The 283,330-nt window shown below is 49.4% G+C and overlaps 7 protein-coding genes and 1 long non-coding RNA gene across 15 annotated transcripts in view; 3 read left to right on the top strand and 5 right to left on the bottom strand.

The window, feature by feature from the left end:
• The window catches only part of CCL26 (C-C motif chemokine ligand 26), a 2,611-nt gene extending 1,078 nt beyond the window's left edge, over positions 1–1,533 (bottom strand). The window contains exons 1-2 of the mRNA XM_045461431.1: positions 1,302–1,533; positions 1,099–1,213 (exon numbers count right to left, since the gene is read on the bottom strand). Coding sequence (XP_045317387.1) covers positions 1,099–1,213; positions 1,302–1,374 — 188 coding nt within the window. The 5' untranslated portion in view covers positions 1,375–1,533. The remainder of the gene's footprint in view (positions 1–1,098; positions 1,214–1,301) is intronic.
• Positions 1,534–12,693: 11,160 nt separating this feature from the next.
• CCL24 (C-C motif chemokine ligand 24) lies at positions 12,694–15,090 on the bottom strand. Its single transcript, XM_045460850.1, has 3 exons — positions 14,903–15,090; positions 14,585–14,702; positions 12,694–13,698 (listed from the first exon to the last, which is right to left on the bottom strand). Exons 1-3 carry the CDS (start codon positions 14,973–14,975, stop codon positions 13,530–13,532), a joined length of 360 nt encoding a protein of 119 aa, XP_045316806.1. The 5' UTR covers positions 14,976–15,090; the 3' UTR covers positions 12,694–13,529.
• Positions 15,091–67,027: 51,937 nt separating this feature from the next.
• RHBDD2 (rhomboid domain containing 2) lies at positions 67,028–80,977 on the top strand. The gene is made up of 4 exons (XM_045460225.1): positions 67,028–67,329; positions 69,371–69,778; positions 77,094–77,244; positions 80,000–80,977. The coding sequence occupies exons 1-4, from the start codon at positions 67,143–67,145 to the stop codon at positions 80,355–80,357; spliced, it is 1,104 nt and encodes a 367-aa protein (XP_045316181.1). The 5' UTR covers positions 67,028–67,142; the 3' UTR covers positions 80,358–80,977.
• An 11,526-nt stretch (positions 80,978–92,503) lies between these two features.
• Positions 92,504–99,075, bottom strand: LOC123589323. Its single transcript, XR_006708259.1, has 2 exons — positions 98,261–99,075; positions 92,504–93,326 (listed from the first exon to the last, which is right to left on the bottom strand). It is a non-coding gene; the product is annotated as an uncharacterized LOC123589323 (long non-coding RNA).
• Positions 99,076–104,973: 5,898 nt separating this feature from the next.
• LOC123588950 (NADPH--cytochrome P450 reductase) lies at positions 104,974–168,077 on the top strand. Of its 4 annotated transcripts, XM_045460390.1 has the most exons (17): positions 131,995–132,001; positions 138,152–138,153; positions 140,271–140,461; positions 157,397–157,445; positions 161,565–161,693; positions 163,019–163,168; positions 163,703–163,827; positions 164,135–164,224; positions 164,502–164,600; positions 165,543–165,659; positions 165,763–165,881; positions 166,101–166,282; positions 166,394–166,543; positions 166,824–167,094; positions 167,174–167,319; positions 167,412–167,497; positions 167,593–168,077. In XM_045460390.1, exons 3-17 carry the CDS (start codon positions 140,283–140,285, stop codon positions 167,735–167,737), a joined length of 2,037 nt encoding a protein of 678 aa, XP_045316346.1. In that variant the 5' UTR covers positions 131,995–132,001; positions 138,152–138,153; positions 140,271–140,282; the 3' UTR covers positions 167,738–168,077. The 4 variants fall into 4 exon arrangements, with proteins under 4 accessions (XP_045316345.1, XP_045316344.1, XP_045316346.1 ...); XM_045460389.1 differs by lacking the exons at positions 131,995–132,001; positions 138,152–138,153 and adding an exon at positions 104,974–105,121; XM_045460388.1 differs by lacking the exons at positions 131,995–132,001; positions 138,152–138,153 and adding an exon at positions 106,454–106,573.
• TMEM120A (transmembrane protein 120A) lies at positions 168,059–174,192 on the bottom strand. The gene is made up of 12 exons (XM_045460392.1): positions 173,986–174,192; positions 172,202–172,320; positions 171,852–171,968; positions 170,174–170,233; positions 169,838–169,933; positions 169,675–169,764; positions 169,426–169,491; positions 169,254–169,315; positions 169,060–169,152; positions 168,874–168,938; positions 168,696–168,764; positions 168,059–168,582 (listed from the first exon to the last, which is right to left on the bottom strand). Exons 1-12 carry the CDS (start codon positions 174,064–174,066, stop codon positions 168,469–168,471), a joined length of 1,032 nt encoding a protein of 343 aa, XP_045316348.1. The 5' UTR covers positions 174,067–174,192; the 3' UTR covers positions 168,059–168,468.
• Positions 174,193–175,585: 1,393 nt separating this feature from the next.
• STYXL1 (serine/threonine/tyrosine interacting like 1) lies at positions 175,586–266,996 on the bottom strand. 5 transcript variants are annotated; one of them, XM_045460399.1, is made up of 10 exons: positions 266,854–266,996; positions 253,944–254,006; positions 235,588–235,694; positions 219,128–219,189; positions 215,494–215,629; positions 210,248–210,393; positions 201,978–202,123; positions 193,095–193,192; positions 191,300–191,412; positions 179,694–179,763 (listed from the first exon to the last, which is right to left on the bottom strand). In XM_045460399.1, exons 2-10 carry the CDS (start codon positions 253,979–253,981, stop codon positions 179,746–179,748), a joined length of 864 nt encoding a protein of 287 aa, XP_045316355.1. In that variant the 5' UTR covers positions 253,982–254,006; positions 266,854–266,996; the 3' UTR covers positions 179,694–179,745. The 5 variants fall into 5 exon arrangements, with proteins under 5 accessions (XP_045316350.1, XP_045316354.1, XP_045316352.1 ...); XM_045460394.1 differs by lacking the exons at positions 179,694–179,763; positions 266,854–266,996 and adding an exon at positions 175,586–175,838 and having other exon boundaries at positions 253,944–253,961; XM_045460398.1 differs by lacking the exons at positions 179,694–179,763; positions 253,944–254,006; positions 266,854–266,996 and adding exons at positions 175,586–175,838; positions 248,048–248,066.
• Positions 247,521–263,592, top strand: MDH2 (malate dehydrogenase 2). The gene is made up of 9 exons (XM_045460393.1): positions 247,521–247,717; positions 252,654–252,822; positions 254,578–254,661; positions 255,168–255,277; positions 256,770–256,895; positions 259,546–259,623; positions 260,975–261,074; positions 261,432–261,583; positions 263,277–263,592. The coding sequence occupies exons 1-9, from the start codon at positions 247,652–247,654 to the stop codon at positions 263,406–263,408; spliced, it is 1,017 nt and encodes a 338-aa protein (XP_045316349.1). The 5' UTR covers positions 247,521–247,651; the 3' UTR covers positions 263,409–263,592.
• Positions 266,997–283,330: the final 16,334 nt, after the last annotated feature.

Below are 283,330 nucleotides of genomic sequence, written 5' to 3'. Positions count from 1 at the left end.
CTTCTGTCCCCTGAGACCACTCCTGAGGGTGATGAGAACCTAGGTCCGGGGCACTTTAGCCTGGAACAACTTGCAGGGTACAGTAGTATTTACGGGGCTCTCAGGCGGGTCCCAGCACAAGCAGGGAAAAACAGCCCAAAGTGGGGAGGGGTGAATAAGGGAGAGGCAGAGTTTTGTGAACGTTTGAAAGCATAGCTGGGAATGTCTCTGACATCACTCCCATTGAAAGAAATATAGGCCAACCTTAGGGACTGGTTGACCCGTGGCAGATTGTGGCAGAAGTGATGGTGTGTGACCTCACAGACAAAGTCATAGAAGGTTATGGAGTTTCTGCCAGGTTCACGGGGGCACTTATGCTGGAGCTTAGAACCACCTTGTTTTTTTTTTTTTCTTTTTTTCTTTCTAGTTTTTAGTTTTGAGAGAGACAGAGAGAGAGAGAGAGAGACAGAGACAGAGCATGAGTGGGAGAGGGGCAGAGAGAGGGAGACACAGAATCTGAAGCAGGCTCCAGGCTCTGAGCTATCAGCACAGAGCTCAATGTGGGGCTCAAACTCACAAACCATGAGATCATGACCTGAGCCAAAGTTGGACACGACTGACTGAGCCACCCAGGTGCCCCCCTCTTTTTTAAAAAATTATTTTTTATTAATTTTATTTATTTATTTTGGAGAGAGTGACAGAGACAGAGGAGTGAGCAGGGAAGGGGCGGGGGGGGGGAGAGAGAGAGAGAGAGAGAGAGAGAGAGAGAATCCCAAGCAGGCTCCACACTGTCAGCACAGAACCCGATGCAAGGCTCCAACTCACAAACCGTGAGATCATGACCTGAGCCGAAACCAAGAGTCAGACGCTTAACCAACTGAGCCGCCCAGGCGCCCCATTCTCTCTTTTATACCCAGCACTTAGCACATTGCCTGGCACATGGTTTGAAAGTTAGGAAACCAAGGCTAAGGGTCACACTTGTTAGTGGCAGAGGCAGGGTGATGACCTAAGTTACCAGGTTCCCATCCTGAGCTCATCCTGGCACTGTGGGGGTGTGCCCAGCACCCATGCAATCAATGGCCAGTAGGAACCCTGAAAGCCCAAACAAGAAATACTCACATCACAGCCCGATGGGAGCAGCTGTTCCTGGTGAATTTATAGGAATGCACCCACTTCCAAGGAAGGATCTTGTGGCTATATTGGAAGCAGCAGAACTTGGCCACATTGCTGCCACCTAAAAAACAGGGAAAGGAAGGAGCCTGGAGGTGGCCCTTTGCTTCTCCTCCCAGCCTGCCTGAGAAGGGAGTGGGACAGCTCCATACGTGTGGCAACTCCGAGATGGACACTCAGGATGAAGATCAGGAGAACAAAAAAGCCAACAGGAAGGCTCTTCATCGTGCCACAAGCGGGGCCCTTCACAGTGTCCTCCCAAGTTCCTCCTGACTCCACTGGACTCCCTTTTATAGGGTTGAGTCGTCCCTGAAGAGAATTCCAGAGAATTTTGTGGTTGAGGCAAAAACAGCTCTTTTGACCCTATCACGTAAGAACAACCTGTTACCCAAGGAAGAAGACTGGAAAGAAAGGTAAAGTCCTCTGAGGGAAGGGGAGGAGCCAGCACCCCACTGGGAGTTTCTGCCTGCCTCTCCCATCCCCTGCTTTTGTCTGAATCAACGCTTTCCTGTTTGAAAAGCAAAGGCAGAGGGAATGAAATAATAATTCTTGAGAACTGACTTAAATCACCTTAGAACACAATTGATGTTGTTCTGGACTGATTTCTAGCTCTTGACCCTAGCTTTCTCTGCTTCCTAAACACTGCTTATCTCTTGGTGAAGTACAGACCGTCTCAGGACAGGAGCACAGAGCAGCCCAGCCATGGTAATGAATGCTGAAGAACAATGCTCGGGCGTGTGCCCGTCCTGTCTTCTCAGTGCCACACATCACCTGACACACAGGGTCAGAGCTGCTTGGGGGCACTTCAAGCTATCTCTTCAGGGTTAGAGAGCTCCAAACCAGACAGGACATCACAATTGCCCGGAGCCTGAACACACACACACACACACACACACACACACAACTATATTCCCTGTTCCTGCTTTGTACCTCCTGGATCAGGCTTTTTGGGAGGGGTATCCAGGAATCTATATATTAGCCAGATTTGGCCAAAATGGGGAAAGTGAATTCTAGAATGGGGCCGTGAATTTCCCCAGGAGAGTCTGGGGGGCAGGTAGAGAGGGACTTTCACATCTGTATTTCATAACACTGTGTTCAGTCATATCCACCCCCGTCCTCCAGATGATGCCCCCTGGGGCTTTAAAATTTTGAGTTTAAGGTAAAAGAAAAAAATCCACTAGCCATCTAGAACCATAGAATTTTTCAGAGCTGTCTGAGACCCTTTAAAACAACACCCACCCCCAACCACCCACCCAAGTCATCCAGACTGTTTTGACTACAGTTCTGAACTCACTGCTGACCTTGTCACAAGCTAAGACAGCTCAGACTTTGACAAAGTCTTTTTAGGTTCTTTTGAAAATTTGGCTGAAATCTGGGGTGTCTGGGTGGCTCAGTTGGCTGAGCGTCCGACTCTTCATTTTGGCTCAGGCCATGATCCCAGGGTCGTGGGATTGAGCCCCACTACGGGCTCTGTACTGAGCTTGGAGCATGCTTGGGATTCTCTCTCTCTTTCCTTCTGCCCCTCTCCTCTTCACACACACACACACTCTCTCTCTCTCTCTCTCTCTCAAAAAAAATTTGGCTGAAATCTATATTTTCATTGCTTCCACCAATTCACCAGATCTGTTTAAAAATGCCTAATTTCTCTTAGCTTCTGTTAGAAGATGAAGAAATTGAGGTTTTGGCCGATTTGAAGACCATTGTTTTAGTTTGGGTTCCCCTCAAACAGGAGAGGAGACGAGGACCCCAGTGCAAGCAATTCGTGATCCCAGAAGACACCAGTCGAGGAGAGGGGACGGGAGGTGGGGGACAGGAGGACACCAACATGGAGGCGGGTGATCACGCAGGTTACTGCCAGGAGCAGCCACGGCGTGGGGGTGGCTCTGAGGGGCTCGGGGCACCGGTGCAGAACAAGCCTGAGTTGGCCCGACTGTGGGGTGAAGAAGTGGGGATACTAACTCTCCACCTCTCTGCTTGTCAGTGACTGAAGGCTGCGCCCCATCATCCCTGTCTTGTCCTAGGAGCAGGCCCAGCGTGCTTGGGATCAGGGGAAAGGCTCTGAGGCAGGGGCAGGTGTCCTCAATAAGCAGCCTTTGGCTCACAGAAGTGAACGATAAGGGGATATGCATGGGGCCCCAATAGCACCTGCTACAATCATTATCATGTTTGTCCCCGAACGTTCTCTTTTTCAGGCTGAGCCCCCACCCCCACCCCCATGCCTTCAATTTGCCCCGCACATTGGCCACCTTCCTACTGGCCACCTTCATGCCCCAGTTTCTGCTCCAGCAGCTACAGTGCGCTGGGCACCCAAAGGTTTCGTAAATGGGGCACAATGAACACTAACCACAGCGTTCTCCAACAGCATTGGCTATTGTTGATAGTGCTGCGGGGTACATGTGCCCCTATGAATCAGCACTCCCATATCCTCTGGATAAATTCCTAGTAGGGCTATTGCTAGGTCGCAGGGTAGTTCTATTTTCAATTTTTTGAGGAACCTCCACACTATTTTCCAGAGCGGCTGCACCAGTTTGCTTTCCCACCAACAGTGAAAGAGGGTTCCTCGCCAGCATCTCTCGTTTCCTGAGTTGTTAATTTTAGCCACTCTGACCAGTGTGAGGTAGTAGTATCTCAGTGTGGTTTTGATTTGTATTTCCCTGATGATGAGCCACGCTGAGCGTCTATTCATGTGTCCGTTGGCCATCTGGACATCTTCTTTGGAAAAGTGGCTATGTATATTTCAATACCTTGGTGAAGGAGGAGGAAATGATATGGCAGACAAATTACTGAATCCTGGATCCTGCTCTCTTGCCCCCATCCTCCTCCCTGTGGTTGAAGCCCGTGACCCCTACCCTCCAGCCTGCTAGTCGGCCTCCCAACCCCATGTATGTATGGATATCTCAGAACCCTCAATCCCATATGGCTCCCGAGGTCTGGACTGTAATCTGCATTCCCCGCTACTCTGGACACTCTCCCAGAATCGGGCCTTTCCTGGCTCACCTCTCTGGGCCCCCCCTTCCTTTTAGCTGATTTGCCTCATTATAGACTGAATTGTGTTCACTAATCCCCAGTGTGACTGTATTTGGAGATAAGAGCTTTATAGAGGTAATTAAGGTTGGTGGCTCAGTCGGCTGAGTGTCCGACTTCGGCTCAGGTCATGATCTCATGGTTTGTGGGTTCAAGCCCGCGTTGGGCTCTGTGCTGATGGCTCAGAACCTGGAACTTGCTTAGGATCCTGTGTCTCCGCCTCTCTCTGCCCCTTCCCCACTTGCACTGTTTCTTCTCTCTCAAGAATAAAGAAACATTAAAAAAAAAAAAAAAAAAAGAGGTAATTAAGGTCAAGGGTGGGGCCCTGATCTGATAGGACTGGAATCCTTATAAGAGGTGGAAGAGACATCAAGAATGTGTGCACACAGAGCAAAGGCCGTTTGAAGGCACAGTGAAGAGGTGGCCACCGGCACACCCAGGAGAGAGGCCCCAGGAGAAACCAAGTCTACTGACACCTTGACCTTTGACTTGCAGCCTTCAGGACTCTGTGCTCCAGAAATAAATATCTGTCATTTATGGCAGCCGAGCTGACTGGGTTCTCCCAGAAGCAGATCCTTAGGCAAGGATTTGAGCATAAACAAAATATTTTGGAGGATATTTTGCAACGGAATATCCTTCTGCTGGGGGCAGAACACCCCGTTCTGTGTCTGCAAAGACTCCACCCTCCCAGCCTACAACGCATGTCATCTGTTGGGGCAAGCCTTTCCTCCATCGTTCCCAGCTGGATCCCGTGGCCATCCTCCAGCTCCACATTATACAGAGCTGAATTGCAGATGGCACTCTCCACACACATCAGCTTACCCGTCTGCCTTCCTTCTTGGACGGTGAGCTCTTCCCGTTCATTTCTTCACTGACTCATTCATGCAACAAATGATTTTGTTGTTGTTGTTCTCCACACTGTGTGAGATGCTGAGATCCAGAGATAAGCAAGACAGATGTGGTCTCTTCTGCGGACGTTCTCGTGGAGGGAATAGACATCGAGCAGAAAACAATTACCCAATACCTTATCAATTACCCCTGGGGCATGTACTTTGATGCAGAAGCTTAGGGAGCTTCAGAAATGTACATTGAGGGAATCTGAAGGAGGCTAGGGTGCCAGAAGAGTCTTCCATTAAAGAAAGTGACCTTTGCATTTAGCCTTGAAGGACAACGTACTGGTTATTCCCCATTTGTACCCTCACCCTGCCCCTGCAATTCATCATCAAGGAACCGGGAAGAAGACTTCTTGTTGGTTTTCATAAGCCTTCAGCACAGAGCCTGGAATCCATTTATGTAACACGTCTGCTGGGTTCTCACCAGGCACCCAGGCACTGCCGCAGGCCCTGGAAGTACACAGTGGACAAGACCAGAGTTGAGTGAATGGAATGAATGGAAATGGATCCTCTGTCCACTGTGCCCAGTGAGATCTGGACATCGGGGAGAGAGCAGAAGGGGGCCCAGTGTGTTAGGAGGGTTTCCCCAGAGCTGGGCGGCCCCCGCAAGAGGTAGGCTCCTTCTGATAGAAGCAGGGTGGAGTCAAGCCAAGAAAAACATATTCCCTGGAGTCAGAAAAGACACACCTTTTCCCCATGTGCATGTTCCCAGTGACTCCACTTAATCCCCAAAGCAGTCCTGTGAAGGAGGTTTTAGTGGGCCAACCATCTCCCGCCAAGGAAACTGAGGTTCCAAGAGGGGAGAGAATTTGTTCAAGGTCACACAGCTCTCAGGCAGCAGAGCCAAGGTTCAAAGCCAGGTGTGTCTCAAGTGTGTGCCCTCTCCTGCCTCTTGAGCGTCCCCTGTCCCCTGCCCCCCTCCCCTGAGAAAGGGCCTCAAGGTTAGCTTGCTCCGGGTTCTGTCCTGGATCCAAAACTAACCTGCAGTTAAGTGAGGATATCAAAGGAAAGGGCAAATAATGACAGGTACAGATAAGGTGTTGCACCTGTGCGGGCTGCAAGAGCTGGTAAAGTTTCAAAGAGCTGACACAGAAAGGGAGGTGAACTCAGTCCCAGCATTCACAATGTCCAGAACATAAAAACCAACCGCTCGTTGCTTGGGAGAATACAGCTCTTCCCGATTCTGAGTCCCATGAGAAGTTTCTCCTGGTAATCCCCGGAAAGCGTCACCCGGCACTATTGTGACCGGGCCTTACCCACGGCGTCCTGGCAAGAAGCGCCCGTTCCATAGGGCTTGTCACTGCTCAGAAGTTAGAACGCCGGAAGGATGGTGACGTTTCTAGGGAAAGCCAGTAACAGGGTATCTTTTCCTGGAATCAGAAAACGCAGAGGCCAAAAAGCGACTACTTGAAAGTGACCAAGGAGCAGCAGCATGACCGCAGATGGGATTGGGTGGGAGCCAAGGAAGAGAGGGAGTTGGGAGTGTGGTGGGTGGGCTGAGCATTCAAGGGGTCCTCTTGCTGTCTGGTTTGGGCCGAGCATTCGAGGCCTGTGAGTCCACCCCACAGCTTCGGGGGAAGAAATCTTTAAGTGTCCTGAAGGTGTTTTCTGGAAACTGACAGAACTATAATTCTGGGAAGTTAGATAACTCTTTTTTTTTTTTTTTTTTTAATGTTTCCAACGTTTATTTATTTTTGGGACAGAGAGAGACAGAGCATGAATGGGGGAGGGGCAGAGAGAGAGGGAGACACAGAATCGGAAACAGGCTCCAGGCTCTGAGCCATCAGCCCAGAGCCCGACGCGGGGCTTGAACTCACGGACCGCGAGATCGTGACCTGGCTGAAGTCGGACGCTTAACGGACTGCGCCACCCAGGCGCCCCAGATAACTCTTAACAGAGATTCAATCCAGAGAAACAAGGCCGTGGAATTCTGCAGAACAAATAGATTTGCAAGATCTCAAAGAGGATTCAAGTACTTCTGATGGCAAAACATCTCCCTCGGCCAGATGAGCCTCTCCAGGCAGGTCTGCTTCCAAAATGGAAATGGGGATGGGGAAGAAGAGAAGCTGTCTCTCTGGAAGAACTGACCTGCTCGGGGGGACAGCCGAGCAGGGACTGCCATCATCACATGACTGTCCAGAAGCACTGCCCTCTCAGCAGATAGATGGAGCCTTGCTGAGCCCAGTAGGTAGGCTGGCTTTTGGGGGAGAGAAGAAAAATCAGGCAGGGCGGGGGGCAGGGGGCAGACAGAGGGAAAAGGTGAAGCTTGAAAAGTTCAAAGGCTTTGAACAAATATGAGACTTTATGATGTCGCCACCTTTATTTTACCACTGCAGCCGCCATCTGAAAGCAGAAGAAGCCGAGACCATAGAACATTGTATTAGTGTCAGGGGTACAACATAATGATCGGACACGTATATATTGTGAAATGGTCACCGCAATAAGTTAACATCTGTCCCCACACACAGTTACAATTTTTTCATGCAGGAAGAACTTTTAAGACCTACTCCCTTAGTGACTTTCATATATACAATACGGTATTGTTAACTCTAGTTCCGGTGCTACATGGGACACCCCCAGGGCTTACTCATCTCCTACCCGGAGCTGGTACCTTTTGACTCTGCTATGCTCATTTCACACCCCACCCGCCTCTGGCAACCACCATTCTGTTCTCTGTATCTGTGAGTCCGTTTATAAAAAAAAAAAAAAAAAAAAAAAAAGATTCCACATATAAATGAGATCATACAGTATTTGGCTTTTCTTGTTTAATTGACTCCGCCTTGCATAATGCCCTCAAGGTCCGCCCCTGTTAATGGCAGGATTGTTTATGGCTGAATTATTTTCCACTGCATATATATACATTACCTTTTCCTTATCCATGCATCCGCCGATAGACAGTTTGCTTCCATATCTTGGACTTTGTAAATTATGCTGCAGTGAACATGAGGGCACACATATCTTTTCAGTTTGGTATTTTCCTTGGGAATGCAAGCTGGTGCAGCCACTCTGGAAAACAGTATGGAGGTTCCTCGAAAAACTAAAAATAGAACTACCCTAGATTAATTGCACTGCTAGGCATTTATTCCCGGGATTCAGGTGTGCTGTTTCGAAGGGACACACGCACCCCCATGTTTATAGCAGCACTATCGACAATAGCCAAAGTATGGAAAGAACCCAAATGCCCATCGATGGATGAATGGATAAAGAAGATGTGGTCTATATATACAATGGAGTATTACTGGGCAATCAAAAAGAATGAAATCTTGCCATTTGCAACTACGTGGATGGAACTGGACGGTATTATGCTAAGTGAAATTAGTCAGAGAAAGACAAAAATTGTATGACTTCACTCATATGAGGACTTTAAGAGACAAAACAGATGAACATAAGAGAAGGGAAACAAAAATAATATAAAAACAGGGAGGGGGACAAAACAGAAGAGAGTCTTCAATGTGGAGAACAAACAGAGGGCTGCTGGAGGGGTTATGGGAGGGGGGATGGGCTAAATGGGGAAGGGACACTAAGGAATCTACTCCTGAAATCATTGTTGCACTAGATGCTAACTAATTTGGATGTAAATTTTAAAAAAAGAAAAAAGAAAGTTAAAAAAAAAGAAACAAATGAATAGTTTTCGTGCATGAAGTGCCTCAGAGTGAGGTAAATCCCTATATGGTAAAATTACTGTTGTAGTCATTGTATATTATCTGATGTGTCAAATATTTTATTTTTTGCCAATAGGAGACATATACTGATTTTATTGCTAGACTAGAAGTTTAGAAAAGAAGTTGGAACTATTTTCACAACATGAAGACCTTTTTAATAAATGGAAAACAGGCAAAACGAAATTTTCGTTTTGGTTGTTATTCCAATGTAAACATTTTCTATCAACAACTAATTTTCTATATGTGTATGTAGTATCTATGCCCTGTGTTGACATTCTATTCTTATTATAATAAAATAATATATATATATTAAAATTTTGAGATCGAATCTAATAAAATGTTTATTTGAGAGTTAATGAAAACAAAAAGTTAGTATTTTCCTTTCCTTTGGAGAAATACCCAGGAGTGGAATTGCTGAATTAATAGTTCCATTTTTATTCTTTGAGGTACCTCATACTGTTTTCCACCGTGGCTGCACCAATTTGGGCAACTGAAAAAAAATTTTTTTAATGTTTATTTTTGAGACAGAGAGAGGGAGAGCGACAGAGTGTGAGCAGGGGAAGTGCATAAAGAGAGGGAGACACAGAATCCGAAGCAGGCTCCAGGCTCTGAGCTGTCAGCACAGAACCCAACACAGGGCTCGAACTCACGGATCGTGAGATCATGACCTGAGCTGAAGTCGGATGCCCAACTGACTGAGCCACCCGGGTGCCCCTGGGAAACTTTTTAAAAGATTGCAGATTTGGAGCACCTGGGTGGCTCAGTCAATTGAGCGTCTGACTCTTGATTTCAGCCCAGGTCATAATTCATGGTTTCTGGGATCGAGCCCCATGTTGGGCTCTAGGCTGGCAGCATGAGACCTGCTTGGGATTCTCTCTCTCTCTCTCTCTCTCTCTCTCAAAATAAATAAATAAACATTGAAGAAAAAATACTGCAGATTTCTGGGTCTCATTCTGGCAGAGTCTGAGTCACCGCATATGGGGTAGGGCCCAGGAATATGTATTTAAAGCTTCACAGATGATTCTGAAGCCCAGTCAGGATTGTGAGTGGCTGTTCTGTGTCTTTCATTTTTTCTCACTTGGCCTCAAGGCCTCAGGTACTCTCTTCCTCTTCCGCTCTTGAGGTACAATAATACCTTTTGACATACCAGCTGCGTGCTTATGAAAGAACTTTTAATTCACTTAAAAAATTTTTTTTTAAATGTTTGTTTATTTTTGAGAGAAAGAGAGAGCACGAGCTGGGGAGGGGCAGAGAGAGAGAGGGAGACATAGAATCAGAAGCAGGCTCCAGGCCCTGAGCTGTCAGCACAGAGCCCGATGCGGGGCTCGAACCCGTGAACCATGAGACCATGACCTGAGCTGAAGTCAGACACTTAACTGACTAAGCCACCCAGGCGCCCCTGAGAGCTTTTATTGACAGGTTTTGCTGGAAGTGGAGAGCTCTCCCAAACACAGGTCAACTTTGCCCTAACATGGCCACAAACTGAACCCAGTCCCTCCCTGACCAGCCCCTGGCACGCCGTCCATCTCCAGAATACGTCCTTCCCAAGGGAGCCTGAGAAAGAGTGTGGGTGACTCAGTGCATGTGTCATTGTGCTGGTGGCCTGTTCAGAAGTAGGATAGGAGGGTGTCACCTCACCATACGCAGAGCGGCCATCCAGGCTCACATTCTAGAACAAGGCCAGACAAAGGCAGAGCAGGGCATCTGGTGGACAGTTCCCATGCTCCCCACCGGTGCCTTCTTTCTCCAGACACATTTAAAGGCCACCAGAGAAATGAGACAGGAGGGAGCAGGGGCACAGAGCCTGCCCGGAATGGACACAGAAGTGTCAGCCGGGGGTGAAGGGGGTTAAGAGGTACAAACTTGCGGTTACAAAGTAAATAAGTCCTGAGGATGTAACACACAGCCCAGGGAATATAATCAATAATACATTTTGTGAATGTTTATTTATTTTGAGGGGGGGAGGGGCAGAGACAGAGGGGAACAGAGAATCTGAAGCAGGCTCCTCACTGTCAGTGCAGAGCCCTACGCAGGGCTCAAACCCATGAAGTACGAGATCGTGACGGGAGTCGAAGTCGGGTGCTTAAACGCTGAGCCACCTGGGCGCCCCTACAGCCAGTAATACTGTCATACCTTGTATGGTGACAGATAGTAACTACACTTACTGTGGGGACCATATCGAAGCGTAGAAACATATCATATCACTCTGATGTTGAATGTCATTTACGTTTCAATTAAAGAAAAGAAACTGTCAGCCAGATGCCCTGGCGCCTGCAAGACCAGCTTCAGCTTCTCCGCCTCCCAGCTGGGCTGGGTCATGCCCTCAGCTAACATTTATTGAGCCTCTACTATGTGCCAGGCACTGAGCTAAGTGCTTCCGTGCATTAATGCCTTATTTAGTCCTCACAATCAACTCATCAAATAGATAGTTCTATTATGCCCATTTTACAGATGTGGGAAGTGAGGCCAGACTACACGCCTACCTTGTGGAAATTAACAAAGACCACCCAGATGAAGACAAACACGTTATTCATTCAGAGCTTGCTACAGCAAGACAGTCAGCCGCTCTCACTGGTGTCTGCAGAGACTCAAAGGCAGGCCAGGGAACTGGGGGGGGTGGGGGTGGGGGTGGGGGGGGGCTCAGAGTGGACAAATGGGGAGGCACAGGGGTGCTTCGGTGGGAGGTGGTTGGCCTGGAGAAGCGAACAGCTTCTGTGATTGACTTGGGAATATATAGCTGGCTCCCTCTGGCTGGTCCTGAGTTGGAAAAGAGCTGGGGGGTGGGGTGGGACTAGGAAGCTGGCAGTCTCTGACCCAGTTGTGATGGTTCCGGGCCAGTTGCTGCATAGCCCGTGGGTCAGACTTCTGTTGTCATCTATGGTCTGGCCCCTGTCCCTTGCCTTCCTGTCTCCCTTCCCTGAATGCTCCAGCTTTCATCCATCCCCAGAAATAACACTCTTCTTGCCGAGGGAAACCTCAGTCACATTCAGATGCCAACCTCGTGCTGAGGATGTCTGCAGGATCCCCTCAACGCACACCCGTAACGTCCCTCGTTTGTGCTGTTAGTGTTCCTCTTTATTCTGCTTTGTGGTCGACTTGCAAGAACCTCAACAGCAGCTGCACCCAGAATGCCTCCCGCCTTCTCACACCTTCTGTGAGTCTCCACGCCCGAAGGCTTGTTTGCAACCGAGGGAGGTTGCTCTACTCCCACCTGCAGAAAGAGCACCCCTGCGCACAGCTGCAATGACTGACGCAGCAGGGCTGTGATGAGGGGTGGGTCTCACCCACTTCCCAGCTCTGACTGAGCTCTGCCTGGTGACCCTCCGTTCCTGGCCACCTTCCTTGCCTTGTGTTGTCTTGTGTTGCCTCCCCATTCTCTCGAGGTTACTCCCTGTACCTCCCATACATAATCATTGCACTTGGATCTTTGTTTCAGGGTCTGATTCTGGGGAAAACCCAAGGTTTAAAAGGGCTTATTATTCCCATTTTACAGCTGAGGAAAACTGAGGCACAGAGACCGTGACATGTTTCAAGGTCATGAAGCTTACAAAGTAGGATTGGTACTAAACCCACACTGCTCTTGATTTGTGAGTGTGTGTGAGTGTGAGTGTGTGTGTGTGTGTGTGTGTGTGTGTGTGAGTTATTTTTCTCCCTAATTCTCTGAAGCCGGAGCCCCTCTTTGTCATTTTATAGCCTTGTCATGCCAGCAACAGTTCCTTGTGCAATAATGTGTTCTGTTGAAATTTTTAAAAAATCTAATAGAATCCTGCTGTGCGTGAATGTTTTTACAAAGTTCATGACAGGACTCCCAGGAACAGGCTAAGACCACTCCTGGGATGCCCGGGGCTCAGGCTGCCTTTATCCCCTCCGATGGGCAACTCCGGACCATCTCTGGGGCACACACACCCATTGTTCAGACCCCAACCCTGTCCCCACAGGAAGAGAGCAGGCAAGACACAATTACCTGAGAAGGAGAAATCACATTTTATTTGAATTGTTATTTGAGAAGAGAAATTGTGTCTACACTTTTGACATACAAATCACACAATATCTCATACATGGGGGGGGGGGCCCTGGAATCCTTCTCCTACCAGAGCCCCGACTCCATCCTCACATTCCAAAAATGTAGGGAAATGTAGGGAAAAGGTAGGGAAAGAACACTTCTCTGGGAACTCTTTGTCCCCAGGGAAGCACAGGGCAAGCCATTCCATAAAGCGGAACGCCTCCCCCAAACTCTTTCTTCCCAAAGGAATTTAACAACCCAGGCTGGCCCCTCGTCCTCACCCTCCAGGTCCATTTCATCACAAAAACCAAAGAGTCCCTGAAAACGTCATTAATTACATCCCATGAGCTGTGTGCGAGGGAGGCCGGGGATCTGGCAACGCGCGCAGCAAAGGAGCCCTAGATTTTGTTGGGTTTTTATTCACCCGGGATTCTGGAAGTGGGGCAGGCTCAGGGCTTCTGTAGAGCGATGAAGAGCCACAGCTGTTGACAGGTCACCCGTACCCAGACAGACAGACAGATCCCACTGCAAGACCCGAGGACCCAAGAAGCCAGCTCTAGGCTAAGCTTTGAGACACAAGCAGTGCCTGTCTGCAGGTGGGGCCCGATGCACCTGGGCTCTGGGTGCCTGGAAGGCAGGGAAGGGCCAGCATAAGCTCCGGAGGAGGGCGGACGGCTGCCACCATCTTCCTTCCAGAACCTTCTCTGCCAGCTCAGGGAAGGCAGGGGGCCCAGGGTGCATGAACTCTCCCCCTCTCATCACTGGGGCACAGGCCCCAAGCTGAGGGCCGGGCGGTGGTTAGATGGCAGTGCTACTGGCAGGGGGCCTCTGCGGGAGGGCTTTGACACCCATCACCCTGAGCCCCATGGCTGCCTTCTTCTGCTTGGCGTCCAGGTTCTTCATGTATGTCTGGACCCAGAGCTGCTCAGGGTCGCCACAGAACTTCTGGCCCTTCCGGGTGGTGAAGCTGCAGGAAGAGTGACAGGGCACACTTGAGACCTGGTCATGACCTTGGACCTCTTGACTTGATGAGGACGTGGGTGTGGAGGCCCACAGAGGGCAAGCTGCTGCCCGGGCCCCCCCTAGCAGTTCCTGACACGGCGTCTTCTCTCTGGGTGTCAGCGTCTCTTTGCATCACCTGTTCTCAAGCTCCCTGGCAGATGGGGGGAGGCCCAGCCCTGCCTTTAGTTAATGTTGGATCTGAAGAGAGAGACACAATGTCTACCCACAGGGAGGAGAGGAAAGGAGAAAATGCACTGAAAACCTCCAGGGAGTGGCGCCTGGGTGGCTCAGTCGGTTGAGCATCTGACTTTGGCTCAGGTCATGATCTCTCGGTTCGTGAGTTTGAGCCCCACAGAGGGATGATCCTCTGTCCCCATCTCTCTGCCACTCCCCCACTTGTACTCTCTCTTTGTCTCTCTCAAAGTAAATAAATAAACTTGAAAGAAAGAAAGAAGGAAAGAAAGAAAGAAAGAAAGAAAGAAAGAAAGAAAGACAAGAAAGGAAGGAAGAAAGAAAGAAAGAAAGAAAGAAAGAAAGAAAGAAAGAAAGAAAGAAAGAAAGACAAGAAAGGAAGAAAACCTCCAGGGGTTAGTTAAGGTAATGGGATATGCCCCCAAATAGTGCCTAGTATATGTGTATATTTATACATATCTGGTGCTCAAGAAATGATTGTTGTCTCAGAGTCCTCTTCCTAATCTCTTGGGGGAGAAAGCTGAGGCTCAGGGAGGTGAGGTGGCTTCCCCAGGATCAGAGAGCCAGGCTCTCCCAACTTTACTCCCCAGTGACCCTGAATGGACGGTCATCTCCCCTGCCCCTCTCGCGCCAGGGGTCTGGGAGAGGAGGTTACTTACATCACTCCTGCCTTGGGGCAGAGGCTCCCACTGGACAGCTGGTAGCTAACCACTCGGCTCTCTGGAACTTTCTTGGAAATGAAGGACATACAGCAGGAAGAGGGGATGGTCACAGAGCCTAGAGGACGGGAGAGAGAAGAGCCCGGGCTGCCTGAGACTCTGGGCTGCCGAGCCTGAGCCCAACACCTCCCGGCCCTGGGGCCACCGCTCCTCAACATTCCGCTCCAGACCCAGCCCAGTCAGTCCTCCACCCTCCACTGTGCTGTCCCGGCCACACTGTCCTGCCTGACAGCCCCGGGCTGAGGCTGGAGCTCTTACCTGCAGGGGCAATGCGGTGGGCACACAGGGCCAGCAGCAGGAGGCTGGCCACCATGGTTGCAAGGCCTGCCATGTGTGGGAGAGGGAGTTCAGGACCTAAAGCTGGGGTGCAGGAGGAGAGGGCCACGTTCCTTTCAGATCACCTTGACCTCCCTCTGCCTTTTATAAGAGCAGCTGGGAGGAAACACCCACTGATAGAGCCTCCCCTCACCCCTTCCAGGCTTCCCTGAAAGTCCTCAAGGCCCACGAATCCTGCCAAGGGGAAGTTCTTGTGTAGCTGAGTCAGGCGTTATTTGGCGTATTCTAAGAAAGGGCTGGGGGAGGAGAGGATCACCCAATCTAAGCGGAGTGCAGAAGTTTTGGGGGCATAGTTAGAAGGCTGATGAGGATCCTTGGGGTGCTAGCTGTTCATTCCTGTGGGATCCTGGAGAAGTCCCTCACCTTTCTGAGCCTAGTTTCTTCCATGGAAAATGGGTAAAGCCATCCTATCTCCTCCCACTCATTCACTCATTCGTTCGTTTGCCAACTTGTATTCGGCATGTGCTATGTGCCAGGCGTCCGGTGGGGAGACATTTGCAAGTGTGTGCAATACGCAGTTACAGGTACTGACCAAGTAGGCCTGGGCAGAGCAGATACTCTCATTGTCCACGTGCCCTTGGAGTCCTTTACCTCATTCATACACACTGGCTTTGGGTGGCCTTGCATTTCCAGTGCCCAAGCTGCCAAAGCCACCTCACTGGCAGGCTCTAAGAAGGGGGGAAGGACCCAGAAAGTTACATCCTCTGGGCAGACCTTGACCAACATCTGTTGGAGGGTTACACACTCCAGATGCGGCATGACCTGCCCCACTTCCTGAGGTCCTGGCGGAGTCAGGCCAGCTTCCCTCTGTGTGGTAGGGCTCTGCTGACCCCCTTCCCTTCCGGATCTGCTTCCCCCTGCATTCCAGAAGTGAGATGTGGTCAGAGTTGGTTTCCCCTGGAAGCCTCGCCTAATGAATTACTTGCCCATGAATCCTCCTTTTAGGGTCTGTTATGAGGACCCCAATCTGAGACAAGGGGTAGGGAACATAGAAGGAACTGGCCATGGCCAGTTCTGCTGGAAGGAAAGTGGGGGATGCACTTGGAATTGACAGCTGGGCTGAGGTATGGAGAATGGAAGAAAATGGTAACCATGGGTGGGGAGCTTTGTAGATCATGATGAGCAGTTCTGTTCTTAGAGATGGAAGTGACCTTGTCGGACAGAGGGAAGTGTGGCACTCGCTTCAGTCTGCCCCCCATTCCAGGACCCCAGGGTGGGACCCCATATTTAGACTCTTGTCACTGCTGCTTCCATGGCCAACCTCCTCCCCCAATTCTTTCCTTTCCACTTCTCACGGAAACATTCGGCTTTCTCTGGCCATCCAGGGCACCCAGCCACACACTGGTCACTCAGATGATGGCCAGTTGTGAGTCTGTGTCTCCCACGTGCCCATGAACACCAAGATCGATGTCCAATTTCCACACCCACCAATTCCCAAGCAGATCACCTATCCCATGGCTAGTGTTTGCAGAATGAATATACAATGGACCAATTCTGAGTTGCTCTCCACTGGACCAGGGACTCCCACGTGGTCTCTGCCCTGCATGACCGGGGGTCACCATGCACGTGGACAAGTCAGTAGGCAAGTCCTCCGATGGGACCAAGACCAGCAGCAGCTGATCTCGCCACTACCCTTCTTTACGGAGTGAAAAATGGCGAGTGCCCCACTCAGCTCCTCACTAGCCTCACACTTCCCGTCACCAGCCAGCAGTGACAATCCTCACCTGACAGAGTATGGGGAGCATTAAATGAGATGCCTTTTACACATGCAGGGGCTTTTGATTCCATCTTATGACATGCATTCTAATATTTGCTTCTCCACAGTGTAGGGGGGACTTTATGACCAAGGGGGAGAGGGCTGGAGAAGGAAGAGACCAGGCAGAAACACCAAGCAGGAGAAGAATGAGGACAGAGCTGAACAGGGCAGGAAGCCCTTGCTGTCTGTGTGTTGCAACCCAAGTGAGTCCGTATGGCAGGGTCATTGGGTGAGAGGGTTTGGGGTAGGGTGCTTCGCCCTGATTGGGAACCTCCTTCAGAGGTTTTTCCAAGGCTCTTAAAAAAAAAAAAAAAAAAAAAGAAAACGCCAAATCTTGATGCTCTGACTGGGGAAGTAGGCAAGGCAGGGATCACCAACCCCATTTTACAAGGGCAAAATGGAAATCTACAAAGGGTAACTAACTAGACAACATCACAGAGCCACCTATCCTGGCTCCCAAAATGGGAACACGCACCCTTCCAGCTTGAAGGGGTGGAGTCCAACAGACAGAGTGATCGTTAAATTTAAAGTTAGAGCAAAAGAAGGAGCTTCTATTCTGCAATAGAAAGGGAGGATACAAATAGAAAGGGGGAGGAAGGGGGATAAGGGGAAGGAAGGAGGGAAGAGGGAAAGGGGGAGGGGAGGGAAAGAGGAGGGCAAGACAGCATGTACAGACCCAGTAGACTTGAGGAAAGGAGGTGGACAGGAAAGGGAAGGAAGAGGGGCCCTGTGAAATGTCCCGACCCCAGCTGAGCTCCAGCTCAGACCCTGCCCCTCCTTCACCTCCTGTGGCTTCTCCATCTGAGAGGTGGCAGGTGGTCAGAGCTGTGTTTCCCCAAGTGTGGCAGCCACATTACCACGTGATACAAAGCAAAAGATATATATATATGAGAAATAAATAAATAAATAAATAAAGTAGGTAACAGGACAAATAGTGTGCACATGTGACAAAAACTGTGACAATGACCCAGGAATAGCCGAAGCCTGAGAGACGGGGCCAAGATGCCCCCTGAGGGCCTCTCCCATCCCACATGCACCTAGGCAACAGGTGCCGGAGAGGAGGGAGGAAGAGGTTGGAGGCCAGGTGGGCACCTGGGAGGGGAGGAGCAGGTGAGGAAAATGGAGTCGTGCCTGGCAGGGAGCAGGGAGCAGTGGTCCCACCCTTGCAGAACGGCAATGAGGGTGGCTGTCCTGGTTGCCTCTCCTGCGTGAGCCACCCCAAGGGGAATGATGTCGCACCAAACCCAAAGCTGCGTGATGGGGGCCAATGGACATGAGCCAAGGGGGTGAGGGGACACTCTAAGACACATCCCAGTGAGAAAGAACTGGAAGAAGTGGGCTGCTAGCTTGGACAAGAAATGACTTCCAGGAGCCGTGAGGTCATGACTTGAGCAGAAGTTGGTCACTTAACCCACTGAGTCACTCAGGTGCCTCCAGTCAATTGATTTTTGACAGGGGTACCAAGGCCATTCAATGGGAAAGGATAGTCTTTTCAACAAATGGTGCTGGGACAACTGGATATCCACATGCAAAAGAACGAAGTTGGACCCCCTACCTCACACCATATATGAAAATTAACTCAACATAAATGTAAGAGTTAAAACTATTGAATTCTTAGAAGGAAACATAGGTGTAAATCTTCATGGATTTGAATTAAGTAATAGTTTCTTTGATGCAACACCAAGGGCACAAGCAAGCACAGAAAAAAAATCATTGGACTTCACTAAAATTAAAAACTGCAAATCAGGGGTGCTTGGATGGCTCAGTCAGTTGAGCGTCCGACTTCAGCTCAGGTCATGATCTTGCGATTTGTGAGTTCGAGCCCCACGTCGGGCTCTGCGCTGACAGTTCAGGGCCTAGAGCCTGTTTCAGATTCTGTGTCTCCCTCTCTCTCTGCCCCTCTCCTACTCGCACTCTGTCTCTCTCTCAAAAATAAATAAAAATTTTTAAAAATTTTTTAAAAACTTTGAAAATCCAAGGATACCATCTAAAAGATGAAAAGTCAACTCACATAATGGGGGAAATATTTGGAAATCATTGGGTAATTCCAGTATCCAGATAGATTCTTCAGAAAGCTCTTACAGCTCCAGAATAAAGACAAAAAAATTTTTTTTTTAATAAACGAAGAATCTGACAAGACATTTTTCCAAAGAAGACATACGCATGGCCAATAAACACACAAAGAGATACTCAAATCATTAGTCATTGGGGACATACAAATCAAAACCACAATGAGATACCACTTTGCATCGATGGCTATGGAAAAAAAAAAAAAGAAAATAAGCATTGGCAGGGGAAGAAATGGAAAATCTCGTACCTTGTTCCTGAGAATGTAAGATTGTGTAACCACTGTGAAAAAGTTTGGCAGTTCCTCAAAAAGTCAAACATGGGGTTACAGCATGGTGCAATAGTTCAACTCTAAGGTACATACTCTAGACTCTAGAGAAGAGAAAATATGCTCATGTTCTGCCAGTGAATGTCCACAGCAATATTATTCACAGTAATCAAAAAATGGAAACCAGCTAATGCTCATCAGATGATGAATTTATAAACAATGATGATATATCTATATGGCGGAATTTTATTTAGCTGTAAAAAGGAAGTACCGATACATTTATTGTGACAGAAGTCAGACCCCAAACGTCATATAGTGTATGATCCCATTTAGAAGAAGATCCCATTTGTTTAGAATGGACAAATCCACAGAGACTTAAAGTAGATTAGTGGGTGTCAGGGGCTGGGAGAAAGAGGGAATCAAGAGGGATGGGATTTCTTCTTTCGGGTGACAGAAATGTTCTGGAATTGGGGCACCTAGGAGGCTCAGTCGGTTAAGCAACTGACTCTTGATTTTGGCTCAGGTCATGATCTCACAAGTTTGTGAGTTTGGGCTCTGCTCTTGGGAGGGCAGACCCGGCTTGGGATTCACTCTCTCCTCTCTCTACCTCTCCCCTGCCTGTTCTCTCTCTCTCTCAAAAATAAATAAATATTTTTTAAAAAAGTTCTAGAATTACATAGTGGTGAAGGCTGTACCAACTGTGGATATGCTACTCAACTGTACACTTTAAAGACATTAACATGATGAATTTTGTGTTATGTGGATTTTGTCTCAATGAAAAGCTAAAGAAAAAAAAAAAAAAAAGAACACGCAGAAGGTGAGGGAAGTTTCAAAATATTTGCCCAAATGGTGTGGCCTGCATGAGTTTCTTGAAGATGCACCCATTCTCAAAGCCTCTCTCCCGTGGCTGAATTTGATCCAAAAGTCTGACTTATCAAACTGAACATAGGAGGGTAGGGGTGGGTGGGAGCAGTGGGTTTTTCCCTGGTCCTTCCTCGACCCTGCACACACTTCCTGGCAAGCAGGCAGAAAAGGAGTCTTCTTTTGATGGGTTTCATGGCCATCTTCATAGAGTGGAGGCTTCAGATCCCCCTGACTCTCTTCTTTTCTTCCCTGATAACCCTCCTCAGGGCCCAGCACCTCCTTACTGCCTTTGTCCCTTGTTATAGAAACCTACTATTTTATAGAAAGGCAATAAAAAGGTATTTGCTCCAGGGGTGCCTGGGTGGCTCCGTCGGTTAAGCATCCAACTTCAGCTGAGGTCATGATCCTGCAGTTAGTGAGTTCGAGCCCCGCATCGGGCTCTGTGCTGACAGCGCAGAGCCTGGAGCCTGCTTCGGATTCTGTGTCTCCCTCTCTCTCTCTGCCCCTCCCCCACACACACTCAGTCTCTGTCTCTGTCTTTCTCAAAAATAAATAAACATTAAAAAAAAATTTAAAAAAAGCATTCACTCCGCAGATAAGTGACTGACAACAGTTTAACAATAAGAGGCTTCTTGGATTCGAGGCCTCTGCAAACAAAGACAATGGGAGCCAGGCTTCTCCCTACTGGAAAAGCCCATTGAACATGGAGGGGGGGAAGGAAGGCTGTTGGAATGAAAGCAGAGGTATCAGTGAGTATACATAAGTAAACATTTAGAAACGATGACATACCAGTGGCGACGAACATACCTAATAAAAACATTACTTCTTGGAAAAACAGCTGAATCTAGTTTTTCCTGGAGCAGAGAAGGTAGGGCCTGGAACATCTTTTTGGGCCAGAAAGTAGTGAAGTGCTCAAAGAACCATGGGAATATGTCAAAAGGACACGGAAGGCAGATTGTAGGAGCTCACACAGGCCAAATCTGGGACAATTTGACCAGTAATAGTGATAGTGATGGACTGAGAAACATGAAAAAGAATCCATAAATATGTTTTGGGTTGAATTGAGTCCCCATCCCCACCAAAAAGCATGTATATTGGAGTCATAACCACATTCTAGAATGTGATCTTATTTGTTTGTTTTGTGTTTTATTTTTGAGAGAGACAGAGACAGAGCATGAGCAGGGGAGGGGCAGAGAAAGAGGGAGACACAGAATCCGAAGCAGGCTCCAGGCTCTGAGCTGTCAGCACAGCGCCCCATGCAGGGCATGAACCCACAAACCGTGAGATCATGACCTGAGCTGAAGTCAGATGCTTAACTAACTGAGCCACCCAGGCACCCCAAATGTGATCTGATTTGGAGACAGGGTCTTTGTAAAGATAACTAAGTTAAAATGGGGTCATCAGGGTGGGCCCTAACCCACGATGATGGGTATCTTACTAAAAAAGGGAAATTTGGACCCAGTTATAGACATGCATAGAGGGAAGACCTTATGAAGACACACGGGGAGAAGGTGACCATTCACAAACCAAGGAGAGAGGCCTGGAGCAGAGCCTTCCCTCACAGCCCTGAATGGACACGTTGACCTTGGACTTCCAGGCTCCAGACTTTGAGACCATGCATTCCTGTTGTTTAAGGTCCCTGCCCTGCCCCAAGTTGGTGGTACTTCATCACAGCAGCCCTCGAAGGTTAACACAGGGGGAGGAGACGAAGCTCTACCTTGCAGTGGGATGCCAACTAATAAGCAGAGAAAATGCTAGAACTAGAAAATCACTCATGGACACTAAAGCTCTAAGGTGACAGTGTGATGGGAAATGGGGTATTTCCATTGTCTCACTGTGTCTCCCCACACATTCTAGCTAATTACGAACAGAAAATCAGTAACTCGCCGGGAGGACATTAAAACAAGCAAATAAAAAACAAATTCGAGTCTTCCTAATAAGGTTTGAAACTGGACTGAGGGTCAAGGAGAGGAACAGCCATGGTATGCTGGAACATTCTAGTCCCGGACCTGCTAAAAAACAGCAACATGAACTTGGGCAAATCACTCATTTCTCCCAAGCTTGGATTTCCTCACCTCTGAAATGGGGTGGGGTGGGGTGTAGACTCATGTGGTCCTGAGAATCCCAAGAAATTATGGATGTGAGAGCTTTGGGTAAACTTCGAAGCACGGCACACCTACAAATCTTCACCATCCCGTGGGAAATAGATAAGCTGACAAATTGAGCCCCTTCATTGGACAGCACAGGAGCGAATAAATATTTGGGGCCAGCGGGCCTTTCTGGGCCCCTAAAATTGGATTTCAAGGCATTCTGGCTCTGCTGTCTCTTGAATGGACTTTAATGATGAAGAAAAATGACTAGGAATGTATGTCCCACACTATTGGGGTTGTCTTTTTCTTAAGACCTGGGCCTGGGTGACAGCTATTTCAGGATGTGCTTTGAGGGGTGGAGAAAATTTCTCCCTCTTCATGATATGGACCATGGAGTTACCCTCTGAATAATGTCTCCTTTGTTAAAATGCAAATATGTCTCTTGGCAGGGAAAGCAAATCCCTCACACACACCCACTAATAAAACTGAAACCAGGCATCCAACCATCCATCCACTCATTGAACACTGATGTGTGCCAGCTTCTTGTTCACCAGAGGCACCTGAGGGTGAATTGCCCTCGGGGTCCTCACCTGGGGCTGTGAGAGACAAAAGCAATCACAATTAGAGGGGGAGGAAGTACACCTGGCCACACTGAAGAGCGGATGAGGACAGAGAACACGTTCTGGAAGACGTACCTCCTGCGTTGAGTAAGGCTGATTGAGGTGGGAAGGCCTGGGAGGGCAGCTGTGGAGACCTGAGAGGTGTGTTCCAGACCCGGGAGGCCACAGGTACAAGGTCAAAGAAGAGAGGTGACTTGGTCAAGTCTATAGAGTTTTACAGAGACCACTCTGGCTGCAGGTAGGCTATGGGAGGGATGCAGGGGGCAGGGACAGTAGGAGGCAGTGAGGGGTGGAAAGAAGGGGATGTTTTTGAGAACTACTCAGAAAGCGGATTTGACAAGATTTGGTGCTTTGGTGGTTGAGGAAGGAGCAGGAGCGGCCAGGATACCATTCAGGCTTCAAACTCGGGTGCGTGGTGGGGACGGGGCCATTCAAGGAAGAGTAGAATCCATCAGGGAAAGCAGGTCTGGGTGGAAGCTATTTGGGGCTGTGGGGTTCAGAGTTGTGGGGGTCCTAGTAGAGCCTTTGAGGATGTAGCAGGCCCAGAGAGATTGCACGGTCAGATGCCCCCACCCGGCCCAATCCCCAGGCATGGACAGTAGAATGCCATGAAAATGGTGCACCCCCTACAAGCAGACTTTCCTGGGTTTGTTCCCTGCTCCTACTTACTCTCTTGGTGGCCCCGGGCAAGGCGTTGAACTTCTTGGAAGCCTGGCCCATTTGCAGTAAAATGGGAATATGAGGGCGCACCTGCCAGGACGGTGAGGGGTCCTGAGCCTCAGCGAGGGACTCTATCCCAGGCCTGCGTTCTAGGACTTGGCAAGTCACCACCAGACTAGACCCGCATCCCTTAGGCTATTTCCTTAAAGACCCACTTGGCTCCTTCAAACTCTCACCTGACTCTCTTATGGTCTCCATTCTGTAGGGAAGAGGCGGAGCCTCAGAGAGGCTGCGTGACTTTGCTCAAAAGCCTGAAGCCATAATGCAGCCCAGCTGGTCCTACGCCTTCCTAATAAAGAACCTGTACCCTTGCCACGGCGCCAGGCGGACCCAGGCTGCCGCACAGTGCCAATTCCGACAGGCAGAGTCCTCTTCCTCAGTTGACCCTCACTGCCACCCCGTTTCCTCAGGCTCCGTCAGCTCCCTCCTGGATTTCTGTCCCAACCTCCTAACCGAAGGTGGCTGAAGATGGACAGAGTGTCGGGGGTTTGAAGCAGTGGGAAGTGACAGGAGGGTGCCAGGTGGTCAGATGGGCACAGGGGTGGGGAGCACAGGGGATTCAGGAAAGCAGACTGGGGGTGTTGTTGCTACCTGTGTTCCCCTCCCCCCTCCCCCCTCCCCACCAAACGCACACACACAGTCCCACTGGAAATAGTGTGTTCCTGGGAACCACTTACCTGGAGATAACAAAGCGACAGCCTCAGCACCAAGTGCAGAAGCATTTCCCCTCGTTTAGTAGATCTGGGGTGGCAGGGAGAGTGGGTGGGAGAAGGGAAGAGTGCCTCCCCTGATCCCCGGGCAAGGAGAGGAGCCGCCTGCACATCTTACCTTTTTTTTTTTTTTTTTTTAATTTGAAAGAGAGGGAGAGTGTGTGAGAGGGGGAGGGAGGTAGAGGAAGAGAGGGGAGAGAATCTTGAGCAGGCTCCATGCCTAGCTCAGATCCTGACACGGGGCTCGATCTAATGAACCTTGAGATCATGGCCTGAGCTGAAATCAAGAGTCGAACACTTAACAAACTAAGCCATGCAGGTGCCTTTGCCATGTTACCTTCAATTGTCTTGGAAATTCAGGAGCCCAAGTTTCCACAAGGATTTTTGAGAAGTTGGCTTCGTGGCAATACACAGACATCGACAGGTGCAGATGCAGGGGTGGGGGGACGTCCCCACCAGGAAAGCAGTGAGTCCGCTGTCAAAACCGACTTCTCCCCCACCCCGAGCCTGGTCCTGGAAGGAGTGTGTCCCCGAGGGGAGATGGGTGGCAGCTATGGAGCAACTTGCCCTTTTGTCTCCTCATGGTAAGGCTTGAGAGAGCTCAACTTAATAGGAACCAGAGGGGACAGATAGCAGCTAAACCCGAGAGCACTGCTAACCAGCTGGCCCAGTCTGCATAGTGCACTGGAACAGCAAGGGGCCTCAGGGATCCCCTTGTATGTCTCAGTGTCATTGCTGCCTCTTATACTTTGGAGGTTAAGGGGAACAGAAGCAGAGTTAAGCAGTAAAGCTCAAAGGAGGAAGACATCTTGTGGTGGGCAAAGCCATCCAGAAACAGATCTGACTGCCTTGGATGATAGTGAGCTTCCCACCGGGGGGGGGGGGGGGGGGGGGCGGGGAGGGGGGCGTGCAAGCATCTTTTGGCAGAGCTCCGAGTAGGAAATTCAGGCTTCAGATAAAGAAGCTCCATCCAGCTCTGGGGTTCTGGGATGGAGGGAAAGACTCATTTTAGACTCAATGCCATTAGAACTCAGAGTCCACTGAAAGAGAAATACATAAACACATAATCACAGTATAGTGTGAGAAGGCATAGGGAGCAGAGAGGTTAAGAGTGTGGGCTGTAGAGGCAATTAGGCCTGGGCTCAGATCCTGGCTTTTCTAGTCTCTGTTTTGTCATCTGTGAAGTGGAGATAAAACCTTCTGCTTCCCAGGGTACTGTGGGGAGACAGAGTGAACCACTGCACATGATGTTCCTGGCATGGTACCTCACCTGCAATAAATGTTAACAAGGGGAAGTCATTGCCAGTGAGAGGCACCTGACTGCAAAGGGCTCTGGGAAGATGCAGCTCTGTGCTGGGGATCAGGGAAGCTTCGGAGGAGGACGAACAGGAGCTCCAGAGGGACAAGGGGTCAAGGGCATTCCAGGCTTAAGGGGAAGAGCATGGGCAGAGAGAAACCGGATGAGCAGTGGAATATGCTGAGTTCTGGAAGATGCTAGGAAGATGTGAGATTGGGAGGTAGGGGGCAGGGGCTGGGGTAGCACATGGCATCTCATCTGTCCTGCCCCAGATGCAACTGGTGTATCATTCCTCACTGTCCAAAGAAGGCACTGTTGTCCTCCCTCCCTGTATCTGATAATGTCTCTGCTGTTCTTGATTCTACCCATTTAACAACTCCTGGACTTCTCCATTCCTCCTCAGACCCATTCTGCTACCTACCAGCTTGCCTTCCTCCAAGCTATTCTGCGCATGGATGCAAGAAAGCCCCACCCTAAGATGCAAACCAACCCTGGTCACTCCCCTGCCTAAGACGCTTCGCTAGTTTCTCATCACCAACAACCAACTTCATCCATTCTCTCATCTCCATAATTTTTGCCATCTCTGTCCACCACTTAATCTGTCATATACCTAATGGCTTTAAAAAATTGACTTCATTCAAAAATATCCATGAAATTATAGGTTTAGTATACTGGCTCTATTTCCCCCAATACACATTGAAATAAACCCACAAGTATTAAAGTAAACCAGGAGTGGGTGCGTGGGTGGCTCAGTCGGTTAAGTGTTGAACTCTTGATTTCGGCTCAGGTCATGACCTCAAGGTTTGTAGGATCAAGCACCACATTGGGCTCTGTGCTGGCAGCATGGAGCATGCTTAAGGATGCCATGCCTGTCCCCTGGACTCTCTCTCTCTCTCAAGTGTGTGTGTGTGTGTGTGTGTGTGTGTGTGTGTGTGTGTGTGTTTCACTCTGTAGCAGAAACTTATCTATGTTCTGCCCATATTCCCTTGTTCTTGCTAATTCAGGGAATGCTGGCTTGATTTCCACCTGCCACCACCTGGCTGGCCTGCCCCCTGGGCCCAGGCTGACCTATTGGAGAGGAAGGCTCAAGAACTCCACAGGGAAGTGGCTGACACCAACACCAGTGATTCTCAGCAAACACCGTGGCAGATCTTGGTTGACAGACAGGTAAGATGGGGCCAGTGATGTGCTGGTAAATGTTTAACAACTGGCCCTGTGGGGGGAACTCTGATTTGTAGCATTTGCTGATTCCTATGGTGCAAACACCCCTAACACGGCTGATTTCAAGCTTTCAACCTGACGTCACTGAAACCGGAGTTGGGAAGAGATGCTCTCCCAAGTAGACAGGAGCCTGCTTTGTGTACCAGTGGGTGGGGCCCAGGAGAAGCCCTCTAAGAGGGTTCTTAAGTTCTGGGAGATGCAAGGAGGGAGAAAGTGGTGTGGAAAGGGAGGTTGGAAGATATTTACTAACCTGAAGCTCACTGAAATCCAAGTGGGTGCAGAAGGAGGAAAGTCCTCTGAGTATGTGCCCAAGGATATTTCAGGTGGGCCACAGCTGAGGCCAAGAAGGCAACGAGTCCCAGAGCAGAAGGAGACAGAAAGCCCTAACCACCCAGTTTTCCTGTCTTGCCTGAGGTTAGGCCCCATCCTTTTCCTTATAGAAATAGCTCTTATACAGAAGCCAGGGAAGGATCAGATTCTGCTGATCCGCAGTATCTGGTAGCTGAAGAGCTCACTAAATGAAGAACTGAAAGACCATTCTTCCTGAGGACTGACCCAGCTGGATTTCTTCCCTAAGACAGAAAAACCTGAGGCTAAAGTCACAGAACCCCAGGTCCTTCTCTGGGCTGCCCAACGCTATTGAAGTTCTGGGTCTGGAGTCAGACATATGCTTCTCATGTACTTGACTCCCAAGACTCATGGGGTCCGTTGGAATAGTTGGGAATCTTGCTCTCTGGGTTCCAAGAGACAGTGTGTGGCAGGGAAGCTCCGTACCCTGGAGAGCTGCAGCCAGCGCCCTGATTCTGCCCTGTAGGGGGGATGTGGAATTGGACTACAGGCTCTTCCTCCATGCACTCATGAGAGAGTCACAAAAGCACTTTGCAAACTGCAAAGCCTTGAGCAGAAGTGAGCAATGGGATGAGAGTGATGCCCCGTCCACCCAAGATCCCTGGGGAAAGGGTCCTGCACATTAGCTCAACACCAACCCTCATGCTGTGTCTGTGAACCATCTCTGTCCTCAGGTGCCTTGCAGGGAGACAAGGCACATGAGAAAGCCAATTTTGCTCATCCTCTCCCTGGTGTCTGCCACTATGGACAATACTCCTAAAGAATGTCTCCTTACAAGGAATGATCTCTTTATGTACACAGTCTGCCAGAATATAATGACTCCAAGAGGAGTAGCCACCGATACGATGGTAGTTCGATGACTTCGCAATCTTTGAGAAACAAGGGAAGACACTGGATCGAGAGTTGATAGACCTAGATTCGAATTCCAGCTCTAACTTACTAGCTCAGTGGGCAAGGTACAGACTCTCTCTAAGCCTCAGTTTTCCTACCTGTAAGATGGGTAGAGTGATCCCCACCCTGTGTGCCAACCTGAAAGCGATGTCAAGAACTTAGCTGAGTTAGTGGGTGTGAGTTGGGAGCTCCCCATTCAGGTATGAAGACTGGTAAGTGCTAATTTGGCTGGACCATAGACCTGGATCCTTAGAAAGGAATGAAGAATACCAGGAATGATAAATATGTGGGCAAAACCAAAAAGCAATCTTTTTTCTTTTGATTCATATAAAATACATAGACTGTTTATAGCAAAAGTAAAAACATTTTATTGTGGGGTTTATTACATATGTGGGTGTAAGACATATGATAACTACATGAAGGATGAGAAGAAATGGATCTATATGGTTGCAAAGTTCTTAGAATTTCTGTCAAATGGTACAATATTAGCTCTAGACTGTGAAAAGTTAATGATGCATATTGTATTCTTTAACCATCAAGATCATGCAAAGAGATATCGCAAAAAAAGCCAACAGATAAATGAAAAAGAAATTCTAAAATAAATATGCAACGAACTCCAAAGAAGATAGGAAAGTAGGAATAGAGGAACATAAAACAAAAACAAAAACAAAAACAAAGGGTAGAATGAGCACAAGCCAAATAAAATGGTAGACTTCAACCCTAAATCATTACATTAAATGTTAATGGACCTGTGTTGGGCCTCCAACACCAGCTTTACATTCCAAGATTTACTAGAAGAACTCGAGACTCAGCATGCAGTTGTGTGGTTGCACTGATGTATTAAGGATGCACAGCTGGGATTATAAGGAAAAAAGACTCAGGTGGAGTCTGGAGGAATCCATATGCAGGCATCCTTCTTCTGGCTCCCTCCCATGAGAGATCACATAGAGCACACTTTTCCATAAGCCATGAAAATGCAGCAACACATGTGTGTTCCTGCACACAGAAACCCATTAGAGACTCAGTACTCAAGATTTTTATTAGGGGCTGGCCAGGCTGGCCTCTGTCTGACCTCTGTCAAAATTTCAGACTCCTTAGGGGCGCCTGGGTGGCTCGGTCGGTTGAGCTTCCGACTTCGCCTCCGGTCATGATCTCACGGTCTGTGAGTTCGAGCCCCGCGTCAGGCTCTGTGCTGACAGCCTGGAGCCTGCTTCGGATTCTGTGTCTCCCTCTCTCTCTGCCCCTCCCCCTGCTCATGCTCTGTCTCTCTCTCTCTGTCAAAAATAAATAAACATTAAAAAAAAATTTTTTTTTTTTAAATTTCAGACTCCTAAAGGAAAACAGATGCTCAGGGTACAGTGAATCATTTTTATTAGTTAACTATTGACTAGGAATATCCCAAGAGCCAAATTCCCAGAAGCCAACCAAAGGCCAAATTTGCAGGATGCCTCGGTGGCTCAGTCGACTAAACGTCTGACTCTTGGTTTTGGTGCAGGTCATGATCCCACGATTCATGGGTTTGAGCCCTGCGTCCGACTGTGTTGACAGCATGGGGACTGCTTGTGATTCTCTCTCTCTCTCTCTCTCTCTCTCTCTCTCTCTGTCCCTCCCCTGCTCATCCTCTCTCTCTCTCTCTCAAAATAAATAAATAAATACACTTAAAAAAAAAAAGGCCAAACTTGCAAGCAAGACTTTCTAAGGCTAAGTTTCAGCTATGCTACGTTAACTCTTTTCTGCACAGGACTAAACACTCCAGTTAAAAGAGATTGTCCAACTGGATAAAAGAGCAAGATCCACCACCTGCTGTCTACAAAAATTGCATTTTATTATTTTTTTTTTAATTTTTAATGTTTTTTAAATTTATTTTTGAAGGAGAGAGAGAGACAGAGCATGGGTGGAGGAGGAGCAGAGAGAGAGGGAGACACAGAATCTGAAGCAGGCTCCAGGCTCCGAGCTGGCAGCACAGAGCCCGACGCAGAGCTCGAACTCACGAACTGTGAGATCATGACCTGAGCCGAAGTCGGATGCTCAACCGACTGAGCCACCCAGGCGCCCCCAAAAATTGCATTTTAAATATAAAGACACAGATAGGATGCAAATAAATTGATGGGAAAAGATATACTATGTAAATAGAAGGACAGACATTTCACAGTAACTCACCAGGAAGACAGTACAACTGTGTGTGTATACATAATTATGAGTTAAAAATACATAAAGGCAATTTTGCCATAATTAAAGAGAGAAACAGGTCCACAATCATAGTTTGAGATTCTAACACAGCCTTCTCAGTAATTGATAGAGCAAGTAGATAAAAATCAGCATGTACACAGAAGACCTGAAGCACCACGACTTAACTGACACAGAACGCTATATCCAATAAATGCAGAATACACATTTTCCCCCAAAACACACATAATATGGCCACTGAGATACACTATATGCTTGGCCAGTGGTTCAACACATTGTAAGAATTGAAATGTTAAAGAATGTGTTTTCTAACTACAATGTAATTAAGTTAAAACTCATAACAATAATGTACCTAGGAAAACATATTTAAAAATTAAACCAGGGGCGCCTGAGTGGCTCAGTCGGTTGAGCGTCCGACTTCGGCTCAGGTCATGATCTCGCGGTCTGTGAGCTCGAGCCCCGCATCAGGCTCTGGGCTGACAGCTCAGAGCCTGGAGCCTGCTTCAGATTCTGTGTCTCCCTCTCTCTCTGCCCCTCCCCCACTCATGCTCTGTCTCTCTCTGTCAAAAATAAATAAACATTAAAAAAAAAAATTAAACCAAACATTCCTAAATAATCCATGGATCAAAGGAAATTATAAAAGCTTTTTAATTAAATAATAATGAAAACGCAACATATGAAAAAAGCAGTGCTAGTTGGAGACTTACAGTGCTTAATGCTTATATTATTAAGAAAGAGAATGAAAAGAGAAAGCTCTAAATCAGTGACCCAAGTCTTCATCTTTATTTATTTTTATTTATTTTTTAAGTCTTCATCTTTAGAAACTAGATAAAGGGGGCGCCTGGGTGGCTCAGTCGGTTGAGCGTCCGACTTCGGCTCAGGTCACGATCTCGCAGTCTGCGAGTTCGAGCCCCGCATTGGGCTCTGGGCTGATGGCTCAGAGCCTGGAGCCTGCTTCTGATTCTGTGTTTCCCTCTCCCTCTGCCCCTCCCCCGTTCATGCTGTGTCTCTCTCCGTCTCAAAAATAAATAAACGTTAAAAAAAAAATTAAAAAAAAAAAAAAAGAAACTAGATAAAGAACACCAAGATCAGGGGTACCTGGCTGGCTCACTTGGTAGAACATGTGACTCTTGATCTCAGGGTTGTGAGTTCAATTGGGTGTGGAGCCTACTTAAAATGAAACAAAATAAATTTTAAAAAACCCACCAAGGTCAACCCAAAGTAAGCAAAAAGAGGGAAATAATAAAAATAAGAGCAAAAATCAATCAAATAAGTAACAACACAGAGCAAATTAACAAAGCCAAAAGTTGATTGCTTGAAAGATTAACAAAATTGATAAGATCCTAGCTAGATGGATAAAGAAAAAAAAGAGGATTGTCACTACAGATTCTACAGACATTAACAAGATAAGAGAAACAACCAGTAGATCAGAGAAGAAATCACAAGGAACATTAGAAAACATTCTGAGATTAACAAAAATGAAGATCCAATATACGATGGGATGCAGCAGTACTTCCAGGGGCATGTATATCTGTACATGCCTATACGTAACAAAAAAGAGAATAGAAAAAAAATTGATGAAACCCAAAGTTGGTTCTTTGAAAAGATCAACAAAACTAACCAACTTTTAGCAAAACTGGCCCAGAAAAAAAGGATCAGTAAAATTGGGAATGAAAGAGGAGACACTACTACCATCCTTATAGAAATACAAAGGATCATGAGGGGATACTATAAATAACTGTATATACCAACAAAACAGATAACTAGGATGGAATAGATTCCTAGTAGGGCACAAACTATCAAAATTGACTCAAGAGTAACTCAAAACTCTTAATAGACATATAATAAGTAAAGAGATTGAATTCATAATAATAATTTTAAAAAACCCACACCCAAAGACAAGTCCAGGCTCAGATGGCTTCCCTGATGAATTCTGCCAAACATTCAAAGAAAACTAACATCTAACTCTTCACAGACAAACTCTTCCAAAAAATAGAAGAGGAGGGAATGTTTTCCAAGTCATTCTATGAGATCAGCATTCCTCTGATGCCAAAGCCAGATAAAAACATCACATGAAAACTACATACCAATATCTCTTATAAATATAGCCACAAAAATTCTCAGCCAAATACTAGCAAATTGAATCTAGCAGCATATAACAGTTATTACACACCATGACCAAGTGGGATTTATCCCAAGAATCCAAGGTTGGTTTAATATACAAAAGCCAATAAATATCAATAGAATAGAAGAGAACAGAATAAAGGGGAAAAAAACATATAATCACCTCAGTAGGTGCATAAAAAGCATTTGACAAAATTCAACACTAGGCATATAGTCCTCACCCCAATAAAGGGCATCTACAAATAACCCACAAATAACTTGTGGTTGGTGGGTTCCAGCCCCTCATTGGTCTCTGTGCTGACAGAGCAGAGCCTGGAGCCTGCTTCGGATTCTGTGTCTCCCTCTTTCTCTACCCCTCCCCCGCTCACACTCTGTGTCTCCCTCTCTCTCAAAAATAAATGAACGTTAAAAAAATTTTTTTCACTTAATAGTGAAAGACTGAACGCTTTCTCCCTAAGATCAGGAACAAGACAATGATGTCTATTCGCATTACTTTTACTCAACATTTTACTGGAGGTTCTAGCCAGGATAGTTAGGCAAGAAAAAGAAATAGGGGCGCCTGGGTGGCGCAGTCGGTTAAGCGTCCGACTTCAGCCAGGTCACGATCTCGCGGTCCGTGAGTTCGAGCCCCGCGTTGGGCTCTGGGCTGATGGCTCAGAGCCTGGAGCCTGTTTCCGATTCTGTGTCTCCCTCTCTCTCTGCCCCTCCCCTGTTCATGCTCTGTCTCTCTCTGTCCCAAAAATAAATAAACGTTGAAAAAAAAATTTTTTTTTAAAAAGAGAAAGAAATAAAAGGCATCCAGATTGGAAAGGAAGAGATAAAACTATCTCTATTTGCTGAATACATGATATTATTTATAGAAAATCCTAAATAACACACACACACACACACACACACACACACACACACACACACACACATACACTAGGGCTAATAAATGAGTTCAGCAAGGTTGTAGGATAGAGAACAACATAAAAAAACGGTTGTAGGGGGGTGGCTGGTGGCTCAGTAGGTTAAGCGTCTGACTGAGTTTCAGCTCAGGTCATGATCTCACAGTTTGTGGGTTTGGCTTCTGCATCAGGCTCCACTCTGATAGTGCAGAACCTGCTTAGGGTTCTCTCTCTGCCTCTCTCTCTCTCTCTCTGAAAATAAAATAAATAGACTTAAAAAAACACAACAGTTGTAGGGGCACCTGGGTAGCTCAGTCAGTTAAGTGTCCAACTCTGATCTCAGCTCATGTCTTTTTTTTTTAATGTTTTTATTATTTTTGAGAGAGGGAGAGAGTGCATAAGCAGGGGAGGGGCAGAGAGAGGGACAGAGAACCCGAAGTGGGGTTGCCCCCGATGTGGGGCTCAAATTCACGAACCATGAGATCATGATCTGAGCCACCCACGCACCCCTCAGCTCAGGTCTTGAGGTCTTGATCTCAGTGTTGTGCGTTCAAGCTCCATGTTGGGTTTCATGCTGGGTGTGGAGCCTACTTTAAAAATAAAATAAAAAACAAGAAACAGTTGTAGGGGCGCCTGGGTGGCTCAGTCGGTTAAGCATCTGACTTCAGCTCAGGTCATGATCTCATGGTTTGTGAGTTCGAGCCCCCAGTTGGGATCTGCGCTGTCAGTTCAGAGCCTGGAACCTGCTTCAGATTCTGTGTCTCCATCTCTGCTCCTCTCCCACTCACACTCTGTCTCTCAAAACATGAATAAACGTTAAACAAAATTAAAAACAAACAGTTGTATTTCTACATACTAGGAATATACAATCAGAAAATAAATTAAGAAAACAATTCCATTTACAGTAGCACCAAAAAAGAATAAAATAGAGAATAAAATAATAATAAATAAAATAGCCAAGAATAAATTTAATCAAGTAGGTGAAAGCATTATATACTGAAAACTATAAAACATTTTTGGAAGAAAGAAGACCTAAAAAAATGGAAAAACTCAATATTGTTGAGTTAAAAAACTCAATACTGTTCGGGTTAAAAAACTCAATATTGTTAAGACAGCAATCTTCCCCAACTTGATCAACAGATTCAATGCAATCCCTAGCAGAATACCAGCTGGCTTTTTTGCAGAAATTGACGAGCTGACTCTAAAATTTATATGGACATTCAAAGGACGCAGAAGAGCCAAAATAATCTTGAAAAAGAAGAACAAAGTTGAAGGACAAACACTTCCCAATTTCACAACTTACTACAAACTAATCAAGGAAGTGTGGTCCTGGCATAGGAGAGACATATGGATCAACAGAATAGAACTGAGAGTCCAGAAGTAAACCCTCACATTTATAGTCAATTGATTTTGACAAGGGTGCCAAGGCCATTCAACGGGAAAGAATAGTCTTTTCAACAGATACTTACATGCAAAAGAAAGAAATCAAACCCCTACCTCACACCGTATGCAAAAATTAACTCAAAATGGATCTGAGACCTAAATGTAAAAGCTAAAACTATAAAATTGGAGAAGGAAACCTAGGAGTAAATCTTCCTAACCTTGGATTTAGCAATGGATTTTTAGATGTGGCACCAAAAGCAAAAACGACCAAAGAGAAAACAGGTAGACTGAACTCATTAACATTTAACATTAACATTTAACATTTAACAAAGAATGTCATCAAGAAAGGGAAAAGACACAGAAAAGGATAAAATAGTTGCAATTTATATATTTGATAAGGGACTTGTATCTCAAATATGTAAAGAACTTTTACAACTCAGTAATAAAAGGACAACCTAATTCTAATAGGCAAAGAATCTGAATTTCTCCAAATCTCCAAAGAAGATGCTCAAAGGGAAATGCATTCAAAATCACAGCGATATTACTTTATACCCACTATAAAGGCTACAATTAAAAGGACACTAAAAAGACTCGTTATAATACATATTGTGAGGATGTGGAAATATTGGAACTCCCATGCAGTGCTGGTAAAACGTAAAATGATGTGGCTGTTTTGGAAGATAGTCTGGTAGGTCCTCAAAAGGTTAATCGTACGGCCTTACAATTCTGCTCTAGGACATAGAACCAAGAGAAATTAAGACACATGTCCACGCAAAAGTTTGTTATGTACATGTTCATAGAAACATCGTTCATAATGGCCAAAAGGTAGAAACAACCCAAATATCCATCAACTGATGAAAGGATAAATAAAAGGAAATATATCCATACAATGGACTGTTATTGAGCAATAAAAAGAAAGGAAATACTGACATATGCTACGTGATGAATCTTTAGCAAATATGCTAAATAAGCCACAAAAGATCACATATTGTGTGATTTTATTTAAATGAAATGTCATAAATGAACAAATCTATAGAGACAGAAAGTGTATCAGCGGTTACATAGGTTTGGGGGCAGGTGAAGAGGAAGAGAGGGGAAAAGAGGAGTGACGGCTAATGAATACAGGATTTTTGGAGGAGCGGGAAATGAGAGTGTTCTAAAGTTGTTCATAGTGGGGGCGCATGGGTGGCTCAGTCGGTTAAGCGTCTGACTTCAGCTCAGGTCATGACTTCATGGTTGGTGGGTTCCAGCCCCTCATTGATCTCTGTGCTGACAGCGCAGAGCCTGAAGCCTGCTTCGGATTCTGTGTCTCCCTCTTTCTCTACCCCTCCCCCGCTCACACTCTGTGTCTCCCTCTCTCTCAAAAATAAATGAACGTTAAAAAAATTTTTTGAAATAATAAAATAAAATTGTTCATAGTGTTGGTTACACAACTTTGTGAATATGCTAAAAACCAATGAATCAGGCCTTTCAAGTGGATGAATTCTATGCTATGGAAACAAATCTCAATAAAGCTGCTATAAAAAAGTAAGGGAATATTATAAGCAATTTTGATGAGAAAATTCAGCAAGTTAGATGAAACGAACAAATTTCTTGAAATATAAAACTTGCCAAAGATGTGTCAGAAAATCTGCTTCTCTTTATAACTCTTAAGTAGATTGATTTCATTGTCAAAATCCCTTCCATGTCTCTTCAATAAATGATGTTGGCGGGAACTGGACAGTTACATGCAAAAGAATTAAACCTGACCGCGTAATCACCCCGTAGAGACAGAGCGTGTGCGAGCAAGCAGGGGAGGGGCAGAGAGAGAATGGGACAGAGGATCCGAAGCAGACTCCGTGCTAATGGCAGAGAGCCCGATGTGGAGCTCAAACTCACAAACCATGAGGTTGTGACCTGAGCCAAAGAGGGACACTTAACCGACTGAGCCACCAAGGCGCCCCCAAATAATCCAATTTAAAAAATGAGCAGAGGACTAAAAGAATAGACATTTTCCCCAAAGAAGTCATGCAGATGGCCAACAAACACTTGAGAAGATGTTCAGCTTAACTACCAGAAAAATGGAAATCAAAACCACAATGAGATATCATCTCACACCAGTCGGAATGGCTAGAATCAAAAATATAAGAAATAACAAATGTTGGAGAGGATGTGGAGAAAGGGGAACCCTTGTGCACTGTTGGTGGGAATGTAAATTGATGCAGCCACTAGAAAAAATAGTATGAAGCTTCCGCCCAAAATTAAAAATAGAAATACTTTATGACTCAACAATTCCACTTCTGGGTATTTGCCCAAAGAAAATAAAAACACTAATTCAACAAGATATATGACCTCTGATGTTCATTTCAGCATTACTACAATAGCCAAGATATGGAAGCAATCTAAGTGTCTATCAATAGATAAACAGATAAAGAAGATGTGATATATATACAATGGAATATTACCCAGCTATAAAAAAAAAAAAAATTTTTGCCATTTGCAACATGGACAGACCTGGCGGGTATTATGCTAAGTGAAATAAGTCAGACAGAAAAAGACAAATACTGTATGATTTCACTTATATTAGAGTCTGAAAAACAAAATGAAACAAATGAACAAACAAAAAAACAGACTCATAAATACAGAGAATAAACAGGTGTTTGCCAGAGGGGAGGGTGGATGGAGGATGGGTGAAATAGGTGAAGGAGATTAAGAAATACAACCTTCCAGTTATAAAATAAGTCACAGGGATTTAAAGCATGGGGGAGGGGGTGGCGGCTGGGTGCCAGACAAGCCTCTGACTTCGGCTCAGGTCACGATCTCACAGTTGGTGAGTTCGAGCCCTGCATCGGGCTCTGCACTGGTGGTTTGGAGCCTGCTGAGGATTCTCTTTCTCTGTCTCCCCTCCATCTCTCTTTCTCTCTCTCTCTCTCAAAATAAATAAATAAACTTTTTAAAAATTTTAATAAGAAAAAATTCAATTCCTTGGGGCACCTGGGTGGCTCAGTTGTTTAAGTGTCCAACTTCTGATTTCAGCTCAGGTCATAATCTCGTTCTTGAGATTGAGCCCTGTGTTGGGCTCTCCACTGAGCATGGAGCCTGCTTGGGTTTCCTGTTCTCCCACTCTCTCTGTCCCTCCACCCTCTCAAAATAAATTTTTAAAAATAAATAAAACATTAAAAAAATAAAATAAAATAAAAATTCAATTCCTCCAATAGTGTCAAAATAAAATCGATAGGAATAAATTTGGTCACAGATACATAAGAGCTGAATGTGAAAACTATAAAACGTTGCTAAATGAAATCATAGAAAAACTTAAATCAGTGAAAGACTCAATATTTCTAAATAGTTAAATCTTCCCAAATTGATCTAAGGATTCAGTGCAATCCCAGCAATAAATCCAGAAGAATTTTGGAGAAACTAACAAGTTGATTCTAAAATTGATATGGAAATGCAAAAGACTTAGAAGAGCAAAACAATCTTGAGAAAGAACAAAATTAAAAGGATTTATATGGGCCGCCTGGGTGGCTCAGTCAGTTACGTGCCCGAATTCAACTCAGGTCATGATCTCACAGTTCGTGGGTTCGAGGCCCATGTCAGTCTCTGTGCTGACCGCTCAGAACCTGGAGCCTGCTTCAGATTCTGCGTCTCCCTCTCCCTCTGCCCCTCCCCCACTCGCTCTCTCTTTCTCTCTCAAAAACAAAATAAACATTAAAAATTAAAAAAAAAAACATTTATACTCCTTGACTTCAAAGTTTACTACAAAATTACTGTAAACAAGGCAGAGTGATATAAAGATAATCATACTGGGGCACCTGGGTGCTTCAGTTGGTTAAGTGTCTGATTCAATTTTGGCTCAGGTCATGATCTCACAGTTCATGAGATTGAGCCCCGCGTGGGCTGTCAGCACAGAGCCTGCTTGGGATTCTTTCTCACCCTCTCTCTTTGCCCCTCCCCTGCTCATGCTCTGTCTCTCAAAATAAATAAGTAAACATTAAAAAAATAAGGATAATCATATCTATCAAAGGAACAGAATAGAGTCCCCAGAAATGTATATGCATGTCCATAGGTTGTGGTTTTGGTTAGCAATCAATATATAACAAGATAACCCAAACCACAGTGACTTAAAAACGACAAAAATTATTTATTTGCTCACAGTGCTGCAATTTGGGCAGGGCTCAGGGGGAAAGCTCATCTCTGCGCCTCATGGCACCAGCTGGGCTTTTAAATCAGTGATCCCGTTTAACTAGGACCAGGGGATCTACTTCTAAGATGGCCTCTCTCAGAGCTGTTGGCTGGGAGCTCACTCAGCCAGAGTCCTCTGTTCTCCTCCATGAGGTTCCATGGAACCTGTTACTGTGTTGTGGTCTCAACATAATTCAGTTTTATAGGCTTTGCCCAGCATGAGCATTACAAGAGGACAAAGCCCAATGTGCATGTACTTATCAAGCATCTGCGTGCATCACATCTGCTCATGTCCCATTGGCCAAAGACAGTCACGTGGCTAAAGCCAGCATCAACGTGGAAGTGTAAATGCAAGGGTGTGAATACCAAAAGACATGGTTTATTCCCAAAGTAGCACTCCACCCTGGTCCACTCACTGGCTGCTTCTCGTCTCTCCCACACGCAAAACACAATTATCGTCAGACTTTATAACCTATGAGAACGTGGTAAAGGTCAAACCATCCCAGCAAAAAGTCTGAATTCTGGACCAATCGACTTTTGTTTTTAAGTAGGCTTTCTCTTTTAGAGCAGTTTTAGGTTCACAGCAAAATTGAGAAGAGACAGAGATTTCCCATGTACCCTCTGTCCTCACACATGCGTAACATCCCGTTATCAACACCCCCCAACAGAGGGGTACGTTTGTTACAATCGATGAGTATACATGGACACGTCATTGTCACCCCGAGTCCTCAGTTTACATTAGGGTTCCCTTTTTTTTTTCTTTTTTTCACATTTCTTTATTTTTGAGAGAGGGAGACACAGAGTATGAGCAGGAGAGGGGTGGAGAGAGAGGGGCGGAAACACAGAATCTGAAGCAGGCTCCAGGCTCTGAGCTGTCAGCACAGAGGCCGACGTGGGACTTGAACGCACGAACGGTGAGATCATGACCTGAGCCAAAGTCGGACACTTAACTGACTGAGCCACCCAGGCGCCCCTCTTTTCTTTGTTAAGTAAGCTCTAGGCCCAACATGATGCTTGAACCTACACCCTGAGATCAAGAGTCACATGCTCCACCAATTAAGCCAGCCAGGCACCCCACCATTTGAATTCACTTTTGGTGGGTCAACCAATTTTAAGAAATAGTGCTGCTTTCAATGCGTATGTCACAATTGATGACAGGGATAAAGGGTGTATGTGTGTGTGTGTGTGTGTGTGTGTGTGTGTGTGTGTGTGACTACCTGTGCCAGCCAGTTTACCCATTCTCCATTCTTTCAAAGACTCACAAATTTGCAATTGTGGGGTGTTAAGATTCTCCATATTCCCCCTTGCACCAAAATTTAAATAAGAAAAATAACTGTACAATACTTTAAAAATCATTTTAGCTTTAAAAAATATTTCATGTAGGGGGCACCTGGGTGGCTCAGTCAGTTGAGTGTCTGACTTTGGCTCAGATCATGATCTCACAGTTCATGGGTTCAAGCCCACATTGGGCTCTGTGCCAAGAGCTCCAGATTCTCTGTCCCCCTCTCTCTGCCCCTTCCCTGCTCTCTTTCTCTCTCTCTCTCAAAACAAAAAAAGTCTTTCACATTTAAAAATAAAATCTAAAGGGGTGCCTGGGTGGCCCAGTCAATTGAGCATCTGACTCTTGATTTCAGCTCAAGTCATGATCTCAAGATTCATGAGATCAGGCCCCACATTCGGCTCTGCACTGAAGCATGGGGCCTGCTTGGGATTCCCAATCTCTCTCTCTCTCTCTCTCTCTCTCTCTCTCTCTGCCCTCCCTCCCTCTCTCTCTCAAAATAAATAAATAACATTAAAAAAATAAAATCTAGGCAGTTTTGATTAGAGCCAATGGAAGAGTGTCACGGCATTTACTGAGAAGGAGAAGGGAAAAATAAAAAAAAAAAAAACTTGATACATTGAAAAGAAAATAGGTAACATGTACTTTACAACAATCACAGTGGTTTGTATATATTTTTTGAAATAAGTATTAGGCCCAAGCAATACCACCGGCCCAAGAAATACCATAATGCTCGTAAATATTTTATTCTTTAATAAAGAAAAAAGAAAAAGAAATACGTATTTTCTAGCCCCATCCACTGAAAAGGCCTGAAAACAATGACATTATGCAAAGTGCTCTATTTAAAACCTGAGACAACTTACGGACACCATGCTCAGGACACTTTCCTGAGTGATCCAAATGTTTCTCTGGGTGTACATGCGTTGGAATAAAGTAGTTGCAATGTGAGAACAGGAATCAGGCTATTATTCCCTATAATACGTGCAACTATGTGAAAATTGGATATTGTAAGGAAGAAAGAGACTTCAACATTACAGCTGAATGCAGTGTGGCTTAAACCAACTGCAAAAAGACATTAAAAATTTTTTTTTAACATTTATTTATTTTTGAGAGAGACAGAGCATGAGCAGGGGAGGAGCAGAGAGAGAGGGAGACACAGAATCAGAAGCAGGCTTCAGGCTCCGGGCTGTCAGCACAGAGCCCGATGTGGGGCTTGAACCACCAACCTCGAGATCATGACCTGAACCGAAGTCAGATGGTCAACCAACTGAACCACCCAGGCGCCCCCTAAAAAAGACATTTTTGGCACACCTGGGGAAACTAAATACAGACTGGGTATCACGTGATTCCAAGAAATTACTGCCCATTTTGAAGGATGTCATAATGGCATTATGAACATATTACCCCCTCCCAAAAAATCTTTATTTATTTAGAGACAAACTAAACTGGATAAAATGATATGTGGCCTGGGATTTACTTTAAAATAATACCAAAGAGTCACCCTTTCGGTGGCTCAGTCCGTTAAGCATCAGACTCTTGATCTCAGTAAGATCGAGCCTCGCATGGGCCTCTGTGCTGACAGTGCAGAGCCTGCTTGGGATTCTCTCTCTCTCCCTCTCTCTCTGCCCCTCCCCATCTTGGGCGCATGTGTGCGCATGCACTCTCTCTCTCAAAATAAATAAAGTTAAAAAATAATTAAGATAAGGGGCACCTGGGTGGCTCAGTAGGTTGAGTGTCTGACTCTTGATTTCCACTCGGGTCATGATCTCACAGTTTGTGGGTTCGAGCCCCACGTCAGACTCCCCACTAACAGTGTAGAACCTTCTTAGGATTCTCCTCCCTCTCTCTGCCTCTCCCCTGCTTGTTGTCTGTCTCCAAATAAATAAAGGCCAAACCTGAATCTGGCCCACTACCCCTCCACACGTGGAGCAAAAGCATCTTTGCCATGATGTCTAGGGTGCAGCTGGCCTCAGACGTCCTCCTCAGTCTTCCTGGGCCTGGATGCCACAGGGGAGGCAGAGAGTGAAAATGTGATGTTCTGGAAAGTGATGAGCTGATTGAACGGGGGATTCTGGAACATGTTTACATATGTAATTATCTGATGCCTGAAATGTGCTTCAACATATTATGAGAGTCTATTTTTTAAAAAAAGTTGGGGGGGGATAACAAGTATTGGTGATGATGTGGGGAAATGGGAATCCTGATGGCGGGTTCTTTTCTTTTTTAATGGTTTTTTTGTTTTTTGAGAGAGAGGAGGGGAGCAGCGGGGAGGAGCAGAGAGAGAGAGGGAGACACAGAATCTGAAGCAGGCTCCAGGCTCTGAGCTGTCAGCACTGAGCCCGACGCGGGGCTCGAACTCATGGACCATGAGATCATGACCTGAGCCAAAGTCGGATGCTTAAACAACTGAGCCACCCAGGCGCCCCTGATCACTGGTGCCAAGACGTCGCTGGTGGGAGTGTTAGAACAGTGCAGCCGCTGTGAAAATAGTACAGTGTTTCCTCCAAGTGTTGAAAACAGAATTACCCGTATGAGTCAGTAGGTTAAGCTTATCTTTTTATTTTCTGTATTTGGATGCTTTGACATCCGGGCATTGTTGAGACCGCCCCTCCCTCCGTTAGCTAATTCCTAGAGATAATAAACACCTGTGAGTGGCCTGTGAGTGGACATTTTGCATGCAAACCACCCCTTCCAGGGCCCACACCCTTAACCACCTCATCTATGGGGCTCTCACACTCGGGGCCACTATCCCCCTGCCCTATCATCCCACGGCCGGGTACCCCATGACCTAGAGCCTGCAGAAATTGTTCAAACTTATCAATCCTAACCCTGTTTTATGCAGCCTGGCCTGTTCCTTCTCACAGAAACCGCAGTAAAGGCTCTTGGCCACATCTCGCCCCTTCCGTCTGCCTCCCGCATGACTTTGGTGCTTCTTCCAGTGGCCCTGTGTGGTGTGGGGTGCCTCCTGTTCCTAGGGGTCTGTTCCTATAAACTTCCTCCTTCACCACAGTGATCTCCACGCACACATGTCTTACCATACCGGATGGCTCTGTTGGTTAAGCGTCCGGCTCTTGATTTCAGTTCCGTTCAGGTCATGATCTCACAGTCTTGAGATCGAGCCCTGCATCAGGCTCCGCACTGGGCATGGAACCTGCTTGCGATTCTCTCTCTCCCTCCCTCTCCCCCTCCCCTGCTTGAGCACATGCGTGCTCTCTCTCTAAAACAATTAAATAAATAAATAAATAAATAAATAAATAAATAAATAAATAATAAAACAAATTCCAGAGACCCTTAAAATATCCGGAAATTCCACTTGCCCACCCACCACCCCACTTCACCAACTCAGTTTCCATGTTGAATAATTCTCATCTTCTGTCCACAAAAACGGAGAGTCGAGACCTTTCTACATAAGGTCACATTATTTTCACTAAACCCTCAAATGAGGTTGACTTAGAGCCTGCTTTGCCTATACTGAGACCCAAGTCCCCTCACATTATCCACCTCTGATTTCCGCACATCCCTCAAAGTGCTGCTTCTCATGGACACAAAGAGAATCTCCAGTAGGGTTTTTTCCCCTCTGACCTCTGACCACACCTACCTTTTATGATATGACCATGTCCTCATGCCCTGGGCACACGCCTTCTCTCACGGTGGTCTCCACTGCCCCCACCTCTCCGACTCTTGGAGGAGCCATCGACCTTCCTTTGACATCCTACATCCCTTAATTTCCCACAGAGCAGCTGAGACCAGGATTTAACATCTGGTAAGAGTAGACCGAATTTGAAGGGATACTGGTCTATTGCCAGGTTGGCGCACTTGTTTCTGTGAAGGGCCAAATCATAAATATTTTAGGTGTTGTGGGCCACACACAGTTTCTGTCGCATAGTCTCATTTGTTTGTTTGTTTGACAACCTTTTAGACATACAAGAACCACTCTCTTTTTTTTTTAGTTCATTTATTTATTTTTGAAAGAGAAAGACAGAGAGAATGTGTGTGGGGGGGGGGGCAGGCAGAGAGAGAGGGAGAGAGAGAGAATCGCAAGCAGGCTCCACACCGTCAGCGTGGAGATCGATGCGGGGCTGGATCCCGCGATCCCGCGAACTGCCAGATCATGACCTGAGCCGAAGTCTGACACTTAACTGACTGAACCACCCAGGCACCCCCAAACCACTCTTAACTGTGTGAACTGGACGCAACGGGCTGGGGGAGGCTTTGGCTCACAGGCCAGACCCTCCTCTGATGGTTCCAGCTGAGTCTTAGAAGGGGCTGCAATCAGAGTCCACGGGTGTTAGCTCATCCCTAGGATCACTCGCAACTCTGTTCCCGCCCAATTTCCAGGCTCGGCCCTTGCAGTGGAGGGCAGTTTCTAGAGAAACTGCTGGTGTTTAGTCAGGGTTTTCAGAGAAATACACCCAAGAAAGTATAAAGATACATCAATACAAATAGAGATAGAGATTTCCTTTAAGGAACTGGCTCACATGACTGTGGTGGCCAGCAGGCCACCAGGCCAGGGGAGCAGAAATTCAGGCTGATGTCACAGTGTTGAGTCCAAATTCCACAGGGCAGCAGACTAGAAACTCAGGGAGGAGAGCTCCAGTTCCAGAAACCCTCATCAGAAACCCTCAGGCGCCTGGGTGGCTCAGTCGATTAAGTGTCATGATCTCACAGCTCATGAGTTCAAGCCTCGGATCGGGCTCTGTGCTGACAGCATGGAGCCTGCTTGGGACTCTCTCTCTCTCTCTCTCTCTCTCTCTCGATCTCTGTCCCTCCCACTTGCTCTTTCTCTCCCTCTAGCAAAATAAATAAACGAACATTAAAAAAAAAAAAAAAAGAAGGAAACTCTCCATCTTTGCTCATATGGCCTTCGACCAATGGAATGGAGCTTATCCACATTATAAAGAGTAATCTGCTTTACTTTAACAACATTTACTTTTAAATGTTCACAGCAACATCTACCCTGGTGTTCAGCAAACAACAGGCGCCCGAGCCTGGCCAAGTTGCCACAGAATCAACCATCCCATGGCCCGTGTCTCGGAATTCGGGTTCAGTCGGCCTCGGGCCAGGAAAGAGAGGAAGCACTCTCTCTCTCCAGCCGGAGGGAGGCCCGCCTCCCTACACTTGATTTATGTCCAAGGACTAGCCTTGTTGCTGGACACAGTCAATGAAATGTCAACTCTTTTCTGGGGAAATCACATGCCCACCCCCCAGTGATAAAGGACACCTCCCTAGTACTGATAGGAATTGAATTCTGGGACATCTGGGTGACTCAGTGGCTAAGCGTCCAACTTCAGTTCAGGTCATGATTTCATGGCTCGTGAGTTCAAGCCCCATGTCCGCTCTGTGCTGACAGCTCAGAGCCTGGAGCTTGCTTCAGATTCTGTGTCTCCCCCTCTCTCTGCCCGTCCCCTGCTTGCTCTCTCTCTCTGTCAAAAATAAAATAAACAAACAAAAAAAGGAATTGAATTCTGGCTTTAGCTCTGCTGCTCACCTGCTGTCGGGCCTGCTTTTTCATCATCTCTGGGCCTCCTGTTGAGCTCTGGACCCCAAACACAGAAGAACCCTGTAGAACAAAGTAGGTGTTAAACAGATACTTGTTAGGTCACCTTCACTTTAGGAAGCCTTATCAGGAAATAGCTTTATCTCCCCAGACCAGCCCTCCCTGCCACTCTGGCCCCCTCTTCCCAAGCTTTATGTCACAGTGTCCACGTTTTGACAAAGAGCAGTATTCAGGTGTTGGCAACTTAGACCCAGAGCTGAAAGTTAGTCTCCCTGCCCAGTAATGAGCACTTACCATAGATGAGTGTCAACCACATGCCAGACATTGTATGAGTTTTATCTAACCTTCAAAACAGCCCATCAGCAAGAAAGATGCCACAGTCCCCATGTCACCATTCATGGGAGTGTCCCAGGGGCCAGCACAGGGACGGGAAGTACCCCTCTCACGGGGTTGAGAGGGAGGTAATTGACATTTCAGAACAATTTACAGTTGCAAACAGAACTGTACCTCTTATTCAACATTCCCCCAGGGAGAGGGGAAATTCACTAATTTCCAAAGGGACCGTGAGTAGGTACTGATCTGTCCTGGATGCAGTCACTTAATGATGCCCCAGGACAAGACAATAGTCATCCCATAGCTGAAGCAAAGCCTACTCTCCAGTCCAGGTGGCTGCAGTCCAGGTGGCTGCTGGCAGCTTGAAAGGACTCGTTCTTCCAGATTCAACTTATTCCAAACCAGCAAACTAGAACATTCTCTCTTGACAATGCTCCAGATGTTTCATCAGAACTAGTCTTGGGGCACCTGGGTGGCTCAGTCGGTTAAGCGTCCAACTTCGGCTCAGGTCATGAGCTCGCGGTTTGTGAGTTCAAGCCTCGCATCGGGCTCTGTGCTGACAGCATGGAGCCTGCTTGGGACTCTCTCTCTCTCTCTCTCTCTCTCGATCTCTGTCCCTCCCACTTGCTCTTTCTCTCCCTCTAGCAAAATAAATAAACGAACATTAAAAAAAAAAAAAAAAAAGAAGGAAACTCTCCATCTTTGCTCATATGGCCTTCGACCAATGGAATGGAGCTTATCCACATTATAAAGAGTAATCTGCTTTACTTTAACAACATTTACTTTTAAATGTTCACAGCAACATCTACCCTGGTGTTCAGCAAACAACAGGCGCCCGAGCCTGGCCAAGTTGCCACAGAATCAACCATCCCATGGCCTGTGTCTCGGAATTCGGGTTCAGTCGGCCTCGGGCCAGGAAAGAGAGGAAGCACTCTCTCTCTCCAGCCGGAGGGAGGCCCGCCTCCCTACACTTGATTTATGTCCAAGGACTAGCCTTGTTGCTGGACACAGTCAATGAAATGTCAACTCTTTTCTGGGGAAATCACATGCCCACCCCCCAGTGATAAAGGACACCTCCCTAGTACTGATAGGAATTGAATTCTGGGACATCTGGGTGACTCAGTGGCTAAGCGTCCAACTTCAGTTCAGGTCATGATTTCATGGCTCGTGAGTTCAAGCCCCATGTCCGCTCTGTGCTGACAGCTCAGAGCCTGGAACCTGCTTCGAATTCTGTGTCTCCCTCTCTCTCTGACCCTCCCCCACTCAAGCTCTGTCTCTCTCAAAAATGAACATTAAAAAAAAATTTTTTTTAGAACTAGTCTTTGCATCTTCTCCAGGACTTCAGCCATGCCTCATGTCACCTCTCCCCAAGCCCCTTTCCCACCCACCTTGTCAGCTCCCCCACAAACCCACACAATTCAGTGATTCTCAGTGGTGGCCACTCCCCGGAATCATGCAGGCAGCTTCAATAAATATTGCCACCTGAGAAAGTTATCCTGAGGAGAAACAGGATATTTGCATAGTCCCAAAGTATATCCTTCAAGATTTTGTTAAGAATAAAGGGAGGGGTGCCTGGGTGGCTTGGTGAGTTGAGCGACCGGCTCTCGATTTCAGCTTAGGTCGTGATCTCACGAGATGTGAGATCGAGCCCCAAATGGGGCTCTGCACTGACAGTGCAATTCTCTCTCTCCCTCTCTCTCTGCCCCTCCTCCCACTTATTCTCCCTCCCTCTCTCAAAATAAAGAAATAAACATTAAGAGAAAGAATAGAGGGAAAAGTAGTAACTCTGCAGTGCAGAATCCCAGAAGACACCTTTGTAACCAAAAGATCAAGGTGAATATCGCCAGAAATAAGATTTTATCAGGGAAAAAAAAAAAGTAGCTTTTCCTCCTGTGAGTCTCCTATACTTTCACACAGAACACTTCACTTTCTCTCTCTCTCTCTCTCTCTCTCTCTCTCTCTCTCTCTCTTACTTAAGTAAGTTCCACGCCCAATGGGGAGCTTCAACTCATGACCCCAAGTTCAAGAGTCACTTGCTGACTGACCCAGCCAGGTGCCCCAGAATGCTCCACTTTTGGCCCTTCTGGTCATCAAATGTGTGAGGTTTATCCCCACCAAGAAATTCTGTGTGACACCAGCTGGGTGTCCTACAATTTAACTCAATTCTATCTGGAATTAGCGTTGGATCCCACGAGACTTGTCCTCCCTTCAGACGCCAGTCACCAAGTAGTAGGTCCCCAGGTTACCCACAACTTCTGTCCAACTTGGCTCCAAATTGGAGGTTCCCATGACCGACTCCTGCTCTGGATTCAATTAATTGGCCGGAGCTGCTCACGTAACTCAGGGAGACACCTGCTTACATTTACCAGTTTATTAAAGGCCATCACGTAGTCACAATTGTTAACTCCATTTTCAGTCCCTCTTCTTATTCTGGAGAATGAATGGAAGGTGGGGCTGAAAATTCCTAGCTTCTAATCATGGCTTGGTCTCTTTCTGGTGACCAGCCCCCATCCAGGAGCCCATCTACAGTCACCTCATCAGAACAAAAGCCACTCCTTGGGCACCTGGGTGGCTCAGTCGGTTAAGCGTCTGGCCCTTGATTTCGGCTCAGGTCATGATCTCACAGTTCATGGGTTCAAGCCCCAAGTCGGGCTCTGCACTGACAGCAGGGAGCCTGCTGGGGATTCTCTCTCTCTCCTTCTCTGTCCCTTCCCCGCTCACATTCTCTCCCTCTCTGTAAATAAATAAATCTTTAAAAGAAAAGAAAAGAAAAGGCAAGAGTAGAGGAACAGATTAAATTTAAATAAGGTCTCTCACCCAGTTAATAGTATTGTACCTGTGTTAATTTCTTTTTAAATTTTTTAATGTTTATTTTATTTTTGAGACAGAGAGAGACAGAGCAGAGTGTGAGCAGGGGAGGGGCAGAGAGCAGGGGAGACACAGAATCCGAAGCAAGCTCCAGGCTCTGAGCTGTCTGCACAGAGCCCAATGCAGGGCTCGAACCTACAAACTATGAGCTCATGACCTGAGCCAAAGTCGGATGCTTAACCAAGGAACCACCTAGGTGCCCCATGTACCAGTGTTAATTTCTTAGTTTTGCTTTTTGGGATGTGATTATGTCAGATGTTACCATAAGGGGAAGCTGGGTGAAGGGTATATGGGAATTTTCTGTATTTTTTTTTTTTTTGCAACCCTTCTGTAAGGCAATATCTATCTATCTATCTATCTATCTACCTATAGATATCTATATATAGATCTATCTATATATCTATATCTGGTCATCAGATAGATATAGATATCGATATATAGATAGATATAGATATCTAGATATAGATATAGATATTGATATCTATATATAGATATAGATATCTATATAGATATAGATATCGATATCTATGTATCTATATAGATCTATATCTAGATCTATATAGATATCTATAGGTAGATAGATAGATAATGTGTGGGTGTGTGGGAGTGTGTGTGTGTGTGTATTTTAAGCTTAAAAATTACCGAAGCCTAAGTCCCTCTCACAAAGATTCTGATCGGTCTAGAGTATGGTCTGGGTCTCAAGAGTCTTGAAACTTCCCAGGTGATTATAATGTACAGCCAGGTTTAAGAACCATTGTTCTAGTTTGTCTCTGTCTCCCACAGTGTAACTTCCAGAACCAAACACTGCAGTCTATGTGTGGTCTGACAGGAACACAACAGGACTCTCACCTCCTTTTGTCTGGACATCAGATCTTTATTACTGCAGCCTGGAGTCCATGAGCTTCCTCCAGAAACACAGATTATTAACCCAACCAGAGCCTTTTCTTTTCTGAAACCCCAAAGTGTTCCTCATATGATGTTCTGCTGTTCCATGCCTCTCTTTCCCTGGGGTTGGGTGTGGTTTTTTTACCCTGAGGTCCAGATATTTCATCTCCTTAGCTTTGGTCCTTTGTCCCAGCCTATCAGGATGCTGAATGCCTCCCGCCACATTGTCTCTACCCTTACTCCCAGATTTGGGCACACGCACTTGAAAATCAGGGCTTCTCCATCTTTCTTTTTCTTAATGTTTATTCATTAAAAAAAAATTTTTTTTTTTTACATTTATTTATTTTTGAGAAACAGAGTGAGACAAAGCGTGAGCGGGGGAGGGGCGGGAGAGAAGGAGACACAGAATTTGAAGCAGGCTCCAAGCAAGCGGTCAGCACAGAGCTTGATGCGGGGCTCGAACCCACAAACTGTGAGATCATGACCTGAGCCAAAGTCGGACGCTCAACCGACCGAGCCACCCAGGTGCCCCTTAATGTTTATTCATTGAAAAAAATTTTTTTAATGTTTATTTATTTTAGAGACAGAGCACGAGTGGGGGCAGGGCAGAGAGAGCCAGAGACAGAATCTGAAGCAGGCTCCAGTCTCTGAGCTGTCAGCACAGAGCCCGACGCGGGGCTTGAGCCCACAAACCGTGAGATCATGACCTGAAGCGAAGTCGGACATTCAACCTACTGAGCCACCCAGGCTCCCCAAGGGCCTCTCTATCTTTATTTAAGACACCAGCGACAGCCTTGGACACGACAGAACTCTACAGCCCATCCCTAGATGTCCCAGTCACCATCCGTCTGGTTGTCTCTGTTAGGGGACTGGGCTTGTGGTCCCAAGGGGCAAAGATGGTTTGTCAGGGAGGTTATCCAAAGCGTCCAGGATGAGGATGAGCCAAAGAGAAAGTAGGAGCCAGGTCCTTACAGGACACCAAAGGTCAAGCCACGGAAGCTGCAGTTGGTTACCAAGTTCACAGGGCAGGGCTGGCAAAGAATGGAGAAGACAAGAGGTTGGGAGACATGCAGACCCCGAAATAAAGAGGAGAGCAAGAGTAATGATGGTAATACCGTGAGGGCCACCCTGAACGGCTTCCAGTTCCCCAAATGTGCCAGCTGCCATGACTTTGGCCAAGCATTCCCTCTGCCTGGGTTGCCTTTTCTCCTGAGGCGACCTTGTGAATTCCTTTCCTTCCTTGGAGACGCTGTTTACGGGCCATCTCTTCTGGGAAGCGTTTGCCATCTTTCCCAGGTAGAACTGCAGAGAATGGGAAGGAAGGGGAAAACGTTTCCTGTCTCTCAGGACAGAGAGCCAGTCCACATACGGAGAAGACGGGAATGGTTCGGGAGGTGGAGGGATACACCAGCCCTGGCCTGGAAGAGGCAGACGGACATGAGGCAGGTTGTAGCCCAAGAAGACCACACATTGTCAGAATGCACCACACGGTCTTCTGACTGTGAGCTCCTTGGAGGGGCAGAACCTTGTTCCAGTCACCTTCGCAGCCAGGGCCAAGGCCAGCACCAAGGCCAGTGCTGACAGCTGGCCATTTTGGAGTGGACTTTTGAGTGATCCACTGACCAGCCTGAAAAGAACAGTACTCTGCACTCGGTCTCTGTCTCTCTCTCAATAATAAACATTAAAAGGGGCGGGGTGCCTGGGTGGCTCAGTCGGTTAAGCGTCTGCCTTCAGCTCAGGTCGTGATCTTGCGGTTCATGAGTTTGAGCCCCGCGTAGGGCTCTGTGCTGACAGCTCAGAGCCTGGAGCCTGCTTTAGATTCTGTGTCTCCCTCTCTCTCTGCCTCTCCTCTGCTCATGCTGTCTCTCTCTCTCTCTCAAAAATAAATACGTATTTAAAAAAAGAGAGCGAGGACAGCACTCTGCCAGGTGAGCAGCTGTGCGGAACAGTGGAATCTGGATCCACACGGTATCTCAGCAGTTAAAACAGTGGAACAGAAGAGCTAAGGTAACTTTTAACAAGGAGGCTTGCAAACACCCAAACCTAAGCCCATCAACCCAATAGACTATTCAGAAATCATGGCTAAATGGCAGCCCTTGTGAGACAACTCAGGACTCCAGCTGATGCTAGACAAGGGGATGCGATGATACAACGAGGCACCTTCCACAGCTGTGATGGCCGAAGCTTCAAGGCTGGTTGGACTTTAGCCACGGTCCACTCTGGCCACCCCTGCAGTAATGTCTGACTTAGAGGCCTCCCGATTGAAAGGATGTGTTTCCGAAGTTTAAACCACATGTAAAAACCGTTTGCAACCTCACTGCTTCTTTTAGACGTGTGTATGCACGTGTGTGTGTTTGTATGTGAACTAATGCTCTATATAAAGTTTCACATCTTGCTAATTTCATCTATCATTGTGACACGAACACTTTCTCGCACTGAAAATTATTCAGTGAACATAGTTAACGGCATGAATGAGTTCTAACTCAAAGAGAGAGAGAGAGAGACAGCACAAGGCAGAGGCAGAGAAAGGAAGAGAATCCCAAGCAGGCTCCACACTCAGTGCAGAGCCCAACGCGGGGCTCCATCCTCCGACCATGAGATCACGACCTGAGCCAAAATCAAGAGTCAGATGCCCAACCGACTGAGCCACCCAGGCGCCCCAAACACGAATTTAAACTGCAGCATAATACTGTGTGCAGTTATATCATCCTGGGCTGTAAACACACACCCATTTTACCAACACTGGAGACAATTTTGTGATTCTTTCTGCCATTACAAACTATGCTGTGATGAATAATTCAGTGTGTGAAGCCTCGCCTCTATTTGGGGTTGTCTTCTGTGTAAAATGGATGTGGATGTGTTCAGAGCACAGTGTCCAGGATGGAGATTGAATTTGGAATCCACGCAACGCAATAACTTTGTGTGTGTGTGTGTGTGTGTGTGTGTGTGTGTACGTGCGCGTGTGGCACTTTCCATCTGATGAAACACTTACCTCTTTCTCTCTTTTAAAGATACATCAGGGGCGCCTGGGTGGCTCAGTCAGTTAAGCGTCTGACCCTTCACTTCAGCTCACGTCATGATCTCACGATTTGTGAGATCTAGCCCCACATGGTCTGTCAGCGCCCAGTCTGCTTGGGATTCTCTCTCTCTCTCCCTCCCTCTCTCAAAATAAATAAATAAACTTAAAAAAAAAAAAAAAGATACATGAAAACCATGGGGATATTTAACCTGAAGAAGAGGAGACTTAAGGGAGTCGTCATTGTCGTCCGTAAATACCCGGGTGGCCATCCTTTGAAAGGGAAGAGACCAATTTGATAGGGTTCCAAAGAACCCTCTGCCCTCTGTTGGCCAAGCTCTGCCCTCTGTTGGGGTTGCGCATTTTCTCCCGGCCCTTCTGTATAGAGAGGACAGCCTTTTCTTATTTTTGAACGTCTACTTGTGAGACTCCATACTTCCTGTGAAATAAAGATGGGTTCTAGCCAGGAAAAATAATTGTCAAATCTTTAGCAAGAAAGAGATTGATCTAAGCTTATGCTGTCAGCAGAGTTGAGGTTTACCACTGAGCTGACCTCCCGCAAGAACATTTTGGTCTGGGGTGCTGTGAAGGGATTGAGGTGAGGGCATCTGTGTTTATACGGGTGTGTTGAGAAATTTGGCTGCAGCTGGGAAGGGGGCAGAGGAAGTTGGGTCCAAATGTGCAGAAGAAGTTGCGGTTGGGGGCCAGTCAGTACTGAAGGATTTTTGTTTCTCTGGAAGTCGTGAAACACATTGGCCCAGAGAGCAATTGGCAACATCTCAGAAAGTGACTGTGGAGGTAGATATGTGTTGCTTCTGTCAATCATTGAGAAACACGGAACTCTTGCCAGCACTGGGCCATAAGAATGGAAGGATAGTTGCCCTCCAGTTGCTAACGTTGCTGATGTAATGCTAAAGAAGGTGACGTTTAATTTAATGATCACGTATTTTAGTAAGTACTTCTAAACCCCGCCCTCCCCCGGGGCTACCTTGCAAAAGGTCTCTACCAGGGAGTAGGGGAAATGCTTCGACTTCCAGACACCCGCCCCCTCCCCGATACTTACCCACACACAATAGGAGAACCGGAAAAGGTTAACCACATCCAACAGTCTCAGGTAAGGGAAAGATGACAGGCTGCCTACCCGGGATTGGGGGAAATTACTTAGCTCGCCCCAGCGATTCCCGGTGGCGTGTAGGTCCACTCTACACCATTACACCCAATGGCCATGTGTTGGCCATTGGACTACGTGTTCATGTCCAGACAATGTCAGTCCATGTCCAGACAATGGACTGTGTGTTCCCCATGAAGGCTGAGCTGCTTTTTCATCTAGCTCCCTGCCTGTAAAACGTTGGGAGACCCAAAAGTTATTTCAAGTGTTGAAATAGTCGCTGTTTTTTTTAGTTCAGATTAATGGCTCTTTTGGCGCTATGGCTTGCAAAAATATTCAGTTGGCTTCATGATTTTTTTTTCAAGGGCAACCAACCGCCAGCACCCCATGCAACCAAAACTCTGTTTTCCCATTTCTGTGTCGAAAGCCCAAACCTTACTAGCCGGATTATCTCCCTACCAAGTTGTCTCAGATGAGAATTTTAACAAAGGTTTTGCCATTGCACAACAGGACTGCCACTTTCCCAATCGTGAATGACAGCGCCCTCACGGTCCTCCATCTGGACCATGCCAATGTCACTTATTTTTAGATTTTTGTACTTACTTCAGGCACTGGTTTTTGTGTAGGTCAGTATTCACTATTATGTTATCACGGCCGCCCCTCAATCTCAGTAGCCTACAGGAGAAGGTAAAGGTTGATTTCTTGCTCACTTTACATGTATTCTAGCATCAGTCCCAGCTGTGCTCACATGTCCCAGGCTGGCAGAGCAGCTCGTATCTGGGACAACAAGCAAGGCTCAAGACAGAGAAGGAGGACAGAGAACAATGGCGCAAGAACACCGGCTCTTAGGACTTCTTCTGGGAAGTGGCCCATGTGACTCCTACCCACATGGTTTGTTAGCCATATTAAATAAATGACCAAGGGGCGCCTGGGTGGCTCAGTCGTTTAAGCCTCTGACTTCAGCTCAGGTCATGATCTCACGGTTCATGAGTTCGGGCCCTACCTCGGGCTCTGTGCTGACAGCTCGGATTCTGTGTCTCCCTCTCTCTGCCTCTCCTCTGATTGTGCACTCACTCTCTCTCTCTCTCTCTCTCTCTCAAAAAATAAACATTAAAAAAATTAGATAAATAAATAATCAAGGCGGGCTTTGTTGGCGGTGGAGGGAATCATCTTCTCACAGGGAAGAACTGAATATTTGGAACAATAACACCATCTACCACAAGGCCAATAAACAGAACCCTCTTTCTCCCCTGAGTTCTGAACTAGGGCACGGGACAGCTGAGCCAACACATAGACAATCAAAATGATTCCTTTGTTACCAACATAGGCTAGATTGAGGACCGCAGCTTGGCATGAGAGCCGACAAGGGACTGTGGATAGAAAAGGCCAGACTTGGAAACCTTACTGCCCAGCCATTGCTTTGCTGGAAGGGGCAGGCCTGTAGGGGCGACCCTGCTCATGGGGGAGCGGAGAACACGCTCCAAGGGAAGAAACAGGTTCTCAAGCAAAGGCAAAGGGGGCGGGGGAGAAACCTCCCAAACTTTCCAGGCAAATAAGTTAGTCCAACTTCCCTGAACCAGAATTAAGTGAACAGACAGAGGAAAGTCAGGAGGGCCATGCTAAAAAGCTCCCGCCGCTTGGAAAGAAACAAGAGCAGTGGGGAAAAAAACCCTTGGGGAGTAGGTATCTTTCACTTAAATTTTTTTTTTTTCAACGTTTATTTATTTTTGGGACAGAGAGAGACAGAGCATGAACGGGGGAGGGGCAGAGAGAGAGGGAGACACAGAATCGGAAATAGGCTCCAGGCTCTGAGCCATCAGCCCAGAGCCCGACGCGGGGCTCGAACTCCCGGACCGTGAGATCGTGACCTGGCTGAAGTCGGACGCTTCACCGACTGCGCCACCCAGGCGCCCCAGTAGGTATCTTTCAGATGAGGAAACTGAGCCCAGGGAAGACCAGTCACTCGCCCAAGTCCCAAGTGGGCAGCCGAATGCTCCCCAAGTCCAGGGAAGGGGGGATAGATTTCACTTAAGAGACATTACGGGGTGCTTCGGGAAGAGGAATTTGTGATTTGGGCGAAAAGCTGAAGACCGGAGGAGTATTTTCTATGTGCCTCTATGTACTCACATTTGTAGCTGCTGACTTCATAGAAGTCTTCTCTTTGTTACTGCCATGGACCCTTGGCCCTATTCCCACTCCCCAGGGAGGCCATTTTCAGGAAACCACAGAATCGGTAAAAATGGGTTGACTGGCTTATTGGGCCTATTGTACAGGCGAGGAAGGAGATGGCAGCCCAGGCCCATGAGATTGGAGGATCCAGGGCCAGTGCCAGAGGGGTCCACGCGGCCCCTTCCCCGCCCCTCCCCGCTCCCCCCTTCCCCCCTTTGCCTTTCACAGGAATGTGATTCCTTCCTGGTAGCAAAGCCGAAAGACAGAAGAGGCCGGCGTCACCGACGTGCAATTCCAGGATTTTCGGCCAGCTGCGTAGCCTGGAGGCGGGTCTGCAGCACAAACCCTTCCCCCAGTTCTCCCCCCGCACCCCCCTCCCCCCGCAAATCCGGAGGGAAGCGGGAGAAAAGGGGAAGGCGCCCCAGTGTCGATCGCCTAGGACTCTGGTGGGGCGCGGTGGGGGCGGAGTCTGTTGCCAGGGCAACCCGGGGTGGCGGGCCCTGGGTCCATCTTTTCTTTTTTTTCCCCCCGGCTCGCTCTGTGTGCTCGGCTTTCCTCACTCTAGTTGCCAGAAGAATGCACACACCACGTCATCGTTCTGCTTCCTCTTCTCTCCTTAGTTTGCTTGTTTCTCCAAGGTCTGAATCTCTCCCTACGCGATCAGGTTGACCTCTGTCATTTCCCCGGCTTACTCACATCCCGGATGCCTCCAGCCAGTCTTGATGCCTTGGCCTGTGTGATAGGCAGTCTCTCGGATTTCTCCTTTAGGTCCACACTTCCCAAGCGAGGAGTTTGTACTTCCCTTTCCTGCCGATGAGCGGCCACAGCTGGATTCTGAGCCCAACCTGTTTTTTGGAGAGATGGATCTGGCACCAGTGGGGTGGGTGGGGTGGGGTCAGTAATAATAGCTATAATTTATTGCTCGCTTGTCTTGCCAGGTGCCTTACATACATTGCTTGTAATGTTTTGAGGGAAGCCTTACTGTGCACATTCTACAGCTGAGAACATTAAAGCTAAAAGGATTAAGCCAAATCCCCAGCTGTGGATTCAAGCCATCACGGACTTGGCTCCAATGTCTGTGTCCTTCCTGTTCCCTTCTAGGAAACAGCCAAAGGCAGGGAGGCCACTTGGGAAGCCCCTAGAGATAACGGTGGCCCAAATGAAGACAACACAGTGGGAGTTGCTGGGGTGGGGATGCCAGGAAGAGGCAGAGAGAAGCCTAGGGAATGCAGAGTCTGGGGTGGCTCGTGGTCCTGAGGAGGGACACACAGAGGTAGGAAGTAATTATAGTCAATTATTTTTGTATACTACTTTATACAACTTCCACAAATATTAACTTGTTTGTTCCACTTCACAGATTTGGGAGGTAAATCTCATTATCCCCTTGAATTCAGGTATTCTGATTCAAAAGCTGATGCACTCCACCCCCCCTCCCCCACTGTTCCATCACAAACTCTAGGAATAAACTCCTATGAAGGATGTCTGACTGTTAGCCGTGGTGTAATTTAGGGTAAAAACAGTGGTGGCTATAACAGAGTAGGTGGGATCTTTTCCATCCTCCAGACACACCCTCCACCCTTCTCCATCATTCTCTGTGGAGTAGGCTGACCTTTACGCACTGAATCAGGAGTCTCTCTGGTCAGGGCGCCTGGGTGGCTGAGTAGGTTAGGTGTCCGACTTGGGCTCAGGTCATGATCTCACCCTTCATGGGTTTGACCCCACATTGGGCTCCATGCTGACAGCTCGGAGCCTGGAGCCTGCTTCGGATTCTGTGTCTCCCTCTTTCTGCCCTTTCCCTGCTCACGCTGTCTCTCTCCCTCAAAAAATAAATGAACATTAAGAAAAAATGAAAAAAACAAAGGAGTCTCCCTGGTCCTTTCTACCCGGGACTCCTCTACCAGACAGCTGCTGTCACCTGGCCTTTCTTTCTTTCTTTTTTTTTTTAAATATTTATTCATTTTTTTTGAGAGACAGAGCGCGAGTGTGGGAGGGCCAGAGAGAGAGAGAGGGAGACACAGAATCTGAAGCAGGCTCCAGGTTCTGAGCTGTCAGCAAAGAGCCCGATGTGGGGCTCGAATTCATGAACCATGAGATCATAACCTGAGCCAAAGTTGGACCTCAGGCAACAGAGCCATGCAGGCGCCCCTAGAACATTTTTACCACCCCCCAAAAAGACACCATACCCATCAGCACTCCTTCCCCATTCCCCTTTCCCCCCACAACTTGGTGGCCACTAATGTATTTTCTATCTCTATGGATTTGCTTACACTGGGCGTTTCATACAAATAGAACCATGTGATCTGTGGTCCTGTTGGACTGGTTTCTTTCAGTGCACACGTTTTCGAGGTTCGTCTGTGTTGTAGCAAGTGTCGGTACATCATTCTTTTTTTTTCTTAATGTCTACCTGTTTTCGAGAGAGAGAGACAGAGCGCGAGCAGGGGAGGGGCAGAGAGAGAGGGAGACATAGAATCTGAAGCAGGCTCTGAGCTGGCAGCACAGAGCCCGATGCCGGAAGTCGGTCACTTAACCAACTGAGTCACCCAAGTGGCCCAGCACATCATTCTTTTTTACAGCCAAATATTTCTCTGTAAGTACGTACCACGTTTTATCTGTCCATTCATCAGTTGATGGATATTTGGGTTGTTTCCCCTTGGGGGCTAATTATGAATAATATTGCTATGCACATTCCTGCGTACATTTTTGTTTGAACAGCTGCCTTCTCTTCCCTTGGGTATATTCATAGGATTCGAATTGCTGAACCATCTGATAACTCCATGAATAACTTTTTGAAAAACTGCCATTGTTTTATAGTAATGTCACCATTTTACATTCTCCACGGCAGTGTATGAGGGTTCTAGCTTCTTCGCACCCTCACTAACTCTGTCATTTTTTCCTTCCTTCCTTCCTCCCTTCTTCCCTTCCTCTTCCCCTCCCCGCCTCCTTTCAATTTAGAAATCCTACTGAGTATGAAGAGGTATCTCAATACAATTTTGATTTGCATTTCCTAAATGATTAATAATGTTGAGCCTGCGTTTATTCTGGAGAAGTGTTCAGTCAAATCCCTTGCCCAGTTTTTCAGTTGGGTTGCCCTTTTGTTGTTGAATGATGACAGTTCTTTATATATTCTGGATCCTAGACCCTTACCAGATTTGTGATTTATAAACATTTCTACCATTGTATCATTTCACTTTCTGGATGATGTCCTCTGACACACAAATGTTCTTAATTTCGGTGATGTTCGCCTTGTCTATATTTTTCTTTGGCTGTTTGTACTTTTGGTGTCAAAACTAAGAAGCCCATATCTAATCAAAAGTCACAAAGATTTACACGTGTATTTTCTTCAAAGAGTTTTCTCTCGTTCCATCCTCTTCGTAGGGCCCTTTGATGCACAAGTTTTTCATTTTGATGAAGTTCAGTGTATCTCTTTTTTATTTTATTGCCTGTGCTATTAGTGTCACCTCCAAGAAATCATTGCCAAATTCAAAGTCATAAAGATTCCCCCCCTGCCATGTTTTCTTCTAAGAGTTTTATAGTTTTAGGGTTTTGATCCATTTTGAGTTCATTTTTGTATATCTTTTTTTTTTTTTTGTACAAGATGAGGATCTGATGTCACTCTTCTGCGCGTGGATATCCAGTTTTCCCAGCACTGTTTGTCAAAAAGATTATCCTTCCATCAGGGAAAGTTGCCCATGGGTCTTGGCACCCTTGTTGAAAATCCACTGGCCACGTATGTGAGGGTTTATTTCTGGGCTCTCTATTCTATTCCATTGTCCACATGCCTGTCCTTAGGCCAGTACCACACCATTTCGATTACAATAACTTTGTCCAGACTCGTTCTTCATCCATCCTGCCCCCTTGCCCCCAACGCCTTCCCTGCCCTTTCAGGGTCTCCTGATCCTTCCTCTCCTCCAGAACGATTTCTACCACTCCCCTAATGCTGCTCTCCCCTTCCTTGTCCCCAGATCTTCAAGGGGCACCTTGAAGGATTCTCCCCCTTGATCTCTCCCTTTCTCTCACTCTGCAAACCCACTCTGTCAATCATCTCATGGGCTCTGCCTCCACACTATACTCCAAACCCATCCTCCTCCCTCCGTCTCCACTGCTACCACGTGTGTCTGACCATTGTCATCTTTCTCTAGAACACTGCGCTACCTACTGATGGGACCCCCTATTTTTACTCTTGTCCCTGCCACACAGTAACCAAAGTCATCTCCTTTTTTCCCGTTTTTATTGTTTTAAGTTTCTTTACTTTGGGGGGGAGAGAGAGAGAATTCCAAGCAGGCTCCACACTGTCAGCGCAGAGACTGATGTGGGGCTCAAACTCACTAACCACGAGATCATGACCTGAGTCAAGATGACAAGTTGGACACTCAACCCACTGAGCCACCCAGGAGTCCCTCCCCCCTCCCATTTTAAATATTTTATGTGTATTCAAGCATTCCACAGAATGGCCAACAAGCTCTTGAGAAGATGCTCACTGCCCCTAGTCATCGTGGAGAGATAAATTAACACTAAAATGAATGCACACCCACGATGACAAAGACAGGAAGCAGTTGGAACTCTTAGTTACTGCTGGCAGGAGTATCAAATAAGAGAGCCACGTTGGAAAACTGGTGACCTCCAGTAAAATTCAATTGGTGCTGTTACAGGTTTGGGCTCTCCAGGAAGCACATTCTGAGCTAAAGATTAATATTTATTGGCGGAGTGCTCTTGGGATCAGCACTTAGGGAAAGGAAGGAAGCACGATTGTGGAGGAAAACTAGGGTGTCATGCTGTCTCAGTGGGGGCCTCAGCCAACCCTGGGGGGTTTGAAACCACCGTGATGATTTAGCATTGAAAAAAATGAATTTTTATCCCCCAGCATCTTTATGGTAGCACACTATCTCCAATCATTAACCTTGCTCCTCCCACACTGCAAAATATTTTAGATATCATTCTATATTGATATATAGCTTCCTCGGTTTTTTGTTACATTTTGTTTTTAGGACTGTATGGAGTATTCCTTTGAAGGGCCAGACCGTAATTTATTTATTTTTTTAATGTTTATTTATTTTTGAGACAGAGAGAGACAGAGCATGAACAGGGGAGGGGCAGAGAGACAGGGAGACACAGAATCCAAAGCGGGCTCCAGGCTCTGAGCTATCAGCACAGGGCTCGATGCAGGGCTCGAACCCACTGAGTGTGAAATCATGACCTAAGCTGAAGTCCGACGCTCAACCGACTGAGCCACCCAGGCGCCCCCCCCAAAAAAAATTTTTTTTAATTAAAAAAAAATCACTGATAACTTAAAATTAAAAAAATTAAATGTTTTGTTTTTATTTATTTTTGAGAGAGAGAAATAGAGCGCAAGTGGGGGAGGGTCAGAGAGAGAGGGAGACAGAATCCGAAGCAGGCTCCAGGCTCTGAGCTGTCAGCACAGAGCCCGATGCGGGGCTCCAACTCACAGACCATGAGATCATGACCTGAGCCAAAGTCGTTGGAAGCTCAACCGACTGAGCCACCCAGGAGCCCCCAGACCGTAATTTATTAATAATTCCTATGGCAATGTACATCAGGATGTCTCCATTTTGTCATTGCAGCCAACACCACAACGCATAAGACATTTTCCACTTTACATCTGTCGCTCAAAATACTAGAGGTGGAATTGCTGCTTCAAAGATGTGCCCGTTCGTCATTTTGCAAAATATTGTGAAATTTCCTTCCCCAGAAATTGTACCAATTTTCAATCCTCTCAGCAATGTGAACAGTGCTCATTTCCCCAACCTTTCTAAAGCATGAATGGGTCATGACCGCCCCAGCTTAACCCCTGTAAACTGCAGCGGTCACAAGATAACATCTCACTCCCCCGCCCCTCCCCGGAGCCTGGGAGGGCTTCCACAATTTGGCTCCTGCCCACCTCACATTCCATGACGCACTGAAGCCCAGTGCTGGGGGAGATCCGGAAGATCACTGTAGAAACCGGGATGCCATCCAGAAGGGGGTGGGAGGGAACTGGCTTTCCGTCCTCAATCGGGGGGGGGGGGGGGGGGGGGGGGGGGGCAGGGGTGGCGGAGGGGAGTTGCGTGTTCAGGCACCAGGCTTGCTGCTGGGCGCCCCCAACCTGTGAATGTGGAACAAGAGAACTGGGGAGAGATGGTGTGGCAAATGAGTGCCACGGAAGGCTGCAGTTACCTTACCTTGGGGTGTTGCCATTCAGGATTTGGGACCTAAACAGGACCACTCAACCGTTACGGGATTAAACTGTCTGGATGAGGGCCGCTTCCCGGGACAGCCAGCAGGTGGCAGCATTCTGCTTTGGGACCTGGCCTTTTCTCCATCATAGAGGAGCCCTGCACGGAGCTGTCCACCAGAGGGCAGTAAGGACGTGGCTCGGAGGCCCCAGGGCGGCGAAACCAAGCTCAAGTCGGGAACTGGCCGCCCACGTCGTTCTGCCCTTCGGCCATCCTCCAGCAACTGACGAGGCAAGAGAGGCAAGTGCGGGGCAACAAGGAGCTGCGCTACTCAGTGCGCTCGGGCTGAGAGGCTGGGACCCCTTGGGAGGTCCCCCAGGGACCTGATGTCCCGCGCCCCTGGTGCAGCTCCCCAGCCTCCCGCCCCGCCCCCAGCCCTAGGGAGCCCTGCAAATCATTCTGTGCCTTTTTGCAGAAGTGCCCAGAGCTGTCTCAGCTGTGCAAAGTGAGGCATCTGGTCCTTGTTTCTCAGCTCCTCAAACAACCTTTTCTTCCCCCCACCTAAGGACACCAGCTGTGCAGAGGAGGGACTAACAAGTGTGTATGAGCACCCACTATGTCCCAGGATCTACTCCAGGTACCAGGCCATAGAGCAGGTCTCTGCCTTCAGGGACCTCACAGTCTAGTGACAGTGACAGTCAGAGGAGGAAAGATGAGAATAGGCAAGATAGTTTGGGACAGCAGCAAGCACACCAAACAAAGAAGTAACCGGGAGAATCTGGGACCTGGGGAAGGCCCTTCCGAAGGAGCATCCGAGCTGGAGACTTGACGGCTAGCAAGGAAACCACCATACTAGGAGCCAGGAGAAGAACGTTTCAGCAGTGGAAGAGCAGGTGCAAAGGCCCTGAGGTGAGAAAGGCCTTGGCCTCTTTGAAAAACAGAAGGAAAACCAGTGTAGTGAGTCAGGGAATGCATTCATTGCCTGTTGCCGCTATAAGAGGAAATTGTTACATTACTGAATTACTACAAACTCGGGGTCTTAAAAGCAACACAAATGACCACATCACACCCCTTAGGATGGCTACTATCAAAACAAAACAAAACAGACAAAGCAAAACAAAACAAAACACCAAAAAAAAAAAAAAAAAACCCAGAAAATAGCAAGCATTGACGAGGATGCAGAGAAAGTGGAACCAGCCCCTGCTCTTCGTTAGTCGGCATGTAAACTGGTGCTTTTGCCGCGGAAAACAATATGGCAGTTCCTCAAAAAATTAAGAAGAGAACTGCTATGTGATCTAGCAGTTTTACTTCCAGGTATCTATGCGAAAGAATTAAAAGCTACGTCTCAAAGAGGGAGGTGTACGCCCCGGTTCTTAGCTGCATTACTCACGATAGCCACAAGGTGGAAGCAAACCCAAGTGTCCGTCCTCTTGGACGCGGAGAAAATGTAGTATATACAGAGAATGGAATATCATGTACCTTTAAAAAAGGAAGGACATTCTAACACCTGCTACAACATGGATGGGCCTCGAGGACATGAGGCCCAGTGAAATAAGCAAATCACAAAACACATACACACTGTATGATTCCACTTCTATGAGGTCCCTAGAGTAGTCAAAATCCTGGAGACAGAAGGTAGAGGGTGGTTATCAGGGGCTGCATGGAGCCGGGGAACGGGGGCTTAGTGCTCCATTGAATACAGACTTTCAGGTCTGGAGACGGAGGGTGGTGAGGGCTGCACAACAGTGTGAATGTTTTTAACACCCTCCAAACTGTGCACTTAAAAATGGCTGAGATGGTAAGGGTTAAGCGTGTTTTACCACAATTTTAAGACTGGAGTGAAACCCCACAGATTTATAGTCTTGACAGTTCTGGGGTTCAGAGTTCGAAATGGACTTTACAGGACTAAAAGCAGGGTGTGGGCGGACCTGTGTTCCTTCTGGAGACTCTTGGGGAGAATCAGTTTCCTTGCTTTTTCCAGCTTCTAGAGATTGACTCATTCCTTGGCCAGCAGCCCCTGCCTCAACCTTCAAAGCCCATAGCTTTGACTCCTGCTTCTGTCTCCTTACCCTCTCTTCCTCTTGCCCTCCTGCCTCCTGAAAAGGACCCTCCTGATTCCATGGGCTCAGGATAACCTCGACTCCTAACTTCATCACATCTGCAAACTAGCTTTTGCTGCATGAGATAGCGTATCGATAGGATATGGATATCCGGAGGTTAGGACACAGACACCCTTGGGGGCCATTATTCTGGCTCCCCCAGGGTATATAAACTGGCAGAAAGATAAGCTGAGAAAGATTCGCAGGGAATAGGACACAGATGCACCTAGGCTCTTATGAGTTGTAGCATAGCAGCAACACCTGATTTACTTTTGTAAAAAACCACCCAATCACACTTGCTCATGGATTTGATCTAGAAACTCCGTGTGTGTGTGTGTGTGTGTGTGTGTGTGTGTGTGTGTTTTCTGTCTCTCAGCCTCAAAGTCTGGCACCTGGAGAACCAGACACTCTCCAAGCAGGAAGAGAATGCCTGGTAGAACCTCAAACAGAGGCGTCCCTGGGGAGCACACTTGAGGCCCGGAAGTCTCTCTGTAGACCAAGGGCAAGGTGGGTAGAACAAAAAGGATTCATAGTCCCTCGGGGCCCCATCCTCAAGGCTGACGAAAGCTCTTCTTGGCTCATGCCAGTTCTCTACCCCCTGAGTTAAGAGAAGGTCTTGGGGTTTTCTGGAGGCATAATTGGGAGAAAATGAGGAGGAGGCAGAGTCAGAGAGACAGGAGACTGTTGGAGGCTCCCCTGACTGTAAGATATGTGACATCACTACAGCTCTCGTTCTGCCAGGAGACCAAATGCACTTATCGTGGACCCGCCGCTAAGTGGTAAATGCATCAACCCTCCATATGTGTTTGTGTTTGTGGAGACTCAGAACCGGAGCATCCAAAGGGATTTTAAAAGCGATCGACTTCTACTTCCAAGTGGATGCTTGAATATCTTCAATATTCTCATCAAGTCACCACATGGCCTCTGCTTGCACACTACTAGTGACGGGGAGCTCACTACTGATCAAGGCAGTTCATTTCATGGGTGGACAACCCAAACCGTCAGAAAGGGCTTCCTTGTGTCCCGTGGTCTCGCTGCCATTTCCACCTTTCTCTCTCAATCCTTCTCTCTGGAGTGACACAGGATAAACCTACTCCCTCACCTTCAGGAAAAGCCTCCAGAGAGTTAAGCCAGTGGTCAGGATCCCTGACGCTTTTCCAGAGAAATCGCTCTGGTTCCTTTCATTGTTCCTTGTCAGATATGATTTGAAGTCCGCCCACCCCTCCTGCTTCCTTCCTAATCCTGGTCCCTTTGGTTAGACAAGCTCTCATTTCCTACATTCTCTTTCAGGGCGGGTGCCTAGAAGTAAACTCAGAACTCCTAGGGCCGCCTGACTGGCACAGAGGAGCTGGGACCACCACCCCCTTCCTCTTCTCAGGGCCTGGACCTGGTTCTAGCAGTCCAAGTTCCCACACTCCTGATTCATATTTCACTTCCTGTTGAGTAAACCTTAATTAATTTTTATGCCCACTGCTGCACCATGAGAAGCATGAGTTAAATATACCCAGTGTTCATTTAAATGTGCCCCATTGATGGGGTGCCTGGGTGAGTCGGTCAGTTAAGCGTCTGACTTCGGCTCAGGTCATGATCTCATAGCTTGTGAGTTCGAGCCCCGCGTCGGGCTCTGTACTAACAGCTCAGAGTCTGGAGCCTGCTTCGGATTCTGTGTCTCCCTCTCTCTCTCTCTCTGCCTCTCCCCCGCTCATGCTTTATCTCACTCTCTCTCTCAAAAATAAACATTTAAAAAAATTTAAATGTGTCCCATTGCTATATGTGTGTATGTGTGTATATATATATATATATATATATATATATATATACACACACAAACGCACATATGTACATATATGTATATATAGAAAATCTCTGGAAAATTATACGGTTATATTTTATTTTATTTTTTTTTAATTTTTTTTTCAACGTTTATTTATTTTTGGGACAGAGAGAGACAGAGCATGAACGGGGGAGGGGCAGAGAGAGAGGGAGACACAGAATCGGAAACAGGCTCCAGGCTCCGAGCCATCAGCCCAGAGCCCGATGCGGGGCTCGAACTCACGGACCGCGAGATCGTGACCTGGCTGAAGTCGGACGCTTAACCGACTGCGCCACCCAGGCGCCCATATACGGTTATATTTTAGTACTGAACACAAAGGACAAAAACAATCTCAGGTTCTCTTCCTGAGGCCCATGGGAACACAGACAGGGCCAGAACTACAGAGCGGGCAGAGTAGGGCCAGAGAATGGACACGACTGTTCAGCACAAAGAGCGAAGCATTGTTTCTTTTTCAGTAGCCCGGGTGGCTTTGAGTCAAATTTACATACAGGTAGCAGTAGGCAGGATAGGAGCGGGTAATCATGAAAAGGGCAGAAGATTGGAGCTTGGTAAACCAGAGTCAAATCCTAATCCTACCACTTCCTGCTTGTGACCTCGGGCAGGTTGCCTCACCTTCTTGGGCGTCTGGAATCAGGGAAACACATTCTAGTTGTCTACCTAAAATAGCTGTACTCTGGAGAAGCCGTTTGTCAGATTTGAAGAGTTGAAATAGACCTGAAGGTTAAGGTGTTTATATTACATTCTAACGCTTCCAACGTCATCTCCTGCCCCTTCCTCTCCAATCCAGCCACTGAAAGCCGCCCCGGCTGTACTCCCAGCCAATTATGGGCCTAGTAGTGGGAGGATCTGAGTTCGAATTCTGTCGGCTACTCAACTGAATTGCTCAAGGGCCCTCCTTAGACCTCAGTTTCCTCATCGGTATAATGAGGATAAGCACAGATAAGGCAGGTGCATGTGTGTGCGTGTGTGCGTGTGAGTGAAAGAGCTCTGTAAACCGCAAGACACTGTAATCGTTAAGTCTCTGGAGACGAGGCGATGGAATTCAAACCCGCGTCCCCCAATTGGTCCCGGCAGTGCACCTGCGCGGGGCCCCAGGGTTGCACGCCAGAGGGCGCTGCTCCGACACTCGGCGGCCAGCGCGCGCGGGAGGCTGGTGGCGCGAGCGGATTGGACAGCTCGACGCGGGGCGGGGCCGTGAGGAGGCGGGGCTTCCGGCCACCGCCGCCGCTGTTGCCAGGGGAGACAGCCGCAGGGAGGCGGAAGGAGCCCAGGACCAGCCAGCGCCGAGGCGTGGCGCAGGCACGATGGCGGCCATGGTGGTCTCGGAGCCCGGGTCTCGGAGCTGGTCCTTGTGTCCCGAGGTGCCATCCGCCACCTTCTTCACCGCGCTGCTCTCGCTGCTGGTGTCCGGCCCCCGCCTGTTCCTGCTGCAGCCGCCCCTGGCGCCCTCGGGCCTCTCGCTGCGGTCCGAGGCCCTGCGCAACTGGCAAGGTGAGCAAGCAGGGGCGGGGCCGGGCCGCGGGGCCAGCCTTCTTCCTCCCACCTCTCCCGGCGCTCCCAGTGCCCGAGCCGCAGGCTACAACTCCGGCCACTCCATCCGCAGCGTCATTCTCCCCATCCTGAGAACCAGTCCCGTATCCCGCGTCGTTGTCCCTCCAGAGTCCCATCTTCCCATTACTCCATCTGTAGTCCTAACCTACCCGAATTTGTTCCCTACCCTGGCGCCACCGGCCTGGTTAAGGCCCCACACCCATTCGCTAGCAAACCGGCTTCGTTCACCCATTGCTCGCTCTCCGAGGAGAAGGATTGTTTCCTCTCCCTGTCCCGTCGCATACACACCGCCTAACCTCCCCACTGGCAAAAAATGTCTCTCTCGCCTTCATCAGGACACTTAAGCATCCTCTGTGGCCACCCTCTATAAGCGTCCTGGCCTCTTTGGGGTTTAGAATGTCTTCTGCTTACTTGCGTGTATCTTAATCCTGACTCCCTACTCCCAGCTCATGGGAGGGGGGGAGGCATCTTGTGCCTTGGGAAAGGTGTTTGTTTTCTCTAGGTAATTGAATATAAACATCCGTTCATGAGAGACATTCGTAGTCTTTGTCTCTTCCCCGTTCTTTTCTGGGGAGGAAAATGGGAAATTTGTATAGCTTTTGTTGTTTTGCAAAGCACATACTCATGAGCTTTAATCTCCATCCTGTGACGTAGGCTTTATTATTCCCCATTATTTAGGTGAAACAGGCGTCAGTAGGGAACCGCAGAGCTATTAAGTCTTGCAATTGAGACAGGAACACGGGTTTTTTTATTGTATGATGTTTGGGAACTGGAGCCTTGGGGGTGTATTATGATACCCAAATCATATAGAGTAACTTCTAGAATCTTCACATTTATACTTGGAATTTCAGTTCATACTTGGAATGGTTTCAACAAATCATAAAGTACTCATCTGATCATGAGATTTTATAGAGATGGCCTGAGGTATATGGTTGCCTCCCTGTTCAAATCAAAAACTTTTCCCCACCACCACCCTGGATACACAGAGCGCATCCTCAGAGATATTTAAGATGTCAGTGTAAACTGAGCTCCCCCTTTTTCCCTTTAGCTCACAGCTTCTCTGAGTGTGGGGTTCATGGGCATGTGAGTATCTGACAGATAAGAGACCTTTGAAGTCCTCAGATGTAATGCTATCATTTTAAATGAAGAAACCGAAGCTCGCAGGGCCCATGACTTGACTGAGCTTCTGCCAGCCTGGACCTGACCGAGCCAAGATTCCACTTCAAGCCTTTAGGCCTCCAAGGTTCAGTATTACTACTACCTCACCAGTCCCCTCCTTCACTTTAGTGTTTTGGCCTGGGGGGACATAAAAGTACATAAGAAGTGACTGCTTTTAGAAAAGTAGGAGTAGTATTCTTTGCTGTCTTACTGCCATAAAGCATTGCTCTACCTGTAAGGTTGGGTACGCACTTTGAAGAAAGATGTCTGAGTTCTATATTATATTAGTGATAGTTTTATAATCGTTGCAGGTGCAAAATAATTCATGGTCCCTTTTTTCTTCTCTGAACAGCCACTATGGAAGGAGAGGTCAGGATTACAGCCGAGGAGACTGGCACACAGAGTGTTAAGTGATACCCACTCAATCCACCCTGAAGCTGTTACAATTAATTAACCCTCAAACTGCCCGGTGAGATAGGTCAGTATTAAAACCTAAAATAAAAAATTAAAAAGGATTATGAAGCACGTTAACAAATTCCAAGACCATCCCATGCTAAAAAGTGTCATTTTTTTCCCCCCCCACTTGGAAGCCAGTCACAGACTTGCTCCAGGTCTGGGGAAGAGCAAGGACTGGATGTCACACTTCTGCTTTGAGCCTTGGGTCCTTCAGTGCTGTCTCCCACTGCCTTTCATGGCTCCTGGCTGATTTGCTCTGGTGCTGACAGCCTGCCACTCCCCCTTCCCGAGGTGGGTTGTAGCCTGGCTTTCCCTCCGGTAGAGCCCCTCGCGGTCAAGCCTCTAACCCTGTCTGTCCCCTCTGCAGTTTACAGGCTGGTGACGTACATCTTTGTCTACGAGAATCCAATCTCCCTGCTCTGCGGTGCTATCATCATCTGGCGCTTTGCTGGCAATTTCGAGAGAACCGTGGGCACCGTCCGCCATTGCTTCTTCACCGTGATCTTCGCCATCTTCTCTGCTATCATCTTCCTGTCATTTGAAGCCGTGTCATCGCTTTCGAAGCTGGGGGAGGTGGAGGATGCCAGAGGCTTCACCCCAGTGGCTTTTGCCATGCTGGGCGTCAACTCTGTCCGCTCTCGGATGAGGAGGGCCCTGGTCTTCGGCATGGTTGTGCCCTCGATGCTGGTGCCGTGGCTCCTGCTCTGTGCCTCCTGGCTCATTCCCCAGACCTCCTTCCTCAGTAATGTCTGCGGACTTGGGATTGGGCTGACATGTATCCTTCGTGGAAGGGAACTGTAGGGTGGTGACATGGCAAGCGGTGAACCACGGTGGAGGGTCTGGGCGGAGGGCGGAGGTAGAGCCATGGGCTCAGGTGTAGGTAATCCAGGTTTGAACTTCAGCTTTGAAACCCATGTGGTCTTGGGCTGGTCACTTCCCTTCTCTGGGCCAGAATTTTGCCACCTGGAAAGTGTCAACATAGCTAGCTTTCTTTTCATGCCAGCATAGCACTGCTGAAATAGTGAATAGTAGTGAAATATTCTGACTTGAGGTTTTTTTCTTCCTTGTAAATGGAGGCATAAACCCTACGTTTGGCTAGTTATGACATGAGTTTTCATGGGAAGAATCTGAGATACCCATGAGCTGGAGATGTTCCATGAAAGGAATAGGAAATAGGTTTGTTTGGGTTGGGTTGGGTTTAGTCTTTTTGTCAGAAGAAACAATGTTGAAAATTTATTTTTAATGTTCATTTTGGAGAGGGAGAGAGCTCTTTCTCTCTGCATGCATGTCGGGGAGGGGCAGAGAGAAAGACTCACACACACACACACACACACACACACACACACACACAGAATCCAAAGCAGGCTCCAGGCTCCAAGCTGTCAGCACAGAGTTTGACACGGGGCTCGAACTCATGAACCATGAGATCATGACCTGAGCCGAAGTCGGACGCTTAACTGACTGAGCCATCCAGGCGCCCCCAGTAGAAAATTTTTTAAAGACAGGCAGGGTCTTATGGGTGGTTAAAAACTCAGGATAAGCCTTACAACCCTTGTATAAATATTCTGGCCGTTGCAGGGGTGGGAGGGGGCATTCTAAAATACAATGTGGGCTACCTTTCTTTATTGTTTAAAAAAACATTTTTTGGGGTGCCTGGGTGGCTCGGTCGGTTAAGCGTCCAACTTCGGCTCAGGTCATGATCTCACGGTCCATGAGTTCGAGCCCCGCGTTGGGCTCTGTGCTGACAGCTCAGAGCCTGGAGCCTGTATCAGATTCTGTGTCTCCCTCTCTCTGACCCTCCCCTGTTCATGCTCTGTCTCTCTCTGTCTCAAAAATAAACAAACGTTAAAAAAAAAAAAATTAAAAAAAACAAAAGAAAACATTTTTTTAAGTGATCTGTGTGCCCAACATGAGGCTTGAACTCACAGTCCTGAGATCAAGAGTCTCATGCTCTTCCAGCTGAGGCGCCAGGTGCCTCCATGTGGGTTACTTTCTTCAACATTAGAAGTGGTTAGTGTTGGAGGTTGAATAAGGTACATTCTTAAAATATTTTTCTTTTCTTTCAGTTTATTTTAAGAGCAAGAGAGTGCTTGAGCAGGGGAGGGACAGAGAGAGAGGGAGAGAGAATCCCAAGCAGCACAGAGCCTGACACAGGGCTCGAACTCATGAACCGTGAGATCATGACCTGAGCCAAAATCAAGGGTGGTTTGCTTAACCCCCTAAGCCACCCAGGCACCCTCTAAGATCTCTTCCAATATGTGATTCTATAAGCTATTAGGGTAGGTGAATATACATTGGTCACATAGTTCTTACTTATCTTATTTTAAAAATTTAATTCATTTATTTTGAAACTTTTTTTAATTAAAAAAATGTTTTTAATGTTTATTTATTTTTGAGAGAGAGAGAGAACGCAAGCAGGGGAGGGGCAGAGAGAGAGGGAGACACAGGATCCAAAGCAGGCTCCAGGCTCTAAGCTGTCACCACAGAGCCTGACATGGGGCTCGAACCCATGAACCATGAGATATGACCCGAGCTGAAGTCGGAGGTTTAACCAACTGAGCTACCAGGCGCCCCAGACCTTTTTTTCTAACATGAAAATTTAAAGCTATAAACTCTTCTGTAAGCACTGCTTTAGCTGCATCCCATGAATTTTGATGTTGTCTTTTCATTTTTAATGGGTTAAAAGTATTTTCTAATTTTCCTTGGGATTTTTTCGTAGACCCAAGGGTTATTTACAAGTGAGTTGCTTAATTTCTACATTTTTGGTGCTTTTTCACATTTCTTTTTGTTGACGATTTCTAACTTCCTTTCAAAAGGTCAGAGCACATTCTTTTGCAGATTGTAGTCCTTTTAAATTATTTTCTGGCCCAGCGTTTGATATATCTTGGTGAACGTTCTGTGTGTAAGAAGAACGTGCATTCTGCAGTTGGTGGGTGTAGTGTTCCATTTATGTCCGTTAGGTCAAGGTGTTGGTCGTATTCTAGTCTCCTATACACTTGCACTTGTTCTGTCAGTTACTGAAAGGGGACTGTTGAAATCTCCAACTAAAGTTGTGGATTTATCTATGTTTTCCTTGCAATTCTCGTCAGTTTTTGCTTCAAGTGTATCAAAGGTCTTATTGGATGCATACATATCTAGGATTGTTATGTCATCTTGATGAATTCACCCTTTATCGTTGTGAAATGGACGATTTTAGTCTCTGGTAATGTCCTTTGTTCCAGAGTCTTTGTTAGCTGATATTACTATGTAATTCTACCTTTCTTTCTTAAAATTAGGATTTATAGGGTATATATATTTCCATCTTTATAGATCTTTTTTAATGTTTATGTGTTTTCAAGAAAGAGAGCAAGAGCACGAGTGGGGGAGGGGCAAAGAGCGAGGGAGACAGGATCTGAAGTGAGCTCCACACTGTCAGTGCAGAGCCAATGTGGGACTCGAACTCACGACCTGAACCAAAACCAAAAGTTGGACATTTCACTGACTGAGCCACCCAGGCACCCCTCCATCTTTATAGTTTTAATATGTTTGTGTCTTTAATTTTTTTTTTAATGTTTATTTACCTATTTTAGGAAATAGAGATAATGAGCGGGAGAGGGGAGTAGAGAGAGAGGGAGGAGAGAGAGGGAGACAGAGAATCTCAAGCAGGCTCCACGCTGTCAGCACAGAGCCCAACGCGGGGCTCAAACCACACACCGTGAGATCATGACCTGAGCCAAAACCAAGAGTTGGGCGCTTAACCAACTGAGCCACCCAGGTGCCCCTGTGTCTTTAAATTTAACACATATTTCTTGGGGTGCCTGGGTGGCTCAGTTGGTTAAGCACCCAACTGTTTAAAAAAAGCTCTTTTTTTTAAGTTTATTTATTTTGAGAGAGACAGTACAAGCAGGAGAGGAGCAAAGAAAGAGGAAGACAGAATCCCAAGCAGGCTCTGTATTGTCAGCACAGAGCCCGTGCAGTGCTCAAACTCAACCAACTGTGAGATCATGACCTGAGCTGAAATCAAGAGTTGGACGCTTGACTGACTGAACCATCCAGGTGCCCCATATACCCAACTCTTGATTTTGATTCAGGTTATGATCTCATGTTGCTCATGGTTCATGGGATCCAGCCCCGTGTTGGGCTCTGTGCTGATAGCACAGAAACTGCTTGGGATTCTCTCTCTCTCTCTCTCTCTGTCTCTCCCTCCCCCCCCCCCCATGCTCTCTTTCAAAACAAATAAACATTAAAAAAAATAAAAATAAAACATGTTTCTTGTAGATAGCATATAGTTGGTTCTCCAGTCTATCTCTGCCTTTTAAATGGGACATTTAGCTCATGTGCATTTAGTATAATTATTGATATGGTTGGGGTTAAGTCTGCCTGCTTGCTTTTTGTTTTTTCTTTGTCCCAAATGTTCTTCGTGCCTTTTTTTCCCTCTTTTCCTAACTTCAACAGAATATTTTTTTTTGGTATCTCATATTTAAAGATAGACTCTTACGGGTTTGCTGTGTTTGCTATTAACTATACCTCTTTGTCTTATTTTTTAGTGGTTGCTGTAGAGTTTATAATATACATTTTTAATTTATCACAGACTACTTACAGATTATATACCACGTTGTATGTAACTGAAGAATCTCACGGAATTGTGTTTCTGTTTTCCTTCTTTTCATTCTTTGTGTTGTTATTGTCCTACATTTTATTTCTACTGTTGTCATACGTGTTATAAACTTCACAATACATTGCTATTACTTTAAAAAAAATTTTTTTAAGATGTGCATTTTTTAATGTTTGTTTGTTTTTATTTATTTATTTTTTTAATTTTTTTTTTCAACGTTTATTTATTTTTGGGACAGAGAGAGACAGAGCATGAACGGGGGAGGGGCAGAGAGAGAGGGAGACACAGAATCGGAAACAGGCTTCAGGCTCCGAGCCATCAGCCCAGAGCCTGACGCGGGGCTCGAACTCACGGACCGCGAGATCGTGACCTGGCTGAAGTCGGACGCTTAACCGACTGCGCCACCCAGGCGCCCCTAATGTTTGTTTATTTTTGAGAGAGATAGAGTGCAAACAGGGGAGGGGCAGAGAGAGAGGGAGACACAAAATCTGAAGCAGCCTCCAGCTCTGAGCTGTCAACACAGAGCCCAACGCAGGTCTTGAACTCATGAACCATGAGATCATGACCTGAGCTAAAGTTGGACGCTTAACCAACTAAGCCACCCAGATACCCCTACATTGCTATTACTTTTGTTTCAAACAGTCAGTTATATATTTTTTAACTTAAAAAAGCAGCGTTTACCCACATACTTGCCATTTCTAATTCTCTTCATTCTTTTGTATGGATCCAAGTTTCCATGTGGTATCATTTTTCTTTTGCCTGAAGAACCTCCCTTCGTACCCATACCCCCCAGTAGGTACACTGGTGACAAATTCTCTCAGCTTTCAGTGCTCTGAAAATGCCTTTATTTCACCACATACAGAATTCTGGCCTTCTCTGATCCTCTTTCACTTTTAAAGATGTCATTGCATTACTCCTGGTTTATATTCTTTTATCATGAGGAAGCAGTAATCATTTTTATTGTTTTCTCTATATAATTCATTGTTTTCCTCTGGCTTCTTTCACGGTTTTTTATCATTGGTTTTCAGCTGTTTAATTATCATATACCTTTGGAGTGATTTTCTTTGTTTTCCTTGCTTGTAGTTGGTCATTGGATCTGGGATCTGTGAGTTTACAGTTTTCATACAAGTCTAAAAAAATTATCCTCATTATGTCTCCAAGTATTTTTTTCTCTTCTACTTTCCCCACTTCTTCCGGGGTGCCAAGTAAACATATGTTAGACTACTTAGTATTGTTCAGTGGGTCCCTGAGGCTCTGTTTATTTTGTATTTTTTTTTTAGCTTTCTTCCCCCTCTCCATTTCAGTTTGGATCATTTCTATTCCATTGCCTTCCAGCTGGGTGATCTCTTTTTCTTCAGTGTGTGCCCAGCTGTTAAACCCATCTGCTTGGGTTTTTTCCCCCTCATGTTGTATATTTCAGCTCAGGAGGTTCTTTTTTTTTTTTTTATATATTTAGTTTTCATTTCCATATTGGGATTCTTCATCTGTTCCTTCATTGTGTTTTCCTTTAAACCCTTCATATACTTCCATATAGTAGCTGTTTGTAAAATAGCTATTTATAGTAGCTATTTTAAAACATTTTGTCTGTTAACACCATCATGTCTGTCATTTCTGGATCTGTTTTTGACAGATTTTCCTGCTGATGCTTCTTCACGCGTCTCGTAATCTTTTAGTTTACACTAGACACTGTCAATGCTGTGGTATCCGGGGCCGAGTTGTGGGTTTTTTTCTTTTTTTTTTTTAACAAGTGTTGATTTTTTTTCCTGATAGGCAGTTCATTTATTTGGCAAGGCATTACCTTTTTGGAAGTCTCGTCTGAATGCCCTGGTGTCAGCGAGGTCTCTTTCCCCTGAGTGGTTAGAACTCGAGCATGTCCCTGCCCCCTGTGAGCTCCCTGTTGTTTAAGCGAACAGCTCCCGGGTAGTTGTTCCCTCAGTAGCTCAGTAGCTGTTCTTTGCCTGGCTTGAGGCGTCTTGGCCTGTGGGTGTGCACATGGGCATTCAGCTAAAGACTCGGGGAACCCCATGCATGTCTCTGGAGCTCCTTTCCAGAGCACCTCCCTTCTCTCCATTACTCTGATCTGGAAATCCCAGGCCCTTTTTCTTCTCTGAATTCTTTATCTATCTCTTCAATTCAGAAGGAAAAAAAAAAAAAAAAAAAAAGCTCTTCTCTGCTTGGATTCCCCTTCGGATGCTGTAGTTTGGAAAGTGCCTCCAGGCTGAAAGCCAGTTCCATCTTGAGGCTCACTTAATTGTTTCCCTTTTCGTAGGTATCAAAGTCTGGCAGTGTTTGCCGCTCAAAGTCTGAAGGCAAGTGTGTAAAATGTTGTATCCTGGCTCACAGTCATCTATGGTGGGAGGACCAGTCTGGCATTGGGACTTCAGCAGAGTCAGAGGCAGAACAGACCTTTGAGGTCATTCTGAAGTCATCAGCCGCGACAACTTTGAACTCCTTCACAGCATCGGTTAATGCTGGAACTCAGCATTTGGAGATGTACTCCTCCCTGAAAGAATTTAGTAACACGCAGGGGGCATTTTTGGTTGTCACAAAGACTAGGTGCTACTGCCCCTTAGTCGCCGGTGGCCGGAGCTGCCGAGGGAAACAGTCGAGCCCCACAAAGAACTGTCTTGCTCACATTCCAGCGAGGAGCGCTGGCTTGAGGAACATTCTCGGTGCTTCCTTACAGCCTTCCCTCCATCCCCACCGTCTCCCAGCTACTGCTGCTCCCCACTGAGGGTTCAGCATGCATGTCCCTTCCTAGAAAAAGTCGTCTTGATCTCCCTAGACTAGCTTAGGGTCCCCAGCCTGGTCTTCGGATAATCCCTTTCTTATCCCTACTGACCCTACCCTAGTGACTTACCCCTTGCCTGGCACTCCTCATTTCTTAGTTCCTGGAAGTAACAGATGTTCAGTAAACATTTGCCAAAAAGATGGATGGGTGGACAGACGGACAAAAGCTGAATATTTATGACTGCCCAGGCAGTGGTGGGTTGACACGGGCCAGACGGCCAGAGTGCCGTCACACCACTTGTTTGGGGCGGTGACAGTGTGGGGGAAATTGCTGCCGAACAGGCCCACGTGAAGCTCACTTGGTCACGTTGAGGCAAGGTGCCTTCTGTTTGGGGACAAAGTACAAGATGTCAGTCCTCCCAGAGGGTGCTGGGACAGCCTCCTGCCTCATCCCACTGCAGGCACAGAGGCGTGTGCCAGCTTGACGGGTTGCAGGAATGACAGGGCTCAAGGGATGGGCTGGGTGAGGTGTCGGCACCGATCGGCCCCCCCACCCCCACCCCCTGCCTCCCCCGACGGTTGGTTCATGTTCCCTCTGAGGTGCAGGGAATAGAAACTCAACTCTTGGTTTCCCTGGAGCTCAGGCTGGTAGCAGAATGAGCGCTAACCCCCCTGCAGAATAAACGTGGGAACCTGTACTCTGTGAGGAGTGTCCGGCCCGCCTCCCTCGAGCTGCCTCCAATTTCACTTAATATGTCGACCTCAGATGGCCTCACCTACTGCTACTCCATCGACCTCTCAGAGCGAGTAGCCCTGAAGCTCGACCAGAAGTTCCCCTTCAGCCTGATGAGGAGGATTTCGGTGTTCAAGTATATCTCGGGCTCTTCAGCCGAAAGAAGGGCAGCCCACAGCCGGAAGTAAGTTACAGAATTCTTGGAGCTTATTCTTGAAGCAATTCCAGGGCTTGTAGAGAGAGTGTGGCTGGCTCAGTATCATGGGAGAAAGGACCAGGGTGTGGGCAGGTCCGGGCCCAGAACGCTCATGCACAAATGTCGTCTGAGCACTCGGGACTCTGGCCAGCCGGAATGGGAAGAGCCTTCATACGTCATTCTGACTGACTTGTGACAGACTGTGGGAGGGAGTGGCCCCATCTAGCGTTGTCACCAGCCCTCCGCGCCGACGAGCACCCTGCACAGGTCCAGCCGGGCCCTGGCAGGGAGCCCTGGTAAGAAGCAGACAGTCCACACACAGCTGATGAGGTGGCTTGGACGTGAAACAGCACAGGGCCTGAGAGGCAGAGTTTTCTTGGCCACCCGGCAGGAGGTGAGGTTTCCAGTCTTCTGGTCCAGGCTCACTCCACGGAAGGTGCCAGGCAAGCCGCCCAGGCCCATGTAGTCTCACTCCTTCCTACCAGAGAAGAGGACCAAGGAGTTCGAGAGTCTTTCTCTAGGTGTCAGGGGGATAGGAGAGCCCAGTCTCGAACTAAGGTCGCTTCTTCCGGGCCCAATTCACCCCCTTTCCACTGTTCCCCACTTCTGGCCTGTGGCTGCCTCCATGCTTAGACTTTACCACGTAGGAAGTTTTCTTTCCTTCAGTGGCCTCCCCAAAGGAAACGACTCACTGTGAAGTTCAGATGCTTTGCCAACGGCCCTTTTCTACCTTCAACCAGCTGTGGAATAGATTCTGCGCCCTGGGCCGACCTAGATGCAGGGTTTCGGTTGACTTGGAAGCTGCTCTTTGTAGCTGATTTCAGGAGGTGGATGCCCCTGGCCTTCACCAGCTCAGGGCCCTTTGACCATTTCCTAAAAAAAGGGGACATTGGCAGGGGAGGGCACTGCTGGGGAGTACTGGGAAAACTAGAAATGCGCATGCACCCAGTTTGCTTCAGGCAGGTGATCCCTGGGGTCTAAATGTGGGGGAGAGTGTTGAAATTTAGGTGTATTGTGCCTTGTAGGCTTTTCATTGTTCTCATAAACTCGAGAGGGGACTTAAGGGGCCTTTGGGTGCAGACTTGCATCCTGTGAGGGAACCCTCCTTTCAGACAGCTGAGGGCGGTCACCTGGCATGAACTTACACCCCCCTCCCGGCTGGGAGCTCATCATGAATGAGAAAGTTCTCCCATGCGGAAGCGCAGCTGCCTCTCTGTAACTGGGACACTTGGGTGGTACATCTGATTCTGTTTATCATGGCAGACAGGTCCGGGTCAGGGAGGTGATGATCCCCCAGTTCTTTCCGCATTCCTCACATGGCATGGCATACGGTTCCTCGTTATCCTGGCCTGGGACAGGCACCCGGGACAGAAAGTGATGTTTCAGATGGCCTGATGGGGACACTGGCATGACAACGTGTGTTTGTCTTGGCAGTTACGCGGTCTGGACAACTTTGCGTCCTTGGAGGCTCTTGCAGAACTTCTGGTGGCCCAAATCCTCTGTTCTTTTTTTTTTTTTTTTTTTTAACGTTTTATTTATTTTTGAGACAGTGAGAGAGCATGAACAGGGGAGGGTCAGAGAGAGGGAGACACAGAATCTGAAACAGGCTCCAGGCTCTGAGCTGTCAGTGCAGGGCCCGACGCAGGGCTCGAACTCACGGACCGAGAGATCATGACCTGAGCTGAAGTCGGCCACTTAACCGACTGAGCCACCCAGGCGCCCCCCAAATCCTCTATATTCTTAAGAATCCCAGAAGTGCCATTAAGTGCTTTGTTCCTGTACTTAAACAGCTGATTTGTAAAATCAGGTTCTTTTTTAAAATTTTTTTGATGTTTATTTTTGAGAGAGAGAGAGAGAGAGTGTGTGTGCAAGCAGTGCAGAAGCAGAGAGGGAGACAGACAGAATCGGAAGCAGGCTCTAGGCCCCGAGCCGTCAGCACAGAGTCTGATGCAAGGCTCGAACTTAGAAACCATGAGATCATGACCTGAGCCAAAGTCACATACTTAACTGACTGAGCCATCCAGGCACCCCATAAAATCAAGTTCTAACTGAAATATCTACAGATTCAGTGCAATCATCCACCACAAACATCAGTGGTATTGGCAGTCATTGTCCATATTTGGAACTGCGCCGAAGTTCAGGCTGTGTCTCCATTCGTGGTCCCAGCCACATGGTCTGTGGTGGGGTCTGTAATCTCTGCGTGGGCAGCTCCAGACATCTGGCTCGATGGTTCCTGCCGGCTGGGACTTTGAGCTATGAGTCTTCATTCCTGAAGCCACAGGTAGAAAACCTCACAGCAGACAGGGCCTGGGCCCAAGCCCCATGTTACCCATTTGCCTTCCTGCCCTTCCTCCCTTAGAGGTTGGTCTGTTCTCTTTGGGTGCAATTGCTGAGTCGGCCACAGGCACACTGACGGCTGTGATCTGGTCCCACCTTCATCTCATCTGGGTGGCAAAGTCTGTGAGGCGGTTCCACCTCAGATGGCCTTAGGAGCTCAGCGTCCCTTCATCCTACAGGCTCACTGCAGGCCTGTGACTGGGCGCTTCCCTCTCAGGGCATTTCCTGACCGGCTGAGATTAACCTTCCTCCCCACTTGGTGCTCAGAGCTAGTTATAGAAAATGGCCAAAGCATGTTGTCCTATAAAGTGGTACGGTGATCCCAAGCTTTTCTCATGTACGATGACAGCTGGGGGGCCTTGGCATCACCATGGGAATGACCGTTTTCTCTCTTGTTCCTTTCCAGGCTGAACCCTGTGCCCGGCTCCTACCCCACGCAGAGTGGCCACCCTCACCTGTCCCCGAGCCACCCTGTCGCCCAGATGCAGCATGCCAGTGGCCAGAAACTAGCCCCCTGGCCAGCCTGCGCTCCTGGGCACATGCCCAGCCTGCCTCCATACCAGCCGGCCTCCGGCCTGTGTTATGTACAGAACCATTTTGGCACAACCCCTAACTCCTCCGGTGTCTACCCGGCTACCGCGGGTGCCTCCCTGGGGGTCCAGCCCCCCACCCCTCTCAACTGCCCTGGCACTGTGTATTCTGGGGCCCTGGCCGCTCCAGTGGCTGCGGGCTCCAAGGAGTGCTCAAGGGTCCTGATCCCCTGATAGGGAGTCTCTAGGGAAGTTCTCTCCCGTCTTGGCTTTCTGAAGAAGGTCCTCTCGGAGCTGAGCTAAGATTTTCTTGACAAAAAGTTATTTATCAAACACCTCTATGTGCCAGGCTCTGTCTCGAGTATTTTGATATATATCCTATTTCAACCCTGTTCATCCTCACGACAACTTTGTGAAGTGCGATTTAGCGTCACCAGTTTACAGACCTGGAGGGCGAGACGCTCTGCAGTCACATGAAGTCACGTAGTTTTCGTAGTGGCACATCCGGGCTTCTGGGCTCCGGGGCCCCTCCCACCTGCCGCCCTGCCTCCCAGAGAAGGCCTGGGAGGTGAGGGTCGGCAGCGACTGCCAGCAGCCAATCCTAACTCTGCGTTTCCTCCCCTTGTGTGTGGTGCTCTTGGTTCCAGTGCCCGCTTGTCTGTGTCTACTCTTCGGGAGCTTCCAGCTGCCCTGCCGGGCAGTTCCCGCGCCCGTGTAGTATTTCTCCCCTACAGTGGCCCAGCCCCCGCCCCGGCCTTGTTGCCCCAGGGGCGGTGAGGTGGGCCGCGTGAGCCACAGCAGCATGCTGATGGATCCATAGTGTCGATTACCTTTGTATAAAGAAACAGCCTCCAGCCTGCCTGTGGTGTGTGGTCTCTTCGTGGTCTGGCCGGGGCCGGAGAGAGCAGAGCTGGGCAGCGGAGGAGGGGGGTGTGACGGCGAAGAGGAGAGGTGGATCTGGGTTGAGCGGGAGAGACGACCTACAGCGGCGGGGACCCGACGTGGCCGGGGTGTGGGGAGCGGGGGAGGGGCAGCAAAGGTGGTGGGGTAGCCGGAGGCGGAATCGGGCAGCTCGGACAACCCGGAGCTTGGCAATGGCAGGAAGCAGCTGCAGGCTGGGACCAACAAGGAGGGCTGCCTGGCAGGACCTCCTCCGAGGGGTGAGGCGGGCACTGGCTGCACTGGCATCCGAAGCCAGAGGCCTGAGAAGAGGCCAGCTCCCCTGCCCACTGTCTCATGTACCGTCAGGGCTTCCCACGGACTAGATTAGCCAGAACCCACTGGCTAGCAAGCCCAGGAAATGGAGTTTGCAGGGGTCAGTCCCTCTCATGGAAGGCAGGACAAGGACAGGGCTGTGCCTGAGCCCGGAGGCGCCTGCCCAACCTGAAGGCCGTGGCTCTGATCCATCGGCTGGAGCTCCTCCGGGTGGTCAAGAAAGCACGCCAACTGGCAGGTGTGTTCATAGATTTTACAACGCGTGACCTTCGTGTATTCCAGGAGCTGAATGCCCTGCTCTGTGCTGACTTTTTAATAGGTCCTGGGTATGAGAAGTGGATAAGGCACACCCACAAGTCCACCCAGCCCTGGGGGCCGGGCAGTGACAGGCACACGCTGGGTGGCCTGCCCTGGGTGAGGGCGTGGGCGACAGACTGTGAAGAAGGCTTCGCTGGCTGAGGAGTTGGGTGTCTAGACCACAGCTGAGAGTTGTCTGCAAGCATAGAGCGAGCCTGGCAGGGCCTGCCCTGGGGCCTCTGTTCAAGCACCCGGGGCACCGGTCCCACGGTGTCACTCGGTGAGTGCAGTCTTCTTTGTGTCTCTGCAAACGTTTCCCCGACACTCCCAGTTCCAGGCCTGTGTCCAGAAGCAGGTACGAGCACCACGTGTTCCCGGTGTGACAGGGCCACATCCCTTGTGTCCGGCTTACTACGTGGACTGGCTGGTCGTCGCTGTGGGGGCTGTGGGGATGATCAGGCTGACGGGCCCTGTCACAGGTCCCTGAGTAGCACGGCCGGAGGGGACTCAGGTCATTCAGTCCCATCACCTCTTCCACTGCTACTTTTGCCAGGAGGCAGCGTGGGTCCAGCAGAACAGCCAGCAGCAGCCCCCAACCCGGGCCCCTGTAACAACCACTGCTCTGAGACGGATTCTGCCAAGTCTGTGTGATCCCTGGGCTTCCGTTGGTCTGGCTGCAGCTCATTTTCTAGGGCCCGGCGGGGATCCCAAGCCCCCTCCCCATTTACCCGTTGAATCTGCCACTAGTGTGTCCCCTGTCCATGAACACTGAGTGTGTGCTAAGTCTCTGGCTGGGACGAGAGACTGAGATAAAGGCGAGTCCACAGGACGCATGGGGCTGGCGCTCAATAAATATTTGCTGAATATCCAGATAGATGAGCAGGTGATCCCTGCCCTTTGGAAGCTCAGAGGTGGGAGGGATGGCCAAATACAGAATTGAAATTCAGCAATGCTTTTCACGCATTCGTTGGGAGGCCCCCTGACCAGCCTGGAGAGCTGGAAACCGGTTGGATGCCAGGCACACACCCTTCCATAGAGAGAGAGGGAAGGAGAGAGGCGTTAACCACGGCTGTCACGTTCAGCTTCAGAGAAAGCCATTATTCCATGCTCGATAGAGACTGCTCTTGTCTCCCCAGGCAAGGCAGGACTCACTGCTGCCAGAGAAGCTTCTAGATGTTGTCTAGTTGCCCTGCTTTGTCAGCAGGGGGAGGAGGCCTCTACAAACATCCCCTGGGCTGGGCTCCCCAGGCTGGGGGTCCAGGTGGGAAAGACTGGCTCCTATCCTATGAGGGAATCAGATTCACAGATAACGCCCCACCTTGCGAGGCTTCCTTCTGTCACACACCTGTTCTTTCCTTAGTTCTTCCATGTAGTGAACGCTGAGAGCAACCGCTGAGTTCAGGCCTGTGCTAGGCTCTGGGGACACGAAGATGGAAGAGGACCATTCCTGCCTTCGATGCGCTCACAGTTGGTTAAAGGAGACCGGCCCAAGGGCAGGGGCCAGGTGGATAGAGGGCGGACAGCCTGAACAAAGACCGGAAGGGGAGAGTCCAGGAGCCGGGAGAGAGGAGGCATGTGAGTAGGGGGCCGGGAGGGTGCATGGGAAAGAAGATGGTTGCAGCAGCCCAAGCTGGAAGTGGTGAGAGCGGCCCGAGGGAGAAACGCAGCCTAGCACACACAGCGTCTTTCTGGGGTTACACAGCTTTCCCACTTGAAGCCTGGTGCTCCTGCCCTGCCCGAAGGTACCTGTTCACTCCCAGTGAGCAGGGTGGGGAGCAGCCCATAGTGGGGTTGGAAGCAGGACAATCCTAGAGGATGAGGTTCCCCCAAGCATGGAATGTGGGGGGAGAGCGGGGGAGGGAGAGCTGGCCTCAGAGTTGGGTGCTGGACTTCGGACTCTTGAGACCCACAGGGGCACCACCCCAGAAGTCCATCCCAGGATGCTTCCCGAGTCTGACCTGCTGGTCCATGCCTGGACAACTGCCAGCTCTGAGAGTGATACCCCAGCCCCGACCTAAAGCCTAGAACCTCAGGGACGTCCGTGCCATCTCCAGAGCTTGGGCCACCTGAGACCTTGCTCCAGGGTCCTGTTTTGAGCCTAGAGCCCCTCCTCCAAGAAATATCTCCAAAGGCTTGCCTGTGCAACCCTGCCCTTGAACCCATGGTCAGGTCACATCCTGAGGCTGCCTCCTTAATGGAACCACTTTTCCTGGGGGCCTAGCTACAGCCCCGCCGGGAGCCAATGGCCAGGCGGGCTGCCCACAGAGGTGGCACTGGGACAGTTCAGCCCTCCATGGTGCACAGGGCAGTTGGCCCGTGTGTGCGCGCACACACACACACGGCTCCTGCACAGGAACACATAAACACAGATGTGACATTTTGAACTCACGTATCTGGGCTCTCACCACACATCAAGTTCAAACAGGTAGGTACCCACCTGCAAAAACACGTATGCGGTTAAGGCACATACCTACATGTATTCATACCTGTCCGTGCACAGATTCATGTACAAGCTGACCCGTGCACGGGTACGTGCTGTATATACACGCACACATACGTGTTCCTTCGCAGGTGGGGGCCGCCTAATCCTCTCCCTCTCCCCTGCACCTTGCCCAATCTGACCCCAGCCTACCACTCCAATCTTCTCTCCCACCACCTCCCTGCCTCTCCCCCACACACCGTGCTGCTGGCACTGTGTGAATTGATCAGACAGCTGACAGGAAGCATCTTAAAAGTGAGCAAAATCTTCAGAAACAGGCATGGCCATTTGTGGCTTGTGATGAGCAGGGTAACAGGAAAGCCCTCTGGGCCCAAACCTCCCCTGCCATGTGCCTGTCACACACTGCCTGCAATTCTACCACCAGAGGCCCATTCCTGTGAATTAGGCTCATCAAGGTTCATCGCTGAGGGAACACTGGAGAAGACCGTGAGTCCAGCCCTCACGCTGCACGCAGGAATGTGAGGCCCAGAGAGGGGAATTTATCTGGCTAAGGACACACAGGGACTCCGGTGATGGGGCCAGCACAGAACCCGGGGCTTCTGACTCTTGTCTTTGCTCCACTGTTCTGGTCGCTGGGTAGAGTGGGCTAGGGGACAGCCGGGAGAACAGGTGAGGACTCTCATGTGGCCCAGCTGAGCCCCCTTGAATGCGCCGACTCCAGGAGCCCAGGCACAGAGTCTGGGGCACTGGTGCTCACAGGGCGCCCCGAGATTCTCTTCCATCAGACTCTCCTGTGGAGGGTGGTGGCATTGGTGTGTGGGAGCACTCCACACCCTTCCAGGGTGGCTGGGGGTTCTGGGGAGAGACCCCTTCTTCCATCAGGCAGAGCCGGGCCCTGGAGCCAGGACATGCCTAGATGTACCCATTCCAAAGTGCAGTCGGGGATCTCCCTGGGGAGCAGCGAGCAGAGAAGGGCCCCTCCTGAGACTGGATGGGACTGACCTCCGCCCCACCCGTAATCCCATCGCCCTCCCCTTGCGGGGACCAACCCCACCCCCACTCCTGAAGAGAGATTTCAGCAGAGGCTATAAGGGCACAAGAGAAGTGTTCTCTCCCCCAAACCCTGGCCTTGCCCCTTGCCCCGTGCAAGGCCACACCCCCTGTACCCTTGGCAGAGTCCAGGCATCACCCAGCAAGAAGCAGACCAGGGTGATGAGAGACACCAGTGGCAGCCGCAGGGTGGCCTCACGCAGCACCTGCACACGGGGCCCTCAGCAGCCCACCCACTGCCAGGGCGACTGTCCCCCTCTCCCCAGGGACCCAAATTTCAGCCCCCACCCGTCAGTGCAACAGCCTCCGGGCCCAGCTTCAATCATGCCCAATACACGGCACCCTTTGGTCAGTGCTATGGGTTGTTGAACTGTGTTCCCCAAAAAGATATGTCAAAATCCTAACCCCAGTCCCTGTGAACGTGACCTTATTTGGAAATAATGTCCTTGCAGATGTCATCCAGTTAAGATGAGGTCCTACTGGAATAAGGTGGGTCCTAAATCCAACACCTGGTGTCCTTTTAAGAGAAGCCCCGTGAATGGGAATGCAAGCTGGTGCAGCCACTCTGGAAAACAGTAGGGAGCTTCCTCAGAAAACTAAAAATAGAACTACCCTACGACCCAGCAATTGCACTACTAGGCATTTATCCACGGGATTCAGGTGTGCTGTTTCGAAGGGACACATGCACCCCCATGTTTATGGCAGCACTGTCGACAATAGCCAAAGTATGGAAAGAGCCCAAATGTCCATCGATGGATGAATGGATAAAGAAGATGTGGTCTATATATACAATGGAGTATTACTCGGGGATCAAAAAGAATGAAATCTTGCCATTTGCAACTATGTGGCTGGAACTAGAGGGTATTATGCTAAGTGAAATCAGTCACAGAAAGACAAATATCATATGAGGACTTTAAGAGACAAAACAGATGAACATAAGGGAAGGGAAACAAAAATAATATAAAAACAGGGAGGGGGGAGCGCCTGGGTGGCTCAGTCGGTTAAGCTTCCGACTTCGGCTCAGGTCACGATCTCATGGTCCGTGAGTTCGAGCCCCGCATCAGGCTCTGTGCTGACAGCTCAGAGCCTGGAGCCTGTTTCAGATTCTGTGTCTCCCTCTCTCTCTGACCCTCCCCCGTTCATGCTCTGTCTCTCTCTGTCTCAAAAATAAATAAACGTTAAAAAAAAATTAAAAAAACAAAACAAAACAGGGAGGGGGACAAAACAGAAGAGACTCAAATATGGAGAACAAACTGAGGGTTACTGGAGGGGTTGTGGGAGGGGGGATGGACTAAATGGGTAAGGAGCACTAAGGAATCTACTCCTGAAATTATTGTTGCACTAGATACTAACTAATTTGGATGTAAATTTAAAAAAAAATAAAAAATAAAACACGTTAAAAAAATTAAAAAAAAGAGAAGCCCCGTGAAAACACAGGGCCAGGGAGAGGGCAGCCGTGTGAAGACAAGGCAGACACCGGAGGATGAGTCTATAAGCCAAGGAACACCAACAATCTCTAGAATCTACCAGAAGCTAGGAAGAAGCAAGGGAAAGATTCCTTCGTAGAGCTTTCTGAGGAAGCATGGCCCTGTCGATGCCTCGATTTTGGACTTCTGGACTTCAGGACTGAGAAAAAATTTGTTGTCTGAAGCCACCCAGTTGTGATTTGTTCCACCAGCTCCAGGAGGCAGATACAGGCAGGTTCCTCTCCCCAAAAGCCTCCATTTGGCACATCACCGTCCTGCTCGGAGCCCCCAGGGGCCCCCCCCACCAGCAGCAGGTAGAGCAGGGCACGCGTCTGCCCAAGGCCCCCACCCCGCCCCTCGCCACCTCCCCACTTGCAACCTGTTGACTCCAGAGCATTCTGCTCTTGTGCGATGGGAGGGAGAGGTGGGTGGAAAGGGGGAAAGGAGTGAAATTTTGAACATGGGTGACTGGTGTCCTGCTGCAAATAGGAGGGCCAGAAGAGGAAAGTGGTCTGCAGGCAGGGGCGTGGGGGGCGGGGGGTTGCCATTTAGGGCAGTTTGACTATGAGGTCACCAGGGTGTGCAGGCAGAGATGGCCAGAGGCACTGGGAAGGAACTGGAGCTAGGACCCAGCCCCAGGTGAATATAAACAAGGACCTTCAGCTCCCTACCCTGCCCCCAGGTCTCTGCGCAGGACTGAGGTTGGGGCGGTGCAGGGGGGTGTTGCGCAGCACAGAATTGGTTGAGGGCCCAGGGAGGCTCTCTGGTCAGAAGGCAGAGGGGAGCTTCTGAGTCTCCAGCTCCTCTCCCTGGCCATGAGGGCAAGTCACCTGGCTTCCCGGAGCCTCAGGTCCTGGTCTGGAAACAGAGACAATTGCACCTGCCCCATAGAGGGAGATTATAGACACAACAGAGAGGGAGAGGGTAAAAAATGCTTCTTTCTAGAGTTTGACTTGTGTGCAAGGTGCCTCTCCTTGCAGACCTTCCACCCCTCCCCTGCAGAATACAAAGAGGAACCCTGGCTTTTAGGGAGGCTGCCAGCAAGAGGGGCCTGCACAGAGGGGCCTGAGTGCTGTGCATCCAACAAGTGCGGCTCCCTCGGGGGCTGGAAAGGCTCTGTTACCTTATCAGTGACAAACTGTGCAAGGTGGCCTTCTTCGGCAGGTGTCTGTCCACTGGAGGACAGGAACCACCTGGCAAAGCTTGTGTTCATTCACTGTACATCTATGGAGTACCTACTGTGTGCCAGGTACTTATTCTAGGTTCAGGGGGCACAGCGGTGAGCAAGGTGGCCAATGCCTGCCTTCCAAGAGCTTAGTGATCTGTGTGTGCATGTGTGTGTGTGTGTGTGTGTGTGTGTCTGGGGGGGAAGGGAGGGAAAGACAATTAGCCAACAGACAAACAAAGCCATGAATTAATGAGAGCACAACGCAGGGCAGGAAAGCCGCTTGATGAGACACAGAGAGCGGCAACTTTAGATCAGGGAAGGCCACCTGGAGGAGGCAACATTGCCACTGAGACCTGAAGGAATCCAAGGAGCAGCCATGAGAGGATCAGGGTGAAGACCTTTCCAGGCAGACAGAGGAACAAGAGCAGAGGGCCAGGCATGTTCTCAGAACAGAACAGAGTGGCTGGGGGTGATGCACACAGTAAGTGCTTAATAAGTGCTTAATAAGCCCTGGGAATCTGCACATGGCTTGGGAGGCCACACTTGTGCTCTGAGCCCACCTGGTCCAGGATGATGGATCCTGGGAGCCTGAGCCCTGGCAACGGCCACCCTCACCCTTTTGCTCATTCACTCATTCACTCTTCACTCATTCATTCCCTCATCAAATAGTTACTGAGTACCTGCTACCTCCTGGGCCTCATCATGGGCTGGGCACGCAAAGGCTGCAAGGCTTGGTCCCCAGTATGTTCTGGTAAGGGAGACAGAACCCACACTAGTCCCGGGAGGCTCCAGGAGAGGCATCTGCTCACTTCCTGCAGAGCACAGAGAAGCGATCAGCCAGCACTTCGGGACCCAGGGGAGGCGTCCCAGAGGAGGTGATCCCCGAACCCGGCCCAGAGGGCTGAGCGGGCCTCTCCAGGATGGAATGAGAAGGGTGCTCTGGGAGGAGAGTATGTGCCAAGACGGATGTGTTTAGCCTGCTAGACCAGAAAGTGGGGTGAGGAAGCATCGACGGGGAAACATGGATGTGGAGAGGCCATAGGGGCCAGGTGGGAGGGGCTCTGAGGCTCAGCCTAAGGGGTTTGGACTTAATCCTGCCGGTAGTGGAGACCACTGGGAGCCTTCTCTGCTTGTTTGTGCCCAAGTCTGAGGGGAGCCGCACAAATCACCCAACGATGAAGCAGGCTGAAACAGGCCTGCTTCTGGGGCCGCTGTGCGCCCAGGGCTCAGGGGGCTTGAGGAGGGAGGGCGTTTAGGGACCGGCAGACCAGATCCTTCTACAGGCCTGAAATCTCTGCCAAAGGGCGAGCCAGCTCTCTCTGGATCTCTTGTATGTTGGGCCGCCCAGGGGCGTTCCTGTGGTTGGCAGAGAAGGAATCTAAAACCTTTGAGCCTCATGTTTGTTCTTTGTTGGTCTCCACTCCCAGGTGTGGTCCCTCTTTGACTCTTGGGGCTCCAGGTGTGCAGAAAGATCACCTGGCCTTAGAGGTGAGGTTGGGCACAACCAGATGCCCCAGATGGAAAGGTGGCGTGCGAGTGTCCCACTCCCCAGCTCCCACCTGCCCTGAACTCTTGCCCTCCCTGCCATCCCAGAGAGATCCCCAGGGCCCTGCCATCTGGAGGAAAGCTGTCGCCTTGGCCGTGAATGCTGGAGAGCAGGGAGCCCGAATCCCTCCCTGTCCTGTAAAGGAAGACAGCCGGCCTGAACCACAGGTGTCAAATTCCACTAATCTGGTTTCTCTTCTTCTTACCTGGGATGCAAGGAGGGAGCCTCTCCTGGGGTCTGGGGTGGGTGGTGGCTCCCAATACCAGCATCCCATCAGTCTTTCTTCCCTCGGGGAACCCCATAATGGACTGGGGAGGAGTGAGCATGTGAGTGAGGCACCAGGGTGGTTGCATCTGTGTGTGTGTGTGTGTGTGTGTGTGTGTTCAACATGGAAGCTAGTGGAAACGTTTGAAGGTGGAGGGGACACGGTGTAGTGATTCACCCATTCTCCAGTGGGAAAGGTCCTTGTGCCGGCTGGTTCGTCTCAGGGACAGTGCTGACTGTGCGGGAAAGGCCCTTTGATCGCCTCTGAGGTCCTGAGAGGAAAGAATCCTGTCCTGAAGCTGCATGGAGTGTGGAGGCCAATCCCACACACCAGCCTCCCATCGCTTCTAGAGACTGCCTTCTCTGGATGAGGACAGCCCTGTCCCATGCTGGCCCTGTGTCAGCTTCTGCCTGGGCCTCTTGAGCCAATGTGGCTCAGTACCCCTTAGTGTTAGCAAGCTCTCTGGAGTGTTTGGGGCGGACGTGTCAGCCCCAACCCCTCACGCTGCAATCCCAGTCCTAATGCAAGAAGCCTGGGCCTCCCTGCAGGCCCTGGGCCCCTCCCGCCCCTGAGCTTCTGGTGGTTTCTGCACCTGGGAGAGGTTAAGCTTTCCTGAGAACCAGGCTCCGGCTGGGAGTCCTGTTACATTGGGCCACAGGGAGAAGGGAGCTGGAGCTTAGGTTGCTGCTGGCCCTGGGAGGCTCTGGGTGGTGTTAGGTAACAGTTCCAGCCCTCTCCAGCTTTAGGGAGCCTGGCCCCAACCCCCATCACCAGTCCTGAAAGGCAAAATCCTGAGCTAAGTCCTGAGATCTGGCTTCATTCTCTCCAGTGGGCTTTCGGGGGTCCTGAGCCTGTCACCCAACCCTGGGAGGCACGACTCTTACTACCATTTTATGGATGAGCATATTGAGGCTCAGGGAAGGAAGTGACGTATTCGGTAAAGGCAGAGTCTTGATGGACACTTAGGTCTTCAGCTCGCTGGTCCTGCCCTGCTCTTCCTACTGTTCAGGCTGCCCCACAACCAGGGAGGGGGGCTTGCCGGGCTGAGAGCCAAAACGTCTCTGCTGAACGTGGCTTAACACGGGTCTTCTCCCAGCTCTGTGCATGTGTGTGTGAATATGCGTGCATACATGTTTCCTGTGTGCATGCATGTGCGCCTATGTGGATATGTGTAATGTGTGTGCACACACGTGTTTCTATGTGTATGTACGTGCATACTTGTTCACATATCTATGTGCCTGTGTGTGCATGTGTGGGGGCGGGGGGACTGAGTGCCTTCGTCTTTGTCACTCCTTGCCCCCATGGCACCCTGTCTCCCCTCCCTTCAAAGGGAGCTCCCCTTCCTTCTGACCCCTCAGGACCCCCTCCTCTCACCCAGCCCCCTCCCCACCATAAGCAAAGCTGCCATTTAACTTTTTTTTTTTTTACATTTATTTATTTTTGAGAGACAGAGCACAAGTGGGGTGGGGGGTGCAGAGAGAGAGACCACACAGACTCGGAAGCAGGCTCCAGGCTCCAAGCTGTCAGCACAGAGCCCTATGTGGGGCTCAAACTCACAAACCATGAGATCAGGACCTGAGCCGAAGTTGGACGCCCAATCAACTGAGCCACCCAGGCGCCCCTGTCATTTAACTCTTGAGGGTCACTTGGAAATCCCTGCCCTTGGCCTTCACTTCTCACTCCTACCCTGGTGGTCCAGGAGGCTGGGAGCAGGATAGGGGGACTAGTGGTTCTGTCTCTAGAGAACAGCTCTTCAGTGCTCTTGGCCTCTGGCCTGGGAGAAAGACACCAAGTAGCTGCCCTGATGGGGTTTGGGGGGCACCCAAATCTTGTAGCTGCTAATGGGACCTAGTCCCTCCCCAGCACCCCTCTGGTTTCTTTGTTTTCCAGCTCGGTCTTCCGAGAAAACTCGGTACTGTCTACTGAGTGCCAGAAGCCAGACATCTGGGGACATCTGGCCAATCTCTACAGTCACTGGGCCCCTGCACCTGACCTAGGGGCACAGATGGAAGAAGAGCCCTGTCCAAGGTCATACAGCTGGGACACACGGCCAGGTGAAGTCTGGGTCTTTCCTCTGTGCTTCAGCTGACGCTCCCTCCAGCCCAGGCTCATTGGTTAGGGGAGACAGTGGGCCCCTGGCTTTCAAAGCAGCCCATTTTGTGCTGAGCACTTGAGTCCAGGGCTGAGTGTGGAGCATGTTCTCCCCGCCTCCCGGGGCCTTTGCACCTGCTGCTCTGGTTGCCTGGAGGCTTCTCCCCCAGATGTCTGCATGGCTCACTCCCTGACTTCTTTCAGGTCTCACCCTACTTGTGCACTCATCAGAGATGCCCCATGTCTAAAACAGCACTCCGAGCTTTCTCACCCCCCGTCCCTGCTTTATTCCTTATAGCACCTGCCTACCCTCAGCTGACTTCTTACATAGGAAGCCTTCCCACAGAGCCAGCCCCAGCACCCCCTGTCCTGCTCAGCAGGCTGCCGTCTGCTGGTGTCCAGTTAGCATAGGTTCCTGCCTGTGGCTGTGCTCGCCAGCCTTCGCAATGAGCCAGTCGGGCCCCAGGCTGTGCCAAGGGCCCACCGTGTGCTCATCCTGGTTTTGGACCAGGCCCTGCCACTGACAAGTATGATCTTGAGCAAGTCAAGCCCAGCTCTCTGAGCCTCAGTTTCCCCCTCAGAGACAGGGATTATAATCACCTCCTGCAGCTCGTTGCAACAATGAAATTTGGCTTATGTGAAAATGCTCTGTAAGCTCTAAAGGGAGGTGGGTAAAGCCATGGGCCACGTGTCTGGGGGACACCCAGCCCCAACCCCACACAATGGTAATAATAATCTTCCCTTCCTCTAGGAAGGACGGCAGGAGAGTAAGATCATGGTGCTCTAGGTCCCTGTATTAGTTGGCTATTGCTGCATAACAAATGATTCCCAGATCCAGCAGCTTGGAATAGCAAACATTTATTATCTCACAGTTGTTGTGGGTCAGAAAATTCGGAGCAGCTTAGCTGGATGGTTTGGCTCAAGGCCTGCCTTGAGGTTACAGGTGGGGCTGCCAGCATCTGAAGCCGACTGGGGCCGGAGGGTCTATTTCCCGCTCACTCGCACAGCCATTGGTGGGAGAGCCCAGCATCTCGCTGGGTTTTGGCAGAAGGCCCCAGTCCTATGCCGTGAGGGCCTCTTCTTGAGGCTATGTATTCCCACAGTGTAGCAGCTGGCTTTTCCCCAGAGCTGATCAGAGAAAAGGAAGTAAGGCAGAAAAGTTGCAATGTCTTTGATGGCCTAGCTTTGGGTCATATGTCATCCTCCTTCCTGTGTGGCTCGTGGTCACATAGGCCAGTCCTGATATAGTGTGGGATATCAGGAGGTGAGATCACTGAGGGCCACTCTGGAGAATGGTGGCCAATGTCCCCTGCTCCAGGACTTACACAGTCACTTCATATGCCAGAACCTTCCCTTCCTCCTTCACCCTCACTCTCTCTTCTGTCACTAAAGACCCATCGTAGGGCCTCTACAATGCCTCTTTGGCCAGGTCCTCAGTTCCTCCCTACTGGCCCTGCCCAGTGAAGATCCTCGTGACTTCTCTCCTGAGCACCCAGGCCCTTCTGATCCAAAGTGCACATGCCGCATGCAACCTTTGTTGGCTCCCCAGCATATACAGACTCCCAGGTGAGCCCCTCAGCCCCTGTGACTGGCCTCCTCCACCTCTCCAGCCTGAGCTGGTAGGCAATGGGAGAGGCCTTAGGCATCTGTCCCAGGCAGGGTGACCTATTGAGAAAATAGGGTTGTTAAGATATATTTGGACTCGTTTCCAGATCCCTCATTGTCCTAATCATCTTTCTGGTCATTCATTCATTCATTCATTCATTCAAATAGTGACTGAGTACCTACCTGCTAGGTCCTGTGTCAATCCTATGAGGTGAGTGTTATAATTATTTCCATCTTAGAGATGAAGAAACTGAGGCTTGGAGGTGGCATAACCTGTTCAAGTTCCCAGAGTAGGTGGGAATAGTCATATCTGGCTCCTGATGCCAGGGTCTGAAGCTTCCAAGCATGGACTATGGGGTGCTAAGGATGTCATATGTCCCAAAGAGGCCTCCCTCCCCTGGGCCCTACTCATAAACACACAAGAAGCCTGGGCTTGGCTGAATGGGGCATCTTGGCTGTTTTGTGAGGGGTGAAGGCCTTGGCCAGGGCAGAGGCTGTTCTGGAACCAGCTCCAGCCTCACCTCTCTGTTTTCGGTGCCTGGCAGGGCCACTCAGGGTGGAGGCATTTCTCAGATACAGATACCCTAAACTAAGCCATCACACCGTGCCCCTCTGCCCCATAAAAGGCCACTATGGGGCTCGAGTCCTGGGGAGGCAGGACGGTGCCCAGCACAGGAACTGCCCCTGCTGATTGGCCCTGCCTAGGGCATCTACACCCCCGGCTGCCCAGGTGGGTGCATCCTCAACATGGGGACAGGGCAGGTGCAGGGATTAGGAGGCTGGAGACTGAGCCCTAGGAGGTGGCAGGACTGCCCCCACCTTGTCCCTCTGAGGGAAGCCTGGTCCGAGGCAAGGAGGGCAGAGAGCAGGCTGTTCGTACGTGGCAGGACGGTGGGATTGAGACCTCAGAGGAGCTGGGGATGGGCAGAATGGCTTGGAGAAGCCTCGGTGAGGAGGCAGGTAGCTGGTGGGGCTCTGGCATGCCCTCTGTCCACCCCAGCCTGCGGGGGGTTGAGGGGAGGAGGGAGCTGGTGTGGTGCCTGTCCCCGACCTGCACCAGGCCTGGTGGTGTCATGGGACAAGTCCTGGATAGGGATGCTGAACCGAGGAATCTAGTCCCAGTCCTGCCAACCCATTTACTGTGTGACCTTGGGCAGGAGCTTCAGCCTCTCTGGGCTGAGTTTTCACATCTCGAGATGAGGAGGTTGCATGTGATGATCTGGAAGTTTTGTCTGTGCTGACTACTTTTAAGTTCGTGGAAGGACCAAGTGACGTGCTAGCCTCTTCCATTCTCTTCCACCTCACCGGCTCCCACCCTGTCCCAATCCTTCGGCCATTTCCGATTTCCAGCCCTGAGCCCCCAAGCCGAAGACCAGTGACTTCGGGGGAATTTTCCAGAGCCTTGCAGTGCACAGATCGTCACGGTCAACCTCTGTCTTTCCTGGAGGCTGGCTGGGCAGGCATTTTTGGCTTAGAGAAGCAGAGCGGAGTGCCCAAGGCCACACGGCCTGGGAGGCCCAGGGCTGGCCTGTCAAGGGCAGTGCTAACTACACGCGTCTAGCGGGCCTGGGTGGGCAGTGGGGGACGCAGGGGAGTGCTGGCCCAGCTGCGGGGTGTCAGGCTGAGTCCCTAGAGAAAGACCCCTTATTTCTCTAGCTCTGCGCTTTCTGGACCATCCACAGGATGAAAATGTATACAGATTCCTGGCCCCTGGCCTCCTGAATGGGGTCCCTGGAATGGTGCATGGGGATTCTTCCGCCTCCTGAGGTTTGCAGCCGCTGGTCTGGATGACCTGGGAAGGGTGGGATGGGGTGAGGCCGCTGTGCAAGCAGGCCTCAGCCCTGCATGGGGGTGCCGCCTGCAGCCTGCCTGGGAGGCTGGACTCGTAGTGGCTGCTGTCTCGAGTTGGGCACCCGAAGACACCTGGCTTGGGCCAGGAGCTAGGAGGGAGTTTATAAGGCATTCTTGCAAAACACATTCAGGGCAACAAGGCCGTAGCTGTTTTCTCTTTCCTGAACAACAGCGTTATCTTTTTCTTGGCCAGCTTGGCAGAGCCAATGTTGCCAAAAGGATTAAACTAATCCTGTTATCGTCCCTGTGGATCTCCGTGAGGGGCCTGATCGGGTTTCCTTCCTTGTGGGGCATGACCCACCCGCCCTCCGCCCCAAAGCCAAAGGGTTTCTCAAAGGCCCTGGGAAGCTGCCTCTGGGGTGAACAGGGTCTCTGAGACCACATGCGTGCAAAGCCGTTCCTCAGCAATGCACTGAGGGCCGCTTGGGAAAGAATTTTGTGAAAAGTGATCCTGAAAACCAAAAGTGATTGGTAACGAGGGGTTGATCAGTATCTTTTACTAGAGGGCTAGTCCTCTGAGGTCACTGGTTCTCCCAGGGAGATTTCACCTGGGCTTCCCACATGCAAAGCGCTGAACCCCGGGCGCCCTTCTGTCCCTCTCCTCGCCTTAGGAGCCATTTACTGGTTTCCCCAGCCATGCGGGCTCCCAGCAGTCATCTTTAGAAATCGGAGAACATCCCAGCAGATATTTTCCCCTTCATTCAGCTTGTTACTCAAACCAGCTTTGGAAAGTGGGTAGGCTAGGGGTGCCTGGGTGGCTCAGTCGGTTGGGCATCTGACTTTGGCTCAGGTCATGATCTATCTCACAGTTGTGAGTTTGAGCCCCGTGTCAGGCTCTGTGCTGACAGCTCAGAACCTGGAGCCTGCTTTGGATTCTGTGTCTCCCTCTCTCTCTGCCCCTCCCCTGCTCATACTCTATCCCTCTCTCAAAAATAAATAAACATTCAAAAAAAATTTTTAAATTAAAACAAGAGGAAAGTGGGTAGGATTTCCCCTGTTTTGCAGACAAGAAACTGAGGCCGGGAAATGGGGACAACACACCCAGGGTCAGAGGCACATTTCCCTGAAGCTGCAAGACCCCCGTTTGCTGTAAAAAAAAAAAAAAAAAAAAAAAAAAGAAACCTGAAAATTATGGCTAAAAACACCGTGAGTGAGCTTTAACTTTTCTGTCATTATAAAACATCCATCTGTGACCTTATTTCTCAAAATGGAACAAAATCTGGGTCATGGTATTTGTAATATTCTATCCTTTTTTCTTATTTTAAAAAATTTTTTTAATGTTTATTTATTTTTGAGAGAGCGGGAAAGAGCACGAGCAAAGGAGGCGCAGAGAGAGGCTGAGACAGAATCCGAAGCAGGCTCCAGGCTCTGAGCTGTCGGCACAGTGCCCGACGTGGGGCTTGAACGAGCCATGAGATCATGACCTGAGCCGAAGTCAGACGCTTAATCGACTGAGCCACCCAGGCGCCCCTTGCGTTCTTTTTTCTTGAAGGGGACCCCAGGGTGCATCGGCCCTTGGGAAACCTGCTCTAGTCCTGCCAGGGTCCCTCGGGACCAGGTGGCAGGATGGTGGCTCCAAGGCAGCTTGGAGCTTTCCTTCTACCTCCTCCTGCCCTTCCTCCTGCCCCTCCCTACCCCCACCCTGATCTCATTCCCACTGTCCTCAAGATGATGGGTTGGTATGTTTCGCCTGCTCTGTTTCTCTGCAGAGGTGGGTGGTGAGTTCATGAGAACTGATTGGCATAGACATTCTTACTTCATATGGTACTCGGAAAATAAGTCTATAATCTCTGTTAAAAGGGATTGGATTAACTCATATTGTAAAGGTGGAAACGGCCCGGGGATGTATGTCAGCTCATTCAAAGGGAACTTGAGCCAGCCAGAGATTTCACAGATGGATGGGTTGCCTGACAAGGCAGCGAGTGCCTCGTCAGGGGGTGTATGCAAAAAGTGGCTGGAAGCCATGAGTTACTGAAAAAGTAGGTTCCAAATTTGGGGAGGGGTGGCGTGTAAGGTTTTCAACACCTCCGGGACCCTGCGAGTCTGTGAGGGCGGATGCGTGGAAAGAGACCAATGCAGGATAGAGATGAGTGAGCACACAACAAAAGGTCTCAGGGCTGGGTTTGGGCAGGAAGAGGCTTGGAAGTGAGGGTGGCCTTGGCTGGATGAACACTCTGTCAGCTCAGCGTTGCCACATTTGGGGCAAGCGGTTGTCACCAGGGCGGCTCTCCTGACATTCCTCCCAGCTGTTCTCTGCCCTGTTGTGAGGCTCTTGTTTTTTTGTTTTAAGCTATGTCTTTAAGTTTGTTGATTTATTTTGAGAGAGACACAGAGAGACAGAGAGAGAGAGAGAGAGAGAGAGAGAGGTGGGGAAGGGCAGAGAGAAGGAGAGAGAGAGAATCCCAAACAGGTTCTGCATTGTCGGCACGGAACCCGATGCGGGGCTCGATCTCATGAACCACAAGATCACGCCCTGAGCTGAAAACCAAGAGTCAGACACTTAACCGACTGAGCCACCCAGGCGCCCTGAGGTTCTTGCTTTCTGAGAGCCTGTGTCTGCGCCAGGATGCTCGGGCCAGCTCAGCCCCTGCCCCTGCTGGATGCAGTGTAAGATACCTCCATGGGGGTAGGCGTCTCCAGGTGGGACCCCGGAAGAAGATCTGCTCGTTACCTTCACACAGGTGCTACAGAGGTAGAACCTGACAACCCAGAGGGACCCGAGAGCCTTACCTACAGCACGTCACACACCAGACCAGGTCAGAGCCTCAGTGTCCTCATCTGTATTATGGGAACATTAGTACACACCTTTTGAGATCGTGTGAGGTTTTAGTGAGATCTGTGGTTCTCAAACCTCAGCCTCCAACAGCATCCCTTGAGAGGGGGGCTTTCATTGACACACAGATTTGGGGATCCCCTCTCCCCCAGAGTTGCTGATTCAGTGGACTTGGGAAGAGGTCTGAAAGGTGGCATTTCTAGCCAAGTCCCAGGTGTGATGCTGGTTTGGGGACCACACTTCGAGAATCACTGAACCACACCGGTGTCCAGGAGACCACCAGCCCCTCCGGGCCGGGGATCAGCTCTACCCTACTTCTGTTTCTGCGAGGTGGCCGCTCAGGGCGAGCGCACGGCGGTGCTGTCAGTACCTGTGGGCGAGCCGTTTGAACTGCGCGTGAATGGAAGCCAAGCAGTCTCCTCCTCAGAGGCCCTTCGAGATGGTTGTCAGGGGGTTCCGGTCGCCATGGCAACAGCTGGCCACAGCTCTGCGATTTGGGGAACGTAACCACTTACGGGGCTCTTTGCGATATTGGGGAAAGAGTGCAGAGGTCCTGTCCTAGAGCACGTGGACAAGAACGTGGGCAATGTGGCTTTCGAAACCTCCCTTTGCCAGGCCACTGTTTTGCTGTTTGCTGGCAGTGAACCTACGAAGGATTTAAACTTTGGTTGCATAACAGAGAAAGGAACAAAGGGAAGGGTGGGTGTGTGGCTGGGTAGGGAGTGGGAAAGAGGAAGGAATCCTTATTCCTGAGAACCACAATGCGCTTGGCCTTGACACACATAGACCTGTGTTATCCTCACCCAGGCCCTAAGGGACCACATCACAAGGGCCCTCCCGGGACCCTTCCAAGGCCACACAGCTCGCAGGACCTTGGCAGTCCAGATTGGAAACCCACCTGCTGTTGCCAAAGGCCGTGTTTGTTCCTTCACTTCAGGTCTGCCTCTTTGAAACTGTTGAACTTTGGACATGGTTTGAGGGGACCCGGGGGTGTGGGAGTAGCAGGGAGGCGGTGAGCAAGCCTTGGGGGGAAATGTTTTCAACACCTCCGGGAGCCAGGCCAGTAGGTTGGTTATATTCTGGACTTCGCCCTTCGTAGCAACCGCCCCCTCCTCTTCATTCGCTTTCGTGTTTGGATCCATCTGAGCCAGACTTTGGATGACGCACCCCCACCCCCAGTTCTGGCCAAGTTAACCCAGTAAGGCAGTGGTTCTTGTATTCCCATGTGCTGATTGATTTAAAGTTTCAATTTCTGTCTTGCCTGCAGAGATCCTGACCCAGTGGCTGGGGAATTGCATTTAACAGGCCCCGTGATGACTCTGTTGGAGGCAGCCCATTGCCTGCCCTTTGAGACATCCAGAGCCTCTGCCTTCCCCTGTATGTTCCAGGTGCCTTCTGGAAGCCCCCAGGTTTCAGGGCCTTCTTATTCTAGTGCCCCAGCCGCTTCTGCCCTCTCCTCTCTGCTGTTCACTGGGAATAATTTATCCAGCCCCCACAGCACTGTGTACACACAGGAGAGCCACAGCTGTCCCCAGCTGGCCAGCACACCCTGCAGCCAGCTCGGCCACATACACCTGGCTCATTAAGCCCAGCAGTCCGCCCCTCTGCTCTGTTTCATAAGGACCTGGCTCACGACCAGAGGCCTGAAGTGGGAGGCTCTGCGCAGGCCAAGCCAGCTGTCCCTGACATCAGAAAGGAACTGTGATGTCTTGAGCCCTTTGGAAAAGGGATTTGGGCAGAGAAGCATCCCATCTGTGGAGAAAAAACTGACTTTGGGGTGCCCCAGCCAGAAGGGGCTGCTGCTCTAGTTCCCTGCCTCAGTTTCCTCCCCTGTAAGAGAGGGGACAAGACCAAGGGCTCATCGAAGAGCTTCAGGAAGTTCAGGGTCCTAGGCATGAGGTTTGGCCGTGGGCTTAGAGGTCAGGGAGGTGCGTCTTCAGGCTCTACCCTCCTCTCCTCTTTGACAGTGAGGCTCACCTGTGTACTGGCCTTCTACCCTGCTGTCACACATCCATCCTTTTGCTCATGATCACAAGCCTCAGGATGCCTGTGAGAAATGGCAAATGGAAGGCACAGGATACCTGCCCCCGCCCCCACCCCCCATTTTGCGGATAAGGAAACTGATTTCTTATCCAGGAAGGGAAGTAAAGAGACTAACCATGCATCTGGTTAGCAGTCAAAGCAGAATTTGGCCCTTGACCTCCTGATGGAGGTTCTGTGCATCTGTGCTTGGGTGACTGCCTCATCCCTGGCCCTGCAGGTATCAGGAAATCTGCCTGCGGCATCGGGAAATCTGCAAAATCATTTCCCCTGCATGCTTACGGAAACCTCCCGAGGGAAGAGGGCCAGGGCGATGCTTAATTTGACAGACTTGGAGGGCCCTGGTGGCATTTCAGACACCACGTCAGAGAGCTGGTGTGACACTTAGCATTTTTGAGCAGTGAGGAGGCTGCCTTCAGTTTACCAGCCGCCCCCCTCTGCATCTGTGGGCAGTGTCAACCCAACTTCTCTGAGCGCCCAGCTGACCTACGACCCACTTTGCTGTCAGCACAGAGCCCGACGGTGGGGGCCCGAACCCACAAACCGTGAGATCATGACCTGAGCTGAAGTTCCACGCTCAACGGACTCAACCACCCAGGCGCCCTGGGCATGAAGACTCTTAAAGAAACTCCAAGGTCATGGGGCACCTGGGTGGCTCGGTGGGTTAAGTGTCAAACTTCAGCTCAAGTCATGATCTCACAGCTCGTGAGTTCGAGCCCGGTGTCAGGCTCTGTGCTGACGGCTCAGAGCCTGGAGCCTGCTTCGGATTCTGTGTCTCCCTCTCTCTCTGCCCCTCCCCATTTGTGCTCTCTCTGTTTCTCTCTCTCTCAAAAATAAATAAACATTAAAAAAAAAAAAAAAAAAAAAAAAGAATCTGCGTGCCCACGAAAGAGGAAGCCTGAGTCAGAAGGAGTAGAGAAGAGTCAGGCCCCTGGAACAGGGGCCCCGAGAGGCTAAGGCTAGAGCCCTCAGCAGAGGGGGCTGCCTGGGCACAAGTGTGGGGAGTCCATACCAACCTGGGGAATGGTACCACTCCAAAGTAAGAGCTGAACAGAGACCTCAGGAGCTGAGTGGGTGTCCCAGGGTAGGGGTTAGGGGGAAGGGGGGTTGGGGAAGATCCAGCCTGACACTCCCAGGGATGGGGTGAGGTGGGGAGGGTTTGAACAAACTTGACAAGCTCACATGGGCACCAGGTTTGTCATAGTTCATACTTACTAGTTGTAGGATCTTGGGGAACTTGGGACAAATCCCTTCACTCTCTGAGCCTTTGTTTACTCATCTGTCAAGTGGGGATAAAAGTGTATACTTTTTTTTTAATGTTTATTTCTTTTTAAGAGAGAGCGAGAGAGAGCACACAAGCAGGGGAGGGGCAGAGAGAGAGGGAGACACCGAATCCGAAGCAGGCTCCAGGCTCTGAGCTGTTAGCACGGAGCCCAATGCAGTGAGATCATGATCTCCCCTGAAGTCGGACTCCTAACTGCCTAACTGACTGAGCCACCCAGGCGTCCCACGTATACGTCTGAGAGAAGATTTGCAGTAACATGTAGAGAGTGATGAGCCCAGAGCTTGGGATCTATTTGGTACTCAATAAATCGTAGTTAGTCCCCTCTATCCCATAGCAAGTGGGAGCCCATTACAAGTGCTCAATAAGCATTTGGTTCTATAGAGCAAGAGAAGGTTCCAAGGGATCATGGTGATCAAAAGGTAGTGATACAAGGTAAGATTAGCTTTGGAGGATGCTACAGTTTAAAGGCTGCTCCCAGGGAAAGACACTTTGTCTGTTGCAGGTGCAATGAGTTTTCACATTGTTCATGTTCTGGAGAACCTTATGGGGGAAATGTGTGGGACTGGACTGCCTGCAGCAGATAATAGCCCTGGTGCCCCCCCCCACCCCACCCCATCACTCCCTTAAAAGATCACACATTCACAATGAACTGTTAATGCGGTCACACCTGCACCTGTTCAGTGGTGATAGCTCCCCCGCTCCAAAACCCAATAAGCCAGGGCCCTGGGCAGGCCACCAAGTCCTTGTCCTGCAATGACCACAGTCCAGTCCCTAGCTCCCACCAACCCCAGTCTAGTCTCTGTAACTCCAGCCCACCTTTCCCGAATCCTCTGTGGCTCATCTAACACATGCCTCCTGTTGCCTGTATTTGGCAAGACTTGGGGGCAGAGAGACAGACAGAGGAGACCCCAGACACAGACATGACCTGGACGGACTCCAGATCAAAAGGAGACCAATATTCTGGAGATGTGACTTAAAGTAGGAAATAGTTGGGGCCTTGGAGGGCTGGACAGTAGTGAGAAGCCATCACTCCAGGAGGGCTAAGGGCAGCTTTTCGGAGGTGGGCACATTGGTGGGACACAGACATATAAACATGAAACAAGAATGACATTCCTGATGGCTCAGAGGAGTAAAAATGCACGGCGCATACCAGGATTTGTTCAATTTTGCTGGAGTGTAGAGTTTATGGAGGAAAGTCATAAAGACCAAACTGGAAAGATAAGGCTGGCTTCTGAACACCCTTCCAGACTAAGGAGATCCATCCTTTCCACGCACTTTGATTGTGCACCTGCTATGAGGGCTGAAACAGATAGGAACTCACACTCCGTCCTTGACAGTGACTTGTCTGGATGGGGGCAGGGGGTTGTTCAAGAACCCTGGAGGGGGTCTCTGGAAAAAGCTTGATAAACCAGATCCAGGGAGAGACAGAAGACCTGTTTCTTTTACATCATGCCTGGGTGGGGCGGGGTGGGGTGAGGGGAAAGAACCTTTGGAAAGAGGGCAGCTGCACAGGAAGAGCCCTGAAGTCACAGGGCTGATTGGCTCATCTGTGCACACTCTGCCCAATGTTACAGCAGTGTCAATGCCGCTTGTTGCCTGGACTTCCCACGTGAGACAAAGCCAAAAACACATATAGAACGTAAACATTATCAAGCTCATTCGTGAAAATGTCGAGGGGCAGACGGCTGAACGTGGGAAGCAGAGGTGGGGGCACAGAGCAACAAGGACAAGGATACATCATGATAACATCATGGAGTATGAAGAGATATGCCTGCAGTGGATGGACGGAGAAAGGTCCAAGGCTGCTGCTTCAATTATAAAGATGACTAGTAGAGGAAGTAAAGTAAGTTATAAGTAATTATGTTGAAATGTGCGGGCAAGGGAGACAGGTTGTGGTTTTAATGACCATTAGCAGGACTGAAGAGGTAACACCTCAAATATGGGACAACAGTCAGCCACAAAGATTTATTTACCAGCATGGCAATAAGGACCAGAATAAAGTGCTAAACAAGTTAAGAGGTGATTCTTTCTGGGCAGTGAAGATAAAGGGGAAAAGGAGGAGAATTGGCAGGAAACTCTTGTCCGAAACCCACATGTGTCTGATTTTGATTTCAGAAAAATCAAGTGTGTAGTTACTAATCTTTAGGGACTGGGAGCCAGTAAAAGAATTGGTTCTTGGGGCGCCTGGGTGGTGCAGTCGGTTAAGCGTCCGACTTCAGCCAGGTCATGATCTCGTGGTCCGTGAGTTCGAGCCCCGCGTCAGGCTCTGGGCTGATGGCTCAGAGCCTGGAGCCTGTTTCCGATTCTGTGTCTCCCTCTCTCTCTGACCCTCCCCCGTTCATGCTCTGTCTCTCTCTGTCCCAAAAATAAATAAACGTTGAAAAGAAAAAAAAAAAAGAATTGGTTCTTTGGCCAGAGACAAGGTTGTTTGGGTATTTTTAAAAAATGTGTTAGCATTCAACTTAGGGTAAGTACATAGTGTTTTCTTTTTCTTCTTTTTTAATTCTTTTTTAAATGTTTTAAATGTTTATTTTTGAGAGAGAGTGAGACACAGAGTAGGAGTGGGGGAGGGGCAGAGAGAGCGGGAGACACAGAATCGGAAGCAGGCTCCTGGCTCTGAGCTGTCAGCACAAGCAGGGACAATGTGGGGCTCCAACTCACGAACCCGCGAGATGGTGACCTGAGCTGAAGTCGGACGCTCAACTGACTGAGCCACCCAGGCACCACAGCAACTTTCTCTAAAAACACAAACAGTAGGTCTCTACAACTGCTATCACTTTCATTTTTTAAAATCAATTTATTCGAGATTGTTCTATGTCAGCAGTGAACTTCCTCATTTGTCCTTTTTATAGCTGGGTGATATTCATGTACTGATGTAGCAACAATAAATGACAGTGTCTATTTCCCCATGGCTCCGCCCATAGTGTCTCATCAAGTTTTTGGGGTTTGTCATCATCATAGATTAAAAAGCTTATCCCACACTGGGTGTTGTATGGAAACCATTTTGACAATAAATTTCATATATTGAAAAAAATTAAAAAATAAAACTCCTAAGGAAAAAAAAAAAGGTTATCCCAACTGAGTTTTGATTTGCATTTCTTTTACGTGTGGGGTTGAAAAACTCTTCCTATGGTGAAAGGCCATTTGTATTTCTTTTTTTCTGTGAACTGATGATTGATATCTTTTGTCCACTTATGTTAATTTGTTTTTTCTCATTAATTAGTGCAGCTCTTTATGAGGGAAACTAGTCCTTTGATTCTTAATAATAGCAAATATTTTCCATTTGTCTTTTGACTTTGCCTGTAGGTCTTTTTTTTCTTTTTATGTTTATTTTTGAGAGACAGAGAGAGAGTACGAAAGCAGGGGAGTGGCAGAGGGAGAGGGGGGTGGGGACAAAGGATCAGGAGCAGAGAGCCCGATAGGGGGCTTGAATTCATGAATTCAGAGATCATAACCTGAACCAAAATTGGATGCTTAACCAACCGAGCCACCCAGGTGCCTCCCGTCTGCAGGTCTTTGGCACACAAGTTTTTATTTTTATGTAGGCAGATTTCCCAACCTTTCATTTATGTCTTTTGGAGTTTGTCATAACTCAGAACTCCCTTTTGGAGATTAACAGGAAATTCTCCAATGTTTCCTTGTAGGACTTTGCCTTTTTCTTCTTTTTTACATCCTTTTAAATTTTTTATCCATCAGGAATGTATATTGGTGTGGAGTGTGAAGTGTGTACCCAACCTACTTTTTTTTTTCCAGCGGGCCAGCGAGAGTGTGTTCTGGGGAGGACGAGACAGGGACAGGAAGGCAGGGCAGTGAGCAGAGAGGTACTTGAAGAAGCTTCCCTGAAAGTGGGTGTAGAAGAAACCGGAGTGACACGCACAGTCTTCAGGAACCGCTGACATCATCCAGGTGAGAGTTGAACCCAGGGAAGCCTGAACTAGGGCAGAGGCAGCAGATAAGGTGAGAAGGGGGAGGGAGGGTCCTGGATATAGAATCCATAGGACTCGGTTACTGGTTCAATGGGGAAAAGCACCAAGGTGTCTGTTCCTGCCTCAGTGATCTATGATTAGCGATCAGTGTCGTAATTTGTGGCTTCACGGAAGCAGGGTACAAGGATTCAGAGTCAAAGGCTGAAGCCTCCCAGGGACACCCAGGGAAGATGTTCAACAAGATATTGGGAAGGTGGGAGGGAGTAGAAGAGATCTGGAAGAGGAATTTCCCTACCCCTCTCTTGAGGGCCAAGTGAAAGAGTTACACCTTTCCTTGCTTGGTTGGACAGGGTGCACCTCACCCTGAGGGCTATTACATTTATCACATCTGTTGGAGGGACTGGTTCTTGACAGACTGGCTCCAGAAGCCTAGAACTGGGGCCACAGGAATAATCTCTCTCAAAGTATTGTTGTTGGTTGGCTGGTCCCGTCTTTAAAGATGGAGAATGGGCTCTGAAAGAAGTGAGTTGCCCACCGTTCCAAAAGGAATTTGCAACAGAGCCTCTACTACTACCGATATGACGACTACTACTACTGGCAACGACTTCCATTTGTAGACCACTTACTACTGCACTGAGTTAAATCTTTTAGAAACACAAGTTATATCGCCTAGTCCTCCAAAATCAGTAACAGGCTCCCAGAGGTCAGCGCACAGAGCCTGATGCGGGGCTCAAACTCACAAAACCGTGAAATTATGACCTGAGCCGAAATCAGGAGTAGGACGCTTAACCGACAGAGCCACCCAGGCGCCCCCAGAGGTGGGGTTCTTAACCACGACCAAAGCAGCCGGACCTTTCCAGCCAGAGGCGTCCTCTGCCCCCTCTCCGCCTCCGCGGTCCAGTGCTCGCCCCCAGCCTGATCACTTCCCGTCCCCTACCCCAAGCAGGCCCGCATTCCCGTCCCGGCCCTCCGCGAACTGGGTTAGGGAACTGGGCCGCGGAGGAGAGGAAGCGCGAACACACGCAAGCGGCAGCCGGCAGCAACAGGCCAGACAATCTCGGCGCACAGCCACGGCCCCGCGGTGACCCACAAAGCGGGGCAGCCCGCCCGGGTACCGGCAGCGTAACGAGCACTGAGACGCCCGCCGCCAGGAGAGCCCCACGCCAAGCTCTCTGGCCCGGCGGCGGGGCGGGACCGCTAAGGGGGCGCGGCCGGGCCGGACCGTACCAACAGCTCGGATTTGCGGGGGGGTTGAGGGGGACGTGGGCGGAGGAGCCCGGCGCTGACAGCGCGCGCGCGCGGCTCGGTGGGGCGGGGCAGAGTCCCGAAGGCCACGCCTCCACCCCCGCGGCTGGCGCGGGCTGTGGTAGCGCTTCAGTGGTGCGGGCCTGCGTCCTGCTCAGGTGGCCACAGTGTTGCCGGGCCGCCCGTGGTGAGTGCGTGCTTTCGTGGGTGTGGGGTTGAGAGGTCAGGGCGCCGGGGCTCTGGGTGTCGGCGCTCCTGGGCCCGGCCGCTTTCGGCCGCTTCAGCTGCCCGAGCCCTCGGCGCTGGGGCGGGCTCTCGGGCCGGGTCGCTGCGTGTCTCAACTGGCGCTCTCACGGAAAGCGCGGCGCCCACCCTGGCTCTTCCAGGGGCGGCCTTTCCCCTCGCGCTGACCTCTCGAGGAGGCTTGAGGGTCGTGGTTTTCACGGCCGAGGGCGCCCGACGGGCCCTTCCGCCGAGGGCCGAGCCTCGGTGTCAGAGGGCTTGAGCTGCAATCTCCGCTCCGCCACCCTCGGCCAAGCCGCTTTTCCCCTCTGAGGCTCAGTTTCCCCATCTGTACAATGGTCCTCAGGAGAAGGCCAAGTTATTGCGGTAACTCACGTAGGAGATGCTCTGTGAATGCGACTGGAACCCGAATCCGACCCTACAGCATCAGGTGGACTCAGTCGAGGGCTCAGGGGAGCCTGCCAGCCCTTCCTCCCCTGAGAATCTTACGGGGTGCGGGCAAGGGCATCCCTGGGGGGCAATGCCCCCTCCAGGGCAGGTGCCTTGGCGGCCGCTGCGACACATCGTTGCCGGGGTCTGCTGATTAGTCGTGACCCCCTTAGCTCGTGGGAGGAATTGGGTAAGAGGTCAAGGTCTCCTGGGAGATGAGGGGGCTGCAGGGAACTTGACCTCGACATTTTGCTTACATTTCTCAAGCCCATTGTGTAAGCTGATGACCAGTACGGAAGAGTTTGGGTCCCTTTCAGTGAAGGTGGCTGCCCCTTCTCTCAGACCCACAAAACACAGCCTTTCCTTTGAATTTGGCTGGGCTGGGATTCTAGAGCTCTAGCATCCAGGGAGATGGGGCTGGAGCGGGCAGTTCTGGATTTGAATCTTGGCACCTTGGCAGGACCCTTAACTTCTTGGAGCCTTTGTTGCCTCCTCGGGAGTGCAGCTACTGATACAGCCCCGTCTGCCACCCACACAGGGTTGAGGTTCTGAGCATCAAAAAAGGCTTGGAGGGTGCCACTGAGAACGGTGACCTTCCGTGTGAGCAGATCAGTTAACTAACGCTCTGGGATCCAGTGTCCTTACTGCGCTGTTACTCCTCGGGCCCTCTCGTTTGGGGAGGAGACATTGGTTCCAACTCCTCGCAAGTTCTGCCTATGCCGATGGCTCCCCTTTGGATGGTTGTGAGTCCTAGTTGGTAGAGCAGTGAACCCAGAAGGGAACGCGTTCTTTTCTCGGGGGCCCTCTGCGGAGGTCTTCTTTTCTTTTTTGAGAGAATGGACAGTCCTTGCGTTTCTCCTGGTTTGTGTACCAGCTGAGATGAGAAACTGTTTCATCGGGCGGATAGCTTCATCATTGTCTGGAGTGTCCAAAAAACAGGGCTGCATTTCAGAGAATGGAATATTAGCCTTCAGTTGTGTTGGGGTGTTGAAAACTGCAGAGGGGTCTTAACTGTCCCAGATTCTTTGTGTCTAGCACTTGGGGGAAAACAGCAAGTAGGTTTGAGACAGAGAGAACCCCAAGGATGTGCCTCAGCACCTGGGAAGAGCGTTGACTGAAGCCGACGTGAGTAAGGCAGGTGAATACTTCTGGGTGGTATGAGTTTGTGAAAGGCCATGGGTTTGGTCGGTTGCCTGACAAACCTAACATTTTGGAACCTGCCAGTGTCTCTGAGTTGGTTCTTCCTTAACCCCTTGAAAGTCAGGATCTGAGTTACAGAAGTCCACCTGTGCTCAGGAGAGTATTTGGAATCGGGACTGCTTGGCAAATCTAGAACATTTATTTGCTAAACCTATGGAGCGTTTCAGGTTAAGAAGAGTTTAGCTTTTAAACAAAAAATTTTCCCCCTGATGGAAGCTTCTGCAGCTCTATGACCTTCCGTGGTTCCAGAGATCCCAGCTGCCCCTGCAACATCTCTGCTTCCTTGTGACTTAGGAAGGAGCAAAGCACAGGGCTGGGGGTCATGGAACGTGACTTCCAGCTATGGCACTAGCACCGTGTGCCTTTTGGCAAACCACATCGGGCCTGTGGGCCCTCAATTTAATGCTTTGGGATTTAACTTCTATGTTGGATTCATTTCAAAATTAAAATCAGAGGGGTGCCTGGGTGGCTCAGTTGGTTATGCATCTGACTGGAGTTTGGCTCAGGTCATGATCTTGCGGTTTGTGGGTTTGAGCCCAAGCGCAGAGACTGCTTAGGATTCTCTCTCTCCCACCCGCTCCCCCTCTGCCCCTTCCCTGCTCATGCTTGCACTCTTTCTCTCAAAATAAATAAATAAACTTAAAAAAAAATTAAAATCAGAAAAAAATGAGATGGAGAAATGACTGTTTTTATAAAAATGTTTTTTTTTCTGTTTACAAAACTATTAAGTGCTCATTATTAAAATTATAGAAATACACAGTGTATCCGGTGAACATCCCTCATAGCCTTACACTGAGACAAAAAAATCACCACTGGTGGTATAATACGTGTTCTCCAGATATTTTCCTTCACATATAAAGACACTTATTATCTAACTTTGTTTTACTTAAAACGACAGAAATCTTTTACTATTTATTTTTACTATTTAAATTTTTTTTTAAATGATTGTTTATTTTTGAGAGAGAGAGAGAGAGAAAGAGAGAACACAAGTGGGGGAGGGGCAGAGAGAGGGGGAGACACAGAATCTGAAGCAGGCTCCAGGCTCTGAGCTGTCAGCACAGCCTGACACGGGGCTCGAACTCACAAGCTGTGAGATCATGACCTGAGCCGAAGTCACACACTTAACCGACTGAGCCACTCAGGAACGCCTTATTATTTAAATTTTAAATACAGAGTCATACTGTTAAACAGTCATACTGTTTTGAGGCTTGCTTTTTATTCCTTACCATGATGTCTCTATCACTTTGTAAAGATCTACCTCATTCTTTTTTAAAATGACAGAATATTCCAGTAACCAGAATTATTGGGAAAAAATGTATTTTTTGCAGCTTTTTGCTATTGTGAATTCTGCGGCAGCCTTTGTTCTTTATCTTTGTGCCATTGGGCAAATATTTTTGTAGTATGAATTCTTAGAATTAGAAGAGCTGGAACAATGTTTATGAGCTTTTAAATGTATTATTTAACAGATACTGAATACCATATACCAGGCACTACTTAGGTATCGAAGGTTTGGCTATGACAAAACAGACAAACCCCCATGAGTCTGACCTCTTATGGGGGGCAAACAACATAATGGTTTATCAAATGATACCTAATTTGGGATTTAACTTTTTATTACATAGCAGATTCACTTAAAAATGAAAATCAGAAAAAAAGTGAAATGGAGAAATGACTTTTTACAAAAAATGTATTTTTTTCTGCTTACCAAAAAAGGAAGTGCTTTTTATTTAAAAAAGACTATTACAGAAATATGCAATATAGACTGTGAATGTCCTTCATAGCCTTCCACTGCGACATTTTCTTTATCGAGAAAAATAATACAAAGGAGTGTGTGTGTGTGTGTGTGTTTATAGAAATGGTGTGACTTTAAATGTCAATTGGTATTAAACTCCCCTCCAAAAACAGTACCTTATTATGCTCCAGAGACTCAGCATTTTTAAATTCAGAATTCTCAGGTCAGTCATGACAATGCAATGCTAATGGCAAAGAGTGTTTTTATTTCAGGAGAATTTGTGCCAGACTCTGTGTTAAGTTTGTATTCTGTATGCACACGTGTGTGCATGCACACACCCAATATTGTGTGCGTGTGTGTGTATTTTTAAGTTCTTCCGATGACCCCAAAAGGCTAGTGTTGTCATGACCACCTCACAGCGGGGGAGGCCATCTCAGAGATATAGTCATTTGCTCAAGGCTGAGGGTGAAGCTGAGGCCTCACCAGGGCCCCTCTGCCTCCAGAACCTTCGCTCTCCTTTTGTGCTGTGTTATCTCATTTTCTGACTGTACAGGATTTTTTTTTTTTTTGGGGGGGGTGGAAGGGAAATCACATAATCCATATAGTTGTTCAATAATATGATTGTTCCTCCCCACTTCCAATACCAAAACACCGGTAAGTATGTCTGTCTTTTCTTTTTTAATTAAAAAAAAAATATATATATATATATTTTTTTTTTTAAGTAAATTCTACCCCTGATGTGGCTGAAACTCACACCTGTTGAGATCAAGAGTTACATGTCCTTTCTCCTGAGCCAGCCAGGTGCCCCTCAGTATGTTTTAATACGTCTCACTGTATGTTATAGTGTAAGACACATAAATGAAATGAGTATCTTATATATAGAGAGACAATGCCTGTCCATTATTATTATCATCATCATCATATAGGCTACAGAACAAAGCTTCTTTTTCTGTGTAGTTCTGTTGTCTGGCATTCGATAGAGATTTAGACTCCCCTGGCAGGTGGGAGAAGCTCCTGGGTCAGAGGTAGCATACCAGCTTATACAGGTGTTGGCTTGCTCCAAGCCTTATTTGGTTCAGCCATGAAATGGGAGAAAGAATCCACACTCCACCTGCCTCCTGGAACAGTTCAAAAGGTGTTTATTTTCCAGCGGTTAATTCTCCCCATTCTTGGCAGTGTTTCCATCCCTGTGGAATGATGCTTAAAAAACACGTATTTGGCCCTCAGGTTCTAAGAGTCTGTTTAGAGCCTGGTGCAGGCGCTTGAGAATTCTGTCAGGGAGGAGAGCAAACATAAAGCAAGCAATTACGGCAGAATGTGTTGAGTTCGTTCTGGCGAGATAGAGCGTGTGAGATGCTTATCCTTGGTGCTGAGCCCAGCATGTGCTGGGGAACACTCAGGGTGAGCTGCTTTTATATAGGGGTCATGCAAGGCTCCACAGAAGAGGTGACATTTAATTTGGGTCTTGGAGGGTAGGTGGGATTTCACTGAACCCACGAAGGCACACTTCCCCCAGGGGGTGTAGGGTAGAGGTTGCCTGAGGCTTGGAAGCAATCTGGGGCTTATCTGAAGGGGTCTTGTGATCCATGCTAAGTGATGGGAAGGCTTTGAACTAGGTGGATGATGTGACTAGGACAGAGCAGCGTATTCTTGTAGTGGGTTTTCAGACCCTCTCACTGCCAATATCCTCCCTTCTGGGTGAATTGCTCATTTGGGAATCTTACTCCGCTTAAATCTGTACCCTACTGTTTTAGTCTTTTACATCCTGAAAGTGTTGTTCCTTTCCCAACCCCCTCCCCGGGTGAGGTGTTCACATTAGTCATGTACCTGTCAGGGTGTGTGTGTGTGTGTGTGTGTGTGTGTGTGTGAAGGTGGTGGAGGAGTCCCATGAGGCAGACTGTGGCTCTTAGAAGGCTGGTGGCTCCTGTGGGTCGGGTCCACTGGCACCAAATTCATCAGCCTGTTATGCCTGATGCTGGTTGGTGTGGCCACTCGGTTGACACTGGAGTATATTGTGAACAAAGCATCTCGGGGACCTGGTCCTTGTGGGTGTCTTGTGGAGAAAGCTGCTGATGCGGGGGCTTTCTTTCACTTGTAAAAAGGTGACTGTGGAGGGGGGAAATCTCCTTTGATTGGGGTGCTGGAGGGGGAGGGATTCTGATCTTTGCACAGCACCTGCAGATGGCTCAGAGGACTGGACACGCACCTCCCAGAAACTAATCAGTTTCTTTTTTTTTTTTTTAATTTTTTTTTTAACGTTTATTATTTTTGAAACAGAGACAGAGCATGAACGGGGAAGGGTCAGAGAGAGGGAGACACAGAATCTGAAACAGGTTCCAGGCTCTGAGCTGTCAGCACAGAGCCCGACGCAGGGCTCGAACTCACGGACCGCGAGATCATGACCTGAGCCGAAGTCGGCCGCTTAACCGACTGAGCCACCCAGGCGCCCCGAAACTAATCCGTTTCAAGGCTAAACTAGAATATAATGATGGGCCAAATGGTGGCATCATCAGCCATGGACTGTTTCTCAGGGAATTGGATTCTTTCATCTTTATGTGTTTTTGAGAGAGAGAGAGAGAGGGAGAGGGAGAGAGAGAATGATGAGGGGAGGGTCAGAGAGAGAGGGAGACACAGAATCCAAAGCAGGCTCCAGGCTCTGAGGTGCCCTCTGATGTGGGATTTACATAATTTGCTTCTAGGTGAAATTTATGAACTATGTTTAGTCATTTTTTTTTTAATCTCCCCTCATTTAATCTTCAGTGCCTTTTCCGGTGCCCTCCCACCCCCTGCCTCTCTTCCGTATGATCTGTTCCTTTGGTGCTCACGTAACAGCACTGTGGCCTTGTGATACTTTGATCCTCACTGGCATACCACCTCACTGCATTGGGTAGGCTGGGTCTGTACAAAGGTTTGAGGGCGGTGTTGGAACACATGAACTTATGCTCACCTCTGAATCCAGAGGTGTTGACTGTATCTGTAGGTCACTTGGGGTCGGTTTTCAACACTGCAAACAGAGATGGAATGTGTTAGCCAATTGGGCTCAGCTGCTTCTGTGGGTGGGGTTTGGGTTGGGACTCATTCCAAACATCAGCAGGTTTCCTGGCTGGGATTTGTAGTCTTGTGAAGAGCATCGTTGGTTTCAGTTAAGGGTTTCAGAACCTTTGTGATTGTTTAAGAAACCACACAGTGTCATGTGGATAGGTTGAGCACCGTCCTTTATGTAATGTGATTTGCAAACTCTAAAAGGTCGTGTAGCATGGCAACAGAGATGGGAAAGCTCGCTCCACCTGCCTGAAACCCCACCAGCAAGGTCTCTCTCCCTGTTAGTGACCTCACCCAGTTCCTGGTCCCTGAAGCTCTAAAGGCAAAAGACAGGTTGACCTCTGCCTTCCTCTTCATTCTCGGTTTCCACCACCATGCAGTCCTGTCTGTTTTTAGTCTTTGACTCTCTCTCCCCTGCTGTGGTCTTATCGCAACCCCTTCATTTCCTGCTGCAGTCGCCCCTAATTGGCCCCCCTGAATCCATAATTCCTTCCCACTCCTCCCTAGCACTTCTCAAGATCTAGCCATGCTGGTTGATCTCCAAGCCCTGCTTTTTTTTTTTTTTTTTAAATTGTTTGTTTATTTATTTATTTATTTGTTTGTTTGTTTGTTTGTTTTGAGAGAGAGAAAGTGCATGTGTGCAAGCTGGGCGGAGAGAAAGGGAGAGCCCCCCAAGCAGGCTCCGCACTGTCACTACAGAGCCCGACACAGGGCTCGATCTCGAGAACCGTGAGATCACGACAGGAGCCGAAATCAAGAGTCGGATGCTTAACTGACTGAGCCACCCAGGCACTCCCTCTAAGCCCCCCTTTTATCACCCCCCCTTTGCTCAAAAACTCATAGTCGCTCTCACTGATATAATTGTTTGGTGTTTTTTTCCTTTTTCCTCCATCTACCCCTGTAAAGGATATGGAAGTGGCTTGTAATAAAGGGAGAGCCTACTTCTCTCTCTCTCCCTAATGGCAGTGTGGTTGGACTAGAACGTGAATTCAGTAAGAACAGGGAACCTCCCCATCATTGGCATGAGAGTCAGCCAGTGCCTGGTACAGTGCCATGTAAGGCAAGCACTCTTGCTGAATACCAACTGAAGAGGAATGAATGGGTGAATGAATGATTATGGCCCCTTTCTCCCTATTTTCCTGCTAAGCTTCCTCCTACGTTTTGATTGAGCCCAGATGCCAATGTTGGGTCTGATCTGTATTTTTTGAGATTATTCTAAGATGCAATATGAACCTTTTAGAGGATTTTAGTTTCCCATCTAGGTATGAAGATTTAAATGTTTCAAGTTCCTCCTGCAATTAGTCGTTTATTCAGTAATTCAATAATTAATCATTTTAGGGGTGCCTGGGTGGCTCAGTTGGTTGAGTGACCGACTTCAGCTCAGGTCGTGAGCTTGCGGTTTGGGAGTTCGGGCCCTGCGTTGGGCTTTGTGCTGACAGCTCAGAGCCTGGAGCCTGCTTCGAACTCTGTGTCTCCCTCTCTCTCTGCCCCTACCCAACTCATGCTCTGTCTCTCTCTGTCTCAGAAATAAACATAAAAAAAAATTTTTTTTTAATAATTAATCATTTTATAATTGAAAAAGAGAAGGAACTTGGGTACCTTCCCTATAATATTCTAGGTCTTCCTAGGTATTTCTGGATTTGATCTGCATGTCAAAAACATGAATAAGGGGCGCCTGGGTGGCGCAGTCGGTTAAGCGTCCGACTTCAGCCAGGTCACGATCTCGCCCTCCGTGAGTTCGAGCCCCGCGTCGGGCTCTGGGCTGATGGCTCAGAGCCTGGAGCCTGTTTCCGATTCTGTGTCTCCCTCTCTCTCTGCCCCTCCCCCGTTCATGCTCTGTCTCTCTCTGTCCCAAAAATAAATAAACATTGAAAAAAAAAATTAAAAAAAAAAACCATGAATAAATGTGTTTATTTAAAAAACTCTAAAGTGAAAAGAGGGTTCTAGTGTAACCTTTGATTGCTTCTCGGCCTTTTGGCTAAGATCAAGTATGGTGTAACCTTTGAGTGTCTGTTGCATGTCAGGTCCTGTGCTGGGTATTTTATATCTCATGTAATCATCCTAACACTGTGAGGATGGTCAGTGAGGGGACTGAGGCTGAGTGACAAGAGTGCCTAGGGTCCCACCGTGTGTAGGTGGCGTATCTGAAGCACGGTCTGTCTGCCTACAAGGCCCATGTTCTTTCATGTCTCAGCTGGGTTTTAAGTTAGTTGAGTTCCAAGGCCAATCCTCTCCTCAGCCAAACCCCAAACCAAGGAGACAACTAAAAGCCAAGAGTCTAGTCATTGAGAGAAGTACACTGGGAGGCAGGTAATTGCACCAAAAGGCGGTCAAGGGAAGCTATTGGGTTAAGCACAAAAACACTCAGCTCAGCACTTCCTAGAAGGCAAGCCAGAGAAGGATGGGAATGAACAGCAAGCATTACTGAAAAAAGGAAGTGGGCCAGTTTAATACAAGAAGCTCTTTCCCTGGGCCTTCATCTGAGGCTCACTGAATAAGGCAGCGGAGCAGGTTCTGTATCCAGCAGGTGTTGGTAGAGCACTTGTGAGTACCAGGCCCTGTTTGAGGTGCTGGGACTGCGCCCATGTGTGGACACGACCGACGGGATGAAGGCGGCTCAGGCCTGGGCAGAGGGAGCGTTCGATAGAACAGAGGAGCATGGCCCACAGGGAGCCCTTCCTGGGACCCGCTTGGGTAAAGGCAGAGAACTTCAGTCTCTGTTATACTCCTGCAAGGGCAGATCTTTGGGGGGTGGGAGCAAGAGAAGGCTCGGCGTCATGGGGAAAGCAGTAGAATCCAGGACAGTGAGTGTGGAGAGTCCCTGTGCCAGAAGCAGGAGGCAGGCAGGCCAAAGTGGAGGCGCTGAGGGGCTTGGCACCTCCCACGTGCAGTGTCCTGCCACGCTGCTGTGGAAGTTCAAAGGCCTGGCTTGGCTTCGTGCCCCCTGAGTGACCATGGGCAGAGCTGAGATTTGTCAGAAAGCAGTCCTGATTCCGTTCCAGTGCTCCTGGCTGAAGGGCCAGCAGGCCGGGCCATCGGGTGTGGAGTGGCGAGTCTGGCCCAGGAGATTTTGTTGCTTCAGTCATGTAGCAGCGTATTCTGAGCCTCACGTTAGGCCAGGCCTCCTGAGCACTGGGGGTACAGAGATGCGAGGCAGCTCCAGCCAGACACCAGCCTCTGTGTGTCTCCAGGGATGGTTTAGTTTTGAGCAATGCTTTCACCTGTCAGTACAGCCAGGATGTTAACTGCACAATGAACTCTCATTCAGTGAAGCATTGATGGAAGCATCAATAACTCTGCCCTGCTCTGAGAAGGTTTTGAAAGGCAAGTACATGGAGAGGGTGGCTGTGATGCCAGCTGGTCTGGGTTTGAATCCTGGTCCTACCACTTATCCTTTCCCTGCCTTTGGACGAGGTACTTTAGCCTGTGTGGTAACTACTGCTCCTGTGCCTCAGAGGGTTATTGTAAGGATGAAATGAAATAATAGAATGTCATCTTACAGGTGCTTAATACATGTTAATTTTTGCAATCAGTATTTGTTTAGGAAAAAAAATAAATAGATGAGGAAAACAAAATGATGGCAGTGGGGGGACGCAGGATTAAGGATGGTGTGTGTGACTGCTAGAGGCTCTTTAAGTTTGTCCAGAGTTCCCTGATGTCCAGAGAAAGGGGGGGAAAGACAAATCAGGAATGGGGAGTGACTACTGATGGGTAGAAGACTTCTTTTGGGGGTGATGGAAATGCTTGTGAATTAAGCAGCAGTGGTGACCGCACAGTGGGTGAATATTCTGAAAACCACTGAGTTGCATACTTTGAAACGATGCATTTTATGATATGTGAATTAGATCTCCATTTTTAAAAGTATATTTATTTATTTTGAGAGAGAGAGAGAGAGGGAGAGACAGAAGCCCAAGCAGGCTCTGTGATGTAAGTGCAGAGCCCAGCGCAGGGCTCGAACCCACGAACTGCAAGATCATGACCTGAGCTGAAATCAAGAGTTGGATGCTTAACCAGCCGAGCCACCCAGGCGCCCCGAGAGCTCCGTTTTAAAATTAAGAGGCCATGAGTCCTTGAGTAGCTGGACTCCCTCTGGCTCTGCCACTGGCCGCCCGTGCCCTCTAGCAGGTTCCGTACACCTGCGGCACACACATTCACTGCTCGCTGTGTATTTCTGTGCTTCCCCACGTTTCTTAGCCCCCTTGAGAGCCGGTGATGTGTGTCACTTCCAGCCGGAAGCATTTAAGAGCTGGGGCTGACCCCTCGCACAGTCTTCTCCCCACCACAGCAACATGGAATTTATATGGCGAGGTCGTGGAGTCACAAGGAAAAAGCTGCTTGAACTACTGAGTCCCCTTATGGAGACCAAGAACCTAGTGGTCACCTAGCTTGCTTCCACTAGACATTGCATAACGTTAGGCGTTAAGCCGCTTGGGGGTATGTCGGTGTCAGGGGAGGACACCTTTTCCTAGTAGGGTGGCCTGGAGAAATGTCCTCATTGGCCTCGTCCAGGTGCGCTGTGTGATGTGGTGCACATCTTCTCTAGCAGGAAGCCGCTGCAGATGCAGTGAAGCAGTGGCATTCATAACCCAGGTGTGTCCCCTCAGCTTGCTGTGGCCAAGTATGCGGCAGCTCTCCTGGAAGCATCTGTCAGAGGGAGCATGAAACCGTCAGCCTCAGGAGCCTCTCATGCAACCTGGTACCCCAAGTGACAGCACGGCCCCAAAGGACTTTGTTTTCCTAGTCTCTAGGAGAACGTGGTTCTCATCTGTTCTTGTCTGTGGGTAGCATAGCGAGGGTTGTAACAAGCAGTGGCAGAGAAGGTCTCAGGCCCTTCACTGTCCCTCTGGATTGCTGGCTGAGGGACCGCCAGTAATTTGCTCGGCCCTTGGGTCTTTGAATCTGTGTCTGTAAAATGGGTGAAACAGGTTTATCATAAGAATTTAAAGGAAGAGCTCTTATGAAGTGCCCGACCTTGTGTTTGGCACATAGTAGGTGTTGAGTCAGTGCGAGTTCCCATTGCCTGCCTTCTGCTTAGTGCGCGGGCCCTGCACTTGGCACTCAGTAGGACTCCACGGGCCTTTCTCTCTCCTGCAGTTCTGACGATTTGTTTTTTGAGACCCAAGGGCACCAACCCTTGTCTCTTGGGGTTCATGAGGAATCCAGGTCATCAGACGTTGATTCAGCACTTGGCTGGAGGACTACAGAGATGAATAAGCCATAATTCTTGACCCTAAGTTGTTCATGACCAGGTAGGAGACGTAGATGTGGAAGTAAGGAACTCTCTTACAAGGTGCGGCTTCATGGCGTCACTGAGCATGGGTAGGAAGGAGGGCAGATTTTATGGAGGAAGTGGCGCTTGAGTTCATCCTTGAAGACACAGCTTTGATAGCTGCAGACAGAGAGGGAAGAACATCCTTAGTAGGGAGAACAGTGAAGCAAAAAGAGGCAGCAAACAGTGTGTAAGATGTTGGGAAGCTGATGGGAAGACCTTGGAATAAGGATGCCACTGGATTATTTCTTTTACACTTTTTATTTCCCACCAATTTTGGACTTACCGAAAAGTTACAAAAACAGTACAAAACAAGATTCCTTTTGTTTCTCACCCAGCTTCCCCTGACGCTAACATCTTATGAAATTATAATACAGTTACCGAGAATAAGAAATTAACATTGGTACAGTATCATTAACTATTAACGGAAGGCTGGCAAACTTTTCCTGAAAGTTTGGGGCCAGAAAGGAAATACTTTAGGCTTTGTGGGTTGTAAGGTCTCCATCACAACTCCCCGACTCTGGTGTTTTAGCAAGCTGTAGTAGGTCATCTGGGTATGAATGAGCATGACTGTGTTCGAATGACACTTGATTTTCTTTCTTTTTTTTTTTAAATTAATTTATTTTTATGTCTTTTATTTTTTTTTTAATTTACATCCAAATTAGCATACAGTGCCACAGTGATTTCAGGAGTAGATTCCTTAGTGTCCCTTCCCCATTTAGCCCATCCCCCCTCCCACAACCCCTCCAGTAACCCTCAGTTTGTTCTCCATGTTTATGAGTCTCTTCTGTTTTGTCCCCCTCCCTGTTTTTATATTATTTTTGTTTCCCTTCCCTTATGTTCATCTGTTTTGCCTCTTAAAGTCCTCATATGAGTGAAGTCATATGATTTTTGTCTTTCTGACTAATTTCACTTAGCATAATACCCTCCAGTTCCATCCACGTAGTTGCAAATGGCAAGATTTCATTCTTTTTGATTGCCGAGTAATACTCCATTGTATATATAGACCACATCTTCTTTATCCATTAATCCATCGATGGACATTTGGACTCTTTCCATACTTTGGCTATTGTCGATAGTGCTGCTATAAACATGGGGGTGCCTGTGTCCCGAAACAGCACACCTGTATCCTGTGGATAAATGCCTAGTAGTGCAATTGTTAGGTCATAGGGTAGTTCTATTTTTAGTTTTTTGAGGAACCTCCATGCTGTTTTCCAGCGTGGCTGCACCAGCTTGCATTCCCACCAACAATGCAAAAGAGACCCTCTTTCTCCGCATCCTCGCCAACATCTGTTGTTGCCTGAGCTGTTCATGTTAGCCATTCTGACAAGTGTGAGGTGGTATCTCGTTGTGGTTTTGATTTGTATTTCCCTGATGATGAGTGATGTGGAGCATTTTTTCATGTGTTGGTTGGCCATCTGGATGTCTTCTTTGGAGAAGTGTCTACTCATGTCTTTTGCCCATTTCTTCACTGAATTATGTGTTTTTTGGGTGTTGAGTTTGAGAAGTTCTTTATAGATTTTGGATACTAACCCTTTATCTGATATGTTATTTGCAAATATCTTCTCCCATTCTGTCGGTTGCCTTTTAGTTTTGCTGATTGTTTCCTTCGCTGTGCAGAAGCTTTTTATTTTGATAAGGTCTCAGTAGTTTATTTTCGCTTTTGTTTCCCTTGCCTCCAGAGACGTGTTGAGTAAGAAGTTGCTGTGGCCAAGATCAAAGAGGTTTTTGCCTGCTTTCTCCTTTAGGATTTTGATAGCTTCCTGTCTTACATTGACGTCTTTCATCCATTTTGAGTTTATTTTTGTGTCTGGTGTAAGAAAGTGGTCCAGGTTCATTCTTCTGCCTGTCGCTGTCCAGTTTTCCCAGCACCACTTGCTGAAGAGACTGTCTTTCTTCCATTGGATATTTTTTCCTGCTTTGTCAAAGATTAGTTGGCCATATGTTTGTGGGTCCATTTCTGGGTTCTCTATTCTGTTCCATTGATCTGAGTGTCTGTTCTTGTGCCATGAAACCTGATTTTCAAAAGGAGTCAGCCAGTGGGGCCAGTGCTTGACCGTGATTTGCCGGCCCCGGACTACACAACATCCCTTATTTGAAATCGATCAGTTTTTCCACCAAAGTCCTCCCTCTGTTCTAGGATCCTGTCTGACATCCTGCCTGGCACTTAGTTGTCATGTCTCCTTCACCCCTTCCCATCTGGGACAGTCCCTTCACCTGTCCTAACCTCACTATTTTGAGAGAGTACCAGTCCATTATCTTCTAGAACACACCCCACTTTAGGTTTGACCAGTGGTTTCTCACGCTTGGAGGGAGGGAGGCAAGAATACCACAAAGGTGGTGTGTGCCCTTCTGAGTACACTGTTGAAAGGGGTTCATTACCAGTGACCTGTGCCTTGATCTCCTGGTTGGGTTCGTGTCTGCAGGGCTTCTCCTCCGTAAAGTTTCTGCTTTACCCTTTGTAGTTAATGAGTATCTGGGGAGTGGTAACTTTGAGACTGTGCAAATCCTGCTTCTCCAGGGACTTTTGCCCACTAATTTTAGCACATCCAGTGGTAGGTCTTATCTGCAGTAGTATTTACTGTGGATCTGATGCTGATTTTCTGTTTCCCTCTTCCCTCCTACATTTATTAGTTGGAATTCTGTGAGGAGGAGCTGTGTCCGTTTATTTATTTGTTTATTTGACTATTTGATTATTTATATCAGGATAGACTCATGGATATTTTTTTATTCTACTGTTAAAAACCCAGTACTCCTCTAGCTGTTAACAATCCAAAGAAGAAATTGAGAAAACAACTCCATTTACAACAGCATCAAAAAGAATAAACTACTTAGAGATGAATTTAAACAAGGAGGTGGAAGGGTTTTCCACTGGAAACTACAGAATGTTGCTGGAAGAAAATGAAGACAGTGGGAAGACATTTTGTGTTCATGGACTGGAAGTCTTCATATTGTTAACGTAGCATCACCCCCAAAACAGCACACAGGTTCAGTGCGGTCTATCAAAATCCCAGTGGCTTTTTATGCAGAAATGGAAAAGCTGATCCTAAAATTCCTGTGGCATTGCAGAGAACTTCAAATAGCCAAACTGTCTTGAAAATGAAGAACAAAGTGGGAGGATTCCTACCTCCTGATTTTAAAACTCACCACAAAGCTATAGTCATTAAGGCAGTGTGGTGCCATTATAAGGACAGACCTATAGGTCAATGGAATAGAATTGAAATCTAGAACTTAATTCATGTGTATGTGGTCAGTCGATTTTTGACAAGGGTACCAAGGCCATTCAGTAGGGGGAAAGTCTTTCCAACAAATGGTGCTGGGACAACTGGATATCCACATGCAGAAGGAATAAAGCTGGACCCCTTACCTTACTTTACACCATATACAAAAACCAACTCATGGTGGATCAAAGACCTACACACATGTCCAAGATAAAACTGTAAAACGCCCAGGAAAAAACATAGAGGTAAATCTTTTTTTTTTTTTTTTTTTAATTTTTAATGTTTGTTTATTTTTGAGAGAGAGAGAGAGACGGAACATGAGTGGGGGAGGGGCAGAGAGAGAGAGGGAGACACAGAACTCGAAGCAGACCCCAGGCTCTGAGCTGCCAGCGCAGAGCCTGATATGGGGCTCGAACCCATGAACTGTGAGATCATGACCTGAGCCGAAGTCCGATGCTTTACCGACTGAGCCACCCAGGCGCCCCATAGAGGTAAATCTTAACAACCTTGGACTTGGCAGTAGTTTCTTAGGATGTCAGAATCATAAGCAACAAAAGAAAAAGCACATAAATTGGACTGTTACGAACTGAGTGTTTCTGTGCCCCTAATCGGCATATGTTGAAATAGTCATCCCTAATGTGATGGAATTAGGTGGGGCTTTGGGGAGGGAATTAGTTCATGAGGGTGGAACCCTAGTGAATGGGATTAGTGCCCTTATAAGAAGTGACGGGAGGGCTTGTTTCCTCTTCGCCTTATGAGGCTGCAAGAAAGCAGCTGTCAACCAACCGAACAGCAGGCTCTCACCAGACACTGGATCTGCTGATGCCTTGATCTGGACTTCCCAGTCTCCAGAACTGTGAAAAATAAGGGTTTCTTGTTTAACTGTCTCCTCTAGGATATTTGTTACAGCGGCTTGAGCTAAGACATGGACTTCATAAAAAGTAAAAACTTTGGCGCGTCAATGCTATCAAGAAAGTGAAAAGACAACTCACATAATGGGGAGAAGTATTTGCAGATTCTGTATCTGATAAAGGTCAAGTATCTAGCATATGTAAAGAACACTCATAACTCAACAAAAACGTGAAAACAACCCAATTGAAAAATGAGCAAAGGACCTGAATATTCTTCCCAAGAAGATACACAGATGACTACAAGCACATGAAAAGATTCTCAACATCATTCGTTGTTAGGGAAATGCAGATCTAAAGCGCCAGGAGCTACCACTTCACGCTCCACCAGCATGGTTATTAACAACAAAAACAGAACCAGCAAATCACTGATGTTGGTGGGAACATGGAGAAATCGGACCCCTTGTATGCTGCTGATGGGAACATAAAGTGGTGCGTTCGTTGTGGAAAACAGTCTGGCCGTTCCTCAGGGCGTGAAGCATAGCATTACCACATGACCCAGCAATTCCACTTGTACTTATATACCCTGAGAATTGAGAACAGGCACTCAAACTATACTTGGACATGAATATAGCAGCATTATTTACGATAGCCAGAAAGCGAAAACAGCTCAGATTCTATCACCTAGTGAATGTATAAGTAAAGTGTAGTAGATCCATATGATGGAATATTATGCGGCCATAAACAGGAATGAGTGGCTGACACCTGCTACAACATGAATGAACCTCGAACACATTCAGCCAAGTGAAAGAAGCCAGTCACAAAGGACTGCTGAATGTGTGGTTCCCTTTATGCGAGATGTTCGAGATGTTCATAATAAGCAAATTGACAGAGACGGAACGTAGAGGAGAGGTTGCCAGGGGCTGGGCAATGGGGATTGATTGCTTCCTGGACACAGCGTTTCCTTTGGGGTGATGAAAACCTTCCATAACTAGATAAAGGTGATGGTTGCACAATATTTTGCATGTACTTAATTCCACTGTACTGCAAATTTAAGATGGCAAATTTTACATGTATCTTGCCACAATAAAAAAACATAACCTTAGAGATGAATTACACCTCCCTGATCCAATAATATTATTTATTTGGGTGCTTAAATTGTTCTAGCTTTAGCCGTTTGGGGCCTCCTTTGGGAGGTCTTCTGGTTCTTTCGATAGCCTCATGTTTTCTTGAGCTTTTCCTTAATTTCTGGCACTATGCTGATGTTCCATGCTTGTTTTTTTGTTTTCCATGCTCCAGCCCTGGAACCAGCTCTTTCTTTAAAAAAAAAAAAAAAAATTTTTTTTTTTTAACATTTATTCATTTTTTGAGAGGCAGAAAGAGACAGTATGAGTGGGGAAAGGACAGAGAGAGAGGGAGACACAGAATCCGAAGCAGGCTCCAGGCTCTGAGCTGCCAGCACAGAGCCTGACACGGGGCTCAAACTCATGAACAGTGATATCATGACCTGAGCCGAAGTTGGACGCTTAACCGACTGAGCCACCCAGGCGCCCCAGAACCAGCTCTTTCTTTAAGGAGCCCTGGTTCTTTTTATTGGAGAATGGTCTTTAGAAACCAAGATGTGGGTGCTTGGTGACACTGCTGATTTTCACTCTGCTTTGCCCCAAAGAATAGGAATGGGAGGGCCAGTAACCCAACGTTCTTTGAGCGTCTGCCATGTGCCCTGTGCAGTTTCCCCCCTGTGACTCGCCCATAGCCCTGGTAGAGTTCTCCATGGTGATGACTCTCCATTTTAGAAAAAGTGGCCGAGGGAGTTGAGATTTGTCCAGCGTCCTGGAACTATTTGGTGGCAGAAGCAATTTTGAACTGGCTTTTATTTTTTTCTAAAGCTGCGACACCCCCGCTCCCCCCACTTGCCCTTCAGACCCTTCTGGACACTCTTCCCCCGACCTTTCTCATTTTGTGCCTCCTTCGTCAGGAGGCCCTCCCTAGCCACTTCGGCTCACACCAGCCTCACCCAACTGTGAACTGGCGCTGCCCTCCTGTGCCATTCATTTTGGCAAGGAAGTCACTGCCACTTGTCTCTTTTCAGCAGAAGGGCAGAGAACATTCCCTGACTTAGTTTGTCTTCCCTTGTCCAGCTGGCATGGTGTTGAGCACTTGACGGGTGTGAAAGAGCCACTGTCTAGTATGAGTGTAGTGTTTCACCTCAAGGCAGTCTTACCTTTGACCATCGTCCTCAGTGTTTCTGTGACACTCCACAGAATGCTTTCACATGCATCATTTGTACCAAAGCCAGACAAGGATTGATAGTCCATCTCATTGGCTAAACCTCGACGAGGAGAAGTGATTTGCTAAGATTATGGTAAAGCCAATACCCAAATGTGATTTTTTGAACTTGACCCTTTTCACTATGACCCTCTGTCTGCTTTGCTACTAATACTATTTTATAATCCAGTGGACTAGAGAGAAATCAAAGAAAAAAACTGGGGCTGTTTGCCCCAGTCATATTTTAGTTGAAGCTCAAATACTACTTTTGAAAAAAATTTTTTTAGTGTTTTTATTTATTTTTGAAGGAGAGAGAGACAGAGCATGAGCAGGGGAGGAGCAGAGAGAGGGAGACACAGAATCTGAAGCAGGCTCCAGGCTCTAAGCTGTCAGCACAGAGCCGGATGCGGGGCTCAAACTCACGAACTGTGAGATCGTGACCTGAGCCGAAGTCGGACGCTTAACCGACTGAGCCACCCAGGTGCTCCTCAAATACTACTTTTGGAAAGTAACCTTGATTTCCTTTGCTGTGCCTAAAATCTAGGGGAATTCCAGGGTCAATAGATGACATAGAAGTAAGTAGTTACTCCCTTTCCTTAGGGGCTACCGGAACGGGGGCATTTGAAAATTTAATATAGTACTATCGCTGTGGAGGAATATGTAAAAGGTAGGTAGGTTTTTGTTTTCTTCTGTGTTCCTGCTGAAATGGTCTGAACAAGTAGAGGCTACCTTTCTTGCCAGAAAACACATGAAGTGGGCTAAAGGTGCCATCACTTTTCCATTCTGGCTAGTGGGAATTCCCAGAGACTGAGGTTTGCAAAAGGCTAGCCTCGTCTACTGATGGTAGACACAGGCTTGGCAGGATTTCAGAATCCTAACCTATGAGGCCAGAAGGACTGTTACAGTCCCTTTTAGAGGGACTTTAGACCTTCTGGGCTCTCTTCTGTGCCTGCCCTTTGCCAGGCGTTGTCTTCTGTCCCCCTCACAGTAGCCGTTGTTCACTCCCTGCCCCCCGCCCCTTTAGCTAGAAGGATTTGTACTGTATCAAGTGACTAGGCTTAGACATATCTAAGGCTTTCCTGTTGGAAGTCAAGGTGAGTTGATCAAGGACTGTTGAAAGACGATGCGTGCGAACTCACCCTGCTCCTGTGGGCTGTGGGGTGGGGGTGGGTGGCAATGGTTGAGGGAAGGGAGCTGGTCCCTCCAGGTCCAATTCAGCTGGAGGCAGATCTCTGGGCAAGTCCTGGTAGATGAAAACCAGAATTGGACGGATTCTGGGAGTTCTAGACCTCAGAACCCAAACCTTACTTTCCCTTCAGTAAAGAAAGGTTGGCTTTCTCCAGAGCTTTTTGGGTTTCTCCAGATCCTGTTTCTCTAAACTCTTAAGGAAATACAGGAGCTTCTAGAAGTCACCCAGACTGGCTTCCAGGGGGTAGAGCTGACGTATTCCACCATTTATCTACAAGTATTCTCATAGTTTGAGGCACAGAAGCAAATAGCAGAGGTTCTTTTCTTCACTATTTGCCTTGCACACACCTTGGTCTTGTATGATTCCACTAACAGCCCCTGTGAGGTGGGTAGTAACAGCCCCACTTTATAAAGGAAGAAACTGAGGCTCAGAGAGGTTTTGAGATTCGTGTGTGTGTGATGTTGTCATGACGTAAGGAGTTTAAACATACCTGTTTCCAGGCATAAGTAGTGTAACTGATTATTGAAATGTGCTTCCCCAGGACCCGGCTTCTTCCTTTCCATGTCACCCACTGCCCTGCCTTGACCGTCTCCCACCGGGAAGGGCTCAGGGGACAGAGGAGCAGCAGGTAGTGAGTGCCTCACAGCAAGTGGAGGGCTAAGCGGTGGAACTTGTGTGTCCCCAAGCTGTGATCCTTGGGTTGGTGTGTGGTCATGACCCTGGGCCAGCACCTCCCCACACACACCTTTCCCACTTTATACCAGAGGGGTCTTATTTCCTGGGAATGATTTCCATCATTGAGAAGGCCCGTCTGGTCTGCACATCCATGTTCCCGGTCTCCTCTCTCTTTTTGCCCTTCTGGGGCACACGTGTCATGGCCTCCCTGGAGTGCTTACTGATTCTTGGATTTCGGGTTTGGTTTTCACTTGCTTTCCTCCCGGGCTTCAGTGAGCACGGTGCTTTGTAAAGTCGTTCCCTTCTCTCCAGGTCAGCAGGTGTCCTGCAGAGGGAAAGCTGCAGAGAAATGTTGTAAATTACTCTTTGGAAAATAATTTGTCGGTAAGTCTCCTGACTTACCTTAAAAATATTTATTCCTTTTGGGGCGCCTGGCTGGCTCAATCAGTAGAGTATGTGACTCTTGATCTCGGGGTTGCGAATTTGAGCCGCACGTTGGGTGTAGAGATTACTTAAAAGAAATAAAAATATTTATTCCTTTTGACTCAGAAATATTTCTAAGACATATTCAGAAATTCCATTCACAGGAAGTAATGAGAGGCACGTGCAGATTCATCCTGAAAAGCTATCACTCGTCATGATTATCACGGCATTGTTTATAATAGTGAAAATATCCAGCAAGTCACTCTTAACGTTCATAGGCTAGAATAACATTTGAGAATTTATAATGTTCACAATTTAATACATTAAAAAAAAGTGGGACCAAATTATATATGGTATAAAACCAATAATGATAAAAACGAATTTATACACATAAACAAATTGGTGAACCAGGGGAGCCTGGCTGGCTCAGTCAGTGGAGCGTGGGACTCTGGATCTCGTGGTTGAATGTTCGAGCCCTCTGTGGGGTGTAGAGATTACTTAATAAAATCTTAAAAAAAAAAAAAAGCCTGTTTGAACAAGAACAACTAGTACATGTGTAGGTTGCATTCTTTAACTTCATGTGTTTAAATTCAGCATATTTTTTTCAATGGTCATATAATATTAAAAAAAAATTTTTAATGTTTATTTTTGAGAGAGAGAGAGATAGAGCACAAGCGTGAGGGAGGGCCAGAGAGAGGGGGAGACACAGAATCCGAAGCAGGCTCCAGGCTCTGAACTGTCTGCACAGAGCCCAACGCGGGTCTCGAACTCACAAGCTGTGAGATCATGACCTGAGCTGAAGTCAGATGCTTAACCGACTGAGTCACCCAGGCGCCCCAATCATATATACTTTTAACTTGTTTTATTTGGAAATAGTTTTATTTATAGGAAAGTTGCAAAAATAGTGAATTCTTGATTACTTTTTACTCAGTTTCCCCCAAATATTAACCATGTTTGCTAAATTTTACCATGTTTGCTTTATCATTCTCTCTTTCTCCCCACATATATATGTATATTTTTTAAACATTTTTTTCCCCTGATGTACTTGAGAATAAGTTAAAGATAGGGTGCTCATTTATCCATAAGTAATTCAGTGTTTATTTTCTAAAATTCAAGGTTTTTTTTTTTTGTACATAACCATAGTTTTTCTGAATGTGGAGTTTATTCATATTTTGCCATTCACCTCTCTTATAGCAAAAGAAAGTAGTTTCTTTTTCTTTTCCTGGCCCAAGATTGCATTTGACTGTAACCACTCTTCTATGCCCTAAAGCAGTTCATTATTTCCTTATAATATTTGTCCTTGACATTTTCCAAAAAGGCCATACTTTGTAGTATGTCCCTCAGGGTGGATCTGACAATGATAAGATTCAGATTATATATTTTTGGCAGAGTATCACAGAATTGGCATTGTGTCCTTTAGAGCACCATGAAAGGTGGTGGGCAGTGTCACTTTGTCCAGTATTGGAGCCATTACTTTTTTTTATTTTTATTTTTTAATGTTTATTTATTTTTGAGAGAGAGACAGACAGGTAGTGAGTGAGGGAGGGGCAGAGAGAGAGGGAAACACAGAATCTGAAGCAGGCTCCAGGCTCTGAGCTGTCAGCACAGAGCCCAATGCAGGGCTTGAACTCACAAGCCATGAGATCATCACCTGAGCCAAAGTCAGACACTTAACCAACTGAGCCATCCAGGCACCCCTGGAGCCATGACCTTGGATCACTTGGTTATGGTGGTATCAGCCAGGCTGTCCTCCTTCTCATCAAACTTTGACTTGCAAGTTATTTATATCAGTATTGACTTGTGTCCTGTTCTTTTGTCCAATGGGTTCTAATCTGTCGCTCTGGTATTTATTTAGGTGTTCAAATTGTCCCAGATTTGGCCAGTGGGAACCCTTTCCAGGACCCTACGTCCTTTTGACGCATCCCCCTCATTCTTTAAGCCCTTCATTACTTTTCTGCACTGCAAGGTGACCCAGGCCCAGTCATTATTTTCCTGTCCCAGTTCTGGAGTCGGCCATTTCTGCAGGGAGCCCTGGTTCCTTCTGATGGGGAACACTGTTTAGAAACCAGGATCTGGGGGGGTTGATGGGTCCTTGGTCTTGGGGTATCCTCACTCGGCCCTCTCCGCAGAGAAAACTAAGAAATACACCCCGCACACACACGTTTCCATGCACACACACACCCTCCAATTCCAGTGCAACAATGCAGCTGGCATCCCGTTTCTGTCTGCATTTGTAGCTCCCTTCTACAGCAGTAAGAAACCCAGCTGCCGTGTATTTATTTTTAATTTCCGATGTAACATGTGAATGTCACGAATGCCAGCCATCTCATTAAAGCGGACAGACAGGGACACCTGGGTGTCTTAGTCTCTTGAGCATCCGCCTCTTGGTTTCGGCTCACGTCGTGATCCCAGGGTCATGGGATCGAGCCCCACATCTGGCTCTATGTGGAGCACAGAGCCTGCTTAGGATTCTCTCTCCTGTCCCTCCCCCACCATTTGCACAGGTGTGCACACTCTCTCTCTCTCTCAAAAAAAAAAAAAAAAAAAAAAAGACAAAGCAAAGAGCTCTTTAGACACTTACCTCTCTGGTCATAGTGTAGACATTCCCTAGAGGAAATCCCTCTGGATCATTTTTCTGGAGAAATACATAATTTTTCTATTTCATTAGTGGTTTCACGAGAGGAATATAACTTTTCATGTTCGGTAGGTTTTGGCCGTCTTCCAGTGAGAGGCCTATAGTTCTCCCTGCTTAGAGCCCCCATTGTGTGGCTTGGACACCTGAGCGTCCAGCTTGGGGTTCTTCGAAGTTGCAGTGAGCATGCTGTCAGTCCTAGTGAGAGGCGTAGCTCGCGAAAGGGCTCCCTAGACCCAGAGGCCTGGGCGTTTTTGGTTTTTTTTTTTTCCCATGAGAAAACAGCTTTCAAATATTCTTCTGGCCCAGTAAGTAACGCACACTCATTATTTAAAATGCAAACAAATAATACGTTAAAAAGGAAGTGAGAAAAAAATTAAAACCTCATCCCTGAGGCACTGTTTTTGGGGCGATTCTCTGACGTGTCACTTTATGTGTACATGTACATGCTTTTCTATCACTGAGACCAAGCACACGTGCCTTTGTATTGTGGACATACACTCGCGCTGTGGTGTGACTCACACGCGGTCAAGGGCACAGACCGTGAGTGCGCCACTTGCGGGAGTTTTACGCGGACAGACTCCCTGCTGCTGCCACCCCAGAGCAAGATAGCGCGCATCGCCCAGTGTGCCAGGAGCGTCCCTGGTGTCTCCCGCTCGTGACCCGGGCCCCAGAGGTAACCACGAGTGTGATGCCTGTCCCTGTAGGTTACTTCTGTCTATTTCTTGAAGTTCATCCGTAAGCGGTTGGTGCTCTTACATATTTGACTTCTCTTGTTCAGCGTCGTGTCTGTGAGATTCAGCCCTGTTCCCGTGGGTGGGGGTAGTGCGCTCCTTTTTCATAGCTGCAGGGATCGTTACTTTCTGTTGTTGCTCTCTTCTTCAGGACTGCTAACAGTAACATCTTGAGTCTGTGCAGACCGAGGTGGGTGGGTAAAGACGCAGTGTAGACATGAGGATGGCATCCCTGGGAAGGCAGAAGCCCCAAAGGGGCTCCTCATTAAAGCGGAAAGCCCCACTCTGTGTGAAGCCCCCGTGTTCTTGGGACTGGTGTCTTAATCCAGAGAGTCAGTACGTCCACCTTCCTTTTTCAGAGCTCTCTTCTCAGCCTCCCTGTTTTTCTTCCTCTTTTCTGAGTCCTTAGGCTGTGCTGTGGGATCTCCCATCACTGTGTCATCATCTGCCTTTGCTTTCCATGGCTCTTGTTGAATATGAACTAGAACTGTGTGTGTCTGTGTGTCTCAAAGGGTTCCGTGAAAGAGATCCAGGAACCCATATTTCAGTATTAACTCAGGTCAGAGACTTGGGGTTTGCCCTCTGGCCTTAATCACCAACCTCAACCAGTCCAGGTTAATGAGCATACACTTGGCTGGTCTACTCCCAGGCTCCGGGGATGGCAGGCACTCTCTCTGTCATTGAGTTACCCAGCCTTCTGTTGACACATCTCTTATGATGGGGGCCCTGCTTCACAACTGCTCATTCTCCCTTCAGACTCCTTTATTAGAAAGTTCTCCTTGAACAGCGTGTAAATCTCTGTCCCCCATTACCAGGGCTCACTTCTGCCCTCAGGAGACCTCTCCCTCCTCTGTTCTCTGATTACCCAAAGAGCAGATGGTCCCGCTGCCTCTGAATCCTCTTTACGGTAAACCTTCCTGTACTGTTTCTCATGTGGCATGTTTTGAGGACCGCTCCATCCTGGGACTCTTTTTTTTTTTTTTAATTATTTTTAACATTTATTTGTTTTGAGAGAGATAGAGAACAAGCAAGGAAAGGGCAGAGAGAATCCCAAGCAGGCTGTCAGCACAAAGCCTGATGCGGGGCTTGAACTCACAAACACTGAAATCATGACCTGAGCCTAAATCAAGGGTTGGACCCCTACCTGACTGAGCCACCCGGGTGCCCCAGGGGACTTCCCATCCCAGGGACTCTTTCTGATTGTGTTTCAATTTGTCTTTGATGCTAAATGTGGAGCCCTTCTGTAACTCTCCCTCTCCTTTTTTTTTTTTTAAAGAAATTTTTTTTAACATTTATTCATTTTAGAGAGACAGAGACAGAGCCTGAGCAGGGGAGGGGCAGAGAGCGAGGGAGACACAGAATCTGACGCAGGCTCCAGGCTCTGAGCTGTAAGCACAGAGCCTGACACGGGGCTCAAACCCCCAAACCATGAGATCATGACCTGAGCTGAAACCAAGAGTCAGATGCTTAACCAGCTGAGCCACCCAGGTACCCCTTATTATTTTTTTTATTATAGAGAAAGAGCTCAAGAGCAAGGATGAGCAGTGGAGGGGCAGAGGGAGGGAGGGGAGAGAGAGAGAAAATATCTTAAGCAGGCTCCACACTCATTGCAGAGCTGATGCGGGGCTTGATCTCACGACCCTGGGATCATGACCTGAGCAAAAATCAAGAGGCGGACGCTAAACCGACTGAGCCACCCAGGGCCCCCCGGTCCCACTTCCGTCAAGCATAGGAGAGTACCATGGTCCGTGCTGAGGCCTCCTGTGTGGATGTGCCATGTGAACCATAACCTGCCCTGCAGGGAGGGTTCTGTTGTTGGGGCTTCTCAAAAGCCTGTCGCTCCTGTTCCTGCTGATGCTCTAGAGGCAGAGCAGACTTCAGAACTGGTCTGCCCAGTGAGTAAACTAAGGCATGTCCTCCAGCTTCCTGTGTTTCTTGTTTCCTCATTTGTATTAAGAATTAATTGAGGCAAAGGTCTAGGCAGCAGGATGAACTGGTATGACCTTATATGAGAAAAGCCCACACTCACAGCACTTCTGACCCCAGATGTGGGGGTGGGGGTCCCCCACAACAAGCAATTCTGTGACAGGAACCGGGTACCCTTACAGTTGAACTCAACTCTGACTCCATCTACCTGGGGCTGATGTCAGATCCTGCACGTGAAGGGCTCAGTCCCACAGGGCTGCTCCCCCCCCCCCCCGACTTCAGATGCCAATTGCAAATCCAGGTTGTCACCTGTGCGTATGACTAATCAGCAGTAAAGGGGGGGGGCGGTCCTACAACCCTCTCCTCAAGTTCAGTTTACTTGCTAGAGCAGTTCACGCCACGCAGGGAAAACACTTACATTTATTAAAGGACATGATAAAGGATACCGGTGAACAACAAGGTGAAGAGATACGCAGGGTGGGGTCTGGGAGGGGCCCCAAGTGCAGGAGTCGGGGTGCATCACCCATGCTGGTATGTGGACACCCTCTGAACCCTGTACTGTTGGGATCTTGGTGCTCCCGCTTCCTCGGGTGGCATGCTTAGTCATTAACTCCCTCTCTGGAGAAGGGGACAGGCAGGGCTGAAAGTTCCAAGCTGCCAGTCATGCCTTGTCTCTCTGGTGACCATCTCCCCTCCAGGAGCCCACCCAGAGTCTCATTAGAATGAGAGATGCTCTTTGTGCTTTTATCACTTAGGAAATTACAGGGTTTTAGGAGCTCTGTCCCAGGAACTGGAGGCAGAGACTGACATATATATTTTCTAGTATCTCATAGAGCTCCTGTGAAGTATGGTGTGCCCATCAGTTGCCCTGTGCTAACTTTTTTTTTTTTTTTTTTAATTTTTTTTAATGTTTATTTATTTTTGAGACAGAGAGAGACAGAGCATGAATGGGGGAGGGGCAGAGAGAGAGGGAAACACAGAATCTGAAGCAGGCTCCAGACTCTGAGCTGTCAGCACAGAGCCTGACGCGGGGCTCGAACTCACAGACCGAGAGATCACAGATCCCTGGGTCAAAGTCGGATGCTCAACGGACTGAGCCACTCAGGCGCCCCACCCTGTGCTAACTTTTAATGGTGTTACTAAGTATCCCCACCAAATGCCCTGGAGTATTTGCCAAGAGTGTAGGAGAGCTGTGGGTTCACCCCACTTGGAGTTCAGGCCAGGCGGCCTTGGCCCCAGAGGGGGTGGTAGGAGCAAGCCCGTGTGGTCCTCTATGGCAGCTACAGTCCCAGTGGTCTGCTCCTCTAGGCTTTGTCAGCTCAATTTGTGCTGAGTGATGCTGGCTGTCTTGCTTCCTTCTTGCCAAGTCATGCTCTGACACATCCAGTTCTCCTGGCTTCCTTCCTCTTTTACATCATTGCATCAGATATAGGCCCAGTCATGTGTCTCCAGATCACACCCACAAGTCCCATTTTGTGGTGGTGGGGGTGGGGGGGAGGTCATCAGCGTCCTGTGGAATGTTGGCCTGAGCACGTTCCAGATCAGGATGCCTTGGTCAAGGCCTCATGATTGTACTGACATGGTGGGTGGAGGCACCGTTGTCCAGGTTCCCACCAATGGCATAGGTGTTAATCATGCCACACCCCTGCCCGGTTGTCCCTGGCTGCCCAGGGCCCAAAGACCCCAGACACATATAGAGGGCTCCTGGCCCCTTTGCACACTGGTCTCGGCCTATTTCCAAAAGGTTGTCTCTTTCTGACCACCTGTGCACCCACACATACAAACACATCTCATCGTAGCACACTTGAGTCGCTCCAGATTCTGTAGCTACTGCTCTTCTATGGTTCAAGCCTTGGTATGCACTTCCCCTGTCTAAACCCTCTCATCTTCCTTATCTGGCTGCTGGGCCTGGGTCATTTTTTCATGATGTTAGTCCCTGGGTGTCCCTTCTTTGATTGTCTCAGATGATCTTACCTTCACCTTCCTCAGAGCTCAATTTATTCCCCCATGGCGTTGTACCGGCCGGGACATGCTTATGAATGACAGCAATGAGTTGGCGCCTTCCATCCCCCAACCCTCATGGTGGCAGAGAAGACCCGATGAAAGAGAGCATATAAATAAGACTCAGAGTGTAACAACACTATTCCCAGAATGCCCAGGACACAATCACAAATCACTCCCCGTACTGAACACTAGGAAAATTTCAACTTGAATGAGAAAAAAACAGTCAACAGTGATCAAAGTGACATCGATGTTGGAATCCTACAAGATATAAAGGAGAGCCAGACAATCGTCTTAGAACTGAAAAATACCATGGCGAAAGCTCCGTGGATGGCGCCATAGTAGAATGGTGAAGACAGGGGAACTTGAAGGTAGAGTGCTTAGTGGAATTATCTAGTCAGCGGGGAGCAACGGAGAGACATGAGGCGGAAAAAAGTGAACGGAGCCTCAGGGACTTGGAGGACCCGCCACAAAACACGTTTACGTCATCGTCATCCTGGCAGTAGAGAAAGGGGGGTGGGGAGCTGGAAAGATAGTCAAAGAAATCATGGCTGCAAGTCCTCAAACCTACAGATTCAAGAAACCAAGTGAACCCTAAAAATGGTGACTCCAGAGAAATCCACAGCGGCCGTGTCTCAGTTTGCAGGGTCAACTTGGTGGGCAAGTTGCTAGAGAGGAATCTGCTGCTTTCTTGAGCCCTGCTTCTTAGAGGCCGCCTTGGGGAGGGCCCTTCCCCTGAGCACCCCCCCCCCCCCATCTCTGGAGGATAAGCTATTAGGCGGGAGCAGGCTTGGCTCCCTTGAGGGTTTTTCCTCACCTTTTTTTTTTTTAAGGCTTTTTTTTTTTTTTTAAGTTTATTTATTTGAGAGAGAGAGAGAGCGCAAGTGGAGGAGAGGCAGAGAGAGGAGAGAGAATCCCAAGCAGGCTCCACAGTGTCGGTGCAGAACCCGATACAGGGCTAGAACTCTTGAGATCGTGAGATCATGACCTGAGCCAAAGTCGGACGTGTAACCACCTGAGCCACCCAGGAGCCCTGGTCTCCCCTCATCTTGAAACCACTACTCATTGGCAGAGATTTGTGAACTTGAGCAGATGCTATTTCCACCAGCTGAGGGTGGACGCCATAAGGTGCTGGTGACTGCCGCTGGGTGATGTGCACGCCTGAGGGACAAACTAAATCGATTGCTCAGGCTTCTTCCGTCCTTGTTGCTGCTTTAGGAGACTGGCTCACCCCGGTGTCGGTGCCAGGTTGCTCAATCAGTCTTGTTTACTGACCAGAAATTGCATACAGTAAACGCAAAGCCATAAGTACTTCCTTGAGGATGATTTTACGCTGCGGTGTTGTGAAGGGTCAGATGGAGAAAGGGCCCTTCTGCCTTGTTTGCCTTTTCAGAAGTGCCAGGACGAGTCACCCTTGGCCTGCGGCATCACCTGTTGAAATTCAGGAGGAATGGTTTCTCTCGTATCTGTCTGCCTACCTACGTGTGTCCTTTTCTGTATGTAATTGTCTTCTTTTTTTTTAATGTTTATTTATTTTTGAGACAGACAGACAGTGTAACTGGGGTTGAAGCAGAGAGAGAGGGAGACACAGAATCCGCAGCAGGCTCCAGGCCCCGAGCTGCCAGCACAGAGCCCGACGGCAGGCCTCGAACTCCAGAGCCACAAGACCATGACCTGAGCCGAAGTCAGATGCCCAACCGATCGAGCCACCCAGGCGCCCCATGTAATGTTCTTTTCTACTAAAAACAAAAGCTCTATGTACAGACCTAACTTGTAGTAAAAGATCAGATCTGATGTGCCCTTTTTTCCGTGCCTAATTTTCCAGAGGAGAACATTCAAGCCGCAGCCCTGTGGCCGAGAGCCTGCTACGGTTAAGAAGTTGCTCTGTTTTCTCATGTACATTTTCCTTTTTGGTTTTGTTTTTTTGTTTCTGCTGCGGACAAGTGTTGCCTTTGACCCCAAGAGCTCTGCACTTCCCAGCGTTCCTCCTCGTCACTAAATGTGAGAAGAAGAAACGGCCTACGGATTAGAGACTGACTGTTCCAGGGCAGAAAGAGTGCACAGGGCTCCCAGAGTCTCCTTGGAGGGTCTCTGACGGACTGTCCTGCAGTCAGTCACCCTGCCATACTTGAAGTGGGGAACATTCTTGTAAAACAGGGCATCCAAGATTTTCTCATCACAATCTTTCAGCCATCAGAGGAGAGTGGTTTTATACCAGACTGTGCGGAGGTGGCTCAGGGCACACTCCCAGAGGCACCTAATCTACCAGGCGGTGCAAGTGACATCTGTCAAACTCTGCGTGAAGTATACCAGCTTGGGTTGCTAGTTTTGAACATTAGCTCACGCTGCCTTTCTTTGACCGACTTGTGTCTTTGCCAGGCTGGGTTTTCAGGGGCTGTTTGGACCTGACTGCTTCATAAACAAAGTAGCCACGGGCCTGGGGAGACCGTGGAAATACTAAGCTACCAGGGGCTCCGTGAGCAGAGAAAGTTTGGGAACCTCTGTCCTAGCAGATCACCACTTGGGCACACCGCCAGCACCAGATGCCTTTTAAATCTGCTTGTTATGTATTATCGGTTCGTGCAAATTTTATATTTCACGTGTCATAATATATTCACTGACACCTTCCATCCATTCCACGGGTAGTTATTCTGCATTAGATTGTGTGCCAGGCACTGTGCCAGGAAAGTATGACCCTGGCACAGTGCTTGGGAGTGACAGTCGAGCTGAGATTGTCAGGAAGCAACTGGAGGAAAAGCGTCTCAGGCACGTGTAAAGGCACTGGGGCAGGGGTGCAGAGACTTAGGCTGAGGATATAGGTGGGTGTCTTGTGTGTGTGCTTCAGTGTGAAAACAGTGACTCGGTGTGAAAATAATAGTTTAGCAGCTGTTCATGGCTTCAGCCCCAGTCACACTGCTGCTGTCCTCGTATGGGAAGCGTAGGGGTAAAGGGCTTTCCTCTCAGCGTGGCTTCCTTCTTGCCGGTCTGCCAGTCCTTCCTTTCCACTCTGTGCCAGATACAGAGGTACTTCCAATACTATTCCTCGTTCGGGAGCTCACAGCAGAGCAGGGGAAAGGCTCGTGTCTCTTAGATCATCCTGCCTAGATGGGTCCTGAACACAGCCCTCCCCTGGGAAGCTGGGGCCCCTTTCTTGGTTTCAGCAGTCCTTGGAGCCTTCACTTCCCCAGAGTAGAAGGAGGCCTCGGATAAAATGATCATGACCTCCGGGTCTTTTCTACTGCTCCTCTGCCGCTCTTGTCTGAAGTTTTACACCTTGCAGTCAAAGCTGCTCTCAGTGCTTTTGAGACCCCTGAGTGCTGGCCTTGTCCCCCGTTCCGGTCAGGCCTCAGGGCCTGAGCCCCACCCTGGCTTGCTGCAGGGAGTCAGCATCCCGGTGGGCAGTGCCTGGTCGTCTCCCTGGGGTGCAAGAATATATGGGGTTCTTCCTCTGAACTTGAGGGGAGTGGCCCGGATGCCAAAAGAGGCTGTATGGTCAGGTATCAGAGCCAGAGGGAAGGAAAGTGAACGTAGCCTCACAAGCTGCGGTAATGCTGTGTTATCTGTGTGATGGTTTGCAGATTATAAGCCACCCGGTAATCTGTATGTCAGGCTGTGAACAAAATGAAGTCCTGCTCTTGTGGGCTGACCCTGCAGTCAGTGGAAGGAACGTATAACATAATGCCAGGTAGTGATCGGTGCTGAGAGGGAGTATGGGGAGGGAGAACGACCAGAAACTATACTGAGGCAGTCTCTCTGAGATGGTGACATCTGAGCAGAGATCTGAACGAAGTGAGGGAGAGAACCCTGCAGATAACTAGAGGAATGGAGTCCAGGCAGCAGCATTAACGTGTGCAAAGGCCCTGAGGCAGGAGCAGACCTGGAGGCTTGAGGGGTAGCAGGGAGGCCAGTGTGACTGGTGAGGAGAGGTGAGAGCGGTAAGAAAGGTGGAGGGGGCAGAGCTTTTAGATTTTGTGCTCAGTAGGACATGAAGCCATTTGAGGATTTGGGTTAGGGAGGTGACATGATCTGGCTTACTTTTTAAAAGGCTCTCTCTGGCTTCTGCATGGAGCAGGCCCCTTAGAGGTCTGTGGCAGTGGCCTGGGCAGCTGGAACCAAATGTGGGACTGTGAATCCACTGCCCTCCGACACACCATCCCTGCGGGAGCCCCCTGCAGAATGAGCTTTCTAGATGGCGTGGGCAGCTCACATAGGTGTCAGGAAACGATCATTGGTCATTTTCCTTCATGGCCAGGAGTCTCCCCGCAGTAAGGGGGGCTGGGTGACCTGAGTCAGGGGGAGAAAGGGCCATGGGACAGGGAGCTGACTGTTTGCTGTTCCATGAGCCAGTGGGGGACAGGGGGGCTTTCCTGTGTCAGCCGGGCTCTGAGGGTCTGCACGGCATGACCCCGTGGGACGGATCCTCTCCTTCCATGGTTCTGTGAGAGCTTGGCAGACAGAAGACTTGTGGGTGTGCCGGACCACACTGGCAGGGTTGGCCAGGAGGACGTGCAGAACGAACATTGAATAAATCTTCAACGTGCGTGAGTTCATCCTTGAATATGAAATATATCAAATATGATTATCGCAGGAACTGAGTCATTAGAAAAGCACCTCAGAGGAACGAGAAAGCAGACAGCTGAGCCCAAGAGTCTGCTCTGAGTGGCCCGTGCCCGACAGGCCCCAGAAGGGCAGAGCTGGTGCCGGGGCCCTCGGATGCCAGAGTGGCTGCGGGGGCCAACCCTGGAGTTGTTTCCCAGCGGCCGGGACAGCGAGCGGAAGGCAGATGTGAGGCAATCTCGCGTGCCTGAGCTGCCGAGATGTGACGAAGGCTTTCCCCGCTGAGGCTGGGAAGCCTGGTAGTGGTGAGAGCTGCCCACTTGGTTAATAGCGGCAATTGCAAAATCGAGTGACGAGGTTGCAGAGGTGAGCTCAGCCTCGATAAGTGGCAGAAGCGTCCTGCCGGGCTTTCAGGTTCCCCACGTTGCCCTTTGTGGACTCGGACCTGCCTCTCTGCTGGGTTTCAGTGGTGGCAGGACCAGGAGGGGCATCTTTCCAGGGAACGAATGAGGTTGGTGAGCTGAGGGTCCCCGGGACCACTGTCAGGCTCCATGATTCGCCAGGACTCGCAGAGCTCAGAAAAGCTCTCTCACCCCCTGTTGCAGTTTATTATGGCAGAAGGATATTATGGCACAGACAGAAACCAGCAAAGGAGAAGGCTCCATAGGCCGAGTCCGGCAGAAACCAGGCACGAGCTTCCAGTTGGCCTTGCCCGCTGGAGTCAGCAGCCAGGGCTTAACATTCCCAGCAATGATGTGTGGTGACACATATAAAGTGCTACCAACCAGGGGGGCTCACCGGCGCCTTCATGTGTGGGGTTTGTATGGGAGTCAGCCTAGCAGGCGTGGAGCGCCACATCGCTAACCTCATCTACCCTGTCTCCCACATCCCGGACGTCAAACCCAGACGATGCGATCCAGAACCCCAGCCCTTCATCCTGAATGGCATGGTTAACGTAAACCATCTGAGCCTGGCCCAGCGTCTCAGTAAACCATCTGTAAGGTCCACGCTCATCAGGCGGCGTCTTCCCAGGGCTCAGAAGTGATTTCCCAGCAGCCGTCCAAGGGCCAGCCCTGGAGGCCTTTGGAATGTGCAGGGTTTAGGGTCACCCAGGCCTGTCACACAGTTGGGGAAAAGATTTGCCTCGAAATGGTCCCCATTCTCATGTGGAACCAAGCCCATGTGGGGCTGGAGGAGGCTCGGTGTCCCTGGGAGCCTGTGGCTTCTGTTCTCTGTTTGCAGGGGGCCCAGTCCCAGCTCCATCTGTAGGATGTCCTTGGACTCCACAGGGCCATTTAATATTTTAGTTTCCACCCAAAGCTGCAGCTGTGTCTTGGAGGGGCCAGCAGCTCCTGCCCTGGTGCCTTGCCTGCTGCTGTAGCCCTTGGGGCCCTGAGACCCAGGCTGAAGCTTTGAGGGGTGGGGGTGCGCCCCCGTGGGCCTCAGGCAGACCCCACTCCCCCCTGCTCATACGTGTCCCTTTCTCTCCCTGCAGATTCCTCTCGCCATGGGGGATTCCAACGTGGATGCCAGCGCCACCGTGTCTGAGACAGTGGCTGAAGAAGTGTCTCTTTTCAGCATGACGGACATGATTCTGTTTTCACTCATCATGGGCCTCCTGACCTACTGGTTCCTCTTCAGAAAGAAAAAAGATGAAATCCCCGAGTTCACCCGAATTCAGCCAGTGTAAGTGACTGTGCTCCAGATCCCTCTCTGCGTTCCAGAGCCCGTCCATCAGTCCCAGTGGTGCCCTGTCCTCAGACCTCGGTCAGGAGAGAGCCAGGCGACAGAGGTGCAGGTGGCCTTGCAGCATTTGGGGCTCAATATTTTAATGTAGGTGTAGGTGCGACTGATTAAATCATCTGCCGCTGGGGGTTCGTTCACTCACCAGTCCCCCCCTCCCCGGAGGTCAGCAGCAGGCCTGGAAATTCACACCCTCTGACCACATGGTTGGTTCCCCCTGGCAACCAGCCCCATCCTTCAGGGCTTTCCAGAAATTGCTTTATTCACATAAACTCCAGAGTGGCTGAAAGGGGCTGGTTATGAGGAAAGGAAGACACCTTTATTGTTTCTATCACTTAGGAAATGCCAAGGGTTTTAGGAGCTCTGTGCCAGAAACAGTACAAAACCCAAATTCGTATTTATTATAAGTCACGATATCACACACAGTCTCCGGCTTGAGTTTACTAATGGCACTGTTTGTTTTTTAATGTTTTTTTTTTTTTTCCTAAGTTTATTTTGAGAGAGAGAGCGTAAGCAGGGGAGGGACAGAGAGAAAAGGAGAGAATCCCAAGCAGCCTCCTCACTGTCAGCACAGAGCCTGACATGGGGTTCGATCTCATAAACCTGAGCCAAAACCAAGAGTCGGACCCTTAACCAACTAAGCTGCCCAGGTGCCCCCATATTCTTTTTACTTTACTGATGTTTTTCAACCTTGCAGAAAGCTTCCTTGTAAGAAGTTTAAGTACAAAGGTAAATTAGCTTAATGAAAATATTAAGAGTACAGATGGTTGTTAGCTATAAAAACACGACAGTGAAGGAGTGATATGGTGACGAAACCACTGTCCCCCCAAGACTGAGTTCCGAATCCTTCCTGCAGTCAGGTCACTTCTTCACATTCGCTGTTGGCTATGTTCTACCCAGACTCCAACCCTGGATACCTGCAGGCAGCTTTGAGTGAGGCCCTGTGCTGAGGGAGCCCTGGGGCCCAGCCCTGTCCCTGGGGGCTCCCTGAGTCCTGCCGGGAGTGGGTCTCAGGTGCAGGCCGTGGTTTCACACACTCGGGGCCAGGATTCCCCAGGCTGGGCAGGCTGGGCGCTCAGGGTCACATCCCCTCCTAATTCCCTCTCCCAGTTTTGGTAACCATTGTCTCCCCTGGAAAAGTTACGGTCTTCAAGCATCACAGGAGATATTCAAAGGACTCAGTTCTTGTACCACTGACAGGACATTAGTTTCCTGTTTGCCGAAGGCTCAGCAGATACCTGCTGAGGCCCCGCTCTGTCCCAGGTAGCCACAGATAAAAAGTCCCTGTGCTCAAGCTCACATCCTGGGTGAGGTCCTCCCTTCACCTTGCCTCAGTTTTCCCCTCTGGAGGGGAATGACCCCACCTCCTGGGGCTCGTGTGAGCATTAAGTGAGGTGCTGGAGGTGATGGCACCTAGTACGTTCCTGGTGCTGGTGGCTGCTGAGTCTGTCGGAGTGTATTTCGTGTCAAGAAGACAAAGGTGGTGTTCACATTAACAAAACTGAGCCGTCAGGACGTTGAGAGGTACTTGTAGAAATGCTTTATGAAATGCTTTTGTGTGCATCGCCTAAGCATGGCCTCTGCGACAGCCCGGCAAGCTGGGCAGGGCGTGGCTGGGAAGTCTCAGGGCCAGGCCAAGAGACACAGGCTCCAGGAACTCTGAGAAAGAGGGGGCAGGAGGGTGTGCCGAGGGAGGTGGTGTTGAGCAGGTCCTAGAAGGTGCTGCCACATCCCGAGGCTCAGAGGGCTTTGCCCGCAGAGGGCCAGCGGGAGGGACCGGCAGGCGAGCAGGAATCCGGCCTCTTGCATCCGGGGCTGGTCCAGCCAGGTGCCTTCCTGGGGTGGAAAGTATTTTGGGCGGGGGGGGGGGGGGGGGGGGGGGGGGGCGGGAATGTGGTACTCAAGATAAGGGATCAGTGTCCGGGTCCCAGTTTCCAGTGGCCCTGAGTTTCCTTGTCTGTAAAGTGGAGATGTCCCACCGCACTCCAAGAGAGGACATGGGCGTGCCATAGGAGCACATGGAGACACCGTCCTCCCTGTCACCTCTCCAGCCTCATGAGATGGACCTGAAATAAAACCAAAAGCCTAAAGTTTGTAGATTCTGTCTCTTTGCGGGGATGCTAAAACTGCCCTTCCCTCTTCGTAATCCTAAAGTTTCAGCCTTCCTGTTTCAGTGTCCGCTCACTCCACAGGGCCTCTTGTCCCTCAATATACCATGTGGAAGCCTGCTGGGGCCGGGTCATATGTACCCTCTGCAGGGGACCCCTTCACAGTGCAGGGGGTATGTTCTAGGGCCCAGAGTTGGGTGACAAAGGTTCTAGTCCTGCCTCCATCACCTAGAAGGCATGTGAAGACGTTGGCCGTGACTTAATCTTTTTTATGTCTGTGCTCTGGAAACGATAAGCGTCCTTATCTCATGGGGCTGACACTGAAATGACATCATCAGTGAGCGCTTTGCCCAGGTCCTGGTGCTCTTGGTCATGGCCTTGCCCTTGAATGGCACATATTATTGTTTTTATCCTTACTATTAATATCACATCCTGTCTCACAAGAGCCCTACAAGGAAGGGTTTATTACCCCACTTTGCCGATGAGGAAGCTGAGACGCAAGTAGCCTCGGAGTTTGCCCAAGTCACTTACAAGTCGCAGAGCCAGCTTATCAAGCCACACCTGCAGACTCCACAAGCCACACTTCCCCCTTCGCCACGCTGCCTGATTTCAGCAGGGCCCCTCGTGGACTGCGTGGGGGGCGGATGGAGGGTCGTCGGGAGGCAGGTAGTGGGGGGCGCTACAGGACGTGGGCCCAAGAGAGATGGGGAGGCCGGAAAAGGGAGTCCCGGGGCTCGCACAGTGAGGGCACAGTTGATGGGACACGCGGGCCTGGCTGGGCGTGAAGAGTCTGCACCAGGCAGCTGCTCAGAGCAGGTTTGGGAAACGGGGAGACAGGATGCCTCTGGGCGTAGGCGGAGCAAGTGAGCAGAGCAAAACCCAAAGTGTAGAGATTTGGACCCTTTGCAAGCAGCAGGGGATGGGGTGACTAGAGAAGAGAGGCCAGGCTGCTAGAAGGAAGACACTGGCTTTTTCTCTTAGGCTTTTGTTTCTCGTGTTAAGGCTGAGCATGAGCTGTGGGTAGCAGGGTGAGGCCACTCGCCACTCCTCTGTCTCTCTGGTCCCCGTGGCCGACGAGGGGAGGCGAGGAGCAAGAGACCAGGGAGGGTCAGAGGGAAGGTCAGTTCTGGAAGGACTGTTTTGTTTTGTTCGTCACCTTTTTGCTGAAGTGTATATAACACGCAAACAGAAGGACACGGGTCGTAGTGCACGGTTTGAAGGATGTGTGTAGCCAAAATGGCCCCATGTTGTCTGTGTCACAGAGCATGCACTCTGAGGTTTACGTGGAGTTCTTTGGTCTCATTTGGTATTCCATTCTGTGAATAATCTGTGATTTATTCTTTCTGATGATGACGGACATTTCGACGGTTCCCGATCGGGAGAACAGTTGCAAACAGTGCTACCGTGAACATTCTGGTAGGTGTGTTTTAGTCCCCATAAGGCCGTGTTTCTGTTCCGTGTGTGCTGTGACGTGGCACTGGCAGGTCATGGGCACGTCCCCTCCTCACGCTTACTTTTATCACCTTTTTTATCGTAGCCATTCAAAGGTGTGCAGTAGCATCCTGTCGTGATTTGCGTTTCCCTGAAGACCTATGACCTTGTCTGTCATCATGTTTATTGGCCATTTAGATACCTTTGTGAACGTCTGTTTGCTCAAGACTTTGCCCGTTTCTTCCACTGGGTTGGTGGCCCTGTTAATTTGCCAGGGTTCTTTATAGTCTAGATATGAGGCCTTTGTTAGATAAATGCACTGCAGATACGATCTCGCTTCTGTGACTTGCTTGTTACTCTCTTACTGGTGCCTTTTGATGAGCGGAAGTGCTTGACTTACACTTAGCCCAATTCCTCAACCTTTTGGTTGACCTTAAACCTTGACGGTTGATGTTTCTGTGTCCAGTTTAAGAAATCATAACTTATCCCATGGTCCTAAAAAACGTTCTCTTTATGTTTCCTTCTGAAAGCTTCCTTGGTGTAGCCTTTAAACTTAGACCTCCATGCAGCTGACGTTGACTTGGCTTTGGCAAGTTGTGTGTGGTGCTTCGAGGTTCATTTTCCCCCCGTCGGATATCCATCCACTGGACACAGCACGAGGTGTTATAAAGGCCATTCTCTTCCCACTGCCCTTCAGTGTCACTGGTGGTATAAATCAGGTAACTGTCTGTATGCAGGTCAGTTTCTAGACTGTTCTGTCCTATGGATCTGTTTCCTGTTGCTTCATCGGGACCACACTATTCCATTTTCTGTGATCCCATAGTCACTCTGGACTTGATATCTGTAGGCCAAGTCCCCCAGCTTTGTTCTCTTCTAAGATTCTTTTATCTTCTTCAGGCCCTTGACATTCCATGTAACTTTTAGACCAGAATGTCAATGTCCACCAAAACCAAAGCAGGGAGAAAACAAACAAACCCTGCTGGGGTTTTAGTTGGGATTGGATCAAATCTATAAATTAATTGGCACTTTACAGTATTGAGCCTTTTTTTTTTTATTTTTTTAATATTTATTATTTTTGAGAGAGAGAGCGCACGCACGTGTGCAAGTGGGATAGGGGCAGAGCGAGGGGGACAGAGGATCCGAAGCGGGCTCTGCGCTGACAGCAGCGAACCTGATGTGGGACTCAAACTCACAAACCGTGAGATCATGACCTGAGCCAAAGTCGGACGCTCAAACAACTGAACCACCCAGGTGCCCTTCAGTATTGAACCTTTTAATCCACAAACATAGTTGTTTACCCCGGGGAGGTCTTCTGAGTTGTATTGATAGCAATTAAAGGCTTGTTCAAGAGAGCAGCACGTTCTCTTAGTGACGGTGGTAATAATTCCGAAAGTGGCTCCTTGCCATCCATTCGCACTTAGTCCTCAGCCTTCACTGAGCTTGTGCCTCTGGACAGAGCATTCCACGCTAGGGCAGCTCTTAGTCTCAGGGCACCCGGGGTGTGATGGTTCCCACGGGAGTCTGAAGCTCCAGGACCCCCCCAGAGCCCCCACTTAGCTCGCACATGTAACACAGCACTCTGAGTGGAGCACCCCTCTTGTCGCATGGCCATTTGTATTTCTGCCTCCCATGATGCAGAGACAGCGCCCCATTCCTTTCCCGGTCCATTGTTGGACTAGCACTAACATGTACCTGTGGCTGCCTCTTGGGCAAAGTGGCCCACAGGCTGACCTTGGCTTACACGGGAGTTTTACATTTTTTTATTTATTTTATTTCATTTATTTATTTTTTAATTAAAAAAAATTTTTTTTTTTAATGTTTATTTTTGAGAGAGAAAGAGAACTGTGAGCGGGGTAGGGACAGAGAGAGAGGGAGACGCAGAATCGGAAGCAGGCTCCAGAGGCCTGAGCCGCCCAGGCGCCCCAAGGGAGTTTTACATTTTTAAATTACGACATGATTTGAAATTAGAGCGTTGAAAAGGGTGGCACGTCAAACCCAGACTTTCAGCTTCTCTTGAAAAAGAATCCGAGGCTCTGGCCCCACGGTGATGCCCGCCAGTGGTGGTAAAGCTGAGCAGGTGGCCAGCCCGGCCCAGCCCAGGCCGCTGGGCTCCTCCTCTGCTCTGCTGGAGGCAAGAAGCGCCCAAGTGGCCTCCACACATACCTCTGGCCTCATGTCTGGCGCCTGAGAGTGCTTTAAAGAAAAACAAAGCTTTTTATTGCGGAACATTTCAAACAAACGCCAAAGGACAGAGCCCAGAAGATGTGAACACAGCCCCCCACCCACCGTGGGGGCTCGTTTCCTCCCGTCCCCGCTGCTCCTGGCTTATCTTAAAGCAGTCCAATTTCATAATTAGTCATATGTGGATCTGAATAAAGGAATCAGGATTTCTTAGCAAATTGGAAACGCTTCATGTGAAATGTGAAAATAGTTCGGTCTTCTCCTCTCCTTTTTGAACACAACTCTCTGCCATTGTCCTCACAACCCTGAGAGCCAGCGGCAAGCTTCGGGACTCTCAGGCACCCAGGAGCGTGTGTCGTTCCCTGATTGACCGATACGTATCTATTTTTTTCACACTTCTTCAAAAATTCAGGATCTAAACAAGATTGCAGTTGCACTGCCGTTGATAAATAAATCTTAAAAGTCTCCCTCCCTCGGAGGGCCAGGTATGTGGAGGTATAATTTATGTGCAGATGAGTCCTAACAGAGGTATGCGGTTGTGCAGCCAGTGTTACGATCAATATCTAGAACATTGCACGTGTTAGGGTGGCCGGTGACGGTGGGCGGCAAAGAATTGCACAAAGAGTGGGGCAACAAGCAGGACAGAGTTTATTCACTAGCCAAGGGAGGAGAGGGGCCAGACATCAAGAGAGGTGTCACCCCTTGTAATCGTTTTTTGTTTTTTGTTTTTTGTGTTAAGGATGTGATAAGGGTCGCAGCTGTGCCCGGGGCGGGGCTGGGGGGGGGGGGAGGTTATGGGGAGGGGCTCGATTCTTGGCCAGGCAGAACAGAAAGTGGCAGGTTTTTGGGGGGGGGGCTCATCTGGGATGCAGATTGTGGTCAGGCTAGAGGAGAATGCATTTTGTAGTTGGGGTCTGTTTTCTGAGAATGTAGGGCACCTTGACCTAGAAAAACAGAGTTAGGGCCAAGTGCAGACACCTGTGAGTTTTGTCTTTAAGTGTTGATTGGGGGGGGAGGGGGAGGGACTTTGAATAAATTACTTTTACCCAAAATCCCCGTGACCCCCTCCCCCCACTGTGTCCCTTTGCAGTTAATACCCACCCACCCTCACCTCTAGTGACCATGATCTTATTTGTGTCCCTGTACTTTTGCCTTTTCCCAAATGTCATGTGAACGGAATTATGTGGCTACGGCCTTCGGGGCCTGGCTTCTCCTCAACATGACAGGAAGTCTCTCACTGAACAGGCTTCCCCTCCATCCCTGGTTTTTCCCTGTAGCGTTTTTGTTCCAGAACCAGATCGTTTGTTTCAGTTTCCCACAGTCTGGATTTTGCCCATTCCATCCCACTGGGGCTTGCTTCTGAAAAGCCACAGAGGAGCTCATTTTCCTATGTGATCTTTATCTGGGGGCTTGCTCTCGACAGAAGGGCCAGGAAATCCAGGAACCGAGGCCACCAACTTCGTTTCCATCCGCCTGTGTCTGGCGGGTGCCGACAGATGGAGAATGAGCCCGACTTCGTCCGCATCCAGTTCAGGGTCACTCTTGCTAGAGAGACATCCTTGGCTCTGCCGAAGGTGAAAATAGAAACGCACAGGAGTTGTGCAAAGAGGAGAGTGTGTAGGATAGGCTTCTGTGGACGCGGAGGGTGGACAGTGCCTGAAGCCTCCCGCCGTCGGGAAGTGGCGAGAAGAGGGGCTCTGGGGTATTCACGCCGCCCCCGCAAGCGCAGGCCTGGGTTTTCCACTGCCCCCCCGACCGTGAGCGGCTTCACTGCCTTTCCTTCCTCCCTGTCCCCTGATGAGACCGGAGTGGCTTTGCCATTCTGCCTTGTGCCTACAACTCCAAAGGTGGCCTGTCCGGGAAGGCGTGGACCTCTCGACCTCGCTGAGTAGCACCCGCTGCTCACTGCCCGTGGTTCCCTCTCTGTGCCAGGCACCAGGGCGCAGGGGTAAGCAGTGTCCTTGGGGGCTCTCGTGCATGTGGGAGAGAGGAGTGTTGCTAGAGGGGGTGGGAATGCAGAAGAGGGTCAGCCCTCCATGGGTGGGCACGTCAGGATTGAGGTGCCCCCAAACTGAGTCTGGGAGGCTAAGTAGAAAGCTGGCGTTGGCATAGACAGGCGGACATCGGCGAGGGTCCGTGGCACAGACAGAGCAGGGCACACAGAGCAGAGACGTGTGCAGAAGCCAGGGCTCCGCTGGCAATGGTGTGTCTGCCAGAGCCCAGGTAGAGGTCCCTGAGGGAGTTAGGTGTCATGAAGGGAGTCGAGGGTCGCTGACGGAATTGGGAATCATGAAGGAGTTGGGGGTCAGCAAGGGAGTTGGGGGTCATGGAGGCATTGGGGCTCGTGGAGGGGACTGAGGTTGATGGAGGGGGTCGGGTCATGGAGAGCATCAGGGTTACTAGTGGGTTGGGAGTCACAGTGGGGGTCAGGGGTGACCGAGCTGAGACAGGAGAGAGAAGCCTGGGGGTAAATGTTACAGGGCCTCGGGCCTTCCCCGGGGTGGGTTTTATCTGACACTAAAGGGGACCCAAGGGAAGGACTGAACTGGGGCAGAGTCCTGAGAGCAGCTGGAGTGGCTTGGAGGAAGGTCACCCAGTGGCACTGGCATTGACCGGCGGGCACTGGCAAGGGGCCTGAGCTTCCGAGGAGAACAGTGCACGCAGAGCAGAAGGTGTCAGCGCTGCAGAGAAAGGGTTCTGGGCTGGGGCTTTTGTAAAACAGGGCTCTCATCTCCATTTGCAAATGGCAAAGGCGATGGAGACAAGAGACAAGGCATCTGAGCAGAGGATGACTTCTCTCTGTCACTGTCACTGGCGAATAACCCCGAGCAGGGCCGTGGACCTCAGTGTCTCTCTCGCTCTCCTGCACAAGAGCGCTGACCCTGCCCGCACCCAGTCTTCCAGAGGCACCGCCCCGGGGGTCTGTAGGGCTGGAAGGGAGAGGCCAGCGTGCTGCCCCGCGGTGTTGGGAAGGCAGGCCACCTGGGCCACGCACGGCAGGTGTGGAGGCCTGATGTGCGTGTTGGTGGATACGCGTTGAAGGCTGTATGGTAGGATGTCCCTGAAGGAAACGGCAGCCCCCTCGAGCCTCCGAACATGCCAAATGACAAGGGCCGAGGATCCCCGGGAGGGGCCGGGAAGTGTGCTCTCTGAGCGTGCCTGGTGACTCCTGTCAGCGGTGGTTGGCCCCACGGGGTGGGATGGGGGCACACAGTCTGCTCTGCTCATGGGGGCGGCCGTGCGCTGCTGTGGCTCTGGGCTTCCACAGGCCCGGAGTTGGCTTCCCACTGTCCCCGGAGCCTCGCTGCCCTTGGCTGTGAAATCCAAGAGCCCATCTGGCAGGGTGAGGAAGATTAAATGAAATACAGTATAGAGTTCCTTGAATACTAACTGTCATACAGTAGGCACTCAATAAGTTATACTTCCCATTCCCTGCTTTGGCTTTGACTCATGACCTCCCACTTGCCAGAGGGCAGCCACTGCTGGTGGCAGTGTCCTCCCGGGGTGCCCCCTGCTGATCTGCCCTTGTTCACCTGCTGGTTCTTGTTTAAGCTCCGGGGAATCACTTTGTATTCACAAAGGGCGGCTCTTGCACACCGTTTGCTTTCAGCCACAGCCCTGGCTGGCCTGCCCCGGCTCACCCCTCTCTGGTGGCAGGCTCCTTGCCCCTGGGGGTGGAGAACCGGCCACCACACCGGCCCCAGAAGGCAGCTGTCCCACAGCGGCTGCCTGGCTGCCTCGTGTGTCGCCAAGGGCAGGGGAGAGTCTCAGGAGAAATCCGTGCTGTAGAAAAGGACACTTGAGTCGGAGTTTTCCAAACTCCTCTGCGTGTTGCCGGGACTGGAAAGGAAATGAATCACCCCGGGGACATCTTGGTTCATCTTCATGCAAGTGACTCAGTGCTTTCATCCGCCCTCCCTTTCGTGCATCCCGCAGTTGACTTCTGAAGCTTGGATGGAGAGACTCCTGCTCCCAATTTGGGAGTAGAAAATTCTAATTGGACCCGCGTGGTCTCTGGGCTCCAAGCCCGACCCAGCTGCCATCTCCTCTGCTGGCTTTTTGTCCTGGGGGACCTCTGATGGGCTGCCCCCCGCTACCCCCACCCCCCGCCGCCGGGAGGAAATGTCTCCGCAGCGAATGTGGGGTCCACCTTGTGGGGGGCAGGCCTGCCCTCTGCATACATGTTGCTCCCAGGTGACCTGGGCCCCGCGTCTTGGGCTCTGCTGCCCATAGTTCTTTTGTGGGGAGGAAGACAGGAACCAGAACTAATTTAATATGATCCTGAGGCGCCCTGGCAGCGGGATCAATGCCGCTTCCTTTGTGGAGAGACAGCCCAGCCATAGCAACCTGCACAGCTGCCTTCTAGTGTCTAGAAGAGCTCTATTCAGCCTCAAGACTTCCCTTTTTTTTTTTTTTTTTTTAATTGGGAAAGGGGGAGGAAGTAGGGAGAAAGGACTCCGATATAAACAGTTACCAAGGAGACCCGAGTCGGGGTTGGAAAGGTTTTCTCCTTCCCTCGGTCCATACAGAAGGAGGAGGGGTGTACGCCCAAACGCAGGGGATCACGGGAGGTCTCAGGCTGGAGTCCCAAGTCCTGCCTGCGCCCGTGGGGACAGACGTAGGCAGGGGCTCAGCAGACACTTTGAGAGGGCTGGGGAGAACTTTTGGAGACCCGGACCAGTCTGCCGGCCCCGCCAGCACTGCGGAGAGATGGACAGAGCCCGACTTCCTAGCCGCAGGCTCCCTGCCTGTTTCCCGGAGACAGCCGGAAGCTGCCTCTTCCCTTAAGTCCTGGGGTCGGGAGAGAAACCATGGGGTGCACGTACTCCTCTCCGCGGGACGAGCCAACCTTGAGGTCAGTTCCAGACGTGTCTCTGCTGCAGACCACGCTGATGCCCCTCGGGAGGCATCCTGGACAGGGACGCCCCAGATGCATGGACAGGGACGCCCCAGATGCATGAGGAGGGTGCCCTGTGGAGTTGACCAGCAGAGTTGGAGCAGTCCCCTGGGGGGCTCAGCAGGGCATAGGACCATCAGCCCCTTTGGTCCTGGCTTGCAGGCTGCATTTCCCCACTTCCAAAGGAAGGGATTTGGACTGGAAACCAGGAAGGCCCCAGTCACCGAGCCTTCCACCTGGGGAAGATCAGGTTCCAGGGGCACATCCCAGGATGAAGCTGTCAGGTTGGGTTAGACTTTTTGAGGGCGCTCAGGTGTGGACCTGCACAGGCCAAGCAGGTGAACTCTGCCACCTTGGGCCTGGCATCAGGGCTTTGTGGGAGGTGGGGGGGGGGGGGAAGGGGGAAGGGTGGATTCTGCTGTTCCTCGAGGCCACATGTGATCAGTAGGAAACTGTACCGTGTCATGTCGGGCCAATGACTGGAGGCAAGGGGTCTTCCTTAGGGTCCTCGGCTTTCCCTTCCCCCCATGGGGTGCGATCTGCCCCCAATCTCTGGAAGCCAGCCCTGAAGCCAAGGGGAAAAGATGGGAGCATGCCTCCTTTCCCAGGGGCTGAAGCACAGAGGTGCTCAGGCTTCTTGGGAGAACTTCCTCTAGGGGCAGGAGGGCTAGCCCATCTCTCCCCGCCTCGAACATTCTCAGCCAGACCTGGAGGGCCCCCCAGCTCCCAGAGCCGCCAGCCTGGCATTCCGGCCCCATGCGTCTGGGTCAGAGGCCACGCACCCCTGGGCCGCCAGAGCCGAGCTCCCCACTGGCTGCACGGGCCTCATCCAAGAGCCTGTCAGCTGCCCGGTTTCCGTGGCTTTCCCTTGGGATCTGTTTTCTGTCTGAGAATAGAGCCCAGCCCTTCTGGGAGGCCTTTCCCGGTTTCTGCAGATGCCCTGTGGGTGGACTGTCTAGTCCCCCCTTTTGGTCTTAGCACATGCCACTTTGTGCCACTGGGCGTTTTTGAAATTACAGAGTGACCCAGGTGGCTCTCTTCTAGGGAACACCCTCTTTATCCCTGAGAGTTAACCACACTCCCAATGCTGTACGAGGAACAGGGAGGGGACGTTGCAGAAGCCAAGATTCAATGTTTTCAGTAAGAGAAGTCCAAGGCCTTGCGATACCACCACAGGCCCAGTTGGTGGTGGATCCAGGATTCAAACCGGAGCCTCCTCCCCTTCGGAGGGCTGGGCCCTTCCCTCCTCCACGATGGCCCTCGGAGCCTGTCTCTCCCCTAGCTGGTGGGAGGCCGTCGGAAGGCGGAGGCTGGCGCAGGCACTCAGGGTGGCAGGGCACCCCTCGTGTCTTCAAGCCCCCCTTCTTCAGATGCGGCTTCTATGGAAACCTCAGTCCTTGAGAAGAGACAAGAGTTGGCTTTTCTGCTGATGGCAGACCCTGACCCCTCCAACAGCCTCTCAGGCCTGACGCCCCAGAGGCCGTGCCCAGTGCCAGGCACGGTGCCCAGTGCCGAGGCCCCGACGGCTCCCCCAGGCCTCAGATGGAGCGATGAGTCACGAACATGGAGTCGAGGGCCTGAACCGAGGCCTGTGCCCTATTGAAGGTGGTGACAAACAGGGTGCTCTGAAGAGGAAAGTGTATGTTGTGTCTTCAGAGATGGGGTACATAGGAGCTCGTGGGACAAAGTTAGAGAAAGGGCATTGTGGGCAGAGACGGAGGGCGACCCAGGGCAACGGTGAGGAGGAGGTCGGTGAGGCCCAGGGGATCTGCAGGGTGGAGACGCGCTCTGCATCAGAGGCCTCTGTGTTCCTCAGCCCTGCATCTCTGACGCCGTCTCTACTCGGGACTTAGCCATTCCAATTGTCCTTATTGGACGGAACTTCCCAAATCTGTCCATATCCACGCATGTTTCTAAACCTAGAATGTAATTCTTATTTTCTTATTACAGAAGCATTACGTGTTCACTGTAGGAGGAACAGGGGTGAGGGGGTTAGGAGTAGAAATCAGCCGTAGAAGGAAACAAAAGAGACTCCCAGGCGCTCAACACGGGGAGAGAACAATCCTTAACGTGCTCACGCGTGCCCTTTTTTTTATTAAAACTGTTTATGCATTTAATTTCATTTCAGAGACCATGTGAGAGGGGCAGAGGGAGAGGAAAATCTAAAGCAGACTCCACACTTAGCACGTAGCCTGACCCAGGGCTCGATCCCACCACCCTGGGATCATGACCTGAGCTGAAATCAAGAGTTGGATGCTCAGCTGACTGAGCCACCCAGGCGTCCATCACATGTGCGCTTCTGTACCCTCCCTTCTAAACAAAATGGGATCGTGTCACGTGCATTATCCTATAACCTGCTTTTTTCCACTTAGTGAATCAAGAACATCCTTCCACCGCCATAGAGGCGATCCACGCTTCCCTGTTCAGTAGTGAACGGTGTCATATTGTGCTGCGTAACCTGTCCAGCCTGTCCCTGATTTTTAGACATTGGAGTTGCCCCCAGTTTTATAACTATAAAATGTATTAAAAAATTTTTTTAATGTTTATATTTGAGACAGAGAGAGAGAGAGAAAGAGAGAGCACAGTGGGGGAGGGACAGAGAGGGAGATACAGAATCTGAAGCAGGCTCCAGGCTCTGAGTTGTCAGCAGAGAGCCCGACACGGGGCTTGAACCCATGAACTGTGAGATCGTGACCTGAGCCAAAGTTGGACGTTCAACTGACTGAGTCACCTCGCGCTTTTTAGGTGTCAACTAAATGCATTTAGTTTGGTCCACTTTTCACTTGGGGAGAAATTCACACCTCTTAAACTTCATCTTTCTGACCATTTTTTAAAACGTACGATCAGTGGGTCTTGAACACCCACAGCACCGTGTAAATGGAAACTGCGTGTGCTTCTGTGCCTGCTCTTTTCTTAGAGTATCTAATCAAAAACGCTCACCTAGCTGGCTGATATGTAAGCATCAGTTTGGATTTGAGTTTGATTTATGTTGAAATGCAGGCAGTCTGTTCTCCTAGCTCAGAACTCAGAAGGTGGGCCGCGGTGGGAGTCCCAACCCTGTGCACCTTGCTGTATTCACCTGACGGGGTCCTGGGGGAGCATGCGTGTGAGCGCCCGGGTGGGCACAGGTGGCAAGCGCTCTGGTTTAGGCGGAGCGTAAACCGGAAGGGCAGGGAAGACGTGGCTGCTCGTGGCAGGGCAGGGACAGAAGTCGGACATGCGATCTGAGATGTCGACAGACACCAGATTCTTCTGGAGTACGGGTCGGAGTGGGGGGTGGGGGGGCCCGGCCTGAGGGCCTCCATTCTTGCTCTTGCCCTGGCCCTGCCGCCATTAGGGGTGGGCCTTCCCCAGGGGGTGCTGGGTGGGGTAACGGGGAGTCAGGGAGGGCCTGCTCGGGGTTCCTGGGCAGCTGGGCCATCTCCGGGTGGGAGGTCTGGGCAGCCGGCCCCCAGCTGCCTGTCGGGGCGCCTCTGGGGTGGAGGGAAGAAGCTGGAGTGGCCAAGACGGGCGCCAGGCCTTGCCGCCCCTGGGGCCCCACAGGTGATGTTATTTCCCTCTGGGGCCCTAAAAGTGGCTCCGGTCCTGGAGCTGCCAATGTAGTGAGAAACCCAGGGGAGCGTAAACAAGTCTGTTATCTTTATGTCTGCAAAATCACGTGTCTAAGCAGCTTTGCAGAGGCGTCCTTAGAAGCAGCCTTCACCGAGGTCTTTCCACAGACTCCAGGCCTCTGGCCCCAGCAGATGCCACGTTTATGTGGTTGTAGGTTGTGTACACGTGTGTGAGCACGCGCGTGCGGGTGTGTGCTGACTCCGCTTTTGCTTTATTGCACTTTCCCGCGCGCAGGAAGCCACAGGATGTAGTGGAAAGAGCAAAGACCTTGGAGTCAGACCGCGAGTCAGGCCTCCGGCAGCCTTCCTGTAAAGTGGGCGGCGGGTGCCGCCGAGAGCCTGCGCTTGCCGGACTGCGTGCTGCGTGCTTGTTGTGCTTTTTTCTTCGTGTGACATTTGGAGAAGCCTCCGAAGCGGTATTTGTTGGTCCCGTGTTCTGGCTGAGGTTCAAGTTCACGCAGCTGCAAGGTGGCAGGCTGGGAATCGCACGGCTCCAGAGCCGCTGCTCGGCCCTCCACCTCGTTGCCACCCCTGCTTCCCCGAGGGTCTTGGTTGCTGGAAAAAGTGGATTTTGGAAGCAAATTGTGTAAGCGCGAGTGTTCTTGAGATACAGTATCTGCAGAAAGATACACACAGGGTGACCTTGCCACGTGAGCGGGGGTGGGTAACCAACACCCGGATCAAGGCACAGATTGTTCGAGCACGCCGGGCGCCCCTGCTGTCCCTCCCGGGTCCTGCCTCCTGTTCCTGCGTGGGGACTGTGCATAACAAAGTCGTACGGGTGCCTTCTCTTGCATCCGGCTCCTCGAACTCAGCATTACGCCCTGAGGCTCCCTCCTCCCCATGTGTGTACCCATCGTTTGTGGGTTTCCACTGCTGCGGTGGAGAATATTCCATCGTGTAAATGTGCCACTGTTTGTTTGTCCTCCTGCGGATGGACATCATTAGGGTTGTTTCCTGTTTGGCACCCGCGTGTCTAACGCTGCTGGAACCTTCTATGCACAGCTTTTGGTGCACAGGCACCAATGTGCTCTGCCCGCTGTCTACCAGGGACTGAATTGCCGGGTTGTAGGTTTAAGGAGATACTGCCGAACGGTGTTCCAGGGCAGCTGGGCCGTGCTGTGCTCCCCACCAGATCTCTGCCTGCGTGTGATGCGCTCCGTCTCTCCCGTGGTAGCCATTCTGGTGCGTGTGCAGTAGATCTCACTGGGGTTTTGTTTTCCGTTTCTCTGGTACTGCTAACGTCCAGCACCTTCCCATGTGTCCTTTGGCCATTTAGAGACTGTCTTTAAGAAAGCGCTTGTTCAAGGGGCGCCTGGCTGGCTCAGTTGGAAGAACACATGACTTTCAATCTCGGGGTTGTGGGTTCGAGCCCCACACTGGGTGTAGAGATTACTTAAAATCTTAAAAAAATAAATAAAAAGGAAAGTGTTTGTTCAAGTCTTTTGACAGTTTTTCTGTTGGATTCTTCATCTTTCCCTAATTGACGTGTAGGGATTCCTGAGATTCTCAGCTCAAGTCCTTTGTCAGATAGACATAAGTTGCAAACATCTTGTCCCATGCTGTGGCTCGCCTTTCATTTCCTTAATCGTGTCGTGGTTTTTTTTCATTTTTATTTTTTTAGTGTTTGTTCATATTTGAGAGAGAGAGAGTGGAGGAGGGGCAGAGAGAGAGAGGAAGACACAGAATCCAAAGCAGGCTCTGGGCTGTCAGCACAGAGCCCGACGTGGGGCTCAAACTCACGGATTGTGAGATCATGACCTGAGCCAAAGTCGGACACTTAACCGACTGAGCCACCCAGGCGCCCCATTACTCATTTTGTTTTGAATGGAGACAGCCATATTTTAGACGGGCTGTATTTCACACAATCTAAAGATTTGCCGTTCGGAGAAAGGTATGTTTTTTGCACCTTGCTGGCATAGGCCTGAGAGTCCCTGGCGCGGCTCACTGGGCATCTTTACCTGGCCCTGCAGGCCTGGGGCAGGGAGAGAGAGAAGGGAAAGGCTAGGAAATGGGAGGGAGTGGGCACGAGGCCAGCAGCAGGGAGTGGAGAGTAGACGGGCTCCTCTCTGGAGAGGACGAGGTCCGGGGCTCTAGAAGGTGCCATGGTCACAGAGGAGGGAACAGGTAATGTGGCCCAGTGTGGGGGACGGAAAGGGTGTTCAGGGGTGGAGCAGGGGTCTGTCAGCAGAGGAAGTGGCTGGAGGCCGCGGTGGGACAGAATGCTGAGGGCCATCATGAGGGAGTGGCATATAAATCGGTGCATCCGAGTGTGGAGCAGAATGTCAGGCGAGGCTGGGACAGCTTCTGAAGGGACTTGCCTGCCCCGGTCTGTGGCCCTGGGAGCCTGTGGGGATCAGAGGGGTGACCGGGCCATCGGAACTGTTGGCTGGATGGCACGGGATGGGAGTCAAGCCCTCCACCCTCGTTCTCCTCTGTCTGGGGCCGCAGGTCCTGGCTCTGAAGGTGGTGGTGTCTCCAGAGGCTTCGGGCCTGCCGTAGAGGACACGGGGTGGCCCCGCCCAGGGTCCTGTCCCCCAGCCAGAGGCGCGGCTGGCGTGGTCACCGCAGAGCGGCTCGGGCCGGAGCTGGGGCTCCCCTCCATGCTGCCACATGTGCCCCCTGCCCATCAGCTACTTCTGTTTTTCAGGACCTCCTCTGTCAAAGACAGCAGCTTTGTGGAAAAGATGAAGAAGACGGTGAGTTTTCTGTGTGTCTGTGCTCTTTGCGGGGGGTCGCGGCCCTGGCAGCCGGGGGAGGGAGGTCCAGCAGAAGGCCAGCTTCACTGGAGCGGAGGGAAGAGCGGGCTAGAACATTCTCATCTAACATTCTCAAAGCGTCAAAGGTGCTCTGCTTTCCTGGGACAGTTTACCCTCTGATGTTTACTTGGTGAACAAACCAGACTGTAAGGGTCTCCCCTCGCTCTGACTCTGGGGACTGTCCCTCATCCTCCCTCCCGGTCCAGGCTCTGCCCACGAGCAGACGGAAACCTCACATAGCTGTGGCCGGAGCGCAGCTACAGCCTGATCCGGTTTTGTTTGTTACATGTTACGAGAAAGTACCTCATGCGCATGGTCAGAATCCCAGACTATTCAGGGGAAAGCCTCTCTCCTGCCACTCATCGTTGTTAGTATTTTATGGATCCTTCTAGAGCTTCTTGATGCACACGCGGGGGAAAAAAAAACCCAGATTCTCATTTTACATCTTTTTAAAACACAAAAGCTGGCCTATTACGTACACGGTTATAAGCCGTGCTTTTTTTTTTTTTTTTTTTTGGCTGCTCTATGTTGGCGTTTCTTCCCTAGCGATTCAGAGACCCCGCCCTCGTTCCTTACTGTAGCTGCGTAGTGATTTCATCCTGTGACCGTGAATCCTAGAATTTGTTTGGACACTGCCCTGCCAGCGGGCACTGGGACTGTTCCTACCTTTCACCTCTTACAAACGATGCTGCTCTGACTCTAGGCCAATTTCCACATCTGCTAATACGATAAAATCCCAGAAGTACAATCGTTGGACCCAGAGGTGTGTGCATTTGTAGTGTGATAGAAGCTGCCAGATTGTCCCTCCCCCGACCCCGGCTCACACCAGGGCACTCTCGTTAGCCGTGTGTGAGAAAACCTGTTGCCCCAAAGCCTTGCCAGTAGAGCGTATCACCCGAATCGGTGAGTCGGGTGTGTGTGTGTGTGTGTGTGTGTGTGTGTGTGTGTGCGCCAGTTTTCTAGGTTAAAAGCAGATATCCCTGTGCACTTCTAATTTGCATTTTCCTTATGAATGCATTTCAGCAGATTTTTGTAGCTGATGATGGCATTTCTTTCTTTATGGATTCTCTGTTCAAATCTTTTTTTTTTTTTTAAGTTTATTTATTTTAGAGAGAGAGCAAGAGCAGGGGAGGGGCCGAGAGAATCCCAAGCAGGCTCCACAATGTCAACGCAGAGCCCAGCTTGGGGTTCGATCTCACAAACCGTGAGATCATGACCATAACCAAGCATCAGATGCTTCACTGACTGAGCCACCCAGGCGCCCCCTCTCTGGTCAACTCTTTTGCCCACTTTTCTGTTGGGATTGAGCCTTCTCGAGGAATTCCTTAACATTTTAGGGAGATTAACCCCTTGTTTTTGACACGAGTTAAAGATATTTTCCCTAGTTAGTAGTTTGTGTTTTCACCTGGCGTTGTGTGTGTGTGTGTGTACAAGTTCCACAGTGCACTTTATTGTTCTTCCTGCGACTCCTGGACTTGGAGTCATTGACTCTAAGGAGATGAAGGAATTCTTGCACGTTTTCTTCTGGTGCTTCCTACTATGTTTTCCTTGTTCATAGTTAACGTTCAGTCTGCTGGGAGTTTATCCCGGCGTCAGCCGCGCATTATGGATCCGGCTCCTTTTTGTGCACCGCTCAGTTCCGTGTAAGAGCATCCGCCCTTTCTCCACTGCTTTTATCAAATACATAATTCCCATATGTATTTGGACCTTTTTCTAGATTTTCCCGTCCCAGTGCTTTGATCTGGCTTTCTGTGTTCAGTATCCTCCAGTTTCAGTTACTGAGGTTTTAGAAAGCTTGTTTTGATCATCCTTACTGCTAGGCTCTGCCCCACCCCCACAACTCTTCCCCTTTTCCTGGCTGTTATTTCATATGTATGCATTTGGGGTAACAGCTTTAATGAGACAGTGTGCATTCCACACAGGTCACCCTTTTAAAGTAAGTATGCACTTCAGGGCGCCTGGGGGACTCAGTCAGTCAAGCGTCTGATTCTTGATTTCGGCTCAGGTCGTGGTCTTATGGTTCATGAGATCGAGCTCCACGTTGGGCTCTGTGCTGAGCGAGAAGCCTGTGTGGGATTCTCTGTCTCCCTCTGCCCCTCTCCACTGCACTCGCTCTCTCAGATTAAAAAAAAACAACCATATCCTTCAGTGTTTTTTAACGTTTTCCCAGATTTATGCCAAACCATCACCACTGCTTTAGAACCTCTTCAGCACCCCAAATGGCCACCCCATAGCCATTAGCAGCCACTTCCCACTAATTCCTAACCCCCACCCACAGCCCAAAGCAACCGCTCGTCCACTTTATTAATTGCCTGCATCCCTTACAGAGCTGCCGGTTTGGGACATTTCGTGTAAGTGGAATCATTCACTTAGTATCACGTCTTCAGGGTTTGTCCGGTCTGTGTTGCACATCAGCACTTCGTTCCTTTTCGCTGCTCAATCCTGTTCCAGTGGATGAATTTATATTTATTTTTTGATATCACTTTGAGGAAGTAAAAAGAGCTGTTCAGATTTTTCGCCAGCTCGTGTTGTATTTCTGGATCGATAACGGAGAACTGGACCTCTTCTATGTTGAGACTTCCCCTGCAAACCCAGGGCCTTTCCCTGTGGTTGAACCCTTTATCCGTAACTTCTTGCAGGTTCCTCCTAAGGCTTAATTTTTTTTTAAGTTTATTTCGAGAGAGAAAGAGTAGGGGAGGGGCAGAGAGAGAATGCGAGAGAAAAATCACAAGCAGCGTCCGCACTGCTGGTGTGGAGCCTGCATGGGACTTGAACCCACAAACCTTGAGATCGTGACCGGAGGCAAAACCAAGAGTTGGACGTTTAACCGGCTGAACTACCCGGCGCTCCTTTTAAGGCTTATTTTGAAGTTTTTCATATGTTTCGATGCCGCTGTAAACATTTAGCTGCTATTTTATATCCTGCTTTGTCCCCTTAGCCTGATATTCTATAAGCCTTTCTTTTTTATAAAGTAGTTTTTGTAAGTGATTATTTTAAAATAACTTTTTAGGGGTGCCTGAGTGGCTCAGTCCGTTAAGTGTCCGACTTCGGCTCAGGTCATGATCTTGCGGTTCATGGCGTCGGGCTCCATGCTGACAGCTCAGAGCCTGGAGCCTGCTTCCAATTCTGTGTCTCCCTCTCTCTCTGCCCCTCCCCAGCTCACGCTCTGTCTCAAAAATAAACATTAGAAAAAAATTTTTTTAATAAAGTAAACTACCTTTTTAAATGATTGGTATTAAATTCAGGAAATGTAAAAGGTATGCAGACATTTTAAAGCAATTATAATCCATACATTTTTTTTTCCTTTGTACCTATATGTAGGGCTCCATGCAAAAATCAGAGACTCCTCTAGGGGTCAGGGCACTGAAATCCTACTGCTGAGAAACCTCATGGCTACATAAAGGGACCAGAAGGTGGCCTGTACTTCACTTCCACCTTCCAGACCTCGTAAAGCACGTTGATTTGCTGGGCCAAATTTGCTGCCCCACCTTGAGAGTCTGGGGAGTAGAGTTCCAGCTGTAGAGGCCACAGGAGGAGGAGGGTGGAATGAAGAATGTGGGAGCCAGCCCACTGGGCACCTTTCCTTTTGTCTAGATTTTTATAAAGAATAGGTATTCAGAAAAACTTACCCATAATTCTCCATTTAGAGACTCTTGGTATACTTCCTGCTAGATTTTTTTTCCCTTGTGCGTGTGTGTGTATAAATGTATATATGGACGCCATTGTGCGTAGAGAACAAAATTGGATTACGCTAGAATACTGTTTGGTCTTTTTTTTACTGAACATTACATTGTGCTTTTTAACGTGTCCTTTAAAAATCTGTCCAAAGTGTGACCTTGAGCAGCTGCATGTCTGGGTGCCCTTTGTCACTGTCCTCCACAGTAGCTGGGGCAGTGGGACGATAGCCCCGGAGTGACTTAGGAAGACTTGGGGCAGGAAGGAAGCGGATGCCTGGGAAAGACCTCACCTGCCTAGCCCACCCTATGGCCACCTAGAGTCTCTGGAGAAGCCTCTGGGCTCTTGGTCCCTCACTGACCCCACGTGTCTGGCCTTCCCTAGGGCAGGAACATCATCGTGTTCTACGGCTCCCAGACGGGGACGGCAGAAGAGTTTGCCAACCGCTTGTCCAAGGACGCGCACCGCTACGGGATGCGGGGCATGGCTGCAGACCCCGAGGAGTATGACTTGGTGAGTAGTCCCCACTCCCGACCCTTCTCCTGGCTCCCCAGGGCATCCAGATCGTGGACGTGTGTAAAGGGTGAGTCAGCCACAGGGACGGACGCGGACGGGCCTCTCCTGTCGTTGTCCAGGCAGCCAGCTGGCCCCAGGCATGCGCATGGGCGCCTGGCACGGCCCACGCTCAGCCTTCCCAGCTCGGCTCTGGGCGGGGCAGGACGGGGCGAGGGGATGCAAGCACGGGAGGGGGGCATGGCCTGCTAATGAAGGGGTCTCAGCAGTCTGGGGAGGAGGGGTCTCCGCTTCTCCCTCCACCCCCCTGCAGCCATCTCAGGGAGCCCTTCACTGGGCTTTGAAATGAGGCTGCATTAACTGGTGTGTCTGGCCACTTGGGGAGGGGCCCGGGGAGCCTGAGGTTTGGGGGTAGAGGCCCCCATGTGCCGTGGACCTGTCGCTCCCTCTGGCTACCACTGGACTCAGTCTGAAGGACTCAGTGTCCCTTCCAGGTGCTCTGCCCCCAGCGTGGCGCCGAGGGACAGGCTCACCTTGCTCACTGTCCTCAAGGGATGGGTTCTCTGTCCTTCCCCTAACATGGAAGCAGCTCTCAAAAGCCCAAGAAATTTCTAGCCATCTGCTTGCCTCTTTCTGGGTCAGGGAGCTAATGCCAGCCAGGCCACCAGCCCCACATAGACGCGGTGGACAGTAAGGGAAGAGGCTGACGGGCAGGAGGTCCTAGTTGCCATCTTTCTCCTCCCCTGATGGGCCTGCTGCCAGATGTACTTTCCCCCAAAACCAGTCTCTCCTGAGTTCGCCACACGAGCTCTTCTGTCTCCCAAACCCAACCGTCCCCCACCCGCTCCACCCCCACCCTTGGGTCTTGGGGACCGGCACCGCCGCCCGTCTGTCCGCAGACCTGGGTTTTAAGTTAGCCAGCAGCTGGTTAGGAATTTGCAAGAGCCCAGGCCCTGCTGTGGACCCAGGACGTTGTGGGACCATGAGGTTCTCCCCCAGGGCCCGGTGCACAGAACCAGGTTCTGCGCGCTGGCTGGTGGCCCAGAACCCAGCCTGCTTCTGCCTGTCAACACCCAGGCCCTTACCCGTATTATTTTGTGCCTGCTGTTCCCTTTCCTTTGGAAAGGCACTGGTTCAAATGTCAGCCCCCTCCATGCAGCCTTCTCCAACTGCTCGTGCCCCTTCCCAACGGAATCATTCCCTCCCATCCCACAGCAGCCGCCCTGGGCAGGGCCTGGGCTCTCCTGTCTGCATCCCATCAGGCACACCCCTGACATAGGCTCAGTCACGGTCGCTGGGCCCGGGCCCTGCTCTCGTCTCTCCAGGCCGACCTGGGCAGCCTGCCGGAGATCGAGAACTCCCTGGCGGTGTTCTGCATGGCCACCTATGGTGAGGGGGACCCCACGGACAATGCACAGGACTTCTACGACTGGCTCCAGGAGACAGATATGGACCTCTCCGGAGTCAAGTATGCGGTGAGCCTCCCCATCTTCTCTCCCATGAAGAAGATGGCTTCTGCACCTTACGGTGCCTCTGGACCCTCAGTTCCCACCTCGTCCTGATGAACCAGGGCAGGCCAAGGTGTCAGAACAGAGGCTTAGAGCAGGGGACCCGGCGGGGAGGGCTGCTCACAGGTCAGGCCTCTCTTCTGCCCTGGGCCCCAGTGCTGACAGTCCCTGCTCCCGGGTCCCCAGCCCCGCTTTGCTCCGGGGGCACTATTTGCGGTAGACCAAAGACAAGAAGGGTGCAGCAGGCTGACCGCTATAGGCCGGGCCAGGAACACCGGGCGGGGAGGGTGAATTGACCCTGCTGGCCGCCCAGGGTTGAGGCCTAGGGGCCGCATGCCACTGAAACAAAGCCACTTCCGGGGGCCTGAGGTGGCCCGCCTCACAGTGCAAGTTGTCTGGAGGATGTAGAGGCCCACGGGTGCGGTGTACCCTTGGGGGGCACGGGGGAAACCCACCCCTGACCGCTGACCAGGCCTCAGACCCGTCCCTGGGTCCACACAGGTGTTTGGTCTCGGGAACAAGACCTACGAGCACTTCAATGCCATGGGCAAGTATGTGGACAAGCGGCTGGAGCAGCTCGGCGCCCAGCGGATCTTCGAGCTGGGGATGGGCGATGACGATGGGAAGTGAGTGCCCGGGTCCCCCTCCCCGGAGCCCCGACCCCGGCCGGCATGTCTGGGGAACCCACAGGGTCAGGGCCGACTCTGGCACGTGAGGGGAGCACAAAGCCACCTGTACAGGCATCACCGAGGGCAAGGGAAGGCCAGCGCCATCCCCCCCTCACTTTTCTACATCCTCTGGGCTCCCAGCGCCCCTGCTTAGCACAGACGCCCCAAATGCCACCTGGTGACTCAGGCCCCATCCCAGGGGGCTCCTCGGGCTGGGCGGGGAGAGGGGCTCCCTGGGGCCGGCCTCATTCCCTCCTCCCGCCAGCCTGGAGGAGGACTTCATCACGTGGCGAGAGCAGTTCTGGCCGGCCGTGTGCGAACACTTTGGGGTGGAAGCCACCGGAGAGGAGTCCAGGTGAGTGTGTGTCCGCACACGGGGTGGGAGACCTGGCCCGCTGGGTTCCGGCGGGGACGCCAGGAGAAGCTGGCAGATGCTCAGTCACAGGACCAGGGGGTCCTGGGTCCCGCGTTAAGGCACTTGGGCTTTGCCTGGAAGGGACGGGCACTGGGGGGGGGGGGGGGCTTTCCTCACCTTCTCCCAGAATCGCCTCGAAGCCTGCAGCACCCCAGGCTCCCCAGCCCTCCCACCATCCTCCAGACCCTCCGCACCTCACCCTGTCTCCCCTTGCCAGCATTCGCCAGTACGAGCTCGTGGTCCATACAGACATAGACGTGGCCAAGGTGTACACGGGAGAGATGGGCCGACTGAAGAGCTACGAGAACCAGAAACCGTGAGTAGAGAGCACGGTTGGGGGCCTGTGGCCGTGGGTGCCCCCAATGGCTGGCAGTCCTGTGAGTCCCTACAGGCCCTTGCCCGTGAGTGGGTGTGGGTGGGAGCACCCATGACTTCACCTCCACCACACGGGAGGGCGTAAGGCCCAGAGCAGAGGAACAGAGGCAGGCCCACACCTAGGCCCTGCCCACTGGCTCTCTCCCAGGGGTCCCTCAGGCCAGGGCGCGGCCACCAGGAGATAGACACTTGCTCAGTTTGTACTTAATGTGACATTTTGCTCTAAGTATCGGGGGGTGGGGAGGCCCCTACCAGTGCCTGGAGCAGGACATCCGGAGTATGGCTGTGGGTCCAGGTTGAACCCTGGCAGGAAGGACTCACTTTCTTAAAACCTGCCTCAGTATTTGGACTTTTTATCCAAAAACAGCATTCTCTCTTGGGCCCCTGACTTGCCTTACCCCGGCCGGGGTGGTGCCCAGATTCCTGGAGCCGCCCAGGAAAAAGTCCCCCTAACACCCTGAGGATTTAAGACCAGTGGCCCTGCTTTAACAGGAAACCCAACATTTCAGTGACTGTGCAGGCAGGACCCAGGCACCTTCTGTCGTAGGGAGCCATCTACAAGGGGCCTGGTCCTCCTGTGCACTCAGCCCACAAACAGGTAGTGGGTGAAGGGTCTCCCCCACATTTAGGAACCGGCTTCAGTTTCCTTATCTGTAAATGGAGACACTGATAACCTAGCTCTGCCCACTTCTGGGGGTCACTGGGGGCACTGCCTTGAATCTGGTTGGGAGAACCTTTTACATAATTGGAGAGGTTTCCTGGGGCCCTGGGAGGCTGGCTCTAAGGTTCCCTGTGTTCTGTGAAACCAGAAGGGTCCCTTGGGGGCAGGGAGATTCAGATTGAGGGCCTGGCCAATCACTGAGCTGCTCTCTTTCCCACCCAGCCCCTTTGATGCCAAGAATCCATTCTTGGCTGAGGTCACCACCAACCGGAAGCTGAACCAGGGAACTGAGCGACACCTCATGCACCTGGAATTAGACATCTCAGACTCCAAACTCAGGTGCTGGCAGCCACCCCCTCCCCCAACCCACCCCTCTCAGAGATTCCGGGCCCTGCCTTCCACCCCCTCCTGAGCCTCGAATCCACCCCCCCACCAACCCTAGGTATGAATCTGGGGACCATGTGGCCGTTTACCCAGCCAATGACTCTGCCCTGGTCAGCCAGCTCGGCAAGATCTTGGGTGCTGACCTGGACGTCATCATGTCCCTGAACAATCTGGACGGTGAGTCCTGGAATCGAGGCTACCTGCCCTCCAGCCCGGGACCCGAGGCAGCCGGCAGGAATGGGCCCCTGGCAAAGCCGTAGATAGGTTGAGCTGCTTAAGCCCAAAGCCCTGGTGCCCTTGTGGCCCTCAGACACAAGACCCCACGATTCCAGGTTCTGGAACAGACTAGCTGGGCATCGGCCACTAACCCCAAATGCTTTTCCCCTCTCCCTGCAGAGGAGTCCAACAAGAAGCACCCCTTCCCCTGCCCCACCTCGTACCGCACGGCCTTCACCTACTACCTGGACATCACCAACCCGCCACGCACCAATGTGCTCTACGAGCTGGCACAGTACGCCTCGGAGCCCTCTGAGCAGGAGCACTTGCGCAAGATGGCGTCCTCCTCGGGCGAGGGCAAGGTAGGCCTGCTGCCGCCGCACCTGGGGAGCCACCACCTCAGCCCTGTCACCTGGGCCACGGCACCTCCCCTCACTCCCCCCCAGGTCTCACCCCGCATTTGCTTTCCCCAGGAGCTGTACCTGAGCTGGGTGGTGGAGGCTCGGCGGCACATCCTGGCCATCCTGCAGGACTACCCGTCCCTGCGGCCCCCCATCGACCACCTGTGTGAGCTGCTGCCTCGTCTCCAGGCCCGCTACTACTCCATCGCCTCATCCTCCAAGGTGCGAGGCCCAACCCACGTAGGGAGGGCACAGCCGATGGGTGCCCTGAGCTGTGGCCCCAGCTCTGCCCCAAGCGCCTCATGTCCAGCGGGCTGGACCACGAGACTGCAAACGGCTCTCTACTGGTGTTGAGAGCCAGCCAGGACAGCTGCTGGAAAGGGGCTTTGGAGGTTTGGGCACCAGGAAGGGTGAGAAGAGCCCCCGTGCTGAGGGGTGACAGGGCCAGGGGGGCAGGAGAGAAGGGCCTCAGGTGTCTTCACCCCTGCCCCACTCCCACCAGGTCCACCCCAACTCTGTGCACATCTGTGCCGTGGCGGTGGAGTACGAGACCAAGTCTGGCCGCATCAACAAGGGGGTGGCCACCAACTGGCTACGGGCCAAGGAGCCTGCAGGGGAGAACGGCCGCCGGGCCCTGGTGCCCATGTTTGTGCGCAAGTCCCAGTTCCGCCTGCCCTTCAAGGCCACCACCCCTGTCATCATGGTGGGCCCTGGCACAGGGGTGGCACCCTTCATAGGCTTCATCCAGGAGCGGGCCTGGCTGCGGCAGCAGGGTAAGTGTGTGGGCATGGGGTGGGGTTCCGTGGGGTTCCGTGTGCCTGGGTACCTGCTCACCCCTGCTCACCGCCCCAGGCAAGGACGTGGGGGAGACGCTGCTCTACTACGGCTGCCGCCGGTCTGACGAGGACTATCTGTACCGCGAAGAGCTGACTCAGTTCCACAAGGACGGCTCCCTCACCCAGCTCAACGTGGCCTTCTCTCGGGAGCAGCCCCACAAGGTGAGGCCTCGGGCAGCCCCTCTGGGCTGGGCCTCAGGGCCGCGGGACCCGCCTCGTCACCGTGCCACCTCTACCCACTCCCCCCACCCCAGGTCTACGTGCAGCACTTACTGAAGAGGGACAAGGAGCACCTGTGGAAGCTGATCCATGAGGGGGGTGCCCACATCTACGTCTGCGGGTGAGTGGGGGCAGAGGAGGGGAGGGGCGGGGTGGGGTTTGCCTGCCCGGGGTTGGGGGGGCCCCTTGCTCAGTGCCACCTCCATCCTGCCCCAGGGATGCTCGGAACATGGCAAGGGATGTGCAGAACACCTTCTACGACATCGTGGCCGAGGTGGGGGCCATGGAGCACGCCCAGGCCGTGGACTACATCAAGAAGCTGATGACCAAGGGCCGCTACTCCCTGGACGTGTGGAGCTAGGGGCAGCCCGGCCCTGCTCCTCAAGCCCCACAGACTTGCTTCTCCCTGTAATCACCTTCCTCGCTTCCTTCTGCCAGTCTCCTGGCTGGTTTCTTGCCGCGGGAGGTGGGCCGAGGGACCGGTCCCGGCCCCAGATGCACCCTCTGGGGCACCCCGGCCCCAGGGCATGTGGTCAGGGGAGACCAGGGCCTGTGTTTTGTGAACATCTCCGGCCCTTGGTGGCTGTACAGAAGGGGCTCTTCTCAGCTGAGCTGGGGCCCAGCCCCTCCGCATTATTTTCAATGACTGTAAATAATTTTAAATAATCTCTGGTCCTTGGAATAAAGTTCTGTTTTCTGTATTTTGACTGGTATTGCTTGAGCAGATCCGGGGCCTCCCCCTGGGTCTACTCAGACCCCCAGAGAGCAGCTCAGGAGCCCCAAGAACCCATGCTGTGGTGGCGCGGAGGCCCTGCCTCACCCTTCGGAGAACACACGCCTCAAGCCACCTCTGTGCCGCTCTTCCTTTATTGAGGCTGCTGGCCCCCAGCTCCCTGCAGGCCTGGGCCATAGGCCCAGGCCTCTCCTCTCCACCACAGCTTTTGGGGCCCACAGAGCCCACAACACCCCAGGGAGAGCAGAAGAGACCCTCCCGGTTGAGGGGAGCCCCCTACCCCCTCAACACAGGGGCCAGAACCCGCTTCCAGGCCAGGGGTGTCATAGGGAGCCGGGCGGGCGGGGGAAGGCCCAGTCTCATTCTTTCTTGCTCCCACGCCTCTGACTGTGGAATTTCTGGTGCACAACCCGCAGGGTGGTGAAGAAGTTGCCAAGGAAGAGTAGGAGGAAGGGGAAGCCGCACATGAGCACCTGGGGGAGGAAGCGGGGTCAGGACGGGGCCGGGCGCCGGCCCTCCCGGCATGCCTCTCCGGCCCCCCCCCCCCCCCCCCCCCCCCCCCCCCCCCCCCCCCCCCCCCGCTCACCTGCCACTCCTTGCACTCAGGATCCCGGGCCAGGTTGAACAACGTCAGCGCGTTAAAAAGCTGCCAGAACTGGGAGGAGGAATGGGAGGTTTCAAGCAGCAGATCCCGGTCCCCACTAGGGCCCAAAGCCAGAACACGGGGATGCCCAGCCAGACACGCAGGGGCAGGGACGACTTACGTGTCCAAAGAAAAGAAAGGGCAGCAGGAAGGTGAGGCCCCGCCACATCCAGGACTGGAAGCCCTCTGCGGGGAGGAAAGAGGACGGAGATGGGCACGGTCTCTCAGACCCACGGGGACAGGAGAGGACTTCCCTTTCTGGCCCCCCTGTCAGGGCTCCCAAGCAGGGCGGCCACGCCCGACTCACCCACAGTGAGGTCCATAGTGTGCCTCTCGCCCAGGGCCCGTAGGCGGTACAGGCAGCCGCTCTGGTAGTAATACTGCAGAAACTGCACAAAGCCTGGGGTGGGGGCATCAGAACCAGGCTGGGGCCCCAAGTCCTCGGCCCGCCCCGCCCCGTGGGGGATTCCTGAGCCGAGCGGGGCCCTCTGAGATACTCACTCTGGTACATGGAGAAAGACAGGAATTGGTTCCGGAACTTCTGGTACATGAGGCCGTCAGGCCTGAGGTAGAAAGTGGTGGGAAGGGTAAGGAGCTCGGGGGGCACCACCTTTCTGGCCCGCACTCACCCCCTCGACCCCCCAGGGCCTGGGAGCCAAGCCCTGCCACTCACCACGTCAGCATGACTCCCGACAGGAAGGTGGACACGTAATGATGGAAAACCCACCAGCCTTTGATCCTGCATACATAGGGAAGCCAGTGTCACTCCTGTCCCCTCAACCCCCAGGACTGGTGCTCAGGGACGGAGCAAGGCCGAGGCGGGAAGAAAGCAGCACCCCGGTCCAGTGCCTGCTTCTCGGGGGCCCGGGGCACGCACCCCCTCCCCAGGGAGCTCCAGCGCCCGCCTCGCCCCCTCGCCCACCGGGAGCCATTGTTGATGAGGATGCTCTCTCGGATGGTCAGCGTGCAGTAATACCAGACCAGCAGGAAGTTGAAGGCGGCGTCTGTCACCCTGAGGAGGGGACAGAGGGTTGGTGCCAGAGCCTGGAGGGGGGCAGGGGCCTAGTCCTGAGCAGCGCACCCACCTGGAGTTGAGGAGGAAGCGGCAGGTGAAGGAGATGACGATGAGGATGATGGTGAGGTAGAGCTTGAACTTCTCGTACTCGTCCTTGTAGGCAAACCTGGGTGGGCACACACTCGTGGGACAGGCCGGGGTGCCGGCAGGGCCCACCCTCGCCTCCACCCGGAAGGGAGGCTCCTGTTCCAGACACACTTCCGCAGGAGGCACGGGCTGGCCCGGGACAGCGACCCCGGCGCTGACCGCTGCGCCCCGAGGCTTAGCCGGGGCAGCTGGGGTGGGATGGAAAGGACCCGGGAGGGTGGCGAGCAGGGTGGGGACCCAGCCCACGACAACAAATTACTTAGCCTGCTTGCTCAGGAGTGTCACGTTGACATTGCCCAGAACCAGGCTCAGGTACAACCTAGGAGAGGGGACACCAGGTGAGGAGAGGCTCCGACGGGGAGGGCAGCCAAAGGCGCAGAGCTGGGGCCGCCATCCCTACCCGGACTTCCCGTGGCCTTGGCCTAGGGTTCCGACCTTGGGGGTGCTGCGGACCCACTCAAGGGGAGGGAGACGCCAAGGCCCAGCCTCTCTGCCTGCTCCCCAGTCCCGCTCCAGGGTAAACCAGCAGCGTCCCCTCCCTGGTCTCTCCCCAGGGCCTCCAGGGCGGCCTGGCTCTCCCACCCTCTGGCAGCCGTGCCCACATCTCGGATCGCCCCTGCGAGCCCGTCGGTGCCTGTGAGTGCGCACACCCGCTCTCACCTCCTCCATTCCTGCTACCTGACAGCCTTCAGCCCCCAGTCTGCCCCGCCAGGGCCCCCTCCCGGCCCATAAGGGCTCCCTTCGAAATTCAGCCTGTGCTCTGACCCTGAGCCTCCCAGGTGGGTTGCCCCATGTGGACCCTGGCCCTCTCTGAGGCTTCCAGGCCCCCCAACCCCAGGCTCCTTTCCCAAGCCAGCTGAGGTTTCGAGCCCCCCTTGCACGTCAGCCACTTCGTCGACCGCATAACCCCCAGCTCCCTATGCCATCCCTGCAGTGGTCTCGTCAAACCCTCCCTCCAGGCGGCTGACCTCTCCTGGGCCTCCCTCCTCACCCTCTCCGCACGCCCTCCCCTCACAAATGAGAAGGGCCCACGCCCAGCCCTTCCCACCTCCCCAGGGATTTCCCTTTACTGGGTCTCCCACTCCGAGGGTCCCACCTCCCCGAAGGTACATGTGCCCAGGTCTTCCCCAGGTACAAAGTAACACACTCACACACACACACAAACGAGGGTGCAGCAAAAGCACTCCCCCACCCCCACCCCTAGGCCAAGTTCCAGTTGCTGGTTTCCCCTTCCACTCACAGCCAAGCTTGGGAAGAGCTGCCTAAATGTGCCCGTCCCCCAGCTCTTGGTCACCCGCTTACCAACTTCCACCTCCACCATCCTGTGGAGTGGTTCTCTCCAAGGCCGCCCTGACTTCCAGGAAACATTTCCCTTCCGTATGGCATCTGACCCCCCTGGGCCATCTGGTCTGAGGCTGCTGTCCCCTCCTTCTGGAACATGCTCTTTCTCAGCTGTCTTGCTGCCTGCAGTCTCTTTTACTCGGCCAAGGGTTGTACACCGTCCCCTGCCACTCTCCTCAGTGACGGTGGCTGATCTAAAGGTCCCTCTGCCCGGCCTACTGGGGCCGAAGCAAACTCCGAGGCCTGGTTTCCCCTCTGGTCGCCCACCACCTCCCTGAGCTCTGGCCAGACCTGTGGTTTCCACCCTCCCATGCCCGCCAGGCTCACTCCTTCGTGCTCCACGCTTTCCCTGACCTTCAGGTTGGGTGAGGCACCCCTCACTGTCCTCCTCTAGTTCTTGTCCTTCCTCCCCAAAGCACCCATCTCCGTGAACTGTCACTGTCACTCGTGCCATCTCCCAGACACAGGGCTGGGCCTGACTGTTCGGCCCAGAGTAGGTCGAGGGAACATTTGCCAGCCAAGCAACCAAAGGAAACTGCTCTTCAGGCCGCCGCCCAGGAGCATCTGTGAACGGAGCTTGGGGGAGGGGGTCTCACCCATTCTTCTTGGGCAAATAGGCCTCCATATCAAAGAAGAGGCCTTGGCGCTCCTTGATCTGGTTCTCCAGTTCCCGTGCAGCCTCCTCAGCCTCCGACTGAAGGGAGGGTTTGCATCTGCAGGTAGACAGAAGCCAGAGTCAGGGCAGGGGGCCCCCAGGTATCCCCAGCCGACACCCGTGGGGCAGGAGGGTCAACAGGACCCAGCGAGGGGAGACGCCACGCCCGGGACACTCAGGAGTCAGTGCCAGCTCTCCCCCAACCCAGATCCGACGCCCACTCCCCAGCCCTAGGCCAGGGTGGTACGGGAGGCATGGGGGACTATGGAAGCGGCAGGGGAGGGTCCTAACTTCTTCAGGACAAGAGCCAGCTCCTGGAGCCGCTTCTTCTGCCGAGTGATAGAGCTGGTACAACTGTTCTGCAGCTTGATCAGCTCCTCCAGCTTCAGGCGGTACAGCCGGTGGGTCTCCTGGGGAGCAGGCAGGGGAAGGCTCAGGCTGGTTAGAAGGCCCCTGAGCCAGCGCCTGCTGGACAGGGCGTGGGGCAGAGACGCCCCAGGGGCTCCTCTGGAGGGTCTGAGAAAGAAAGGAGACAGCCGGCCCAAGGACCTCCCTGAGGTTGCCCTCTCCCCAAGGCAGGCAAGGGGATGGGGCTCCTCCTCAAAGCCCAGAGGCCATCACGACCCCCTTGTCCCAGAAACAGACTAGTTTCTGAAAGTTTCTTGGTCTCAGCCCACCTCCTAGTTGTTCCCACCTCGAGTTCAGATTCTAGGCCCAAGGTCTACCTTCTGGACCAATCAGGCTGCCTGAAGCCATTCTGGTCCTCTCGGATCCTCCTGCCTACCCTACCCGGCCTGCTAGCACAGGGGAGCTGAGGTTGTCCAAGACGCCTGCTGCTCTGGCACTCCCCGCATCTGCTTCCCAGGTTAAAGGTCATCAGGCTCCAGCCCTTAGACCTCCAGCTATAAGATCAGTCTTTCTACCCCTCCCCCAGCACCTTTGGCCCAAAGCTTCCCAGAGCACTTTGCCCTGGTGGGTGAGTTTCCAGAGGAGAAGCCTGGAGACAACCATAGGAAGTGTGAGGAAGGTCAGGCAGGGGTGGCCAGGCTGGGAGACTAAGTCTGCTCTGCTCAGGACTCCAGGAGAAACTCTAGTGACAGTAGCCTTGGCCAGGCCCAGGCTGGGCTACAAGGCTTCAGTGCAGACAGGAAGGAGCTGGAACCAGTACAGGAGAGATAAAGCCATGACCAAGTACCCAGCCGGCCTAGGTACTCTACCCTTTCTAGGTCTTCTTTTGTTTCTCATGGCCCAAAGGGGCCACCACACCCCCCTCAGAACCCAACACGTGCTACATCTGCCACCCCTACCAACCAGTTTCTCCTGTCCAGAGGAGACCAGCAGCCTTCACCCCTCCCCTCGGGGCTCCCCACAGAACAGCACAGGGTGCATACAAGTCAGATCCAGACACTTCCTCCCATGGCTCCCTACTGGTATCAGAAAGATTCCGATCCCGTCCATGAGGTCCCTGCAGGGTCTGGCCCACCCACTTCTCCCCTCACTCTCTTTACAGTAGCCACATAGTCCTGCCTCCGTGGCTGCTGTCCTTCACCCTGGATGGGCCCCGCCCCCATCCAGGCACTTCACCTACACACCACTACCCTGCCTCCCGGGGGAGCCCAGACCTCCCAGCGCTGTCCTAGGGCGGGGACCGCGCTGCTGGCGCTGCTCTGGCTCCAGCCGTGCAGGCGCCCGAGGCATGTTTGCGAGGTGACCGACCCAAGACTGGGCCTGGCCGGCTTTGACTCAGGAGGCCGCTCTCCTGGGAGAGGACGGGGCAGGGACCTCTTTCCGAGGCCCCCGCACAAGGCCCCAGGTCCGCTAGGTGCAGCGGGTCCCCACCAGGGTCGCAGCGGCAGTGCCGGCGATGGGGGCTGCCGCCGGACACTCATTTGAGGCCGAGAGGAGGGTCCAGCTAGGGCCACCAGCACCCAGGGCCTCCTCGCCCTCCGGTGCCACGCCAGCGTCCTCGACCCTTGGCCCTGAGCCCCCACTGCCTGACCCAGGGCTGCCCGACCCTTGACCTCGAGCCAGAGGGACGTGGATCTGGGCCAATGGACGCCCGCACTGGTACTCACCTGGAGGCTCTGGAAGTCCTGCTGCAGCTCCTCCCAGTCCCGCAGGCAGTCGCCTAACGGGCCCGGGGCCGGGGGGTGCATGGCTGCCGGGCCACACGCCGGACAAGCCGAGTCTTGGGACCTCGCCGCAACCCCGGCCCGCCCGAGGCGCCTCAGCCGCCTCCGCCACCGCCCCCGTCCGCTTCCGGGCTCGCGCCGCCAAGACCACCAATGGGAAAAGGCCTGAAGCTACCAGAGCGCTAGCCCCGCCCCCTGCCTGAGCCAATCCGAGCCCTGGGCGGGGCGGGGGCGGGGGCGGGGCCACGTGTGCTGGGGCGCTCTCCCCGCCGCTCACAGCTCACAGCCCATCCTGGGGCTGGCGCGCGCCGGGGTCGCCGGCTCCGGTTCAGGCTCCACGGGATCATGCCAGCCACGTGCTACGCCCCGCAGAGCTCCGCCCGATCACGCTGACAGTAAACGGAAGCCCACGGGGGTGACCCCTGCCTCAAACACTTTCGTCCTTGGGAAAGCAGCACCTCTGCAGGAAGAGGATTCCAAGCCTCTTTTCTGGCTTGGATTTTTACAGCGGCAGCCTTACGGTCTCCCAGCCTCCAGACTCACCGCTACTGTCCTTGCAGGAGCCACCAGACTGCCCGTCCTAACACACAAGGCTAATCCCCACCAGGTCCCCAAAGAAAACGTGCCAGCCGCTCTGCCCTTCCTACAGGGAGGTCCCTAACCCACAGAGCCATTGTTTGCAGCCTTCCCAAACTCTGTTCCAGTTCCTAGCCCAACGGATTTCAGGCCTGAGCTGGCTGGAAAGCCCTTATCCGTCAGGCAAAACCCCACTCCTTGAGGGCTTGGGCTTCCGTTGGGGAGCAGGACAATTTCACCCTTCTGCAAAGAGTCCTGGAAGGTGAGATGGCCTTCACCTCTAGGTCCCTCCCCAGCCGCACGTGGGTGGCAGAGAATGTTTGCTGACTGAACAGGGGCAGACATCCCAAATTCCCTGTCAGTCCCATCGTCTGTGCCATCTCCTGACTTGTGCTGTGGGTGCTTCCAGGGCTTGGAAGCACATTCCGAAGAAAATCCCCCTAAGACCTGAGGAATTTCTAGAAGCATGGGTGTGGGAGATAGGAGGGGTGGAAATCTCTTCTTGGGGAAGCCAGCCAGGAGGAAACGAGTGGGGGAGAAGGAAAGGAACTCTGAAGAAGCCATCAGACTGGCTGGGGAGTTCTAGGACCAGGGATGAGGCAACGGTGTGCCCCGTGCCAGAAACCTGTCAGAACTGTGGAGACTGACACCTGGGCTAAGGCTGGGCCTGGCATCTCTGGAGCTGGGGGGGCGGGGATCTCTGCCCATAGGTGGGCACTGTGACACCCCTGTGGACCAACGTAAGGCAGTTCCTCTGGAACTCCTCCCAGATAGCCTCCAAAGGGTCCAAGTCACCGGGGCGTGTGGGATAGCTGTTCAGACAGCCAAATGCTTTTCCAGAGGCAGCCTCAGGAGTGCAGGAAGGGTGTCCAGGATGACCCAGGGATGGGGGGATTCCTGCTGAGTCTTGCCTGCTCTGTGGCATGAAGGAGGAGCCGGAGAAGAACCACTACAGGAGGCTGCTGCATGACTTCAGGCAGCAACGGCCTTCTCTTTCCACACCAACCTGTTTACACAGCCTGGCCCAGTACCCACAAGAAGCCCCCAAGCGAGGTTCTTCGGGACCCATAGCTGGGCCACAGAGGAGATCAGTAGAGTGGATCCAAGATGTCTGTGACACGGTCTCCGAGGACGACCTTCTCCCACTCTGACAGCTGAGCCACGAAGCCCCGGTTTGGACGCATGTTGGTTTTACACTTCTTGACGTAGGCCCAGGACTTCTGTCGATGCAAGGAGAGAAAGCAGACCTCAGGGACTGGACCTGAGCCCTTCCACCTCTATCACAGCCAGCTCAGGAGGGACAGGAGGCACCTGCCCGTGAGCCAGCAACACGGCTTAATGGCTGGACACAGAAGCAGCAGCAGCCTGGAGTTAATACATCAGGGCAAGGAGTCATAGGAGCTGGCTCTGCTTTGAGCAGGCACCTCTGCGCATCTGCTGCTGGATATGGAGGCAGAGATCATTCTTAGTTCAGACGGCTCCTGTGAAGGCTGAGACAACATGGGTGAAAGCTTCTGTGGGCAGGAGAGTACCATGCCCATGCCCGGCACACAGTGCAGCCCCAACAAAGGTTGGCATTGTGAACGGCTAAATGAATGGAAAGGGGAAGGGAACTGTGGGGAAATTCTCTGAAGAAGGGAACTTGCAACTGCTTTCCTTCAGGTGTCCACCTTAAAATGAAGGAAGGGTCATTACCCGAAGGAAGAGGACAAACTTGTCTCTATCTGGGTTGAGGACAGAGGAAAAAGGAAAAATGGGCCTCAGCAAACTAGGAACCGAAAAAACATACCTCAACGTAATTAAGGCCATATAGGACAAGCCCACGGGTAATATCATACTCAACAGTGAAAGACTGAAAGCTTTTCCTCTAAGATCAGGAACAAGACAAGGATGCCAGCTTGCACCACCTCTATTCCACATTGTACTAGAGGTCCTAACCAGAGAGAGGAAGGGAGGGAGGGAGGAAAGAAGGAAGGAAGGGACACCCCAACTGGAAAGGAGGAAGTAAAATTACCTCTGTTTGCAGGTGACATGATTTTATGTGTAGAAAACCTTAAAGATTACACCAAAAAATCTGTTAGAATAAATGAATTTAGCAAAGTTGCAAAATTACAAAACCAACACTCAAAATTAGTTGTATATCTATGCACTAACAACAAATGATCTCAAAAGTAAACTAAAAACAAAATTCCATTTACAGTGGCATCAAAAGGAATAAATACTTAGGAATAAACTTAACCAAGGGGGCGAAAGACCTGTAACCTAAAAATAATAAAACATGCTGTAAGGTATTTTAAAAGACACAGATGGGGCGCCTGGATGGCTCAGTTGGTTAGGCGTCAGACTTTGGTTCAGGTCATGATCTCGCAGTTTGTGGGTTCAAGCCCTGCATCGGGCTCTGTGCTGACAGCTCAGAGCCTGGAGCCTGCTTCCGATTCTGTCTCCTCTCTCTCTGCCCCTCCCCCGCTCATGCTCGGGGTCAGTCAGTCTCTCTCTCTCTCTCTCTCTCCCTCTCTCTCTCTCTCTCTCTCAAAAATAAATAAACATTAAAAAAAAATGAAAAGACACAAATAAATGGAAAGACAGCCCGTTCACATGGACAGGAAGCCTTGATACTGTTAAGATGTCAGTACTACCCAAAGTGATGTGTAGATTTAATACAATCTCTACCAAATCCCAACAGCATTTCATGCAGAAATTGAAAAGCCCATCCTATAATTCTTATAGAATCTCAAGGGACCCCCACATAGCCAAAACAGTCTTGAAAGAAAGAGAACAGCACTGGAATTCTCATATTCCCTGATTTCAAATCTCTGAAGCTATTACAAAACTATAGTAATCAAAAACAGCGTAGTAGTGGGATAAAGATAGACATTTAGGCCAAAGGAATAGGATAGACAGCCCAGAAATAAGCCCTTGTATATGTGGCCAAATGGTTTCAAGGAGGGTGCCAAAACCATCCAATGGAGAAAGCGCAAGGGGTGCTGGGAAAACTGGATACCCACATGCAAAAGAGTCAAGTTGAACACTTAACCTTACATCATATACAAAAATTAACTCAAAAACGATTGAAGACCTAAGTGTGAGAGCTTACACTACAAAAATCTTAGAAGAAAACATAGGAGAAAAAGTTCATAACACTGGATTTGGCAATGATTTCTTGGATAGGATACCAAAAGTACAGGGGATTAAAAATGGACAAATTGGACAAATCAAAAACAAACAAACAAACAAACAAACAAACAAACAAAACAAAACTTCCGTGCATCAAAAGACACAATGAGCAGAGTGAAAAGGCAAGCCACAGTTTGGGAGGGAACATTTTCAAGTGATATATCTGATTGATATCCAGGTGCTAATATGAAGAATATAGAAAGAACTCCTAAAACTCAACAAAAAACCAAACAGCCCAATTGAAACGTAAGCAAAAAACTTGAATAGACATTTTCCAAAGAAGATACATGAATGGTCAAGAAGCACATGAAAATACTTGCTCGACATCACCAATCATTAGGGAAATGCAAATCAAAACTATAGTAAGATAATGCCTCACTCCTATTAAGATGGTTATAATATTAAAAGAAAAACAACAAAAAACAACAACAAGCATTGGTGAGGATGTGGAGAAAAGGGAATCCTCGTGTACTGTTGGTGGGAATGTAAAATGGTACAGCCATGGTGGAAAAACAGTATGGAGATTCCTCAAAAAATTAAAAACAGAGATACCATATGATCCAGCTATACACCCCAAAGAATTGAAAACAGGGTCTTGACAGAGATATTTGTACACCCATATTCGTAGCATCATTATTCACAATACCTCAAACATGGAGGCAACCCAAGTGTCCATCAACGGATGAATGGAAAAACAAAATGTGGCATATATACACAATGGAATGTTATTCTATCTTTAAAAAGAAGGAAATTCTTGGGGCACCTCGGTGGCTCAGTCGGTTGGTCGTCCGACTTCGGCTCAGGTCATGATCTCGCAGTTTGTGGGTTTGAGCCCTGCGTCAGGCTCTGTGCTGACAACTCAGAGCCTGGAGCCTGCTTCGGATTCTGTGTCTGTGTCTCCCCTTCTCTCTCTGTCCCTTCCCTGCTCATTCTCTGCCTCTCTCTCTCTCAAAAACAAATAAACATTTTAAAAAATGTTTTTAAAGAAGGAAATTCTGACACGCTACAACATGGATGAACCTTGAGGACATCATGAGAAGTAAAATAAGCCAGTCAACAAAAGAAAAAATACTGTGTGATCTACTGATATGAGGTAACTAGCAGAGTTAAAGTCATAGAGACAGGAAATAGAATGATGGTTGCCGGGCTTGGGGGGAGGGGAGAATGGGGAATTACTGTCTGATAGAGCTTAAAAGAGTTTCAGCTTTACAAGATAAAAACAGTTATGGGGATGGATGATGGTAATGGCTGTACAACACTAGAAAGTATTTAAAGATTTAAAAATTTTTTATTTTAGAGAGAGAGAGAGAGAGCCCAGGTGGGGAAGAGGGGCAGAGGGAGAGAGAATCATAAGCAGTCTCCACCCTTAGCACAGAGCCCAACACAGGGCTCAATCCCATGACCTTGGGATCACGACCTGAGCCAAAATCAAGAGTTGGACACTCAACCGACAAAGCCACCCAGATGCCCCTAGAAAGTATTTAATACCACTGGACTGTACACTTTTTCAAAATGGTTAAGATGCACATAAGTAAATAAATGGTTAAGATGATAAGTGTTACATTATGTGTATTTTAACACAATAAAAAGAAAAAAACTGCAACGAGATATCACCTTACACCCATTAGGATGGCTACTATTTAAACAACAACAAAAACAGAAAATAAGAAGTGTTAGTGAGGATGTGGAGAATCTGGAAACCTGGCACACCATTGGTGGGAATGTAAAATGGTGCAGCCGCTGTGGAAAACAGTACAGTGATTACTCAAAAAAGTAAAAATAGAATTACCATACGATCCAGCCATTCCACTCTGGGTGTACACCCAAAATAACCAAAAGCAGGTGGCCAGTGGGGCTTGTTTATGGGTTCAACAGGACAGTAGCAAACAAAGAAATAGTTCTTAACTGGCTATCATCCCAGTGGCTCAGTGTAAAAGGAGCAGACAGAAATGCCTATGTTCCCATCTTCCCCTGAAACGGGTATATTTGCATACTGTTTAAGCTGCTACCTGAAGGTCAGGCTTCCAATCAGCCCGAATCTAGATGCAGACTAAGATCCTCCCCTGGACCCCTGACAGGTCTTGGCACACCCTCAACTATGGGGAGCCACTAAGAACAAAGCAAACTGCTTTGACAATCAAAAAGGTGTGAGAGACAACCAAGAAATAGGGAAGGGTTGAACAATAAGGTTCATTTCCTACACCAGGCCATTCCTTCAAGACTGGGAGAGGTGGCTGTTTTCCCCACTGCATAGAAACCAACAGAGTCAAGGAAAATGAAAAAAACAAACAGAGGAATACATTCCAAATGATTGATATCCAGGTGCTAATATGAAGAATATAGAAAGAGTTCCTAAAACTGAACAAAAAAAACCCAAACACCCCAATTGAAACATAAGCAACAAACTTGAATAGACATTTTCCCAGAGAAGATACATGAATTGTCAATAAGCACATGAAAATATTTGCTCACAAGATAAATCTCACAAAACAAGATAAAACCTCACAAAAACATCCTCATGAAATGGGGATAAGTGATTTACCTGATAAAGAGTTGATGTCATAAAGACGCTCACCGAGGTTCTCCTGAGCCCCCTGGTGGGAATTCCAGCTAAGAGACAGAAAACATAAGAAAGTACCAAACAGAAATCACAGAGCTGCGGGATACAGTAACTAAACTGAAAAAGTACAACTAAAGAATTCAACTGCAGACTACATGAAGTGGAAGAAAGGATCTGTGGACTCAAAGACAGTGCAGTGGAGTGCATCCAATCAAAGCAGCAACAGAAGAAGAAGAAGAAGAAGAAGAAGAAGAAGAAGAAGAAGAAGAAGAAGAAGAAGAAGAAGAATGATGAGGAGGAGAAGAAGGACAAGGAGGAGGAAGAAGTGGGGGAGGAGGAGGAGGAGGGGGAGAAGGAAAAGGAGGAGGAGGAGGAAGAGGAAGAGGAGAAAGAGAAGGGGGAGGAAGAAGAGAAGGAAGAAGAGGAGGGGAAGGAGAAGAAGGAGGAGATAGAAAAGAAGGCAGAAGAGGAGGAGGAGGAGGAGGAGGAGGAGAAGGAGGAGGAGGAGGGGAAGGAAGAGGAGGAGAAAGAGGAAGAGGAGAAGGAGGGGGAGGAGGAGAAGAAAAGAAAAACAAGAATACCTTAAGGGACTTATGGGCAATATCAAGAAGATCAATGTTCACAGTACAGGGGTCCCAGAAGGAGAAGAAAGAGAAAGGGACAGAAAACTTATTTGAGGAAATAACACCGAAAACTTCTCTAACCTGGAAAAGGAAACAGATTCCCAGAGCCCAGAGAATTCTAAAAAAGAGGAACCCAAAGATCCACACCAAGACATATCACAACTAATTAATCAAAAGTTAAAGACAACGAGGGAATCTTAAAAGCAGCAAAGGAAAAACAACTTGGTACACACAAGGAAGTCCCATTAGACTCTCAGCAGTTTTCCAGCAGAAACGTTGCAAGCCAGAAAGAAGTGACATGATATATTCAAAGCTGAAAGAAAAAACTGCCAACCAAGACTACTCTACACAGCATAGCTGTCCTTTAGAATTGAAGGAGAAATAAAGAGTTTTCCAGGCAATCAAGAGTTGGAGTTCATCACCTCCAGACCAGTTTTACAAGAGGTGTTACAGGGACTTAAAGCTGAAATGAAATGGCACTAATTAGTAATAGGAAAAAAGGCAAGTATAAGAATCACTGGTAGAGTAAAATTCAAAATAATCTAATGTAAAGGTGGTAGGTTCACTTATAAATCTAGTGTGAAGGTTAAAAGACAAAAATACTACAAATAACTAAGACAAAAATATGTAAATTAGGATATCAAAAACATAAAACATTGGGAGGGGTAGTAAAAATGTAGAGTTTTAGACCGCGTTCAAACTTAAGTTGTTATCAACTGAAAACAGGCTGTTATAAGTTGTTTTATGTAAGTCTGATGGTAACCACAAAGCAAAAATCTGTAATAGATACACAAAAGAGAAAGAGAAAGGAATAAGCAAACCACTACAGAAAATCATAAATCACAAAGGAAGAGAGCAAGAAAAGGAAAAAAGGAATTATAAAACAGCCCCCCCGAAAAACAGTTAAAATGGCAGTAATCCCAAACCTATCGATAATTACCTTAAATGTAAACAGACTAACTTCTCCCATCGAAAGACACAGAGTGGCAAAATGGATTAAAAAAAAAGAGAAGACTCATCTATATGCTGCCTAAGACACTCACTTCAGATGTTAAGGAGACACACACACACACACACACACACACACACACACACACACGCACAAAGTGAAGGGAGGCAAGAGATACTCCAGGCAAATGGAAACCAGAAGAAAGCTGAAGCTGCTATATCAGACAAAATAGACCTTAAGACAAAGACTATGATAAGAAACAAAGGTCACTATATAATGATAAAAGGCTCAATCCAACAAGAGGATGTAAAATTTGTACATATTTACGCACCCAACATAGAAGAACCTAAATATATAAAGCAAATATTAACAGACCTAAAGAGAGATATAGACAGCAATATAACAATAGTAGGGGACTTTAATACCCCCACTTGCATTAACAGGTCATCCAGACATAAAATCAATAATAAAACATTGGACTTGAAGTACACATTAAGCCAGATGGACCTAACAGACATTTACCGAACATTCCCTCTCAAAGTAGAATACACATTCTTCTCAAGTGCACATGAAACATCCTCCAGGACAGATCATATGTTATGCCACAAAACAAATAATAAATTTAAGAAGACTGAGATATTATCAAGCATTTTTTATGACCACAATGGTATGAAACTAGAAATCAATTACAAGAAAACTGGAAAGTACACATATACATGGAGATTAAGCAACATGTTACTAAACAAACAATGGATCAATGAAGAAATCAAAAGAAATATCAAAAATATATTGAGGGCACCTGGCTGGCTCAGTCAGTGGAGCATGTGACAATCTCAGGGTTGTGGGTTCAAGCCCCACGTTGGGTGTAGAGACTGCTTAAAAATAAAATCTTTAAAAAATGTCTTGAAACAAATGAAAATGAAAATACAACATATCAACATTTATGGGCTGCAGCGAAAGCAGTTCTAAGAAGGACATTCATAGCAATAAATGCCTACATTAAGAAACAAAAACACCTCATGCAACTAGAAGAACAACAAACTAAGCCCAAAATTATTAGGAAGTGGGAAATAACCAAGATCAAAGTGGAAATAGAGACTAAAAAGACAACAGAAAAGATCAATGAAACTAAGAGATGGGTTTTTTTAAAAGATAAACAAAATAGACAAACTTTTAGCTAGACTCACCAAGAAAATAAAGGGCTCAAATAATATCAGAAATGAAAGTGGAAATGTTACAACTGATACCAAAGAAATGCAAAGGATAAGAGATTACTGTGAACAATTATACACCAACATATTGAACAAAATGGAAAAAATGGATAGATTCCTGGAATTTACAACCTACCAAGACTGAATTATGGAGAAATAGAAAATCTGAACAGACCAATTATTAGTAACGAGATTGAATCCATAATCAACCCCCCCCCCAAGAAACAAAAGTACAGGATCAGATAACTTCACTGATGAATTGGACCAAACATTATTAAACACTTCCCAAAAACAGAAGAGGAGGAACACTCCCAAATTCATTTTACAAGGCCAGCATTACCCTGATGCCAAACCAGACAAAGACACAACAAGAAAATAAAATTACAGGCCAATATCCCTGATTAACATAGATGCAAAAATCCTGAACAAGATCTTAGCAAGTCAAATTCAACAATACATTAAAAGAATTGTATACCAGGATCAAGTGGGATTGACTTCACGGATGCAAAGATGGTTTAACCTTTGCAAACCAGTCAATGTAATATACCATCATAACAAAATGAAGGACAAAAATTGTATGATTATCTCAACAGAGGCAGAAAAAGAATTTAACAAAAATCAACATCCAGTTATAAAAATTCTCCAAAACATGGGTATAGAGGGAATACAATACACTGCAACGTAATGAAAGCAATATATGACAAGCCCATCATCATACTCAATGGTGAAAAGCTGAATAGCTTCTCCTTTAAGATCAGGAACAAGAGAAAGATGCCCACTCTTGCCATATTTATTCAACATAGTATTGCAAGCAGGAGCAATTAGGCAAGAAATAAAACGCATCCAAATTGGAAAGGAAGTAAAACTCTTTACAAATGGTATTATATTTGGAAAGCCCTAAAGTATCCATCAAAAAAACATTAGGAATAATAAATTTGGTAAAGTCGCAGGATACAAAATCAATACACAAAAATCATGTGCACTAATAATGAACTATCAGCAAGAGAAATTAAGAGAACAATCCCATTTATAATTACACCAAAAAGAATAAAATCCCTAGGGATAAATTTAACCAAGGAGCTAAAAATGTATACACCGAAAACTGTAAGACGTGAATAAAAGAAACTGAAGAGGATACAAATAAATAGATATTCCAGGCTCATGGATTGGAAGGATTAACATGGTTAAAACATCCCAAGTACCCAAAGCAATCTACAGATTCAACACAATCCCTGACAAAATTCCAATGGAATTTTTCACGGAAATAGAACAAACAATCTTAAAATTTGTATGGAATCATAACAGACCCTCAGATAGCTAAAGCAATCTGAAGAAAGAAGAACAAAGCGGGAGGCATGACATCCTGATTTCAAACTATATTACAAAGCTATCATATTCAAGGCAGTATGGCATGGACATAAAAATACACACATAAGTCAATGGAACAAAATAGTCCAGAAATAAACCAACATGTATAAATCTTCAATTAATTTATGACAAAGGAGACAAGAATATACAATGGGTAAAGGACAATCTTCAATAAATGGCATTGGAAAGCTAGACAAACTCACAAACTGTGAGATCATGACCTGAGCTGAAGTCAGATGCTTAACTGACTGAGCCACCTAGGCGCCCTGTGTTTTTGTGTTTTTGTGCCATATGTGTTAGACACATATGATGGTATGTGTCTACATGCAAAATAGTGAAACTGGAACATGTCTTCCTCCATACACAAAAATCAACTCAAAAAAAATTAAAGGCTTGAATGTAAGACCCCAAATCATAATGATCCTAGAAGAAAACATATCTGGTAAGCTCCCTGACATCAGTCCTGGTGATGATATTTTGGATTTGATACCAAAAGCAAAGGCAACAAGAACAAAAACAAACAACTACATCAAACTAAAAAGCTTTTGCACAACAAAGAAAACCATCAACCAAATGAAAAGGCAACCTACTGAATGGGAGAAGAGATGTGTAAATCATATATCTAATAAGAGGTTAATATCCAAAATATATAAATAACTCTTGCAATGTAATAGAAAAAAATCTGATTTTAAAAAGAGCAGAAGATCTGGATGTCTTTTCCCCAAGAAGACATACAGATGGCCAATGGGTACAGGAGAAGATGCTCAACATCACTAATCATCAGAGAAGTGCAAATCAAAATCACAATGAGGTAACAAATCACAGAATGGCTATTACCAAAAAAAATGTAAGAAATAACAAGTGCAAACAAGGATGTGGAGAAAAGGGAACCTCGATGCACTAACAGAACTGTAAATTGGTACAGTCACTATGGAAATAATATGGAGATTCATAAAAATTAGGAATATGGGGCACCTGGGTGCTTCAGTCTATTGAGCCAATCCAACTCTTGATTTCAGCTCTGGTCACAATCCTAGGCTCCACACTGAGCATGGAATGGAGCCTGCTTGAGATTCTCTCTCTCCCTCTGCCTGTCTCCCCTACTCACATGCACTCTCTCTCTCTAAAATAAAAAAAACAACAATAAAATAAAAAGAAAAGAATTACCGTATGATCCAGAAATTCCATTTCTGGGTATTTATAGAAAGGAAACAAAAACACAGGGTGCCTAGGTGGCTCAGTCAGTTAAGCATCTGACTTCAGCTCAGGTCATGATCTCACAGTTTGTGAGTTTGAGCCCCACATAGGGCTCTCTGCTGTCAGCACGAAGCCCGCTTTGGACCCTCTGTCCCCCTCTCTCTCTGCCTCTCCCCTGCTTGCACATATGCACTCTCTCAAGAATAAAAAGAAACATTAAAAAAAAGGAAATACAAACACTAGCCCAAAAAGGTATCTGTACCTCATCTTCACTGCAGCATTATTTACAATAGCCAAGACATGAAACAACCATAGTGGCCACTGATGGCTGAATGGATAAAGACAACATGGAACAGAATGGAACACACAATGGAATATTATTCAACCATTAAAAAGGAAGGAATCCAGCTATCTGCAACAACATGGAAGGACCTTGAAGGCATTATGATAAGTGAAGTCAGACAAAGAAAGACAAATACCATATGATCTCACTTATATGGAACCTAAAAAACAAAACAAAAACACACAAAAGCTGAACTCAGACACAGGGAATAGACTGAGGGTTGCCAGAGGTAGGGGCCAGAGGTGAGCAAAATGGGGAAAGTGGTCAAAAGGTACAAACTTCCAGTTACAAAATAAGTCATAGGGATATACACAGTATAGTAACTATAGTTAATGCTGTACTGTATAATTTACAGTTACTAAGAGAGTAGATCTTAAAAGTTCTCCTTACAAGAAAAAAATTTGTACCTATATGTGGTGATGGATGTTAACAAGACTTATTGTGATCATTTTGTAGTATGTACATAACACTGAACAATTGTTATATACCTGAAACTGATGTTATATATTAATTATATCTTAACAAAGAATAAAACAGGAAAAAAAGAACTGAAAGCAGGATCTCAAAGATATTCACACACCCACAGTCACAGCAGCATTATTCAAAAAATAAACAAAAGATGGGGCGCCTGGGTGGCGTAGTTGGTTAAGCGTCCGACTTCAGCCAGGTCACGATCTCGCGGTCCGTGAGTTCGAGCCCCGCGTCGGGCTCTGGGCTGATGGCTCAGAGCCTGGAGCCTGCTTCCGATTCTGTGTCTCCCTCTCTCTCTGCCCCTCCCCCGTTCATGCTCTGTCTCTCTCTGTCCCAAAAATAAATAAACGTTGGAAAAAAAAAAATAAACAAAAGGTAGAAGTAACCCAAAGGTCCATCAACAGATGAAGGGATAAACAAAATACGTATATACATACATACAATGGCATGTACCTAACAACATCAATATATGTGAGGCAAGGAGAAATAGATGAATCCACTGTTCTAGAGACTTCATCACTTTTCTATCAGTAATGGACAGATATGGCAGGCAGAAAATCAATAAGGTCATAGTTGAACTCAACAGCACCATTAATTAACTAGATATAACTGACACCTATAGAATATTCCATCCAACAACAGCATATACATTCTTCTCAAGATCAAATGGAACATTCACAAGATGAATGTTCATCTAAATCAATCCTCTAAGTTTTCCTTCTTAGGAAACTAAGAAGAGTAAATTAAACCCAAAGTAAGTAGAAAAAAATAAAAATTAAAGCCAAAATCAATGAAATTGAAAACAGAAAATCAACAGAAAAAAAAATCAATGAAATCAAAAGCTGGTTCTTTGGGGGAAAAAATCAGCAAAATTGATCAGCTTCTAGCAAGACTAAGAAAAGGAGGGAAGATACAATTCATTAATATCAGAAATGAAAAAGGAACATCACTACAGAGCCCATGGACATTAAAAGGAGACTAAAGGAATACTATGAACAACATCATGTCCACATAGCATCTAGATAAAACAGACCAATTCCTTGAAAGACACAATCTGCCAAAACTCACACAAAATCACACAATCTGAATAGGCCTTTATCTATTAAAGAAAAACTTATCTTCCAAAACAGAAAGCACCAGGCCCTGAAGGGCTCACTGGTGAATACTACATACAACAGAATATCATTCAGCAAGGAAATTCTGGCACATGCTACAACATAGATGAACCTTAAGGATATTATGTGAAGTGAAATAAGCCACTCACAAAAGGACAAATACTGTATGATTCCACTTATATGAGGTACCTGAAGAAGACAAATTCATAGACACAGAAAGGAGAATGGTGGTTGCCAGAGGCTGGGCGGAGAGGAGAATGTGGAATTGCTACTTAACAGGTATAGAGCTTTAGTTTTGCAAGATGAAAAGAGTTCTGGAGATCGGCTGCACAATAGTGTGAATGTACTTAACGCTGCTGAACTGCATGCTTACAAATGACAGAATGGTAAATTTCATGTTATCTGTATTTTGCCATTTAAAACAACAATAACAACAACAGTGGTACCTGGGGCAGAGCTATGCAGTTGTAAGGTTTACTAAGTCCTGATCAGGTCAGATGGGGCCCCTGACGACAAACTATAATCACAGTCCCCCACACTCACTGCTCACAACCCCTTTCAGCCCACAAAGCATCTGCTTGGACTCACAGAAAACACCAATGAGATCGAAGGATGAAGGTATGTGGCCAGGTCACTCTTGGTAAGAGGCAGCAGCCAGCCCACAGCCCCATTCTTCAGGGTGCAAGGCCAATGCTCTTCCCACCACCTTGGGCTTTGTGTAAAGCCCAGATTCTCAAACTGTGCCGTGTGGTGGTTTTGGATTCCAGCTTTGCCACTTATAGCTATGGAGCCTTGGGCAAATTACTCAGCCTCTAGAAGCCTCCTGCAAAACAGGGATAATAACAATCTGCGGGGTCCTTGTGGTTTCATTATGCAAGAAGTATTCACAACGACCTGGCACTCTGCCAATAGTAAGCATTATGGTGCCTCAGGAGTTGGGTTTTGTTTTATTTTGTTTTGTTTTTCTCTGAAGATCTTTTAAGGGACAAAGTTACTGTCAGCAGTTTAAAGGAACTGAAATAGATTTCTTAAGGACTTGCTGGCTCTGGGATCCCACACAACCTTGTGCCAAAGCTTTGAAAGCCCAGGACAAGCAGGGTGGCTCAGGGTTCACCCCTTAACTTCCCACTTCTGGTCTTGGTGCCCCAGTGAGCTCAGCTGGGACCATAAGCCCCAGGAAGTAGTATATTGCCCCAGTGTGGCCCACACTTTTTTTTTTTTTTTTTTTTTTTTTTTTTTTGCCAAGCCCATGGGCTCTGACCATCTCAACTGAGCTGACAACAGCCAGGGACATGGCTTCCCCAGTGCACGGAGGAGGACCCCAGGACCACACACACAACAGGAAGAGGGAATGTCTTTCTGGACCCCAGGCAGCAGCAGAGCTGAGCCCAGGTCAACCTCTGTCAGTAATGCAGGGCACTGCTTGGTAATGGTTAGGAAAACTTAACCACCACACACGACTAACTCAGTCTGGAAAAGACCCAGCAAGGTCACAGTGGCAGTCCTTGCTGTCCACAGCTCTGGTTGCATAGCATTTTTTGTCAAGAGTTATCTAGATGGCATCTCAGGGCAGAGCCCCCAGCAACAGGACATCCCTGCACACAACACAGATTACTAATCCCAGGTTCCTCCTGAGAGGAGAACTTGGGTCCTTCAGGGACCCAAGCACCTGTCCTCCCACTGAGCAGGACAGCCACACCCAGATGGCCCTCAAATTCACTGCTGGAGTTATGTGGGGACCCGTGGGTGGGCCCACGGGTGCCACCACATCGCCGAGGGGACCTGGCCTTCGCTGCTAGAGAACTCAGAGGAGCCAGGTGGGTGAACCCTCCCTCTTGCACTCACCCCAGCCAGCTCTGGAAGCCTGGGAGCAGAGAGAAGACTGTGATGTGCTTGTCAGGGCTGGGAAACATCACTTAATATCAGAACTGCAAGATTCTCGCTCGACCTTTTTGTACCCAAACCTCACCGTGAGCCGTAAGGAAATCAGGGACCCCAGCAGGCCAGGGCTCCCATTGGCCCCATTCGAACTCCTGGGGAGCTCCCATCCTGGAACACCCCCTGCAAGCAGTGAGCTCTCCACACCTTCTGCCAGCTCCAGTCCTCTCCACATTCCAGCTCAACAAGGCAGCGGAGAAGGGGCCCCTTGCAGGCCAGCGCCCATTCCTGGGGAGGTGGCTGGAGAGGCATCTCTACAGGAGCAACGGCACAGGCCTCCCTCCCCAGATTTATCAGCAGCATCACGCCCTTCCCTGCAGCACACACCAAAACACTCAAGCAGGCAATGACCTCCGACAATTCACCTTGCACGGGGTGAGAACAGGGGTCTGGTTCTCTTGCTCCAGGCCTGCGATTCTGCATCCAGATGCTTTTCTTTTTCAATGGTGTCAATTGTGGTAAAATACGCATACAGAAAACTTACCACCGTAACCGGGTTTGGACGTACAGTTCAGTGGCATCAAGTACATTCACTGCATCACACAACCAGCACCACCATCCATCTCCAGAACTTTTCCATCTTCCCAAACCAAAGCTTCATGTCCATTAAACAGCTCCCCGTTCCCGCTGCCCCCTGCCCTCGGCACCCACCATTCTACCTCCAAGGTCTGTGATTTTGACGACTCCGGGTACCTCATATAAGCGGAATCATGGTATTTGTCCTTTTGTGACTGGCTTATTCCACTCCACACAATGTCCTCCAGGTTCATGCATGGTGCAGCAGGTGTCAAAATGTCTTCCCTTTTTAAGGCTGAGTAATATTCCATTGTGTGGATAGACTACCCACTTATTTTCCCATCTGTCGATGGACACTTGGGTCACTCCCTCCTCCCGGCTACCATCAGTGCTGCTGCCAAGAACATGGTTCTACAAACTTCGGAGTTTTTGCTTTCACTTCTGCCAGGTATGTACCCACAGGTAGAATTCTTGGCCGTCTAAGACTCCTTCTAGCTTGCAATTTCACCCCCACAGAGCATGTGGGGTCAATATCCAAAACCACCAGGAGTAGGCCCTGACCATGGTCATTCTTCGATGCTCCCCTTCCTCCAAGCACAGCCCCAGGCATATATGGGAGCTGTGTGGGTCCTACCCAAGTCCTCGGAAATCACGCACAAGCTGTTCCTCCCCTCAGGGCAGATCTGCCATTTCCCAGCGCACTCAGAACGCACTGCCCTTGGCACCAGGAGCCCTGGTTCCACAGGGTTTGTGGAGATAGATCTCTGCCCCCTTCTCCAATCTGGGTAAAGACTGTCAGAGTAGGTGCCCTTGGAGCCTGGGGGCGCTGCAAGTCTCTGGCTCACAGCAATAGCGAAAACTTACCTTCCTGGGAGAAGCTTGAACAAATGCCAGTAGTCAGATTGAGGAGGGACATGACGAGGGTGTGGCTGGCCATGGCCTTGCCCAGCCTGAGTCTCTGGGCTTGCCCCACATGCCAAACCTCAGGTCTCTAATGTCACAGCCTCAGCCTCTGGCCCAGACCTCTGGGACCTCGCCCCTGGGTGTGTATGCTGGATAGAGCCCTAGACTTGGAGCTCCCTTCCCTGACCCCTCTCCCTCCCGCCCCCCAGTTAGGGCCCCAAGGTAGTGCCTGGGCCCCCTTCCTCCCAGGTCCAGTTCTGACGCTGCCTGCTGGAGGTAGCTGCAGTCTGATCCTTGCCTGGGGAGTGCGTACCTTCAAGGTCTGCTCATTCCAGTGCATGAGGAAGGCCAAGATGGCCGCACAGCTGCGACTGATGCCCTGGGTGGAAAAGACCAGGATGACAGAGCCAAGCTGGAGGTGAAGTTCTGCAAGAGGAAGGAAAGGCAGGGGACCTGCATGGCCTCGTTCCCTGTGGACCTTAGTTGCTGTAAGCTGACTGGCTTCAGGGGCCCATGGTCCAAGAGTGAGTTCAGACCCAGCACACCATGGCATAGGCTAGTCACGCAACATCTCTGGGACACTGTTTCATCACCTAGCACATGGAGGTCCTCAGACCTCACTGGCAGTTCAAGAAAATCACACTGGGTGTTCAGCATTATCATGCAAAGGTCTTTTTTTTGGCGGGGGGGAGGGGGGGGCTCTCCAGGTTTCTAGCCCAAGAAGCTCAGTTACCAGCTGGCCTCCTGAGTGGGATGAGAAGATGGTCCCCCCAGGACATGGGGGTGCTGACAGAGGCAGTACAGCCTGGGTATGAATCCTGGCTCGGCCACTCACTGGCTGTATGACCCGAGCATGTTACTCTAAGGCACAGTTTTATCCTCCAGAAAATGGGGTTACAGTATAGTACCTACCTCAAAAGGTTTTGTCCTGTGCTTAGCCCCATGCCTGACACGGAGAGGTCAGCTATGATCACACTTAATAACACCCCTGAGGCTGAGGCTCGCCCAGTGAGGGGTGGGGAGGAAATCTAAGCTGGCATCCTGGGCTGATCGGGTAACCTCTGAGAACTGGAGATAAACATACCACATGCGAAATTGCAGACCGTCAGCACTGGAGGAGATGGTTAAGGCCAAGTGCCTCATCATATAGACAAGGAATCAGAGACACAGAGCAGTTAAGGACTGGCCCAGCAAGTTCCACCCAGCAAGGTAGGGCTGGAGAGGGGGCCTCTATGGCACAGGACTCTGCCATCCCAAGGTGGGACACAGGGCAAGTCACAGCCTAGATACTGGTCAAGTGAATGTTGCAACCTCCCGGGCAAATAAGAATGTTTGGGCCAAAAAGCCATTCTCTGGCCCCTGGTGTGGCCATGTGGGCTGGGGGCTAAAGTGGTACCCAGCAGGCAGCCCTGGGGTAGGGTCCCTGACTGGACTCAACCTCAATCTCTCCAGCCATCTTGCTCTCCTTGGGCAATCGTGAGCCCTGGGGTGACTGAAAACTGCACCCTCAATGAGGTAAGTGATTGGTGGGCACTGCCATGTGTGATGGGAGAACCAAAGGGACACTGGGCACACACACTGGGGATCCTGGAAGTCAGAGCTGGGAGGGTTCTGGAATTTTCCATCCATTCCACCCATTGACAGGACAGGAGGGCAGGGATGGAGTATGATTCACCTCTGGGTTCCCAGAGCCCAGAGCAGGCTGCTCTGACCATATGCACCCACAGCAGGTGGTGGGGGGAAGGAGGTGGGCAACACTCTCATTTCCCAACAGGTGCAGTGAGGCCGGGACCAAGGCTTAAGTGGACCCAAAAGGGCCTACTGGTCCAGCCAGGGTCAGAATGCAGGGAGCTCAATCTGCAATCCGGTGGTCTTATCTGGCCCCACTACCCCCAAGGTAAACACGTGGCTGCCCTCATTGTCAAGGGTTCCTGAGGGACAGCTTGTCCTGGGGCTTGGCCATACCTAGCCGGGCTTGTGCTGGGCCCCACCCTTTTTTTCCTCAGTGCTGACAGTCACAATCAGAAGCAGAAGCGTGGACAAGGTACCACAGCCCTCTGGACCCTGGGCACAGACCAGTGGCTTCCTGGTTGGAGATTGCCCCTTACCGAGAAAGTGACAGAGGTGCCTTAAAAAGGGGGAAAGGTTGGCTTCCGGGGAATCTTCTATCTTGATGTGCAGGAGGCTGTCAGCGTCATCTACAAAACTAAACAGAAGGAGAGCAGGCAATCGGGCAGCCTCACACACAGGCTCGCTGGAGCGGTCCTCATCCACAGCAGCAGGCAAATAACTGGACCTCTCGCAGAAAAAAAAAAGCCCCTACCCCATAGGTGTGTCATGTGGGTGAAGTCCGTTCATCTATGTAAAGCATTTGGCAGTCTGCTTGGCACACTTATTGAATAAACGCTCAAGAAACAGGACATCATTATTATTATTAACCAAACGTGGTACTTTCCTAGAATATGGTGCAGAAAGTAAAATGAGGATGGGAAGGAATAGGTAATGAGCTTGGAGAATGCACCTGTCATGTTAAACAGAGAAAGCCCCAGATAGGAGATGGAGAGTGGCAGGTGGCTGTTTTAGCGGTCAGGGAAAGCTTCACTGAGGAGGTAACATTTGAGCACAGGCTTAAAAGAGGTGATGGAACAAGCCAAGCAGTCATCTGAGGAAAGAGGGCCCTGAGTAGAGGAGAACAGGGCAAAGGTGCAGAGATGGAGTATGTTTGATGGATTTGAGAACCAACAGAGAAATCAGAGTGGCTAAAACTTTATGAACACAGGAGAGAGGAGGAGAGGAGGTGTGTGACACGTTTAACGAGAAGATGCCTGCAAGGAGCTTGCAGAATGTCCAGCATGCCATAAGTATTTGGTCAAGGTTATTTATGAGGACTGCGGTCTACTGGTGACATTCAGCAGTATGCAGACCACTGTGGCACGCAGGAAGTTGCAGCAGATTCAGAAACAAAAATAGCCTGGTTTAGCAAATACAATTCCCATCCATCCATCCATCGATCCATCCTTTCCTCCTCCATCTATCCCTCCCTCCCCCCTCCCTCCTCCATCTATCCATCCACACCCATCCATTCATTCTTTCCTCAGACATTCACTCAATGACTGTTTATTGTGTGCCAGACCGTGGGCTGGACCCTAGTGGGCACAAGATGAACCAAATAGGAGCTGGCCTCTCCCAACGTCAAGGAGCTCCCGGTCTGATGGGGGAGGAAGACACAGAAACAAATGGTCCCAATCCAACTGGCTAGGTTTGGGGATAAAGACCTGCATGTGATACTGGAGAAGAAGAGCAGAGAGAAGTTGAGGGAGCTGGGGAAAGCTTCACAGTGTAGGAGGCATCTAGATGGAGAAGGTAGAAGGGTACAAGCTTGCTATAAAAATCAACTGCATTTCTATATACTAGCAATGAACAATCAGAAATTGACATTTTAAAAATACCATTTATAACACGTCAAAAATATCAAATACTTAGGAAGAAATCTGACACGAAGTGTGTAAAACATGTACACTGGGAAATTATAAAACATTTTTTAGAGAAATGAAAGAGCTAAGTAAATGGAGAGATAGACTATGCTCATGGATCAGGAGACTCAATGTTGGTAAGATTCTCCCCAAACTGACCTATGGATACAATTCAAACCCAATCAAAATTCCAGCAGGCTTTTTGTAGAAACTGGCAAGCTGCTTCTAAAATATATACAGAGGAGCACCTGGGTGGCTCAGTTGGTTGGGCGTCCAACTTGGACTCAGGTCATGATCTTGCAGTTCATGAGTTCAAGCCCTGCGTCAGGCTCTGTGCTGACAGCTCAGAGCCTGGAGCGTGCTTCGGATTCTGTGTATCCCTCTCTCTCTGCCCCTCCCTCGCTCGAGCTCTGTCTCTGTCTATCTGTCTGTCTCTCTCAAAAATGAGTGAACATTAAAAAAAAAATTAAAATGTATGTGGAAATGCAAAGGAGACAACTTTGAAAAAGCTACAATAGTCAAGAGTGCAGAACTGGTATAAAAATACAGGCCAGTGAAAAAGAATAAAGAATCCAGAAAAAAAAAAAAAAAAAAGAATCCAGATATAATCCCACACACACATGGTCAATGGATTTTCAACAAAGGTATCTAATCAGTCCAACAGGAGAAGGATCATTTTTTTTCAACAAATAATGGGGGCCCCTGGCTGGCTCAGTTGGTAGAACATGTGACTCTTGATCTCGGGGTCATGAGTTCAAGCCCCATATTGGGCACAGACCCTACTGAAAAGCAAAACAAAACAAAACAAAAGAACCAAAAACTATGAACTTAGTTCTACATTTGGCACCATATGCAAGAATTATTTCAAAGTGGATCATGGACTTCTGGGTGGTTCAGTTGGTTGAGCATCTGACTCTTGATTTTGGCTCAGGTCATGATCTCAGGGTCGTAGGATCAAGCCCCACACCCGGAAGAGATAAACCATGAGATCAATGACCTGAGCCGAAATGAAGAATCAGATGCTTAACCAACTGAGCCACCCAGGCACCCAGAGATGATCTATTTGTTATCAGGTGATTAGATAGCTTGAGTCTTTCAAGGAACTGGTTCATTTAATTGAAATTTCAAATGTGTTGGCATAAAATTACTCGTAATATTTCCTAATTATTTTTAAATTTTTAAATTTTTTTTTTCAACGTTTATCCATTTTTGGGACAGAGAGAGACAGAGCATGAACGGGGGAGGGGCAGAGAGAGAGGGAGACACAGAATCGGAAACAGGCTCCAGGCTCTGAGCCATCAGCCCAGAGCCTGACGCGGGGCTCGAACTCCCGGACCACGAGATCGTGATCTGGCTGAAGTCGGACGCCTACCCGACTGCGCCACCCAGGCGCCCCTTTAAATTTTTAATTAAAACTTTTACTGAGGTCACTCTAGATTCACCCGCAGTTATAAGAAATAACACAGAGAGATTCACTGTATGCTTTGCCTAGTTTCCCCAATGATAACATTTTGCAAAACTGTATTATAATAGCCCAGGATATTGATGCTGATGCAATCTACCAACTGTATTCAGACTTCCCCAGTTTTGCTTGTATTGTGTGTGTGCGCGTGCATGTGCACATGCATGTAATAAGTTCTATACAGATTTATCACCTGTGCGGATTTATGTATCCAGGAGATACTAGCCAAAATACTGAACAGTTCTCGGGCACCTCAGTGGCTCAGTTGGTTAAGCGTCTGACTTGATTTCAGCTCAGGTCATGATCTCACAGGCTTATGGGATTGATCCCTGTGCTATCAGCATGGAGCCTGCTTTGGATTTTCTGTCTCCCTCTCTCTCTGCCCCTCCCCTGCTTGCACATGCACTCTCTCCCTCAAAATAAAGAAACTTAAAAAACAAAAATACTGAATAGCTCTAACACTAAGGATTCCTCACGTGTGCCCTTTTGTAACCATACCTGCCCCACCCCGTGCCCCAAACTCAAACTTCCCTAATTTCTGATAACCGCTAATCTGTCCTCTATTTCTAAAATTTTGTGATACCAAAAATGCTATACAAATGGAACAACAGGTAACCTTTTGGGATGGCCTTATTATTATCATTATTATTATCAGCAGCAGCAGCTTGGTGTTAATTCCCTGGATATTTACCCAAGTTGTTGCATGTATCAGGAGTTCATTCCATTTATTACTGAGTAGGATTCCATGGTATATGTACACCACAGTCTGTCCAACCATTCATCCGCTAAATAGCCACTGCGGACATTCACACACAGGTTTGTGTAATTATAAGTTTTCACCTCTGTGGGATAAATGCCCACAGAATGCCTTTTAACATTTGTAGCATCTAGAATGAAAATTTTCCTTCCTCTGTACCTAAGATTGATGATTTTTGTCTTCTCTCTCTTCTTTTTTGATCAGTGTGGAATGGGTTTGGCAATATTATCGTTCTTTTCAGAGAGCCAGCTTTTGGTTTCATTGAGTTTCTGGAATTGTTTTGTTTTCTATTTCACTTATTTCTGTTCTTAATTATTTCCTTCCTCCTGCTTAGTTTTTCTAATTTTTTTTTTTTTAAGTGGAAGTTTAGGTCCTTGATTTGAAACTCTTCAAATATAGGCATTTAGGCTATAAATTTCCCTCTATGCACTGCTGTACCTGCATCCACAAATTTTGACATGTGGTGTTTTTATTTTCATTCCGCTCAAAATACTTTCTAACTTCCCTTTTGGTTTCTTTTTGACCCATAGGCTACTTAGAAGTGTGTAACTTAGTTTCCAAACATTTGGAATTTTTCCGAGATATCTTGTTATTGGTTTCTGACTTAATTCCACTGTAGTCAGAACATAAAAACATAATTTTTATAACAAATTATTTGTCTTTTGACACTTGTTTTAATGCCCAGAATATTCTATCTTGGCAAAAATGTTCCATGTTCCCTTGAAAAGAATGTGTACTATAGAACACATTCAAAGACCAGAAGAACACTACTTTTATTGGGTAGAGTGCCTTATAATTGTCAACTAGGTAAATGTGGATGGTAGTGGTCTTCTAATCTTTAAAATTATAACCTATTGTCTGTCTGTCAAGAGAGATGTTGAAATCTCTGATGATAATTGTGGATTCTTGGGGCACCTGGGTGACTCAAGTCGGTTGAGAATCCAACTTCATGTCAGGTCATGATCTCATGGTTTGTGAGTTTGAGCCCCGTGTCAGACTCTGTGCTGACAGCTCAGAGCCTGGAGCCTGCTTCGGATTCTGTGTCTCCCTCTCTCTATCCCTCCCCTGCTCACGCTCTGTCTCTCTCACTCTCTCAAAAATAAATAAACATTAAAAATTTTTAAAAATAATTGTGGATTCTCTAGAATCTAGCACCTAGATTAACTGACCACCTTCCCTTAATGAAATGAGGGGAATTTTTATGTGGTGGTATTCTTTGTTGTGAAGGTCAATTTATCTAATAATGGAGTCGCTCCAAAAGTTGTGTTTTTTGTTTAATTAATCTTAGCCTGAAATGTCTTTTCCCATCCTTTTATTTTTAACCTCTCTTTGTTTTGTATTTAAAGTATGTTTCTGGGGCACCTGGCTGGCCCTGTCAGAAGAGCGTGCAACTCTTGATCTTGGGGTCATGGGTTCGAGCCCCATGTTGGGTGTAGAGGTTACTTAAATAAACTTTACAAAAAGAGTACGTTTCTTATAAGCAGGCTACAACCTCTGCCTTATAATTGGGGTATTTAGACCATTTGCATTTAGTGTCATTATTGACATGATCATCTTGCTATTTGTTTTCTATTGGTCTCATCTCTTCTCTGTTCCCCTCATCCCACCTTCTTTGGATTGATTTTTTTTTAATTTTTTTAAATCTTTATTTATTTTTGAGAAAGCGACAGTATGTGAGCAGGGAAGGAGCAGAGAGAGAGGGAGACACAGAATCCGAAGCAGGCTCCAGGCTCCGAGGTGTCAGCACAGAGCCTGACGTGGGGCTCAAACTCACAAACTGTGAAATCATGACCTGAGCGGAAGTTGGACGCTTAACCAACTGAGCCACCCAGGTGCCCCTGGATTGATTTTTTTATGATTCCCTTGTATCTTTGTTTTATTCATTATAATTCTTTGTTTTATTTTTTGTTCTATCTTTTGGTCACTGCTTTAGAGTTTCTAGAACACATCTTCAACTTTTTATTACATTGTACCACTTCATGTAAATAGAGTAAGAATCTTCCAGGTGTATACTTCTATTTTTCCTCTTCCTGCTTTAGTAAACTGTGGGCCATATTACCTCTACATATGTTATAATCCCAAAACACATTGTTACTATTTTTTTCTGTGGTCAATTATGTTTTGAAGAGATTTAAAAGTGATGGGTAAAGTATTTTATATGTATCCACATAATTATTATTTCTAGTGGTAAATTTTATTTATAGTTTATCAAATTTGAAAAAATTTTGGCCATTATTTCTTTATTTTTTTTTTTAATTTTTTTTTTCAACGTTTATTTATTTTTGGGACAGAGAGAGACAGAGCATGAACGGGGGAGGGGCAGAGAGAGAGGGAGACACAGAATCGGAAACAGGCTCCAGGCTCCGAGCCATCAGCCCAGAGCCTAACGCGGGGCTCGAACTCACGGACCGCGAGATCGTGACCTGGCTGAAGTCGGACGCTTAACCGACTGCGCCACCCAGGTGCCCCGATCATTATTTCTTTAAATATGTGTTCTGTATCTTCATTTTCCTCTCCTTTGTAGATTCCAATTTACACATATGTTTGGCCTCTTGAATTTTCTTAATCTCACTGAAGTTCTGTTCTAGTTTTTTTTTTTTTTTCTTTTTCTTCTCTAGGTTTTATTTTGGACACTTTCTACTAGTATGTCTTCCAATTCACCAATATTTTCTTCTGCAGTGTCTTATCTGCCATTAATTCCAGTCAGTGTATTTTTCATCTCAGACATTTTCTTTTTCATCCCTAATCTAGGCCTCACAACTGAGGCAATACTTTTTTCTTTTTAACAACCATTTATTTTTAAGTAATTTCCACACCCAACGTGGGGCTTGAACTCAGAACCCTGAGATCAAGAGTTGCATGCTCTACCAACTGAGCTAGCCCCGAGTCAATACTTCTCTGAGTGCTCTATTTGATGCCCAGTATATAGTCAGTTTTGTCTCCTCTGATTGGAAACGCATACTACTCTGGCCTGGAGATCAGTACTGGAGATTGTACTGTTAGCTCATTTCTATTGGTTTTTCTCCCAGCCTTGAGTAGTTTTCTCACATTCACGTGTTTAGCAGTATCCAGCTAAAAACTCGGGGGGATTCAAGAGCTTTTTCTTTTCAGTTTATCTTATTTATTTTGAGAGAGACAGGGAGTGCATGCACAGGAGGGGCAGAAAGAGAGAATCCCAAGCAGGCTCCACACTGTCAGCGCAGAGCCCGATGTGGGGCTTGAATTCAGGAACCATGAGATCATGACCTAAGCTGAAATCAAGACTCAGACACTTAACTGAGTGAGCCACCCAGCTGCCCCAAGACCTTTTCTTTATATTCAGCTCTCTATTCTCCATGCAGTTCTCTCCCGCAAATTCTAGCCAACTTGACCTCTCTGAATTCTCAACTTCGTACCCTCAACTCAGAAAGAATGACGCAATCTGTCTTGGCCCCCTTCCTGTACTGTGACTTGCGAACAGTCTCCTACCAATACACTGGATCAACTGAGGGGCTCATCTGGGTTTGTTTTTTTTTCCCCTTGTCTGAGGAATCAATCTCCTGTGCTGTCTGCCGGCCATTGTCTGAAAGCCCTTGCTTTCACGTTTTGTCTGGGATTTGGGGGTTGTTTAAAGTGAGACTGTAGGGGCGCCTGGGTGGCGCAGTCGGTTAAGCATCCGACTTCAGCCAGGTCACAATCTCGCGGTCCGTGAGTTCGAGCCCCGCGTCGGGCTCTGGGTTGATGGCTCAGAGCCTGGAGCCTGTTTCCGATTCTGTGTCTCCCTCTCTCTCCGACCCTCCCCTGTTCATGCTCTGTCTCTCTCTGTCCCAAAAATAAATAAAAACATTGAAAAAAAAATTTTTTTTAAAGTGAGACTGTAAATGGGAATGCAAACTGGTGCAGCCACTCTGGAAAAGAGTATGGAGGTTCCTCAAAAAACTAAAAATAGAACTACCTTACGGCCCAGCAATTGCACTACTAGGTATTTATCCAAGGGATATATGTGTGCTGTTTCGAAGGGACACATGCACCCCAATGTTTATAGCAGCACTATCAACAATAGCCAAAGTATGGAAAGAGCCCAAATGCCCATCGATGGATGAATGGATAAAGAAGATGTGGTCTATATATACAATGGAGTATCACTCGGCAATCAAAAAGAATGAAATCTTGCCATTTGCAACTATGTGGATGGAACTAGAAGGTATTAATGCTAAGTGAAATTAGTCAGAGAAAGACAACTATCATATGACTTCACTCCTATGAGGACTTTAAGAGATAAAATAGATGAACATAAGGGAAGGGAAACAAAATAATATAAAAACAGGAAAGGAGACAAAGCATAAGAGACTCATAAATATGGATGACAAACAGAGGCTTACTGGAGGGGGTATGGGAGGGGGCATGAGCTAAATGGGTAAGGGTCATTAAGGAATCTACTCCTGAAATCATTGTTACACTATACGCTAATTTGTATGTTAATTAAAAAAATAAAATTTAAAACAAAAGTGAGACTATAAATCAGTCATGAGGGTGGAGCCCTCATGGATGGGATTAACACCCTTGTACAAAAGGCCCCAGATCACCCCCTTGCCCCTTCCACCATGTGAGGACACAGTAAAAATAGGGGTATCTATGAGTCAGGAAGCAGGCTGTCTCCAGGAATGAAATCGACTTGATCTTGAATTTCCCCAGCCTCCACACGGTGAGAAAGTAAATTTATTTTATGAATCACCAGAACCATCAGTCTATGGTATTCTGCCATAGCAGTCCCAAAGGACTAAGACAGGGGTCATTTCTCAGAGGGCCTGAGATAAGCAAAGCAGGGCAAAACAGGATACTTTGCTCCATAATGCTAAATGCCAGGAAAGCATTAATTGTGGTGAGTTGTTTTTTTTTTTTTTTATGAGTACATTCATTTTAATTTTTTTTTATAGTCTATTTTTGAGAGAGAGACAGAGTACGTGTGAGGGAGGGGCAGAGAGAGAAGGAGACAGAGTCCAAAGCAGGCTCCAGGCTCTGAGCTGCCAGCACAGAGCCCAATGCAGGGCTTGAACCCATGAACTGTAAGATCACGACCTGAGCCAAAGTCAGACGCTTAACTGACTGAGCCACCCAGGTGCCCCTGACTGTGGTGAGATTTAAAAGGCAAGTACTGAGTCTCAGTTAGAGGCAGAGGATGCCATGGCCAAGCCAGGAAATAGACTATAAACCAGGAACAGATGATGATAAGTACAGAGCCTTCAGCTCTATAAATGCACAGCACCAGGAATCTTATATACATACTTAATTTTTAAAAATCAATAGTATTTCTACTTACAATGGCCCTGCCTCCATGGAGACGTTGACATGTGCTTTGATTTTCAAATCTTTCTGAATTTTCGGGTCGCAGGCTTGCCTGAAATTGCCCAGGTAGATTCTACCTGGAATTATTTCAACAGGGTAGGGCTGAAATGCATCCAGTTCCTGAAAGGAAGGAGAAAGTACTATATAGAATATGTATGGTATATAATAATATAATAGTATTTTCTTTCCCTAGGGAAGAAATTTTTTTTTATTTTGTTTTGTTTTTTGTTTTTTTGTTTTTGTTTTTTTGTCTCTCAAAATGTGGCTTAGCAAACAAACTTAAAAAGATAATCCAGAGGGGCGTCTGGGTGGCTCAGTCAGTTAGGTGTCCAACTCTAGATTTCAGCTTGGGTCATGATCTCATGGTTTGTGGGTTTGAGCCCCACACTGGGCTCTGTGCTGGCAGCGTGGAGCCTGCTTGGGATTCTCTCTCTCTCTCTCTCTCTCTCTCTCTCTCTCTCTCTCTCTGTCTCTCTCTCTCCCCCTCCCTCCCTCCCCCCCCCCTCTCTCTCTGCCCCTCCCCAGCTTGCTCACTATCTCTCTCTCTCAAAGTAAATAAACTTAAAAAAGGGGCACCTGGGTGGCTCAGTCGGTTAAGTGGCCAACTTCGGCTCAGGTCATGATCTCGCTGTCCGTGAGTTCAAGCCCCGCGTCGGGCTCTGTGCTGACAGCTCAGAGCCTGGAGCCTGTTTTGGATTCTGTGTCTCCCTCTCTCTGACCCACCCCCATTCACGCTCTGTCTCTGTCTCAAAAATAAATAAACGTTAAAAAAATTAAATAAACTTAAAAAAAAAAAAAAAGATAATCCAGAACAGTGAATGAGATGGACATGTGGGCATTCAGAGAGACTGACAAGAACTTGAATAAGAAGTTAGAAGGCTGGTAGTAAGAGACGGGCGGAGCCACTGAATCATTGTACAGCACATTGCATCTGAACACCAACATCCCACTTACCCCCACGGCACCTGTGTGCACTTTTCTGGGTGCATGAAAATTGGTGTCTAATCCCCCTTGACACAGAACTGTGTAAATCCAGGGCGTGCCCAGTAGGATAGGGAGAGGGGACAGCCCTACATTGTGATATATCATAATTATATAATTACTGAAAGGATAGCCTTTTAATTATATAACTGTATATTATAATTATATCCTATTATTTTTGGAGGCCACCAAACTTTTAATACCTTCTTTAAAAAAAGAATGAAACTACCCACATAGAGCCTATTTGTCATCAGGAAATAAATTCTGAGGAGTTCTGATGTAGACAGGTAGGGAGAACAGGACACCACTTAAATGGAGACTCACTGCATTCCAGGTCCAAAGTTATGATATGAAAAATTGGGGTTTCTTTGAAAAACAAAGATCCTACATTTCCCAAAGCACGTTCTAGGAAACAGTGGTCTCTTCGCAATGCACTATGAAAAAAGCTTCAGAGAATCAAGTACATATGGGAAGCTGTACCTGACATCCCCATCTCAGAAATTGACAATGTACAGGGGTGCCTAGGTGGCTTAGTCGGTTAAACATCTGACTTTGGCCAGGTCATGATCTCATGGTTTATGAGTTCGAGCCTCTTGTCGGGCTCTGTGCTGACAGCTCGAAACCTGAAGTCTGCTTCAAATTCTGTCTCCCTCTCTCTCTGCCCCTCCCCCTCCCTCTCTCTTTCTCTCTCTCTCCCCCTCTCCCTCTCTCTCTCAAAAAATGAATAAATGCTAAAAAAAAAAAAAAAAAAAAAGAGAGAGAGAGGGTGCCTGGGTGGCTCAGTCGGTTAAGTGTCCGACTTCGACTCAGGTCATGATCTCGCGGTTTGTGAGTGCGAGCCCCGTGTCAGGTCTGTGCTGACAGCTCAGAGCCTGGAGCCTGCTTCATAGTCTGTGTCTCCTCCTCTCTCTGCCCCTCCCATGCTCATGCTCATGCTCTGTCTCTCAATAATAAATAAATGTTAAAGATAAAAATTTTAAAAAAAGAAATCGACAGTGTACATTACCAAGTAAAGGTTCAAGAAAGTCCTGTGATTAAAAAAAAAAAAAATCCGCTCATTACAGTCACTATAGAAAACAGTATGGAGTTTTTTTAAAAACTTAAAAATAGAACTACCATATGATCCAGCCATCCCACTTCTTGGTATATACCCAAAAGAAATGAAATCACTATTTTGAGAAAAGAATATCTCCCATGTTCCTTGCAACATTACCCATAGTAGCCAAGACACAGAAACAACCTACGTGTCCATCGACAGATGAATGGGTAAAGAAACGTGGTATGTATACAGAACAGAGTATTACTCAGTTACCAGAAAGAAGGACATCTTGCCATTTGTGACAACATGGGTGGACCCTGAGGGCATTATGCTAAGTGAAACACAGGAATATCTCCTTTATTATGCTTCACTTTATTTTACTTCAAAAATACTGCCTTTTTCTTTTTCTTTCTTTTTTTTTTTTTACAAACAACATTTGTGGCAATGCTGCATTGGGCAAGTCTATCAGTGGCATTTTTCCAACAGCATCTGATCACTTCTCTCTATCACATTTTGGTAACTCTCACAAAATTTCTAACCTTTTCATTATTATTCTATGTATTATGGTGATCTCTGATCAGTGATTATGACTCACTGAAAGCTCAGATGATGGCTAGCATTGCTAAGTAATAAAGTACTTCAAAAAAATTTTTTTTGATGTTTATTTTTGAGAGAAAGAAAGAGCACACAAGTGGGGGAGGGGCAGAGAGCTAGGGGTACAGAGGATCCAAGGCAGGCTCTGTGCTGAGAGCAGACAGCCTGATTCAGGGCTTGAACCCATGAACCATGAATGACCTAAGCCAAAGTCAGATGGTCAACCAACTGAGCCACCCAGGCTCCCCAGTAATAAAGTATTTTTAATTAAGGTACGTTCATTGGTTTTTTGTTTTTTTTTTTAGATGTAATGCTATAGTGCACTTAATAGACTACAGTATCGTCTAAACAGAACTTTTATATACACCAAAAAAAAGTCATCTGATTGGCTTTATTGCACTATTTGCTTTATTGTAGTGGTCTGGAACCAAATCCACAGTATTTCCAAGATATGCATGTAAGTCAGATAGAGAAAGACCAATACTGCCTGATCTCACTTATATGAGGAATCTAAAATGGCCAAATTCATAGAAACAGAGAGTGGAATGGTGGTTGCAGGGGGCTGGGGGGTAGGGAAATGGGAGATGTTGGTCAAAAGGGTACAAACTTCCAGATATAAGAGGCACAAATTCTGCGGATCTAATGTACAACATGGGAACTTTAGTTAACAATACTGTAATGCAGGGGCACCTGGGTGGCTCAGTCGGTTAAGTGTCCCACTTTGGCTCAGATCATGATCTCATGGTTTGTGGGTTCAAGTCCCGCACCAGGCTCTGTGCTAACTTCTTAGAGCCTGGAGCCTGCTTAGGATTCTGTGTCTCCCTCCCTCTCTCTCTCTCTCTTTCTCTCTCTCTGTCTCTCCCCTACTTGTGCTCTGTCTCTCTCTCAAAAATAAATAAACATTAAAAAATAATTAAAAAAAAATACTATATTGTACTTGAAAGTTGCTGGGAGAGTAGATCTTAAGTGTTCTCACCACCACACCAAAAAATGGTAATTACTTTTGAGGTAATGATTAACCCCACTTGGTGACCACTTCACAATATACACGTGTGTCGAATTAACACCCTGTACCCTTTAAACTTGACACAGGCTCTGTGTCCATTATATCACAATAAAACTGACTGAAAAAAAATTACAAAATCTGTTTCAAGGAAAGAGGATGAGAGTGTTAGAAAGTGGTTAGAAAAAAAATTGTCATCAAATGCTAATTTATAAACTAGTTGGAAAACAGCCAATAAAGCATGCCAGTCTAAGACTACTCTCAAAATGTGCCTCCAGGGAACTGTTGAAAATCTTCCCAGTGGTTCCCTGGGCTGAGTTTTTGTAGCTCAGATGCTTGTAATAATACAGTAGCTACATATTTATTGTTGGTATGGGTTGAAAATCTACTTGTGATATTTAGTAAAATAAAACCCAGGCATAATGTCAAGAAAACAAACAAACAAAACCCACTAACATTGTATACACTATTGTTTCCAATATGATCTGTTTAGAGGTCCCTTTTTTCCACGAGTGTTTCACGGGAAATGCTGATCTATGTAATTTCAAAGGTCAAACCTAGCTCTAAAATGCCTCTGGCCCCAAGATGGACTCAGAAATAACATCTGGGGCGCCTGGGTGGCTCAGTCAGTTAAGGGTCTTGATTTCGGCTCAGGTCTTAATCTCATGGTTGAGATCGAGCCCCATGTCGGGCTCTGACCTGATAGCATGGAGCCTGCTTGAGATTCTCTCTCCCTCTCTCTCTGGCCCTCCCCCATTTGCAGGCATGCTCACTCTCTCTCTCAAAATAAATAAACAAACGTTTTTTAAAAAGAGAAAGAAATAACATTAAGTGATGAGGGACCATAAGGCAAGCCACTGACCAAGCACCAAGCACGAGCTAGCACAACCTCCCCACCCTCCAGGTGGGATATGTGTGACATTCCTGAGGCACTCCCGGCTGCCCAAGGACAAAGGAAAGGACAGGAAACAAATGGTTAAACTGATAGCATCTCCATCAGTTTACAAATATCTCATGAATCGCCTAATCCCCAAGAACTCCCTACTATCTTAATGATAATGCTTTCCTAGAGGGAAAAACAACCTTAGCTGGACAATAGCTAGGGCTCCAATAATCTGTAAATCCTCTTTGGCATATGGAAATCCCTTTAAGAAACTTCCTCTGGACTTTATCTCCCCCACCTCCACAGGATACAGGCAGTCACTCTGCACAGCCCCAGTGCAGCTCTTCCTGCCCATGGGTTCTGTCCCTGTGCTTTCATAAAATCACCTTTTTGCACCAAAGACGCCTTCAAGAATTCTTTCTTGGCCGTCAGCTCTGAACCCCACCATCACCCAAAAAGTTCAGCATTAAGTCCCGCAGGCTACTTGGCTGTTCACTTCAGAGGCTTCAGAGCCTTCTGGCCTCAGCACAATGGCTCTCCCAGTGAGCCCACTGCAAACCCACATTCTTCCCAAGCTGTCAGCCTCAAAAAACCTTTCTCCAAGAGCAGACACCAAGCCGAGACAATTCTCAAGCATGTGAAAGGGACGAGTGACCCTTCCACCTGCAGGCAGGCCTGCTACTGACCCAAGGCTTCCCCAGAGCCCGGGCTGACACCACCCAGGATGCTCAGCTTGCTGGAGCCAAACGAAACCCTCCTAGTTTCATCCGGAAAATCTCACTGAACACCCGACACAGATCTGTCTGCTATTCCCGCTGCTTTCAAACCAGCTTCCTTTCCTGTGGCCGTGTGGCAGGGAGAAAACACGCTGTGCTGTAAAGGGCAAGGGCATGTTAATTCTAGATGACGTGGTTTTGATACCTATGTCGACAAGGATGTCCAAATGAAGCCCACTGCCCTTGCCCCACACTGCCGCCTCCTCCCGTGTCCCCCCCCACCTGTCACCCACACCGGGAACCAGGGCACTATTCCAGGCTCCTCCCTCCCCCACCATGTCCTGCCCCCGCCCCCTCCCTCCCCAAGTCTAATCAGTGCCACTGCCTAAGTGCTTCTTAAAGCTGCCCTCTCCTCGCCATTCCCAGACCCACCTGCCCCCCACGGGTCTGCTTTCTGCACTGCAATCACCATCTTTCTCAAGCGCGATCTGACGGCACCAGCCACCCCGGGCTCACCACCATCTCTCTCTAGTGTGGTCTTCACATTTTAGTCCCAGAAGCTTTTGCTCTGAGCGAAACTTTATTTAAGGGAGGCCACATGTAAAATAGAGGAAGTTGCCAGTGGCTGCATCTGAAGCGGGGTTCAGTGCCCCCATCACCCCTCCTGGGAGTTCCTTGGGGAGCAGCAGGGACACCCCTGCTTTATAGCACATCAAAGCACATAGCAGGAGGCGAGTGGGGCTTTCATCCTTGCCCAGGAATTACTAACAAAGGTCCCAAACAGAGACAAATACTAGGTGCCTACATTCTATAGAGGGCCACAGATCCCGGGGCAGAACTCACCCCTGCAGGCACTGCTAGCTACCACCACCAGCCACCCCTTTTCCCAATCTATGCTAAGACTGGGGCCAAGGGCAAGTCACAGGTGTATACACATGTCAACGCTGACCCAAATGTACATTTAAATATGTGCAGTTCATCCTATGTCCGTTATACTTTACTAAAGCTTTTTTTAAAAAAGGGCAGGGGGTGAGTTATCAGCAGTGTGATGTTTGCAGAGAAATGCTTATTTCACACACTAAAAGGCCAATAACGGGGGGCTCCTCTCGGAGCAAGGAGTGTCTGGCAGGATGGGGAGACTGGCTATACACCTGGTGAGCTGAAAATCAAACCATGGTTACGTCAGACGAAGGAGGGCAGGTAGACATGAATAGCCTGGATATGGGAACACGTACAACCTCAGACAGGAGTCTCTGCCTTTGTGCCCAGGCTGGCTGGGGCAGCTGAGTCAAGATAAGGAGCAGCTGCAGCAAGGTCGGCCTGGGTCTCTTTCCTTATCATCACTCCCTTGTGGCTCCTTCAGGGATTCAGGTGAAGGAGTGTGGACATGGTCAGGGGTCACGGACTGCCAGAGGAAAACAAGGAATTGGGGGTGCTTCTGGCAGGAGGTCTCAGCGGGGTTTTCTGAAAGATCCTTAGTAATAAATGGGCCCCCTGAACCAGGTCCCAGGAAAACCAGCAGCTAAGGCCACCGGCAACAGACAGAACAAGGCTGGGCCAGAGTGAGGAGGCATTTCCCCACCACTGAGGGCAGCCAGTCAGACAAGATGGGTCCCACTCTGGACCCCCAGCACCACAGTCACAGGCCCAGGAGCCGGGAAGAGAACAGAGGTCCCTATAGCTAACCCACCCCACTTGCAACTCCCACCCCCACAAACCGAAGACTGTCTTCCAGCTCTGTGGGATGGAAGAACTGAGATTTGATCCAGATCTGAGAATGGAATGGTACACGAGCCTAGCTTGCACTGCACTGAATCTTTTTACTCTCCTTCAAAAAAATTATTTCACGAGCGCCTGGGTGGCTCAGTCAGTTGAGCAGCTGACTTCAGCTCAGGTCATGATCTCACAGCTCGAAGGCTTGTGAGTTCAAGACCCACGTCGGCTCTGTGCTAACAGCTCAGAGCCTGGAGCCTGCTTCCGATTCTGTGTCTCCATGTCTCTCTGCCCCTCCCCCACGGTCTCTCTTTCTCTCAAAAATAAACATTAAACTTTTAAAAATTATTTCAAAAATATACAAGAGCAGAGACGCACATCATAAACCCCTGTGAAGATCACTCATTTGCAAACATGACCAACTAGTGGCCAATTTTGTTTTCTCTACTCCCTCACCAACTTCCCAACCCACGCTGGATTATTCTGAAGGAAGTTCCAGACGTTATATTGTTTTACCCATAAATATTTCACCATGTATCTCTAAAAAAATCCAGTTTATATGCACACTTCCCCAATCATTTTAGGATTAGATTGGAAGTGGCCAGAATTTATGAATCAGCCTAAGACACTAAGGGCAAAAAGCTAAAGGCAATTATCGGAAAGAAGGAAACCCCCCCAGAATGTTTACATTCCACTGTCTTCAGACCCTCCAATAAGCTTGACACTGCCTTCCAGGGACCAGCACCACCCCCACCCCCCTCCGGCCTGCAGGTCAAGGTCACCCCTGCATCCACTTCTCCTACTCACCAGCTCCTTCTCCTTCCGGTTTGGCTCTAGGAGGTGCCTCTGGAGGCTCCAGATACCAAGGGTGCCCCTGGTCTCCCCTGCTAGCCAAGAACTCTTCATAGGTAGGGATGCTAGCTCACCCTTTCTTGGGTCCTCTGGACCAGTCAGGGCTTGTGGGTCCAGACAGCTGCCAATGGAGAGGCAGCCTCAAATCATGGTGCCCCTGCTGGTCTTTGGTGATGGCCCACCACCTGGAGCCCCCTCCCCTCAGGGATCCCTCCACTCTGGATGGGCCCCACCTCTTAAACACCACGCTAACTCTGGCTTGAATCTGGCGGTGATAAATTCGTCACAGTAGCCTGGACCTCCTGCTGCCCCAGGTTCATTTCCCAAGCACAGGCTCCTACATCCCTTCTACCTTTCCCTGTCACTGGCCTCCTCTTTCCTCTACCCCAGCTCCCTACCCCTCCGTCCCCTGGGAAAACCGGGCTCCCACCTGAGCCTGCCTGTGCTGGATACCCTGCCTTACCTGTGGCATCCAGATGATCTTCTGCGTCCGGAAGAAGTGGTATATGGCCGAGAAGCCCTGATAGCCTCCTCTCAGGATGCAGACGGGGTGGCGGGTGAGGTTGGCCAGGGCTCTGCCACACTCGACGGCAGCTCCAGGCACCAGTCCTAAGAGCAGAGACCAAAGAGGTGAATGTCCCGTGTGCTCACCATTCACCCTGAGCTCCAGTAGATGGTCACCTGTCTGGAAAAGCAGCGGTCTAGGAAACTGAGCAAATATAAATGGAGAGGAGTGTTAATAACTAAAATTTAAGGGGCCCGCCTGGGTGGCTCAGTCGGTTGGGTGTCCAACTTCGGCTCAGGTCATGATCTTGTGGTTAGTGCGTTTGAGCCCTGCGTCGGGCTCTGTGCTGACAGCCTGGAGCCTGCTTCGGATTCTGTCTCTCTCTTTCTCTCTGTCCCTGCTCACTTGCTCTCTCACAAAAACAAACATTAAAAAATAAAATTTAAAAAGCCACTTGCTACTAATTAAATTGTTGCTTCTTTTCTGTAAACTCTTAAATTGTATAGATCCCCACGTTATTGCAAGGAAAGATGATTTAACAGAGAAATCTCTCTAATATATACACACAACACATATCGTATACCAGACAACTCACCTAGTTAAAGTGTATAAGGTAATGGTTTTTAGGGTATTCACAGAGTTGTGCAACCATCACCCCCCAAAAGGCACTCCTGCACCAGTTAGGTTTCGCTCCTTATTTCCCTTCAAACACCCAGCACGAGGCAACCACTGATCTAATTTCTCTCTACAGATTTGCCCATTCTGCATGTTTTGTGTAAAGGGAATCATGCAAATGGTGCTTTGGGTCTGGCTTCTTTCGCCCAGCATAAGATCTTCAAATTTCATCCATGTTGTAGCGTGGGCCAATACTCTGTTCTTTTTTAGGGCTGAATACTATTTCATTATGTGACTGTACCGCCTTTTGGTTTATCCATTCATCTGCCAATGCACATAGGGCCACGTCCACATCTTGGCTACTGCGGATGGTGCTGCTGTGAACACTTGCACGCAAGATTCTGTGGGCACGTTTTCACGTACGTACCGAGGAGCAGAACTGAACCATACAGTAACTCTACATTGAACTTTAAAAAAAGTTTTTTTAATGTTTATTTTTGAGAGAGAGAGGCAGAGCATGAACTGGAGAGGGCAGAGAGAGAGGGAGACACAGAATCCAAAGCAGGCTCCAGGCTCTGTCTGCACAGAGCCCGATGCGGGGCTCAATGAATCATGAATCATGAATCTCAAACTCATGAATCATGAGATCGTGACCTGAGCCAAAGTCAGATGCTTAACCGACTGAGCCACCCAGACGCCCCTACAATGAACTTTTGGAAGGAAATACCAAACTGTTTCACAGCACCTGCACCACCTTACACTCAGACCAGTGAAGCAGGAGTGCTCCAATTTTTCCACACCCTCACTGATGCTCGTTAGCATCCGTCTTTTGGATCGTGGCCATTCTAGTGGGTGTGAAGTGATAGCTCATTGTGGTTTTGACAATGTGTTCATCTTAAATGCCCTCGCTGATCCACAGAATCACCAGGAGACCATATGCATGCATATAGATATATAGATATATAGATATATAGATATATAGATATAGGTATGGCAGGAAGTTTACATAATTAAGGCTAAGCCAAGATATCCCAAGGCCAGGATCTGAGCCTTAAAGAGAAATACCATGCAGCAGACTCTGGAGAGCCAGCTAAAGGAGAAAGGGAAGGGCACAGACTCGGGCTTCTATATCGAACCTTTGTCCAAAGAGAGAAAGCCAATTCCAGCAGGGGCTGCTGAGCCCAACAATGGCCTCCAGACCTGTCGGGAGAGACTGTATCTGGACAAAGAACCTGTAGCTGGCAAGACAGGCGCCAAACCCTATCCTAGAAGGCTGGGCTTGGAAACCAGAATGCTGGGTGTCTCAACACCATCTCCCTCTTGAGCGAGAGGCTGAATAATGGCTAAAGGGTCAGAGGGCCCAGGAGAGGGGAGTCCCCAGACACACTGCTGTTGCCTTTAAACCAGACAGCTGCTCCCCCACCAATGTCACATGACTGGCTGGAAGCCTATCCATTGGGGTGCCATGGGGTCAATGGAAGAAGGCCAGTTTCCAGGAGAATAATTAGAGATTCCAGGGGAGAGCCATGAGAATAGCCAGGGGCCCAGGCTACCCAGCCATGGATACCATGGGGTTAATATTTTTAAAACCTTAAATTCATTTTTAATCCCATTAACCTTCAGTTCTCCATTAACACGAGGCTTCATACATGTTGAACTGGGCACCCACTGCTTCAAAAGGCCGGGACGACTTCCAGGCCAAGGGGCTTTCCATTCATCAGGGAGCTTTAAGTTCAATTATTTTTGGTCCTCAGCACGAGGACAATTGGCTTGAAAGTCAGGCTGTGTTGAGAGAGGAAGAAAAAAAAAAAAAAATTCCCAAAGCTTCCCCCATGGTTGTTGTGAATGCCCCAGCCCAGGGAACTCTACCCACACATATCAAGAGCCCAATTTGGGCAAGGGTGGGGAGTGTCTGTAATCCACATGTTACAAGGAAGGAAGGATGGTTTAACATAAGGGAAATGTCTCTCCTACAAGAAGGGGGCTGCCCTTGGCCTGGTAAAAGGAGTTTAGAGAAAGAGCCCCAGGGCAACATGGGTGGCTCCGTCGGTTAAACACCCAACTCTTGATTTCGACTCAGGTCATGATCTCATGGTTCGTGAGATCGAGCTCCATGTCGGGTTTCATGCTGAGTGTGGAGCCTGCTTGGGATTCTTTCTTTCCCTCTCTCTGCCTCTCTCCCCACTCACTTTCTCTCAAAATAATAAAACAAATATTAAAAAAGGAAGGAAGGAAGGAAGGAAGGAAGGAAGGAAGGAAGGAAGGAAGGAAGGAAGGACCGACCCACCGCAGAGGCCAAGACAAGGAAAGGTACTCTCTAGGTTCCTAAGAAGAGATCCAGCTGAGAAAGTGAAAACACCTCATCTGCAGCAGCTGGGGGGTCCTAAAAACCACCTGTGCCCCATTTCTGCCACAGCAGGACAGGAGGGTGATTAACCTAACGCTGGATAGGAGAAAAGTAGCAACAGCCCAGGGACCAGCAGCACTCATGGAAAGCCTGAGAAGGAGGGCACAGAGCTGGGGGTAGGGAACTGCTCATGACTCACACTAGATGGGGACATGTCAGCCACAGACACAGCAAGGACAAAGGCCCGTGGCCACAGGCCACACAGGTGAGCTACACCTCACCAGGAGGGCAGGAGAGATGGACCCCTGCTTCTAGGATGTGTGATGGAGGCTCCACCCACAAACAGATTTCCTTGGAGGGAGTGGGGAGGTGCGTGCTTAACAGTAGGAAGGGGAAAGGGATCATGAGAGAAACCTCGAAATGGTCTTTTACCCCAAAGACTGCGTTCACCTGAAAGCTGCCATTTTAAAGGAGAAAAGAGCCTTGACTGGGCAAGGTGTAGATATACGTGTGCGTGCAGTTTGAGGTCTTGCTGTGTTGTTTTGTGGTTGTGGTTTCCTGAGGAGTGAAAATGGGGGTCCCGTGGCAAGGTGAGGTCAGCTATAGAACGTAGAGGGTGTTATCTTTATTGACAACCACTTCCTATGGCTTTAGGGTCCAGCCCGCAATCTTAGGATTGCAGACTGGAACCCAACAAGATAAGCTTGGGGGAACAGGGCACAATTTCCTGACTAAGGACCTCCAGGAAGACTGGTTTTATTAAAGGTGGAAACCTGGCGCCACCTAGTGACCACTGCGGTGTGAATGCCCCGGGGCCATGGAAACACCCACACCTATTGGCAGCTGAGCCAGAAGAAACAGAGCCTCTGTGCCCCTATCCCTCACTCTCTGCCCTTCCCTGCTCACGCGTGCTCTCTCTCTCTCAAAATAAATAAACATTAAAAAAAAATAAAGGTTGAGGGGCGCCTGGGTGGCTCAGTCTGTTGAGCATCTGACTCTTGATTTCGGTCAGGCCATGATCTCACGGTTTGTGAGTTCAAGCCCCGCATAGGGCTCTGCACTGGCAGCACAGAGCCTGCTTGGGATTCTCTCTCCCTCTGCCCCTCCCCTGCTTGCTCTCTATCTCTCTCGCAAAATAAATAAAAAATGAACTTTAAAATAAATTTAAAAAAAATAAAGGTTGAGTCTGATTCTCCATCCCTTCAGAGTAAGCTGCACTTAGTGACTTCCTTCTAATGAACAGAATGTGACCTTGGAAGTCTCAGGAGTCAGTCATAAAAGGCATGTGCCTTTCCTTTGCTCTCTCTCCTTCTTGGATGGCCCACTCTGGGGGAAACCAGCTGCCATGTCGCAAGGCCACGCAAGCGGTCCTATGGAGAGGTCTAGGTGGCGCAGAACGAAGGCCTCCTGGCCCTACCTGTGTGAGACACCTCAGATGCACATCGTCCTGGCCCAGCGACACCTTCAGATGACAGCGACCCTGGCCAGCATCTCGACTGCGATCTCGGGAGAGACCCGTGCCGGAACCTGGTACTGGTTAATTAATTAACGTTTGCTGCATTAAGCTACCAAATTGGGGGGTAACTCGTTATGTGGGAATAAATAACTCAACATGTGTGGGACCCTGAGTGAGTTACTGCACGTACCTTTCTGGGCCTCAATTTCCCCTTCTATAAAATGGAGGATGTTACCTATTAGGAGACCATTCTCCGTAGCTTCTCACGTTTCTACATGTCCTTTGAGCAAAGGTACTGGCTTTTCAAGAACATCCGTATATCAAACGGCTTTGGAAGACAGATGGCTTCTCCCTCCAGAGTCAGGGGCGGGCAGGCTTCCTGCCCATTATCAAAGATTCAGGCCCCTGAGCTCAGAGTTCTCCTGGAACACAAGCCACCATGTAGGTGGATATTACCCGGCCCTCCTTCCTGCCACCCTGTGAGAGTCGGGGCTTGGGCACCAGCATAGAGAATGGGGACATTCTGGTCACTTTCACTGCTCTGAGTCATGAAGTCCGTCGACTCGGACTCAGGAGCCTCAGGTCTTCTGCCAGCACCCGTGACACTGTGGCAGCCTCGCCTGTCATCTTGTGAGGAAGGGAAAACCTGAGCCAGACCCACCCCCGTTCTTGACGTGCCCACTTCTCACAGGGATGTTCTGCGGACTGCAGGCGTTGACCCGGGGAGAGCCTTTGGTATGGTTCCCAGTACGCGGCAGAAGTTATTCCCTAACTGTCAGGACCTACCAGGCCCGTCGTCACAGTTGTCACCTTCTTCCTCTTTTAAGACGATCTCCAGGGTGCTGGTGTTGTGGTCATACACCACACAGTACCTCACGCACTCCAGATCCACAGACTCCGGGAGAAGATACTCGCTCGCCTTCTACAGAAACCACAAGACGGGTGTGTGGGCAGGCGGGTTCGGTTGAGCAAACGCCCCCTGCACACCAGCACTGGAGGTCAGACCGTGCCCGTTCCCCTGACTACACCCACAGGCACGGAAGCACCGAGAAGGGACCGGAGAGCTTGCAGAGCTCCAAGCGCCTTCCGCACCCACGTGCCCTGCTGTGAATAGCTGACCACAGCTGAGCGGACCAGAGACAGCGCCCGACCGAAGAAGTGCTGGTCCACTGACCGGCCCGCAGCCCGCTAGGCGGCCTGGCACGCTTGCCATCGAAGCGACCCTGGCCAGGCTGATGACACCCTCTCTGGGGGACGGTCATTGGCAGTGGAGGCCAAATCCAAAATCTGCCATAGAAAGGGCAGTAAGCAGAGAGCTTGGATAAGCAGGTCACGAGCAAGTGGCTATAACGGGCCAACTGTATGCTCGAGTGTAAGCTCTCTGAGAGTGGGAACTTCTGCCTTTTTGTGGTTGCAGATGTACCCTGATTCTAGAACAGTGCCCGGCCTATGGCTATAAATCCAGTCAGAGAGAGGAAAGGGCAAACAGGAACCAGGATGTCATGAGTAGGTGGGGCCGCTGAGTCGCCAGGGTGGTGGACAACGGACACAGGAACAATGCCCAGGATGCCAAAGCGTGTCCCAGAGCTCGAGGAGGCCTGGCTGGGCACCGGCTGAGAAGTTAGTCTTCACTCGTTCGTAGTGCTCCCCCAAGGCCCCGACTGCTTAAGGGATCCCGAGCCTGCCTCTGTCCCTTGGGACCTGGTCTGACTGACAAAGATGGCCAGACAGAGGACCTGCCGGTGGAACAGGGCGAGTGTACGTCGACTCTACCTGAAGGCAGTCGGGCAAGGCCCGTGGAGGGACAGACCAGGAAGTTGTCTGGGACTGAGAGGGGAGGAATCACATTTGTCTGGAGGCACCAGGAGAGCGAGCGAGTGCTCAGGGGACCAGCAGGGTTTGGACAGCTAAGGAGGGGAGGGGGTTTCCAGAGATGGAGAAGACACGAGCAAAGGGGAAGGAGAGGAGAGCCCACGGAGGCCGGAGCAGGCAGGAGAGCAGGAGAGATGTGGCTGGACATTCATGTGCCCTGTCACTTAAGTATTCACTGAGGATGCACTCTGCACGTACCCCGTGTGAGGTTCTGGAATACAGAGGTTCAAAAAGGCAAAGGGAAAGAGCCGTGTCAGCCTGGAAGGCTCAGAAAGGCCGTGGAGGGCAGGGAGGTTTGGCAACGGGACCGCAAGGGTGAGGGGAAATTTGCCAGATGGACAAGGGTGGGGGGGATGTTCCAGGCAGAAGGAACAGCTTCCAGGTGTTTCATTTTAGTCAACAAACAAGTGTTGAGTTCATCCCAGATGCCAGGGACCAGACTGAGCATCTGGGACACAGTGATTAGCAAAGCTGGCACATACATCCCTGTGCTCCCGGCAAAAGTTCTGGAAGCAGTGTGCTCAGGGGGCCATGAGAACTGGATTTCCTAGATTAAGAGACTGTTTGTTATGGGCGCCTGGTGGCTCAGTCGGTTAAGTGTCCCTCTTCGGCTCAGGTCATGATCTCACGGCTTGTCAGTTCGAACCCTGCGTCAGACTCTGTGGTGACCACTCAGAGCCTGGAGCCTGCTTCAGATTCTGTGTCTCCCTCTCTCTCTGCTCCTCCCTCACTCACACTCTGTCTCTGTCTCTCTCTCAAAAATAAATAAGCATTAAAAAAAAAAAAAGTTTCTGGGGTGCCTGGGTGGCTCAGTTGGTTAAGCATCTGACTTTAGCTCAGGTCACAATCTCGCGGTTTGTGAGTTCGAGCCCCACGTCCGACTCTGTGCTGACAGCTCGGAGCCTGGAGCCTGCTTCCGATTCTGTGTCTGTATCTCTCTGCCCCTCCCCAACTCATGCTCTGTCTCTCTCCAGCTCTTAAAAATGAATAAATGTTAAAAATATTTTTTTAATGAAAAAAACTTTTTTTTTAAATTTTTAAATAATAAAAATTAAAAAAAAGACACTGTTGGTTGTCAACACCACTAATTTGATCACCATTGCCATGAGGAGTGAACATCCAAGGAAGGATTTACTGGCATCTAACACATCCGGCAGGGGTGGCGAGCAACTGATCCCCAGGAAAACCTGAACCAGGGCTCTGAAGCCCAGACCTCCCCCTCAGGTGCTCCTTTCCACTCCCCCTGCACACAGACCTCACCTTCTCAGACAACGTGCTCCTGAGGCCTGTGACACAGCCACCAGTGATGCCCAGACGCCCACCCCCCAAAACTCAACTGCTCAATAGAGGAGGAGCCTGCTTCTCCGATCACAACTCCGTCTTGCTCTTTTCATCCTAGGCCCATGGCCAATCACTGAGGCCTGGATCTGAATACTAGTTTAGGGCCTATCACCAGACACCCGTGATTTGGGCAGGAAGAGTTCCCCTCAAAAAAGGGTGGGGGTGCTGCAACAGAAAAGGAACATATATCCACCACATCCACTTTTCGGGGGAAAAGATACTGCCACATTAAAGTGGAAATCCACTGTAGGACACATTCCAATTTCGGCAGTGTTAAAATATGGGGGACTTATGTGCGTCTGAGAACCAAGGAAACGCGGGAGGGCAAGGTCATTGGGGGACCAGGTGAAAGTAGAAGCCTGTGTGCCCAGCAAGGGGGCTGGAGGGGGAGGCCATGAGCACTGAGTTGGGGGCCGTGTGTCCTGCTGGGGCTGCTGGTTAGAAAGTTGGGGAGGGGAGCCGAGAGGCGTCAGCCTGGCTGAGGCCCAGAGGAGGTCTCTTTCAGACCCAGGGAGCTGCCAGAATCAAAAGAATATGCAAATCTGAGAGTGGAGCCATACATCATCCCGAAGGAGCTCTGGACAGGCTGCAGAAGGCAGAGAATATTCTGAAATGGGGACTAAGAGCTAGAGTATGGAGCCAGAGAAGTGACAACCCCAGGAGGAAACAAAAAAAGCAGATACTGATGGGTAGGGGTGGGGAGAGGAGGGTTTTAGGTCGCAAGCTTACCCTGCAGTCAAATGCTCTACTGCTGAGCTACACTCCCAAGCAGTGAGCTTAACCCGGAAAAATGCCCGAGGCAGGGCCCACTCTGGAGAGGTACAGGGCACAGGGCACAGGGCCAGAGACGGAGTACACACCCGTAGGGCGGCAGTGGGAAGGGGAGGGGATAGTTTCTCCAGACAAAATTTTACAGGTAAAACTGACAGCCCAGGTAATCGCGGACGGGTAGTCGAAACTGGAAGCCTGGGTGAGATCTCTGAACCAGAAGGTACACGGACAGATCTGAAGGAGACCCAGGACAAACCAGTGGTTGTCTTCACACAGCAGCTGGCGAAAATAAAGCTGAACCAGGCAGACAGAGGAGACACCAGGGAAAGAAGGAACGAACTTGGAAGTGAAGGGTGGAGGATGTGGTCGGGATGACGGAGGACAGAGACGGATCCTGAGTGAAGGCCCGCCCCACATTCTGACTCTGCCGGTATACCTTCTCCACTCGACGGGCTGTAATCACGTGGCTCTCGTCATACTCCCATTTGGAACGCACATCTGGAAAGGAAAAGTATTTTTTTTTAATGTTTGTTTTTGAGAGAGAGCACACACGTGCAGGGGAAGGAGAGTGGCAGAGGGAGAGGGGGACAGAGGATCTGAAGCAGGCTCTACACTGTCGGCAGGGAGCCCGATGCCGGGCTCACACCCACAAAACGTGAGATCATGACCTGAGCTGAAGTTGGACACTTAACCAACTGAGCCACCCAGGTGCCTGGAAAGGAAAAAGTCTTTTTTTTTTTTTTTTTAACATTTATTTATTTTTGAGAGAGACAGTGTGCATGCACGAGCAGGGGAGGAGCAGAGAGAGAGAGAGAGAGAGAGAGAGAGAGAATCTTAAGCAGTCTCTACACTGTCAGTGCACAGCGTGATGCCAGACACGAACTCACGAACCATGAGGTCAGGACCTGAGCCAAAATCAAGGGTCAGATGTTCAACCGACTAAGCCACCCAGGCACCCCATGAAAAGTATTCTCTTTAAATGTTTATTTATATTTGAGAGAGACAGACAGACAGAGCTTGAGCCGGGGAGGGGCAGAGAGACAAAGACAGAATCCAAAGCAGGCTCTACGCTGTGGACCTGTGTGTCAGCACAGAGCCCAACGCGGGGCTCGAACACGAGCAGTGAGATCATGATCTGAGCCGAAGTCGGACGCTTAACCGACCGAGCCACCAAGGGGCCCCAGGAAAAGTGTTTTTTAATAACTGTATTTGCATATGACCAAACTACTTAGAGTACTTGCACCATCTGCAACGTGTGTTTGGACAGTTAGGTGACAGGAATTGTAGTTCCTCTATTCCAGGCTGCCTGCATGCCTCTCCTGCCCCATCAGACTCACACTCACACAGCCCCTTAAGCAATGAGACTTGGTATCTTTGATTTAGGGGAAGTTTTCTCTGAGGTCCAAAAAAGTGGGAAGGGGGAAAATCAAAGCCAGAGTGAGCTCATCCCAAATGCTCCATGGAATTTGAGACCCAAATTCAGACTCTAAAACCTACGAACTGAGGTTCTAAATGTCCCTGCAGAAGGTATGACACTGATGCCCTCAAAGTTGGGAGGAATGTGGAACAGGAACGGAGTCTTATGTATAAATTCTAAGAAGGACTGTTATCCAAAACATCATTTTTTAAGATATTATTTTTTTAAGTTTATGTATTTTGAGAGAGAACACACATGAGCAGGAGAGGGGGAGAGAGACAGAGACAGAAAGAGAATCTAAGCAGGCTCCGCACTGTCAGTGTAGAGCCTGACACAGAGCTCAAACTCATGAAGTAAGATCATGACCTGAGCCAAAATCAAGAGTCAGCTGCCTAACCGACTGAGCCACCCAGGTGCCCCTAAAATATCCTTTAAGTAATCTCTACATCCAACATGGGGCTCAAACTCACAAACCCAAGATCATGAGTCGTTTACTCTATTGACTGAGACAGCCAGGACCCCCCAAAACATGATTCTTAAATTCAACAACACACAACCCAATTTAAAAATGGGCAAAAGATATGAACAGACACAGCACACCAAAGAAGATGTGCAGGTGGCAAATAAACATAGAAAAAGATGCTCCACATCATGTCAAAGGAATGCAAATTGAAACAGTGAGATACCCCTACACGCCTATTTGTCTATTTGAGTGTCAAAAACCTGGGGCGCCTGGGTGGTTCAGCCGATTAAGTGTCCAACTTTGGCTCAGGTCATGATCTCACGTCTTGTGAGTTCAAGCCCCGTGTTGGGCTCTGTGCTGACAGCTCAGAGCCTGGAGCCTGCTTCAGATTCTGTGTCTCCCTCTCTCTCTGCCCCTCCCCAACTTGTGCTCTGTTTCTCTCTCTCTCTCTCTCTCTCTCTCTCTCTCTCTCTCTCTCTCAAAAATAAACATTAAAAAAAAATCCAAAACACAGACAGCACCAAATCCTGGTGGAAACCAGAATGGTCCTTCACTTTGGAAGACAGTTTGCAGTTTCTAACAAAACTAAACATACTCTCACCAGCTAATGGTACTCCTTGGTATTTACCCAAATTAGTTAAAAGTTTATAACCACAAATGTTTATAGCAGCTTTTTCATAACTGCCAGAATCTGAAAGCAAAGATTTCCTTAAATAGGTGAATGGATATAGGGGTACATCCAGACAATGGAACACTATTGAGCATGCGTGCCTGCACGTACACACACACACACACACACACACACACACACACACAAACACACAGAGCTATCAAATCTGGAAGAGACATGGAGGAAAGTTAAATGCATGTAGAGGTGAAAGAAGCCAGTCCAAAAAGGCTATATATGGTTCCAAGTATAGGACATCCCTGAAAACACACAACTATGTAGACCATAAAAAGACTGGTGGTTGCCAGGGGTCAGTGGGGAGGGAGGGATGAATACACAGAGCACTCAGGATTTCTAGAGCAGTGAAATGCAGGATCCTGTAATGATGCACATATGTCATACATTTGCCAAAACCCAGAGAATGTACAACACTAAATGTAAACTCTGGGCTTTAGGTGATAACAGAATATCAATGTAGGTTCATCAGTAATAACACACACACCACTCTGGTGGGGGAGGAGGACAGTTGGAGAGGCTGTGTTTAGGTGGGGGACGGGGAATTTAGGAAATCTCTACTTTTTAAAATGTTTACTTGAGGCACGCCTGGGTGGCTCAGTCGATTGGGAGTCTGACTTCGGCTCAGGTCTTGATCTAATGGCTCATGAGTTCAAGCCCCGCATTGGGCTCTGTGCTGACAGCTCAGAACGTGGAGCCTGCTTCAGATTCTGTGTCTGCCTCTCTCTCTGCCCCTCCCCTGCTCATGCTCTCTCTCTCTCTCAAAAATAAAGATTAAATATATATATATATATATATATATATATATATATATATATATTTAAAAAAAGATTTGCAAGACCTTAAAAATAAAATGTCCGAGAGAGCACATGCACATGAGAGGCAAAGAGAGAGGGAGAGAAAGAATCTGAAGCAGGCTCCGCCCTGCCAGCGCACAGCCCTACTGGGTGCGATCCCACAAACTGTGAGATCAGCACCTGAGCTGCAGTCAGGAGTTGGACGCTTAACTGACTGAGCCCCCCAGGCGTCCCAAGAAATCTCTACTTTCTGCCCAATTTTGCTATGAACTTAAAATTACTCTAAAAGTATTTCTTTAAAAAGACATAAGAGGGGGAGGTTTCTGGGTGACTCAGTCGGTTGAGCGTCTGACTCTTGATTTTGTCTCCAGTCATGATCCCAGGGTTGTGGGTTCGAGCCCCATGTTGGGCTCCGAGCTGAGCCGAGCCTGGAGCCTGCTTGGGATTCTCTGGCTCTCCCTCTGCCCCTCTCCCCACCTTGTGCACGCCTGCTCTAAAATTAAAAAAAAAAAAAAAAAGGACATAAGAAAGCACAAACCAAAAAATACAGGTAAACCTAATTATATTAAAATTAAGAACTTCTATCTTTTTTCATCAAAATACAACATTAAGAAGGTGAAAGAGCGGGGCGCCTGGGTGGCACAGTCGGTTAAGCGTCCGACTTCAGCCAGGTCACGATCTCGCGGTCCGTGAGTTCGAGCCCCGCGTCGGGCTCTGGGCTGATGGCTCAGAGCCCGGAGCCTGTTTCCGATTCTGTGTCTCCCTCTCTCTCTGCCCCTCCCCCGTTCATGCCCTGTCTCTCTCTGTCCCAAAAATAAATAAACGTTGAAAAAAAAAAAGAAAAAGAAAAAGAAAAAAGAAGGTGAAAGGGCAAGCCACAGAGTGAGAAAAAAGATCTGTGATACAAATAACAAAAGACTTGTAGCCAGAGTTTATAAAGAGCTTGTGAGTCCATGAGTGAAGACATAAAACAAAACATCTCAGACATGTGACCATATCCTTATTTTAAATCAAGGCCACATCCCTAGGTTGACCCCAGCCTCCCTTAAAGCACCTTCCTGAGAAAACTCAAAGTTACCAAAAGAACTTTCTGTTTGCCCAGCCAACACCTGAAGGTAAGGCCCCTGTCTCCCAGCCTCTGGGGAAGGGTAGGAATCTAACTTTGATAAGCTCCAGTCAGCAAACCCAGATGGATTTCACAGGGATCACACCCCCTCCGCTTCTTGTAATTTTTCACTTTCCCCAGTCCCCTGAGCCCCACATTCCCTCTCCCTCTCCACCCGCCTCCCTCACTCCCTTAAATCACCCAGTGACCTCTGTGCAATCCAAAGCAGAGTTCAGTTCACACTGGACTCCTTCCTATTGCAACAGTATATTATTGATTAAAATCTGTCCTTGCCTCTTTAACTAGGGTCTGGCTTTGTTTACCTGTGGTGCTGTGCAAGCAACAAAAATGAATCAAGTACATGTAGCTAATGTAACATTACTAGGGAATTTTGTGTTTTGTTTTTTTTTTTTTTTTTTTTTTTTAGAGAGAATGCACGGGAGCGGGAAAGAGGAGCAGAGGGAAAGAGAAAATCTTAAGCAGGCTCCACATCCAGTGCGGAACCCACCGTGGGGTTTGATCCCAAGACTGTGAGATCACGACCTGAGCCCAAATCAAGAGTTGGACGCTCAAAAGACTGAGCCACACAGGCGTCCCAGGAGTGAATCTTAACAATATAAACTTGAGCAAAAGAAGTCAGATACACGGTCTGTATGGTTTAAAAACAAGCAAAACTAAGCAGAGTAAACTGTAAGCTCATTTCACTCATTAATATAGATGTGAAAATCAGAAATCACAATAAGCCAAATCTAACAGTGTGCACACGCTATGTGATGATGGAGTAGGAACTATGTAATACTAGAAAATCACATCAAGGTATTAAAGGGGCTCCTGGGTGGTTCAGTCAGTTAAGCGTCTGACTTTAGCTCGGGTCATGATCTCGCGGTTCGTGGGTCCCAGCTCCGCGTTGGGCTCTGTGCTGACAGCTCAGAGCCTAGAGCCTGCTTCAGATTCTGTGTCTCCCTCTCTCTCTCTGCCCCTTGGCTGCTCACACTCTGTCTCTCTCTCTCTCTCTCAAAAATAAATAAATATATTTTTTAATATTTTAATTGAAAAAATATTGTAATACTGTGACCAATCACTGTGGAAAAATAAATGCTATTTTCCCACTATGCAGCTTTATAACAAACATACCCCTGAGCCTTATCCCACAGTCTGGTTTCAATGTTTCCGGTTTGCAAACTGTCTTTTCTGTGTGTATACAATAAATGTTTACTCATTATTACTTCAGTGATTCACTGGTTTTGCTTTGGCTGTTTGGAACCTTTGGCAACAAAAGTTTCAATTCATGTCATGAAAAAAGTCTGTAGTAAGAACTTCTTTAACCTGTTGGGGAAAATTACTAAATAGCTACAGCAAATATCATAGCAAATTGGTAAAGGCAGAAAAAAAAAAAACAAAACGCTCAGTCACAATCCCTTGTAACACCAAACGGGAGAGCCAAGGGCACAGCAATGCAGTGAGATAAGGGGGAAAAAAAAGTAAAATGTATAAGAATTTAAAAGGAAGAAATCAAACTGCCATTATACATAGATAAATATGGTGGTCTACATAGAAAATCCAACACAGGGGCGCCTGGGTGGCTCAGTCGGCTAAGCCTCTGACTCTTGGTTTCGGCTCAGGTCACCGTCTTGGGATTTAAGTTCAAGCCCCATGTCAGGCTCTGCACTGACAGCGTGGAGCCTGCTTAGGATTCTCTCTCTCTCTCTCTCTCTCTCTCTCCCTCCCTCCCTCTCTCTCTGCCCCTCCTCTTTCTCTCTCTCTCAAAATAAACTTAAAAAGAAAGAAAATCTAACAGAACCGCAAATAATTAGGATTAACAGGATAGCACATCAAGATTGCTAGATACAACATAGACGCACACATGCATATATACAAAACAATGGGCTGTAAAAGCCGGGGTGGGGGGTGGTGGTGGATAACATTTCAAAAGAGAAAAGACTTGTGGAAATACCTAATGATCCAAGGGTCTACCAGAACTCACAAATCAGTAACAGAGACTAAAGAAATGGATGTGCAGGGGCACCTGGGGGGCTTAGTCGGTTAAGCGTCTGCCTTCGGCTCAGGTCATGATCTCCCGCGACGGGCTCTGTGCTGACAGCTCAGAGCCTAGAGCCTGAGCCTTCATATTCTATGTCTCCCTCTCTCTCTGCCCCTCCCCCACTCACACTGTCTGTCTGTCTGTCTCTCTCATAAAACAGCCAATGTGGGAAGTGTGCCCTTGGGAAGAATGCAGCAGTGCACTTGAAGCAAAGCGTCGGTGCCCATGAGGCAATTAAGATCCCCGCATTTGGAGATACAAGAGGCTTTCTGCCTGTGTTTGCATCTATAATCGTGGTCACCAGGAGCAGTGAGGAAGGGAGACGGTCTGCTCTCTGCAGAGGCCAAACATCAGGCTCTCGTCCTGCAAACCCAAACAACAGATGCGTGCTGGGAACACAAGTGGCTATTGGGAAACAGGTCTTCTCTTCTTTCCAGGTTTTTCTTCCCCTTAAACATATGACTTTTCTAGAGGGCATGGAGAAGCCCAAATGCCATCACTGTGAAAAGTTAGATAAATTTTTCTCTACTAGAAACATGATTTGATTATTCCTTTGGAGGGATCTTTTCAGGAAACAAAAAAAATCATGCCCATGGTTAAAAAAGATCAAAAAGGGCAAAAGGAAGGGCGCCTTGTGGCTCAGAGGGTTAAGTGTCAGACTCTTGATTTTGGCTCAGGTCATGATCTCGGGGTCATGGGATCAAACCCCACGTGAGGCTCCTCACTGAGTGTGGAGCCTGCTTGGGATTCTCTTTCTCTCCCTCTTTCTGCCCCTCCCCCATTCATGCACACGTGCTCACTCTCTCACTCTCAAAAATAAACACTTTTTTAAAAAAGACAAGGGGAGGGGCGCCTGGGTGGCTCAGTCAGTTAAGCATCCGACTTTGGCTCAGATCATGATCTCATGGTTCATGGGTTTGAGCCCCACGTCAGGCTCTGTGCTGATAGCTCGGAGCCTGGAGCCTGCTTCGGATTCTGTGTCTCCCTCTCTCTGTGTTCCTCCCCCACTTGCGCGCGCTCTCTCTCTCTCTCTCTCTCTCTCAAAAATAAATAAAGATTAAAAAAAAAATTTTTTTTTTTTTTTGAAGGACAAGGGGCACCTAGGTGGCTCAGTCGGTTGAGCATCTGACTTCAGCTCAGGTCATGATCTCATGGTTCATGAGTTCAAGTCCTACGTTGGGCTCACTGCTGTCAGCACGGAGCCAGAATCAGATCCTCTGTCTCCCTCTCTCTCTGCCCCTCACCCACTTGCACTCGTTCTCAAAAATAAACATTTAAAAAAATTATGTCAATGAAACTATCTTAATAATATGAACATCTGGTTCAGTTGGGAGTTCTTCCATTTGACAAATGTAATATTTATGTGGAACTGCTGGAATCTTTTATTTTCTCAGTTTTTCCCTGACTGGATAGGACTGAAGCTAGAATTTTCCCTTTCGATAAAAGGAACACAAAAAAATGAACATGTTATGATGTACAACATGAGGACTGTAGCTAACACTACTGTAGGATATGTGGGAAACTTTTTTTTTCTTCTAAGAATTTTTTTAAAGTAATCTCTACACCCAACATGGGGCTCAAATTCACGACCCCAAAATCAAGAGTCATGTGATCTCCCATCTGAACTGGCCAGGCACCCCTGTGGGAAAGTTCTTAAGAGTGAATCCTAAGAGTTCCCATCATAAGGAGAAATGCTCTATTCTTTTTATTGTATTTATAAGAGATGATGGATGTTAACTAAACCTATCACGATTTCACAATATATGCAAATCAAACCATCATGCTGTATGCCTTAAACTCCTACAGTGATATATGTTGATTATTTCTCAAGAAAAGTGGGGGAAAAAAGATTTGAAAAACTGAACATGTTATTTGTAAACTGATGTTTAGTAACTAGTCATAAACTTGAAATACTAGAATATATTATAAGCCTAATTCTAGGTAGTCTTATGAGTGGATCTCTTTTAACTAATGTAAATATAAATTCAAAAGACAGTTTCAAGATTATTTTTTAATTTTTTTTAAATGTTTATTCATTTTTTAGAGAGACAGAGCACGAGCCGGGGAGGGGCAGAGATAGAGGGAGACACAGAATCTGAAGCAGGCTCCAGGCTCTGAGCTGTCAGCACAGAGCCCGATGCGGGGCTGGAACCCATGAACCAGGAGATCATAACCTGAGCCAAAGCTGGAAGCCTAACCGACGGAGCCACCCAAGCACCGCTCAAGATGTTTTAACATGTAATTTTTTTCAATTTTAGAGAGAGAGAGAGAAACAGAGAGCAAGTGCACTAGTGGGGGAGAGGGGCAGAGGAAGAAAGAATGTCAAGCAGGCTCCACACTTAGTGCCATGGGGGCTCGATCCCACGACCCTGGGATCATGACCCAAGCTGAAATCAAGAATCGGATGCTCAACTGAGCCATCCAAGCTCCCAAATAAAAAAACTTAAAAAAAAAAAAAAAAAATGTAGCTTCTTGTGAATCACATCTAAAAAAAAAAAAAAAAAAAAAAAAAAGAGGTGCTCCTGGGTAGCTCAGTCAGTTAGGTGTCCAACTCTTGATTTTGGCTCCGGTCATGATCTCACAGTTCATGGGTTCGAGCCCTGTGTCGGACTCTGCGCTGATAATGCAAAGCCTGCTTGGGTTTCTCTCTCAACCTTGCTCTCTGACCCTCCCCCACTCACATGCTGACTCTCTCAAAAAGTAAATAATCTTGGGGCACCTGGGTGGCTCAGTCAGTTGAGTGTCCGACTTCAGCTCAGGTCATGATCTCTCAGTCCGTGAGTTCGAGCCCCGCGTCGGGCTCTGTGCTGACAGCTCGGACCCTGGAGCCTGTTTCAGATTCTGTGTCTCCCTCTCTCTGACCCTCGCCTGTTCGTGCTCTGTCTCTCCCTGTCTCAAAAATAAATAAAACATTAAAAAAATTTTTTTTAAATAAAATAAAATTTAAAAAAAGTAAATAATCTTAAACAAAGGAAAAAGTAGCTCTGAAAAAAAAATATTTGTGGGGTACCTGGGTGGCTCAGTCAGTTGAGCATCTGGCTCTTGATATCAACTCAGATTTTGATCTCAGGTTCTTGGGATTGAACCCTGCATTGGGCTCTGCACGGAGCATGGAGCCTGTTTAAGATTCTCTCTCTCCCCCTCTGTCCCTCTCCTCTGCTCACACATTCTCTCGGGAAAAAAAAAGAAAGACATTTAAAGTATTTATTCATTTACTCATTTATGTGTTCTCTACACCCTATGTGGGGCTTGAACTCATGACCCCGAGATCAAGAGTTGCATGCTGTTCCAACTGAACCAGTTAGGCACCCCAAAGCTACAGTTTTTTGATAAGGCTTTGAAACCATGCTCCATAGGGTTAATGAGGTTGAAACAGGAAATTAAAAAAAAAAATTTTTTTAATGTTTATCAATTTTTGAGAGAGAGAGGCAGACTGCAAGCAGAGGGAAGGGCAGAGAGAAAGGAAGTAGGCTTCAGGCTCCAAGCTGTCAGCGCAGAGCCCGATGCGGGGCTTGGACCCACAAACTGTGAGATCCTGACCTGAGCCAAAGTTGGTCGCTTAACCAATTGAGCCACCCAGGCACCCTGAAACTAACAGGAAATTTAAAGCTTGTTTTTCAGAGACCCGTTTCTCCCTAATCAGCTATGGCTTTTTTTTCCAGACCTCACTAACAAATCCACTACTGTCTCTGCATAAGCCTAGACTCAAGGTCACTGATAGGGTTCCAGCCGATGAACATACAAAGCCCTGCATTCCTGACTGGAAATAAGAGCCCCAAACCCCATCCCGCTCTCAGAGCATGCACAGAGCCCCTTCTCTTTGCCCTAAGACGACCTCCTGAATTTTGCCTCATTTTAATGCTGTGTCCACTGTAAAGTGAACATGAGATATATGTTAACATACATTTGTGTGATATGAATGCTCCACCTTTCCTCATAAACAGTCTTAAGTCTCCCCATCCTTTTCATCAATACGTATGAAATCCCAACCCCTAGGATTATCAAACACTTGTTCTCTTCCCCTTCAGGAAGGCAGATTTGAGGCTTGCCCTCCTGTCATTTGGCTGTTCTCAAACCCTTTCCTTGCTGTAGGACTGGCTTTGCTGTGCCATGGCGGGCAGACAAACTGGGTTCGGTTATAGCTTCTTAACAAGAGGACTGGGAGATGCCTGGGGGGCTCAGTTGGTTAAGCAGATCTTGATCTCAGCTCAGGTCATGATCTCATGGTTTCGTGAGTTCGAGCCCCACATCAGGCTCTGTGCTGACAGCATGGAACCTGCCTGGGATTCTCTCTCTTCTCTCTCTCTGCCCCTCCCCTACTCGTGCTGTCCCCCCCCCCCCCCCCGCCAAATACACAAACATTTAAAAAATTAAAAATGAACAAACAAACAAGAGGATTGGATGTGTTGCTCTAATCTTCCAAGAAGGGCCATTTTATTTTTTTTAATTTCTACAATCATGTGGTCTTTAGCTTTGGGGACTATTGTGCATATATGTGCAGATACAAATTTAAATCAGCATAGACCTCATCACATGTGCCCCAGATGACACTGACTTAAAAAAAAAATAATCCATGAAGCCAAGAGTTGGCTCTTTGAAAAATAAAATCAACAAACCTTTAGGTGGATGGACTAAGAAGAAGAAAAAGAGAGAAGATCCAAATTACTAAAGTCAAAAATCAAGGTAGGGACATTACTACCAATTCCACAGAAATAAAGAAGACTGTAAAAGAGTACTATCAACAGTTATATGCCAAAAAATTAAAAAACCTAAATGAAATTGACAGATGCCTAGAAACACAAACCTACCAAGACCAAATCACAAAGAAGGAAAAAATCTGAGTAGACCTATAACCAGTAAGGAGATTGAATCAATGATCAAAAATCTCCTGGGTGGCTCAGTTGGTTGAGCATCTCTCTCTCTTTTTTTTGTTTTTAAGTTTATTTATTTTGATGGGGGTGGGGGGGAAGGGTCTTTCTGAGAGAGACAAAAAATCAGAGGGGGAGGGATCGGGGGGGGGAGAGAGACAGAAAACCAGAGGGGGAGGGACGGCGGGGGGGGGGGGGAGACAGAGGATCAAAGCGGTCTCTGTGCTGACAACAGAGAGCCCAGTGTGGGTCTCAAACTCACAAACCATGAGATCATGACCTGAGCCAAAGTTGGATGCTTGACCAACCCAGGCACTCAAGCATCAGACTCTTGATTTCTGCTCAGGTCATGATGCCAGGGTCGTGGGATCAAGTCTGGCAACAGGTTCCATGCTCAGTTTAGGCTCCATTTCCCCCTTTCCTTATTCCATTTCCCCCTTTCCTTATTCTCTCTAAAAAAAATTTAAAACTCTCCTGACCAAAAAAAAAAAAAAGAAGAAGAAGCAGCAGCGTTGCATAGACCACTCAACCACTCTAATTATCAGGCTGGATCTATACAGGACATATATTCATAGAGAAGAGTTTAAACTATATTCAATATTATTATAATTCACATGTATATCCTTTACTGGTAGAGTTGACCCAAAGCAGAATTATAAGCCAGGTACAGTACATGCACTGAGGCTTTTCCCTGGTCTGTACTCTCCCCAAGTCCACTACTCTGAAGGGTCTTTCCCATTTCTGACCAAAAGCAGACCCCAGAAAAGATCTCATCCATCGCTTCTTACCAATCTAACACTTCAGAATTCAGTGTATTGTCTCAAAAGATGATGATAAACCTTTTGAAATCCCTGACCTAGAGATCTATTCATCCCCATAGAGAAGAATTTCATGTGTTTATTAAAATATTGATTTAGAGTGCCTGGGTGGTGTAGATAGTTGAGCGTCCAACTCTTGGTTTCAGCTCAGGTCATGGTCTCATGGTTTGTGAGTACGAGCCTCACATTGGGCTCTGTGTTGATGGCATGGAGCCTGCTTGAGATTCTGTCTCTCCTTCTCTCTGTCCCTCCTTCACCTGTGCTTGCATGCTCTCTCTCTCTCTCTCTCTCTCTCTCTCAAAAATAAATAAACTAAAAAAATTTTTTTAATGTAATTTATTTAATAAAGAAAAATCAGCCCTGGACCTGATGCATTCACTGGTGAATATGTAAAGAAGAACTAATCCCAATACTTCTCAGAACACTTCCTAAGTCATTCTATGAAGCCAACGTTACCCTGATACCAAAGCAAAAGAAACTACAAGAAAAACAGAGAAACAAAAAACCTATAGGCCAGTATGGGCACTGATGCAAAAATTCTCCAAAAAAATATTAGCCGCATATTAAAAGGATTACATACCGTAAACAAGTGAGATTTATTTCTGGAACGTAAGGATGGTTCAACATACCAAAATGTCAATGTAATATACCACATCAACAGAATGAAAGAAAGAAACCACATGATCATTCCAACCGATGAGAAAAAGCATTTGACAAAATGTGGTACACTCTCATAAGAAAGACATGCAACAAACCAGGAATAAAAAGAAACTACCTCAACATACTAAAACCACATGTTAAAAAAAAAAATGGAGCAAATGTCATATTCAATGGTGAAAGACTAAAGACATTTCCTCTAGGTCAGGAAAAACACAAGGATGTGGACTTTCACCACTTTTATTCAACAAAGTACTAGAAGCCCTAGCCAGAGCAATTAGGCAATAAAAGGAAATAGAGGGCATCTAAATTGTAAAGGAAGAAGCAAAATCAACTCAGTTTGCAGATGAGATCATCTCATATGTGTAAACAAAAAAAAAAGCAAAACAAAACAAAAAAAACCCTAAAGGGCACCTGGAGCCTGGCTTCGGATTCTGTGTCTCCCTCTCTGGCTCAGTTGGAGGAGCAAGTGACTCTTGATCTGGGGTTCATCAATTTGAGACCCATAGTGACTGCAGAAATTACTAAAAAAATAAACTTCTAAAAATTCCATACATTAAAATATATTCTTTGTACTGTAAAGTCAATGAGATTTGAAAAACCCTGAAGATCTGACAAAAACAAACAAACAAACAAACAAACAAAACCCTGTTAGAACAAACAAATGAATTCATCACAGCTTCAGGATATAAAGTTAACACACAAAAATCAGTCGTATTTCTATACACTCACAATAAACGACCTGACAAAGAAATTAATAATTCCATTTTCAATTATGTCAAAAGGAATAAAATACTTAAGAATTAATTTAACCAAAGAGGCAAAAGACTTGTACGTGGAAAACTACAAAATGTTGCTGAAAGAAATTAAAGAACAAATTAGTGGAAAAACACTCCATGTTCATAAACTGGGAAACAATGTTAAGATGTCAATACTATAAAAAACAATCTATAGATTCATTTCACTATCTATCAAACTCGCAATGATTTTTTTTATAGAAAGAGAAAAACCCAGGGTGCCTGCGTGGCTCAGTTAGTTAAGTGGGTGACTGATTTTGGCTCAGGTCATGGTCTCAGGATTCATGAGATCAAGCCCCACATCGGGCTCTGCACTATATCTTCCCCACCCCCTACCCCCCCCAAAATAAACAAACATGGAAGGAAGGAAGGAAGGAAGGAAGGAAGGAAGGAAGGAAGGAAGGAAGGAAGACACATCCTAAAATTCGTACAGAATGTCAAGAGATTAAGAATGGGACAGTCTTTTCAACAAATGGTGCTGGGAAAATTGGATATCCTCATGCAAAAGAATGAAGTTGGACCTTTATCTAACACTACATACACAAATTAACTCAAAATGGATCAAAGACCTAAATGTAAGACCTAAAAGTATAAACTTGAAGAAGAAAACATAGAGCAAATCTTCATGACATTGGATTTGGCAATGATTTCCTGGATAGGACACCAAAGGCATGGGCAACAAATGAAAAAGAAATAGGCAAACTGAACTTCATGACTGTTAAATTTGATAAGGTATTAATATCCAGAATATGTATATAACTGATAAAACTCAAAAGTAAAAAAAAAAAAAAACTGATTCAAAAATGGGCAAAGGACTCGATCCCATATTTCTCCAAAGAAGATATACAAATGGCCAATAAGTACATGGAAAAGATGCTCAACATCACTAATCATTAGGGAAATGCAAATCAGAATTATATGGAGATACTACCTCCCTCCTCTTAGAATGATTACTACCCCCCCCCCCAAAAAAAAACAGAAAATAACAAGTGTTGACAATGACGTGGAGGAATTAGAAATTTATAAACCCTTGTGTTCATGTAAAATGGCACAGCTGCTGTGGAAAACAATGGGGCAATTTCTCAAAAAATTAAAAATAGAATCACCACATGTGCAACAATTCCATTTCTGGCTTATATACCCAAAAGAAATAAAAGCAGGGGCTCAGAAATATTTGTACACCCATGATCATCATCATTCACGATAGCTAAAACATGCAGGCAACCCAAATGTCTGTTGACAAATAAATGGATAAGCAAAATGTGGTATATACATACAACGGAATATTATTCAGCCTTAGGAAAATTCTGCAATATGCTACAACATGAAGAACCTGGATGATGTGATGATGCTCAGTGAAATAAGCCGGTTGCAAAACACAAATACTGTATGGTTCCACTTACATGACCTGCAATGGTCAAAAATCATAGAGGCAGATGGGGCCCCTGGGGGGCTCAGTCGGTTAAGCGTCTGACTTCGGCTCAGGTCATGATCTCACAGTTTGTGGGTTCAAGCCCTGCATTGGGCTCTGTGCTGACAGCTCAGAGCCTGGAGCCTGGCTTCGGATTCTGTGTCTCCCTCTCTCTCTGTTCTTCCCCTACTCATGCTCTGTCTCTCTCTCTCCTTCAAAAATAAATTTAAAAAAAACATTCGAAATTTTTTTTAAAAATCACAGAGGCAGAGGGGCGCCTGGGTGGCTCAGTCGGTTAAGCGTCCGACTTCGGCTCAGGTCACGATCTCACTGTCCGTGAGTTCGAGCCCCGCGTCGGGCTCTGTGCTGACTGCTCAGAGCCTGGAGCCTGTTTTAGATTCTGTGTCTCCCTCTCTCTCTCTGACCCTCCCCCGTTCATGCTCTGTATCTCCCTGTCTCAAAAATAAATAAAACATTAAAAAAAATTTTTTTTTTAAAAATCACAGAGGCAGAGGGGCGCCTGGGTGGCGCAGTCGGTTAAGCGTCCGACTTCAGCCAGGTCACGATCTCGCGGTCCGTGAGTTCGAGCCCCGTGTCGGGCTCTGGGTTGATGGCTCAGAGCCTGGAGCCTGTTTCTGATTCTGTGTCTCCCTCTCTCTCTGCCCCTCCCCCGTTCATGCTCTGTCTCTCTCTGTCCCAAAAATAAATAAACGTTGAAAAAAAAAAAATAATAAATAAATAAAAGATACTTCTTTAAAAAAAAAAAAAAAAAATCACAGAGGCAGAAAGGAGAATGGGGATTTCCAGGGGATTAGGGATGGGAGGGATGGGGAGTTAGTGTTCAATGGGTGTAAGTTTTAGAGTTTACAGGATGAGGAGTTATGGAGACGGATGGTGGTGTGCATAATACCGTGCAACATTATGAACATATTTGATACACTGACCTGTACAATTAAAAGTGGCCAAAACAGCACATTTTATGTTATGTGTATTTTATTGTGATTTTTTTAACTGGGGGAGAAAAAAAAATCACAAGTTCACACCAATCAGAATGCAAAAATTTTCCAGGCTGACAAAACCAGGTGTCGGTAGGTACGGGTCTTACACTGATGATGGGAATGCAAAATGATCATCTTTTTGGAGGCAATTTGACAATAATGTAGTGAAAGCAGAATCTGCAACTTGTCAATACCATTTCTAGTTAGATACCCTGAAGAAATTCTTGCCCGTGAATAAGAGTTGCACAAGGCACTGTTCATCAATAGAAACAATGCAAGCAACACATCACGACTGATCAGCAATGGGCGCTACCCTGACAGTTAAAACAGATCTTCACATTTAGACATGGGGCAGGGGTGGGGGGGGGGGCAGATCTCAAAAATTCTAAGAAAAAGCAAGCTGCAGAATGATTGTACATTACGGTACAATTTGTATAAATGATCAAGCCACACATTATTTCAGGATGCCTGCATATATAGTAAAAATGTAAAAATACAGAACCGATCATCTTTGGGGAGGAGAAGCGATGGGATCAGGATGGGGTGCGATAGAGGGGTACATCTATGTGTAACGTTATGTACGCTGAATCTGAGTGGTGGGTACATGGGCATTTATCAGCATCACTATGTATTTGCTGGATGTTTGAAATGTTTCACTTGACAAGAACACAGGTCTTCCAAGAACTTCTAGACCTAACCTGGAATGATTTCCAAGTCATGTGACAATTAGTAGCATCATTTTAAGCTATGTCGAAGGAATCTAAAGGTTTTTTAAAGTCATTTATTCCCTCATCCCCATAGATTTGTTGATTCACCAAAAATCGTATTTTTAAAGCACTTACCCAATAGGCAGAGATAGTTGGGTTCAGTCAGTCGCGACAGGTTTGTGACTTGATTCAAGATGTTGTAAAGCTCTGTTGGTTCACACAAAACCAAACCAGCCATCCTACTGGGAAGAATCAATAATGTATAAGCTTACTACCTCTTTATTTTATTTATTTACTTTAGAGTGAGAAAAAGCACAAGAGGGAGCAGGGGAGAGAGGGAGAGGGAGGGAGAAAGATGGGGGGAGGGAGGGGAAGACAGAACCTTAAGCAGGATCAATGCTCAGCATGGAGCCTAGTGGACTAGTGCCTCTTTCCATTTTATTTTGTATATATATTTTTTAATTTTTAATGTTTATTTTTAAGAGAGAGAGTGCAAGCTGGGGAGGGGCAGAGAGAGGGAGACACAGAAACGAAAGCAGGCTCCAGGCTCTGAGCTGTCAGCACAGAGCCCGAGGTGGGGCTCGAACTCAAGAACTGCGAGATCATGACCTGAGCCAAAGCCTGACGCTTAACCGACTGCGCCACCCAGGCGCCCCCTTCTTTCTATTTTAAATGAATGGCCAAAGATACTGGATTAAACTCTTTAACACACCTTCAAACAAAGATGAAAATCATCATGAAGGTGATCTGGAAAGCTTCAAAAATTTGTAGTAACATGTGCATCACAGAAAATCAAGTATTGTACACAGCGTATCTGAGCCAGAGAAATACACAGTAGGCTGTAATACAGTCACCGATTCCTTTCTTCTTTCATTTCATTACTGAGCACCTCCTGTATACCAGGCACTGGAAATAACTGGTGAAACAGACTACCCTCATGAAGGTTACAGCCTAGCATGGAATACAGACATTGAGCCAAAAACCACATTATAAACAGGAAAAGCACTACAAGAGTCAGCATCCAGTGTGGGAGGACAAGCTAACAGGAGGGCCTCATCCGGCTGGAGCAGACAGAAAGGGCGGAGATGCGACTGCTAGGCTGAACCAGGTGGCTATGCAAGACTTAGCCAGGCAGAGAAGGGATAGAGGGTGAGGAAGGGAAGAACACTCAGTACTTGACAGAGTCCAAAGGAGGCTGGTGTGACAGCAGGTAGAGAGTGATAAGCCATGACCCTGCGGAGGGGCCTTATAGGCTGAGGACAAAGATCACGGAGGCCAAAGTTGGGTGGAGAATCGCTGATGTGTACTGACAGAACTGCCTGCCCGGGCTGGGCTGGGCTCTTGTGCCCAAGAACATGGAGGGGGAAAGGTTGGGCCTGTGCAGCCACTTCTACAGGGAGGCTACCTTTTAGCAGGGGTGGGGGCTACAAAGAGTTAGCCAGCAGGCCTCTGGCGGCCAGCAGGGGGCATGTGGGAGAGAAGTTGAGTCTAGGGATAATCTTGCTCAGGACAGTTAGGACCCACTTCAGAGTAACCAGTAGAATGCTCTTGGGAAAGGCCACCGCCCTCACCATGGGCCCTGGATCCTTCCCACTAAGTCAGACTTTGGTTCTCAGCCTCCCCTCCAACATCACCAATTTCAGCCTCCACATGGATCATTCCTATCAGCAGGCAAACATCCTCGGTACCCATCTCTGTTCTCTACAGAGAGACGTCTCACTCCCTCCACTTCCTCGCTTCCAGACTGTCTAGGTCCAAATCCTGGCTGTGTCGCTTACTGTCGGCTGCCTGATCAGGGGGGAGTAATTAGTCTCTCTGCGCCTCAGTTTCTACCTCTATAAAACAGGGCTATTAGTAATATTGCCACTTCTGTAAAAACCAAGATAATAGCACCTCCCTATTGTGTGTGGATTAATGAAATTACACACGTGAGACATTCTGAACAGGGAAGAAATACAATCTTCTCCCCTGGAGCCCATCCAACCGTAGGAATTGTTCTTATCAAGGTCATCAACAATGTCCACCTTGCCTCAGCCATTAATCACTTCTCCCTGGGCTCAAAGGATGGAGCCTCTTAGCACTTAACCCAGTTCAGCACCCCTCCCTCCCAATACTCTCTACTCTCAGAACACTCCACTCCCCAGGCTTCTCTTCTCCCACTGTTTGTTGCTACTTGGTCTTCTGGGTGGGAGGCTCTACCTCCTCATGTTAAGAAAGTCCATGGGGCTCCTGGGTGGCTCAGTCAGTTAAGTATTCAACTCCTGGTTTCCGCTCAGGTCACCATGATCTCACAGTTCAGGAGCTGGAACCCCCCATTGGGCTCTGCACTTGACACTGAGGAGCCTGCTTGGGATTCTCTCTCTCTCTCCCTCTCTCTCTGTTTATTTTAAGAGAGAGAGCACAAGTAGGGGAGAAACCAAATGAAAATAAAAAGATATTTAGATACATCCGGTCATGATCTCACAGTTCACAAGTTGGAGCCCCGCGTCAGGCTCTGTGCTGACAGCTTATATCCTGGAGCCTGCTTTGAATTCTGTGTCTCCCTCCTTCTCTGACCTCCCTGGCTCACGCTCTGTCTCTCTCTCTCAAAACATTAAAAAAAAATTTTTTTTAAAGATATTATTTAAAAAAAAAAGTCCTGGGGCGCCTGGGTGGCGCAGTCGGTTAAGCGTCCGACTTCAGCCAGGTCACGATCTCGCGGTCCGTGAGTTCGAGCCCCGCGTCACGCTCTGGGCTGATGGCTCGGAGCCTGGAGCCTGTTTCCGATTCTGTGTCTCCCTCTCTCTCTGCCCCTCCCCCGTTCATGCTCTGTCTCTCTCTGTCCCAAAGATAAATAAACGTTGAAGAAAAAAAAATAAAAAAAAAAAATAAAAAAAAAAGTCCTTCGGCAGTCATCTCTTTCCTTCTCTGTCTACACTCTCTCTGTAGGACAGGGCTCTCAACCTCAGCACCATTGACATTGACATTCGAGGCCAGATAAGTCTGTGCTGTGGGGGGCTGACCTGTGCATTGCAGGATGTTTAGCAGCATCCCTGGCCTCCACCCCGTAGATGCCAGTAGCAAAGCCCTCCCCACCCAGTTGTAAACAACCCAAACTGTTTCTGGATGTTGCCAAATGTCCCCTGAAAGAAGAGGGCAAGTCACTGCTACTTGAGAACCACTACTAGAAGATCTAGAGCCTAGGGGTGCCTGGGGGTTCAGTCGGTTAAGTGTCTGACTTTGGCTCAGGTCATGATCTCAAGGTCCATGGGTTTGAGTCCCATGTCGGGCTCTGTGTTGACAGCTCAGAGCCTGGAGCCTGCTTTGGATTATGTGTCTCCCTCTCTCTGCCCCTCCCCCACTCATGCCGTCTCTGTCTCTTTAAAATAAATGTTAAAAAAGCAACTAAAGAAAAAAAAAAGATCTAGAGTCTAAGTGATTTGAATACCATTTATAAACCAATGAGTCCCAAATCGTAGTCCTGCTTGACCTCTCCATTGAGCTCGAACCACCTGGATGCCTCATTGGGCCTCTCAAACATAACATGGCCAAAACAACTTTTAATTCACACGTGCCCATACCTCCAATGCCTCTCTTGTAGTTTCCAAGCCTCAAAAGACAGCACCATTATCCACCTAGCTATTCAAGTCCATACCCCGAATCCCTCTTTCCCCCGGCCCCTCACATCTAATCTATCAGCTCTAGTACTTAAACATATTTCAAACCCATCCACTTTGCTCCAGCGCCAGAGCTAACCTTCTACACCAGGGTACTATCATCTCTCTCCTGGTGATGCCATACTTCCCAACTGAGCTTCTGGCTTCTTGCTTTCTCCCTATGATCTCATCTTTACATGGCACTCAGGGCAATCTTTTCAAACTATGGGTGTCTTCGTCTTCACCTCACTGCCACCATTCGACACAATGCACTCATCGGTTTGCTTGCTTTACCACCAATCTTATCCTCTGGGAATGTGCGGGGCATACATACGACAAAGGGCAGGGACCTTGCCCTTTTGTTCACTGTATCCTCACCCAGTGCCCACGATTTTTGGTGAATGGTGCTCAATAAGCACACGTTGGATGAACAGTCACCATTCCTGCCTTCGCCAATGGGGCCATCTTGACTAGAGGCCACACAGAGCGCCTAAGGACCTCTCCACTCCCAACCCCCGTCACATCCCAGATCCTCTGCTTCTGAAAGCCTGGGTTCACTAGTGGCATCCAGGTGAAAACCCAGCCCCAGGGATCAACTCCTCCAGGGAGAACTCTCCCTGGTCAAGCAAGAACTGCCCTCATCCGCTGATAAAGTATGAGAGGGATAAGAACAGCTCCTGAACCTAACAGCACAGTTTTGTGGGGTTTTTTAATGTTTATTTTTGAGAGAGGAGAGCATGAGCAGGGGAGGGGCAGAGAGAGACAGGGGAACAGAGGGTCCAAAGCGGGCTCTGTGCTGACAGCAGAGAGCCAGATGTAGAACTCAAACTCACGAACCAGGAGATCGTGACCTGAGCTGAAGTCGAACGCTTAACCAACTGGCACTATCACCCCTGCCCCTAAACGGCACAGTTCTGAAAGAGGACGCAGCCCTGTGAGCTAAGATCACGGGCACTGCTAGCCCAGGCAGGTGGAAGGCTTTCCACTTCCTTTAGTGCTGCTCCCACCTCTACAAGGTTGACAATGCTCTTGGCTCGGCTGTTGGGCCCTGAGAATATTTTGACATTTTGAGCTTTTACACAGACCATTAAACTAATATCGGCAAGTTTTCGCCAAAAGTATTTTCCTTTGTGAGTTCCACTAAAGCGGACTGAATTCCTTGATTTCATTTCATAGTTAACTAATTCTGATTTTTTTCAATTTTGTTTAGCCAAAATTAGTTTCCCCAAGATCAAGCCTTTTTTTTCTGTGTGATTTTTACAATAAAGGTTTGATCCCTCAGTCAGATTTTTATCCTAGCAGCATTGACTATGATTATTTCTATCAAGCATCCTTTTCCTAATGGCCTGTTCAAAACACTAGTGCCAAAATGGCAAGTTTAGGACATCCCCCTGTGGACTTTTTCAGCAGAGATAGAGATAGGCTCTTTTTGAGACTTTGGGGGTGGGCGTCAGTGTGATGGGTTTTGCAGGGGAATGGGGCAGGCAGATGGGAAGAGTGGCCAGAGGAAGCTGGCTTCAGGGGGTCAGAGAGACCAATCTTCCTATGAATTGACCAGTTTGGGAAACCCACATGGCTTTGTGGGTGGCAAGCAGAGCCACCCCAAAACACTTGCACATTACACACCCACCAGTAGGGAAGTTCTTCACCCTTCACTGTAGAGGCCTGGTCTCTCTCTGAACCAGGTGTGTGTGCAGCTCTGTCGGCCCAGAGCTGTCTGGACGCAATTGGGCTGGCAAACTCCGCTCCAGTGAGGACACAAGGTCTATATTGGGGGAAAACTGCCAGTTAGGAAGGGATGTTTCATTAGGGGTTGACACAGCCTGAGATGAAGCTGGAAACTAGCCAGACCCAGCCCTTCTTGCCTCCCTGTGCTTGAGGAAAGGCCGTACCAGATCCTTTGGGTACACAAGGACTTCCATTCTGGCTGATGGCATCGCCGACAGAGGCTGGGCCTCACATCAGGCTTCTCAAAGGACTTTCAGGACAGAGTTTGGTCGACTCTTGGCCTCACACGGTCTGGGTGGACACAACTGATGGGCTTCCGGTGGAGAAGAGGCAACGCTCCATGCTCCTGGAGAAGCCAGCCCATAAGCTTTACTGTGGGTTCCTGGCTCGGGCTAAGCAGGAACCAGAGGACTGAACAGATAGGACTCAGGGTCCACAGCTAACCCCACTATGCCCTGGTTCTCTGTGTGAAGCAGAGGCTGTGCCAGGATGACCAAGGCTTAAATACAGGAACAGGCTTTAACACTATAACTATCACCTATAAACTGAAGCAGTTTACACAGGATTACACTGGAAAGGCTATAGGAATGTGACGTTGAAACGACAGACATAAATTGCCCAGCACTGGCCCTGGTGTGGAGCAGGAGCTTAGGAAACAGAAGTTCCTTCACTCCTACCCTCTCTCTCTCCTTTCAATTTCACCTAGGAGCCTCTGACAGCTCCAAATCCAGTAGACACAGAGCACCATTCAGAGAATCTCAGGCCAAGGAGCGAAGCAGGAGCTAGCCAAGTTTGTAAGTAGAGGGAGCCTCTGGTGTTGCTGTAGAGTCAAGATCCCCAAGGATCTGGTATAGCCTTTCCTCAATCACAGCCTGCCCCTTGACAAAACTAGAGCACATAGCGCCAGGCTATAGCACCACAGGGTCGTGGAGGCTACCCGAGTGGTCTCGAAATCAGGGGCGCACCAGGTCCTACTGTTAGCGATGGCCAGAATCTCTGTATTTTGGAAGCAACAGGTATGGGCCAGGGGCCCAGACCCAGCCACACACATTCCCATCCCTTGCCTTCTACCTTGCCTTCACTTACATGTCCCCACACCTAGGTACACTACACACCTGAGAGGTACCCTAGTAGTCCTGAGAGTGACAGGTCTTGCAGGCAATTCACCTGTCAGAGGTAGGGGCTGGTGAACTGCAACACAGCCTCCCAAAGGCCGTGACCATGACATCTGGTCTCTTCTCCTCCCACTCGGCCACCAGCACTTGCCTCTCCTCTGCTCCTTGATCAGGCTTAGGCCTCCCTTTCTGCTCCTCTGGCACGGGTCTTCGGCCCTGACCAGGCTCTGGACTGGGCACTGCTCCTACTTCCCTGACCTCTGGCTGACCTGGGAGACGGAAGGCTCTGCTCCTGACTCAGATTGGCCACCGTTGGCGACTCTCAGCTCTTGGGAGCTCTTGGGAGCTCTTGGGGGCTCTTGGGAGCTCCTTGCCGGTGCTTCTTGCTGCCGTGCTGCTGCTGGCCCACCACCTCCTACGTGTTCGGCCGGAACAGGTCTTGGAAGCCAAGTCCTTTGACTTCTGGCAGACATGAGCCACAGCTAAGTTAAAGCTATTTATCCCAATACAGTTCTGTTTTAAAACATCCAAGAGCACCTAGAGAAAAATAAACTCCCATGCAAGGTGGAATGATTACCACCTTTCTAACTTTTTCTTTTAGCTCCAAGGATCTGAAAGGAGAGATTGAAAATACTTCACTTGGGGGGAGCCTGGGTGGCTCAGTGGGTTAAGCGTCCGACTCTTGGTTTCTGCTCAGGTCATGATCTCACAGTTCAGGAGTTCTATCCCTGCATCGGGCTCTGTGCTGGTGGTGCAGAGTCTGCTTGAGATTCTCTCTCTCCCTCTCTCTCTGCCCCTCCCCTGCTCACACTCTCTCTCAAAATAAATAAATAAACTTAACATTTTTGAAAAAAAAAATACTTCACTTGAGGTATGATTTTAGTGTTGAAGAGAAGATAGGTTAGCACATATACTGCACATATATATATTCATATGGGATATGTATCCAACATATATATAGGTTAGCATATATAGCAGCTAATAGCAGAGATAGGATAGCCCATGACCATGGTCTAAGCCTATTGTAAGGCACAAAACGGTCAGTATATGTGGATGTGGATGGCTTGTGTACGTGAGGGGTAGGGCAAGGGGGGGGGGTCAGTATATTTGCATATCATATATAAAAACATACAATGAAGAACAAACAAAATGAAACTATGGTGACAGAAGCAACAGTCTTGGGGGGACTGATGTAAAGGAGCATGAAGGAACTTTCTGGAATAGTGAAAATGTTTTATAGATTGTGTTGGGGGGTGGCGATTAAGGGTGTAAATAGTAAAAAAACAGTCAACTGAACACTTAAGATCTGTATCATATACAAACCATACAACAATAAAAATAAATCCCCCTTGTAGATTCACGTTTGTGTGTTCAAAGATATGAATACGCAGGTGTGTATGTGTGGATAGGAGTGTATGCAGCCCCACTTGTACATTGGTGACCTTGGTCTAGGGTCTGGGCTGTGGAAACCATGTGGACTTGGACACACAGAAGTACACACTGCAGAATTCAGCTTGGCCTCCACAGCTGTCAACTAATCCCTTTCTCACTATTCATTTGCCCAGAATTTTCCCAGTTGCTATAACTGTTATCCAAACCTCCTCAACCCTCCTGGGGTCCCCATGGAGCATATTCTCTCATTTCCTATTTCTTGCCTGGGAAAGTTAAGGCCAGTGGGTGTGAACAGCCCTTCTCAGCCAGCTGCACCTCCCCCACCCCCACCAATCTCCGTTGGGGGTGGGGGGGGGGAGGCTACATGCTTTCTCCTGGAATCCTCTGACTTTATCCTCTCCCACTTAATCTTTCTCTCCTTTCAGGATCTCAGAGTTCTTCCCCCTCCTCCATTAGCATCTTTCTGAATTCCAAAATTCACAAGACTGAGCTTTCTTGAAACAATTCATAAAGCCAGAAAGAAAATCCCTCGAATAGCTTGGCCTATGCCCTTTGAAGTTAGTGCAGGCAGAGAGGCAGGTGCCGGGCCCCAGCCTGGAAAAGTCTGAGGTTGGCTAGCTGTTAGCAAAGCAAGGAGAGTCACATGCATTTGAAATGCCTTGCACTCACCCAACTTCCACCCCAGGATTTTTTGGGGCAAAGGATGTGTGTTTCCTATAGATAAAATGTGGGCAAGAGAGAAGGCCAGCTAGAAGCCATCATAAAGGGACTTTGCCCAAGATGACCACTTGGAGGCACAATGGGCCAACTGCAGGTAGTAGGGAATTCCAGAAACCAGGGGCTGAAGAACAACTGAAAGCAAGACTGAGGCATAACCACTTAGGTCAAAGGAACTGCAGCTAGAGACCCACACGAGCACCACATGGAAGATAATCAGCTACAAACTGCTGTCAAGCTCAGAGAATACTAATACCAGATGACACAGGGACCTTTCCTGCCCCTACCTCTACTCCTACAACTGCAGTCTGAAGCCACAGTCTTTCGGGGGAGGTGGGGGTGTGAGGAAGCAAGATGGGAGAAATGGAGAAGTCAAGCACTCTCCCCTCCAAGGGTGGGAGCCTAAAGCAAGCTTAAGAGAGGAAGAGGAGGGGCTTGGACACTGAATTCGCTTGATTTGACTACTAATGTAAACGGGACATTACGGCTATTGCACGAAGTCTGTTTCGATGACTGGGGTGATCCGAGAGCAAGCAAAGAAATAAAGCAAGCATGGGGACAACAAAGCTGTTTCAGGACTGCAGTAGGCTTTCTGGACGAAGCCCTGCATGTTCAGTGTAACAGTCACACATGCAAAGGACAGCAGAGTCACGCCGTTTAATACAGCAGCTGTTAATGCTGTTATGAGCAATCTTGGGATTTGAAGGGAAGCAGCTATGAACTGAATGAGAGGCTGGCTTTTCTAACAGTCAAGTTGCTTGGGATGGCCCGAGTAGACAACTTGGCAAGGAGAGGGAGGGTGTAGCCCAGTTGTAGGAGTGTGAGACTCCATGATTCACCTTTTTCTCAGGGCCTCACCTCTCTCTCCCCTCTACAGGGATGCCTTCGGCCCTGGCCTCTCTCATGGGTTTCAATCCCACATTTCATGTTGGAGTAACTCCCAACCTGTCCACCGATATTTCTATGTGGACAAATCACCATCACTTCTAATTCAACCCAACTAAAATGGAGCTATTTTTTGCCTCTCTAGCCAGCTCTCCTTCCACATAACCCCCAAATCCCATTTCTGTACTTATATACTTCTCAGTCTGATCTTCCACATTTCTTTCATTCCTTTTTAAAAAAAAAATTATATATATATATATAATATATATAATGTATATGCATATATAATTATATACATGTATATATGTATACATATATATGTATATATAATTTTATATATAGATAGATATAGAAAGGGAGAGAGGGAGAGAGAAGGTGCACACACACTGGGAGGGGCAGAGAGAATCCCAAGGGGGCTCCATGCTATCAGTGCAGAGCCCAATGTGGGGCTCGATCCCATGAACCATGAGATCATGGCCTGAGCCAAAATCAAGAGTTGGATGCTTAACTGACTGAACCACCCAGGCGCCCCCATCTTTCATTTCTTAAACCCGCAAACTAATCAATTTTTCCCTGGAGACTTCTCCCTCATTGGCCCCACTCCCTCCATGTCTATGGCCACCGTAACTCAGATCTTTAACATCTCCTAGGATAGCCTCCCAAACAATTTCCCTGCCCTCCAGATCTTGCCATCCAAATCCTTGGCAGGTTAAGGTCAGTCCAATCTTCCCCCATAGTGCCAGCGGCATCATCATAAACACTTGCTGCCTAAGGAATAAAATATAAACTTCTCAGCTAACATTCGTTGCTCCTGCACAATGTTTGTTCATTTGTTTTGCAACCTGCTTTTCTCAGCTTTATCTAAAGCTATTCAGGGGTGCCTGGGTGGCGCAGTCGGTTAAGCGTCCGACTTCAGCCAGGTCACGATCTCGCGGTCCGTGAGTTCGAGCCCCGCGTCAGGCTCTGGGCTGATGGCTCGGAGCCTGGAGCCTGTTTCCGATTCTGTGTCTCCCTCTCTCTCTGCCCCTCCCCCGTTCATGCTCTGTCTCTCTCTGTCCCAAAAATAAATAAACGTCGAAAAAAAAAATTAAAAAAAAAAAAATAAAGCTATTCAACTCTTCCAAAATTCAGAGATCTATGCTCAGTCTGCTGGACAGTAAAGGCTCAGGGATGAGAGATGTACCTGACCACAAGGTAGTCTCGGTTCTAGTGATAAAATAGAGGGGTAAATAATTAACCAGAGAACAGTTGGTGGTAAGATACACTGCTCGTCTGCAGGTCCCCACTCCAAGAGAGAGGATCTATTCACCATCTGTAGACTTGGGCTTTCCTAGCCCCAGGTTTTACTTTGGAGTCTTCTTCCTCAACTCAAACACTTGCACCCCCACAGCCAGGCAAGGCTCTCTCTCTTCTCTGGAGTCGAATGGTCCCACTGAGTAACTCCCTCCTGAATGTCTCAGCTTGTTGCAGGGTTGGATGCACCTCCTGTTCTCATCGCACCTCGTAACTCTCCTAGCGTTGCCCATATCATGCTGCCTGCAATTTGCCCCTCTCTCCCACTAGACTCAGCTCCCTAAACGCAAGAAAATGGGCGGATCTTGTTAAACCAACAACCTGCTGCACCTCTATCTGCCCCCCACCCCCACCCCTTGACTGAGGGCAAGGAACTCTCTGTGTACCCAGGAAACAGTTGGGGGGAAATGAAGCTTCTATAATTCAGCTTATAAACCTAAGTGAGAAGTTCCTTGTGAGCAAGAACCACAGCTTTACTTCCTGTCTGGATAAACTCCAAACAAATCCCCTTATAACTGGGTGTCAAGCGAGTTTCTCCGTACCTAAAGCAGAAACAATGTGGCCGTGTTCAGGGCATGGCTGGGTAGACCTGAGGAGTAGGGGTCGGGTGACCATGCAAGTTACCACCTAGATACCAGTTTTCTCCTCTGCAACACGGGGCTGCTTTCCTGAAACCATAACGGTGCCTCGCCCAGCAGTGCTGTGTCCGCCATTCTCAGTGGTGGTGTTTGTAAAGCTCTCTGAACCCTAACAGAGGATCCTGTGCACCTCCAAGGACTAGGGTACCGGTGGGTGGGCGGTACGTGTACGTGACCCGGGGGAAAGAGGGGTGCATCGAAGTGACTGATGAGAGGGGACCCCATTCTCCCACCCCACCCCCAGGGCTCAACCTCCTCTCCCCTTTTCTTTTCCAGAGCTTTCCAGAGCTCGGAGGCCCTGCGGCCTCCCGGAGCAGGCTGGGTGGTTTGGGCTGAGGTCTAGGGCCCGGACCGCACCCCCTCCTCCGGGCCTGCAGCGCGACCTCCACCTGTCTCCCTGTCAGGGCCTTTGTCTGGAGCCCCACCTGTAAAATGGCTCCTCTAAGTCTCTTCCAGTCTAAATCTCGACCTCTTCCACCGCTCTGGTGAGAACTCTCCCTCCCACTCGCGACCGCGGCTCCACCACCGGCCGCACGGAACGCTTCGCGCGCTACGACCCTGCCCTGACGGCGCTTCCTGCGCGCAGAAAACGATCCCCGGCAGTCCTTCTCCACCACAACCCAGAGATGGACGTGATACCGCGAGATTTGGGGGGAGGGCGGGGCCGGAAGCCGGGCCATTCTCGCGAGGCCGGGCGGAGCGGAGCCGGCAGGGCCTGTACACCGTGGAGGTCGTTGGTGTCACCTGCCTCCGCCAGCTCCTTTGCCTGCCGGTCCGCGCCCCTCCCGCTACAGCCATGCTGTCCGCCCTCGCCCGCCCTGCCGGCGCCGCTCTCCGCCGCAGCTTCAGCACCTCAGCCCAGGTAGGCCCGATGAGGGGCTGCCTGCAGGCGGGGGTCCCCTGCCTGGGCCACGTGGGTTCTGGGCTCGCGAGCAGCCCTGATCCCCGGGGCCGCCCTAGATCGCAGGGCGGCCCGGTACCGACCCGCGGCTGTGGCGCCCTGGGCCGGCCCGGTTACTGTGCGGGAAGTGCCAAAAGAAAGCCCGGGAGAAAGTGGTGGGGGGAGTCCCCCAGCTCGTCCTCCGGACCCCAAGAGGACTTGTTCTTGCCCTGCATTCCTTCAGGGTTGAGAAGCCCGGGCTGCAGGGCCGAAAGTAATTTATGCTTGTATGCAACTTTCTATAGTACTAACCTTGTTCTTTCTGTAGCATCCGTACAAATAACGTGTAATTATTAACTCCATAGTACAGAATGAGATACCGAGGGTAGGGAACTGGTCCAAGGTTGTTACACAGTCATTTAGCCAGAGGATTAAAAGCCAGCTCTTCCGCTCACCGTCAGTGGCTTTTGAATTACCAAGCTTCCTTTTAAGAACCTAAAGACGCTGCTTCCTCTTAAGGACTCTTTTGAAGGATCCTTCCTGCTGTGGGCGGACTGGGCCTGACCCCAGGTGTGGTGACTGTGCAACACTTGGCCTGGGAGTACTTAACCTAAGCTATTTTTAGGCATCTTCTAGGATGGTGGTTCTCAAACTGGTGTGTGTCAGAATCACCTGAAAGCTAATGCAGACCAGATCCAGGTTCATTGAAGGGAGGGTAGCACCTGCACCTTTGTATGTTTATCAGGTGTCCCAGGTGATTCCAATATAACCAAAGTTTGAGAACCCAGGAGATGCCCACGTTGCCTCTTAAGCACTGCATCCAAAAGGGAGGTGATTAGTAAAGGAGATTCCAAATTTCTGCTTTAGCTTCTGTCCTTCAGGTCAGTTTCTTGTGTATTCAGTTCATTTGAAAAATAAGTACACAATAATAGCATTGAGTATCCATGCTTGCCAAGATCTGTGCTGGGTGCTGCAGGAGATAAGATGTCTAAGAAGTGGCACTTGAGATAGGCTCAAAAGGAGTAAACTTAGGACAGATGCTGAAGATTGATGCTGAAGAGTGGGGGGAAGGGAACTGATCACAGGTAACACCGTAGGATTTGCCGACAGATGGTCTGATAAAGGGTTCCAGACGGAGGACACCAAGACTTCAGGCTTTGACATTGCTGATTGCTGAGATGGGAAAGACTGCTGGCAGAGAGTGGATTTGGACAGGGGGAGGCTATCAGGAGCTCAGTTTGAAATGTTGAGTTTAAAATGCGTATTGGAGGGGCACCTGGGTAGCTCAGCTGGTTGAGCATCGACTCTTGATTTTGGCCCAGGTCATGGTCCCAGAGTCATGGGATTGAGCCCCGCATCGGGCTCCGTGCTGAACATGGAGCCTGCTTAAGACTGTCTCTCCCTCTGCCTCCTCCCCCACTTGCACTCTTTCTCTCTAAAAAATTAAAATAAAATGCACATGGACATAGAAGTGGCAATATTGATGAAGGCATTAGAGTAAGTCAGAAAGGTGAACTTGAGCAAAGTAGATAACATTGGTCTAGAGACTTTGGATCCTCTGTCCTTAACAGTAAAAGTGAATCAAGTGCACAGCCTCAATATATTTATTTCTCCATGTGTGTACTAATATATGTGTTACAACACAAGAAAATAGAACTTTAAAAAGAAACTATAGTAAACTTACATCATAAAGCACACTGAGCAGTGTGCTGTTGACCACCAGTCCTCAGCGCAGAAAAGGTCAGCAAGTTTGGAGACTGGTCTTTTAGGAAGAGATCACCAGTTAATCTCTGCAGTACCACAGATTCTCATCACATTGTAAAGATTCCGCCACTGAAGGACTGTGTTTTTATACATGTTAACTAAATTAAGGAAACCTTGTAATAGACAAACAATGACATCACTTCAACATTGAAAGTAAAAGAAAGAGCGAGGAGGTCATCTTATGTATCATAAGGGAGGAGATTATCTTATGTATCATAAGGGACCGATTCACTTAAGGACCCTGGTGAGGGCATCAGGTCAGTCTGTTTCTTTTTTATTTTATTTTTGAGTAATCTCCATGGGGCTGCATGGTGGATCCACTGCCCTGGTCAGCCTTGGAAGCCGGGCTGAGCAATCTGGGCATGAGGAACTTCAAGGAGATTTTTGAGCAAGGAAGTGAAATGCCCAAAAGTTTCATTTTCTTTTTTTTAATAAAATTTTTTATGATGTTTATTTTGAGAGAGAGACAGAGTGTGAGTGGGGGAGGGGCAGAGAGAGAGGGAGACAGTCCGAAGCAGGCTCCAGGCTCCCAGCTGTCAGCACAGAGCCCCATGCAGGGCTTGAACCCACAAGCCGTGAGATCATGACCTGAGCCGAAGTCGGATGCTTTACTGACTAAGCCACCCAGGCGCCCTTCAAAAGTTTAATTTTCTGAAGAATGGTTGAAGGTGGTGGTGAGGGGCCTAAGATAGACAATGGAACAGGAACAGAAGTCAGGGACAGGTTGGGAAGATGTTTGAGATGCCAAGTCCTTCCTGTCTTAACTGGGGGAAGGGAAGGCAGGATAAGGGAAGAAGCAGGAAATGCTTCTAAGGGTTTGGATTTGGGAGAACACAGGTACTATTTGGGAACAGGGTAGGAGAGATAGCATAAACTTATTTAGACAGTTGGAATGTCTAACAGAGCTGGGAATGTGGGAGTTGGAATTTGAGAGTTCCAAGGATTAGAGACAAGACGTGAGAGTGATAACTGAAGGTCCGGAAGTGGATGACCTTGCCAGGCCTTGGGTTCTGGTTGATGTGGCTAGTGAAGTCTTCTGGGAAGTCAGGGGTCCCCCTTTACAGTACCAATTTAAAAAACAAAACAAAACTGAGTTTGAATTTTAGTTGTGTATGCTTTTAGGGTTTACCTTTCTTAAGCAGATGGCACATGATGGGCTGTTGGTTGGGCTTGGTTTGGGGTTTAGTTTCAGGTTTTTTTTTTTAAAAATTTTTTTTTTTTTCGACGTTTATTTATTTTTGGGACAGAGAGAGACAGAGCATGAACGGGGGAGGGTCAGAGAGAGAGGGAGACACAGAATCGGAAACAGGCTCCAGGCTCTGAGCCATCAGCCCAGAGCCCGACGCGGGGCTCGAACTCACGGACCGCGAGATCGTGACCTGGCTGAAGTCGGACGCTTAACCGACTGCGCCACCCAGGCGCCCCTAGTTTCAGGTTTTGATAACCAAAGTCCATAATTACCAGCATCCGTTGCCGTAGAGATCTGTGTCGATAGTATAAGGACCCTAGATGGCCACATGCAGTGCTTTGGATTTTTGTCTCTGTTTTCTCAGTTTGTCTCCTTCCCTGGCACCTGCCTGCCAGGGATAATCCCCCTTCTCATCTGTTGGGTTACAGCAGAAACCAGCTCACCGAGGAATTTTGGTTAGGCCTTGAGTGAGCCTTATGGGGAAGGGTACCTTGTGTATAATAAGAGCGAGCTTCAGAGCACTGCTTAGAATAGATCTGTTCTTCTAAGACTTAGTTTTTCTTCTTTCCCTTTCTTTTCTTTTTCTTTCTTTCTTTCCATCCTTTCCTTCCTTCCTTCCTTCCTGCCTGCCTTCCTTCCTTCCTTCCTTCCTTCCTTCCTTCCTTCCTTCCTTCCTTCCTTCCCAAATTGAAGAATCAAATTGCCTGTGTTTGGCTTGTATCCCACTTCATCAATTCCTTTCATAGGAAAGGTTACCAGGAGGCAGTCATTGAATTAGTCATTCAGGATGGCTGGGGTGAGGGTGGCCTTAATTTAAGTCTCACCTGGTCATTATCCTTCACAGACTCCTCTTCCTCCTTTATGCTGGTATTCATAGGGCTCTGTCTCTAGTGCTCCTGTCACTCTGTGTTCTCTTTTGTGCCTTGTCCATGGCTACCATTAATCCCAGTGCAGATGGATAGGACCTCCAGACCAAGCTTAAAGGCAACGTTGTCTACCTAAGCCAGGAAGCTGTCATCCCAGATTTGTCCCTCTGCTCACCATCTGGATAGAGGGAGAGGTGAGGGAGTAACGGAATCACTTGTAGCTCACCCATCCTTCATGCTTGCCTTTATCCCACCCTTGAATCATGCTTGGACTATTGCAGTAGTCTCCCTGCCTCCATTCTTGAAGATCTACAGTCTGTCTTCCATTCTGCCTCATAACTTTGTAAAACACAGTTCTGGACATGCTTTTCCCAGCTTTTAAGGCCTTTCAGTGGTCCTCCTTTGCCCAAAAGAACTAGATGCACTCTGCTAGGCCCTTAGCTTTGGCCCTACCTTCTTCCTTCCTCCACATGTGGCCAACAATGCTTGAGCCATAGAGGACTGTTTCCCTTCAGTAGGCCATATTCCATACTCCTCCCCCTGGCATCCATCTGGTAAACTCCTACTCATCCTTCAAAATCCCCCCGCAAACAGCTCGTTCTCTTTGTACCGCTGCCTTTCCCGGCATCTACCTGTGTGGCGCTTGTCACACTAGATGCCCCTTACCCCGTTTGCACGTCTTTCAGCTCGCAGGCCTTGTTGTAGTTTGCAAGTCATTCTAGCGTGTGGCAGGTAGGAAGTCTGCATCCCCAAGTACCATGACAGCCTGCTGGTAGGTGCTTGCGTGTGTGTGTGTATAGTTTTTAAAACTACAGGCTGCAGGGAAGGCAGCCTGAGTGAGGCTTGTTCCCCTTGCAGAGGGTGTGTGCAGTACGACCCGGACCGTGACAACATCTGTAGACCTAAGTTCCTCATTTTCCTGAGATAAGCTTCTGTGTTTCAGAAGAAAACGGGACCTTTGGACTGGTCGAAATACAATTGTGTCTTCTTTGGCACCATGGCCATAAAGGAGGCCCAGTGTGGTATTTTACAGGCTGTCACGTGAATACTTTTAATGCCGATTCTATATTAAGAGTCCTTTCTCTGTGCCCCTTTACAGAACAATGCTAAAGTAGCCGTGTTAGGGGCTTCTGGAGGAATTGGGCAGCCCCTTTCGCTTCTCCTCAAGAACAGCCCCTTGGTGAGCCGCCTGACCCTCTACGACATTGCTCACACACCTGGAGTGGCTGCAGATCTGAGCCACATCGAGACCAGAGCAGCTGTGAAAGGTACTGGGCACGCTGACCCTGGACTCTGCTTCTTTTCTCCCCGGTAGACCGGGATCCAAGCCGTAGAATAGAATTCTTCAACGAAACTACATCAGAGCCAGGGTTTCCATGTTCATCGTAGAACTGAATTTCACAAGTAATTAATGTCTTTCTGGACTTAAGCCTGTAAAAATTATATAGCAATATCTTTCAGAAGAAAACAAAGGTGGTCTAATCTTCCCATTTTTAATTTTTTCTAATTTGAAAAGACAATAGGATCAGGAAGGGGAATTTGGGGAGACTTATATATCCTGGTTATTTTAACTTTTTTTTTTTTTTTTAAAGTTTACTTTTGAGAGAGAGAGAGCATGCGAGCGGGGCAGCGGCAGAGAGAGAGCAGGACAGAGGATCTAAAGCAGGCTCTGTGCTGACAGTAGAGAGCCCAATATGGGGCTTGAACTCAGAAAACCATGAGATCATGGCCTGAGCCGAAGTCAGAAGTTCAACTGACTGAGCCACCCAGGCGCCCCTTACCTTTACTTTGTAGCAGTATTTATCCGTGTTACCAAATTGGTTAAACCATTTTTTTTTTTTAAGTTTATTCTTAGAGTGAGAATATGTACACACACACACACACACGCATACGCATGCACGAGTGGGGGATGGGCAGAGAGAGACTCCCAAGCAGCCTCCACACTCAGCGCAGAACCCAACATGGGGCTCAATCCCACAACCCTGAGGTCATGACCTGAGCCGAAATCAAGAGTCGGATCCTCAATCGACTGAGCCACCCAGGCACCTCTTGGTTAAATCATTTTTAAGGCAATTCTGTAGCTGGTCACTGATTTATTATGCCCGTCCTGTTGGCCTTTGGGCTATTTCCTGTGTTTCTCCACTGGAGACACAAACACAAGCTGTGACGAACCTCTTCATCTTCACATCTTGTTTCTTAGGATTCCAAAAGTGGAATCAGGAGGTGTGACTATGTCAAAGATTATACCGTATTATACACCAAATGGCGGTGCATCGCGGTGGCAGTGATCCGTCTCTGCTGACGGTGTATGGAAGTGCCCTGTGTGGTGGTGTTTACACGCATCCTCCGCTGGTGCAAACAGCTCAGGAGGTCAACTGTCAGAACTTACGTTTTTGTGCCTTCCATAGCCTCAGTTGGTTTGCTCATCCTCTTTCAGGTCTTCTGGAAGGTCCTGCAATAAGGAAAAAGTTCAAATCAAAGCAGATATTGGTCATTGGAGCAAATTTCCCTTGAAATCTTTGAAAATGGACCTTTTCCCCTATGAGCAAGCAAACTAGATTCAAACGCTTAGAGTCCTGCGTTGTCAGCTCTGTGACTTTCTTTCATGGCGCTCAGTGTGCCTTCTGATCTGACCCCGAGATGGAGCTTTCGTCAGGATGATTGGGGAGGGAGATAAGCAGCTCTTTAACCTGGGGGCTGAGAAGGCCTTTCAGGAGTTAGCAAACAGCGGACTTGGTTTGGTTTGGGGAAAACCTCTAGGGTTGGTCCATTCTGGATGGGTCGGGGGCTGGGCAGTTGGCGGCTGGAGGAAAGTAGCGTGAGAGAGTGCCGGGATTGTCAAACTCATGGGTATTAGTGGCCAGGAAGCACTTCACAGGTGGGCCTTGCACCTGAGGCCTTCAGTCGGCGTCGGACCCGGGTGGGGCTGGCCATCTTCCCCAGCTCTGTCCCCAAAGATGTGCTCGCCTGCCCAGATCAGAAACGGTGAACTTGCTCTTTCCTGGGGGGATGGTATTTTCTAGGCTACCTCGGACCTGAGCAGCTGCCAGACTGCCTGAAAGGTTGTGATGTGGTGGTTATTCCTGCAGGAGTCCCGAGAAAACCAGGTGTGTGTTTGAAAGCCCTGCCTAGGGTCTCCCTGCGGGTCAGGTGAGGAAATGGTTTTCCTTTAAACTGGATCAAGTCATTGTTTCCATGGCAGAGAAAAATTCCAAAGGCTCCCCAGTACCTGCGGGATAGAGGGACATCTCCTCCTTGGCGTGGCTAAAGCCTTACACGCGTCTGCTGTGTCTGTCCCCTGCTCAGTCTGGTGCTTCTGTGCCCGCTGTCCGCACGGAGTGCCCTTTCCTTCACCCGCCCCTCGGGAATTCTCACTGATCCTGGATGATCCTCCTCAGATCCCTCCCTCCCTGGCTCCTCCCCACGCTCCACCCCCTCCACCAGCCTCTGTTTGGGCACGTGTCACACTAGGTTGTTTCTCCTACAAGATAGATTTCCTTGGAAGGGGGACCCTGTCTCACCCAGGGTATCTAACAACCGTAACAGAGCACTTGTTACACCTTTGGCAATTCCTTCCGTGCTCTGTGAGCATGTTGAATCGGATCGTTCTCAGGCATGACACGGGATGATCTGTTCAACACCAATGCCTCCATCGTGGCCACCCTGACCGCTGCCTGCGCCCAGCATTGCCCCGAGGCCATGATCTGCATCATTTCAAACCCGGTAAGTGCCTCTGGCAGGTAGGCTGTGAATACTGTGCCGAAAGCTCGTAATTGGCAAAAGTGTGCAGATATGCTTACAGGGACAAATATCCGGTTAAGGTGCTGCAGGGGACAGATTGGATGAAGTAACTGGGAATTTCAGCCTGGGTTTTCCACCATTTGTATGCCTTTGGGCAAATCACTTCCCCTCTCTGTGTCTTAGTTTCTCCACCTGAAAAGTCCGTCGTTGTTGTTTTAATGTTTATTTATTTATTTTGAGAGAGCACGTGCACGTGTGCAGGAGGGAGAGGGACAGAGAAAGAGAGAATCCCAGACAGGCTCCGCTGTCCACACAGACGCGGGGCTCGATCCCACGACCCTGAGATCATGACCTGAGCTGAATCAAGAGTTGGATGCTCAACCGACCGAGCCACCCAGGCACCCTGGAAAAGTCCATTCATTAGGCTCCATTCAACCCTGATGGTTGCGGCCTGTTGTCTTCTTTTACTGTATTCTACTCAGGGTTTGCCCTTCCTGGTTCCCTGTCACGCTTGCACAGCCACCCCAGGCCCTGCTCGCGGGTTTTTGTAGGGAGCTTATCCTCCAAACCGGAAAGCACATGTGCTGTCTCCTCCCCGAGAAGACGGTGTGGCCCCCAAGCGTCCCCAGCAGCCCGGGTTGCATTTAACCACAGCCCTCTCCGTGCCTCCCTCCTGGGCGAATCTGGTCTCTGAGGATCGGGTTCTGGGTAGAAGTGCAGCCACAGTGGTATTGACTGGGGATGTGCCTGCCAATCCACGAGATTGTGCCCGGTGCCTCTGAGAAGCGGATCTCCACCTGGCTCGCCCTCCTCGGGGCATCCAGTCAGCCATGGAAAGCAGCTGCTGCCGGGAAGCTAACCTGGTGCCTGATAGAAGTCCTGCCGTTTTCTTTCGTTTTTATTACATTTTTTCTACGCACCCGGCAACGTGTCCGCACTTGCTATATATTAAGTCCTGTAATCCTCACAGCCTCGTGGGGTAGTTGTCTCCTCTGTGTTACGGTGAGGAACCAAGTCCTAGGAGTTGAGGAAGCTTGCCCGGGGTTGCCTCGCAGAGCAGCAGAGCTGGGACTTGACCCCGAGCCCTCGGTCTCTGGCCGTGTGCGATGCCGTCCTGTTTTAGGAATGGCCGTTCAGGTGTCAGCCCCAGCTGGGGAGGACGGTGTCCGGTGGAGCCGTCCTCACGATTTAGGTCGATAGCTGGCAAGGCACGTGCCCATTGGAGCTGTGGGCCCAGAAGCCACTAAGGGTAAACAGCACCTGCCAAGACAAAGGGCTCTTTGTTCACGTCAGGGGGAAAAGAGGAAGTTGCCCCACGGTGACCTGTTCTGTCTTGAGGGTGGCTTGCCTATAAACAAGTCCTAAGGTTTGGCACCTTAGGACTTATTAATGGTCTGGGGAAGAGACTTGTCCTTCGGTCGCATGCCTCTTCTCAGAATGCAGGGCAAGTTACACCACTCTCTCGATCTACTAGGTTAACTCCACCATCCCGATCACGGCGGAAGTTTTCAAGAAGCATGGAGTATACAACCCCAATAAAATCTTCGGGGTGACAACCCTGGACATTGTCAGAGCCAACACTTTTATTGCAGAACTGAAGGTAAGAGCTGCGGCGGATATTTTTCAAGTTATGTTCCTGGCTGTCCTTGGCTGACCTATGGGCATAGGAGACCAGGCACTTACACGTCACTTGTGACTCCAGAATCATCAGTGTTCTTGGGGCTTGCCCCTGTTGGGGAGAGTTGCCCTCACGCTTTCTTGGGCAATCCACACAGGCCCATGCAGGTTTGAACCGTGGCCAGCTTCAGTCTTGACTCGACTCTGTCTGTCCTCCCTGGTGCCTTATGGGTCCAGGCTTTTCCTGGGTTTCTCGCTGGCTCAGCTGGGTTGTACTCTCCAAGTTCATTGCCTCTGAAAATTAGAACTAACAGGATTTATCTGCTGATTGTTAGACAAATGGTAAAGTTGGCAAACACGAAGAACTAAGGAAGGTTCCGGAAGGCCTGAGGTGTCAGGACTTTCATTGCTGATCGATAGATAGTTCTGGCTCCCTTCTTGGGTTGCCTCAGCGAGTTCGCATCTGGCCAGTTGCCTGCGGCTCCTTGGGCTGCCGACTGAGCTGCCAGGCCCGTCCTGGGGTGGGTTCGACACGGGCACCAGCTCTGGTGTCCTCGGTGCCTCTCGTTGGTCACTTCCGAGTCTTGGGGTATGGATCCAGCAGAACCACTTCCTCTGACCTAAAGAAGTGCCCCTCCTGAGCTTCAGGCCGTTTTTTTCTGACTTTGCAGATGAGGGGGACTCTAAAGTAGGAACAGGGGTCATGCGCACGGCCAAGCAAGGAGGGCACACACGACACCGTTGACCTTCGTTGTACCCCCTGCTCCCTGTGCGCCTGGCAGGTTTGCCTCTGAGGCGTGACACCCTGCTTTAGCTCGTGCTGTGGCGTGTCCCCAGCTTCTGTGCTAGGCGCGGGTGTCCCAGAGATCCAGAAGATAGGGGAGCCCTTGGGATTCAAGAGACAATATTATCGAGTAACCGGTTCGGCGCGGGCGTGTAGGGCGGTTGTCTGAGTCAGGACCAGCTTTCTGGGCGAGCTTGTGCTCAGCTGAGTCTGACCGAGAACGGGCCGAGAGGGTGGGGTTTGGGCTTCCTGAGGCTCCCAGCCTGGTTTCATGGAAGCCACAGTGCTCATTCCCTTTGGGCTCTCGTGGTGCTACCAGCTCTTGGCTGAAGCACACCATCTCCCCCAGGCCCCAGACCTGCGGCAACACACCGGCTACATGGGGCTGGTTTGGTTACTTAGAATTACATAAAACTAGAAATCCGTGTCCTCGTTGCACTGGCTACGTTTCAGATGTGGCTTCTATGTTCTCGCAGAAAGTTCTGGACGGTGCTATCGTAGCCAGAGAAGTTCTGTTTGAGGTGGAGGAAGGGGAGGGTCTTGGCCCCTGGCAGAGACTCTAATGCTTGTCAGGCTTCAGTTCAGTGAATTGCCCTTTACCTCAGGTCTCTGGCGTTCTGAGAAAATCCTGAATTGTATCAGGAATGAATGTTGGCCCTTAAACCTCCAGCGTCTGGGCCCTCCTCAGTCCCTCGGCCATCTCTTGCCCCCTTTGCCACCTTCCCTTTGCATTTCTGCTGATGTTGTAGGTATTTCTTGTACCCTAGGCCTCTGCTCATTTAGCCTAGAAAACGCTTCCTTTGGCAAAGTCCTGCTGCTGCTTCCCAGATGAAGTTAAGTCTCTCCCAAGAAGGCTCTCCCAGGCTAAGGAAGTGCTACCCTTCCGAGGCCACCCCATGCAGCTGTCTTAGCACATGACAGTGGGACGTCATTTGTGTCTGTCTTGTAATCGACAGTGAGTGTCTCAAGAATGGGGGCTCTGTCTGTCCACGCCTGTGTCCCTGGTGACCAGCACACTGCCTTGGCACAGAGGTACTTCCACGTGAGCCCCCTGCTCCGTGAACTTGATCCAGCTGTGTCCCCCTTCCCGGGCAAGGCTGGTTCCTAACTGAGGGCTGCTCTCTTTAGCAGCCACGGCATTTGAGAAAAGTGGCATCATTTGGGGACTGCTCACTTCCCTCCCATAACTCCCACCAGATTCCTTTTTTTGACCGTCTTAAGAAATACCTGGTCCACAGATTTGTGGGGGCGTTGTGCCTCCGGTTTAACAAACGAATCAGCCTCTTCTGGCAGGCCCCCACAAAGAACCATGGGGTTTTGACCCCTTACAACTCGGTTTTATTCTGTCCTGATCACAGATTGAGCTGACAGAGTTCTCACCCCTGGGTTTCCTAGAATTGTTTTTGAATTTTGCTCTAGAATGAAGGCAAGGGAATTTGACTTGTTGTCTCTGACACAGTGTAGGGACATGAGTCTGGGCTTGTGCTAGGAGAATGACATTAGCTCTGGGGAAGACGACGGTCATCCTCAGGTTCTGAGAAGATACCAGACCGACAGGGACCACGGGGGGGGGGACCCTACATGGAGGCCGTTTTCTGCTCACTGTAAAGGAAGACCCTCGTAGTAATCTCCCCGGATGACGCATCACTCCGCGCTGCCCCGTTCACACTGCTGCTCCACCATGTGGTGGGGCCGGGGGAGGGACTCTAAATACAGCTGGACTCAGTCTTTTGTGGTTTCTTTGTTCTGAGTTCCGTGGGTTTTTCCAGGATCGGTGCTTTAGGTGGATATGACATTTTATACTCAAAGAGCTTTAAAAATTAACAAAGCTTCATACTCTGGTGGCCAGGGTTTGGATCCAGCTCGAGTCAATGTTCCTGTCATTGGCGGCCATGCTGGGAAGACCATCATCCCCCTGATCTCTCAGGTAAGTGTGTCACCTTTGCCAGGAAGCCTTAGGATCACGAACGCCTTTCAGGGGTTCCGCTTTGAGGCACTAAAGATAGACTGACAAAGAACTCAGCATCTTTGTATTTCAAGAGGATTCCTGCTGTGGTTACGGCCCGCCCATTGTATGGGGGGCTCTCGAGTGGCCTGTGGGGCTGCAGTTGGGCTCCAGCAACTCAGGGTCCACACCTGCGGGAGCGAGCGCGGTCAGAAGGTGCTTGTGGCGGCCTGCTCCCAACACGGCGAGACTGCTGCGGGGACCGCTGAATTCCCGGGTAGGTCAGAGCAGGCAAAGCTGTTGTGTTTAAAAACGAGTAGAGGGGCGCCTGGGTGGCGCAGTCGGTTAAGCGTCCGACTTCAGCCAGGTCACGATCTCGCGGTCCGTGAGTTCGAGCCCCGCGTCGGGCTCTGGGCTGATGGCTCAGAGCCTGGAGCCTGTTTCCGATTCTGTGTCTCCCTCTCTCTCTGCCCCTCCCCCGTTCATGCTCTGTCTCTCTCTGTCCCAAAAATAAATAAACGTTGAAAAAAAAAAAAAAATTTAAAAACGAGTAGAGACCAGGTGAACGCCACCGCGAATGAGGAAAATGAAACCAGTGTCCTGATCCCCGAGTTTAACGCACACGGAAGGACTCAAAATATTTATGGTGTCCTCACCAAAAGTGCGTAACGTTGTAAGAAAAGCATGAGGGAAACCTCCCGTAAATCCAAATTGAGAGACATTCTACAAAACGAGCAGTCGGTACTCTTGACAAGTGTCCCGGAAGACGGGACCACTAAGGAGTAGACTGAGCTGGGATAACCGTCCGCTGGGGTCCTGGATCAGAAATGGGACAGGAAAGGGACAGCAGTGGGGAAGTGGGTGACCTCTGGGTGGGGCCCGTAGTCAACATATCAATGATGATTTTCTGTTCCTTAGAGTTGCCCTGTGGTTACGTGAGATGCTAACGTTAGGGTAGGCTGGGTGAGGGAAATCTTTGTGCGGTTTTTACGACTCTTCGCTAAATCTAAAATTAGTCCAAAATACTAAAAGTTCTTTAAAAATGAGTAGGAACCGGGAGCGCCTGGCTGGCTCAGTCGCTGGAGCCTATGACTCTTAATCTCGGGGTCGTGAGTTCAAGCCTCAGGTTGGGTGTGGAACCCACTTAAAAAAAAAAAATGAGTAGGGACCGCACTACACCTCCCAAAAAGGTGACGTACTTTAAAGCAAAGGTGGTCTTGGTATCCCGTTCAGTGGCGGCGGGGGGGGTCCTGCCATGACAGGGGGAGGGGACATGGGGTCTAGGAGTGGCAGCAGCCCCTGCTCACGTGTTCCCTGTGACTTTGGCCTGCAGTGTACTCCCAAGGTGGACCTACCCCAGGACCAGCTGACAGCCGTCACTGGGCGGATCCAGGAGGCCGGCACGGAGGTGGTGAAGGCCAAAGCTGGAGCAGGTAGATTCTTGGGGGACGACCCCCGTGTGGGGTGCTGATGCCAGAGGCCCTCCAGCTCACGGCTGAAGACCGGAAGGGCCCGGGCAGGCAGCGAACCCTTCTCTTAGCTTCAGATGTGTTTACTGGGTGAGCCCGTCCCGCAGCAGAGGGCAGCTCGGCTGTGTGGCATGGAAGGGTGTCTGAGCTTGGCGAAGCCAGTTGTGTGCCATTCATGAGTTTGTAAAATGAAGAGACGCTGACTGAATTCTTCACCGCTAAAGGGGAAGATGTGGAAGATGTTACTTAGCCGACAGGGCGGCCTCTCCTGGGCTTTACGGTCCCGGTGCTGGCTTGGCTAACCTGCCCGTGCCCTCCTAGGCTCTGCCACCCTGTCCATGGCATACGCCGGAGCCCGGTTTGTCTTCTCCCTCGTGGATGCCATCAACGGAAAGGAAGGAGTTGTCGAATGTTCCTTCGTTAAATCCCAAGAAACAGACTGTCCCTATTTCTCCACACCTTTACTGCTGGGGGTACGTATCCTGGAGGCTGTGTCTTGGGCTCGTGGAAGGAGGCTCATTGTCTATGCTTAAGGTCGGGAGCCCTGGCTGTTTGCTCCGTAATTCGGTTTCCCGTTGTGTGGTAACTGCATCCCGGTGCCTGGCCTGTGCTGGGGTTTGGAGGGTGGACGCACATCATAGAATTAAGAGCAGGGAGAAACCTCAGGCTGAGGGGGGCTGGGTAGGAACCCGCTGGCACGTGAATCCCTTCCCTGTGGCTCTGCCGGCTGGTCAGTGCAGCTGTCTCACTGTGTTTCTTTCTTTTTTGTTTTAATTTTTTTTTTAATGTTTCTTTTTGAGAAGGAAAGAGACAGAGCACGAGCTGGGGAGGGGCGGAGCGAGAATGAGACACAGAATCTGAAGCAGGCTCCAGGCTCTGAGCTGTCAGCACAGAGCCCAATGCAGGGCTCGAACCCACAAGCTGTGAGATCATGACCTGAGCTGAAGTCGGACGCTTAACCGACTGAGCCACCCAGGCGCCCCTCGCTGTGTTTCTTGATGAGACACGTGTTCTGTCTCCAGGCGGCCGTGGGCACTTCTGGAGGAAAAGGCTTCCCTTCCCCATCCTGTGTGACGTCGCCCCGTGGCTCATGCTTGTTCGTTCTTGCTCTGACCTCGGGGCGCGCCGAGCCCCGTCCCTCTTCCGGGGAGGCCTGGAGAGCTGGCAGAGCTGTGATATTTTCCAGCTCAGGTGACCCTGCTCCCTTGCTCTCGCCCCTACTGGTTTTCTTCCTGGAATGTGTTGCAGACCCCCTTGGAACCGTGGTGTCTGGGATAGAGCCCCTCTGGCCCCAGTGCTTGGCTTCAGTCAGGCTGTTTTGGAGGCAGCTGTCCGGTCTGATGACCCTCCCCAAGTCTTCAGGGAGCAGAAACCCCTAAGTCTCACTCTGTTTCTGATGTGCGGGTGGCTGCTGACGTCAGGCAGATGTGTGGTTGCCTTCATCTTCTCCCCAGAAAGGAACTGTGTGGTGACATGCTAAGCCACCCAGGGGCCCTTCCCACAGATGCCCTGGTGTCCAAAGATCCCGGAGACAATGGCCCCGGGCCTGGGGGACTCCGTGTGGTGGAGAGACCCACTAAACAGACTAATGCCGTGACCAGTGTGGTGGGGCAGGCCCTGCAGGCCCTGGAGTCAGGGAGGGCTCTCCAGGGATATGGCCTGGAAGCCTCCCCTGCTCACGCAGACACCAGCTCAACCGTGGAGGTGACACGGTGACAGACACCTGTTGTTTTCCTGATGTCACATGTGTGCCTACTTGATTACATCGGACCCGGGTGGCTATTACCAACTCAGGGAAAAGACTAGAACCCAAAAGTATGCTCTGTGTTGGGAAGAAGAACATGCGGCGCTGCTAACGACCGAGCACCCTGGGTGCCAAGTCGCCCGCGTGTGTTCTCACCGCCTCCTTTGAGGTGGAGAGTATGCCCGTTTTCTAGATGAGGAAACCGCCTTGGCCAAAGTGCACATGGTGTGAGTGACCGAGTCCAGATCCCAGCCGAGGATCGTCTGCCTGAAGCCCGGGCTCGGGGCAGAGCTGTGAAGTTACATGGCGGGTTTTGTTCAATAGCCTCGTCCACAGAAACTGGCTGTAAAATTTACAGTATTTTTAGCGGTTGTTGTTAATTTAAAAATTGTCCATTTTTTACCACCTCCTCTCTCCTCCAGAAAAAGGGCATCGAGAAGAACCTAGGCATCGGCAAGATCTCTCCTTTCGAAGAGAAGATGATCGCCGAAGCCCTCCCTGAGCTGAAGGCCTCCATCAAGAAAGGAGAAGAGTTCGTGAAGAACATGAAATGAGAGGGCAGCTGGTGAGCGGTCCGCGTCCCTAACTTATGAAGGCATCATGTCCCTGTAAAGCCGTCTCACACCCCTTCGTGTTTCAGTCGCGTTACCCACGAATGTTGTGTTAACGTTGCTGCCCCTTCCAAATCGTGGGTCCGTCTGTGGGTGCCTCAATAAAAGCAGGCTCTGAATTTCTTTATCAAGGTCTCCATAAATGTGCTTTCTTCCCCCTGCTTCAGAGGGTCTGGCATCACGAATCGGAAGATGTTATTTACATATTAGACTGACGCATGATGGTCTCATCAGTAGCTTTGAGAACATACAGAATCTTTATCAGTGGCTGTTCCCCCTACCCCACCCTGCCCTGCAACAATGTGTCCCTCAGCTGTGCAAACTGAGGAGGGCTCGGCTCCGGCCCGATTCCTCAGAGTCCTTGGAACGCAGCTGTGGCGGGGTGACAGCTGGTGGCACTTGCCCAGCTGCCCTTTTCCATCCCCAGTTCTTCCCACGTGGTGGTTTCTGCCTAAGCAGACCGCTCCATCGTCTACGCTGGAGCTGCCTTGGCTGACTTCCGTCTCGCTCTGAACCCTATCCTCCCCTCACCAGGCCCAGTCTTCAGAGACGGGGACTGCCCTAGGCAGAGTTGTGAGGAAAGCCGGGGCAGGAGCAGAAAAAACCAAAACGCCAGCTGCCGTGGCTGCGCTGGGGACACAGGAAGGCTGGCTCCGTGTCTTCATCAGAGGCCTAAAAAGGAACTTGGTTGTATTCTCTGGCCTTAGCGTAAATGGGGGGGACCTGTTCCCATTGTCCATGCCTGAGAAGGAACGTGGCGGCGGCAACTGGATGAACTTAAGTGAAGGGCAAAAGGGCAGGTGGGGGCGGAGCTGAGCCCATCGCCCAACACCCACGTGTCTACAGCAGCTTCTCTTTAATGACGGACGTTATCGTTACATCGTTGTTTTGTTACGAGTCCTCAATATGTGTCTGCTGCTTAAAACCTAAAACAGCAGCCAAAAAATAAAGCAGGAAAATAATCGCTGGTAATGGAATCTGTCCTCTTACTTTTGCTTAGTTCGTAAGTTAACACTTCGTATGCCCGTTTGCATGCAGCCCACGCTTCCGGTTCTGTTACTGTAAAACACCCCCCCGCCCCAGTCTAGTTGCTCATGCCTTTCTGCATGTGGACAAGGTTCCGCTGGGTGGTCCCCACCCCACCAGGTGCAGGAACTGGCCAGTCTGGCCCACCGGAGACTCTAGCTCACCACGGCTGGTGTTGGGGGGACCCTGGGGCAGCCAGGCTTGTCACTCTCCACGGGGCCTCTGTGCAGAGTGGGCAGACTTCTTCCTTGACAGCTCAGGGTTCCCAAAAGTGCAAAAGCAGAAACTGCCAGGCATTAGGACGGGCTCAGAACCGGCCCGACATCACTTCTGCCACATCCTCGTGCTTAAAGCAGGTCCCCCGGCAGGCCCCGGCGTCTGGTGGAAGCGGACTGGGCAGGGCAGGGCAGGCGGGCCTGGCTCTTCAGGGGCCCACTTAGATGAGCGACCACACGTGACTCCTGTAAGCACAGATACATCTTCCCTTCCCACTTGTAATAACGGAGTAACCCTTAAGGTGAGCCCACAGTAATCTATTCCACTGCCATTAGATAATTCAGTTGCTGAGTTTCACTACTGTAGTTTATAGTTTCACTACTATAAAGGGCACGGCTCCGGACACCACCTTTGGAGTAATTCCACATGTGCAGCACCACGCTAGCTCTCTGGGGTCATTTGCTATGTCATGGGATCCTTGGGACAACCCTGACAGGCAGGACCTAGTGCTGGTGACTCAAAGCAGGTTGTCTTGTTTCGGATGGTCGGAGCCCTTCTCCACGTACCAGCGGTCACCACACAAAGGCCTCCCAAGCCCGTTTGCCAAAGATGCAGCTTCCTGGGGCGCCTGGGTGGCTCAGTCAATTGCGCCTCCGACTCTTGGTTTCTGCTCAGGTCATGATCTCACAGTTCATGGGTTTGAGCCCCAAGTCGGGCTCTGCACTGACAGGGTGGATTCTGCTTGGGATTTTCTCCCTCTTTCTCTCTCTGCCCCTCCCCTGCTCACACACGCTCTCTCAAAATAAATAAATAAACTTAAAAAAAAAAAAAAGATGCAGCTTCCTGACTCCCACCTCTCAAAAGTTATGATCTAGCAGTCTGAGAAGGGGGAGTGGGGGACAAGAATGGAGAATGCTCCAGATTCTTCCAGACTGTGCTGGGGAAGCGCCATTGGCCCACCCATCCCTTTGGACACTGGCTACCTCAGAGCTCTTTCTACATAGGTAGGCCTCCTGCCCTTTGGGGCTCAAGTCAGGTACGTTGAGAACCAGAGAGAAAAGTACAGATAAAGTAGGGCAGGACTCAGGACAAGGTTATTTCTGGATATTTTGGCAGAGGCAAGGATCCAGGGAGAGGCCCCACCGAGGTATTCGGGAGGGGGAGGAGGCTGTGAGCTGGGTAGGGTTCCCACGGTCAGGGGAGCAGGATGGGCTTGTCTGGCAACAGCAGGGGTGGCTGGACTTGAGAGAATGGGCTCAAGATGTGCTTGAGGAAGGGCCAAGTGTATGGCTGGCAGCCTAGGGCACAGGCGGAGGGAGCTGGCACTATTCTGGGGATGGTCTTAAATGCCAGGTTGAAGAGCCTGGGCTCCACTCTGTGGAAATGGGGACCGGGAGGAGGATGCCAGAGGCGCCCACTCGATCCTAGGATGGGGCTTTTAACACCCCACTGGGGCGGGGGGGGGGGGGGGGGGGGCAGGTGACAGCCTTGCTACAGGCCTGGAGGCTGCCCTTTAAGTAGGGAAGATACAGCAGCAGAAAGGCTGAAGGCCCAAAATAGGGTGGCAGTGAGTGGGAGGGAAGGGATGACAGGGACATGGAGACGCACCAGCATCTCCCAGCCCCGTCCCCACCACGCAGAAGTCCATCAGCCAGTTATCGGCGAGGGTGAGGCGAGCCGCACCCCCACTTTCAAGCTCCAATTATGTGCCTCCGGGTCCACACAGACCCGCTGCCTCCTGACACACGATTCCGGTCCCCCTCGGCGAGGAACAAAAACCCAGGGATTGAGGGTTTGAGGGTTTGGTGTTAATGACCATAATGAGCTGGCTGAGCCCTTTGCAGGAGGAAGCCAAGAAGCAGCCTTTAGAAAGCAGAGGGGAGCCTGGCGTGGAAGCCGCGGGGCATCCGCGCCGAGGGTAATTGCATGGCCCAAGAGCTGGTCCCGCGGAGGAGCTGCGTGGATGCGTGGAAGTCCCGGGTACACACGGCCAAGTTGGCTAATGATAAGGAGAGCAGAGGGGTTCGTCGGCGCCGCTAGGGCAGGGGGGGAGGGGGCGAACATCTTAACCCTCGCAAGGACCCTGACCTCGCTTGGGAGGGACCTGGCGCGCAGCCCAACCTCCCCTGCAGTTCTCCCCGGTTACCTGGAGAGGGCGCCGGAGGCTGGTGCTGCAAAGCGGCTCCCGGGGACCAGCAGGTCAGGTGGTGGAGCGAGGATTAGCATTCCAGAGCCAAATCCGGCTCTCTGCCCTGTCTGGTCTCTGCTCACCCAGACCGGGAGGGGCAGCCACCTCTTCCAGGGTGGAGGAGTTGGCAGCCAGCCCAGAGAAGTCGGTGGAAACCGGCCTGGAGACACAATATGCAGGGAGAGGGTGGCCGGAGGGGAGGGGTCTGGGAAGAAACACCGCCTTCCCCGAGAGCCTCCCTGGAGACTCAAGGCCTTGCCCCTGAGCTGGTGGAGGGGAGGGAGGGTAACTTCCCACTTCAGTTAACCGGGTGACCTTGGGCTCCTCCTGTCTGCAAGTGCCCCGTGTGGACGGCAAGGGGCAGACCACTGCTTCTAGCACCCCGAGGAAGTGGGGATTAGTTAACCCAGACCCAGGGTGGACAGAAGCTGCTGGATGGCCAGGAGAGAAAGCCCCGGGGCCTGAGGCCTGCAGCCCCTACAGGTACCCCGGGGCCACTTCCCCAGTTTCTAATCCCGCAGGGCCTCAGAGGGGGCTCCCCAGTTAACCCACTTTCAGAGGCCAGCCACACCCTCCCCCAACCTGCCTTCCTGGCCTGTGCGCTCACTGCGTGGGAGAGGGGGGAGGGGGAGGCTGCGCAAACTCCTAAAAGCAGCTGGAGCTAGCCAACCAGAAATGTTCTTGCATCCCCTTCCTTTTCTTCTGGATGCTTAACGAAAGTCCCTCATAAGGGTGCCTGGGTGGCTCCATCAGCTGATTTTGGCTGAGGTCATGATCTCACAGTTCGTGAGTTTGAGCCCCCGCATCATCAGGGCTGGCTATTGTCAGTGCAGAGCCTCCTTCAGACCCTCTGTCCCCGCCCCTCGTCCCTCCTGCACTGTGCTTTCTCTCTCAAAAATAAATAAAAATAAAACACATTATTTAAGGTCCCTCATAAAATCCAACAGGGTCACCCAGAACCGGATGCCCCAAGCAGGGCCAGGTGGGTTGATGATCTTTGGTTGGTTTGCACCAGTACAGCTACTCTGGTTGTGAAATAGATCCTGGAACCCACTGATGAGCAGCTCCTGCCCCAGTCTGCTAGCCCCTCCCCCTGGGACCCCCTGGACCTCCCCACGGTGAAGGGGTAACTTCCGGTGGCATGGCATCATCCAATGGATTAGCCATTGCCAAAGTGCTTTTGGTCATTAAATTTTTTTTTAATGTTTATTTATTTCTTTTGAGGTGGGGGAAGGGGCAGAGAGAGAGGGAGAGAGAGATTCCCAAGCAGGCTCTGAGCTGCCAGCACAGATCCCAGTTCGGGCCTCAATCCCACAAACCGTGAGATCATAACCTGAGATGAAATCAAGAGTTGGAGGCTCAGCCCACTGAGCCACCCAGGTGTCCCGCCCCAGTGGTTAAATATTTTAATACTACCCTGGAGGGGGTCCCTTCTGAAGAGGAACCAGAGAATAAGGCTGGAGAGTAAGCTCCCCACCCCAGCACAGGGCACCCCCCCCACCCACCACCACCCCAGGCCTTGCTTCAGCTGGGGGTGGGGTGGGCGTGGGCATCCAGGCACTGGGCTTTCCAGCAGTTCACCGACCGCCCTCCCTGGGCCCAAAGCTAGTAAATGAAGTACTGATCTAACACAAAAGCCTCCCTACAACCTATTAAATGGAAACAAAAGTGCATTACATGATTCCATGTAAAGTAGAAAAACCACGAAAAGTCTTAAAGCCCTGCAAATCCCCCCCCCCAAACCCATTTGTGTTTGAATATTAAGTGCATAGAAAAAGGTCTTGAAGTTAGCCGGGTATTAACTTGAGGAATGAGGAAGTTGCTTCTGGAGTGCATGCTGTACATAGCATGCCCTCAGCTTTTCCTTCTATATACTTTGTCTTATATAAGGGTTGAATTGTGTCCCTAAAAATTCAGATGTTGAAGTCTTAACCCCTGGTACCTCAGAATGTGACCTCTGGAAATAGGATGGTTGCAGATGTAATTAGTTAAGGTCACACGGGGGTAGGGTGGGTCTCTAATCCAAAAAACGGCTGGTGTCCTTATAAAAAGGGGAAATTGGGGCCACGTGGGGTGGCTCAGTTGGTTAAGTGTCCAACTCTTGATTTCAGCTCAGGTCATGAGTTTGAGCCCCGAGTCAGGTGCATGGAGCCTGCCTGAGGTTCTCTCCCTCCTCTGCCCCTCCCCTGCTCATTCTCCTGTCTCTGTCTCTGTCTCTCTCTCTCTCTCTCTCTCTCTCTCTCTGAAAATAAACTTTAATAAAAGGGTAAAGTTGCACACAGACATGAGCACAGGGAGAACGTGTGAACACAAAGGCAGAGATGGGCGATGTGTCTGTCTGAAAGGCAAGGAATGCCAAATATTGCCTAAAAAACACCCGAAGCCAGGGGAGAGACATGGGACAGAGCCACCCTCATGGCCCCAGAACAAATCAATACCGCAGACGCCTTGATCTGGCCTCCAGGACTGTGAGACCATAAATTTCTGTTGTGGAAGCCACTCCTGTGCAGTAGTTTGTTATAGCAGACCCAGCACAACCAACATACTTTGTATAGTTAAATATTGCACAGTGAGAACGAAATCCTTCCCAACAGAGGTCAAAATGCACAATGAGTATCACTTATGAAATTAAAAATCAAATCAAACTGAGCCTGGGTGGCCACGTCGGTTATGCATCCGACTCTTGGTTTCAGCTCAGGTCATGATCTCACGGTTTGTGGGATCGAGCCCCGCAACAGGCTCTGTGCTGACAGCGTGGAGCCTGCTTGGGATTCTCTCTCTCCCTCTCTCTCTCTCTCTCTGCACCTACCTTGCTCACTCTCTATCCCTCTCTCTGTCTCTCTCAAAATGAATACACATTTTTAAAAAAATCAAATCTGTGTTTCCAGAGAACATTGAGCTAACCCCAGACTCTAGCACCACGTGGGACTTGTCATGTAATGCGGCAGCCACCCAGTGCTGCCCCTTTCACGGACAAGGGTGACCTGCCCAAGCTCACACAGCTTAAGTGACAGTGCAGGATGGGGGTCCAGGCTGCTCCCCAAACCCAGTGGCCTTTGCTCTTCTCGGGGCACCGTGCCCACTCCCGGTGTCCTGACCACACTTCTCAGCTGTGGGGGGCACGGAGGCACCTGGTGTGTGGTGGGAAGATCCCCCAGACTTGGATGCAGCCCTGGTTCTGCCATTTATACCCGAGTGACCTTGGGGGAAGGTCCTGCTGAGCCTCAGCAAGCATGATCTCTTCTCTTCTATGAGATCGTGAAAAGCCCTTTCCAAACTGTAAAGGGCTGTGCACCAGGGAGTTGTAATGTCCCTGGTACCTGATTCCGATGTCACGTTCTGCCTAAAACAGGGCCGACTTTTCCTGGCAGCCTCTGGAAACCCCTATTGACGCAACCATCTCCCACCGCTGTCCAGGCCGTGAGCACGTTTTGCCCTCTCTCACATCTGCTAAGCCCTCCCGACTCCCCAAGATTCTGCTCTGAGCCTCTACAAAGAAGGAGGAGGGGTCCCCAGCTGAGGAATTCGGGCAGCCTCGAGGAAGGCAGGCAAGGGAGACAGACCCTCCCCTAAAGCCTCCAGAAGAACAGCAGCCCCGTTGACCCTGGTTCTAGAACGTCTGACCTCCAGAATTGTTAGATAATTGGCAGATAACAAGCCACTGAGTTTGTAGTAATTGCTGCAGCAGCCACAGGAAGCTGGAGCGCCTCCTAGGGGTTTGCAGGCATATTCCTCTTAACCCTCACCACAACCCTCTCAAGTGGGTACAGTTGGCATCTCCATTCCACAGCCAAGAAAACTGGTGCTCAGAGAGGTTGAGTACCTTGTCCAAGGTCACACAGCAGGTAAAAGGAGCTGGGATTTGAACCTCTTCAGCGAGGAGCCTGCGGCTTGTACAGGGCCATGCCTCAGACATTTTGGAGCTGGGCAGACCCTCCCTGCACATGGGTCGGTTGACCCTTGGATTTCTTGGGTTCCTGGCTTACCAGTGCTCTGATGTCTTACATGCTTGTTGAGGGTGGGGTTCCACTGTGATCCCCCAGGAGGCAGAATCTTGGGGGAACTCCACAGGGGACAGATCCCTGCTCAGGGCAAGGAGTCACATCACAGTCCCTGCCTGCCACTGCCCAGCTACTCTCAAAGGCCTGACAGAGAGGCCCCGCCCTGCTCCCACCCTGTCTCTCTGTGGGTGTGGGGGAGGGGCTGTCAGATCACACAGAGCCTTCTCCCCAGCCCCTCCCCCACCCAGGGGACCGCTCTGCTAGCTAGTGTTGGCAAGTTCCTCCTGCCTTCACTCAGCCCCTCCCACGTCCCTGGGAGCCCCAGGTTGGCCTGGTCCCTCTTCGGAGGCCAGAGCCAGGCTGCCTCCTCCTCCTCCTCCTGACCTGAGCCCTCCTTCTCTCTGAGACCCCTCCTCCCTAGGCCAGGGCCCCCCTCCACTGCAAACCCCACCTCTTGCCTAAAATAACTCTCTCCGCCTGCTCTCTCCCTCCCAGGCTCCTGCTGGTGTTAATATTCTCCCAGCCAGGATACAGGCAGACCAGGCCAGTAATTAGGTTAGCCTCCTGCCAGGGAGGTCTGCTGGTTGGGTTCCTGGGGTGGGGGTGATTGGAAATGCTCCTTTTGTGGGCTGGAGTGATTGTGTGTGTGTGTGTGTGTGTGTGTGTGTGTGTGTGTGTGTGTGGTGTATGGTATGCATGTGTGTAGTGTGTGGATGTGGTGTGTGTGTGCACGTGTGTGGTGTGCATGTGTGTGTGCATGTGCGTGTGTGTATGCAAGAACCGCTCCCTCCTTTGTCCCTTTCTGCCTGCCAATTGCCCGGTGCGAGATGGCGGTGGCAGGGGTGTGGTGTGTGTGTGTGTGTGTGTGTGTGTGTGTGTGTGTGTGCATGTGCGTGGTGTGTGTGGTACATGAGTGTACTGTGTGTGTGTGTGCAACATGTATTGTGGTGTGTGTGTATATGTGTGGTGTGCACATGTGGTGAGTGCATGTGTATGTGTGGAGGGGGGTGCGTGTCTGTGTGTGTTGGGGAGCCGACATTGTAAGCTTCAAAGGCAAGTGCGAGATGCACCTGCGCTGGGCTGGGCTCGATGGTGCACTGGGACCTTGAGCCGCCGCTGCTGCCCGTTTGGAGCAAACCAGGAAGTGCCTGTTTGCATCACAGAGCATCTTATTCTCCGGAGCTTTCCACATCTGCCATCTCACAGTGTGCCTGAGCGGAGGCCTCTGTTACAAACAGGGAAGCACAGAGGGCCTGCCCAGCCGCCCCCTTCCCCGTGCGAGCCTGGAGCAACTTTAGCGCCTTTATAGGACAGCTCCTCTGTGCCACGCTCCCACTAGATGTGGGTATGGTGTGAGGACAGTTAGCAAACTGAGGCTCAAGTCAAGTGACCTTGCCGGTGGTGATTCGTGGCCGGGACCTGAGACTCTATCCCAGGGAGCTTTCTATGGGGAGAAGCAGGGTCATAGCCTGGCTGTCGGAGAGGAGGGACTGCCTCAGCAGCTATGGGAGGGGCCACAGGACAGAACGCACTGACCACACGCCGTGGAGTCCCGGCCAGTGCTGGGCACCCGGCCAGGCCTCTCCACGGGGCCCTGCCGTGGTTTAGGCACATCTACTGTGATGTGTGTCTAAATGTTGGGAACCAGCACGTCAAACCTGCCATGTCCGGGGCAGCATTGCTCAAACACGGCTGAGGACAGACAGCAGCCAATTTAAAGAAAGCGCTCAACAGCGGCCCAGAAGGTGCTTGGAGGAACAAGAGTGTGGAGACAGAACTCCAATTGCCTAAGTTCCACTGGCAACATACTACATTATAAATGACTCTATACTTCCCAGTGCCACAGAACCTTTCAGAAGGGAGAGTCCAGCAGGGCGGGAGTCCTCCGGAAGGACAGCCTGGAAGATGAGGTTGCTGAGGGTCAAGAGATCACTTCACTCCAGACCCCAGACCTCTTCCCCAACCTCAACCCCCCAAGGCTGTGGAGCCTTGAGCAAATGACAATTTCCCGGGGCCCCAGCTTCCTCACTAGTATCGCTGAGAGGACTAAGTATACTAAGTCCACAACATACTGTAGGCACTCAAGAAATGGTGGCCGTCCTTATGATTTTCCTCACTTGGAGGCCAGGGCACTCTTGGGGCTCACACAGAGGCTCCTGGCCTGAGAATGGGGGCTGCTGGGAGGAGGGCTCTGGCTGGACCCAGTGGGAGCCGGAGATAAAGAACCGGGGGTCCACAGGGCAGCCACAGACAGAGCAAATGTGCAGGGCTTACCTGCCCCCCCAACCCCGGTCCCCCCCCCACAGGGCTGGGCTAGAGCAACCTTTGTCTGAGCTGGCCTCTGGCTGCGGAGGCAAACGCAGCCTGCTAGGGTCCCTGGAGGAGTAATTAAAGCGGGGGGGGGGGGGGGGGGGAAGGAGGGCCTGCTGCCGTCAGGGCATCAGGAGACTTCTGGGTAGCGTGCGATTAAATGCACCATATTTATACCAACTGTTGTGTCTGTGGGCACATACACACACGTGCGGCTCTTTTCTGGGTAGCCGGGCTCCCTCCCTGTCCATACCGACAGCCTGCCCCGAGCCACCCGCCGCCCTAGTGGGCATGCTGACGTTGTCCCAGTCCAAGGACCCTGGAGCTCCCCAGGGGCTCCCACCTGGCCCTGCCCCCAGCTCACTCTGACTGCTGCCCAGGCTGAGGTAAGGGTTGGGGGAGGGGGGCTCTGGCAGATCCCAACAAGGACGTGAGTCATCTGTCCTTTCCTGTAAGGCAGGATTTCTGCAGCTGGACAGTCAGCAAAGGACAGGTGGCGCCTGGCTTAAGACCCCACGAGAGGACCCTCAGTCGATCCACTGCTGCCTCTGGGTTCCTGGGAGTCCGTGTCACTGTGGGTGTGCTCCTCCCCAGTCAGGCCATCTCTAGCCATCTCTGTCCCAGGGACACTTCAGGTCACCTGACGTGCTGGCGTGTTTCCGCACACGTGCACCCGCGTGGGTCCCGTGTTGAGGCCACAGCGCGTATGTGCGCGCTGTGTAGCCGGGTTGTACCGGTGTAGAGGAGGAGCTGGTATTTCACGAGTGTGGCGTGCTGGCTGAGCGGATATGGCATGGGAGGGCGTTTGTATGAGGCACGTATGTGATATGTGTGTGGGCATACGTGTAAGGTGTGTACCCGAGGCATGGGTATGGGACCTGCGGGGGGGCGTGTCTCTGGGGCATGGGTATAAGTATGAAGGAGTGTGGGGGCACGTATGTGGCACACGTATGGGACGGGGCGTGTGGCATGTATCGAGATACATGGGAGTTGTGTACAAGTCTGGCGTGTGGGTGCCATGTAGACGTGTACAGGGTGTTCAGGTGACCGGGCTCTTTTCTGCTAGCGGACGGACGCTGGATGGGAAACTGGGTCACCTCCTCCAAGACAGCCTCAGCCACCTCTGCAGCCGCCCTGCCCCCTGGCCTCCCCCGGACCCTAAACTCACCCCATGTGCCGTGTCCTAATCAGAACACATGGTGTTCCGGCCTCCAAGAAACGCTTGCTGCACACTCCTTGGGGGTGGGGGTTCCCAGGCCATAGCACCTGCCCAGGGGGGCGGCCTGGATGCTTTCTGGACCTGGACATAGGTGCCTGTGTGGGATGGAAGGACACTGGGTGGTGTGTGATGGCCTATGGTGGCCTGCCAAGGAGAGAGAGGAGGTATCCACCCCAGGTCACAGTGACGGGTGCACCCCCCCCATCCCTCTGCCAACACCCTCCCCTCGTTTCCACCCTGTCTTCTTCCCCCTCTTTCTCTCCACACCCTACCTTCCCTCTGCTGGGCACTTAAAATGTTTTTTTTTTTTTCTTTTTCTTGAAATACAATACATACAGAGACAGTGTGGAAATTGTACGCATACAGCTCACTGAATTTTCACAAACTGAACACACCCAAGTACCCAGCATCTAGATCAAGGAACAGAACATTCCCAGCCTTCCGTGCCCCCCTTCTAGCCCCACCCCCACCCCCCACTCTTGGAAGAATAGTATCCTGACTTCTGACACTGTAGATTAGTTTGGGCTAATTCGACATTTTTAACCCCAACATCTGAGTCCTTCATCCAACCCAGAAGCAACATTAACTCTTCCCCGAATGTGGGAGGTGAGGAGAAAGCTGCGAGGCCACGTCATGCTCAGGCAAAAGGGCGGAGGGCCTCACTGGCCCTCCTCACAGGCGCCTGTCATCTTAGCCCCTACTAAGTTCCACAGTTTGACCTTGAGTAATTAGCTTCTATTGAGTGTGTCAGTTAAGGCAATGCTAGCTGCTGTGACAATAAACTCTGAAGTGTCAGTAGCTTATCACTGACACTTCAGTGATATCAGCCCTAGGCTGATATTCCTGGTAGACAGGCAAGCTTTCTTCCATGTGATAGCACAGGGACCCAGGCTCCTTCCATCCTGTGGCTCCCTCTCCCCTCTCCAGGGCCTTGGAGTCTTGTACGGTCTTCCAGCGGAGGCGGGGGGGGGGGGGAGGAAAGGGGGCAGGAAGGGAGGGGAGAGAGGGCACACCCACTTCTTAGGCTCCTCTTCCAGGAAAATGTCACTTCTGCCCACATCCCATTGGTGAGCATTAGTCACATGGTCTATCTACATGCAAAATATGCCAGGAGATGTAGTCCCTGGATGGGCATTCACATCCCACTGACAACTATACACTCTGGAAGGGGAGCATGAACATGTGGCGGGCGTCTCTGTCACAGCAGGCCTCACGGGAAGGGAGAGCCCCAAGAGGGCACAGTCTCTGCTCCTGGTTCTACCTTGCCTGGCACACAACATCTCATTCGCTTGTCCATTTGAGTGACTTATTCATTCATTCACTTGCAAATTCACACTCATTTTTCACCCACATGCTTTAAACATGCTATATGCACTCATCTGTGCACACACATCCATGCACACGTCTAGACCTCCCATACACCTGTAAGATCTATTCGAGCCCTAAGGGCACAGCGGCTGAGCCAGCCAGAGTCACCTACCCACCATGTGCACAGCTCAGGCGGATTCCCAAAAGGCCCAGGGGTAAAGAGGGACATACTGAGGAACCAGGGAATTGCTACCCTGGTTCTGGGAGGTCTATCCCTCCCACAAGGACTATGTTCAAGGGCCTAAGCAGTTCCAGCCTTGGTACAGAAGAGAAGCTGGTTGCCCCAGTCAAGGCAGTGGTAAGACTGTGCACAGCTGAGGCCAGTGGTCCCAGGAGAGAGCTGGGTTTTGGATTCAAGGCATTGCCCTAGCCACCTACCGACTGGGTGGCCGCAGGCAGCTCTGAAACCCTCTGGTCCTTGGTGTCCTCACCTGTGAGTTGGGACAATGATCTCCAGCTCACAGGCTCAACATGAGGATTCGAGGTCATGAGGATGAACACAATGCTGGGATCAGGCCAAGTTGAGAGTGTGAGCCACTCTCCCTCCTGAGCCCACTTGCTGCTGCTGTTGCTGCTGGCCCCCCAACTCCAGTCCATGAGAGCCTCGCACCAGGGTAGGGGCTGGACCACTGGGACAGTTGTGAAGCCTTGGTGGGGTTGATTCCAATGGAAAGCTATAAGGCAGAAGCAGGCAGGGCCCACGGCCTCAGAGTATAACCCACTCTCCCCATACCCTTCCCCAATGCAACCAAAAGCTTCCTCCCTTCATGCTCCCGCATCCCAGGGATCTGTGCCCTCCAAAGTTCCCTAATGAAGGCAGTGCTTAACCCAGAGCAAGGGCTCCTTATGGGGGATTCACAGGCAAAGAGAAGAGAGCAGGAGGTGGGAGGGAGGAGGGGAGTGCAGGGGAGGCGAGCGAGGGAGGCTGCCGCCTCTGCTCATTTTTTATTAAAGATCCACTTCAAGGTCAGCCCAGCCTGTCTGCCACAAGGGACTCTTCAATTTCCCAGGCTCTGCAGAGAGAGCGAGCGAGAGAGAGACAGAGACAGACACAGACACAGAGATGTGCCAGTGGAGGGGAAGGAAATGGAGAGGAAGAGGCCTGGGGTGGGCTGGACAGAGGCACAGTGAGAGAGAGGCAGTGGTCCCTGAATGAAGTGTGGAACCAGCATACTGCTGGCCAAGGAGGGGGCACCAAGGTGGCAGGGATGGGACCCAGGAGAGAGGGTTGGGCCAGGGGCAAAGAGTGAACAGTTAAGGTACCAGGACAAGGGGAGTGACCTGGATGCCCAGGTCTTGTCATTTGCCAGAACATCATTGGCCCTTCACCCATATCACCACTTTGCTGCAAGCTATGACCCTGAGAAGATCTATAATAATTCAAAACGGAGCACAACACTCGGACGGGTATTATCAGCCCCGTTTTGCAGATGAGGAAACAGGCCCAACGAGGTTTACATCACTTCTCCAAATCTACCGCTAGTCAGCAGCAAATCTGGCTCCAGACCCCACTCTTCCCACTGAGTCTGTCACACCCTCCCCACACTTTGGGCCCAGCTCAAGACTCTCCTCCAAAAATACCTCCCAGATTGCTTCAGGAGCCTCCTGAGGGCCCAAGTCCAGCCAGTCTCAGAAGAAGTTTTAGGCCCCTTGACCCCTCCCCACACCTGCCTGCATGGGAGGACAGTGGCAATGCCTTCAGAGTCCCTAGGCCCACGGCCAGCCAGGAGAACCCCAGGAGAACCCCAGGAGAACATGCTCATCGCTCACTGGAGGATCGACAATTCCAGGTGGCCTCAGACCATCACCTCTGGTCTTATGTGCCCTGGGTGGCTTTGCACAAATCCCCTGGAGTTGAGGTTCAAGGGACTATTTTTATCTTCCAGTTCCAGGCCTTTCTCTCCAGTGAGAACAGGATTATGCAATCACTCAGCTTCTACCACATGTCTGGTGCAGTCTCTTGCAAATGCCTGCTGGCCGCTCATGCTTGAATCCTGCCATCCTTCTGGGGCCTACCCACATGTCTCACACAAGTGTCACTGTGGGCTCTGGGAGGTAGGCCAAGGAAGGAGACTGCTGAATGACAGGGTAAGCCCAGGGTGACGGGGCTGTGAGGCATGCCAGGCAAAGGAACAGCCTAGGGGTTGAGGGGCATGAGCTCTTGGACAGATGAGGGCCATTGCACTGGGTCTTCAAGTTCAGGTGCACGATCATGGGTCTACCAAGGTGTGTGACTCAGTAGATATGGTGGTTTAAAGATGGCCACCAAGGGGCGCCTGGGTGGCTCAGTCGGTGGAGCATGCAACTCTTGATCTCAGGGTACTGAGTTCAAGCCCCATGCTGGGTGTAGAGATTACATAAATCTTAAAAAAAAAAAAAAAGATGGCCACCAACTCCTTGCCCCTCCTCCCATCTAGAGGTGTCCCACCTTTGAATATGAATGATGAAGCAATTCTCTAAATGGAGTGGGGTGGGGGGTGGGGGAGGGTGCCTGGGTAGCTCAGTCAGTTAAGCGTCCATCAGCTTAGATCATGATCTCCCGGCTTCATGGGCTTGAGCCCTGCATCGGGCTCTATGCTGGCAGCACGGAACCTGCTTGGGATTCTCTCTCTCCCTCTCCCTCCCTCTGCCCCTCCCTCCCTCATCCTCTCTCTCTCTCTCTCAAAATAAATAAACTTAAATAAATGAATGAATGAATGAATGAATAAGTGGAGTGGGGTAACTGCTTTGACCAATAGAAAATGGGGACGGTTATGTCGTGCCTTCTGAGGGAGAGCCTTAAGAATTTGGCAGCTTCTATATCCCCTTCTTTGAAGCTGGCATTTTCAGAGCCCTGAGCTGCCATGTGAGAAGTCTGATGACCCTGCTTGGAGATACCACATGGAGAGACCAGAGATTATTTGCAGAAGGAGAGAAAGCAAGCTGAGCCTAACCCTCCAGCCATCCCCACCGGGGGCCCCAGACATGTGAATGAAGGTATCCCTGACCTTCTGGTCCACAACCCATCCCTCAGCTGAAATCCACCCCATGAGGGGCGCCAGGGGGGCTCAGTCGGTTAAGTGTCAGGCTATTGATTTCGGCTTAGGTCAAGATCTCGTGGTCTGTGAGTTCAAACTCCATAACGGGGCTCCTCGATGACAGGGCAGAGCTTGCTTGGGATCCTCTGTCTCCCACTCTCTCTGCTCCTCCCATGTGCGCTCTCGCTCAAAATAAATCAACTTAAAAAAAAAACCCACCCTATGAAAAGTGGGACCCCATTCAAAGCCTTGTGGTGCAAAAGAATCACCTACCCAAGCCCTGCCCAAATTTCCAACCCCCAAACTTGTGACATGTAATAAAATCGTCATTATTTTGAGTCATTACGTTTTGGAGTATTTGTTACCCTTGTAGGGTAAGTCTGGAGAGAGGCTCAGACACGAAAACATTTAATAAGCATTTAAGGTGGTTCTGATGCAGAGGGTTGAGGGGACACTTGAAGAAGCACCAGAAGAGGGGAGCCTGGGTAGCTCAGTCGGTGTCCGACTCTTGATTTTGGCTCAGGTCATGGTCTCAAGGTTCATGGGTTTGAGGCCTCTGTGCTGACACTGTGGAACCTACTTGGGATTCTACCCCTCCCTCCCTCACTTGCACACGCACTCTCTTTCTCTCTCTTAAAAAATAAGTAAATAAATAAACAAACAAATAAATAAACTTTAAAAATTAAAAAAAAAAAAAAAAAGAGGAAGAGGCACTAGAAGAGAGGGACTAACTCTAAGGTCAAGTGCCCCGAGGTACAAGTCTACATCATATCATACAGAAAGATAAATGGACAAGGCAGAGCCAGAGAAAAGAGGAGCAAAGTAGACTGAGGGGCAGAGAGGCAAAAAATTAAAATTAAAATTAAAATTAAAAAAAGGAGCGGGGGGAGACAGAGAGCAGCTTGAAGGCAGACAGAAAACTAAACAACTCGATTCAACAAGCAATGACTCTTGCCTTCCGTGGCTGGTGTGGGAGATGCAGAGACAGGCATGACCGAGTCCTGCCTTCATGGAGTTCGTGCTCTAGACACAAGATGGCACAGAAAGAGGGTGGCAGAGGCACAGCAGAGTAAGAGAGAAAGGGCAGCTGTACTGACAGCTCAGAGCCCGGAGCCTGCTTTAGGTTCTGGGTCTCCCTCTCTCTCTGCCCCTCCCCTGCTCGCTCTCTCTCTCTCTCTCTCTCTCTCTCAAAAATGAATGAACATTAAAAAAAATCAAACATGGAATTACCATGTAATCCAGTCATTCCACTTCTGGCGATGTGCCCAAAAGAACTGAAAGCAGGGACTCAACCAGATATTTATACACTGATGTTCACAGCAGCATTACTCACAATAGCCAAAAAGTGGAAACAACCCAAATGTCCATTGATGGATGGATGGAGAAACAAAATACACTCTATCTACCATAAAATAGTATTCAGCCTTAAAAAGGAAGGACATTCTGGGGCGCCTGGGTGGCTCAGTTGATTAAGCGTCCAATTTCAGCTCAGGTAATGATCTCACGGTTTGTGAGTTTGAGCCCCACATTGGGCTCTCTGCTCTCAGCACAGATCTGTTTCGGATCCTCTGCCTGCCTCTCTCTCTGCCCCTCCCCTCCTCTCTCTGAAAAATAAATGAGCATTTTAAAAAGTATTAAAAAGAAAAATAAAAGGAAGGGGCCCCTGGGTGGCTCAGTCGGTTAAGCGGCCGACTTCAGCTCAGGTCATGATCTCGCGGTCCGTGAGTTCGAGCCCCGCGTCGGGCTCTGTGCTGACAGCTCAGAGCCTGGAGCCTGTTTCAGATTCTGTGTCTCCCTCTCTCTGACCCTCCCTTGTTCATGCTCTGTCTCTCCCTGTCTCAAAAATAAATAAAAACGTTAAAAAAAATTTTTTTTTAAATAAAAGGAAGGACATTCCTACACCTGCTACAACATGGATGAAACTTGATGACATGATGTTAAGTGAAATAAGCCAGACACAAAAGGTCACATGCTATAGGATTCCTCTTATACGAGGTTCCCAAAGGAGACACATTCACAGAGAACAACAGTAGAGTGGCAGGTGCCAGGGCACTGAGGGGAGAGGAGACGGGGAGTTAATGTTTCTTGTGTACAGGGTCCCAGTTTGGATTTAGGTGATGCCTGTACAGCACGTGGACGTACCTGACGCCACTGAACCGTGCACTTGAAATGGTTAAATGGTAAATTTTATGTCATATATTTTACCACAACATTTTTTTTTTAAGTTTCTTTATTTTGAGAGAGAGAGGGAGCATGCAGGCTAGCAGGAGAGGGGCAGAGAAAGGGGGAGACAGAGAATCGCAGGCAGGCTCCATGCTGTCAGCGCGGAGCTCAATGTAGGGCTCGATCTCACGAACCGGAGATCATGACCTGAGCCAAAATCAAGAGTCAGACACAACCGACTGAGCCACCCAGGAGCCCAATAATTTTTTTTAAAGGAGGGTCAGAGGGGAAAAGAGTGCTGGGCAGGGAGATGCTATTCTATATGGGGAGGTCTTTGAAGGGTTCATTGGTCAAATGCGATTCAAGTAGAGATGTATGTTCCAGGGGAGAGAGAATGGGGAAGGGTGGGCACGAGACGGGGGTCCGGGACCTGGGCCAGGCAGACACCATGGAGGTGAAGAAGGCAGTTCCAGGAGGTGGAAGGTCTGCAGGGAGAAGGGGAACCAGAGGGAGGGCTGGAGGCCTCACAGGGCTCTGACTCGGAGGCTGGGCTTGGGGGTGGGGGTGTAGAAGTGAGTGGAGCAGGGACCCAGAATGGAGTAGGCAGCACCTCCAAAGTCTTAACTGAAGAGAGTGTAATAAAGGGACAGTGCACAGAGCTGCAGGTGGGGATATCAGAACAAGCCAACAAGGACAGAAGAGCACCCAGATTCACAGCGGTAGGAGCCACCCCCAGTAGGCCTGATGTGCCACAGGGAGGTAACAATGCCAGAGCCTGGCCAGGAGCCCTGGAGCTGTGGACAAAGAGCCACTGGACCAGAGCTAGAGAAGAACTCAGTAGGGGAATAAATACCTAGCTTCTCCCTCCTCCTGTTCTTCATTCTCCTGGCGACACTTCCCCTTGAATGAACCCAATCAGTAGTCAAGGGCAAGGGAACCTGGGTAATCGGTCTGCAGAGTTCAACCTCCCAAGGCCTGGAGGAGGGCAGAGAAGGGAGCAAAATGGACCCAGAGGGGCAAATGGAGAAAAACCAGCACAGATGGTGATGCTGTTTGTTGAAATGAATACAAGGGAAGGAGCCCTTTTAGGAAAATTAGCTGGCTGGTAGAGAGCCCAAGGTAAAGGCTTAGTCCTCGGAGTCAGGGCAAAGGGGTACAAGGCATGAGGGGGCTCCTGGGGCTGAGGGGCTACCCAGGTGTCCAGGGTTTGCGAATCCCAGGTCTGGTAGAATAGAGGGCCTAAGGGAGCTGGGGAGTTTAGCTTGAGCCAGCTGCAGGCCCCCCTTCCCCTTTTGTCCTGAAGTACCTCCCACTGTGAAGCCAGGGGGGCAGCGTCTGCAGAGGCAGCTGAGGGGAGGGCAGGAGGAAGGGTGCCCAGCTAGGGCAAGGTGTTCCCAGACACTAGTCCCAAACAGTTGAGGTTTAGGCCAGGGCTGGTCAGGAACCAAATCAGTGTGGTGAGGTTTCATAAAGCCAACTTGATTTCATCAAAGGAACAAGCTTCCCTCTGAGGATGCCCCAGCCCTGCACCGCCTCTGGCCTCGCCTACTCCCCCTGTGTACACTCAGCCATGGCTTCCCAGGTGAGGCCAGGCCTGTGGGCCCTTCAGGGGCCCTCTCCCAGCCCTTGATCTGTCTACTGCCTACTCTGCTTTGGGAGGCCCAGCCAGGCAAAGGGGGCGGGAAGAGGGAGCACACTGGTGCTAGGCCAGCCCAAGGCCCCAGCAGATGAAATATTCATGCAGCCAGAAGGCAGGAGACCAGCAGAGGACTTGCCCCTGGGGCCATGGGTCTGTGGTAATGACAAAAGCAGCTGTAGCTCCTCTCCCCGACCCCAAGCTTTGTTCTGCAGACTGGAATGGGCCTGCAGTGCCAGGATGCCAATCATTCAAACACACTCCAAAGACGCATGTGGATGAAGAAACTTGGGAGAGTGGGGAAGGGAGGAGGGCACACACAGACACACACATAGACAGACTGGGCACACATGCACATAGACCTGCACAGACTTACAACAAACATACACTCCATCCAGGGATGATTCTCAGCGTCGTATACATGCCTTCTTAAAACCTACGCCCCAAGAGCCTCACCTGCCTCACCCTAGTCTGGGTGCCGCTCAAGTCTGCTCTGGCACTTCCAGCCCTGTTGCCTGGGACAGGAAGCTTCCACCAGGACACCACTAGTGGGTTCCAAGCAAAGGCCTCCTCCACGTTCCTGGCTTCCACTAAAGAAAGGTCTCCGGGATTCCAAAGCCTCTTCAGGAGCCTGCCCTACCCCTGAATTTCCTGCACTCAGCTGGCTCACTGTTCAGTCAAAGAAAGAAAGGTGGAAGCTGCAGGACGGACAAACCACCCC

Source organism: Leopardus geoffroyi, chromosome E3, assembly GCF_018350155.1.
Source record: "Leopardus geoffroyi isolate Oge1 chromosome E3, O.geoffroyi_Oge1_pat1.0, whole genome shotgun sequence".
NCBI classification, from domain to species: Eukaryota; Metazoa; Chordata; class Mammalia; order Carnivora; family Felidae; genus Leopardus; species Leopardus geoffroyi.
The sequence above is the reverse complement of the archived record's forward strand: the minus strand, read 5'-3'. Positions and strand labels throughout refer to the sequence as shown.

Bases quoted from the DNA above. Each gene is read 5' to 3' on its own strand.
- MDH2 (XM_045460393.1), top strand. From the start codon at position 247,652: ATGCTGTCCGCCCTCGCCCGCCCTGCCGGCGCCGCTCTCCGCCGCAGC. The intron at 254,662-255,167 runs GTGTGTGTTTGA...GATCGTTCTCAG, and splicing joins AGGAGTCCCGAGAAAACCAG to GCATGACACGGGATGATCTG. The intron at 261,075-261,431 runs GTAGATTCTTGG...GTGCCCTCCTAG, and splicing joins GAAGGCCAAAGCTGGAGCAG to GCTCTGCCACCCTGTCCATG.
- STYXL1 (XM_045460394.1), bottom strand. The intron at 215,630-219,127 runs GTATACCGGCAG...TGGTTTCTGTAG, and splicing joins CAGCCCGTCGAGTGGAGAAG to AAGGCGAGCGAGTATCTTCT. The intron at 202,124-210,247 runs GTAAGGCAGGGT...CCTTCCTTTCAG, and splicing joins AGATCATCTGGATGCCACAG to GAACTGGATGCATTTCAGCC.
- CCL24 (XM_045460850.1), bottom strand. From the start codon at position 14,975: ATGGCAGGCCTTGCAACCATGGTGGCCAGCCTCCTGCTGCTGGCCCTG. The intron at 14,703-14,902 runs GTAAGAGCTCCA...CCCGTCCTCTAG, and splicing joins CCACCGCATTGCCCCTGCAG to GCTCTGTGACCATCCCCTCT. The intron at 13,699-14,584 runs GTAAGTAACCTC...CTCTTCCTGCAG, and splicing joins TGCCCCAAGGCAGGAGTGAT to CTTCACCACCCGGAAGGGCC.
- LOC123588950 (XM_045460389.1), top strand. From the start codon at position 140,283: ATGGGGGATTCCAACGTGGATGCCAGCGCCACCGTGTCTGAGACAGTG. The intron at 157,446-161,564 runs GTGAGTTTTCTG...GGCCTTCCCTAG, and splicing joins TGGAAAAGATGAAGAAGACG to GGCAGGAACATCATCGTGTT. The intron at 164,225-164,501 runs GTGAGTGTGTGT...TCCCCTTGCCAG, and splicing joins GCCACCGGAGAGGAGTCCAG to CATTCGCCAGTACGAGCTCG.
- TMEM120A (XM_045460392.1), bottom strand. From the start codon at position 174,066: ATGCACCCCCCGGCCCCGGGCCCGTTAGGCGACTGCCTGCGGGACTGG. The intron at 169,492-169,674 runs GTGGGCGAGGGG...CTATGTATGCAG, and splicing joins CTCATCAACAATGGCTCCCG to GATCAAAGGCTGGTGGGTTT. The intron at 169,316-169,425 runs GTGAGTGGCAGG...TTTCTACCTCAG, and splicing joins TCGGGAGTCATGCTGACGTG to GCCTGACGGCCTCATGTACC.
- RHBDD2 (XM_045460225.1), top strand. From the start codon at position 67,143: ATGGCGGCCATGGTGGTCTCGGAGCCCGGGTCTCGGAGCTGGTCCTTG. The intron at 67,330-69,370 runs GTGAGCAAGCAG...TCCCCTCTGCAG, and splicing joins GGCCCTGCGCAACTGGCAAG to TTTACAGGCTGGTGACGTAC. The intron at 77,245-79,999 runs GTAAGTTACAGA...GTTCCTTTCCAG, and splicing joins AGGGCAGCCCACAGCCGGAA to GCTGAACCCTGTGCCCGGCT.